At 55.4% G+C, this 276,747-nt stretch overlaps 11 protein-coding genes and 2 long non-coding RNA genes across 37 annotated transcripts in view; 5 read left to right on the top strand and 8 right to left on the bottom strand.

The window, feature by feature from the left end:
* Gp6 (glycoprotein VI platelet) overlaps positions 1-5,122 on the top strand; it is an 11,765-nt gene extending 6,643 nt beyond the window's left edge. For 2 of the 3 annotated variants that reach the window (XM_047528798.1, XM_047528797.1), the window contains 3 exons: positions 2,772-2,831; positions 4,044-4,094; positions 4,526-5,122. In XM_047528798.1, coding sequence (XP_047384754.1) covers positions 2,772-2,831; positions 4,044-4,094; positions 4,526-4,734 — 320 coding nt within the window. In that variant the 3' untranslated portion in view covers positions 4,735-5,122. Of the gene's footprint in view, positions 1-175; positions 314-2,771; positions 2,832-4,043; positions 4,095-4,525 lie in introns of those variants that run through there. The other variant, XM_047528799.1, reaches the window with a different exon arrangement.
* Positions 5,123-8,194: 3,072 nt separating this feature from the next.
* LOC124966222 (NACHT, LRR and PYD domains-containing protein 2-like) lies at positions 8,195-22,487 on the bottom strand. The gene is made up of 11 exons (XM_047527262.1): positions 22,439-22,487; positions 21,762-21,943; positions 21,421-21,547; positions 19,110-20,697; positions 17,175-17,345; positions 15,453-15,617; positions 13,924-14,094; positions 13,486-13,656; positions 12,053-12,223; positions 10,762-10,932; positions 8,195-8,542 (listed from the first exon to the last, which is right to left on the bottom strand). Exons 1-11 carry the CDS (start codon positions 22,485-22,487, stop codon positions 8,404-8,406), a joined length of 3,105 nt encoding a protein of 1,034 aa, XP_047383218.1. The 3' UTR covers positions 8,195-8,403.
* Positions 22,488-43,887: 21,400 nt separating this feature from the next.
* LOC124966220 (uncharacterized) lies at positions 43,888-78,758 on the bottom strand. Its single transcript, XM_047527261.1, has 22 exons — positions 77,554-78,758; positions 77,361-77,396; positions 74,352-74,724; positions 73,853-73,965; positions 71,510-71,560; positions 71,252-71,370; positions 70,679-70,780; positions 63,978-64,005; positions 62,925-63,137; positions 62,533-62,568; positions 58,511-58,795; positions 56,020-56,307; positions 54,035-54,245; positions 50,037-50,107; positions 49,455-49,591; positions 48,717-48,846; positions 48,613-48,648; positions 48,155-48,439; positions 46,590-46,868; positions 46,372-46,422; positions 45,665-45,712; positions 43,888-45,564 (listed from the first exon to the last, which is right to left on the bottom strand). The coding sequence occupies exons 1-22, from the start codon at positions 77,585-77,587 to the stop codon at positions 45,320-45,322; spliced, it is 3,171 nt and encodes a 1,056-aa protein (XP_047383217.1). The 5' UTR covers positions 77,588-78,758; the 3' UTR covers positions 43,888-45,319.
* Positions 78,759-82,008: 3,250 nt separating this feature from the next.
* Positions 82,009-275,729, bottom strand: LOC124966905 (leukocyte immunoglobulin-like receptor subfamily A member 6). 2 transcript variants are annotated; one of them, XM_047528754.1, is made up of 14 exons: positions 88,011-88,059; positions 87,819-87,854; positions 87,358-87,645; positions 86,919-87,221; positions 86,415-86,711; positions 85,838-86,140; positions 85,496-85,546; positions 85,204-85,254; positions 84,538-84,651; positions 84,163-84,238; positions 84,057-84,094; positions 83,771-83,823; positions 82,836-82,982; positions 82,009-82,757 (listed from the first exon to the last, which is right to left on the bottom strand). In XM_047528754.1, exons 1-14 carry the CDS (start codon positions 88,042-88,044, stop codon positions 82,506-82,508), a joined length of 2,043 nt encoding a protein of 680 aa, XP_047384710.1. In that variant the 5' UTR covers positions 88,045-88,059; the 3' UTR covers positions 82,009-82,505. The 2 variants fall into 2 exon arrangements, with proteins under 2 accessions (XP_047384710.1, XP_047384711.1); XM_047528755.1 differs by lacking the exons at positions 85,838-86,140; positions 86,415-86,711; positions 86,919-87,221; ... (1 more) ...; positions 87,819-87,854; positions 88,011-88,059 and adding exons at positions 274,598-274,900; positions 275,037-275,324; positions 275,497-275,532; positions 275,690-275,729 and having other exon boundaries at positions 82,009-82,982.
* On the bottom strand, positions 96,610-102,230 carry LOC124966949 (uncharacterized). Its single transcript, XR_007105440.1, has 3 exons — positions 102,107-102,230; positions 101,671-101,706; positions 96,610-98,547 (listed from the first exon to the last, which is right to left on the bottom strand). It is a non-coding gene; the product is annotated as an uncharacterized LOC124966949 (long non-coding RNA).
* Cdc42ep5 (CDC42 effector protein 5) lies at positions 122,447-127,457 on the top strand. Of its 2 annotated transcripts, none has more exons than XM_047528850.1 (3): positions 122,447-122,672; positions 123,403-123,533; positions 126,936-127,457. In XM_047528850.1, exon 3 carries the CDS (start codon positions 126,936-126,938, stop codon positions 127,389-127,391), a length of 456 nt encoding a protein of 151 aa, XP_047384806.1. In that variant the 5' UTR covers positions 122,447-122,672; positions 123,403-123,533; the 3' UTR covers positions 127,392-127,457. The 2 variants fall into 2 exon arrangements, with proteins under 2 accessions (XP_047384806.1, XP_047384807.1); XM_047528851.1 differs by having other exon boundaries at positions 123,377-123,533.
* Positions 127,471-130,498, top strand: Leng9 (leukocyte receptor cluster member 9). Its single transcript, XM_047528780.1, has one exon. The coding sequence runs from the start codon at positions 128,204-128,206 to the stop codon at positions 129,821-129,823; it is 1,620 nt and encodes a 539-aa protein (XP_047384736.1). The 5' UTR covers positions 127,471-128,203; the 3' UTR covers positions 129,824-130,498.
* Leng8 (leukocyte receptor cluster member 8) lies at positions 129,871-141,391 on the bottom strand. 11 transcript variants are annotated; one of them, XM_047528730.1, is made up of 16 exons: positions 141,260-141,390; positions 138,981-139,152; positions 138,738-138,836; positions 138,461-138,562; positions 137,617-137,727; positions 136,595-136,847; positions 136,143-136,284; positions 135,682-135,885; positions 134,957-135,235; positions 134,745-134,885; positions 134,371-134,656; positions 133,729-133,830; positions 133,559-133,627; positions 133,338-133,467; positions 133,050-133,257; positions 129,871-131,164 (listed from the first exon to the last, which is right to left on the bottom strand). In XM_047528730.1, exons 2-16 carry the CDS (start codon positions 139,134-139,136, stop codon positions 131,002-131,004), a joined length of 2,445 nt encoding a protein of 814 aa, XP_047384686.1. In that variant the 5' UTR covers positions 139,137-139,152; positions 141,260-141,390; the 3' UTR covers positions 129,871-131,001. The 11 variants fall into 11 exon arrangements, 10 of the variants coding, with proteins under 10 accessions (XP_047384686.1, XP_047384688.1, XP_047384681.1 ...); XM_047528732.1 differs by lacking the exon at positions 138,738-138,836 and adding an exon at positions 139,783-139,875 and having other exon boundaries at positions 141,260-141,384; XM_047528725.1 differs by adding an exon at positions 139,783-139,875 and having other exon boundaries at positions 131,021-133,257; positions 141,260-141,384.
* Positions 142,067-157,110, bottom strand: Ttyh1 (tweety family member 1). 6 transcript variants are annotated; one of them, XM_047528791.1, is made up of 14 exons: positions 156,874-157,109; positions 153,886-154,064; positions 151,994-152,105; positions 151,157-151,377; positions 149,065-149,175; positions 147,761-147,833; positions 147,410-147,485; positions 147,047-147,102; positions 146,757-146,849; positions 146,379-146,471; positions 144,173-144,315; positions 143,994-144,039; positions 143,753-143,833; positions 142,068-142,412 (listed from the first exon to the last, which is right to left on the bottom strand). In XM_047528791.1, the coding sequence occupies exons 1-13, from the start codon at positions 156,997-156,999 to the stop codon at positions 143,795-143,797; spliced, it is 1,368 nt and encodes a 455-aa protein (XP_047384747.1). In that variant the 5' UTR covers positions 157,000-157,109; the 3' UTR covers positions 142,068-142,412; positions 143,753-143,794. The 6 variants fall into 6 exon arrangements, with proteins under 6 accessions (XP_047384744.1, XP_047384747.1, XP_047384746.1 ...); XM_047528790.1 differs by lacking the exon at positions 142,068-142,412 and adding an exon at positions 142,419-143,628; XM_047528793.1 differs by lacking the exon at positions 142,068-142,412 and adding an exon at positions 142,419-143,628 and having other exon boundaries at positions 149,065-149,160; positions 156,874-157,107.
* Positions 182,326-194,281, top strand: LOC124966929 (forkhead box protein D1-like). Of its 5 annotated transcripts, XM_047528830.1 has the most exons (9): positions 183,461-183,507; positions 183,717-183,857; positions 184,565-184,721; positions 184,837-185,275; positions 192,622-192,744; positions 192,839-192,880; positions 192,964-193,001; positions 193,150-193,229; positions 193,680-194,281. In XM_047528830.1, the coding sequence occupies exons 4-9, from the start codon at positions 184,935-184,937 to the stop codon at positions 193,707-193,709; spliced, it is 654 nt and encodes a 217-aa protein (XP_047384786.1). In that variant the 5' UTR covers positions 183,461-183,507; positions 183,717-183,857; positions 184,565-184,721; positions 184,837-184,934; the 3' UTR covers positions 193,710-194,281. The 5 variants fall into 5 exon arrangements, 1 of the variants encoding a protein (XP_047384786.1); XR_007105433.1 differs by lacking the exons at positions 192,622-192,744; positions 192,839-192,880; positions 192,964-193,001; positions 193,150-193,229; positions 193,680-194,281 and adding an exon at positions 187,504-187,808 and having other exon boundaries at positions 182,326-183,507; positions 183,731-183,857; positions 184,837-187,102; XR_007105434.1 differs by lacking the exons at positions 192,622-192,744; positions 192,839-192,880; positions 192,964-193,001; positions 193,150-193,229; positions 193,680-194,281 and having other exon boundaries at positions 182,326-183,507; positions 183,731-183,857; positions 184,864-187,808.
* Positions 188,291-191,126, top strand: LOC124966946 (uncharacterized). 2 transcript variants are annotated; one of them, XR_007105437.1, is made up of 3 exons: positions 188,291-188,726; positions 189,702-189,946; positions 190,418-191,126. It is a non-coding gene; the product is annotated as an uncharacterized LOC124966946 (long non-coding RNA). The 2 variants fall into 2 exon arrangements; XR_007105436.1 differs by having other exon boundaries at positions 189,687-189,946.
* On the bottom strand, positions 199,894-226,448 carry LOC124966986 (leukocyte immunoglobulin-like receptor subfamily A member 6). The gene is given in 18 exon segments (XM_047528900.1): positions 199,894-200,072; positions 201,095-201,963; positions 202,049-202,074; positions 203,146-203,310; positions 203,882-203,919; positions 204,361-204,474; positions 205,027-205,077; positions 205,710-205,877; positions 205,880-206,011; positions 206,286-206,582; positions 206,791-206,857; positions 206,859-206,956; positions 206,959-207,093; positions 207,230-207,514; positions 207,688-207,723; positions 207,881-207,963; positions 226,293-226,342; positions 226,443-226,448. Coding segments are annotated over 17 exon segments (2,211 nt in total). The 3' UTR covers positions 199,894-200,072; positions 201,095-201,503.
* LOC124966944 (leukocyte immunoglobulin-like receptor subfamily A member 6) lies at positions 235,773-245,041 on the bottom strand. Its single transcript, XM_047528854.1, is given in 9 exon segments — positions 235,773-236,050; positions 236,053-236,163; positions 237,930-238,229; positions 238,490-238,771; positions 238,980-239,115; positions 243,994-244,157; positions 244,293-244,577; positions 244,751-244,786; positions 244,945-245,041. Coding segments are annotated over 9 exon segments (1,461 nt in total). The 5' UTR covers positions 245,024-245,041; the 3' UTR covers positions 235,773-235,982.
* Positions 275,730-276,747: the final 1,018 nt, after the last annotated feature.

Raw genomic sequence — 276,747 nt, 5'->3', positions numbered from 1 at the left:
GTGGGATTTGGGGTCACACATTTGCGCATGCACACAATGTAACAACCCAGTCTGGTCAACGCCCCTCCCAGCACTCGCCCTCCTCCCCATTCCTTCCCTGGGCCCTTTCCTCTGCTGATCTCCCTGTGATTTGTAGGAGATCCTCCTCACCTTTCTTTTCCTTTTGCCTCTGTAGCTTTTGCACATGAGAGAAGACATAGGATCCCTTCTGAGTTTGACCGATTTCACTTAACACCATGCTCTCTGGGTCCATCTGTTTTCCTGCAAACGCCATGATTTCATTCTTCTTTATGGCTGAATAAATCTCCATTGTATATGTATCACATTTTCTTTATCCTTTTGTCCACTGACGGACACCTAGGCTGGTTCCATAGTTTGGCCGTTGTGAATTGTGCTGCTATAACATGGGAGTGTATGCATCACTGTAGTTAGATGACTCTAACTCTTCAGGACAAATACTGAGGAGTGGGTCATATGGTGGTTCCATGTCTGGCCTTTTGAGGAGCTTCCATGCTGATTTCCATAGTGGTTGTACTAATTTTAGTCCCACCAACAGTGTGAAAGTGTTCCCTTCCCCCGCATCCTCTCCAGTATGTATTATTTGTGTTCTCCATGACTGCCGTTCTGCCTGGTGTGAGATGAAATCTCAGTGTAGTTTTGATTTGCATTTCCCTGATTACTAAGGATGTTGAACATTTTTTCACGTATTTGTTGGCCTTTGTATTTCTTCTTTCGAGAAGTGTCTGTTTAGTTCCTTTGCCCTTTTATTAGTTGGATTATTTGGTTTTTTTGGAGTTAAGTCTTTTGAGCTCTTTGTATAGTCTAGATATTAATCCTGTGTCAGAAGAGTAGCTGGCAAAGATTTCCTCCCATTCTGTGGGTTCTTGCTTCACATTCCTAATTGTTTCCTTTGCTGTGTGGCGGATTTTCTACTTGGAAATGATTAGAGTCATGGAAATTTTGCAAGAACAGCACAGAACAATCCTGCGTCCCTTTTCCCAGCTTCCCTTGATGGTTTTTTTTTACATAATTAAAATGCAACAGAGAGACCAGGGATCTGACGTTGGCATGAAGTGTGTCACATGGAGATTCACACAGTCACTGCTGCACTCACATACTGCTCGTCCCCACGTGGTCTCCCTTTGGCCACCCTGTCTGAGTCCACCAAAAGGCCTGACCGGAACAAGTAGAGGAGGAAACGTTTATTTGGCTCTGGGTTTCAGAGGTCTCAGTCCACAGATGGCTGGCTCCATGGTTGCACACAAGGTGAGGCAGATCATCATGGCAGAAGGGCTTGCTGGAGGAAAGCAGCTCTGAACATGGCACCAGGAAGCTGAGAGAGGTACAAAATATAAACCCCAGTCAGGTGAGGTGGTGCAAGCCTGTAATCCCAGCAACTCAGCAGGCTGAGGCAGAAGGATTGCAAGTTTGAGGCTAGCCTCAGCTAGTTAGCAAGGCTCTCAATAACTTAGTGACACGCTGTCTCAAAATGAAAAATCAAAAGGGCTAGGGGCGTGACTCAATGCTTAAGCACCCCTGGTTTCAATGTTTCAATCTCAGTACCCCCAAGCGTGTGTGTGTGTGTGTGTATGTGTGTATATATATATGTTTCTCCCAGAGGCCTACCCCAGTGACCCACCTCCCCAGTCACACCCCACCTGCCTACAGTAACCACCTTTAGTTAAGGCTCTCTCGTAAGCCAATCTTTTCACCTCTAAACTTTCTTGCATTGTCACAGACATGAGCTTTTGGGGGACACCTCAGCTCTAACCCATAACCCATCTCTTCATATCCAGCCAACCCCTCCCCCTCCCCCACCATCCCTAACACCTGGCATCTACTGATTTGTTCTGTCTCTATATTTTGCATTTCTAGAACAGATGATGAATGGAATCACCCAGTTTGTGACCTTTCAGGCGGGCTTTTCCCTTGAGCATAGTGCCCTTGAGGCCTGTCTGGGTTGCTCACGCTCCTTTGGACGTGGCGTCACACACTGTGTAAAAGGTTCACTACCGAATCTCACAGGAGGAGAAGCAGTAGGACAGAGAGTGCCCAGGTCTCGTTGCACAGAGTTGAGGGTAAACTAGGCTTGTGAGCTGGTCCTGCCATATAAAGGTCCCTGACGTGGCCCCAGCCTCAACAAGAGCGACCCAGTATGGATACAGGCCAGGGGTTCAGGAAGTATTTTGGTAGCCAGGTGAAAGCAAGAGGAGGTCCCTGGGTCAGCAAATGGCCTTGGTAGAGAGGGGCCTTCTGAACACAGGCTGCTATCAGCTCGTCCCAGGGGGGCTGGCGAAGACCACTGGTCAGTCATTATGTTGACATAACTCACCATGCCCACTAGGATGGTTATAAAGACAAAGCAAAACCATAAGAAAAAGACAAGAGTTGGTGAGGATTTGGAGAAATGGAACCTTCTCCATTACTGGTGGGGATGTAAATCAGCACCTACGCGTTGCAAAGCAGCCGGGCACTCCCTCAGAGTTGACATGGAATTGTCCTTCGACCCAGCGATTTCACTGGGCTTGTGCCAGACAGTGGAAACCTTAGGTCCACACAGATCGTGTGTGAATGCGCATCCTGAGTGTCCACCTGCTGTGTAAAAGGTTCACTACCGAATCTCACAGGAGGAGAAGCAGTAGGACAGAGAGTGCCCAGGTCACCTGAGAGAAAGGGGTTCTGGGCAGCCCACCGTCCCAGGAGGGGTCTGCAGAGTGGATCTCTCAGGGAAGAACTGACGTTATCCCGCTTCCTTATAATCCCTGTGTTAGAATTCCCAGAAGCCTCCAGGAGACTGATCATCTCACCCAGGAACAAAGTCTCTACAACTGGTGAGTACCAGACACTTAGAGCTCCGCAGAGAGGAGCCTGAGGTGGGCTCTCTGACATTGTCCAGTCCTCTGGGCTTTTAATTTGTGTCACTGAATCCTGCCCTAACCAAGAAAGCCCTTGGCTGAGCGTGGAGGCTGGGGGCTGGCTCTGACCAGCAGAGGAGCATTGTGGGTAGGGTTGCCTGTCCAAAGACGGCAAAGCTGAGTGCTTGAACAGGGAGACTCGCCCATCTCTACACACACAGGACACAGGTTCTACTCCAGTTCTCTGCAGACACTCGGCAGTGTCCTTCCCGTGGCTCCTCTGAGGACAGGTCGGGGGTCTCCACTGGTCCCACACAGCTCTGGCTGTCTTTAGGCTCCTGGCCCTGGATGGTCCTTCCCAACACATTGGCAGGACTCTTTCCCTCCTGGGTCCAGAACCTTGTGGTGCCCTCAGGATATAGCCTGACCTCCCCAGCGTGGTCTGCCTGGGCTGCATCGGTAGCTTCCTCTGTGTCCTGTGAGCTACCTGCTGCAGCAATGTTAATAGTATGTCAAAATTGTCATCTTACTTCTTGGGCTCCTCTAAAATCTGGAGCCCCAGACGACGACCTCCAATTAACCTTGAGGGCCCGTCTCCCACTGCAATGCTGAGCCCCTGGTAGATCTCAGGGAGTACTGTGCACTAAGCAGAGTGAGCACCTTGGGGTGCTTCCTACATTTCTGTGACGGTGCTTGGGACCAGAGGTGTTTTGGGTTTGGGAATGTTTGCCCGAGTATCGGGAGATTCTTGCAGATGGGACCCCAGTCTAAACGCAAAATTCATTTGTATCTTGTGCCCCTGCTCGCGTGGCCTGAAGGCAGTTTCACACAATATTTTCTGTGCACCCGTGTTTTGACCATGACCTGTCACAGGAGGTCAGGTGTGGAATTTTCGAGTTGTGCAACATTGCGGGTTTCAGAATGTCATGTTAGGGAAGCTCCATCTGAGTTACTCTATTTTTCGGTCAATCCATGATGTGCGCAATGCCACTGATTTCGCTGGACAGAGGTGGAGACACTGCCGGAGGTCGCAGGCCTCACAGTGCTGGGCTTGGGGTCACATCTGGGCAGCTGCCCCTGCAGTTCTCGTCCTCCCTGATGCCCTGGGATTCTGCCTCCTCAGTGGCATGGTCCCCTCCAGGAGTGAACAGGGTTCCATTTGCTCACACAGCTGTTTTTGATTCCTAGCAACGTCCAGGACCCTCACCGTCTCTCCAGAGGGGTCGAGCACTCCAGTTGGTAAGCCATCCTCTTCGCCCAAAGCGGACCCCATCCCCTGAGCGGGCGCCCTAGCTCTGCCATCCTGGGTGTGCGGAATATTAGGGAAGAAGGAACATCAGTCTGTGGTGTGAACTGGGCCATTAGATCAGCAGGGCGGGCTGAGATTTTCTAAGGGGCCAGAGAAAGAAAAACCGCACCCCTTCCCTGTAGCTCCCCTGTGCGATGGAGCGGGCGAGCGGGAGCCTGCCTGGGGACGCGTGGCGAGTGCACCGTGGAGAATTTGGCTTATGCAGCCTGACATTGGTTGTGGTGCCCTGGGCAGGAGACGGGCATCCCGGCTGGTGGGGAACAACAGGTCCCAGATCAGGCAGCACTGCAGAGGCCCAGCTGTGGCCTGGCGTGGCCCTGGGGACGGGCTCCTACCGCTGCTCTTCCCACCCTTCCTCCAGGTCTGGCCCCCCGGCACTACGGCAGGGGGGTCCTGGTCCGGCTCTGCCTGGGTGCTGCCCTTCTCCTTCTGCTGGTGGGGGTTCTGGTGGAGGATTGGCACAGCCGCAAGAAGTCCCTGCGGCACAGGGTCAAGCCCGTGCAGAGGCCCCTCCCGCCCCTCCCACAGGCCCCGAAGTCGCGTGGCTGTCAGGAGGGGTGTCAGGGCTAGGGCACGGAAGAGCTCCTGGGGCTGGGAGCCCCGGAGGAGCCGCGGAGCCAGCGTCTGTGGGGCTCCGTCCACGGGGCCGGAAGGAGTCCAGTGGAGGCTGCGTCTCCTGCAGACATTTTGCACATTGTGGCTACTACGGGCACGGCCGGCTTCCCCTCAGCCCTCCCAACATGGCTCCACATCCTTCCCCCAGGTCCCCAGCTCTCGGGGGTCACTGTCCCGCCCTGTGCTGGGCCCTCCCTGCCTCCCTTGGCCCTACGTCCTCGCCCCAACCCCGTCTGTAGCTGTGCCTGGTCAGTCTCCTGTTCTTTAGAACGGTCCTGGTTCTTCCAGGCACTGGGGCATGCTTCTCGTTTTCACTGGTACACAATAAAAATGCCAGGGGCCCCCTGACCCCAGGGTGGCATGGTCATCCTTGTCCCTGAGAGTCCACGTGGCTGAGGCCACGGATGGTGTCTGAATCCTACACATTTTTCTGAATGTTTTCCTGAATACACTGTTGCCTTGGGGCTGTTAAGTCAACTCAGGGTTACTTGGTCACAAGCACTGTGACATGGTGACTCTGGATCTGATTCTGGGACACCTGCTAAGTGAGTAGTGGGGTGGCACTTGCACATCCACAGGGATGATCCTGGCTTGGGCAGGGTGGCACGTGGCAGCATAGGTAGCCCCAGATTTTGTCACGCTGCTTAGAATGGGGAGCAATTTAAACCGTATCAGTGGTCTATTTCTAGAACTTTCCATTTAGTATTTTCAGAATGAGGTTGACTGCTGGTAACTGAACTTGTGGAAAGCAAAACCGTGCCTGGGGATACTATATAAATAACAGTGAAAAAGAGGGAAGAGCCTGGAGTTCTAGGGGGTCCTGACTGGTGGCTGCCAGGTGGGACGGCAGAGGGGAGGGGAGACAGGGGTCGGCCTTTACAGAGCTGAAAATTGGAACTAGAGGGGGACACTGCACCACACGGTGCTATACTAGATGCCACTAAATCAGTGCCTTAAAACGTACATGCAGGTGGCTGTCGACGGCAGCGCTGTGTATTTCAGAAAGCCAGACGGAGGGATTTAATGTTTTCACCACGCAGAACTGTGGAGGGGACAGTCATGTTACCCTGCATCACGCAGCGTGTGCAGGTGCTGAGGCGTCATGTGGTGCCCCGTAAACACGTACAACTTCTGTTTTTATGTCCACGAAAAATAAATTTGATAAAGGTTAATTTGACGCCATGTGAATGTCACCTTGTTCCAGTTGGCTGTTTGCCACTGTGACCAAGACACATGACGAGAACGGTTAGTTAATTTGGGGCTCACATAGATGGCCGACTCATTGCTCTGGGTCCAAGGTGAGGCAGAATGTCGTGGCAAGAGGGTGTGGAGGAGAAAGCAGCCCAGGACGTGGCACCAGGAAACCCAGAGAGCTCCATTCACCAGGGACGAAGCACAGACCGCAGGCCCCAGTGACCCAGCGCCACCTACCTGCCGACAGTCACCACCCAGTTAATTGGGATCCGCGGGTCATCCCGTCAATCCCCAGCCCTATCAGCCCTCCAGGGATGCGACCCACGTGCCTATGGGGGTCCCAGTGCCCACCAGGTTGAACCTTGGCCCCGAGGGGACCCCTGGCCTTGGACGGTGACTTCCCGCACGAGGATGAGCCAAGCTCACATTCTAGGTTTGCCACGGGCTCTGCCAGAGAAAGAGAGGTGGAGGCTTAAAGGGGGTCCCCCCTTCTCACTACCCACACCCACGCCTAGGCCAGGTGCTGCGGGAGAAGGGCCCTACCCAGAGGCGCCCAGGTGGGTGACGCTGCTCCTCTGACCACCCGACCAGTCCACAGCGGCCATCCCCCCGGGGGCCGGGCCTGGCACGCAGCCCTTCCCTGGGGCCATGGAGAACTGGTTTCTGGACACCTGGGCTGTGGCTGCTCACGTGTCCTCATGGGTCACTTACGTCCTGAGTGCCCCGCTTTCTCACCTGTGCGGTCAGCAAGGTGCACCATGGGAAAGTGGAAACTTAAAATGCCACCTTCCGTTCGTGGATGGGGACAGTCACACTCAGGAGTTTGGCCCACACCCCAGGTTGCTTCTGCAGCCTGCGGACTGGAGAGCATGTCTGGGACTTGGAGCCCCGGGAGCCTTGCACCTGGGAGCTTGAGAGCTTGGCTTCCCGGAGGGCTGTAACGGCCAGCCTGCAGAGCCCCCGCCTTCAGAAGCAGCCCCACCTCACGTCCCGTCCCGGCGCTTCCCCGGCAAGTAGCAGGGGCTGGGAGTCTCCCACCACGGTGCCACAGCTCCCTCAGCTGCGGGATCACGAGGGCCTCAAGTGAACCACCAGGCTTGCTGGGCCACCGTGTGCTGCCTGTCAGGCCCGCAGCGCGGCTTTGACTTCCCATGGCTTCGGCCAGGGAAGGGCAGCCCCAGCCACACCCCCATCGCACGTCCACTGGGGAACAGTTTTAGGATGAGGCACCACTTTACAGGAAGCCTGAAGGACCAGGAGCCAGCCAGACACAGACCTGGAGGCAGAGGGGCCAAGGTAGAGGGAGTGACAGCAGGGACACTGTGCGGGACTCAGTGCAGTGCTGCTTGGCCTGGGGAAGCTGGGGGGGGGGGTGTGGCTCGGAGGTAGAGCTCTTGCCAGCATGTGAGGGAGGCCCCGGGTTTGATCTCCAGCCCCAAACCAAGTCCAGACAGACAGCCCGGGAAAGCCATCACTCGCAGCAGTACAGCGAGCCTTGAGGACAGAGATGGACACAGACCAGGCACCCCACGTGTGGGCTCCAGGGTGCTGGTCTTACGGAGGTATGAGCCGCCTGGCAGCTGCCAGAGGCTGGGCGGGAGGAGAGGTGCCATCCCTGGTCCAAGGTCCCGGCCGGGCGTAAGTCAGGAGCAGCCAGTTCCACGGGTTCCTGGCAGAGCCGCCAAGGTAGCTGCTAACGCCATGTGTCTCACGGTACGGAGTCCTTCCTACCAACCTTCAGCTTTAAGTCTGCTGGATCTCAGCTAACCCCCTAAGTCGCCGTCTGCTGCTCCCCATGCTGAGGAGGACCTCAGGTCCTTTCAAGGTCACAGGATGTTCATCACAGCATTTATGTACTTACTGGCTATTTATCAAGGGTGGAACTTAGTTCCGCCTTCTTTGGGTTCTTATTTTTAGGTGGAGCTGGGGATGGAACACGCTAGGCACTCACTTTACCACTCAGCCCCATTCCCAGCCTCAAACTGTCTTTTTTATGGCCCTGGGTTTGATTCCCAGCATTGTACAGGAAAAAAATAGTGAACTATGGTGGGGTTGGAAGGAAACTCCCGGGGAGGGTTTCTCAGGAGACAGCAGAGCCGAGTGACTGGCAGGCCACAGCAGCCAGCGCGCACGACACTGCCTCCCCTCTCTGTCCAGGTCCTCCCCAGACAAAGCCTCTTCTCTCTGCTGGGCGAGAGCCCCTGACACGCTCACTGCCATGAATGCCTTCACCTTTATTCCTGTCCACACACCGTGACACCAACGCTTCACACGCACGGGGCCAGTGAGCTGGGCGTGCCCTGTGCACACCAGAGCAGGGCGAGGGCCTCGGGGATGTCCAGCCCGGCAGATGCCCGTCCCCCAGGAGGCTCCGGGAAGTACCCGACACCCCGCGACTCCGGGAGGGTGAGCGACTTGGGTGCAGCGAGGTCAGAAAAGGAAATCGTCAGCAGAAGGTCTGCTCTTCCCGGGATCTTGCCGGCTGCCGTCGATGGTCAGCTGCGGGTTGCTCTTCCTGACCTCCTGCAGCAGATTCTGGAGGTGCACGTCGGATTCGTTTATTTTCAACCTAGGGCGCAATGCGGGGACAAGCTTCCTCGTGATTCCCCCGTGCCCGAAGGCCTCAGGGCTTCGCAGACCCCGGCCACCCTCCAAGGGTCTGTGCTGCTAGGGGAGGTTGCCCGGGTAGTGGCCTGGGGCTGGGGCTGGGGCTGGGGCTGGGGCTGGGGCTGGGGCTGGGGCTGGGGCTGGGGCTGGGGCTGGGGCTGGGGCTGCACGCGCTACCCGGATGGTGCATGAGGTGGTGCCGGTGGCACCTGTGACGGCCAGTGCCACCTGCTCGGCACCCCTGCCAGTAACTTGTCCTGCCTGGTGGACCCGGGAGCACCTGTCTGTACAGCTGGACACCTTGGACTGGCCAGGGACCACCTTTCATTGTGCCAGCCACTTGGCCACAAGGTGCCTGCTAACTGCCACCCCATTGTTTGGTCTGCGATGGCCCGATTTCTAGGGTTCACCTCGAGGTGCCCACATTCAGCCACATGCAGGTAGAAATGGGATGGAGGGGAGGGGACGGGGGGTGGTGGATGGAGGGGACGGGGGGTGGTGGATGGAGGGGACGGGGGGTGGTGGATGGAGGGGACGGGGGGTGGTGGATGGAGGGGACGGGGGGTGGTGGATGGAGGGGACGGGGGGTGGTGGATGGAGGGGACGGGGGGGTGGATGGAGGGGACGGGGGGGTGGATGGAGGGGACGGGGGGGGTGGATGGAGGGGACGGGGGGGGTGGATGGAGGGGACGGGGGGGGTGGATGGAGGGGACGGGGGGGGTGGATGGAGGGGACGGGGGGGGTGGATGGAGGGGACGGGGGGGGTGGATGGAGGGGACGGGGGGGGTGGATGGAGGGGACGGGGGGGGTGGATGGAGGGGACGGGGGGGTGGATGGAGGGGACGGGGGGGTGGGTGGAGGGGACGGGGGGGGTGGATGGAGGGGACGGGGGGGGTGGATGGAGGGGACGGGGGGTGGATGGAGGGGACGGGGGGGTGGATGGAGGGGACGGGGGGGTGGATGGAGGGGACGGGGGTCACTGAAGGCACCAGCTGCCAGGTTGCTTGTCGGCAGTGTGGTCCTGCCTTGCTAGCACGGGACGGATTCGACTGGGCTCACGACACGCCTTGGGCCCTCAGCTAGCCAGGTCGGGCGTCTCATCTGCAACCTGAACCACCTTGGCGACCACAGGTCCAGCTAGCGCCCAGGTGGCTTAGGTCTGACCCTCCAAGGTCAAGTGTGATTGTGGGCGCGTATCCCAGTCTGCCTAGGGAACCAAGCCAGCCCCTACAGCCAGACCTGGGGCTCCCTAACCTGTGGGGGATAAGCAGGCCCGAGACCCGAGTGGCGTTCAGGCATCCTGGTGTCGAGCACGAGACACTGTCCGAGGTCAGCCCAGGGGCTCACTTAAGGACGGGGGTGCCCGAATCAAAGGGCCAGAATCCAAAGCCTCAAGGGGCAGGGCCTGGTGTTCACGCGGCTCTAGGACCTGGATCCAGGGAGATGCCCTCGCCCAGCGACACCCACCCTGAAACTCCGGGACCCAGGGAGGCACGTCCCACGGTCCAAGGCAGCAGCCCACACTGTCTTTCTGGGGTCCTCACCCTGGGACCCAAGCTTGCCAACGTCAGGGACCAAGGGGGTGACTCATGAGAGGGGCTTGGTGGGGAGGCTCAGCTTAGGGCCACGTGTCCTCCCCCACAACCGACAGGGGTCTTCGGGGAGATTTGACACCTGACCCGTTTCCTCCACATGACGGCCGTTTCCAGCCTCACGGTCTGTATTGCATCAGTTTCCAGAACTCCAAGGAAGGGGTCCTGGCAATAAGTCAACCACAGAACCAGAGAGCTTGTTCCAGCGGGCAAGATGGTGACCGCTGACGGCAACCCGGAGGTGGCCTTGCTCTGGACAGCTTCCATCTGGAGCCAACCCAATGCCCCCGACATGGAGATGGCTGCCGATTCCCTCAGGAGGCGATGGCTGGCCCCCCAGCCCTCCCTCACATAAACCGGGCTTCTTGGCTTCCCACAAGTGCTGGGCTCCGTTTCTGACTGGCGTCACTGACCCACCCAGTGGACGGAGTGACAGGAGGGTTCTCTGGTGCCCAGTCAGTCAGGCAGGTAGCTGAACATTGGCAACGGCACCTCCGAGGGGATCCTAAGACTTCTGCCTCACCCCAAGACCCAGCTGGGGGCGGGGAGGGGCGGGGAGGGGCGGGGAGGGGCGGGGAGGGGCTGGTACCTGAGCGTCCGTAGGGGGCACTGCTCAAGTTTCAGGGCCTCACACAGCAGCTTGATCCCTTCGAAGCCCAGGGAGTTCTGGCCCAGGTCCAGGGTGACCAGGCTGCGGTTGCTGCTGAGGGTGGATGAGAGGTCCTTGCAGTTGAAGGGAGTGAGGGAGCAGCCCCACAGCCTGTGGGGACACCGGAGCAAATGTGAGACCTGGATGGGTGCTCATCTGGGCCCTGGCCTTGGGGATCCATTCCTGAGCATCAAGAATCACAGCCCGGCTGCTAATGAGACAATAGTGCACCATGTGGCACACAGCGGGTGTGAGGATGGTAGCAACCAAGTTGCTGGGGCACTGGCTCAGGTTGAAGGTGACCTGAGTGGGTAGAGACCTGGAGGAACAGCTCCCAGGCAGGGATGCAGCTTGTGCAAGGGCCCTGAGGTTGCATGATTATCTCAGAAGACCAAAGGTCAAGGCAGCCAGCACGAGAGGGGCTGGGAGGGTGAGGGAGCCAAGGCCCTAGGTTCAGGGCAGCTCAGAGCCCCAGACCGCCATCAATCTCAGATCTTGCTTGGGTTGAGATGGGAGTCCCCCTGAGGGCCCCAAGAGCCACCAAGGGGGACTGGAGAGACATCTTAGAAGTCGTTCTCACTGCTTGGTTGGAAAGAGAAAGACACCAGACCCGTCTGAGGGCCACCCAGGTGTCACCATTTGGTGAGGTATGCGACCAGATTCCAGATGCAGGAAGAGGGCAGCGGGGTTTTAGAGAGGATTGGACTTGGAAGAGGAGGAAAGAGTGACTTGAGGCTTCTGTTCCGAGGGAATGAAATCATCTGTCCAGAGACCCTCGGGCCTTAAGTGACCAGAAGTTCCCGTTTAGACCCTCTCATCCCCTCGGCGCCCCCTGCTTCCTGCCAGTATGAGCTTGGCTGTTTCAGATGCCACGGTCAGCACAGCAGCGCTGACCACGGCTCAGGCAGGAGACCGGGGAAGCGTCCTAGAGCAGAGGAACAGCAGGTCGCTCAGTGCAGGAGGCGGCGACCAGCTTTTGTGGCCCTGGAGGGACCTGGGGGACCCGATGCTGAGCAGCACAGGACCCCGCTCACAGGCAGCCTGCACCCTCCAGGAGCCCCACGCCTCTGCTGGCAGGACCCTAGGGCTGACCCCGGGAGCCTGACTACCTTTGACAACTGGACTCTACTCCCTTCACCGTCCTGGTGATTCCTATGATGCTCCACTGACTTACGGGTCCCCAGGAGCCGCCTGCCCCCCTGGGCACCTCTCACAGTAAAGTAGAACTCACCACAGACACCGCAGGCCACAGGGCGGTGCCTTCAGAGCCCCGCACAGAGCCCGCAGGCCCACCACCCCGATGTGGTTCAGCCCCAGGTCCAGGTGCGTCAGGCTGGACTCCTGGCTGAGGACTGTGGAGAGGTGGACGCAGCCCTCGCTGGTTATGCCGCAGCGCCACAGCCTGGAGGCGGGGAAGGGGGAGGAGGGGAGCAGGGGAGGAGGGGGGGGAGGAGGGGAGCAGGGGAGGAGGGGAGGGGAGGGGAGGGGAGGGGAGGGGAGGGGAGGGGAGGGGAGGGGAGGGGAGGGGAGGGGAGGGGAGGGGAGGGGAGGGGAGGGGGGGACAGATCTATCAGTTCTCTGGGGTGGGGGACTCGGAGCCAGCAGGGACCAGGAGACACGGGAGGGAAGCCGCGGGGTCACCTGGATGGCGGCGACCTCTGCCACCACCAGACTAGCCTGCAGACAGGGCTGGCAGGCCTGAGGCCGCCTCTACCTTGGAACTTGAGGGTCTGGGGCTCAGTGGGTGTGGGATCCTCTCATTGGCCTCTGCACCTGCAGACTAAGGACTTCTTAAAGTGAAACGGGTGGGTGGTTTTCAGATGCTGCCTAAAGCATTTCCTAGATTGAAACTCCAGGAAAAGCTGACTGTGCATGGGGGTGGGTGGTAGGTGGTGGGTACTGGGTGCTGGGTGCTGAACAGGGCCTCACACGTGCTAATCGAGTGCTCTGCGCCGAGTCACGTCCCCAGCTCAAAGCCAGCTATCTCCATGGGTTGGAGCGACTTCCCAGTCAGCATGATCAACAGCTGGCTGCACTCAACAGACCCAGCGGGACCAGCTAACGCACCCCATTCCTCTGTTTGGTCCTGGGGATGGAGCCGGGGTGCCTTTCCACCGAGCTATCTCTCCAGTCATTTTGATAAAGTTTCTTATTTTGAGATAGGGTCTTGCCAAGTTGGTGAGGGTCCCACTAAGTTCCACGCCGACTGAGCTTGTGATCCTCCTGTCTTGACTTCCAGAGTTGCTGGGATTACAGGCATGGGCCACTGTACCCAGCAGCCCCCATTCTTCTCCCAAAATCTAACCTTTGGCTTTGAATAACTTTGGTCTGTGCCCAATTGCCGTGTAGCATATGTTGCTCAGTCCTAAAAACCAGATCTGGGGATCGGCTACATCTCCTAAATCCCCCTACAGTTTCAACACTTCTGCTGCGGCGGGGGTGCTGGGACTAAACCCAGGGCTTCGCACATGCCAAGCGCACACTCTGCCCCCAACCTGCGACCTGCGTCTCCAGCCAGCACCGCTCTTCTTTGTCACCGTCTCCCTGGTCTCACCAGTTACAACTGCAAGTGTCCTACTTGGGCGTTGAGAGGGGTGGCCAGGTGCCCCCAGCCCCTCCCAGTCCGCCCTCCGACAGCCGGCCTCACAGCAGCCCAGGACTCACACCAGCACCTGCAGGCGGCACTCGGGGTAGCGCAAGCCCTCGCACAGGGTCTTCACCCCGCCGTCCCCCAGGTCGTTCTTGGCCAGGCACAGGTGGGTCAGCCTCTGACCCACGATCAGAGTGGCAGAGAGGTCGCTGCAGCAGGCTTCCGTGAGGTGGCAGTTCTCCAGCCTGCGGGAACCACAGGAATGGCAGGCGGCAGGGCAGCCATGCCTGGTCTCCCGCCGCCTCCCGGCAGGGGTCCGGAAGTCCACTCAGTGCCCCGCCCCCTCGCCACCCTGCTGGTGATCACAGGGGACGGAGGGACGGCGTGAGACGCTGGACTGTCTGGACCAGATGGAAGCAGGCGTAGTGCCACTGGGCAGTTCCACGGGCCGCCCACACGTCCAGGGCCACCGTTCCTCCCCCCACAGGAGGCTCAGGAGGAGGGGGACTTACGACAGCCTCTGCACGGGGCACTTGGGGTGCCTCAGCCCCGAGCACAGCAGCTTGGCGCCCCCGTCCTGCAGCTCGCTGTCCGAGAGGTCCAGGCACGTCAGGGAGTGGTTGGCTTGGAGGGCCAGGAAGAGGCCCGCCCACTGCTGGGCGGGGGCAGAACAGGGCCCCAGCCTGTGGGGAGAGGGCGCCCGTCATTCCCGAGAATCCAGCCCGGTGGGATCCAGGGCTGCCCCGTTCCTCTGGACCAGCAGCCCCTGCACCCTCTGGGAGCCAGCAGGACGTGCAGACCTGCAGGGTCCCGACCCGCCGGTGCAGAGTCCAGCATCCCCCAGGAGACGTGGGCCACGTCCACAGAATAGGATCAGACGACCCGGGGTAGGACCCGGGAGTCTGCACGGACAGTTCCCAGGAGACCTGGTGGCTGCACCCCAGCCTCCGACTTCAAGTGCTGCAGGCAGATGTGGTGCAGCCCGGAGCCTTATTCTGTGCCCGCCTCTGGGCTCGAGGGCCTCGCAGCACACACGCATCTGGCCCTGGGCCTGGCTTTTCCATGTGGCAGGCGTGGGAAGGCCTTCGGCTACTCAGCCTCAGGTCTCCCTCCCGCATCTTCAAGTTGGGGATAAAATGGAGCCCTGGCAACGAGGGTCAAAGGTTGGTGCTCCAGCAGGAGCGCCCCATGGGGTGCCTGCCCTGTGACTGAAGTGACCAGGGTTCACCACAGGACTCTTCTGAGCCCAGGTTACGACGGAGGAACCCGACTGTGCAGGAGGGTCGGGTGCCACGCCGAGGCCCGGTCTCCAGAAGGACAGGTACGTTTGACCGCACAGGGCCTCCTGTTGGGCCTCCACTTTGGGTATCGACTTCTTCATGGAAATCAGTCAGCGACCCAGGTCTCTGGTCACTCTTTCCTGGCTGCCCTTCTCAGGAGGGTCCTTCACAGTGGCCAGTGGTGCTGGCCATCGAGTGTGTGCTGCAGGACCCTGGTTTCATCTGCCCCATGCCTGGATACGTGCTGGGCGCCCCAGTTTGCTGCGAGACTTCAAAGAGGCCAGGACTCCCCACCCCAAGTAGAGGCCGAGTCACAGTCAGAGGCCAGCGCCTCTGCAGACTGTTCCTGAGGCTACTCAAGGCAGGAGGAGGTGGCCGACGCCAGCAGAGTCCTGCGGAGAACTTCCCGAGGGCAGATCTCCAGAGCACTGCCAGAGAGGGCAGCCTGTGCCCCTGGGGTCCTTGCCTGGACAGGTGAGGCCCTTGGCCTCATGACACAGGAGGAATGTGAACCCCTAATGGTCTGACAGGATGCTTTCCAGATTCTGGGTGCCCCTTGGGACTGGGGGCTGCCCTGTGTGGTGGTTCAGGTTACTCAGGCAAGTGGAGACTGAACTCCAGCCCATGTGCTGCTCTGGCCCATGCACCCTGGGTGGTGCCACTTCCAATAAGCAACCTTTCCCCCCCAGTTCATGCAGATTTGTAGCCTTGGCTTGCAACAGCTCTGTGCCAGGAGGGGTTTTGGTGATGGAGAGAGATACCTGAGACATTGCAGCTTGCATTTTGGATGACTCAAAACCTCACACAACGAGGGAAGCACATCGTTCTGCTCGCCGACTTGAAGGATAAGCTGTGTTAGGGTCTTGTGGCCTCTCAAAGCGAGGCAGAAGTTCTGATAAGCACCAGCCGGGGAAATATCTTTAAGGCTGAGGAATAGAAAACAAGACAAGGCCTTGAGCTTCTGTGCCTCTTCTGCACAGGAACAGAGACAAAGGGTCACGGTATGTTGGCATTTTGGAACCTCTCTCTCATGTACGACTAAATACCACAAATGATGAAAAAACAAATATTCCCTAGTCCCAGTGACCTGGGAGGCTGAGGCAGGAGGATGGCAAGTTTGAGGCCAGGCCTGGCAACTTAGTGAGTCTGTCTCTGAAAAAGGCTGGGGTGTAGTTCAGTGGTAGGGCACTTGCCTAGCATGTGCAAGGCCCTGGGTTCAATCCCCAATACTGCCCCCCCCCCCCCCACACACACACACAAAAAAAAAAATCAATCCCATCTTTGGGGCATTGTTGACAAAAGTTGTGTAATATTTAAGGTGTACAACCATGTTTTGATATAGCAACGTTGTGTGAAATAACTGTCCCCATCAGGCTAAGTAACATACCCGTCGTCTCGCACTGACCGTTTTCTTTGTGTTTGGGTGAGAACACTTATGATCTACCCTCTCAGCAAATCGAGGGCAGGACACAGTATGAACTACATCACACTGTGGTCCGGAAGGCTTCCGGAACTTGGTCCTCTTGCAGAGCGGACTCTGGACCCCTTGGCCAGCATCTCCAGATGCTGAAGTTCTGTTTCCCTAGCATCTCAGGCTTTGGCAGAGGGAGGGTCAGGCACGACCGAGCCAACTCTGGAATTATCTTGCATCTAGCATCGGGATTGCATGCTCCGCTTTCTCTCCAGAAAGAAACTTGAAGGGAGACACTTGCTGCTCGAGGGGTCGAGGCTAAACCGAGAGCCGGAGTGGGCCACCTGGTGGGCACTCTCCCCCCGCCCCATGCCAGCCTGCTGGGCATGGACCTGCAGGACTTCAGGTGCCTCAGCGGTGACGGGGCCCAGGGTCGCTCTGGCGTACGTCACTCTGAAGGGCAGTATTTGAGCCACGTGGGTACCGTTCGACCTGCCCATCTGGCTCCTTCCTTAACACTTGGCTCTCCTACCTCTGTGCTGGGGTCGTGTTCGGATGCAGAGCCCACGAGACTCGCACTCGGCTCTCAGGCCTGCGTGCGCCATCTCCCCCCATTGGTGGTTCCCAATCTGGCATGATTCAGTACCCTGGGACACTGGGTGACATCTGGGGACAGTCTGGGTGTCACTTGGGGCAAGAGGGTGCTGCTGGCATCCAGCAGGTAGGGGTCAGGGACTCTGCTCAGCATCCTGCAGTGCCACCAGGCAGCCCCTCCCTCCAACAAAGAGGCCAGCCCGGGAGTCGGCAGAGGCGAGAGGTGTGTAGGAGCCTGGCCTGGGGTCACGGCCCCGGGGCCTGTGTCCTCTTCCTCCTGCCCTTTGGTGGAATATCCAGGCAACATTCCACACTGCATTGAAGTTGCTTTATGTGACCCTCCCACCACCCTCCTCAGCTCCTTGGTCTTGGCACCTGGTCGGAGCCTGGGACGGGAATTTGAATATTCCTCCAACATCAAACAGGTGAGAAGCTCAGGTGCGCTCCTTGGGAGTCTAACCCAGGACAAACGACTTACACCACTTTCTGGAGACAGCAGGTGGCAGAGGCCATCTGGTCACAGAGTGTCCTCACAGACAGGCCGCCAAGGAAGCTCTGGCTGATGTCCAGGAAGACCAAGCTCTTGCTGGAGCTGAACATGGAACAGAGGTCTGTCCAGAAAGGAAGCGGGTTTTGATCATGCCGGGACCTACAAGGAAGAGAAGGAAAGTTATCCACCGAATGTCACTGAAGGTCAACACCTGACCCACACAGTCGAGGTGTGCAGGATCGCTCTGGACGCTCGCCTCTAACGTGGACGGCTGATCGGTTCTCTAGCACCTGTCAGACAACCTGCCACCCAGAGGCGCCACTGGAGGAGAGCCTGCGTGTCTTCATCACTGTCACCGCGGGGCGGGGAAGCCTCGGTCCCCGTCAGTATGGGACATTCAACCCCGATAGTGCATCCTCCCGAGGGCGATTTGGCCAAAGCTAATTCACACTGGAATGTTGATCTAAAACTACCTTAAAAAACCTGAGAACACACATCCTGCCAGTAGTTGACTTCCAAGTGCTGGGTTTTCGAAGACAGCTCGTCCCCCTGTGCTGCTGCCGTCTGCACAGGACCTTTGTATCGACTTCAAGAGGCAAGAGCCCCGGAGGCCACGGCCTTGGGAAAGCCCACGGAGCTTTAAGGAAGGACGGGCACTCGGGACTTAGGCAGTGGTCTGGGTATCAAGGTTCCCGGGGAACAAGGAGCAGGTGTGTCCGAGGCCCGGGCACAACCCTGTGGCTCAGAGGAGCCTCTCTGCTCTGTGACCCCGGCGAGCAGCTGGTGTTCAGCTCCTCCCTGCCCAGTGCTGTGGACAGCCATGGGCTCAGGGCGCGAGCCACCTGGGCAGGTGCTGCTGCAGATGCTGTTCCTGACCTTCCCAGCCTGGTCTGCAACTGCCCACCCCACTCAGCGACGGAGCCCCAGCCCACTCGCCAGGCGCAGCGTCCACGTCTGCTTCCCACCACTTCCCACCTCTGTGTGGGGTGGAGCCGAGTGGACCCCAGACTGAGGCAGAGCACCTGGAGCCCGGCGCCACCTGGAGCCCAGGGAGCCGGACGTTGGTTTCAAGCCCGTCTCACCGTTTCAGAGACGGATTTTAGGTAACAGCAGAAGTGAGGAGCTAGCACGAGGCCCCACACCAGCAGGCGGCGCCCTCAGAGCGACCACAGGACCTTGGGAACCAAGGGACGCGAGCCTGGCGCTCCCTCAGGTGTGGAGTTCTGAAGCTGGCGTCCTCTGAATTTGGAGGACCACACAGGGAACAGCATGGGGACACCCAGCACAGTCCACGAGAGCCCTGGTGCCTGTGGTAAGGCAGCCGGCCACGGTGGACACAGGCTGGGGAGTGAGCCAGCACAAGACCAGGATGGTGTGCCCTCCGTGTGGAGGCAGAACAGTGGTCCTGGGGCCTGGGGAAGGTCGGCAGCTGCATCCGAGGAGCGCGCCTGGCAGCCGCGTCAGAAAATGCCACGCTGGGTCCCACCGATCCGCAAACACGGGGGTCCAGAGGAAAACCCGGCCGCAGGGGGAAGCGGCATCCGCCCGGCTGTCACGTGAACCCAGATAGAGGTGCCCCAGTGCTGGCCGGGCCCGGCGAGCAGGTGAGGAAGGCCTCGCTGGTCCTGCTGAGGTGGCACCTCTGAAAAGGACTGACCAACCCTCTGCAGCAAAGCCCTGCCGCCCTCCCAGTGGTGGGGCCAGCACACGGTGGTCCCTCACCTCCTGTGGGCTGCCCCAGCAGGCGGCCCCGTTTGCCACAGTGGCTCTCCTGAAGAGAGGGGAGGCCTCCCAACACGCAGCTCTGAAGCCCCCTCTGAACACGGCGTCAGGCCCACCACAGCTCAGACAGGAGGAGTCCAGCAAGAGCGGCAGGACCAGACCCATCTAGTTAACAGCTGAGAAGCAAGACAGGGCACTCACCCTCCGTCCTGCGCATCAGGCTCCAGCGCGGCCTCCTCCTCCGGGAGCACCCCCCTGGCCACCTGCAGCGAGAGCCTCTGCAGGTCCCCACAGTGCCGGAGGCAGAAGGAGCAGTGCACGAGGTCCCGGCTGCTCGTCAGGTGCAGGGACGCTTCCTGCAGGGTGGCCGTGGCCTCGCTCACCAGCTCCTCCTCCTGAGACTCGTAGAGGCAGTGGAAGACCTCCCGCAGGCCCACCGCCCACAGCACGGGCTGCTCCTGCTCTGATGTGTGCTTCAGCAGCTCCTGCTTGGCCTCCGAGGACGTCTGGCAGCCGAAAGCGGCCTCCAGCTCCCACACCCTGGCCGCACTCAGCAGGCCCCACAGGAAGCGGCCGGCCTGGGCCAGCAGGGGGTTCCTTGCTCGGGCCTCCCTGGAGAACAGCTCCTGCACGCCCCTGATGTCCCACCCCGAGCCCGGCCACTCGTCCTCCCCCGGGCACCTCAGGACGTAGAACATGGCTGCCAGGAACTGCTGCACACTGACGTGGACGAAGGAGAAGCAGCCCACGCAGTCCCTGTCCCTCTGGAGGACACACCTATCCAGGAAGGGTTGGAGGTCAGCCTCCTCCACCCCGAGTCGCCCCAGGTCTTCTCTGTCAAACAGGGACAGCTGTGTCCACAGGCCCTGGGCAGCCAGGAGACATAGGGCCTCCAGCGGTTCTCGCAGGTGGCACTGGGGATGGGCACCAGGTGCCGGCGTGAACTGGCCGCAGAGGAACCTCAGGAACAGCGACGTGGTGGTCTGGCAAGATAGGTTGGGGTCCTCCCCGCGCTGCATCTGGAGCTTCAGGCACGTGCAGAGCAGCTGGCACACAGCGGGCGCCGAGCCCAGGCTGAACAGCACCGGGTTGCGCCTCACGGCATCCAGGGCTCGCCGCGCCTGGTCCTGGTCCTCAAAGTGTCTCAGGAAGCAGGCCTCCCTGTCGCCCTCCGAGAAGCCCTCCACCTCCACCAGTCGCGGCTGCTCCACTAGGAGCAGGAGCTCCCGCAGGGCCCCGGACCGTGTGGTGACCAGCAGGGTGGCCTTGGCCACCATCTTCCTCTTCAGCAAGCTGCTCAGCAGGATGGGCGCCGGCTTCTGCTGCTTCCAGTCGCTGCAGGTGTCGTGGGTCAGCGCCCCCGCCGGCACCCTCAGCTCGTCGAAGCCGTCCACCACAAACAGGGCGCTCTCCGCCTGGGCCAGGACCTCCAGGACGTCCTCCTGCAGCTCGGGGCAGTCCTTGGAGATCAGCTCCGCGAAGGTGCACGGGGCCATGTGGTTGAGCTCCCTGCAGCTGAGGTAGAAGGCGCAGTGCAGGGGACCCAGCCTGAACTCCGTCCAGTCCATCAAGCACCGCTTGGCCAGCGTGGTCTTCCCAACGCCCGCAGCACCGTGCAGCACCACCGTGTGCGGCCTGGACTCGGGGCCCGTCTGGGGACTCAAGAATGGTATCAGCCTCTGGCTTCTTTGGGTGACGTCATAGAAATAGTCATTGTCATCTGGCCAAAATATGCTCTTCCAGGGTGAAGCGGGTTTGTCCATGACGATTCTTCCTCCCTCCTCGTCCCCTGTAGGGATGTTCAGGAGAACGTTGGGCTTCCCATCACCTTCTGAAGATTTTGTGAAGTGCCAGGAAAAGAAAAACCAGGAGGGCACGGTTTGCCTCGTACGCCCTCAAACCCCCAATTTCCCATGTCAGCCGGGATTCACCCACCCGCCCCTTCTTCCTCCAGGTCTCTCAGCGTGGTGCAGCCCATCCCTTGGCCCTGGGCACCCTCTGCAAAACAGAAGTAGCTGGACCTGTGGGGCTGTTGGTGTCTCCTGCACCAACAGGCAAAGCAGGCAAAGGCTCGGATACAGGGCTGGGTTATTGTGGTAGGAGACAATACTGACCACATTCAGGCTGGGGGACAGCTCAGTGGTGGACTCTGGGTTCAGTCCCCAGCACCATGAAGAATAAAAGGTGTACAGTTGGTACTTCCACAACGTCACAAAACCATCACCACCATCTGTTCCCAGAACTCTCTCACCATCCCCAACACCCAGGAAGCTCCCATCACCCCTCGCCAGCCTCTGGCTGCCGCGGACCTGCATCTCACCTCCGGGCTTGTCTATTTGGGGCATTTCCTATAGACAGGCTCCCGAAACGCGTGGCCTTCTCCGACTCCCTTCCCTGAGCTCAGTGCCGACTGTACTTCCAAGCTGTCCTGCCCTGCGTGGCGGGGAATAGCCGTGGCGTGGACGGGGGTTTCAGCCATACTCACCCACGGGGACATCCTGGTTGTGCCTACCTTCTGGGAACCGGGACTCGTGCTGCCAGTGCACTCGCACAAGTTCCCTTTCAATACCCGTCTCCAACTCTTTTGCACACATATACCTGGGAGAATTGCCGAGTTCTACTGTTGAAGAACCACCAACCTGAGAAAAGTCAGAAACCTAAAGCAGGCATCACGCACTGAACTGTGTGACCCAGGGGCTGATCTTGAAGCCCCAACCTGAAGGCTGAAGATGAGAAGCAAGGGATGTGAAATGAGGCCAAGAGGACTCGTGTCCTAGTAAGAAGGGCCCAGGACACAGAAGGCAGCCTGTGGCAAGCAAGGAGAGGCTTCAGGAGAGGCCAGCCGGCCAGCACCTGCATCTGGCACGTCCAGCCCCCAGGACAGTGAGAAAGCAGCTTTCGCTGAAGCCACTTGGTCTGCGGCGTTCTGCTCTGGCAGCTGGAGCAGAGGAGACCAGTACCCTTCAGAACCACCAGAAGCAGTGCCCGGCCCTCCTGGGCTTCCGGGAGGCCTCCTGGTTTGATGAGGAACAGGCCTGTGACACACAGATGCCATTGACAGTGAATGAAGGTGGTAGAGAGCACAGGAACCTGGTCACGCTGCCCCAGCTCTTGGCGACATGGTCCAAGCTCATCGCTCCCTTTTGAGTCTTTGTTTTCCTGCGTGTATGTTTCCAGAGTCTGGGGCCCTGTGAACTCAAAGTGAGGGCATTTGGGCTTTGTCACTGAGAAGTACGCCAGGAAGACATCTTGACTCTTTTTTTTTTTTTTTTTTTTTTTTTTTTTTTTTGGTGCTGGGGATCGAACCCAGGGCCTTGTGCTTGCAAGGCAAGCACTCTACCGACTGAGCTATCTCCCCAGCCCAGGAAGACATCTTGAATCCAGCTTTGGGGTCCAAGTCCCCTCCTGTCACTAGGCCATGATAACCAAGGCTAGGTAATCGATAAAGAACAAGATCTCCTCACAGTTCTGGATTTAAAAAAAAAACAAAAAAAAAAACCCAAGAGGGAGGTGCCGGGAGGACCCACTACCTGGTGAGGGCTGCTGTCCGCCTCCAAAATGGCGCTCTTGCTGCATCATGGTGGACGGGGAGGACAAGAGCCGCTCCCTGCAACCTTTTTATAAGCAGCCGATCCAGGCACGAGGGCCACAGCTTCCTGACTTAGGCCCACCTCAACAACCATGTTTGGGGGCACAGCTGCACTGGCATTGGAGCCCACTGGGGAGCCCCCAGCCTGACGGCATGACATCCCAAGATCACAGAGCAAGCGGACCCGTTTCAGGGTTCCAGGGTGCTGCACTCCAGAGAGCCATGAGGGAATTCTCTGGCAACTCGACACTCATGCCTGGCGCCCAGGGAGAAAAAGGCCTCAGGGCTTCTCCCCCCACATTTCAGAGGTGGCCTGACCTTGGACTGGGAAGATGCAGGAGGGCCGAGCACAGCTGGAGGAGAAGCACGTTAGGCGGCCAGGTTTTGACGGGAGAGTTGAACTTCCTGTGGGACTGAGGATCAGAGGGAGCAGCCTGCAAGATGGCGCTGGCTGGAGAGCCCCTGGGAGGCCTGGATGGCTCAAGGGACGGGACAAGCAGAGCAAAGCAGACCACCGGCTACTGGGAACTGCCGTCAGGAAGACAAGGCAAAGAACCTCTGCCTGAAGAATTAGGAATAGTTATACAGAGATGGGAAGAGGCTGCAAGGAAGAGAACCAGGGGGCGGGAAGCTGGCCAAATTATGTTAGATGCACATGCAAACGTCACAGCGTATCCCCCTGTTATGTGTAGTTACAATGCACCAGTTTTCATGGTTTAAATTTTTATGATTAATATTGAAGCGATACTATTCGGAACATGCTGGATTAAATATTGACTTTTAAAAATGTTCTATAGAAAAGAATGAAGACAACATGATCTTATCTCCACCTTATCTCCATTAACATGAGATGAAAAGACCGACTGGCACTAAGTATCTGCTCGGTGGAAGCCCCAGGCCCTATGGAATGTGCAATGTGACATTCAGACTTCTCGTTGGCTAGGAAAGCAGGTCTCCTGCTAAACAGAGCAACGAGAGATGACGGTGTTCCAAATATTGACCAGATGCACCGACCTGGAGCTGCGATTCTGTCTCACCCACACACGAGCATCACACAGGAGCTTTTAGCACTCAAATTCCCTGATTCACCAGAATCCATTCTGGTGGGACCAGAACAGCAGTATTTAGGATTCTGTGATAGCATGTGCAGACCAGCTGCCTGAGAATGGGATTGGAAAACCATGGCCCACAGTCCAAACATGGGCTGCCTCGTTTTTACAAATAAAGTTTTATTGGTACAAAGTGCACCCATTTATCATCACCAACAGCCACTTTCAAAATACAAAAGCAGGGCGGGGCTGCAGCTCCGTGGTAGAGCGCTTGCCTAGCACGCAGACGTCCCCAGGTTCCAACCCCAGCACCACGAAAGAGAATTGTGCAGCTGTTGGACCCCATAGATGTGTACGATTATTGTGTGTAAGTTAAGGATTAAGTTGTGCAGTTCTGACACAGACCACATGGTCTGTGAGGCCAGAAATAATTTGTTACTAGAACCTTTGCACAAGAAATTCCCCTCCTGCCCAGGAGAAGATGGGTGGACGTTTTTCTTTCAAAGCAATAGGTTGAATTTCTACGTGGGAACTTGAACATCAACAGAAGGCTGATTTGGTAGCAAATTAGGAACTCGGATATTTTTCAAAGGCATTCAACACACAACTTCAAACCGACTAGAGTTTGCTCAGTGGTAGGTGCTTGCCTAGCATGAGGCCCGGGGTCTGATTCCCAGCACTGAAAACAAAACCAAAGCCCCCACAACTCGTGAAAGAGAAAGTGGGACTGTTCACAGCTGGGGAGACATGCCTTCTGCTAAATGCCCGGTGGGTTCCTGGTTTGGACCTGGAAGCCAACAGGTTATTAGGGAGGCTGATGAACTCCGCTCTAGAGTATCGTTAACAGCTCCACAAAGTTCGCTTCTGAGTTTTGACAAAGGTGAGCCGTCGACTTTAGAGGGTGCTGGGTGAAGGGTGCATGGGATCTCTCGGGACTGTCTTTGCAGCTTTTCTATCAATCTAAAGTTATTCCAGAACTAAAGGGTTTTAGATGCGGAACATATCGGAGGAGGTAAACTGAAATTGCGAATGTCTGCAATGCGCCATGATCGTTAAATTAGCCAACAGCCAAGGACAGCGCAGGGTGGAAGGAGGCGAGAGAAACCGCATCCGGCGGGATCCCCTGTGAAGTGGCCCTGACACCCGGTAGACACGGCTGGAGCTCAGAGCAGGGGCTGCAGGTGGTGATGACACTCCCGGTGTCTCCAAGGTCCCTGGGGACTCCTGCTCTGCTTACAGAAGCCCAGGGTGCTTACCTGGGATGGGAGGCGATTCCGTGCTACTCATCTCCTCCAAGCCGGGCAGGTCACGTTCCTTAGCCGATTGTTCGGGAATCTGTGGATCAGAATCCCCGCCGGTTTCTTGCTGGTGGCCTCTTCCACTCACACCGCGAGCTCCTCTGTAGGTCGTCCTCTGGCTCAGGGAGGATCCTTAACAGATTTAAAACTCCTTAACTCACCCTCGTTCAGCCTCTGCAGAAGGGCCTGCAGGTGAACCTCTGGTTGCAAAGAGGCAGGAAGCAACTTGGTGGCTATGGCCTGGGACTGCAGCGCCCGTGGACACCACCTGGCTGCTCCGCCTTCCCTTCCCTCGAGCAGAGTCCCACAGGGTGGGGCGTGGGACCCAGACCTGTGACCTCCGTGACTGCACCACCCGAGTCCTGGGGAGAATCAAGATCTCACCAGCCCAGTTGTAGACACGGCCCCAGCTCAAAGCTACAGCAGGTGCGTCCACTGCAGAGGGGCTGAGGGACCTTCTCTGGGAGGCGCAAGTGCTGTCTGATCAGGTGGGGGTGAGATTCGCTCCACTGGATAAACCTACTAGAAGTTACTCTTCACTTAAAGTGGGTGAGTTTAATGGGATAGAAGTTACAGTCTAGAAATCTCAGACAAACCAGTATTAGGAGGAAAAAACCTCAGAGGCGTTGGGGGCTCCCTCTCCAAATCTGTACTTACCAGGGAGAGCCCGGCCCCAGGCCCCTGCCAGTCCTCCAAGGCTCACAGCAACGCTCCAGGCTCAGAAAGTTCCAGGGCAGAATCCCACCAGAAGAGAGAGGTCAGCCTAAGCAACGGCACCCAGCTCCCTGGGGCCAGGACCAGCTCCTGTACCGGGTGCAGAGGATGGGGCTATATGAGGCCCTCCCACCAGCCTGGCTCTGCGATTGGCCCTGGGGTGGGGTGGGGTGGGGCAGGCCTTGCTGCCAGGGCGGAATGGGCTGGGGATAGAGTGGGTGGTCCTCAGCCTCTGATGGGACTCACGGGAGGCACCTGGCCTGTCCTCAGCCGTTGTGACTTAATTGACCTGGGGATTGGGAATCAGGACCCCTACAAGACCACAGGTGACTCTAAGGGGCAAGCCCCTTTCTGGATCACCCGGGTCAGGTGGACAATCATGATACAATGGGAAACACACCCTTTGAGTCCTGTGCAGGGCCCCTGGCTCCGAACTGCAAAAGCCCTTTTAGGATTTTCTAATAGGTGCATCTTTTGTTAACTATTTGGTCTTTTGTCCTCTCCCTTCCTGAAATAGCTCCAGAGGATGGACAAAGGTGAGAGAAGCCGGCCATGTTGGCACACGCCAATAATCCCAGCTACGCAGGAGGCTGAGCCAGGAGAGTCGCAGGTTCAAGGCCAACCTGGGCAACTTAGCAAGACTCTATCACAAAGTTAAAAAGGCCTGGGGTGTGGTTCAGCAGCAGAGTGCTTGTCTAGCGTGCAGGAGGCCCTGGGTCTGATCCCTGGTCACACACACACACACACAGTGGATGGTGCCCGTTGCTCTTCGTTAACACGCTCCTGCAGGCACACCTGGGTTTGTGTTAATGGGTGGTATTTGGAAAATCCCAAGGTGTGCGTGCCACGGTGGGGGGCGGGGGCTTATTGCCAGGGAACCAGTGGTAGAAATTGGGAAATTTCAGTCCCACCCATCTGGCCTCCAGGAAGGGCTGGACCCAATTGGTCACTAATGACCACGAAGGTGGTTAACCAGGCCCACCTGAGGAAGCTCCAAAAACTGGTCTCCTTGCTGGTGAAAAACTCACCTGCATCCAGGGGTGCAGCACCCCAGCTCCCTGAGCACAGGAGCTCCAGGAGCCCCTCCCGGCACTGTCCCCCTGACTGTCCACCCTTACCCTTAAAACAGCCTTGTAAGAAGCGGGTCTGTGTGAGAACGTGTCCCCGAGTTCTGTGAGCCAATCCAGCAAGTTAACACCAGGAGGGGTCACGGAAGCCCCCGGTTCAGAGGCAGGTGGTCAGATCCAGGTCAGAACCTGGGACCGGCGACTGGCATCTGAACTGGGGTGGGAGGTGAAAAAGAATCTCGACCAAACTCGTCAGGCCCCCGAACCTCCCCCAGGCCTGTCTTGTACTTCCTGGAAAACCGGGTTTTAGCAGGTCAGTCTCGCCAGAACCCCACCCACGATATCTGCCCACCCTCCCTGTCCCATCCTCCACCCCCAGGTGACATGGGGTCACCCCTGCCTTCAGCAAGAACCCGCCAGCTCAATTTAGTGAGAACCCCCTGGTCCCTAATGCCGCCTCCTATTTTCCATCCACTGCCTGCCCCCGCCCCCTGGGTGACTCTGAATCCGCCTGCCCATGCTGTGGCCCTGAACCTGTCAAGTGGTCCTGAATAAAGTTCTTCTCTTCACATCTTGTTTGTCCCAGTGCTGGGGATCAAACCCAGGGCCTCGCACATGCTGGCAGGCGCTCTGCCACTGAGCCACGCCCCAGCCTACAGAGTCTTTTTAACACACAAACGCAGAGAAGGAGAAATTGTGCTCTTCTAACTTCTGTTCTTCCCAGGAACAGGGCTGAGTGTGAGGTAGCAAAGCCCACATTGCACGATTCCCTGGGGAGAACGACAGGATGAAACAGACTTCTGCTGGGATAAGTGAGCTGGGGTGGGGTACACAGAGCCTGCAAGGATGACCGACTGTCGAAGAGGACAGTGTGGCCGGCAGAGCCTTGCAGACCCGGTAAGAAGCACCATCCAAAGCAACCCACGGGCCGCGGGTAGGCTTGGTGGCAGAGCGCTGCGTTTCCGCCCAGCGGACAGCCAGGCAACAGAGCGCCCAGGCCTTTGGAAGTTACCCAGCTCGGGGCTGCATGAGCAGGTGGCGGGATGTCTGCCTCGGAGGGAGAAGAGGAGCCCTGTCTAGACCGGGGGTCTTAGACAGACTCTGGAAGCCAGGAGCAAGCTCACGGGGGCTCTGGGGAAACAGCAGCAGCTGGGCGGGAGCCCCGAGCACAGGGTTCGGGTGAGATGAAGCTGTCCCCACTGCGTGCAGACCCCTGAGAGGGTGTGGGGCCGTGCCTGCTTCCTGGCTGACGTGACCCTGGCACATAGTAGGTGTGACCTATCTTAGGGGGTAAATAACCAAAAGCACACCGTCCTGAGTTTTTCTTTTTCTTTTTTTTTTAATTTATTTTTATTGTAAACAAATGGGACACATGTTGTTTCTCTGTTTGTACATGAGTAGAGGCATACCATTTGTATATTCATACATTTACATAGGGTAATAGTTTTTTGTTCATTCTGTTATTTTTTTCCTTCCCCCCACCCCTCCCACCCCTCTTTTCCCTCTATACAGTCCCTCCTTCCTCCATTCTTGCCCCCTTCCCAACCCCACATGTGTCATCACCCGTTTATCAGTGAGATCATTCGTCCGTTGGTTTTTTGAGATTGGCTTATCTCACTTAGCATGATATTCTCCAATTTCATCCATTTGCCTGCAAATGCCATGATTTTATTATTCTTTACAGCTGAGTAATATTCCATTGTATATATATATATATATATATATATATATATACTACAGTTTCTTTATCCATTCATCAATTGAAGGACATCTAGGTTGGTTCCACAATCTGGCTACTGTGAATTGAGCAGCTGTGAACATTGATGTGGCTGTATCTCTGTAGTATGCTGATTTTAAGTCCCTTGGGTATAGGACGAGGAGTGGGATAGCTGGGTCAAATGGTGGTTCCATTCCAAGCTTTCTGAGGAATCTCCACACTGCTTTCCAGAGTGGCTGCACTAATTTGCAGCCCCACCAGCAATGTATGAGTGTTCCTTTTCCCCCACATCCTCGCCAACATCTATTGTTGCTTGTATTCTTGATAATCGTCATTGTAATTGGGGTGAGATGGAATCTTAGGGTAGTTTTGATTTGCATTTCTCTTATTACTAGAGATGTTGAACATTTTTCATATATCTGTTGATTGCTTGTAGATCTTCTTCTGTGAAGTGTCTATTCATTTCCTTAGCCCATTTGTGATTGGATTATTTGTGTTCTTGGTGTAGAGTTTTTTGAGTTCTTTATATATTCTGGAAATTAGTGCTTTATCTGAAGTATGAGTGGCAAAGATATTCTCCTACTCCGCAGGTTCTCTCTTCACATTGCTGATAGTTTCCTTTGCTCAGAGAAAGATTTTTAGTTTGAATCTATCCCAGTTGTTGATTCTTGCTTTTATTTCTTGTGCTATGGGAGTTCTGTTAAGGAAGTCTGATCCTAAGCCGACATGTTGAAGGTTTGGACCTACCTTTTCTTGTATAAGATGCAGGGTCTCTGGTCTGATTTCGAGGTCCTTGATCCATTTTGAGTTGAGTTTTGTAGAGGGTGAGAGATAGGGGTTTAATTTCATTCTGTTGCATATGGATTTCCAGTTTTCCCAGCACCATTTGTTGAAGAGGCTATCTTTTCTCCATTGCATATTTTTGGCAACTTTGTCTAGTAAGAGGAAATTGTTATTAATTTGGGTTTGTGTCTGTGTCCTCTATTCTGTACCATTGATCTACCTGTCTATTTTGGTGCCAAAACCATGCCGTTTTTTTGTTACTATTGCTTTGTAGTATAGTTGAAGTTCTGGTATTGCAATACCCCATGCTTCACTCTTCCTGCTAAGGATTGTTTTAGCTATTCTGGGTTTCCTATTCTTCCAGATGAATTTCATGATTGCTTGCTCTATTTCTGTAAGGTACATCATTGGGATTTTAATTGGAATTGCATTGAATCTGTATAGCACTTTTGGTAGTATGGCCATTTTGACAATATTAATTCTGCCTATCCAAAAACATGGGAGATCTTTCCATCTCTTCCTCAATTTCTTTCTTCAATGTTTTGTAGTTTTCATTGTAGAGATCTTTTACCTCTTTGGTTAGATTGATTCCCAAGTATTTTATTTTTTTTGAGGCTATTGCAAATGGAGTTGTTTTCCTCATTTCCCTTTCAGTTGTTTCATCACTTACATATAAAAATGTTTTAGATTTATGTGTGTTGATTTTATAGCCTGCTATTTTGCTGAATTCATTGATGAGGTCTAGAAGTTTTCTGGAGGAGGTTTTTGGATTCTCTAAATATAGAATCATGTCATCAGCAAACAGTGACGGCTTAAGTTCCTCTTTTCCTATTCATATCCCTTTAATTTCTTTAATCTGCCTAATTGCTCTGGCTAGAGTTTCGAGGACAAGGTTGAATAGAAGTGGTGAAAGAGGACATCCCTGTCTTGTTCCTGTTTTTAAAGGGAATGGTTTCAGTTTTTCTCCATTAAGAATGATGTTGGCCATGGGCTTAGCATAAATAGCCTTTACAATGTTCAGGTATGTTCCTACTATCCCTATTTTTTCTAGTGTTTTGAGCATGAAGGGTGTTGTATTTTGTTGAACACTTTTTCTGTGTCAATTGAAATAATCATATGATTCTTAAGGAGAAGTCTATTGACATGATGGACTATGTTTATTGATTTACGGATGTTAAACCATCCTTGCATTCCAATATTTTGTTAAGGATCTTTGCATCTATATTCATCAAGGATATTGATCTAAATTTTTCTTTCCTTGATGTTCTTTGCCTGGTTTGGGTATGAGGGTGATATTAGCTTCATAGAATGAGTTTGGTAGGGTACCCTCCTTTTCTATTTCCTGGAATATTTTGAGAAGTATTGGAATGAGTTCTTCTTTGAAGGTCTGGTAGAACTCGCCTGAGAATCCATCTGGTCCTGGGCTTTTCTTGGATGGTAGGTTTTTAATGGCTTCTTCTATTTCATTGCTTGATATTGATCTGTTTAAATTGTGTATGTCCTCCTGGTTCAGCTTGGGAAGAATATATGTCTCTAGAAATTTGTCAATGTCTTCGGTATAGTCTATTTTGTTGGAATACAGATTTTCAAAGTAGCTTCTCATTATGTTATGTATCTCAGTGGTGTCTATCATGATATTTCCTTTTTCATCATGAATTTTAGTAATTTGAGTTTTAGCTCTCCTTCTTTTTTTTAGTGTGGTTAAGGGTTTGTCTATTTTGTTTACTTTTTCAAAGAACGAACTTTTTGTTTTGTCAATTTTTTGAATTGTTTCTTTTGTTTCAATTTCATTGATTTCAGCTCTGATTTTAATTATTTCCTGTCTTCTACTACTTTTGATGTTACTCTGTTCTTCTTTTTCTAGAGCTTTGAGTTGTAATGTTAGCTCATTTAGTTGTTGACTTTTCATTCTTTTCTGGAATGTGCTCCATGTGATGAATTTTCCTCTTAGTAGCACTTTCACAGTGTCTCAGAGATTTTGCTATGTTGTATCATAGTTCTCATTGACCTCTAAGAATTTTTTTTATCTCCTCCCTGATGTTTTCTGTTATCTATGTTTCATTCAATAGCATATTATTTAGTCTCCAGGTGTTGGAGTAATTTCTGTTTTTTATTTTGTCATTGATTTCTACTCTCAGTCCATTATGATCTGATAGAACACAAGGCAGTATCTCTATTTTTTTGCATTTCCTAAGGGCTGCTTTGTGGCATAACATATGGTCTATTTTTGAGAAGGTTCCATGTGCTGCTGAGAAGAAAGTGAATTTGCTTGTTGATGGATGGAATATTCTATATATGTCTATTAAGTCTAGGTTATTCATTATGTTATTGAGTTCTGTGGTTTCTTTGTTTGGTTTTTTTTTTTTTTTTTTTTTTTTTTGGAAGATCTATCTAGTGGTGACAGCCGTGCGTTAAAGTCACCCAGAATTATTGTGTTGTGGTCTATGTGATTCCTGAAATTGAGAAGGATTTGTTTGATGTACAGGGATGCACCATTGTTTGGGGCATAAATATTTACTATCGATATGTCTTCCTGATTTATGGTTCCCTTAAGCAGTATGAAATGTCCTTCTTTATCCCTTCTGACTAACTTTGGCTTGAAGTCCACTTTATCTGATATAAGGATGGAAACCCCTGCTTTTTTTACTGAGTCCATGTGCGTGGTAGGTTTTTTCCCATCCTTTCACCTTTAGTCTGTGGATGTCTTTTTCTATGAGATGAGTCTCTTGCATATTGTTGGGTCTTTCTTTTTAATCCATTCTGCCAGTCTATGTCTTTTAATTGATGAGTTTAGGCCATTAACATTCAGGGTTATTATTGAGATATGTTTTGTATTCCCAGTCATTTGGCTTATTTTTGGTTTTTAATTTGGCTTGGTTTCTCCGTTGAGTGGGTTTTTCTCTAAGGTAGTTCCTCCCTTTGCTGATCTACATTGTTGTTTTTCATTTCCTCCTCATGGAATATTTTGTTGAGAACATTCTGTAGCGCAGGCTTTCTATTTGTAAATTCTTTTAACTTTTGTTTATCATGGAAGGATTTTATTTCATCTTCAACTCTGATGGTTACTTTTGCTGGGTATAGGATTCTTGGTTGGCAACCATGTTCTTTCAGAGCTTGAAATACATTGTTCCAGGCCCTTCTAGCTTTTAGATTCTGGGTTGAGAAGTCGGCTGCTATCCGTATTGGTCTCCCCCTATATGTAATCTGATGCTTTTCTCTCACAGCCTTCAAAATCCTATCTTTATTTTGAATGTGAGGTACTTTCATTCTAATGTGCCTTGGTGTGGATCTGTTGTGATTTTGTGCATTTGGTGTTCTGTAAGCCTCTTGTATTTGATTTTCCATTTCATTCTTCAGGTTTGGGAAATTTTCTGATATTATTTCATTAAATATGTGGTTCATTCCTTTGGTTTGTATCTCTGTGCCTTCCACAATCCCAATAATTCTTAAATTTGGTCTTTTTGTGATGTCCCGTAGTTCTTGGAGATTCTGTTCATGATTTCTTACCATCTTCTCTGTTTGGGCAACTTTATTTTCAAGATTAAATATATTTCTTCATTGTCTGAGGTTCTGTCTTCCAAGTGGTCTAGTCTTTTGGTGATGCTTTCCATTGAGTTTTTTATTTGGTTTATTGTTTCCTTCATTTCAAGGATTTCCGTTGGGTTTTTTTTTTTTTTTTTTTGAGAATTTCTATCTTTTGTTGAAATGATCTTTTTCTTCCTGCAGGTGCTCTTTCAGTTTATTGGTATTATCATTCATTGCCTGCATTTGCTCTCTTATCTCATCCTTTGCTTCACAAATCATCTTAATCATGTATAATCTGAAGTCCTTTTCTGACATTTCTTCTACCATACTGTCATTGGATTCTATTAACATAGAATCTAGATTGCCTTCATGTATTCTGATAAATCTTAAGTTTGGTCTTTTCATGTTGTCCCATAGTTCTTGGCAGTTCTGTTCATGGTTTCTTACCATTGTCTCTGTGTGGTCAACTTTATTTTCAAGAGTATGTATTTTGTCTTCATTGACTGAGGTTCTGTCTTTCAAGTGGTCAGTTGGTGATACTTTCCATTGAATTTTTAATTTGGTTTATTGTTTCCTTCATTTCGAGGATTTCTGCTTGATTCCTTTTTATAATCCCTGCCTCTTTATTGAAGTGATCTTTCACTTCCTATATTTTCTCTTTAATATCATCCTTTATTTTGAAGATCAACCTAACTATGTATTTTCTGAACTCCTTGTTTGATATTCCTTCTATTGTATGTCTGTGGATTCTGTTGTTGGGACATCTTGGTTTGTTTGAGGCGCTTTGTTCCCTTGCTTTTTCATGTTGTTCATGTGTCTTCTCATCTAGCAGTATGGAGCTGAGACAGTACAGATTCTACCCTGTAGTCTTTTAGTGTCCCTGAAGGCTTCTAGTACCTCACCTGCAGGTCCTGGATGTTGTCCCAAAATGGCAGTAGCCACGTGTAACCAACCCTGCAGGTTCTATGACAATGGACTTCCAGGCAACAGCGGGCAGCTGGTGATCCGCTGGCCATCTGTGGGCAGTCTACAGGCTAAGGGTGGATGATCGGCAGGTGGACATCAGATCATGGGTAATGCGTAGGTGAAAGGCCCGTGATGGGCAGGCAAGAGGCAGGCAAACAGGCAAATGGTGGATGATAGGCAGCAGTCAGTGAGCCATCTGAACTCAAAAGCAGGTAGGCTGGCAGATGGCATGTGATTGTGGTGGACAAGGGGGTAAACAGTAGGGGATGGGCGGGCGGTGACAACTGCCTCACAGAGAAACAGTATTTCCTCTGCTTGAACCTGAGTCCACAGCCACAAGGACTGCAGCCTCCCTCTAGTCTGCCATCTTGAATCTCCTAATTCTCACATAATTCTGCCTCCCAATCAAGTCCCTGTGCTGTGCGTGGTCTTCCAGCCTTGAAGGTCGTTCTCTCAGGTACTTCCTGCCTGCTCTAAGTAAAACCCACACCCCCCTGGGCGACTCTCCTGCTGGTTCTGTTTCAACACCATTGCCCCCGCTCCGCGGCACACCCCACGGGGCCGATCCCCGTCCCCATTTCTCACTGCTGACCCTGGAAGGCAGCCACGCCTGGCGGCACCGTTGGTTCTGGGAGGGTGAGCCGCTCTGCCCCTCCACAGGCTCTCGGGGTGCTCCCTCACCCCTCTGCACTGTCAGGGGCTGGCATCTGCCCTCGAGAGCAACTGGATGCTGGAGACGCTGGACCTGGGCCAGAATGCCTTGGGGCTGAGCGGTGTGGCTGTGCTCCTGGCGGCTCTGAAGGATGGCGGCGGGCCTTGGAGAGGTCGGAGCCTGGGGGCTTGGGCGAGCACGCCCACAGAAACCTCTTGAGGCACCTCGCAGCACCGCCTGGCCCAGGGGGCTCCATCCACTCCCTGCTGCTCCTGACTGCTCTTCCCATTGGACTGAGTATTGTCCAGCACTGTCGGGAGCACTCGGTACTGGGCATGCGGATGGCTCAGAGCACCCTGGCGCACAGGTGGGGCTCGCGCGTGTGCGGGGGTTAGCGTGGACGACCATCACAGCCCAGCCAGGACGCGTGGTTCCTGCTTTGCTACCTCCAGGGTTCCAGGGTCTCTGGTCTCCGCTGTGCAGAAGCTGGTTCTCCAGAACCAGCCCTGGCCCTCACATTTCAAGGTCTCCTTGAGGTGTGAACCTCCGTATCCCTGCAGTGACTCCATCTGTCTTTGGCTTCCTTTGGTCTTTTGCTTCGCACTTCCAGCGGTGCAGAGCTAAGTTGTGCACTCTCACAGCAGTCTTCCTCCCTGCCACGTGGAGCAAGGGCGGCCACGGGTCAGGCAGAGGAGGAGCGCCCGTTCCAAAGCTGATTTAACAGGCGGCAGGGCGGGGTCTCGCCTGACCCTGCTCTGGTCCTCTGTGCACCGTCCCACCTCCCTGCCACCTCGTTGTCAGGGAGACCTGGGGTAGGGACCTGGTAGGCGGTGTTCTGATTTCTTGCCACTAGTGAAGATGTGGAGCTTGTGACATGCCTGGTGGCCAGGCCACTGTCCTTTGCTCCAGGAATGCGACACTTACTTCCTTGGGAATGTCCCCATTCCGGGGAGTTTGGTTGCAGATACGGTGCCCACTCCACCTGGTCTGCAGCCGCAGGGGTGTCAGGAGGCTGGAGCACACAGTGGGTCCACAGTCCACCGGGAAATATGGTGGCTGACCTGGAGCCCTGTGGCCTCTCGCCTCGTGTTAGGGTCTGGATCTACTTCTGTCCTCTGTCGTTCCCTAAGTGACACTCCGCCTTCTCATCTCACATGCGTGGAGCTGGACGTGGCCAGGTGGATCCAGGTTTATCTCACCCTGGGGTCACTTTGGCCTTCTCAGTGGACATCCTTCCCTGCACTGGGAATCCAACCTGGGGCGCTTATCCATTGAGCTACACCCCCACCCCTTTTTATTTTTTATTTTGAGACAAGTTCTCCCTAAGTTGCTTAGGTCCTTGCTAAATTGCCCAGGCTGGCCTTGAACTTGTGATCCTCCTGCTTTAGCCTCCCCAGTTGCTGGGATTATAGGCATGAGCCACTGTGCCCAGTTCTGCTGAATGTCTGACTGACCAATACCTTCTTGGCTTTAGAAAAGAGTTCATTCACTCACTCAAATATTTAGTACTTTAATAGTACATGTATGTGAGGTGCAGTATGGTTGGATATATGTATGAGGTGTGTACTGATCACATCCGGGTCTTTACCGTTCCTACCTCCCTGGACGTTTAAACATAATCTTTTTTTTTAAATCACATAAGAGAGTTTATTAAGCAAACAAAGTGTCTCCCTGCAGGGTAAGAGAGAAAATGAGAGGAAAAGAAAGGGAACGAGAAAGGGCACGCACTAGAGAGAGTGGAAAAGCGAGGAGAATAGAGAAAGTGAGTAGGAGAGAGAGAAGCGTGAGAGAAAAGATTAAACATAATCTTGATTGACATGTAACAGCTGCACGCATTCATGGGGGACTGCGATGTGTTCTGAGGTGCTGCGGATTAGACCGGGAGGGCCTCTACCGCTGAGCCGCACGCCCAGCCCTTTGTTTATTTGAAGCGGGGGTCTTGCCAAGCTTCCCAGGCTGGCCCTGACTGGCAGTCCTCCAGCCTCTGGGTAGCTGGGATTGCGGGTGTGCGCCACCCACCGGGCCAGCAGGACACCGCACCAGCCGTACCCAGCGAGCGCCGCCCCAATCGGCACGGTTCGTATTTCCTGCTCCTTATTACTTGGCGTTTGGAGCCTCTGGGCTCCTCTTCTGCTGACTGAAAACGCACCGCAGGTGACGTGAACCAGGGCCACCTCCCTGAGCCGTGAACACCAGGGCCGCTCCTCCTGCGGTGCTGCTCTCCAGCCTCCTCGGTCCCCCGCCGTCCCGCCCTCCGGAAATCTCTCTTCCACGTTCAGATGGACGACCAGCCTCTGGTGTGGGAACCGAGGACTGGCCTGTCTGCAGCCAGCCTTCTCGGGAGGTCACCTGGCTTGGTGCGTGCCTGTCTCTCCAGCGGGCAGCGCAGGGCTGCTCCCCCCGGTGGACAGGGGTGGTGGTGGGAGGGGCCACCTGAGAACAGGTGTGCCTGCAGAGAGGCCTGGTCCACTGCGTGGCAACCGCAGAAACGACTGCAGCCAGGGGGCCGCTGGCCGTCCTTCAGGCGATGTCCGCCTGTACTCGGACGTTTCTCGGGGTCCCTGTTGTGTGGATCCAGAAACGTTGCCTGCGTGAGCCTGAGACCGATTCCTGGGCACCTGGGCGGTCCGCAAGGACCCTGGGGGACGACGAAACTAGGTGTTCTGGAACCGCTGACGTCCTCTGGTCCTCCAGGCTGAAGATGGGCGAGTGGAAGGCGAGGCTGCAGGTGCTGCTGAGGGAGGTGAAGGAGAGCAACCCCCGGCTGACCGTGGAGAGTGCCCCGGGCTCCACGGCTCCCTCCTGCTGCCGGTTCTTCTTCTCGACAGCCTGAGTCTTTCTCCCCACTGACAACGTGTGGGGGGATGGGGTCTCTTAGTGGAGGTCAAGGGGTCAGGCCTGGAATCGGGTCGATGTCCCTGCTTCACGGCGAGTTCTGCGAGTCTTGCACCCGCTCTCGATCGCGCACCTCACGGTAATAAAGTGCTGATCTCGGAGCTGCTTCTGTCGATGTGCACGTGGGCGAAAGCGGGGTGTCGCTGGGAAAAGGGTGCCCAGGGAGCACGCTCCAGGCTGTCTGTTCCTTCTGTCCGCCCAATTCAGTCGCCGCTGGTGAGTCTGCAGGATCCGTGTCTATATATATATTTTAAATTTTAAATTGTAGATGGTCATAATACCTTTATTTTTATGTGGTGCTGAGCATCAAACCCAGAAGTGCTCCACCACCGAGCCACATCCCAGCCCCAGGATCAGTATATTTGTTACTTTTTTTTTTTTTTTTTAATATCCTAACTTAGGATTTGGCGAATTTTTTTCTCAAAAGGCCGGAGAGGCACTTGCTAGGCATTGCAGGCCACATGGTCCTGCCACGCTGCTGAACCCTGCCCTGGTGCAGGGCAGTGGCCACCCTGGGTCAACGGAGGGGCAGGGCTCTGTGCCCGTAGGACTTTATTTACAGAGCCAGCTCCGGCAGGGTTCGGCGCTGGCCATGGTTTTCCGACCTGCTCTGGTCCGTCCTGTTACTTCAGAAGCACCGTTTGGCCACGTGGTCTCACTGGAAACCTCAGACTTGTCCCTGTCTGTCCCTCCCCGCCATGCCTCAGCAGTGGGAGGCGGGATGGCCCGTCCTGTGCTGTGAGCTGTTTCTGGTAATTCATAGAAGACACATCAAGGCAGCTTCAGAATTAAAAGCTCAACGTCCCGTTCAAGCGTTGGTTCCCAGGCGCTGACCGAGGGGTTCGCCCATATCCCCACTCAACTTCCACCAAATGTAAGTGACAGGTGACGGGACTGGACGGAAACCTGAGATGGGACAGTGCCAAAGTCCATCTCAGAAGCAGTCGCCTCTCGACAACCATTTAGTTGAAAGGCTGACAATTCTTGTATCTCGAGAACGGAGGTGGGATGACTTGACTCAGCCACTCTGGCCATGGAGGACCCGGTGTCCTTTACTCTGAGGTCCTTGGTGGGTCCAGCAAGGAGGGCCTTCTCAAGTGCTCCACGAAGCTGTGGCCACTCTCCATGGTTGTGCTCAGCTGATAGGAACCTGGCCTTTGGGTGCTGGTGTTCAGGGGGATGCAGTTAGGCGAAGATGTCAGATCGACAGTTCACATCAAAGGAAAATACTTCAGAAATTCAGTCGGGGGGAGTGGTCAAGTTATGAGACGTGGATCTGAGTCAAAATTCTGGGTTCCACGGGGGTACAGAGCTATCCCACGTACAACCCAACTTATATTAAAAACAAAGACGCAAGGTAGTGGAGCTAGCTCAGGATTGGGAATGTCTGGTTAGCCTTCTGCATGGTTTAAATATGTAACTAATACATAATTTTGCAGCGCTGGGGATCACACCCAGGTGCACCCTGTGCGGGCCGGGCAAGCCTCTACCACTGAGCCACATCCCTGCCCTTGAAATATGTCTTAGTTAGAGCTTTGCAGAATTTCCCCCATAGATACTTTATCTACATAAGTGAACAGCCTAGAGGACCAGCACAGCGCTTGGTCCCCTTGAGGGGGTGTCCTCGGTGTGTGAACTGCTGCCCGCGGGACCTCCGGCAGTGAGACCTTTTGGTCGCCACACCCAGCCCCGAATGGTCCTGCCCCACAGCCTGGTGCTGAGGAGGCACAGGAGATGGGGAGAGGTCCCACTGGACATCACGGGCTGAGGCCGTCAACAGCGCCTCCTGCAGGGTGAGAAAAACCTCCTGCTAGGTCTTCATTTCCCAGTGTGGACACGGAAGGAGGGGCTGTACCCTGAGGATGCTGTTTCAGGCAGGACCCCTCCCGGCTTCCCCTCCACCGCAGGGCTTCAACCCTGGAACACCTGACACCAAGGGCCAGGCCGTTCTTTGGGTGGGGTCACCTGTGCCCCACGGTGTGTGGGTGCATCCCTGGTTTCTGTCCACTGGGAGCCAGGAGGACCAGTGATATTGAAAAAAAAAATCCGAAATGGTCAAATGCATAGGGACAGATGGGTGTTTCTGGGACTGGGGGAGGGGTGCAGAGTGACTGGCTGTGGAATTTCCCTCTGGTGACTTGAGTTCTGGAAGTAGATGGCAGTGCTGGCTGCCTGTGATTGCGAGGGTTAAATCCCGCCCAATTCCTCCCCTAGGAAGGTCACAGAGGGGAAACTGAGGCTGTGTGTGTTTTGCCACCACACAGGGGTCCAGGCATTACCTGGTGTGCCCTCGGGGGCAAAATCCCCCCTCGTTGAGGGTCTCCATCTTGTTCACAAGGACCGTGCGACCTGGGGCTCCTGCCCATTGTGGTACCTCTGAAAATGGACTTTTGGAAGTAGGAGTGACTTTGCACGTTTACAGGTTGCAGCCAGGAGAGGAGGAGACACACAGAGCGAGCAGAGTGGGTGAGCTGGGGCTTAGACTGGGGGGCCACGGCCACGGACCCACCACAGAGGTGCTGTCCTCAGACTTTTGAGGGCGACACATAAGGATATCTCTTCACCTCGACCAGGGTGAGTGGGTGGAGGGCAAGATGAGTACATTCGGGAAGTTGGAAGCACCCTCTTACTGATGCAGGTGATAGCCTCCAGAGAGGGTGCTGGATATGGGCATTTACAGCCACCCCAAGAGCCCCGCGGGGCCAGGACTGTGCAAGGTACCCAGCCCGCTGGTTTCCCTGTGCAGGCAGGTCTATGAGAAAGCTCGATTGATAAGTCGGGCACAGTAGGATCGACCAGCAATAAAACAATGGAAACCACAGGTCACGTGCACGTTCCACCCCTGCTCTGGCAACGCCTCAAACTCTGGTTCACCACAGTGATGTCTGTGGACCGTGGTTACCTGCAGGGAACTTGTACCCTGGGAGGTGAAGCCCAGGACCAGGTGCTGTGGTTATCTGTGTGGATGGTGGCATCCATCCACTGGGGACGGGGTGGTTAGGGAATAGCTGGGTTTCCATGATTGGTTTTCCATCAGGAAGAAAATGAAGCAACCTCTACACCATCAACACAGGTGATGAGAAAGAGCAGACAGTTGAGCAAGAGGGACGTGGATGCTGCTGGGGCTGGTGGGACGTTTCAAGGCCCTGCAGGATCTCGGAAGCCGAGGGTGCTGGGCGGGGCCGAGGGGCTGCTCCATGGTTCAGCCTTGCGTGGCACCTGCAGGGTCTGGGCTCCACCCCAGCACCAGGAAAACACATTTACCAATGACTGTGCACAAAACGTGAGCGGCTGCTCCTACCACCTGCGAAAGGTACCCCGGGACTGAAGGCAGCTGAAGAGGTTATCTACGTCTCTCTCCTTGTCGCCCGAGAGTAGGAATGAGGATTGCCAAGAACCCTTTAAAATATTTACACAGAAGACGTTTGCCCAGGTTGGAGTTTCCCGGGCCCAGTAGACAGAACACTTGTTGGGAGGAATATCTCTCTATATGTGTTCTTTAACAGTTTTCATTGACTCATTGTGATCATACAAAGCAGTGGGATTCATTGTGATAGATTTGTTGACACACAACACAAGCTGGTCAGGTTCCTTCCCCCGTTCCTCCCTTTCCCTCTCATCCTAACTGATCTACTTTCATGAAAACTTCTCCCATCCTTTTTTCTGACTTCTACGGATGAAAGAAAACATTTCTGAGTCTGTTTTTCCCTAGCACGATGTTCTCCAGGTTCCTCCGATTACCAGCAATGACAGCATTTCACTCTTCTTCATGGCTGAGTAAAAACTCCATTGTGTGTAGGAACCACATTTTCTTCATCCACTCATCTGCTGAAGGATGCCTGGGCTGGTTCCATAACTTGGCTCTGTGACTTGTGCTGCTATAGAGTCTGCGTCACTACAGGATGTGGATTTGGGTTCTCTGGGGCAAGAACCCAGGAGTGGCACAGCTGGGTCACGTGGGGTCCCACTTCCTACACACAGAAGGAACCACCTGGCTTCTGGTTTGCATGAGCTGGTTTGTGTGGGACCTTCCAGCAGTGGTGTGTGGGTAGGGGACAGCAGGGTGTGTGGGCAGGGGAGAGCAGAGTGTCAGGAGCAGGGTTGGGATTGTCCCAGCTGCTGAATTCAGATTGAACCAGGAAGCAGATCAAGTGGGCTGAAGCTCTCAAGGAAAGAAATGGGGCTCAGAGAAGCAGATCTGGGCTTCTGTCTTAGAGAAGAGGAAGCCATGGCGTTGGGTGCCGTCAGCCCAGACCAGCATGCCTGGCGCCCGGACCACAGAGCCCGGAAGAACTGGCAATGCAGACAGTCTAACCAAGAGAGGAAGCTGAGGTTCCAGACCAGGAGACACTCAGGAGGGAGAAAGCCCGCCTCCTCCCACCCCCCGGTGCAGGACTGGAGCCCACCTGCCCCGGGGGTTGCCCACCGGGGCCATGCCTGCTGACCCCTAGTGCTCACTTCCCAGCCCACTGGAGACGGGGTCTTGACCCCACACTTGCTTCCTCTGATGCAGCTTCTGTGGCAAACGCTAGTGAGCTTCCTGGAAGATGCACCCGTTACCTCCATTCCTCCATCAGCTAATTTGCCCTCTGACCACTTCCTCCTGAAACAGACTCTCGGCCCCGCTCGCTGGCTGGGTTCTGACGGTTGCCACGCCCTCGGGTTGACTGGCCCTGTGGTAGGCCATCAGTCCGGCTCAGATGACACCAGGAGGTTCCCAAGAGGGAGGTGGAGGTTCCGGCATCTGACCCAGGAACACAGCCGTCGTGGGTGGTCTTCGGGTCCTCGTCCTCCCCTCCTGCCTCTGTGATGGATCTGTGGCACCACATGGGAAGATGCCCGGTCCCCATCTGCCCTGCAGCACTGTTCGTGACACCAGGACTCAGGAGCATTGTCAGTGGATGAGTGAGGAGAGAAGGGCAGCGTGTCTGAGCAGCGCGGGACACACCCTCGGCCATGTTTCCGACCATCACCGTAGCAGAGAGGAGGCTGGAGACGGGGGCGGAGGGGCGAGCCAGACACAGGCACACGGAGCCTGCGTGAGGGATCTGAGAAGCCCAATTCTCAGAAGCAGAGAGGGGAGGCAGCAGGGGATGGGCGATGGGGTCAAAGGGCACAGATTTCAACTGTCAGAGAAGCAAGTCCCAGGACCCCGACCACAGCCTCCCTGGAACCGTGCAGAGCCGACTCCAAGTGTCCTCCCCTCTCCCACCCTGATGGTCACCGCGTGACTGGCGGTGGTCACTGCACAGTGTGTGTGTCCAGTTGTCTCACCGCACACCTTGAAGAGGTGCAGCTGTTTTCCAGTCCTGGGGCTCCAATCCAGGGCCTTGCACATGCTGGCAAGTGCTCTCCACTGAGCCACAACCCCAGCCCTAAACCCACAATCTGCATTTGTCAATTATGCTCCCAGTAAAGCTGGGATAAAATTAAATGCAGTGTGTGAAGAGGGGCCGCTGGTTTGTGTCTCTGTCTCTGCAAGCGGGTCCTCCTCTTGCTGCACCTGTCAGGGTTCATCATAATATCGACACCACGGGCAGCAGTAGGGGAAGTAGATCCCCCTTCCTCTGCCCAGCGGTCCACCCTACACCTCCTCAGCCACCCTTCTAGGCAATAAAATATGGTTTCTGTGCCTAAACAGTGTCAAAGGTATCCACTTCTCTCTGTGGTCCCCAGGGTCACTGGAATAATGCAGGGGCCTCCTAACCAGCCTCAGTGAATTTGTTCCTCTTCCAAGCTTGCTATGTCTCCTAAGGGCTCAGCCCCATGCTGCCTGCAAACGTGTGATCCCATATGTCCCGAGGGCCCTTGGGGGGACCCTCTCTGCCCCAGGAGGAGGTCCAGAGCGGGCCGAGGTGTGGAACCCAGTGTGATCTGCCCTCCACGCAGGGTCAGCTCCTCTCTCCCACTGCTGCTTCCTGGTGGGGGTGCAGGAGTCCGCCTCACTCCCCAGGAACGTGAGCCTGCTGTTCTTTTACCTGCTCACGAAACTGCACCCGATCTCTCTCTTCCTTACTCTTCTCCCTAGTTTTGAAAGTTCCCCGGGGGTTGGGGGAGGGAAACTGGGATGGTGGACTCTGGAGCTCAGGAACCCCGTGGGCTTTAAAGGCAAATCTGACAGAAGCCGGTTGCAGGGTGAAGGCGGAGACTCAGGGTTGTGTCTCTTGTTCCCTGTTCTGTGATTTTCCAGATGCTGCAAAGCCACCAGGAAGCAGCTCCCCCAGCCTACGACTTAGGCGCCCAGACTGGTGTCCAGCCCAGCAGGAGTGGGGGCAGCTACACTTCCACACACGGCCAGGGTGGGGTGGGCCGATGGGTCAGGGCCAGGCAGGTGCAGGGTCAGGTCCCACCTGTTACAGACTGAGTTGTGGCCCCTCCCTGCCCAGATCTGTGCAAATCTGGACCCCAATGTTACTTGGGGATCGATCCATCAAAGAAGTAATCAAGATTAAATGGGGCCGCAGAGGAGGCCCTGATCCCATAGGCTTGGTGTCCATCTAAGAAGAGGGGATCAGGACACAGAGGGACAACCGTGTGAGGACACGGGGAGCAGGGGGCATCTGCCAAGGACAGGGGCCTCGGGAGGAGCCAGCCCGCCTGCACCTGGCCTCGGCCTTCGGTCCCTCGGCTGTGAGCCAAGGTGCTTCTGACAGGCCACCTCCCCTGCACGGGTGTGGCGGCCCTAACAGACCAACACCGTCTTATTTACAGGTTTGATATTTAATTCATCATGGACATACTGCCTTTGAATATTACGTAGCTTGGTAGCTGAGATTTTTGGTGTTCTGCCTCCTCACCCTTCATTTACTGCTGGCTTATGGAGTATGTTCAGGATTTCGAAACGTGTAACACAACTATGGCAACTGGCCTCACCCTGTGATGTTTTGGGAGAGATTTTAATGGACTGGTGAGGACATGGGTATCGCTGGTCAGGGCCCTCAGCCCTTGAGGACTGGCCAAGCCCCGCATGTAAGCCTTGGGACATAAGAACTTGTACCTTATGCATTACTTTCCTTAAGAGTCTCTCTTGCCATATTTTAGAATATAAAATAGTCCAAGTCTCACAAACCCACTCCAAACTAGTCCCTCTCATCTTGGGATGAAGATGCTGTTGGGAGACTAAAATTTGATATGAATTTAGAAATTCTTGGACCTTAGAACACCTGGCCAATGAGGAGCAGAGGAAAGAAAGTTCAGAACTGGGACCCTGGTAATGAGGAGAGCTGGTCCAACCTCCCATCGCCTATGACACAAAGAATAATGGTCCTGGCCATGCAGTGAGCAATGTGGACTCTGGAGCCTTGGCTGGGTTCTTACTAGTCAGGTTGTCTCTGAGCTTGGACCTGCTATCTGCTGATATTCAACAGGAAACTCAGATTTGGAAAATTCCCTTGATCCCATGAGGAGCCAGAAGGAGCGGAGCAGAGGCCCTTCAGTGTATCCGTGGTGCACTGGGAAGAAGCCCCCATAGGAGGGGAGGGGCCCAGGCTGCACTGCAGGGCTCCGCTTCTCCAGTCCCCAGCTGTCAGTCAGCCCTGCTCCTGCATCTGTTCACACAGCAAGTCCTCGGGAAGCTCCCTCGAGGTGGGGACAGCAGCACAGCCCTGGAGCTGGCCTGGACGTGCTCACTCTGCCCACATGGGGATGGTGTCCACACAGCATCATGCATGCTCAAACACTATCGTAAGGAAAAGCCGGGAACGTTGGGGGACACGTGGCATCGTCTGGAGGATTCGGGATGCGCTCCTGGAGGAGACAATGCCCACTCAGGGCTCTGGAGACGGGGCGGGCGTGGGCAGAAGCACTGTTTGCCCAGGGCCTGCATTCCATGGGCGACTGTGGCCTCAAGGACTCCGGAGAGCTTGGCAGGCCTCCTCAACACTGGTGGGCAATTATGTTGAATGCATCCTGCAGAGGAGGGAAGGAAGGGAACGCCGGAACACAGTGGGCAGGACCGCTTCAAGCCATGCTTCTGAAGGAGGAGAGAGGCTTTCAAAACAAGAGCAGCATGGCGCCACGCCTGGTTTGCAGTAAGGTGGACCCAAAGATGCATCCCACAGGATGGTCTGCTTTCCACCGCCTGCCTCCCGCGGAGCAGCCACTTCCTTGGTCCCGATTCCCGCGATGACCCTCTCCTCCAGGGTCCAAGGCAGAGCTCACAAGGCCTGAGGCCGAGGAGCCGCCTTCAGGGCCACCCGTGGGCACTGGCCGCTCGGTCCTTCTTCAGGGGAGCTCTGCGTTCTCAGCCTCCTGCATTCACAGTGAGCAGCCCTGCGGGCCCCCGGAGCCCTCCTCCTGCCCAGCCAGTCTTCAACCAGGAGCCACGCTAGAGCCACCAGCACCAGGGAGGCCAGGCCGATGCGAAGGAGATTCTGCGCCCTGGGGTCCCAGCGGGTGGGGTCTGCGGCGAGGAGAGCAGAGGGCTGCGGGGAGCGCGCAGGACCCCTTGCCTCCTCCCTCCTCCAGGCATCTCCGGGAGCCACACCCCGCTGCTCCGTTACCTTTCTGGAATCCCGACCCTGTGGTCACCAGCTGGGGGTCCCAGTAGTCTGTTGGTGACGTGGGAAGGGAAAGAGTGAGGCAGCCGGCCGATGTCGTCCAGCCCCGCCCCATCCCGCGCATGCGCCACCCGTTCTGTAGGTTTCCCAGGTCCCCGCCCAGGCTTGGGCCCCGGGCCTGTTTGCCTTGTTACATCGATGTTCCCTCCTGGCGCACAGGCAGGCGCCACCTCCACCCCTCCTGCCCCTGGTGAGTGAGCTGCCGCCCCCCCCACCTGGTTCCCTCCCAACCTGACCCCATCGCCGGTCCTGTGTCACGCTGGCCGCCTGCCCACCTGGATCTGCAGCCACCCCTCTCCCTGGAGCCTTCTCCCTCCACAGACTTGGGACATCTCCCTCTACTCTTTGGGGCATTTTCTCAGACACCTCCCTCTGTGGGGCCACCAGCCCCCATCGCTTCCAACCGCTCTGCTCTTCCACACCCTCATTCCCTCCGGGTTGTGATGAAGAATTCCTTTATTCATCCTGACTCCCCTGGCGGGCTGTCCCTGGGTCAGTGCCACTGAGGCAAGGTTGTTTATCAGGGTGACTGACACAGCAGTCCCGGGCTCGCACTGTGTGCTCAGCGGACATCCTGACATGTGCCGCCCTTTCAGAGTGACCGGGAAGCCTTCAACCTCCCCCTTTGCTCAGAAGTGCCCCTTACGCACCTGGGGAAGTATCCAGCTCTGTGGGTGCAAGGCTGCTGTTCCCCGTGTCTCCTGGAAAGGGAGAAAAAGAAAGGTTTGGGGTCTTCCCATCTCTGTGCCTCTGGTGTTCCGTGAACGACCATCGGGATCACTGGTAAATGAATGTCCTGTTGACATTGCCCCATCCCTACCTGCAGTTCCCTAGGCTCCAGCAGACTGGGAGGTTGGGGTGTCCTCACCTCTGACCAGGAGTGTCACGGGGTCACTGGGGCAGGACCATGCGTGGTCGTTGTAGGAGCCAAAGCATCTGTAGGTCCCCTGGTGAGCCGCGGTCACCGGGCCCACAGGGAACTCTGCCTGGGCTCTCCCGTGGCTGCGCTGTGTACGGCTGGGCCGTCCTTCTTTGAGCAGAAAGAAAGTGCTGGTTGCCGTGTCTAGGTGGCAAAAGAAGGTCACGCTGTCCCCCGGGGCCACCTCAGGTCCGGGCTGAACCGAGAGGGTGGGCGTGTCGTACATTCCTGGGAGGAAAGGTGGCTGGTGGGTGGAGAGCACAGTGGCCCTGCTCCTCCACCTCCCGTCTCCCTATCCTTAAGGCCACAGGCCACTCTCGGGAACCTGTGCCAGATCCGTGCTGGCCATGGCCTCGTCCTACCTGTCTCTCCTTCAGGACGGAGGCTGCCAGTGCCCGGCTTCCAGGACCCGAGCCTGAGTGCTCCGGGAAGGGCCCTGCGCCGTGCCTCTCGGGGTCTGGGGGCGGATCGGCAGGGCCAGCACCCCTAGAGCCTGTTGGCTGTGCCGGTGCCACAGTTCCACCCAGGAGCCACCATGTCCAAAGCCCAGGGATGGGACACTCTTTGGTGTTTTCAGAAACTACTATTTTTCCATTGCGGCCAGATGCTCCCAGCGTGACGCCCACCTGAGCCTTGGTGTACAGCTTGGAGCCACTGCGTCCTCACCGCTCGGCTCGAGCGCTCCTGTCCTTCTAGACGGGAGCTCTGCCCAGCTCAGCAGTGACTCCTCGGCCCCTCCAGACTCTGGCACCACATCCTGCTCCCTGGGGATTCGACTCTAGGCCCCACGACCGAATCCTGTGGGACCCGTCCTGCTGGCACTGCATCTCACGCAGGAGTGCCCTCCAGTTCACCCGCTGGAGCAGGGGACGGATCTCCTTCCTTCAACGCTCCCTTGTGGGATGGACCACACTTTGCTTGATGATTTATCCATCCACGGGCACGTGGGCCATTTCCACCTGTTGGCTCCGTGACTAGACTGAGGCTACTGTGCACCCTGCACAAGCTGTTCCTGAAGTCCGACGGGCCTGCTGACCTTGCTGAAGTCGGAGGACCGCCTCCCTCAGCTGAAGAGGGCTGCCCTCCCCAAGGCGGACAGGATGGGTCCTCACCCAACGAGGAGTCCATGAGGCGGTGGGCAAAGGCCGCAGACCCTGCTCACGTTTCGGGGACACCCCCCAGGCCCCCCCCAGGGCCGGAGCCCCCACGCGCTGACGGATGGACTCCATCCCCGTTCAGCGCCTCTCCCAGTGAGCCTCCTTCACGAGGGTGTCCCAGGCGTTTTGAGGACCCTTCTCAGTAAACCCCTGGGCACAGTGACCCACAGCAGAACCTGTTCCCTGGAGATCTCAACCTGAGACAAACCTGCTCAGGTGACAGACTGAGCACCCCCAACCTTCTGCCAAGTCGAGCAGCGTCTGAGTGGGACTTGGAAGAGCTTTGGGGTTAATGCACGATGATCCTCCCCAGGGTCCAGGCCAAGAACGTGACTCTACCGCTCGAGAATGGGTTACCTGTCACCACCAGGTCCAGGGGGTCGCTGGGCTCTGACCAGAGTTCCCCGCTCCGATAGAAGCAGCTGTACCGCCCTGCAGTGCTGGAGGTCATGGTGGGGATGAGGAACTTGACTTTGTCCGCAGGTCCGGGAGGTTTTGGTCTCTTCTGGGCAGCAAGCCCTCCCTCAAAGTGCAGGCGATACTCTGCAGCCTCCCGGATCCCCCAGCACCACAGGGTCACCGGGCTTCCCTTTGGAACCAGGAAACTGGGCCTGGCCCAGATGACAGGTCTTGAGAGGACCTCTGGAAGGGGATCAGAGACTGTGGGTGCAGGCCAGCCTCCTGCCCCATCCCCACTTCCTGCCCACCCGCTGGCCTCAAGCCCTCCCAGCAAGACAGAGCCCGCCTCTCCCAGGTGTTCTCGGGTGGACAGCTGAACCTGAGGGTGACTCTGAGGCTTTGAAGAATGGACTCACCACTCTGGGTGCTGGTCCTCAGGCTCAGGTGCAACCCTGGAATGAGGAAGTCTGAGCACACTGCCCTCAACTCCCGGCTCAGCCTCCCTTCCCCTGGGACTCACCGAGGCACAGCAGAGCGGCCAGTGTCAGTGGCATGGTGGATCCTGCAGCTAAGGCTGAGCAGCGGGTGTGGACTGAGCTGGCAGTCCAGGGACCAGTGCAGGATGTGGTGGGCGTGGCCGGCCCCCATTGCTGTGGGACTTTCACATTGAAGTGTCACCAGCAGCTCACAGCTCTTCCTCCACCTGTGACCACGGGCCTGAGGAGTCCTCCTGGGCCCCATGACACTTCTGACCGCACGTGTGGTCTGACCAGGGCCACCCAGGATCCTGGGCCCAGCCTGGAACTCTTCTGGGTCCACCTCTGACAGTGTGAGTCTTGCCCAGGGAAGGCATGGGGCAGCTTGCAGAGCAAAGTCCTGGGAGGTGCTTGAACCCAGGGCTTTGACTGGGTGCCCTGTGCACACAGCTAATCCAGCCCACCTCGACGGGAGGTCAACGCTGAAGAGCGTCAAGGATTCGTTACTGTCTTTGAACTAAATGCAATTTCTTTCTAATGAAATATGTTGTATTTCTTACATGAGTTCATCCCTTTGACCTGTTATAAGATAGAAATTAAATATTGAAATCTTAAATATTTTAGTATATTTCCAAATCAAAATGCCAAGGGTTTTTTTTAAGCCCTTTTTTTCCCCAAAGGGTCTAAACAGTTTTGGGAAGTGTGATGTTAGCCAGTGTGTCCCGCCTCACGTCCGCGCGGAGACCCCTCCACCTGTTCTCCCTTTGTTCTTGTCTTCTTACCTTCACTGCAGAGGAGTTCGCCACTGTGCGCGGCTGCACGCGGCCCTGGGATGCTGTTCCGGTCAGAGTGCCCAACGGTTCCAACCCCAGGTGGTGGGAAACCTCGTGCTCAGTGACAGGTTGCCAGCGGTGACCACCTGGGGAGTGGCGGGGACGGTCAGGGTTCCACACCCGGCCTGCAGCTCTCTGTGTGCAGAGGGAGCTACACCAGACCCAGGAGCCTGTTGCTCCCGGGGCCTCCCAGGGGGTCCTGTGCTGCCCACATGGGGGTGAGGGGGCTTCCACGTTGCCCACCTGAGCGTCCCGCGGCCCTGGGGACAGCAGTCGGTCTCAGTGTTCAGCACTCTCTGTCCCCACGGAGGCAACATGAGACTGGCTCTGTTTTCTTCGGCAGACGGATGTGCTGATTCAAGAAGTGTGACCGTGGCGCTGCGCCTGCGGGCCTGGGAAGACGGCAGGGCTGAGACGCGCGTCCCCCACCCCCGGGGTTAACGGTGAAGGTCATGACACAGCAGGGGAGGGGTCCCCACGAGGTCTGAGGAGCAGCGTGCACAGCCCTGGGGAGAGCCTTGTTTCCGTCACCCACTGGGGTTGGCGGCTGGATGGCGGAGGAAGCCAGGCAGGGCTGCCGCTCAGGACCAGGCGTGGTCCATCTGCGGAGGTGGAGGGCCCTGGGGGCGAGGAGCAGTCCAGGGACTGGGGTCCTGTGCCGCCTGGGCAGGGCTTCTTCCCCTCTGCACCAGGGACATCCCAGGGGATGGCCCCTGGGCTGCCCTGTTGGAGGGTGGCCAACAGCCCCAGCTCCTGATGCCCACTGCTCTCTGCACAGCAAGGGCACCATCCTCCCTTGGGCTCTGCAGCGCTGCCAGGGGCCTCCGCAGCTGGGGCTGGACTCATGAGGTCTGGGATCCTGCGCTGCTTGGGAGTAAGTTTTCTGTTTTCATGCTTTTATTTTTTATTGGTGCATTATACTTACAACAGAGGGACTCATTCACACACGCAAGTAACTACGTTTGCTCCTTTCAGCCCCATATGGCCCCCTGGCCCTCCCCCACCCTCCTCTACTCTACTGGTCTGCCTGCTGTTTCCATGAGGTCCTCCCTTCTTCCTCTCTAGCTCCCACGCAGGAGAGGAAGCCTTCGACCCTCGACCTTCCTTCTGAGCCTGGCGTATCTCACTGAGCGTAAGCCTTCTGGTGGAGCTTTGGGTCTTCTAGATACAGGATCATGTCATCAGCAGATGGTTTGGCTTCTTCCTTTCGTATTTGTGTCCCTTTAATCCGCTTCTCTTGCCTGGTCCTCTGGCTGGGGCGTCAGGGCCCGTGTTGCGCAGGAGTTGTGGGAGTGGCCATCCCTGTGTGTTCCTGACTTCAGGGAAATGCTTCAGTTTTTCCCCGTTGAGTCTGGATTTCTCAGAGGTGGATTTTGCACCCAGACTCGGTGACATGAGTGAGCTTTCTCATCAGTTTTCAAGGTGGCCACTGGAGCAACTCCAGGCTTCCTTTCTCAGGAGGGAAGCCCTTCCCACAACTGGCTTCCCTCAGTGCTTTTCCTCCACAGTCTGAGCGCTAGAGTGGTGTGGTCGTGTGAGCTGCATCTGTGTTCTCTGGAAGGTGCTGAAACCACATCCCCAAGCCCTCAGAGATGACAGGCTCTTGGGTGGCTGTCCAGTGACCGCCAGTTGCATTATCAATTTCATCAGAAAGTTTTTAACGTAGCTTTCAGTTCTGGGGTGATTTCCACTTTTGCCCCTTGAGAGCAGATATTTATTCATTTCTTTCTAACTGTGTGTCCCCTCTGGACACACAAGTGCCAGCGTGCTGTTGGAACACGGATCAGGCCTCTTCCAGGCTCAAACCTTCCTGATTGTAAGAACTGCACACACCAGTGCCTCACAGATGGCCAACACAGAAACTGTGATGAGTTTAACACCGTGGACTCACCCGGCTGCGGGTGTCTTCACACTGGTTTCCTCGCTGGTCCATTTGCAGCCCTGGCCTCCTCAGGGTCCTGCCTTGAGGCATTTAGGATGGATCCTGTCACCCCAATTCCCTGCTCAGTTTAGGTTCTAGAAGTCCTGGGACCCCAAGCCCTCTCGCATTCATACAGATCTGTCCTTCCCGGCACCTAACCCTGATGCCCGTCCAGCCCTGGACACAACCTTCTCCCCACCCGCCGTAGCTCTCTGCACCAGCACATCCACCACATTCTCGCCTTCCTGAAGGTTCACTCTGATCTCCTTTCTAGCTGAGCTCCGGTGTCACCTTGGGCACACTGCCATCTCCCGGGAGCTTCTCAGGTAGTCACTGCATCCCTCTCCCTTCCTCCTATCAGTGAGTTTGGGGGTGTGGGGGCGAGATTGCCAATTTCAGAGCACTGTGCTCCTGCTTTGTTCCGGCCACAGCACTGAAGCTGGTCAGTGACGTCAGAGCACACGTCTCCCTGCCCCAGGGCAGCTTCGAGAGCTGGGGCCAGCCTGCTCCTCCCGTGCTTGATCACAAACAAAAATAGAGCATTTCTAACAAATATATTTATGTTCATCTTTTAAATGGAGATGACACAAAAAGCGTATTTCAAACCTCATAAACATGGGAGGAGGAACGAACTCAGGGCCTTTTTTGCATTCCACCATGCTCCTCATCCGGCACTTCCTCCGGCTGGCCATGGGATGCCCAGGTTTGTCCCCACTGGCCCCTGCCCCTGTCGTCAAAGCCTGGCACCTCCTGTGTATCTGCCTGCCAGCTCTTCTGGCGATTCTTCCTCCTCCCCTGCTCAGGAGTTCCCTGGTGCAGACCTTGGTGCAGCAGGACCCTGGCAGAGGGAAGCTGGCCCCAGCAGCAGGCAGGGACCTAGAGCCAGAGCTGCCTCGGGGCTGCCTGTGCTCACCAGACTGGAAAGACACTTCCTGCCCATCAAGCCCCGCTCTGAGCAGCCTCCGGGCATGAATCCTCATGGTAATCCAGTGAGGTCGGCCACATTATTTTGCCACTTTGCAAAGAAGGAAACTGAGGCTGCCAAACTTAAGCACATGTGGAGGTTTATCCAGCTAATGAGAGGCATTTGGGGGGACCTCCTGGGGAGGTGCCTCCAGACGTGGAGCATCTTCATGGACGCCCAGCACCAAGGCCGGCAGTACCCGCCCCTCCCCTCTGAGCTCATCTCTGGGCCTTGCTGAGTCTTCTGTGTCTACCTAGTCCTGCTCCGGGTTCTGCCTCTGACCACACCTGACCCTAGAGCTGTCCAAATGCAGGCTGTAGGACATGGAGGGGATGGATTTCAAGTCATGAGTCAAGCACTTCAATCACAAGTGACACCGGAGATGGTTTTGGTGATGTAATTTATTTTCTGTTCATTTCTGCCATTTATTTTATTAGTGCATTATGATCACACATAGTAGGGGGCTTCGTTGTGACACATTTATACGTGCACACAGCATAATTTGGTCCATTTCATTCCCTAGGCCTCCCCTGCCCCCTGTCCCTTCTACTCTGCTGTTTTAGTTTAGAGGTGAGGTGTCCCCCAAAAAGAGACGATGCAAGAAGGTTTAGAGGAGGGTGATTGGCAGCCGCGGCTGATGTTAGGACTTTCCCACCTGCTGTGCGTCCCTGCTGTCAGAGCCCCAGGCACCCCGGTAGACCACAAAGTGCTTTTAACAACTGTGAAATATGCAGAAAAATACAGAAAATATACATAAGATTTTCCATCTGATCACTTTTAAAATTTGTTTGTTTTTAAACAGATACATTAAGAACATGAAAGTTGTAGGTATTTCTGGGGTAACGTGCATTGTGCAAGGTCCAGATCAGGTTAAAGGTAAATGTCTCCTCAAAGCGTTGCCCTTTCTTTGTGGCAGAAACCCCCGAAGCCCTTTCTCCCTGCTGCTGAAGTGCAGTGTCCACCGCAGTGACCGCAGGCCAGCGGTGCCGAGCATCTTCACTGTTATGAAGCAGACACCCAGGAGTTCTCCCTCCTGCAAATGAAGCTCTGTGCCCCAAAAGGGAGCTGCTTAATGTGAACTGAAGGCTGGGCGCCGTGGCGCACGCCTGTAATTCCAGAGGCTCAGGAGGCTGAGGCAGGAGGATGGTGAGTTCAAGGCCAGCCTCAGCAACTTAGCCAGGCCCTGAGCGACTTAGTGAGACCCTGTCTCTAAATAAAAAAGAAAAAGGGCTGGGGATGTGGTTCAGTGCTTAAGCACCCCTGGGTTCAATCCCTGGTACCATAATAATAATAATAATAATAATAATAACAACCGAGTTTCATTCCCTGCTAGAGGGTTATGATTTTTAGTCCTGCATTTATTTACTTGATTCGTAGATGACTGCAAACAGACCCCTTCAAGACAGAGTGGGCAGCTGACCCACGTTTTCAGCATGCATACTGATTACTTATACAGTGTGGACACATTTAAAAAATATGGGAAGAAGGAATAAGAGGAAATACAAAAGATACAAAAATCAGAAGCCAGACAAAGATGGAAATTAAATGTTCAGAAAAGGAGAGAGAAATGCGGCAGACCTCCTCACTAGGCACCGTCCGGCCCGCCCGCGCCTCTTGGTTCCCTGCGTGTGGCTCCGGGTTCACCTGTGGTCACTGGTGGTTGGCCGGAAGGTCCCTTTTCCCCTATGCTCCTGGGTGCTCCAGGTGGGGCCCGCCGGGTGCTGCTGGCCATCCTCGGGTGACGCCCTGCGGCTCTGCCAGTTCTCGCCCAGCACGGCCAGGAGGGCCAGGAGGACCAGCCCCGCCAGGCCCATCCGGATCCAGTTTCCCGTTGTGTAGTCCCGGCTGCTGGGGTCTGGAGAGTCATTGCAAGAGGTGAGGATGGCCTCATGTTCAGCCCACCCCACGCCCCAGCTGGGCACCGCAGGCTGCCCTCAGGCGTGGAGTCTGCGGCCACCCCGGCACAGCTTCCCTGTCCTCCCCTTGACCGGCGTCGCCTGGGGGTTTCGTTATTTCTGCAGCACCTCCTTGTGCTGCACCCCACTCCTGCCTCACCCCAGGGCCTGCTGCGCTGTGGGTTCCAGGGTGGGGTGGGGAGACTCAGGCCGGCTTGGGAACCTCTACCTCCTCCCGTGTGCGTGTGAGCGTCAGTCCCTGCTGCTCTCTGCCTCTCCCTCCTTTCTTCTCGCCTTCTGTGGAGGGCAGGAGCATGTGTTTCTCGGGAGGATGTCACGCTAATGTGCCCTTACAGCGCTCAGAAACCTGGGAGCCCCCTCCGCCTGCAACCCAGAGATCTGTTCCCAGTGGACGAGAGAGCCAGTTGCAAAATGCAAGCCATTTAGAGAAGATCATGCAGAAAATAATCCTTTTTACACGGGGTAAGGCGTGGTTTCTAAAGTGAGGACCAGTGACTATTTGCTCTAAAGGAAAAGATTCATAAATTCAACCAAACTGAAGTTTTAACGTTTAAGTCCATCAGAAGAAACCCTGGGAAGAGACAGAAAAACCAACTGTGGGTCCAACTGACGATGAAGCAGAGTTCTCTTTAAACCAGTGGTCAAGGTAGGAGACGGAAGACTGGACAGCGAGGGTCAGCGTCTCCCAGAGCAAGGCGGTTCCAGCAGCAAAACAAGCCCTGCGCGTGGCCAGTGAAGCCCACCCAGCACGTGCAGAGAGAAGGGCTTGGTGACCATGAGGGTCTTGATGGCAGACGGCGGAGGAAGGAAGGACGAACACAAAGGGAGGAGATTTGGCTGGAAGAGGTGGCATCGGGTGGCAGGTCAATGCCCTTTTGCCAACCGATTTGATTTACAAAAGTTGTTAAAAAAATTAAAAAATAAAAACAAAACAAAACAAACAAACAAAAAACCCAACACCTTGGTTCTATTTCCTACTCCGCTGAATGTGCCCTGAAGTCATTTCTCCCTTCTTCGTGGTTTCTTCTGATGGGCATAGACTCTTAGATTCGATCTCGCGGCCTGGGAACGCGATCTTGTTTTAGAAGCCGTCCCCTGCGTGCGCGTTGCCCTGGCCCTCTTCTGAGGTCTCTCGCTGGGGGATTTCGCATTTTGCAGTTGGCTCTCTGACCCCTTGGGGACAGAGCTTTGCCCTTGATTTTGTTTCGCTCCTCCTACTGGTGCCCACTGTGCTGTTAGCTCCCAGCGGAAAGATCTCAGCCTGCCGGACCCCGCTGCACGGCCGGCGTGAGACGTGGGTGTGGTCACCCTGCCCAGCTACGTGCAGGGACCTCGTCCTCTCCCTCCAGGCAGAGTGACAGGAAACGAGGCTCTTGATACAGTCTGCGAGTCCTTCCCTGAGCCTCGGATGCCTCATTCTGGAGTGAAGGTCACGTATGCACGTCCAGCTAACCCTAGCCTGTGAAAATGAGACGTGCGGAAGTCTAGGTGCCCGCCCGTGTCTGAGTGCTGGCCTTGCCTTCCACAATAGACCACGTTTTCAAATCTGGGGGACTCCAGAAGGACGCCAGGGACACGTTGGGGGGCAAGGGGAAGCACGCCTCTCCTCAGGCCCCTGTCGACTGAGTCTTTACTGCCTAGTCTGTCTTCTGGGTGCTCCTCTTCTCTGGGGAGCAGCCCTGGGGGAGGCGGGGCTGTCTGGGATGGACCTACCTGCGATGACGAGCTCCAGAGTATCACTGGGGGCCGACCACACATAGGGGCTGCTGCTGTGCCAACCATAGCACCTGTACTCCCCTGCAAAGCTGGGGTTCACAGGACCCAGGGTGAAGTTGCCTTGGCGCTCCGTGTGTTGGTGCTGCGAGGATGAAGCTACTCCCTCCTTAGCCAGTGAAAATCTGTCAAATGGGATGTGTGGTGAGCCACACCAGAGGGAGACGTAGCTTCCCAGCACCAACACCGGGCTCTGATCCGTGGAGAGGACGGGCTTTGCGTACAAGCCTGAAACATAAGAGGCGAGCTGTGAGTAAGAGGTTTTCCTTTTTTAAAAAAATTATGTATTATTTTTCTTTTTAATGGCACCAGAGATTAGACCCAGGGGAGCTTACCACTGAGCCACACCCCCAGCCCTTTTTATTTATTTATTTTTATTTTGATACAGGATCTTGCTAAGTTGCTGAGGGCCTGGTCAAGTTGCTAAGACTGGCCTTGAACTTGTGATCCTCCTGCTTCAGCCTCCCCAGTCACTGGGATTTCAGGCATGCACAACTGCACTCAGCTATATTCATTTTCTGAACTGATAAAAACATTGTATGGGGGGCTGGGATTGTAGCTCAGTGGTAGAGCACTCACCTTGCACATGTGAGGCACTGGGTTCAATCCTCAGCACCACATTAAAAAAATACAAATAAAGGTATTGTGTCCATCTACAACTAAATAAAATATTTTTAAAAAGTATGTATTTGTCAGGTGTGTGACACATGTTAATACACACACACACTGTGGGATGGCTAGCCTGAGCAACTCACACCTTACCATAGGTACCTAAGTACTTAGTTTTTTTGACAGTACAATGCATTTATGCATTTTGATAAATCATACATAAATGGAGTAATCTCTCATTTTTCTGATCGTACATATTGCAGGATGACATTGGTCATGAGTCATACATGTACATGAGGTAATAATGTCTGTTTCACTCTACTATCATTCCTACCCCATACCCCTTCCCCTCCCTTCACTCCCCTCTACCTAATATAAAGTAACTCTATTCTTCCCTACCTCCCCCCCTCCCTTATTGTGAATTTTTTGCAGGGAGAGCTCTTGTAAGCCCAGCAATTTTCAAACACATGATACATTGTTATTAACTGCAGCTGAGATCCTGGTGGTGCATTGTTCTCTGAAGCTTTTTCTTCCTATGCAGTGTGAGTTGGTGTCCTGGATGGGTGTCTGGTGACTGCACTGTACTATTTCCTGGGTGGTGCACTGTGCGAGGTTCACAGAGGAGCTGCGGTACTCTCTCTCAGCGCCTGGCTGGGCCTACTTAACACCCTTCCTCCAGGTTCATCCACCTGGATGGGGGGAAGGACAGGATTCCCTCCTCATTTGTCAACTGGGTCCCCGTGTGTGTGCCCCTTTCCTCCAGGACGCATCCCTGGATGGACGCCTGGACTGGTTCTCTGCCCAGCTGCCCAGGAGTGCTGATATCTAAGTCTCTCTTTACCGTCTGTCTCCACCCCGTGCATCTGTGCAGGAGAAGGGGAGATGCCGTGGGGCCAGGAGCCGGGCCCACACTCTGCTGCCGACAGGTCTGAGCAAACAAGCAGGCATGGGGCAGACGCCATCCCTGAGAGATAAGCCCGGGTCTCTGAACGAGAAAGTGGGGGCGTCCACATCTGGGGCCATGTCGGGGCCACAGGAGCCTCTGTGCTGTGGAGAGCAGCCATCTAAAGCACGGTCTGTCTGACTCATGGCTGTGTCTGCGCTCGGAGCTGCCGAGCGAGGGTGCAGGTCAGGATGCCCCTGTGGTTATGGTGAGGCTGGCCTGGGGGTCTCTGTGCAGAGGCGCACAGCTGAATGGGTTTTGGCCTTGAGGTCAGCACCAGCTCCCAGGAACAGAGGGTTCTGAGCCTAACAAGACCACCCAGTGTCCGGCCAGCCCTGCGTCCTTCAGATCTCCTGCTCTGCCGAAACCTTCCCACCCTTAACCTTCTGATGATGAAACCTGCACAGTGGCCCTCCTCCCCCTCCTCCGACCTCTCCTGGGTTAAGGAGCCCGGCTGCTGAGAGCAGAGATGGGAGAGCGTCACGCTGTGCGGTGGTGGTCCAGACCACCAGAGTCCCAGCACCCATCTAAAGCAGGGCCGAGCTGCAATGGGGGCTGAGTCCCCACCCCATGACCCATGGCCCAGCGTAGCCCCCAGATGAGCATCAGACCCCTCCGCGGGGAAGTCCTGGGAAGCGCTGGGTCAGTGCTGCTCGAAACGGGGGAAGACGCCGCCTAGAGGAGCTGCGGAGAGTGGCAGCCTGCGGCCAGAGCGGGCAGGGAGGGAGGCAGTCCACACAGCCAGCAGCCCTCCGCAAGAAAGGCACCGCAGGGACACAGCCGGGGATGCCCCGGAGCGGGGAGCGGGGTGCAAATCTCTAAAAACAGGCTATTAAAAGTAAGGAGAAACCCGGCGCGGCTGGAGCCCCGACGGCTCACCTGTCACCACCAGCTCCAGCGCTGGGCTCTGCTCTGACCAGCGGAGCTGCTTCCGGTACTGGCAGCCGTAGGGCCCCGCGGAGCTGGCGTCCAGGCCGGCGAGGAGAAACTCGGCCTCCTCCTGGATCCCGAGCCTCCGCTCCACCACCCGGTGTGTGCCGTTGCCCAGGAAGAGCAGCCGGTACAGGAAGGCCCCGGGCGTTCCTCGGCAGCGCAGCCTCACGCTGCCGTTCCAGGGCACCACGGGGCCGGGCTCCGCGGCTACCACGGGGATGGGAAAGTCCCCTGGAGAACAGGAGCCAGTCAGAGCCTGCTGGGAGACGCCTCCTCCCTTCTCTCTGGGGGACACGGCCAATCAAAGAGGGAGGACCCGAAAGCATTCCCTGTCTAAAATCTCTTTTTTGGCATGGTCCATACATGAAATATACATGAAATAAAATTTGCCTTTTTAAACACTGATTCAAGGGCATTAATGACATTCGCTGTGCTGTGCTCTCTTCACAGCATTTTTATGTACTAGGCAAGCATTGCACCACGGAGCTCCATCCCCAGCTCTTTTTAATCTTAATTTTATTTCCCAGACCTTTTTAATTTTATTTTTATTTTAAGACAGGGTCTTGCTAAATTGAGGCTGGCCTCAAATTTGTGATCCTCCTGCCTCATCCTCCCAAGTAACTGGGACTTATAAGTGTGCATGACTGTGCCAGACTAAACCCTGTAATCCTGAAGTCGTAACTTGCCACTCTGTTAACCTCCCAGCCTCTGTTAACCTCTAATCTACTTGCTGTCTCTAAAATTTGACTCCTCTAGGTACCTCATACATGCAGACTCATTCATTGTCTGTCTTTTTGCTCATTTCCTTAGCATAGTCTCTTCAAGGTTCAGCCATGTTGAAGCACAGGTGGGAACCTTGTTCCTTTTCACAGCTGAGTAATATTCCATTGTGTGTATAAACCATCATCTGTCGGTGGACGCTTGGCTCGTTTCCACCTCTGGGCTCTTGTGTGAGCTGCTGCTGTGAGTATGTGTACAAATGCCTGCTTGAGTCCTTGCCTTCCATTCCCACGGTTGTCCGCGTGGTGGTAGAAAGGAGGAATCACTGGTAATTTTTGGAACTAAATTCCTTCCTTTTCAGGTGCTTTTTTTTTATTGAGGCGAATTTCACATAATGTAGAATCAACCCTTTCAAACTTCAGTGGCATTTAGCACACTCCCCGTGCTGCGCGGCCTCCTCTGTATCCATTCCCGCCCTCTGAGGGCAGCCCCGCCCACTCAGCTGTCACTGATCTGCCAGGGATGGTGCTGGTGGCCTCTGCTTCCTGGTGTCCTCAGACGCCAATCCTGCGCTGCGCTCTACAGCAGGCACTGACTCTCAGGGTAACAGCAACAATTGCTGAGACTCAGACTCAAGCTGGAGTCGGAGCCGGAGCACCCACTCAGTCCTAAGCTCTGCTCTGCACTGGGGGCATCCGGTACAGAGGATGACGTTTCCATGGAAACCAGCCGCCAGGAGCAGGCTTTGGGGCAGAACGCCTGCCCCCGCCGGGAGAGGCTTTAGTGCTGAGGTTCCCATGAGCCTCCTGGCTTTGGCCCCTCTGTGCTGACCGCCCTGGACCGGGGAGTTTGGTCTTGGAGATGCCTGTTCTCAGCTCTCCCCTGCTGGCTGGCAGCGTGCCCACCTGCTGTTCCATGCAGGGGTGGGGGTTGCCCTTTCCACAGGGATGGCCGTCCAGTGGCCACAGAAGGCGCCCACCACACTCAGAAGCTCCAGAGGGTCTTTTATCACTTGCCACCAAAATATCCATCTTTAGTCATTCCAGAATAAGTGGAGGAGTTTCCACGTCGGCCCAGATGTGTCTGGGCATGCACCCCTGGCGGGGCATGGTTTTATCTCCCGGGACGGCCAGTGGTGTCTGGAGAGGTTTTGGCCGTCACAGCGCGGTGGTCGGCACCACTGGCACAGAGTGGTAGAGGCCCAGAGGTTGCCAAGGCCCACATCCCGAGTCAAGGCCACCCACCCAACACCCCTGGTGTGGAGGCTGAAGCCCTGGTGGGAGTAGGGCTTGGGTGCCTTGAAGGAACGCAGGGACCCACAGTCCAGGAGGCAAACACTGCACCCGTGCCTGAGCTTCCCTCACAGGGGTCGTGACAGAGTGGACAGGTGGAACAGTGGTCAGGGGCTGGGCGGGGTCAGAGGAGGCAGTGGGCGCCGGTTCCAGCCTCCCAGGCAGGGGCGGCCTGGCCCACAGCCCAGTGGTCCTAAGACCAGCTTGTGGGAGGGGCTCGAGGTCTCCCAGCCGGGAGGAGCCAGGCCGGCCACTCAGCAGGGCGGGCCACTCGCGGCCGGGCCATGAAGAGCGCCCGCGCTGTGAGTTGAGGGTGCTGGAGGCGCCGCACGCTCACGGCCTGGCGTGACCCGCAGGCATGGCGCGTTGCGCTGGAGCGCCACTCCGGCCCGCTCACGCACACCACTGAGATAGTGATGGCAAGACCCGCTCGGGTGTAACCGCGCACTCACACGGGGACCCGTGGGGAGGAGGCGGACGGAGAGGACACAGCCGCACCGCTGCGGCTGCGAACCAGCCCAGCCACCTCGAGGTCGGCAAAGAGGCTGCTCAGAGGACCGGGGTGGACCCTGCGCATGGCCCCGCTGGACCACGCCTAGAGTTTGTCCTGAAGGGTTGAAGTCCTCTTCCTGCAGGGACGTGGGCACGCCCTTACGGCAGCGCCATCTCGACAGCCACACTAGGAAGCAGCCTAGGTGCCCATCGGCAGGGGACTGGAGGAAGAAAAGGGGTTCTGTACGCACAGTGGAGATTACTCAGCCATAAAGAAGAGCGAAATTACGCATTTGCAGGAATGGATGGCACCCAAGAGCGTGGTGTTAAGTGGAATCAGACTCAGAATGTGTTCTTTCCCGTGTGGAAGCTGGAGAGGGAAAAGGGAAGGAAAGGTGGGTGGGGGCAGAGGTGTCAGGAAAAGAGAGGGGAGATCCGAGAGCAAAGGAGCAGAGGGGAGGGGAGGGGTGTGGCGGGGAAGGGACGTTGGCCCCCTTATGCCATCACCTCCTGTGCCAGCTCCCCACCGCCAGCGACCAGTGAAAATGTGAGGGGAAGAGAACTGGGGTGTGACAGTGGACGTGGGGGTCAGCTGCGGGCATGTGGGGATCGTCCAGGCACGTGGCAGCTCAGGAGGCACTGTGGAGGGAGCAGCCACAGAGGGGGAAAGCCCAGGGTTGATAAAGTGCAACAAATGAATGAGGAACCACACTGAGGTCGTGTGGGTGAAGCCCAGAGCCAGGAGGGACAGTGCAGGGTGCCAGGAAGGGAGGACACAGCCAGGTGGACAATGCTGAGGCACCCAGGGAGGTGGGTGTCCCAAGACTGACTCCTGAAGAGTTTTAATAGGGAGATAAACAGAGTTGTAATTTAAACACACAAATATCCCAGTTACAGCCCTTAGAAAGAGCTGGAAGAGAGAGGAGATGGATGGACGTGGGGTTCACATTTGTGAGGCCAAGGCAGCAACTGCAGTTGGAGAATATACAATGGTTCCTTAGTACCACTTTGCGCTTACCTTAGTACCACATAGTGCACATCTCAGTACTACTCAGTGCTTATCTTAGTACAGCTCAGTGCTGACCTTAGTCCACTGTTTAGCACTGTAGTAGGATATGGAGAAGGGGCAGTAGGATTGGCCTCCCTTTGAATGAGTAAATGGACTCTGGAGAATCGGGTTGTCAAACAAACAGAATCAACTCCAGGAAGGATGTTGAGCAAAGATGAGTCCTGACTTCCTCATCCGTGCAGTTGGGAACGTTCAGTAAGACCCAGGCCTCGTGGGACACACAGCTCAAGGGGCAGACGCCGGTGCTGGAGGGCTTGGGCAGGACCAGGCGAGAAGGGACGTGTGCAGGGGAAACGCAGGGGTGGCTGGGGCAGGGCTTGGGCAGAGGCCGGGGAGGGCGCGGGCTTTGGTCGCCTCCCTACTTCTCTGACCTGAGCCTCCAGAGGCTCGCTTACCTTCCTGCGCCCGGATCCTCTGACCCAGGCAGAGCACTGAAAGAAAGAGCCGGGAGCAGGGTCAGCCCCAACTCCTGCCTCCAGCCTCCTGCCCAGGCCTCCCCCAGGGTGCTCGGAGGGAACGTGTCCATCCAGGCACACAGTTTTTCCGCACGGCGGCCACCTCCCCAGGCCCACCCTTCAGTCTCAGCCCCTCCTGCCTCTGATGTGGCTCCTTCCCGTTAGGGCTGGTTTGGACCTGGCCGAGGTGGTCACAGCTTCTTGTGCAGACCACCTTCCGGGAGGGGATCAGGTCCAGCCACTGACCCCGCTGAGCCCTCGTGCTGGGGGAAACCCGGCCACTGTGGAGGCTGGCCTCCCTGCCTCTCACCCACGGCCATTGGGGGACTCACCCAGACAGAGGAGGGAGCACTCCCTGGGGGCCATGGTGCCGAAGGCCTCCTGCGGGTGCACAAGGCAGGCGGCCAGCACTGGTGGGAGCCAGGCCTCAGGAAGAGTGAGGCCAGGACCCACCAAAGACCTTCTGCTTCGCCTGCTCCCAGGAAAGAGGAAGCTTCTCAGCGAGCGTGGTTCTGGGCCGAGCTGGGCGGGGTCCAAGAGGAGACCTGGAGGACGAGGGAGTGTTTCCCCAAACCACTGTCCAGTGGTGTCCAGACCCTCCTCACATCAGATCCCAGTGCCCGTGGACGGGCCTGGGGCAGGTGAGGGGCACCAAGTAGGTACGTGTCCGTCCTCCTCTGGGATTGTTGGGCTGGATGCGGCACTCAGGCTGCATACACCTGGAATTGTCTCCATGCCAGAATGTAGAGGAATTTCTCTGGAGCTATTATCTTTAAAAAAAGAACTTCCAATTTTTATTTTGTTTCATTTATTTTGTGTTACCAGAGATTGAACCCAGAGGCGCTTACCCACTGAGCCACCTCCCCAGCCCTTTTAAAAATATTTTATTTTGAGACAGGGTCTTGTTAAGCTGCTTAGGGCCTCGCTAAGTTACAGAGCCTGGCTTTGAACTCTTAATCCTCCTGCCTCAGCCTCCCGAGCCCTAGGATGATAAGCAGGTGCCACGGCATCCAGCTTATTTTATTTTTTGCTCACAAACTTTTGGCCATTGGTGATTCTTCAAGTGGGACGTGGAACCCTGCAGAACAGGCTTCCTCCTGGCTGGTCTGCTTTCACCGTGAGGTGCCCTCCCTCCTACCAGTCAGCATCAAGTACTTCGGAGTCCTTCGTCTTGTTTGCCAGGAGGCAAGGAGGTCCCAGTTGGCTTGTATCTTTTTTCACTATTTCATTCGCATTTGACTCCTGTCACCCAGAAATCGGGGAATGCTGACTGCGTGAAACTCACCACACCCAGCACCCTTCCCTGCGGTTTACACTTCACTCATTCCATGTCCTCATGTGAGCGGGGGCTGTTGGAGGGGACAGGGGAGGTACTGTGCTCTTACCTGGGTGTTTGAAATGTGTGGAGCAGCCCTGGTGATGGATGAATGGATAAAGACAGGGTGGTGTCTGTACACACGGGAGTTCTACTCAGCCCTGAAGAAGGAAGAAATGATGGCATTTGCTGGTAAGTGGAGAGCATGATGCTGAGTGAAGTGAGCCAGACTCAGAAAGTCCTGGGTCATACGTGGGAGAGACTGGGGTGGGAGAGAAGGAAGAGGAATTAAAAAAGGGATCTCACAAAAGTAGAGGAGAGATCAGTGGAGAGAGGGAGGGGATCCAGGTGGAGGGAGGCGGGCCTGGGGCCCTGGGCGGAGTCTGATTAGGTCGTGTCCTGGGCGTGTGCAGACGGGCATCAGGAACCGGTTCCTGCGTGTGGTCACAGCACGCCCACTGAGGCCAGGCTGGGGACAGTGGAGGACCCGTGGGCTCCGGAGGTCAGCTGGCCAGCCGCGGTCCCGACTGCTCAAGCGCCGTGTGGCTTTCTGGAGGGAACACACTAGCCATCAGTCCGGCTGCAGGACGCTCCTGCCCCACGCTGCTCACCAGCAGAGGCTGCCGAGTTGGCCAACCTGACCCCGGAGGAGGCCGCTGCTTCCTCCTTTGGAACAGGGATGTGCACTGGCCTGGCGTCTCCTCGTCCTGCGCTGCTCTCCCTTCCGGGCTGCTCCGGCCCACGGTCCCAGCAGAGTGTGTCCTCCGAGTCCAGAGGACTGAGGCGGGGCCTCAGGTGCAGGCCGGCTTGGGGTGGATGGAAAGCTCCGCCCCTCGGGGGCACCCGGCTCTAGCACAGGCAGTGGCCCCGCCCAGGCCACACGGCAGGGGCCTGCGGGCCAGGAGCTCCCGGCCACCGCTGGCCATCCGTCCACGGTGTCCTGAAAGCAGCCCGCGCTGCAAGTGAGTGCAGGCGTCTTGCTGTGTTCCAATAAAACTTTATCAACAGAAATGGGTGGCAGGAGGGCGCTGGTCCCAGGGGAGGGACTGTGATGGTTACAATTGCAGCATTCTATTCATAATAGCGAATGATTATGTATAATGGTCAGGCTGTAGAGTGCATAATATCGTATGTAATAATATGACATTATCATATGATTGTCAGTGTCGTATTATAATAATTGTATGATATATGACTTTTAGCATTGTCACTGTTACATTAACACATGAACAGCGATGTCACCTCAGCTCGCATTCCGTGTGAATACATATGGCGATGGCATCCTGCCGTTATAAGGAAGGCATGGGATACGCTGACCACCACGGGGCTTTGGTTCTTACGGGCGCCCCTGGTGCCTGTAGTGACCCGCAGACCCCCAGGGGGCGGGCCTCATGGAGACCCCTCCCACGGGCGCCTCCACTTGAGGAGATCCTGGCCCCGCTTGTGTTCAGGTATGGATGCGCCGAGACGGCCAGCGGGGCTGAGCTTGCCGCTGCCCCTCAGCCATCAGGTGACCCGCCCTGTGTGCGAGTCCGCCTGCTGGGTCTGTCCCACGCTCCCTGTCGCGGAGCCACCCCTGCTGTCCGCGGCTGCCAGGAGGGGAGGACACCGCAGACGTCAGAGCTGGTCTGTGAGCTGAGGGAGGGAGGGCTGCCCGGGAGGCTCCTGCTGGGGACACTGTCCTCCGGGAGCTGCCCCACAGGAGGGTCTGTCTAGGGCAGACTCCGCAGCAGGCACCGGACCAGCCAGGAGGGAGGGCAGGGGTGGCGGTCAAAGAGCACAGGAGAGCGCCCAGAGAGCAGGGCCACAGGGCTGCCCTCAGAAGGGGAGGGCGTAAGGACGCACCCAGGGGCAGCAGCGGGCTCCAGGCTGTCCCATGGGAAGTGCTGGAGACTCACGGGGTGGCCGTGAGTCACTCGCATCTCCAGCAGAGGTGACACACCCGCTAAGGTACATGCAATACAAAAGCCACACGGCCACCTGGAACTCAAAATGGGGGGTGGGGTTGAACAGGGTAGAAGTAGAGGGGCGTCTTCTTCTGCAATTAATGTTGAGTTGCCATCAACTGAAAATAACCCATGAAAAGGCTTTGAAAAATATCCTTTGTCGCCTGGCACAGTGGCATACGCCTGTAATTCCAGCGACTTGGGAGGCAGAGGCAGGAGGATGTGAGTTCAAAGCCAGCCTCAGCAACTTAGTGAGGCCCTAAGCGTCTCTAAATAAAATGTAGAAAAGGGCTGGGGATGTGGCTCAGTGGTTAGTGCCCCTAGGTTAAACCCTGGTACCAATAAATACAGAAAAATAAAAATTAAATATTCTTCGTGGTGATCACAAAACAAAAACCCATAACAGATAAACGAGGATTCAAAGCAGCCCATTATAAAAAAAATTAATCACCAAAGGACAGTAAGGGGAAGCAAGTTTCTACAGAAGAGCTAGAAAGCATTCAAAATAGCACTAGCGAGTCCTCATTCCTCAGTGATCCCCTGAATGTGCAGGGTCCGTTCTCCAACCCGAAGACCCAGCGGGTGGGTGCCTCCTGCGAGACACCTGCAGCTGGGGAGAGGGGGCGGAGACGACAGTCCATGCTGTCCCAGCCCAGGGAGCTGGAGCACCAGGCCTGGTGGGACTCCACGGGGTCTGGGCCAGGACTCGGCAGCTCGGCTCAGGACAACAGCACCACTGGAATATATTTGCACCCAGCTCCACAGCAGCTGAAAATAGAGAGCAAATATCGGTAGAGGAGAAGGAGGAGAGAGACCGCAGTCCATCCAGCAGGAAGGACGTCCACACACAAGACCAGCAGGGAAGCGTGGGACCTGGCCCGCGGCCCGGACCTGGCAGGCACGGAGCAGAGCAGAGCACAGGGCAGGCGTTCCCGTCGGGTGCACCGAAGCCCGCAGGATGGGGCACACCGAGGCCACCAACAAGCCAAGAAACCAAAAATCCAGAATCACACCTTCTCTGACGACCGTGGTGTAAAACACGGAATGCTCGCAGGAGCTTAGAAAACGTCACACAAACACGGAGACGGAACACACACCCGACCCACCCACGGGTCAGAGAAGAACCTGAGAGGATGTGAAAATCTCCCGAGGCAGCTGAGGCACCGGCAGCCCACCTGAGAAACTCATGAGGTGACCAGCCGGCGTCGAAATGCTCTGGACCTCCTGGGGCCAAGGTCCGGGGTCCCCGCCTCTCCCGACGGGATGAGGATGCACACTCTGCAGGGCTGCCCTCAGGGACACACTGGCTCCTGTCTGGCCCTCAGAGCTTCCAGCTCTGCTGCCTCCCTGCACAGGCGAGTCCACCTGCCCAGACAGCGGCTCGGGGCCAGGGAGGGCAGCATGGCTGGGAAGGCCTCTGCCACAGGAGGGGAACAGGTGTCCAGGCCCCACGCTCCTGTCACAAGTGACTCACCCACGGGCTTCCCTCAGCCCAAGCCCTGTGCCCCTACCCTCCTGCTAAGGGCAGCCCTTCTGCGGGGTGGAAAGTCTGGGGACAGACTCACCCATGTGTGCCCAGATCCCCTGGACCAGGAGGACCCTGGAAGGAAAGAGTCAGGGCGGAAGGCGCATCTCCTTACAAACCTGTCCCTGTCCCTCCTGCCCCACCTGGGCCTATAACTGGGCAGTCACAGCCTGGCTGGTGAAGGTCGGCTTGGCCTCACGGCCCTGCGGGTGGAAGAGGGCTCTGTGCTGTGGACAGCAGGACACCCGCATGCTCTCTCCCTCCTCCAGCAGAGGCACCAGGATGCACCAGGATGAGGAGGGCGGGTCACATGCGCTGCCTCTGCTGGCCCAGCAGGAGTGCCAGGCTACCGTGAGGGTACAGCTGACCACAGCCACGGGGCAACACGCCCAGCTCCTCCCACCTGGCCTGCAGCGGGGGCGGGGCCTGGCTGGAAGGGAGAGGCTTCCTGGAGTCCCCTGGTGGAGAGCTGCCCCCCCCCACCTTCGCCGCGGCTGGATGTGGCCACCACTTGGGCCCAGTCCCCGTTACCCATGTGACTGCATTCTGGACTTGCATTAAATGCTTTCAGTGCATTTTGATGTTTTAATCTGAGGCTCAGTTCTCCCCCAGGTGCGGAATGCACCATGGCACGTACTATATGCTATCACTATGACCACCGTCTCGCGTCCAACAGAAAGTGCTGACCCAGAGCTGGTTATGATTATTTAATTTCCCAGGTGATTGTATAGTTATTTAAAATCACTGAATTCCACTTTATTGGCAAAAAAGCAAAACACGTAAATTCTACTTAACCAAAATTTATTTTATGACCCACGAATCCAAAGTCATTATCCTCATCCTCTTTCTCTCTCTTTCTCTGTCTCTCCTCTCTCCTTTCTCTCTCCTTTTCTTCGCTTTTAAAGATTGTATGTTAGGGTACAGAGACCCCTTAACATGAAGCTCTAAGAAGCCAACTTGCCAACAGCAGTTAGGAATGTCAGGGGGAAGAATCCCTGGACCTTTCAAGAAAGAGAAAGGAAACCAGGACGTCGTGACACCCAAGTACCCAGACCCGCACGTGTGCTGTGCGCTTTCAAAGGTGTTTTAATCAGTGCGCTAACGGAGGCCGTGCATTCACCCTTCTGAGCGCGCCCCAGGCGGGCGGCCGGCTGCCGCAGGGCGGTGCCCTCTGCACCGTGTTTGCAGGAAGGCCTGTGCGGCCTCCGTCTCCGCGCTCCGGGGAGGCCGCTTACGACACTCTTCGTCTGCTTCACTTTCCTGGGTGCAGAGCTGCCGTGGGCATTCCTGTAGCTGTCCCTGGCTCACGGTGCCAGGCTTCTTGTGCCGTTGCTGCTCCAGAGATGACATCAACCTACAGCGTCATGGGACACTGGGACACTCCCCGGTCCTGGCACCAGATGAGACCCCGACAGCCGTGGGCAAGAGATCTGCTCTCCTCTCTCCACCCTCCTCGGTGCTTGGCCTTACCTTGCACCTCCTCTTGGCGAGCCCAAACTGCTGCCTGCTCCTATCACACTGTCCTTAAATCAGGATGTCCCCGTGGGTGATTGACATGGGAAACCCTGCATGGTGATTGACAGGTGAAGCCCTGCATGGTGACTGACTTGGGAAGCCCTGCATGGTGATTGACAGGTGAAGCCTGTGTGGTGATGGGTGAAGCCCTGCATGGTGATTGACAGGGGAAGCCCTGCATGGTGATTGACAGGTGAAGCCCTGTGTGCTGATTGACATGGGAAGCCCTGCATGGTGATTGACAGGGGAAGCTCTGTGTGGTGATTGACAGGTGAAGCCCTGTGTGCTGATTGACATGGGAAGCCCTGCATGGTGATTGACAGGGGAAGCCCTGTGTGGTGATTGACAGGTGAAGCCCTGTGTGCTGATTGACATGGGAAGCCCTGCATGTTAAGGTGAGCAGCTGGGGAGTTTGACAGGAGTTTCTCTCAGGGAATTATCAGCTCAGCTGTGCCAGACACGCATGGCCCCAGGAGGTTCCGACTGCTCTCCCTCACAGGATCATTGTTGCTTGGTGGCAAGAGTGCTTCCCATAAGCTCTGCCCATCTAGCATTAATGTTAGTTGAGGTGGAGTCTTGCTAGTTCTCCGGGCTGGTTCCAGCTGGTGGGCTCAGGTGCCCACCCGGCCTCCCGAGTGGCTGGGACCACAGGGGTCAGCCCCACAGCGGGCTGAAGACTCCAGGTGTAAGGATGGCTCTGTGCGGCTCTCTGGGACGCTCTGCTGGCACAGCTGCAACTGCCCCTGGGATGGGCCTCTGCATGCCCCGCCTGGCCTCTGGACGCCTGGCATCCCTCCTGCTCCGCGGTCTGTGGACACAGCCTCGCTCTCGGCCTCCAGCTGCCCCACCCGACTTCCCCATGTCTGCCTCCTCCTCTTGCCAGCGCTCGGCAGCCATGGACTGCATCCTGCCTTTGTGAGGACACCAGCACCAGTCACAAGGGCAGAGTCCCCGCGTCCTCTCACTTCCCCAAAGGGCCCACCTCTCACCACCACTTTGGTGAGGCCTCCATTACCATATGCACTGGGAGGGGCCTTAATACCGAAACCCGGAATGTCGTGCCTGTGCCCACTTCTGCATCTGGGCCTAGTTCTGTAAGAAAGAAAGAGCTAGCAGAAGGGGACGCTGCCCAGTGTCGTCCCCCGCTGCCCATCACGCCTGTGCTCAGGAGAGCAGCCATGCCCGGCCAGGTACGTCATGTGCACATAGGTCCTCACACCACAGATGGCATGGCTGCTGGGACCCAGCATGGAGAAGCAGCCATGGGGATTCCCTCTGAGCTAGCCAGATACTCTGTGTGAGCCGGTCCCACAGCTTAGGAAGGAGGATGTGCTGTCACCTCCTGATGGGACCTGTCTGTGTCCTCAAGTACCCATCAGGTGGCTTAATATCACACAGTAGCATCACAGCAAGAACTCTGGAGCTCACTGCTTGAACTTTCAGCCGCAGTGTTGGCTAAATCATCCCTGGTGAGAGGGAGGCACTTGGGCTGGGGCCTGGATCTCCTGCATTCCTGCAAATCCAGCTCCATTCACAGGCCTGCACACAGGGTCACTGCATGCACAGGGTCACAGTATGCACAGGGTCACAGTATGCACGGGCACTACATGCAGGGGTCATTGCAAACAGCTGGTGAAGCAGGGAAATATGTCATGTCGCCCCGTTGGTCCTTCGCTCCTGCCAGTTGTGGCCTGTCCTTGCTCACTGCCGAGGCGTGTGACCCCTCCGTAACAAGGAAAGGCCCAGGTCAGGACGTGGTTCTTTCACAGGGCAGTTGGCCAGTACCGTCAGGTGCCCCTCCAGCACCAGGTACCCCTCCGGCACCAGATGCCCAGCAATGGTGTCTCTGGGGAACCAGGAGTGGCACCTGGTGAAGACGCAGGGCTTCTGAGGACAACAGGGGGTGCCACCTGTCAGTGTGGACATGTCTTGTGACATCTGGAATTTTCTGCCCGTCTATTCAGTTAATCCAAATCCATGTCAGAAAGAGAGAGAGAATCAATGGTCCATATCGAAGAGTGTGGTCACTAATATTTTAATAATGTATCACAGGAAAGCAGCCCAGAGAATGGGGGCCAAAAACAGTGGGCATCCTGAGCTGTGGGGTGCACCAGGTGTCCTGGGGTGAGAGAAGGGGGCAAGGTGGGTTCTGCCTCCACCGCCCGGAGGAGGATCCCCATGGCCTCCACCCAGACACGCCCCTTAGGAGCCACGCCTGCTCACCATGCTCAGCCAGCCAATCCTGAGGCACACCCCACACATCCTTCCACAGTCTCCTGGGATTGCCAGGTGTGTTTCCAAAGCTCTGCTTTGCAGAAGGGCACTCTGTTCTCTCCCTGTTCACCTCCTGCCTGCTACTTGGGTCCCTCTCTGGCTGTGCTGAGACAGACACAGCAGGATCCCGAGGACCACCAGGACCAAGCCAGCCATGCCCATCCGGATGAGGTTCTCCACTGTGTAATCCCTACGGCGTGAGGCTGAAAAGTGGGCAGAAGGTCATGGAGGTCAGGGCAGACCCAGATCACCCGGGACCCCTGCAGGTCCACAAAGGCACCGCCTTCTTCTGATGGGACTGACCCCCGAGCACAGCTCCATAACAGGAAGATCCTTACTCACCAGTGCTGGGGTCTGACTGGTTGTGCGATGGGCTGTTGGTTTCAGCTGCTTCTAAGACACAACAGAAAAGCAGGGAGTGGAAGGGGTTGCAGAGAGCTGGCCAGCGCTCCCCTGGGTCCTGTTCATTTGCCTCCACTGCTCATGGCTGCTAGGCGGTCCCTTCCCAGTGGAACAGACACACATGCATTTAAAATGTATGCATTCACAAATATTAGGTGGACACACAGAGGGGTGAATCTTTAAATTCAGACCTATAATTCATACATATGTTTGTGAAATGAGAAAAATACTAATATAATTTAGAAATTGATAAATGAAATTTCCATTTGCCTTGAGTTAATATAATTACATTAACAGGTAAGAAAATAAGCCCAAGAAATAAAACCAAAATCAGTAACTCGGATGGTAGCAAATTGAAAAGCTTCACATCAAAACAGACAATTAAGAGCAAGAAGAGAGAGGCTGCAGAATGGAACATCTTTGGCAGCTGCTCCTCCAACTGGGGATTAATATCCAGAATATATAAAGAACTAAAAGAGCTTAAACCAAAAATACAAATAAATGGGCAAAATTGCTAAACAGACACTTCTCAAAGGAACCAACACAAATGGGCAAAAATAGATGAATAAAATGTTCAACCTCTCTAGAAATCAGGAAGATTTGGATTAAAGCTACATGGAGATTTCATCGCACTCCAGTCAGAATGGCAAGTATGAAGAATTTAAATCATAATAAATGCTGGCGAGGATGGGGGTAAAGGGACACTCATGTGTAGTTGGTGGGACTGAAAATTAGTACAAGCATGTTGGAAAACGGGTGAGGATTCCTTGAAAGACCAGAATGGAACCACCATGTGACCAAGCCAAGAGATGGAACAGCCCAGGTGCCCGTCAACAGATGAATGGATAAAGAAAATGGGGCATAAATATGGAGTTTTACTCAGCTGTTGGGAAGAATGGAATTATGTCGTTTGCTGGTAAGTGGATGGAAGTGGAGAACATCAAGTTAAATGAAATAAACCCAACTCAGAAAATCAAGGATCAAATGTTTTCTCTTTATGTGGAAGGTAGAGCAAAATAAGGGGAAGAAGGAGGGGAGACTCATTAAAATAAAAGGGAGATCAGATGACTTGAGGAAGGGGATTGATGGAGGGGAGCAGGGGTGGGAAAAGGGAGGAATGGTGGAATGGAATTGACCACACTGTGCCATGTACAGCTAGGAAGAGACCAAGTGGATTTTACCTTGATGTATGTATAAATGAAGAGAAGGAAGACCAGTAGAGTAGAAGAAGGGAACAGCGGGAGAGAGGAGGGAGGGCAAGGGGAAGTACTGGGGACTGGAGGGGAGCAAGTTATATTCCATGCTTTTATGATAATGTCAGCATGAACCCCAGTGTTACGTATAACTATCACAGATTAATAAAAATGTAAAAGCAGGCAAAAAAGAAGATATCAATTGGAAAACAATTAGGAGAGCATCCATGGTAAGTTCATAGGAGCTAATGTTAATATACCCAAACCAATAGTTTTTTAAGCTTATCATTAACTATTTTAGAAGATGGAAAGGAACCAAAGAACTAACTCATAAATTATTAAAGCAGAAAAACTGATTTAGAGTAGCCAAGAGTGTATGAGTAAAACTCCAAAACTATTGGGCAGTGAACTAAGAAATCTGAATTTTAAGTGTCCTGAAGAGTAAGACAATATTAACAAATATTATTGGTGTTCCACCTGGAGTATCTGCGAAGAGATGAGCTGCAGCTGGGGCACAAGCGAGAAGAAAAGGAAGAAAACAGTGGAACAGAAACTACCGCGGCCAAGGGCAAATGGAGGCTGGGAGACAAGAGCAAAGGGTTTCAGCAGGACCGCAAAACATGACCAAGTGGGAAACGGCAGGCCTCCGCTTCCATGGTGACCCTGCGTCCAGTGGATTAAATTCTCCAGTTAAACACTCGGAGGGGCTGGCCGATGAAAGGAAGGTCCAACTGTGTGCTGCGTACTAGACACTCGCCTCACCTGAAGGACACAGAGGGTGAAGGCCAGGGGAGGGCAGAGGCGATGCCTGCAAACATGACCACGGGCCGCCGCGACTGTCACCTGTGTTAGGAATGCAGGCTCCAAGGTGACCAGTGTAGAAAGACAGAGAAGGGCCACTATGTCACCAAGGAGTCTCTTCAACCAGAAGATACAGGTGTGAATACACCATCCAACCCCAGAGCACCCTTTCTCTGTGAAGCAAGCATTCCCAGAGTCATCTGTCCTGAGAGTGAGTCCACGTCCTGTCCTTACAATGGACTGGTCATCCAGGCAGCAAGCCAGCCAACAGCCGAGGATTGAAACCGACCCTCAGCCAGATGGACCTCACAGCATTTGCAGGATGCTTTCCCCAACAGAGTGCGTGTTCCTGTCCACGGCACATGGACGGTCTCCAGGAAGAGCATGTTGGCCACGAGAAGGCTTCAGAGAAGGTAGGAGGCAGAGATTCCAGCAGCCACCTGCTGCACACACTGGGACATCAGACAGCAGTTATCAGCAGGAGATTGCCGTCTTACAAATACAGGGCCCTAATTGCCGTCTTACAAATACAGGGCCCTAAACCACAGACTCCTGAGTAACCCAGCAGGCCAATAAGGAAATGAAAAGGGAAATTCAAAAGTCTGTTCAGAGAAACAAAACACTGAAAGACAGCCTAGGAAGCCTGCAGCTCAGAGGGTGCGAGAGAAAGTCGGCAAGGAAGATCTCAAACGCTCCATCCGCCACCACACATCAAGGAACCAGAGAAACAGGAGCAAACCAAATCCAAAACTAGTAAGAGGAAGGAAATTAGAGCTCAGAGGAGAGGCAGATGAGTCAGACAATGAAAAGCAACATAAGAAGAAGAGTTCAGTTTTTGAACAAACAAAATTGGCAAACGCCTGAGTGTCCTCTCAACTGTCACCACCAGCTCCAGGGGGTCACTGCGCTCTGACCAGCCAGCAGGGCTGTGATAGTGGCATTGATATCGTCCTGCATGGTGCTGTGTCATGGTTGGGATGGGGAACTTGGTCTTGTTCCTGGGCTCCTGTGGGATCTGTCTGTCCCAGGGCACTGAGCTTCCATCTTTCTCCAGACGGTACTCCTGGGCCTCCAGGGTCCCCTCACACCAGAGGGTCACTGGCCTCCCCCAGGTGATCACAGAGCCTGGCTCAGCCCACAGGGTGGGCTTGGGGAGGGTCCCTGCATGGGAATCAGAGGCTGGGTCCCAGCACAGCCACTCAGATCCCAGCCCTCAGCCCAGCTCCCTCCAGGCTCCCCAGCCTCAGCCCACAGCTGCTGTCTCCATCCACTGCCCAGGGCGGCCCCTTGTTCAGGCGAGTGCTGCTTGATGCGCTCAGGACAGGGGTTGGCCATGGGCGTGCTGGAGACTGCAGAGCAGCTGGGAGTGTGTGGGCAGGGACCCAGGGTGGCCAGGGAGCAGGAGCACCGCCTCCCACGGCTCAGGTGTGCAGTGAGGATGGAGCCGCAGGTGAGCTCAGCAGGGCCCGGCCAGAGGCCCCAGCCTGAGGTCTGGTGGCCAAGGAATGGGTGTCAGGGGCGGGACCCCCAAGGTGTTGGTTCTGAGATCAGACATCAGAAGGGCAGGGTGGGGCTCTCCTATCCCAGCCCAATCCCACCACCTCGAGGGTCACCCAGGTACATTGCAGCCCTCCCACTCCTGTTCTGCTGGCTTGAGGAGTGATGTGCCACATGGGAGGACCCACCGAACTCTTGGCCACCCACATGGGCAAGACCCTGCCCACCGTCACCCCACTTTTCTCTCCTCATGTCCCAGAGCTGTCCTGGGCAGGCCCTGAGTGAATCCCTAGCTCACAGAGGATGGGGTCAGGGGTCCCTCACCTAAGACCACCAGGACCACGGGGGTACTGGGCCATGACAGCAGGTAGGGGGATGAGCTTTGAGACCCATAGCACCTGTAGGTCCCCGCCAGGGCTGAGGTCACAGCTCTCATGGAGAATTCTGCCTGGAACCCTGGAGCTCTGGACTCTGGTCTCAGACGCAGGGGGGGATCAGCTGCCCCCTCCTTGACCAGAAGGAAGGTGTCCCACTGGATCCATGATTGACACAGCAGGGTCACCTTCTCTCCTGAGGACACTGTGGGACCCGGCTGCACTGAGAGGGAGGGTGAGGTAGGGAGTGTCCTAGAGAGAGGAAGGAGGGGTGAGGGGACCCAGCTTGTTCTGAGCTGAGACCTCACCAGGGCCTCTCTGAGGACCCTGTGCTCTCTGTCTGGCTCAGGGTCTCTGATCTTCCTCTCCCTGTGCCTCCCTGTCTCTGTCTTCTCTGCCCCTCCCTGACCCTCCCTGTCTCTCTCCCTCCTGAGACCCCACACCTCACCCTGCCCATCACCTCCTGGGCCTCCCCCACAGGGCTGGGCAGAGTCTGGGTCACTGACTGGACATCTGGGCTCCTCACCTGTGACCAGGAAGTCCAGGGGGTCACTGGGGGCTGACCACTCAGAGGAGAGCCTGTGTCCACCGTAGCATCTGTATCGACCCCCATGGGAGCCACTCACAGGGCCCAGAAGGAAGGTGGCCTGAGACAGCCCAGCCTGGAGCTGCTGGCCAGGGAGCTGTGGGAGGTCCTGTCCCCCCTCCTTGAACAGAGCAAATCTGTCATAGCCACTGTCTGAGTGACACTGGAGGGTCAGGTTCTCTCCAGGGTCCAGGACTGGGCTGTGCTGGGTCAGGAGGGAGGGCTTCCTGGACAGCCCTGGAGGGAAGAGGAGCCTGGGCTGAGGGGAGGACCTGCCAACCCTGCCTCCCTCCTGCCTGCAGGTCACTCTCTCACACCCTGGGTCTCTGGCCATGTGGTCCCAGGTTCCCTCATCCTCTCTCTCACCTGGAGCTCTCTAACATAAAGGTCCCCACAACCTGCTGCATGTCCCCAACTGTGTCAGGGAAGGTGGAGCTTCCTCACCTGAGACCAGGAGCTCCAGGGGGTCACTGGGTTCTGACCACACCTGGGGGGTTCTCCTGTAACTGCCATAGCATGTGAATGTCCACCTGTGGCTGGGGGTCACGGGGCCCACAGGGAACTGGGCCTGGAACTGCCCACTGGGGTCTTGCTGTGAGTCCAGGGACCAGGTGAGCTTGTGTCCTCCTTCCTTAGTGAGAACAAACCTGCCATATTCCAGCCCTGAGCCACACTGGAGGGTCACGTTCCCTCCTGAGGTCACCACAGGGCTGGGCAGGGCGGAGAGCCAGGGTTTGCTGTAGGATCCTAGCAGAGAAGGAGGCAGGTGTTAATGGGCTCCCTCCTCCACACCATCCCCAGCTGGGCTGTGACAGGGACACCTGGGAGCAGACCCCCTTCCTGAGGGCAGAGTCAGGTGCTGGGATCCCAAGTGTCCTCTCACCTGTCACCACCAGCTCCAGGGGGTCACTGCGCTCTGACCAGCCAGCAGGGCTGTGATAGAGGCATTGATATCGCCCTGCATGGTGCTGTGTCATGGTTGGGATGGGGAACTTGGCCTTGTTCCTGGTCTTCTGTGGGCTCTGTCTGCCCCAGGGCACTGAGCTTCCATCTTTCTCCAGACGGTACTCCTGGGCCTCCAGGGTCCCCTCACACCAGAGTGTCACTGGCCTCCCCCAGGTGATCACAGATCCTGGCTCAGCCCACAGGGTGGGCTTGGGGAGGGTCCCTGCAAGGGAATCAGAGGCTGGGTCCCAGCACAGCCCCTCAGATCCCAGCCCTCAGCCCAGCTCCCTCCAGGCTCCCCAGCCTCAGCCCACAGCTGCTGTTCTCCATCCACTGCCCAGGTGGCTCCTGGTCCCCAGGGAGGAGCAGGACCTGGGTCAGCTGGGGACACTCACCTTGCTGCCCTCGGGTCCCGGGGCCCCGACTCAGCCCTGGAAGAGAGTTCCTGTGAGAGGGGAGCCCTGAGGCCTGAGCAGGCCCTCTCCTCCCCAGAGCCTCCTGGGCCCTGTGTCCCCTGATGGCCAGGGCTGGCTGTGGGCTGGTGTCCCTCCCAGAACAGGGTGTCCCCTCCCCTTCTTCACATCTCACCAAGGCAGAGCAGGGCTGTGAGGGTGGGGGTCATGGCGTCCTCTCCTCAGGTCCTGGCTCTGCAGATGGAGGAGGTCGCAGAGTCTGACAGGTCAGACACACACAGGGTGTGGCCACATGTAGGCTGGGTTCTGCCTGTCGTGGGGTGTCACACAGCAGCCAGGAGGAAGCAGAAGTGCCCTCCCCCTGAGATCCTGTCTCCTGTTTCCCCAGCACTGTGTGGGTGGGCCTGGGCTCCCTGCAGGAGCTCAGACAGCAATGGTGCCTGTCCTCACCCCTCCACTGTCTGCCTGATCTGTCCTCATCCCTGCAGGGCCAGGAGGCAGCAGCCAGTGCACCTGGTGCCCTCCTGAGCCAGCCCCTTCCAGGTGACGGTGACCTGGGGCTGGTCCTCCCTTCTCAGGGGCTCCTTCTGTCCATCTTGGTGCTGGGTTCTTGGGTCTTTTCTGGGGTCATTGGTCTCCCAGCCCTGGAGATGCTTTAGGGAAGATGCTGGTCCCCCCTCAGGTGGGCACAGAGCAGCAGACCCTGAGCACCTGGCTGTGCAGTCAGCTGGAGCTCTGCTGGGGGCACAGAGAGGGGCAGGGACCAGGGAAGCGCCTGGCGGCCCCTGGCCTACAGTAAGGGTTTCTCTCTGCTGCGAAGACCCTTCTTGCACCCCCCTTCCTTCTTACGAGGGCGTCTTCCTCTCCTCTCCTGCACCACCCTTGAGGGTCCAGGGTCCAGTCTCCTTCCTGGAACGCTCTTCCCATCTGTGTCCTGCCTTGTCCTTGAGGGACAGTGATGGGTCCACACTCTGATTCTGAGGTGAGCTGGCTTCATTGAATGTCCATCTACTGCCGCTGCCTGTGTGACCTTGAGCTCCCGTGTGGAGACCTCGGCTCTGAGTGCTAGGACCCTCCTGAAGGAAGAGGCCTGTGACCTCACTCCAGGTGTGTTCCCTCACCACCTGCAGGCACCGCTGTCCTGCTGACCCAGCCCGAGCTGCCAGGCTGGACACCACCCTGAAAACTCCCAGGTTGGAAGGAAGAAGAGATCCTGCTTTGGACCTCATCTGTCGATACCGCTGAAACTCGATCAAGAACTACTGTTGCAACTGGTCACCGAACTCAGAAGTGTCAGGGTGCAGAATCAGCAGTCCATGCGCATCCTTCTCTCTGTTGCCTTGCGGGGGTCCGACCCAGGGCTTTGCGTGCGCTTGGCCAACGCTCTGCCCGCGGGTACGGCCCAATCCAAAGCAATGAGTTCTCCACTTCCGCAGCAAACTGTCCAAAAGGAAATGCAGGAAACAGTTCCCTTTATACTTGTGTCAGAAAAGAAAATACTTGAGTAAATTTAACTAAGGTGGTAAAAAATGTGTTCGCTGAAACCTACAGAGTGCCTGACAGAAGCTGAAGGTGACAAACCAATGCAGAGGTTCCCCACACCCAGGGACCAGAGGGATTGAGGTGAAGGGTCTGCAGTTCCCAAAGCCATCGACAGCCAATGCTGTCCCCACGGAATCTTCAAAGACATGTTTGTTTGTTTGTTTTTTCACAGAAATAGAAAAAAATTGCAAAAATTCACGTGGAATCACAAGAATAGCCACAACCCTGGGGAGCAAATGGAGGAGCTGCAGGCGTGCTCCTGCCTGGTTCTGCTCTGCGACAGGGCTGGAGCAACCGGCGGAGTGGACCTGGCCCGGGAACAGACTCCACGCTGCCAGAACAGGCCCGAGAGCCCGGAGATGAGGCCAGGCATCTAGGACTGATCGACATTTTTTTCCAGTGCTGGGGATTGAGCCCAGGGGCGCTTCACCACTGAGCCACATCCCCAGCCCTTTTCAGGTTTTATTTAGAGTCGGGGTCTCACTGAGTTGCTGAGGCTGGCTTTGAACTTGCCATTCTCCTGCCTCAGCCTGACCAATGGATTTTTGACAAAACTGGCAAGAACACACAGTAGGGGAAAAACCCAATCTCGTCATTAAGTGGCGCTGGGAACCCTGGATACCCATGTGCAGAGGAACGGATGTGGACCCCACATTACCCCATATGAAAATCTTCTCAACACAGATCCCAGAGCTAAAGAGAAGGCCTGACTTGTCGCTTAGTGCATCCCTTTCTCTCCTCTCGCTTTTCCACTCCGAGACAGCAGGTTAAAGGGTTAACATTTTTAGCAACTGCACAATTACTTTAAATCCTTCACTGCTTCCGCTGCTATTCAGATTTATTCAGCATCATGAACTCAGTAGGAATTCAATTTAATAGCATATGAGAAAAGGTCAAAAAGTCTTAGCCATCATTATAACAAAAATAAATAAATTTCCTGACATTTCACCAATAATATGCTTTGTCATAGCTATGTAAAATTGTCATTTTATTTGAACTCTTCCAGACTATCCAGAAAAACTGGAAATTATTTGACTATAACTGATGAAAAACCACAACTAAAACACTTTATTCAAATATATTATAATGTTCCCATAGATTAAAATTTAAACTTTCTTATATTAGCAAGCCAACAGGCTTCCAGCTAAAATAAAATTCGTTTTCATTAGGAAAAAAAAAAAGAAAAAGATCTGAGCTGGATCAAACGGCTAATTGCGAGGCAGGTGGATCGCAAGTTTAAGGCCAGACTGAGCAACTCAGCAAACTCTGTCTCAACATAAAAATCCAGAGGGCTGGGCCTGGAGCTCAGAGGTAGAGCACCCCTGCGTTCAGTCCTAAGCACTGGGAGGCAAAGATCTGAAACCCCCAAACTCTCGGGTGAAAAAGTTTGGAAAGCTCTGCCAGACATTGTTCTGGGTGGTGATGCGTTAGAGGTGATCTCAGGGGCATGGACGACAGGAAGACGCACACACAGGAAGACATCGGACTAGATAAAACACAGCAAGGAAGCAGCCAGCACAGCAAAGAGACACCCAGTGTCCGAGAGAAAATATTTACCAACAAAAATTCGCAAAGGAATCAATCTCCAAAATATGTAAAGAGCTCAGACAACTCAATAGCATGAAAACAAATAACTGATTGAAAACTGGGTGAAGAACCTGAATAAACATTTCTCAAAAGAAGACACTCAGATGACTGATGGGTGCATGAAGAAAATGCTCAGAGGTTTGTTGGCATCTCCTGAGAAGAACACTTTCTTTATTCTGTTCCTGAATTTTCCTGATTGACGTTTTGAATATTGTTACCCTTGCCTCCACCGGCAAAACCAACCAACCAGCCCAAGTGGTCAGGGCAGGCTCTTTGTGATACAGAAACAAGTCCTGCTGGTGAATTTGTGTTCAGGGGTCACACCAAGGTCAGGGGGAGATCTTCAACGAGGTTCCAATCTTGGTCTTCATACTGGCGTTCCAGCATGGATGGGATGTATGGGGGTCTCCTTCCTCTCTCTTATCAGGAGGAGCCTAAGTTCTGGTGGGCGAATCTGCAGGTGCATTTCACAAATGCAGGAGTGACGGAATCTGCCTCCTCCTTTCTCTTTTCTGCAGCCTGGGGAGGGCACCAGGTGGGCCTAGGCTGAGCTGTGGTCCCCACCGCCTCCCGTTGGAGACAGGGCCTTGCTGGGTTGCTGAGCGGGGTCTGGCACTCAGCTCCCCCGTCCCGGCCCCACGGGCCCTGCTCAGGTCGCCCGTTCCTCCTTTGGACGCGGGTGCTCGCAAGGCACCTGCCCCTGTTCTGCGAGGGCCTGGTCCCCAGGAGCACCAGCCGTGGGTTGCAGCAGGACCGAGGGCTGCTCCCCAGGCCCTGGGCGCAGGGGCCTGGCCACCTAGGTGTCTTGGCTGCTGCTGTTCACAGTGTGAAAAACGGGCTGAGGACCCTCTCGGAACACGCATCACCAAGCAGCTCTGCACGCAGGGCGTGAGAGATGATTCCAACCATCTCCTCCATCTAGCGTCCACTCTGCAACTTGTGGGTTGGGAGTTCTGTCCCTTCATCTGCAGTTGCCAGTCCATGGGCATAAGATGGCACACCTTGTGCTGCTATTCTGCTTGAGGTTCTGTGTAGGGCCGCTTCCATCTCACCCCGTGCCAGTGTGCGCCTGCTCTCTCTCTCTGCCTGGCCACTGGCTGAGATTTATAAATGTCCTTAGAGTCCTCAAGATCAGGGAGATCAGTGGAGTAGAAACAGGGACCAAGGGCAGGAGCAGGGGAGCGGGGAAGGGAGGAGAGGGAGGGGAAAGGCAGGGAGGGGGAGGAGGCAGGGAGCAGGAGAGGGGAGGAAGGAGGGGATGGTGAGGGGAGGGAGCAGGAGAGGGAGGAGGGGACGGTGAGGGGAGGGAGGAGGGAGCAGGAGAGGGAAGAGAAAGGGAAGGGGAAGAAGGAGGGGAGGGGAGGGGAGGGGGAGGAGGGAGCAGGAGAGGGGAGAGAAAGGAAAGAGGGAGAAGGGAAGGAAAGGGGAGGAGGAGAGGGAGGAGGGGAGGGGAAGAGGCGGAGGTAAACAGAAGAGGAGGGAGGAGTGGAGGGAAGGGGAGAAGAGGGGGGAGGGGAGGGAGGGAGCAGGGGAGGGGAGGGAAAAGGAAAGGGAGGGAGGAGGAGGGAGGGGAGGGAGCAGGGGAGAGGAGGGCGGGAGGTGTTGGGGATTGAAATGGAGAAAACTGTCATAGGAATTCATGAATCTGTCAGCAGGATCCCCACTGCCAAGTGTAACTATAATGCACTAATAAAGAGGCTGGATGTTTTGAAGTTCCTCATTGTTCTGCTTTTCTGTGTCCTCAGTAGTAGCTGCTGTCACTGAGCCTTCACCTGGAATGGTTTGTTAACCTTTCTCCGCTCCCCCTAGGGTCGCTGAGGTCCCTGGTGTTGAGGCTGCTTCTGTCCTCCATGGGCCATGGTCCTGCATGCTCAGGTCCTGGTGAGGAGCAGGGCTCCTGATCCTCCGCTCCGCCTTCCCCTCCGGCTGGGCTCCTCACTCCATCCTTGACTCCTCACAAGTCTCTCGCTCCCTTTCCAGAATTAGGGGCATCAGTCATCAGTCATCTGCAGCTGTGGAACAAGGTCCCAGAAGCTCCTGCTGGCTCTTGAGGTGTCTATGGACGCTGGGGTCTCTAGTGCGAGTCCTCTGGGGCAGCCCCCGGGTGAGTGGGGCCAGGGCAGCATACACACTGGGCCCCGCTGGGGGCTGCTCTTCCTGGGAGGAAGTGGGGGCAGCCACCCCCCGTCTGAGGGTCACGCTGCACAGCTGGGCGTAGGTCACGTCCTGGGGACCTTCAGGTGCAGCAGCCTGGAGTGGGGAGATGGCGAGAGGGAGGGTGTGTGCTTGGCAAGAGGAAGCCGGGGGCCTGGACAGGACAGGACCCACCTGAGTGTCCATGTGTCTGTCCTCTGCATCCTCTGTGCCCAGGAACTGCCCCGACAGTGGGGGAAGAGGGCAGCTCCCGTCCCTCCTGAGTCCTGAGTGCTTCACCTGGGCATATGTTGCTCCCTGGGGGTCCCTGTCAGGTGGGCTCTGCAGCAGGGACAAGGCGAGACAGAGGGTCCCCTTGGGTCCACTTGGGATCTCCTCAGCCACATTCCACTTGGTGATCAGAGAGGCCCTTTAACAATCTCAATCAGATTATGTGTCACCCCTGACAGGGTCTCCAGGGACTTCCTGAGGCCTTGGAGGACTGGCAGCCTCCTCCTAACACTCCTGCCCTGCCCACGGGCCTCCAGCCACACTGCCCATCTTCCTGAAAGAGTTGCCTCAGGACCTTGGCACCTGCCGTGTCCTCTGCTGCAGCTGCTGGTCCAGGTTCGCGTGCCCTGTGCATCCAGGCTGGTGCTGAAGGCGGCTTATCCGAGCCCTCCCTGTGCCCGTCCCTTTCTCTGCTTTATTTCCCTAAGGGCTCTGCCCCCCTGAGGCTGCGTGACTTCACATTGTCCCCTGGTGAGCGCAGGGCCTGGGGCTATGCTCCTGCTGCATCCTCAGCTCCCACTTGGAGCTGGTCAGGAGGGGCTCCCTGAGATTGGCTGGACGGCCGAGTGCAGGGGACCCTCAGGGACGGGCGACTCATTCACTCCTGGTCCTTCTGAGGCCCCAGGACACAGCAACAGCCAGGGCCAGGAGGGCACCAGGTGGGCCCAGGAGGCCACAGGAAAACAGGGAGGGTGGGCCCAGCAGGGGAGGCCGGAGCTCCCAGAGGGAGGGGTCAGCCTGGGCACCCCTGAGGGCCCCGTGGAGGAGGACAGCCAAATGGCCAGTGGGCTGGGCTGGGCAGGAGAAGTTCCTTGTGCCTGGACGGGGCAGGGTCTCACCCGACTGTCCAGCTCCACCCCGACCTCGGGCTGCGGGTCCTTCACAGCAGCATCTGCGGGGGCAGAAGGGGGTCGTCTCCTGCACAGAGTTGCTGGGCTCTCAGTCCCACAGGCCCTGCCCTGTCCCAGATGGGGACACAGAGCCAGGGAGTGGTGGTGACGTCCCAGGTCCACAGCGTGGGGATCAGTCCACGCAGCCTGAGCCCCTGGCCTCCCGCCTGGCCCTCCCGCCCTGGGAGATGGGGAGCCCTGGGGCTCCACCCCACCCCAGCCCTCTTCCCCTCACAGAGGTGTTGTTCCTGGGCGGCAGCGGCTGGGCTGGACCTGGGGAGACAGGGGGTGTCAGGTGGCAGTGAGGACGGTGGGGGGTCTGGGTCTGGAGCAGGGGTCACCTCTTCTGCAGGCCGCTGTCCTGGGGCTCTGCCTCTGTGGGCCCTGCAGGTCCCTGGAGGCCAGCCTCTGTCTGGGCTGTGTGAGAGGAACAGTCTCAGCCCCAGGGGGAGCCACGCACCCCACAGGCCACCGCAGGGGACGGGGGGACTTGAAAAGGCCCCTCCAAGGTCTCCTGAGATGGGACGGGGTCAGCAGCCTGAAATCTGTCTGCATGTGGTGAGCAGGGGTCTTTTTTTCCTGCTTTTTCTGTGGAAGTGTTTCCTAGTGACCTGTCCCCAGGGGCAGGTTTCCCTGGGGCTGCTGCCCTCGCCCACCTTGCCTGACCCACGGGGAGCCGACGACCTGCTGAGGCCCAGGTCACCACTGCCACTCACCCGCCTTCCTGCGTCTGCTCTGATGCCGGAGGAGGAGGAGGAGGAGGAGCAGGAGGAGCAGCAGGAGGAAGGCCACTGGGACCCCGACCAGAACCTGCAGCAGCCTTCCCAGTCCTGGGCACAGTGACATTGTGAGTAGGGGCCATGCTGCCTTCCTGAGCACCCACTGTGTGCCAGGGCTTCCACCTGTCAATCACGCCTCATGGCACCGCCACCCACCACCCAGTTACAGATGAGGAAACTGAGGCTGAGAGAGGGGCCGCCTGCCCAGTCACCCAGCAGGAGCAGCAGAGCTGGGGCCTGAGCTGGGGGAGTCTGACTTCCAGTCTCCTTCCCTCCACCAGAGCTCAGCCTGAGCTGCAGGGAAGGAGCCTGGACACCCTGATGGCCCTGAGCCCTCCCTGCACAGGGTCACTGTCACTGCACAGAGGGGACAGTGCCTGCAGGTTCAGGTCCTGGGGCTTCCCTGGGTGCCTCCTCTCCAGCAGGGCACAGCCCAGGTCAGCACTGAGGGGAATTGAAGGTCAGGGCCAGGCCTCTCCTCTGCACGTGGGGACTCTGAGCCCAAGGGGAGGGGCTGTCCAGGTCAGCGAGTCCAGAGGAGGCTGCTCCACCCCAGCTCAGCCCTGTCCTGGGACCCACCTCCTGCCAGAGCCCCTCACTTACCACTCTGGGGTCCGGGGTCAGTGGGGTTGAGGGGCTGCTCCTCAGGGCCTCCTGGGGTGGGTGGGAGGTGAGGGCTGGGCAGCCTGCTCCCCTCTTCAGCTGACTTCTTGCCCCCAGGTTGGGCCCAGTGTCACCTCTGCCCTGAGCCCTGAGGCCCAAGGTCCCCACCCATATCTCTACCCGACCCCCAGCTCTATAACGACAACCCAGCTGAGAATGAGAGGCCTGGGAAGAAGGCTTGGAATCAGGGCCCTGCAGACACAGGAAACTCTGGGCTGAGCCTGAGACTCACCAGCTATTGTAGTGGCCCCTGAGGATGGGGGGCTGGGGCTCCCAGAGGATCCTGGGTAGGAGGCAACAGGAGGGTGAGGGGTGCAGCTGACCCTGGGACCTGTCTGGCTCATCCTCCTGCACCTGCCTGGCCTCCCCAGGACCCCCTGTGCCCACCCCCACATTCTTAACTCAGTGATGGGGTGGGGCACATGCTGGAGGACCCAGTGGCCCCTTCTCTCTGAGGGGTGGATCCTGCTGGCTGACCCTCCCAGGGCCCCTCACTCCCACCACCCAGAGCTGTCCTGGGCAGGGCCCTGAGTGAATCCCTAGCTCACAGAGGATGGGGTCAGGGGTCCCTCACCTGAGACCACCAGGACCACGGGGGTACTGGGCCATGACAGCAGGTAGGGGGATGAGCTTTGAGACCCATAGCACCTGTAGGTCCCCGCCAGGGCTGAGGTCACAGCTCTCATGGAGAATTCTGCCTGGAACCCTGGAGCTCTGTACTCTGGTCTCAGACGCAGGGGGGGATTAGCTGCCCCCTCCTTGACCAGAAGGAAGGTGTCCACCCAGCTCCTTGATAGACACAGCAGGGTCACGTTCTCTCCTGAGGACACTGTGGGACCCGGCTGCACTGAGAGGGAGGGTGAGGCAGGGAGCTGTCCTAGAGAGAGGAAGGAGGGGTGAGGGGACCCAGCTTGTTCTGAGCTGAGACCTCACCAGGGCCTCTCTGAGGACCTGTGCTCTCTGTCTGGCTCAGGGTCTCTGATCTTCCTCTCCCTGTGCCTCCCTGTCTCTGTCTTCTCTGCCCCTCCCTGACCCTCCCTGTCTCTCTCCCTCCTGAGACCCCACACCTCACCCTGCCCATCACCTCCTGGGCCTCCCACACAGGGCTGTGCAGAGTCTGGATCCCTGACTGCACACTCTGGGCTCCTCACCTGTGACCAGGATGTCCAGGGGGTCACTGGGGGCTGACCACTCAGAGGAGAGCCTGTGTCCACCGTAGCATCTGTACTGACCCCCATGGGAGCCACTCACAGGGCCCAGAAGGAAGGTGGCCTGAGACAGCCCAGCCTGGAGCTGCTGGCCAGGGAGCTGGGGGAGGTCCTGTCCGCCCTCCTTGGACAGAGCAAATCTGTCATAGCCACTGTCTGAGTGACACTGGAGGGCCAGGTTCTCTCCAGGGTCCAGGACTGGGCTGTGCTGGGTCAGGAGGGAGGGCTTCCTGGACAGCCCTGGAGGGAAGAGGAGCCTGGGCTGAGGGGAGGACCTGCCAACCCTGCCTCCCTCCTGCCTGCAGGTCACTCTCTCACACCCTGGGTCTCTGGCCATGTGGTCCCAGGTTCCCTCATCCTCTCTCTCACCTGGTGCTCTCTAACATAAAGGTCCCCACAACCTGCTGCATGTCCCCAACTGTGTCAGGGAAGGTGGAGCTTCCTCACCTGAGACCTGGAGCTCCAGGGGGTCACTGGGTTCTGACCACACCTGGGGGGTTGTCCTGTAACTGCCATAGCATGTGAATGTCCACCTGTGGCTGGGGGTCACGGGGCCCACAGGGAACTGGGCCTGGAACTGCCCACTGGAGTCTTGCTGTGAGTCCAGGGTCCAGGTGAGCTTGTGTCCTCCTTCCTTAGTGAGAACAAAGCTGCCATATCCCAGCCATGAGCCACACTGGAGGGTCACATTCCCTCCTGAGGTCACCACAGGGCTGGGCAGGGCTGAGAGCCTGGGTTTGCTGTAGGATCCTAGCAGAGAAGGAGGCAGGTGTTAATGGGCTCCCTCCTCCACACTGTCCCCAGCTGGGCTGTGACAGGGACACCTGGGAGCAGACCCCCTTCCTGAGGGCAGAGTCAGGTTCTGTGACCCCAAGTGTCCTCTCACCTGTCACCACCACCAGCTCCAGGGTGTCACTGCGCTCTGACCAGCCAGCAGGGCTGTGATAGTAGCATTGATATCGCCCTGCATGGTGCTGTGTCATGGTTGGGATGGAGAACTTGGCCTTGTTCCTGGGATCCTGTGGGATCTGTCTGTCCCAGGGCACTGAGCTTCCCTCTTTCTCCAGACGGTACTCCTGGGCCTCCAGGGTCCCCTCACACCAGAGGGTCACTCGCCTCCCCCAGGTGATCACAGAGCCTGGCTCAGCCCACAGGGTGGGCTTGGGGAGGATCCCTGCAAGGGAATCAGAGGCTGGGTCCCAGCATAGCCCCTCAGATCCCAGCCCTCAGCCCAGCTCCCTCCAGGCTCCCCAGCCTCAGCCCACAGCTGCTGTTCTCCATCCACTGCCCAGGGTGGCTCCTGGTCCCCAGGGAGGAGCAGGACCTGGACCAGTTGGGGACACTCACCTTGCTGCCCTCGGGTCCTGAGGCCCAGACTCAGCCCTGGAAGAGAGTTCCTGTGAGAGGGGAGCCCTGAGGCCTGAGCAGGCCCTCTCCTCCCCAGAGCCTCCTGGGCCCTGAGTCCCCTGATGGCCAGGGCTGGCTGTGGGCTGGAGTCCATCCAGAGCAGGGTGTCCCCTTCCCTTCTTCACTTCTCACCAAGGCAGAGCAGGGCCGTGAGGGTGGGAGTCATGACTTCTTCTCCCCAGGTCCTGGCTCTGCAGATGGAGGAGGTCACAGAGCCTGGCAGGACAGACAGACAGGGTGTGGCCAGTTCAAGGCTGGGCTCTGCCTGTCATGGGGTTTGACATCAGCAGCCACAGGAAGGGGAACTGCCCTCCCCAGGGCCTTGCTCCTGTTTCCCCAGCACTGTGTGGGGTGGGCCTGGGCTCCCTGCAGGCTGCTCAGGTGGGCTTCCCTGAGCCAGGGCTGCTGACTGCCTGGCCTGAGCTCCTTCTTCGCCCAAGAACCAATGCATATTTCTTGCTTGCACATCACTGAAAAAGATAGGTGGGCGCCCCAGCTTCAGAGCATAGGTCGGTGCCAGCACCAGATATCCTGTGTACTAGCTTTGTGTTTCTGCGGTAAGAGTGGCTTAAAAAACACCGATTCCAATGAAATAGACAGACTCAGAAAACCTCAGATCATTCTCACATGTGGAAGCCAGAGAAAAAATGGAAGAAGAGTTTCCGGGTAGCGTGAGGAATTGAGAAGGGAATGAGTAAGCAGAGGAAGTGTCGGGTGGGGAGGGGAGGGCAAGTCCTGCAATTGAAACCCACAGTCATGCCGTGTGCACGCGTGAACCGCATGCACAGTGACATCCCACCAGCTAAACATGGAGGCTCACGGTCTTACAGCCGGGGGCGTCTTGGGTCCCACTGGCCTGGCTTGTCGAGGTCTCAGGTTGTGCCCCTCTGCTTGCCTTCCCTTCCAGGCTCCCCAGGCACCGCTCCTTGGGCTCTCCATCCCCTTCGTCCCCAAAGCCGGTGACCACGCTTTCCAACCTCTGCTCCTGCTGTTCATCTGCCGTGCTGACCTCTGCCTGCGTTTTCCCTTTCGAGGACTTAGGATTATGTTGGGCCCCTTTGGAATCTGATGACTGGGCAACTGATGGCCAGGGCTTGGTCTCTGCTGTAGCCCAGTGGAAATCAGAGGGTGTTTCCAGAGAAGGACTAGCTCTCTGCAGAAATGGCGCCGGGCAGCTCTGGGCTGCGATTCCACGCCTCCCGCCGTCTGTGCCCTGCTGGGCCCCGCGGCGCATGCTCTCTGCAGCCTGCTCCAGTTGCGAAGTCTTCCCCTGTCCTGAGTCCCACCCGAAGCCGCAGCCTTTCCAGACACCTAAGCAACGGGCTGAGATGGCACGCCCGAGGTGGTGAGTGTCGTCAGCAGGTTCCCAAGAGGTGCAGGGGCTTTTTTCTCGGTAGAGAAGAGCGGCTGGAGCAGCGTGTCTTCACTTAGGATGGGAAGCTCAACACGCCTCAGGCAGCTGGATTCCTAGGAGCTGGATCAAGACAGCAAAAGCCTGAAGCTGCCTGGAGTAGCTGCCTTCCTGCGAGGTCCAAGCAGCACGTCGTCAGCATAAGGGCCCGGGATGTCCCGTGCAGCCGGGCGCCAGGGCCACAGCTGTAATCGCAGCCACCCCAGGCTGAAGCAACGGGATGTCGACTGCGGCCCGTCTGGGCAACCCGGTGAGGCCCTGAGCAACTCAGCAGGACTCCGTCTCAAAATAGAAGAATCAAACAACGGCTGGGGTTTGGCTCAGTGTAACAGCCCCCGAGTTCAAGAAAAAGAAAAAGAGGTGCCGGGAAGTAGAGGGAGCTGCTGGTCCTGAGGACTGGGTGACGGGCTGCGGGGCAACAGGCTGAAGCAGGACCGCGAGGCGGCGCTGCTGCTCCCGGGGGCCTTTGCTCGTGGACCCGTAGAAGCCGACGTTCGCCAAATCCACAGCTGTGCTGGGCGGGGCCTGTCATTTTCCCTCATGACCAAGTCTCTTCAGCAGCAGAAGCTGAAATGGGAATCGGCATTGACGGCCAGCCCCCTGCCAGGCACGAGTGTGGTCCCAGATGTCCCTCTGCCAGCAAGCAGTGGTCTTTGTCCAGCTGTGGTGGGGAGGGCATTCTCAGTGCCTCCTCCTGCCTGTCCTTCCACCCAGCCTCCCACCCCAGGACTCAGAAAACCAGCGCCAGCCACTGAGGAACCTGTTCGTCCTGTTCATCCCAGAACAAGCTCAGTACCTGCGTGTTGGCTCAGGGACCAGGGCAGACCACCACCCCCTCCCGACCTCCACAGCCTCCATGCTGACCCCATAGCCTCCAATCTCTACAGCCTCCATGCTGACCCCATAGCCTCCGATCTCCACAGCCTCCATGCTGACCCCATAGCCTCCAATCTCCACAGCCTCCATGCTGACTCCATAGCCTCCAATCTCCACAGCCTCCATGCTGACCCCATAGCCTCCAATCTCCACAGCCTCCATGCTGACCCCATAACCTCCAATCTCCACAGCCTCCATGCTGACCCCATAGCCTCCTGACCTCCACAGCCTCCATGCTGACCCCACAAACTGCTGACCTCCTCAGCCTCCATGCTGGCCAAACAGGCTTCAGGTCCACAGTGGTCCAGGGCCCCAGAAGTGACCCTCAGGATATTTAACAAACTGGTGTAGACAACGGTGAACGTTGTAGTAGGAAAAAATCCACAGGAGACACGACTCTGGTGTACCAGTGAGGAAGACTTTGCATCCAGGATGTTCAAAAAGGGACAAACCCCACATTTCAAATGGATTCTGTTACCAACACACCCAGCATCTCTTCAGGCCTGAAAAAGCAATGGCCACGACTGTCCTTGGCAGGGAAGGACGATGGTCCTTTCCTTGTGTCCCAGCATAAAAAAGAAAATAAGTGAGCCTTTAATGATGCGTGATACCTAACTGATTAACTGATCGCCAGCACTTAATTCAGGAGCGCTTCTCAGTGAGTAGAGCTCTGACCACACCCCAGTGAGGAGGCTCCTCGGGCAGCCGCTTCACTCACGGTGAGATAGTCCAGTGTGGGTTAACTCGTTGAGTGCTGCAGGGCCCAGCTCCACCTGACCACGCCATCTGACCCGCTGGCCTGCAGGGTGGGCCAGTGCTGTTTGCAAGCAGAACCACTGCAGAGCCTGCGGCACCTGTGACCAGACGCTGGCGCCTTCAGCACCAGGGTGGCCTGAGTCTTGGGCGTGAGCTTGAGATAAGCCGGGAGCAGTCTGGCTTGAATGGAGCCCCCTGTCCTGGCCACTGTGCCCCTGACCAGGTCACAGGGATCCGCTGGTCTGGCCGCTGCCCAGGACCTCACTGCTGCCTGTAAATCCCCAACAAATTGCTCTGTGCCCTCCTGCTTCCTGGTCTCACCGCATCTTATATCAGTCCTTATAACTGAGGCTGGGTTTTTCTGGAACAAATGCTTAATTTAAAATAATTCTTAATAAATGATAAGAGAGTAACACACCAGTGAGAAGACTAATAAGGTGCTATAAATTTTGACGGTGAAATCCAAGTCTTCTCCTAAGAGTACGAAATGCTCATAAGGACCCGACGCCTTGTCCTTCTGCATGGAGGAGGTGGAGCTGGTGGTGCGTCCTGGGCACTCTCTGTTTTCCCTGCCTCGCCAGCTGAGCGGAGGCCGTGGGTGGATGCCCCCACCCCAGCCTGTGTTTCAACACAGAGGGTTTCTCAGAAAGCCAAACAGCTCTTTCCCAACACATCGACCTTCATAATGACCCAAGTTAGACGCATGACTTCTTTTTCAGGAAACCACTTCTGCCTGTCACCAGGCCTAGCTCAGTCCTTCCGCTGTTTTCCAAATATGCCTTGGAGCCAAGAGAGCCCTTGCTGAAGGTCGGGCACCTGGCTCTGTCCAAGGTACCAGTCCTCCCTCCCCGCAATGGCCGCGTCCATCTCCACGCCTTCCAAGGTCCAGGAATCCCCTGTGGGTTGACTGTGAACCAGAGCAGTACTGGGGACCATGGGACCTTTGCCTGGGGCCATTGGTCAAAGCCGGGCTATGAGTGGAGGTGGCGGGGGCTGGTGGAGAAGGAGATGCTGAGGAAGAAGAGTCCCCAGAGAGGATGAGCCCAGCAACACGGGGATTGGTGCGGAGTGCATTCTTGGCTGGAATGCCACGCCCTGATCTCTATGTGCTTTATTGGTATTTCCTCAGTTTACCTCTTGTGTCTTGACTCTTCCTTGTATGTGTGCTGGGCACCTCCTGTAACTCTTCAGCATTTTCCCGGTTATTCTTACATTTTCATTTTTCCTCATGGACTTTAGTACACACTTGTTTAGTTCCAAAAGGAAAGCTTGTTGGCATATTCGGGGAGGGGGTCTGCCAGACATTTATGATAGGGTACAGGCTTGTCCCGTCCAACACCAAGGCACGGCGCCCTGCTCGTTCCGGGCTGGCTTTGGAGCCGTTCACGAGGGGGATTTGCTCATGTGCAGACTGTTAGCACAAAAAGACCAAGCCGGACGCAAACCTCACGAGTCAGCTCAGCTGTTTATTCAGGATGGGGTGCAGGGATGGAATGGTGCACACGGACCCTCTTTCCTGGTGGAAAACGAGCCACCGAACAAAGAAAGGGGTAGGTTTCTATAGGTTATTTTGAGGGGTGGTCTAGTGTGCATATCAGTTTTCTTGGGCAGCCAGGACTTGGAACTTCTTTGGTCTTAGGTCTATGGCAGTGTGTGAAGGGGATTTACTTTGGAGATGAACGCCTCCTAGAGACGGTTTCTTTGAGGGTGATAAAGCACCTCCCTGGCTGCAGCTGGCACCTGGAGAACATGGTCTTGGGAGGTGCAGGCTGTCAGTGCATGGCCTTGGGTTCCCTCCCAGTTCTCAGCCCTCACTGTCTTGGGGGTTTCTCCTTCTCCATGTCTTTTACAGACACCGTTCTCATTACAAGTGTCCTTAGAATTTTTCTTGGTTTCTACTGATACTCAAACCAAGGCTGAGGTTTTCTCCCTGGTTTTCTGCCTGACTGACTTGTGCAGCTGTGAGCTGTCGGGGAGCGGACGGTAGTTTCAGAGAACGACCCCTGTGACTGACTGCTTCACTGTGGGGCGACTTCTCCACCCTCCACCCAGCCTCAGGGTCCCCTCTGCCGCCCTCACCCTAATCTCTGGTGTTGGGGTCTTTCAAAGCCAGCTCGGCCTGCCTTCCAGCCCTGTCCCCGCTCTGTGTCCCACCTGGGCAGGGCAGCTGCAGCCACGGGAGCGCAGGGTCTCACATCGCAAGGATCCATGAACACAAAAATCCGCTGTAATCTGCGTCTTTTAATATTACACACCTTTTTTTTTTTTTTATTTTTTTATTTTGCAACTGGCCCGGTTTCCTGGCATGTGAAGAACAATGAAAAAAATCCCTGAAAATGCAGGAATGGCAGGGAGCCATCGAAATCAGAGGACAAAAATGCTCGTAAAGAAGAATCTTATTTTAAAATGGTAAATTAATTTAATTTTTTTAAAAGACAATAATTTTATAAGTTCATGGGGTAAGGTGTGATGTCTTGACATTTGTTTACAGAAAGAATAAATCAGGATAATCAACAAAATAAGAATCTTAAAGTACAAAATAGCAAGCAAAGCAGTAAGAATAAGCCTTTCTTCCCAGGTCAGGTTTCTGGAGAATTCTTGAAGAGTCGATGGAACCAGATGACAGACCTTGGTGGTCACCCTCCTATCCCTGGGTCTTCCAGAACATTCTCGCATGTCTCTGTCACATCCAGCTGTCTCCACCTCTGGCCATTCTTACCTGTGCTCACGGCCCTCCCTGACCACACCCAGGAGGGTCCACCTGTAACCAAATCCCGTTCCTTTTCCCACCCACCACCTTCAGAAGTGAGAGAACCGGCTGAGACAGACACCACGAGTCTCACGCAGGCGAGAATCTGAAACCAAACCCAAGGCAGCGGGGCGGACGGCTCAGGGGCCACTGGGTCTTGGGGGATGGACGTTGGTCAGAAGCCAGGCGTTCAGTGAGAAAGAAGAATGTGTCCTCGGGACCCATCACTGATCGTGATGATCCTTGTTAGTAACACGTGTCCTTCAAAGTTCCCAAGGGTAGCTTTAAGCCTTCTCATCGCAAAGAAGGGACAGGCAGGAGAGGCCACGCAGCCTTGGTTCCCTGGGTTTGAGCGTTCTGCGAGGTACCTACCTGTCCTACCTCACACCGTGCCCCACATATGCACAGAATTACTCGTCAATGAAAATAAAATAAAACGGTAAGAACGTTTCAAAACCACTCGCCATGAAGACGCAAAGAATGGACCAAAGGGCCAGGACAGCGTCCAGCCTGACAGCCACCTCTGCCGGAAGCCGCGACCGCCTGGCTCCGGCTCACCCCAGTTCCACGGGCGCGGCCTGCGGGGATCTGGTCTGCGTTCTGCTCTGGGCGTGACCACCCAATTCCTCGGCCGCTTTTCTCCAGAAGATGAGAGGAGCGTTTAATTTCAGAACGGAAACGTAGGTTAGGAGGGGAAAGGGGAAGCAGGACGGAAGCCGATGTGAGCTGAAGTTCCTCTTCTGGTCTGGGAGAAGCAGAGGCTTGCTGAGGAGCTGGAGTCCAGCTGCCAGATACGGCTTCGTCCCCGGCTGGCCGGGTTTGGGAGGTTTTGTTTTTGTTTCTCAGTCGGCTGGCTGGGCTGGCTGTTTCGTGGTGCTGGGGATGGAGCCCAGGGCTGGAGCCTGCTCTGGGAGCCCTCTGCCGCCGACGCTCCCCGGCGCAGTTCAGGTTTTTAAGCACACGCTTCTAGCACTTGGGAGCACGTCTCTCTGGGTCACCGGCGACTTCATAGGAGCTATGGCTGGCAGTTTTGTAGGTCTCCGAATCAGGTGGACAGGTGTCCCTGTGAGGACACCCACGTCTTCTCCACCTTGGTGTGGAAGGACCTTCTCAGCCCAGCACAGTGGAGAATCAGATCCTGGGGAATCTCCAAAGCCCTGGGGAACAGGAGTGCAGGTTGTAGCCAGCTTTTCCACCAGTGTGACCGAAAGACACGACGAGGACAATTTTGGAGGAGGAAAAGTTTATTTGGGGCTCATGGGTTCAGAGGTCTCAGTCCATAGATGGCTGACTCCATGGCTCTGAGCCCGAGGTGAGGCAGACCATCATGGCGGAAGGGCATGGAGGAGGAAAGCAGCTCAGGACATGGCACCGGGATGCAGAAGGGCTCTGCTCACCAGGGTCAAAATATAAACCCAAAGGCACAGCCCAGTGACCACCTCCTCCAGCCACACCCCCAGGCTAGTTATGGCCCAGTTAATCCCTGTCAGTGGATTAATGCTCTGATTAGCCAGGGCTCTCATAACCCAACTGAGTGAATGAACCCAACCCAAGTGAATGAAGTGTGCGGTGAGGCGTGTCTCCTTTCTGAGGGAGAACCTGGTGGCACCCTGAACACTCTCGGAGATGCTGGTGCAGCCTGTCCTCAGCAATGCCACCTGGTTCTAGGAGCGCCCTCCTTCTCTCCTCCCCTCTCCTGTTCCCTTGTGTGGCTCCCCAAATGCCGCCTCTGCTCACAGCCTCCTCTGGGCTCTTGCTTTCACAAAGACCCACAGTACGACAGGGCTGGTAACGCCTAGGGTTTTGCAATGACATCTCTTCTTTAGTGACTCAATGCCCCTCACCTTAACCAGCCCAGGACCTCTTGGGCTTCTGCATTTAGCCATCCACCCTCCATTCAGCAGATCCCATCCCTCTTTACTTAAGAAGTATTCAAGCACATCCACCTGGGAAAGACGACTCCCACCTCTAACCCCAAGTGGCCTCCCCAGGGCCAGTGCATGTTCCGACTGGATTTAGCAAAGGTCGGCCAGGTGAGGAGCTCTAGGATACCGGGATGCCCAAGGCGGGGATGACCGCATTCTCCTCAGCGATGTGGCTGCACCATGCCAGACCTGGCTCTCTCTGTTCCAGGCTTCCAACATCTGTGGGGTCTTTTGTCTTCTCCTTCATCTAAAAGCATCTTAACTACCTCCCAAGCCAGAGCTTGGGTGCCACTTCCTCCAGGAAGCCTTCTTGGAACACCCTGTCCAAGCAATGGTATTCTCTCTCCCTCTCTCTCTGCTCCTAGAGCATCCTGCACCGCCTCTGATCACAGCTGGTTCAGCTTGACTGTCGAAAGGCATGAACGGCAGAGCATGTGCAGGACCCCAGTGTCCCTTCTTGTCCTCTGCACACAGAACACCATGAATAAGGCCTAATATTTCATAAAACCACAGATTTCCTGTGAATCTTATCTCCCATCATTAAAAAATGTTCCTGAACTTGTTAATGGTGTTAATGGTGGTGGTGATGGTGTTGGTGACAATGGTGATGATGGTGATGGTGGTGATTGTGGTGGTGGTGATGATGGTGTTGATGGTTGTGGTGGTGGTGATGGTGGTGGTGGTGGTGATTGTGGTGGTGGTGGTGATGGTGGTGGTGGTGGTGATTGTGGTGATGGTGGTGATTGTGGTGGTGGTGATGATGGTGTTGATGGTGGTGGTGGTGAGGTGATGGTGTTGATGGTGGTGGTGGTGATGGTGTTGATGGTGGTGGTGGTGATGGTGGTGGTGGTGATGGTGGTGATGGTGTTGATGGTGATGGTGATGATGGTGTTGATGGTGATAGGGTTGATGGTGGTGGTGGTGATGGTGGTGATGGTGGTGATGGTGGTGATGGTGGTGGTGATGGTGGTGATGGTGGTGGTGGTGGTGGTGGTGATGATGGTGGTGGTGATGATGGTGGTGGTGGTGATGCTGCTCTCTTCTGGTTCTTCTTAAGATGCAAGGATTGCAACCACAGCCACGGCCTGTGCTGGAGAGCCATAGAACTTGCACCTCTTATGCAGTTGTGGTGTCATGTCTTCCTTAGTGAGTTGGAGTCGTGTGGAGGGGGTTCACTCTGACCTAGTCACACAGCAATGATCACATGCTGCACCTCAGGCCCCAGTGCCTCCTCCTTCCACCCCAGACCCTCTTTCTCTACTCTGCTGCTCTTCCTTCTATTTTCTCACTGTTTTTAAACTGCTGCTCTATAGCTCCTCACAAAGGTAGCATCTCTGTGGCACACTCGTGTGCGCAGGCAGGGAAGCTGTCAGGCTCACTTTGCCCTTCCTCCTCGCCCCCTCTAGTCCCCTTCTTTATTTCATGGACCTCCCTTCTCTTTTCATGTGATCCCTCCTTTTTTGCCTTATGTCATGCAACAGTATTTTCAGTGGCTCGTTTTCTTTCTTTATTCAAGTTTCTGCACGGTTGTTTGCCTCGCAGGAGACTCACGTGGTCTCTTTAACAATAAAATGTCACCTGCACTCGGCTTCCCTCTTTCATTCACTGTTATGTTTGAAAACTAGATCTGTATTTTTGCTTCCAGTGCTAGATTGGATGTTTTCGCTAGTGTATAATATTCCACTGTATAAAGGCAACATAGAGATGTTCATTCATCCAGCTGCTGATGGATTCTGGGGTTCACAGTATTTGACTCTGGAAACAGCATTCTGCTTTTGCGTGCCTGTATCACAGGCATGTGTGCAGGTTTTCCTAGCAGTCTCTACCTGTCAGGGTGCTGGCCTAACTGCCCAGCTCTTCCCCTTCATCAGGAAAGTTCCATGGATCCTCTAATAGGCTACAGCAAGTGGTGCAGCAACCAGCATCTGAGAGATTCCGCCTGCCCCGCCTCTCTCCAGCAAACGACGTTGAAGCACAACTGAACAAGGAGAATCGACACCAGCCTCCCAACCAGCACTCCTACCCTGGCTGCACCACCCTGCCAACCAGCACCATCACTACCAGTCATGCAGGGAGACGCAGGGGCCCGTGGGGGAGCCGCCACTCTCCAGGCAGAGCAGGGGCATGGGCTCCAGCTGCTGATGCCGGGGAGGAGCGGCGCTGGGAGCCCCTGGAAGACCAGGCGAGGTGTGGGAAAGGCGTCCAGGTTGGTGCCTTCCGGCTGGGACACCCAGCTGAGTCTGTGGGCTCCTTTGTCCAGCCACTTGCCTGAGTCACTGCCCTTGAGCGGGATCCGAGCCCCGTGAACAAGCCCCCTGATGCCTGAGTCAGACACGCCCAGCGCTCCAGCTGCTCAAGCCAGAGCCTGGAGCCAGATGTGCGCCAGCGCCCTGGTGATGGGTGTGCAGCATGGCGGCCACCCTGGGGGACAGGGGCAGACACCGAAGGAGGCTGGGGTGGGTCCACACTGCTCCCTGGTGCAGGCTGAGAACGCGTTCAGACCAGCAGTGTCCAGGTCCACGGTGCACAGTCATGGTGACCTCTGGTCTCCTGGGGCTCCACATGGGCTGGGTCCTCGAGGGCCTCTCCCTGGGTCCTGGGGTCTAAGCTCGCTGGCAGGTGCCCTCTTCTTTCTGTGACCTCAGCCAGCTGTGCCAAGCTCCTCCCAGAATCACCACCAGGATCACCAAGACCAGCCCAGCCAGGCCCAGGGAGACAAAGTTCAGCCCCTTGTAGCTCTGGAGGGTGGAGGCTGGAGCAGGACAGAGGTGACCGCTCAGGACAGGTCGCCGACAGGTGGGAAAAACCCAACTCAGGGCCCCTGAAATGGGAGCCACTTTCCCACTTCTCAGGCAGAACCTGTCCCCATGGGCACTACCCCTTGCAGAGTTCCAGGAGACCCACCTGTGGGGGAGCCAGTTGTGTGGGTGGGGCTGATGTCACGTGGGGCTCCTAGGAGACAGAGAGGGTGGTGAAGGCTGGGCAGCCTCTGTCCTCTAGGCTGACCTCGGCGTCCTGAGCCCCTCCTGACTGACCTGTCAGCATGGCCCTACCCACCTCCCCTGCTCCCTCTGCCCCTCCCAGGCCTCCAGGTAATCAGGAGGACCTTGGGGACAGGTGACCTGGAGCACACACAGCGGCCTATGATCAGACTCAGCTCCATGTCTGAGGACAGGCCACCCTGTCCTGGGGTGAACGGGGGAAGCACAGCCTCTGCCACACGAGGATGTGAGGAGCTCTCCACACCTGTGGTGTCCACACCCCCTGTGAGAACCAGCCACCGGAGGACAGAGGCTGGGACCCTGGCCTGGCCACTGGGCCTCACGTCCCCCAGCCTGGAGCTTTCCAACCTGGCTGCAGGTGAGGGGCTGGGACTTCTGGACCCGGGGCCGTCTCTGCTCTGCCCGTTCATCCAGCCCTCTGCTGGTCCCTGCTGCGTGCTCCCCATCCCTCCTCAGCTAAACCCCAGCATCTGAGGCCTCGGGAAAGGGGTCAGGGCCGTGGTGTTGGGTGGCCCCTGTGTGTGCACCCCTGAGGCAAGCTGCCTGAGCTCTGCTCGCCTTCACTGCTGACCTCCTCACCCCAACACCAAGCCTCCCGAGGACGTGGTGCCGAGCTGTGCTGAGCAAGGCCAGAGTCCATGGGGCTGGGGTCGCAGGTGCACCCCCAGTGCATCCCTGGAGCTGACTCCCGGGCTGGTGATGGACAACTCTGGGTCACAGGTCCTGAGGAGGGCTCAGGGCACAGGACCATTGAGACATCACCTCACAGATACTGACGGAGCCCTGACAGGACCAGGGTCCCCACAGCATGGGGACAGAAAGGGGAGGACTGAGGGTCCACACAGGGTCTCCACCTCCTGGAGGATTCCAGGAAAACACCAGAAGGGGAAGGTGAGACTGGATCCACCCAGACAGCTGGACCTACAGGACACAGTGGGGGACACTCAACCCTGTCATATGGACAGGGAAGCAGAGACCATGAGGGTCTGTGGTCAGGAGGGGTGGGTTTCAGCATGGCACTTCACAACCTTGTCACCGCCAGGAGCCACCTCCCTGCACTGGGCCACAACCCTGAGAGGGTGCAGGGTACATCACGTCCCTCCCTCCAGGAGCCTGCCGCATCTGTGGATATCATGGTGGTCTCTACAGGATGACCTGCTTTAAACCAGCACCTATGTACCTGCCTGGGAGCACAGGTGCACACACACACACACACACACACACACACACACACCTGATGTCTCTGGGCTCCTGTGAACAGGCAGAGGAACAGCTGAGAGCTCCTTCTGCCTGTGACTCAGCTGGTCCCCCCACAGTACCTCTCTAACACCTCCCTGGGCCCTTGCACTACCCTGACCATAGGTGGCCTTTGCAGACCCCAGGGTGGGTGGGGAGACCTGGGGCACCAGGATGGCCCCAGGCTGCTCCTGCTCTGCACCCACCAGCACTGACCAGCAGGTTCAGGTCATGGGCAGACATGGGTGGGGAGCCTCTCCCTGGACACAGGGTCGGGGTCTGGGGTCTGACCTCATCCTGGGGCTGCTGGGCCACCAGTAAGTACCCCAGGGCACTGGGGACCTGTCAGAGCCTCAGGTACGGCTTTAGTACCCCAGGCCTGGGCGAGAGCAGCACCCTGGACACTGTGCATCTGCCCCCAGGGTGTCTGAGTCACAGCAGAATCAACAGAAAAGGGACAGAAGGTTGACTCTAAATGAAGATCGTCCCTGCTCCTCCCTGGGGTGGGCTGAGCCCCCTGGACTGTAACTCCAGACTGAGCACACACAGGACAAGGACCATCTCATCCCAAAGCTTCCCCAGTGTTCCTTCCAGCCCTGGTCACAACCGTCCCTGGGCCAGGTGACCTGCCCACTGGAGGGGACCAGCAGCCAGGCCAGCTCCATGTCCACCCCATGCTGGAGCTGTGTCCATGTCACCCAAAGTGACCCTTGAGACCTGGGATTCAGGGACCTCAGGGCATGAGGGCTGAGGGGACAACGTGCAGAGGGAGGGTCTTGGGGTCAGGAGGAGGCAGGGAGGCTGTGGACAGGAGGGCAGCTGGGACAGGGTCCTCACTCATGGAGGGAAGAGGAACCTGGCCTCTGCCTCAGAAGGTGAAGAGTTCCTCTGACCCCAGAACCGGGAACGTCCCTTCTTCTCAGGCAGAACCTCACCCTCTCCAGCAGGGCCCGGCACACGAGGGTCACGGGCCTCCCCAGGGGATCACAGAGCCCGGTCAGCAGAGAGGGAGGGTCTGGGCAGGACCCCAGGAGGAAGCAGAGCAGCCTCAGCCTCCACTGGGAGGAAGGGCTCTCCCCCTCTCCTGCAGGACAGGAGGGACACGTCTCAGACACCACGGCCTCCCACTCATGTGCTCCCCACGGCCCCCCCTGCACCTCAGCACTCGAGCCCCATGGAACAGAGGCTGGCACTGCCACCCCAGCACAGGGCTGTGCAGCCCGTGCCCCTGTCTGTGCCCGGGAGGCTCCAGGAGGAGCTGGAAGAGCAGCAGGTAAGCCGAGGGGCTGCTCCTGTGTCTGCCTTTCCCTGCCCTGCAGCCCACACTGGGGTGTGATGGCTGCCTGTGCAGCCATCCTGCAGCAAGGGGTGGGGTGAACCAAGTCAGTGGCCGAGATTCTGCACCAGGAGGCGGCAGCCTGCGCCTCCTGCAGGTGCCTCTTGGTCTCTGCAGGGGCTGAGAAGCGAGGAGAGACTTCCTTGCAAGACTGGTGGGCAGATGTGAGGACATTTATGGGTACAGGTGCCTGGACTCTGGCTGGTTAGAGGTGGGTGGACAGAAGAGGCTCTCTGTCATCTGGTCAGACCCCGCAACCTCACTGAGAAAATAAAGTGGGGCTGGGACATGGAGGACCATGTGTGTGGGCTGAAGCCGGCAGGATGGCGGGTCCTGAACGGGAAGCGTCTGCTGCCTTGCAGGCACCGGGAGATGCCAGGAGAAGACTGACAGGTGACAATCATGTGGCCTAAGGTGGGGTTGGGGTCCCTCCCAGGATTGACACCACTCCCCTCCAGAGCGGCCTGTGGAGGGGGTTGGGACGCTGTAGGCATGACTCACCTGCCTGTGTGTGGATCCGCTGGCCCAGGCAGAGCCCTGGAAGAAAGACCCAGTGAGAAAATCACCCACGGGGCAGATTCCTCGAGGGCTGAGGGGTCAGCTCGCCGCAGGGAAGGACTTGGCTGCCTGTGATCCCAGCCCCCCACCACATGGCCTCTCTGTCCCTTGCCTTCCTTCCTCAATAGCAGGGTTAGGACAGGCCCCAGGTGACCTCCCAACAGTCACACTGGACACATCCTGTCCCCATTTCCACAACACAGGAGGGGCCTCGGGTCCCTCCAGGGTGGGCTCAGGCCCAGGGGACACCAACTGGACAGGTGCCTGCAGGGCTGACTCCTCCCCCAGGGCTCTGCGTCCTGCACTAGAGGGGGACCTGGACCCCATGCCCATCTCCCACCTGCTGCCTCTCAGAGGCCTTTGTCCTTCCCAGACTCACCAAGGCTCAGCAGGGGGTTGACTGAGGGGACATGGCCCAGTGTCCCCGGCCTGCTCTGTGCTTGTCCTGTGTGGGAGGACAGGCCCTGAAGCAGGAACTGTGCAGAGTGAGGCCCCAAAGCAAGTCACGGGGAGGAAGGGACTCGGCTCCAGGCCTGTTCTTCCTTCCCCCACGTGACCAGAGGCAGATGTGGCCTCCAGAAGGTGTTTCATAACTAGACTGAGCACACGTCCTCACTAAGCCCACAATTGCTGCTGTGTCACACGTCCACACTAAGCCCACAATTGCTGCTGTGTCACAGATGGACAGGTATAAAGACAACATGGACACAGGTGGCAGAGACTGGCACACATACGTAGGCCATGATACACTGAAGGAGAAATGATTGATAGAGAGAAAGATAACTGGGTGGAGAATGGATGGGTGGATGGACAGATGATGGAAAGATGGTCGGATGGACTGGGTGATGGATGGAGAATGGAGAATGGATGGGTGGATGGATGAAGAATGGATGGGTGGATGGACAGATGATGGAAAGATGGACAGATGGACTAGGTGATGGATGGAGAATGGAGAATGGATGGGTGGATGAATGGCCTGGATGTGTGGACGATGGAAAGACGCCAGAGGGATGGTGGACATGTGGACAGGGGAGTTACCCATACATGCCCACACAGGGTGAGACGGGGCTGGAAACTCGCCGTCAGGGATTCTAGTCCTGAGAGGCTCCTGGTTCCCGCTAAGACAGTCTCACACAAGCCGCTCGCTTCCCCTCATGCAAAGGGAGAGTCATAAATGCTGCTGGTAGCTTGGTAAGATCTCATCCGCCAGGGGTGTTTGGTACAGAGTGAGGACATTCGTCCCCAGTTTCCACCCTGTTCCCAGGGCAGGTGACCCCTGGGCCAGCTCTGGGGCCCTGGCTCCTGCCTCCTCCTGCAACCCCACACTTGGGCTGTGACCTGACACCTGAGGCCTGCTCTGGTGCCTGGGCAGGGCAGGCTCGGTCCTTATGGGCCCTAAAGGGGTGTGTGGGTCAGGGCGGGAGGTGTGCCTGGCCCTTCTGATGCCTGGAGAGCCCCTTCTGATCTGAGGGCTCCCAAGCCTGCAGAGGCCACTGCACCAGGTCAACTGTGCCAACCTCAGTGGGTGGGTTCTGGGCCGCCTGGTGGTTCTGGGTGGTGGCTGGATTCTTGTCTGGGACACTGATGGGCCTCCCAGGGCCCATATGCACAGAACAGGCTCCCTGGCTCGGGAAGGGTGGTCTGGAAGTCCCATCCCTGACCTCTGTGGCCGCCCCACCCTCTCCTGGCTCTGTCTTCTGGAAGCCCGCACCTCTCCCAGCACCTGGGCTCTGCAGGCTCTTGGCTCTCGGCTCTCGAGTGCTCCCCTCGAGCTGAAGGAGCTGCTGCATTTCAGTGGACCCCATGTTCTTCTCCCCTTCTCCATCAGGTCCTGTGCTGCCAGGTGGGAAAGCGTCCCCTGGACTCTGCTCCCCCGTGGCCTCCTCAGACAGCCCAGGACACCTGCTCACACTGGGGAGGCAGCTGAGGAGCCAGCTCTGTCCCAGGGATCCTAAGGACATACTGGTGTCCTTGGTGGGGATGAGCCCCCTGAAGAGGAGATGGACAAGGAGATCATGGCTTGCAAGGAAGGAAATGAGCTGAGGGAGTGGCTGGCCGCAGCCTTGGGCTCCAGGTGGGCTCCCAGGCAGAGCTGGGGTTGGGGAGGTGACCCCTAATGTTCTGAGGGTGGCAAGGTGGGATCTGATGGAGATGGAGGAGGGGTCCCCAGTGTCGGCTGTGGGTCCTCATGAGTCCAGGTGGGCTCAGCCTCTGCAGGTCTGAGACCCATGACTCTCCCTGACCCTGATCTCACGCCCGGGAGGGAGGCAGCCCAGGGGCCACGTTTCTTCAAGGTCAAGGGCCCTGAGCTCTTGGTGATGTTAATCCCTCCACGTGCCGTATGTGCTCCCCAGCAAGGCCCAGACCCCACATCACCCCTTCACGAAACGCTCCTGTTGGCCAAACCCTGCTCCTGCTTCCCCAAACTCTTTCCACCTTGGCCTGGCTTTGGGCCTCCGTCCTGTCCTCCTCCAACCAGGATCCTGCTGGGTCACCGTAGTCCTCCTGCTCACCCCAGGTATCTGAAGGGGTCCCCTCCCCCACCAGGCCACTACCTGTCAATCATTCCACATGCTGCCTCCTGGGAACGCTGGCAGGCAGTAAGGGTGCATTATTAGATGCCATGGCTTTGAGAGGGGGCGTGTTCTCAGCTGAATGAGCTACAAACCCATGATGGTCCAAGAGGTGTGAGGGTGGAAGGTGCCTTTGAGGGAGTAAGTGAGTGAAAAACTCTGTAGGAGGGAGCCTCTGGACTGGGGAAGGAGTAGATCAAGTGTGCATGGAAATCCGCAGAAATAAAGACGAGTCTCAGGCATTTTGTCCAGCACTTTCCATTCACTGGACTCTGCTCTATTTTGTTAAAGTATTATTAAAAACGCGAGGGATGTTTCACTCCTTAGGAAGTTAAAATGGGAGAAATAGTGCTGAGTGAGAGTACAGGGGCTGTCACAGATTGTGTGCAGGTGTGTGAATGTGTGCATGTGTGCATGTGTGTGTGCAGGTGTGTGCATGTGTGCATGTGTGTGCGCAGGTGTGCATGCAGGTGTATGAATGTGTGCAGGTGTGCATGCAGGTGTGTGAATGTGTGTGCAGGTGTGCATGGAGGTGTGAGAATGTGTGCAGGTGTGTGTGCAGCTGTGTGAATGTGTGCGCAGGTGTGTGAATGCCTGCATGTGTGTGCAGGTGTGCGTGCAGGTGTGTGAATGTGTGTGCAGGTGTGCGTGCAGGTGTGAATGTGTGCAGGTGTGTGAATGTGTGCATGTGTTTGCAGGTGTGTGTGCGGGTGTGTGAACGTGTGTGCAGGTGTGTGAATGCCTGCATGTGTGTGCAGGTGTGTGAGCAGGCGTATGAATGTGTGTGTGTGTGTGCAGGTGTGTGCAGGTGTGTGCAGTTGTGTGTGCAGGCGTTGTGAATGTGTGTGCAGGTGTGCGTGCAGATTGTGAATGTGTGCAGGTGTGTGTGCAGGTGTGTGAATGTGTGTGCAGGTGTGTATGCAGGTTGTGAATGTGCAGGTGTGCGTGCAGGTTGTGAATGTGTGCAGGTATGTGTACGGGTGTGTTTGCAGATCATGATGCAGCTTGGTTCCCCACAAGAAATGAAACGTCTCTGATCCGATCTGGTAAGCTGCCCTCCTCCATCACAGCGAACACGCCTGCCCCACAGGTTCAAAGGTAGCTCTTCCCAGTCACGATGGACACGCTCTCTAGGTCTGGTCCATCTCTTGTCTCCCTCTCCTCAGCTCCTTCTCTGGGTGGTGTCCTGGTGAGGGAGCAGGCAGTCCAGGTGATGTTGGAGTGGACAGCTGTGTCCTGCTGCTGGTCCTCTGGTCTGAGCTGACCAAGGTCTCACTTGCTCACCAGGTATAGGGGGCCACCTGTGCCTGTGGGCAACGGTTGGGGGGGGTCCCCCTCCCCTCCCTGCTCCCTTGGACCCAGGGACACTTGTAGTGGACTGAACGTCCACTTCACCCTGTCTGGGAACATATGCTCTCGCCCCATCTGATCAGGTGGGCTCTCTCCTTGACTGGCCTGCAGGGCTCCCTGGAGTTGGTCACCAGACACGCCTCCCGGAACTGGGAGGCGGGTCCCGAGTCAAGGTGGCCCCTCCCTCCGATGGCCAAGCCACGCCTCTGGGTTCACTAGCGCTGCCTGCTGCTGGGACCGCTGGGCGCGCACCTGCCCCGCCGGCGAGCTGGCACCTGTGTCACCAGGTGCGAGATCAGGAGGAAGGCCAGTCCCGCCCCTGCTGTGCTGTCCCTCCCTGGCCCTCCTCCTCCTACCGCCCCTCGGGAAAGGAAACGCGGGGTCCTGTTTAACTTCTGTCCCGCTTTCCCGAGGCTGCGGGGCCGCGCTGGGGGTCGCCACTGGGGGTCGCGGGGCCTGGTGCGCACCTGTGCTGGGGGTGGAGGGATCGCAGCTGTCGGATCCGGGGTCCACCCTCTGCGGAGAGCCGCCAGCCAGCCGTCGGTCCCCGCGCCAGCAGGACTCTTGGGGAAACATCCAGGGACAGACGCGGAGAGCAGCTGGACCCCGCGACACAGGAACTCGGTCCCTCTGGGGCAGAAAAAGACACAGGGCTGGGCAGGAGGCAGAGCCCGGGAAAGCCCGCCGCAGGGCGAGCCGAAAACGCAAGGCAGACAAAGGAAGCTCGTGGACACCAGCTCTGAGCTGGGCGAGGCCCCGGGCGCTGTGGACGAGGGACAGGCTGCCTGCCCTGATGTGGGCGTCAAACCACCGAGATGGCCAACGCCGGTGGAAGAGCAGGCTGTTTCCGTTCACTTTTTAAATAAATAGATAAATACACACATATATATTTAACACACACACACACACACGAACGACAAGGACGAGTATTTAAATATATGTAATACAATATAATATAACATTTTAAATGCTTGTCCTGTATCCGATATGCATTATATATACATACACATGCACATATGCAAACACGCAGGCAGGCAGGTTCCTTTTCTGTTATTTCATGCCTTTCCTTAATTGATAAATAATTTCAGACCTATCATAACGTGGTATTATGTTATATGTTCCATCTGCAGTTCTGCCCAGCTGGTGTCCTGGAAAGGTTTATTTCTTGTTTACACACACACACACACACACACACACGCACACACCCATACACACGGTTTTTCTGGGTTTTCTTGACTTTAATCAAGATGGGACTCTCCCGCCCCCTAGTGGTCCTCGGGGTAATTTTTCTATTTGAATTGAGGAGAGCACCTCACCCTCTCAGTGTATCCCAGGGGGGTTTCCTGGGGTTTGTGAGTGCGTGTGGGCAACGTGCCTGTGTGTGTGTGTGTGGGGGGGGGGATTCTGTTAGTATAACAGAATCCAAGTGTTGGGGATGGTGTGGAGAAAAGAGCCCTGGTCCACTAGTGGGGGAAAGGCTGGTAGGAAAGGCGTGGGGCGCCTAAAGAAATTAGCCTCCGTGTGACACAGCGATCCCACTTCCAGATACGTATTCGAAGCACTGAGGTCAGGCTCTGGAGATGTCCGCACTGTGTTCCTCCCACCGCGACACACAGCAGCCAGGATGTAGAAACACCTAACTGTCCACCGGCTGATGAAAGGACAGAACTTGGCACATGCCTACCTCGGAATGCTCTCCAGCCTTCCAAAGGAAGGAAGCCCTGTCATCTGCAATAACGTGGATGGACCCAGAGGACATCATGTGAAGCACAATGAGCTGGACACAGGAAGAAAACAAATACCGTAGGTCGAGTCCACTCACTCGGAGCAGAGTGGAACCGCGGAACCAGAGGATGGGGTGGGGACCGGCAGATGAGGCCAAAGGCTACCGAGTCTGTTTTCCCAGATGAATAAACTCTGGAGAGCTTCACAGGGCAGCTATGGGTACGAATCTGCCCAGTGGTCCTGAGGTTTGCGGGGTGTGGATCCCAGTGCCTTCCCACCACACGTACCCCGAATGGTAGCCATGTACATGGACAGATGTCAGTGATCTTGCCTGTGGTATTTTGTCACAACGTGCACACATTTCAAGTCACCCGCTGAGCATGTTAAAGCACACATTTTACAACGCCCAAAGCGAGGGAATGGCAAGGGTCTATTGTTTAGGCAGGAGGGATGGATTCCACTCTGAACCACAAATGGTAAAACTGAGGTTTATTAAAAGAACACCACCTCTTGCACTATTTTTATTATTTCCCAGCATTGAAGAACACCTTTTTCACTATTACAATGATTATAATTATCAACACATGGAGATTATTTAGAAATAAGACCACAATGCTGAAATGTACCATTTTTAGAAAATTCAATGTATGTCTAGTAAATAGAATCAAGAAGGCCAGAAAGAAAATCATACGACCATGAATGTATATCTCATCAACCCCCAAATTACCATTTCAGCCTTTGGAAATGATCCCATTACCTAACAACTAAATACCTATAATTTGCTAATTGCTAAGTAGAACAAAATGAATTCATTAATATTTACGAGTTTGCAAATAAATAAATTCTAAGTAAAATGATAACTTACACATTTTTATTTCTAGAGACAGTTTTGTATTTTAAATTGTGGTTTAAAAAAAGAAACCATGGGCGAGGGGCACTGGTACCCAGCTGGGATCCCAGCTATTCAGGAAGCTGAGGGAGGAGGAGGCACGTTTGAGGCCAGCCTCAGCAACGTGAGATCCTGTCTCAAAATACAAAGGGCTGGGGCTTCGGCTCAGGGGTAGAGCACTCCTGGGTTAAATCCCAAGTACCAAGAAGGAGGAGGAGAAGGAGGAGGGCAAACATTCATGGAAAAATTAAGACCTTCCCCATTCTTTTGTCAAAGGATTTTCTGGAGATATGATTGGAGACTGAAATGGCCCATTTTACTTCCTGGGGACACTGGCGGTCCCTGGTGGTATGAAGCAACAGAGACATGCAAACTGTCACACTGGATGCTCCAAATCAAACACTCCTATGAGACGAGGATTGGGGTGACTATGCACAGAATAACTTGGAGCATTTTTGTTAACTAGTGAGCACCATGAGATTGACTGGATAAAGTGAAGAAAGATAAAGATCAGATTTTCATCCTTGGGAATTCAGAGATTCAAATTCCCAGTTCAGATTCACATAAATGACCTGAGGCTCCCCTGACTGGCCTGCAAGAGATTCATCTTCCGTAGCCACAGGGCTGAGGTTGCTGAAAACCAAACCCAGAATCTCATCTTTCAAGTTGCTGGATTTCAAAGCAAATGGAATTCCCAGCTTCACAGGGTGTCTACTATTCAACTGTGGGCACTAAATGGGAAGGAATGGGACCCAGAAAGTTGGAATGGGGACATATGGGAAGACTGTGATGAAGCTGAGGACACTGACCCCCCAGTTCTGCTGAGCCTTCTTGGCCAGTAGAAGCAGCCTGTCCATCCCCCTCTGCGGAGGCTGCCCCTGCATGTCTGAGGAAACTGTAGTGGCCTCCCAGGGCAGTCGCCTGGTCAGACAGTGCTCTGCTCAGGACCCAGCCCTCTTTGCTTCTTGAGCCATGTTAAGTTGGATCTGGAATGCCCCCCAAAACCTCATGTGTGGAGATTTACTCCCCAGCTGGTGGCACTGTTGGGGGTGAAGGAGACTTTAGAGTGGGGCATAAGTAGAGGAGGCAGGTCACTGGGGGCATGGTCCTCTTTCGCTCTGCTTCCTGGTCCCCTTGAGGTGAGCAGCTTTGCTATATCACACCCTGCCTGCCATGATGTTCTGCCTCAACTCAGGCCCCAAACAAGGGAGTCGGCGTAACCATGGCCAGAAATCTCTGAAGTCATGGGTCAAAATAAATCCTTCCTTCTGTCAGTTGTTTATCTTGAGTATTTTATCACAGTGACAAAATACTATCACAACCCACAACTAGATTCCAAGTCCCAGGAAGCCCCCAAAGGTGAGGACCAAAGTGTAACCCATGAGGATGTGTGCTGTGTTCCAAAGTAGCTACTGGATCTTTCTAAAGTGGACTTTAGAGGAATTCAGGAGGCGTGTATGTGGTAATAGACATTGAGTGTGTGGGATAAAAACAGAAGGGACAGAAAGGTGAGTCGTTCACATTCACTGCCATGGGCCCCCACAGCAGAAGCTCTGCATTTCACGTTGCAGCTCAAAGAGGAGGAAGTGGTTCTGCCACTGTGTCTGGTTGACTGGTTGAAACGTGGAGCCAGAGGCGGCCCTCAGTAAATGAACTCAGGATGCAGCCCTGCCTCAGCCTCTGAGGAAACCGGGTGGGGAGATGCTACGTGGATTTGTTATTCAAGAACTACTCACCCACCAGAGGAGAACAGACACTGTTGCTCTCACCAATTCTGTGAGAAATAAATTCGTGAGGGGACCCTGCTGTCCCAGCGGAGGTCTGCGATGGCTCCTCCCTGCAGGTCAGAGCTCACAGCATGCCACCATGATGGGGAGGAGCAGGACCCCAACACCAGGGGCAAGGTGGTACTGTAACAGACAGCAGAGCCAAGGCAGAGGCCAGGACGCCCTGACCCGCGGAGTCCTGTGCTGCTGGCAGGGCACGGTGCTCCTAGGATTGACAGGTAGGAAGCCCACTAAATTCTTACTGGATCCGTATCAACACTAAAGTTCTCGGTGAAGTGAACAAAAATTGAACTCAAATCCCAAAGTCAGAGAATCACAACCCCTCAATCAATTCCCAGACTCCAGTCAGTTTACAGACCAGACCCCTTGAGGGGAAGCGGGGTCCCCTCTAGGAAGGACCCTGGCATCATGCAAATATGGAGACCATGCCATGCTCAGGGGCACTTGCCTGTTATACCAGCTACTTGGGAGACTGAGACAGGAGGATCTCAAGTTTGAAGCCAACCTCAGCAACTTAGCAAGGTCCTAGGCAATTTAGTGAGATCCTGTCTCAAAATAAAAAATAAAAGGACTGGGGATGTGTCTCAGTGGCTAAGCACCCCTGGGTTCAATCTCTAGTACAAAAAACAAACAAACAAGCAAAACAATGGAGATTGTTACTCTTTCTCCAAACCTCTGCAAAGTAGGATTTTCATACCAACTGGTGAGTGTTATCTGCTGCAGGAACACTGCCAACCTCTCTCCCCAGCCACCCCATCATTGTCCAGTAGGCTCATGAACAAAGTGGCCATGGAGGTTGTGCGTGGCTCAGTAACATGGGCTTCCACCCACCAAGGCTGAGCTGGCTCCAGCTACCCCTGAGTAACCAGTCTGCCCACAGAGGAGAGGCTGAGCCCCTGACCCAACACCGTTCCCTTGGGTAACCAGCCGGTGTCCTGGGGGCAGGTTGGTCCACTGGGCCACTTCCACCCTTTCCTGGAATAGGCACTTGTTCTGGACACAGACTTACCTTCCTTCTCTGCACACCACACTCCTGAACTGCCCGGGACCGCCCTCCACGGGCTTAGAGAACTCTGTTGACGTGGAATTCTCAGCATCCCTTCTGATCAAGAAACTCACTTCGGCGATGAGCTCATGCTCGTGAATTCAGTGGCCTTACCTTGCTCCCCGCAGCCCTGAAGCCGCTGGTGTGACAGGAGCATGGACGTCACTCCCAAAGGTCCACCCTCAAGTCATCTGGGGCAAGGCTCTCCAGAAGGCTGCCTGCACCCGAACCAGCAGCCCCACGTGGCGCTCCTTCTCCCACAGCCAGGATCCCCAGGTCCGGGAACCAAGGGGTGGCACTGGGGCTCTGCTCCTAGCCTCCACTACTGAAATCTGTTCTTGTTCCCATGACCTCATGATCTGTAGGTCAGAGGTTTAGCCCCAAAGGGAGGGACCTCTGCCCAGGAGGATGCCAACCTACCGGGGTTCAGATGCCCCCTCCACTCTGGGCCTCTCCTGCCTCTGAATCAAATGCTGAAGAGGAGAGTTGGGGTGCTGGCTGGGTGATGGGTCCCGACTCTTGGGGTGGGGGACTGGACCAGCACTCCACAGTGCTGGCTGGGGAGAGGAAAGCAGGAGACCTGGGGCGCATCCTTCGTGTGGCCATGCCTGTGGCTGAAGTCCAGGGAGCACTCCCCATCCCCACCTACGCAGGACTGCTGACGTCCCAGGCCCCCCAGCAGCAAGATTTGGTCACACCACCGCAAAAAGAGCCACACCAGAGAGATGCTTATGTGTGGTGCACCAAAGTGGTTATCAATAGCAGCTATGGGCGCGTGAGCACTTATGTCAACGGGGCTGCCATCTTGAGTATTTATTCCTTCTTTTGTTACCAACATATCAATCTGTGACTATGTATTATAATATCAGCTCTTCTGTGTTGTTTCTCTCTGTTTTCTTCCTTCTTTTGCCCCCATATCATGTGACACGCCATGTTTTGGTGTGTATCATAGTATCTAAGCATTGTTAATGTTACTTCACCGTGCTTAAGTGACAGAATATCAAGGGGAAGGGTGAACATCACCCATGGCCCTCTTCTGGAGACAGGGCTGGTCATCAGAGCCACGTGCCATGCTAGGTGGAGGTATGGCTTGTTATTGTCTTTAGTTGATTGAGTGTGGTCCAAGGAGATGTGTGGGTAGCAAGTTGACAAGCTTCGGCCTCGTGATGGTTGGTTTCATCTGTCAGCTCGTGGGTCACAGTGTTCAGATATGTGGTCAGATATCATTCTAGATATCTGAACAAGATTAACATTTAAATTGGCGGACTTCAAGGGAAGCAGATTGCCCTCCAAAATGTGGGCAAGCCTTGTTCATCAGTTGAAGTCCTGAGTAGAACTTAATAGGGGCTTCCTCCAAGCAAGAGGGAATTCTGCCAGCAGGCAGCCCCTGGACTTGAACCGTAGCACCCACTCATCCTGGGGCACCAGACTTCCAGATCCCCCCTCAAGTATTTAACTTACTACTGTTGTGTGAACCAGTCACAACTGTACGTGTATATTTATGTATGCATGTGATAGATAAATGATAGATAGATAGATAGATAGATAGATAGATAGATACATGGATAAAATTGGTTTTGTTTCTTGGGAGAACACTAATACAATTAGTGCAGGTTTTCTTTAGGAGTTCTGGAAATGTTCTAGAACTAGATTGAGGTGATGATTGCCCATGACTTTGAATGTATCAAACGTCACTGAACTGCACACTTTTAAATGGCTAAGGGTTAATTTTTCCTTAGGCTGATGTTACCACAATAAAGAAACAGTGATGTTGTTGTATTTCTAAAGCAAGTGGCAGAGGCCCAGCATAAGGTGAACATAATCTTATTGCGTTCACGGGGTACACCCATTCACGCTGAGAGAAGACACTCTCTCTAGACTAAATTGAGTGCAGGGTGTGCCCATACTTGCCCTGCCCTCTGCCTGCCAAGTAGAGAGCAGAAGAGTTAGCTTATTCAGACAGCAACCTTCCCTGGTCTATCTGGAACTTGTCTACATCTTGACTTCCCCACCTACCGCTAAATTCTGGCTTCTTTCCTCTGGATGTGCCCAGCACACCTGGCCCTGTGAAGACACCCTCTCTGTTCTCATCAGGACCCAGCCCCCAGAGAGAGGCTCTGGTAGCTGCTGTCCACAGCACTGATTGGGACAGTGCTGTCCAACTCTGGTTTCAGCACCATGGCCAGGGTCCGAGGCACCGTCATCTTCCACTCTCCAGGTTGGTTAGGTGTGCATAGGTTATCTTTTGTCCTCCTACATAGGGTCTTCCTGAAGGACTTTAATAGATAATAATCATTTAAAGGATGAGGATAAATTGGGAAAGGCAAGGAGATGCCAGTTTTGAATAGGAATTCAAACTTTCTTCCCCTTGTGGATTCTGAACAGGAAAATTCAGAAGCTCAGGATGTCCACCTTTGTCTCCATTCATTTTCTGCTGCTAATAACACAAGACCACAGGCTGGGTGAGTTTTATACGAAAAGAGGTTCATTTTGGCTCATTGTTCTTGTCCAAGGTTGAGGGGATGCTTCTGGTGATGGCCAGAGTCCTGAGGCAGCAGAGGACATCCCAAGGCGAGAGGCTGGCAGTACCCTAGAGACTCAGTCCAGCTGGCTGTCACAACAGAGCCCATGAACCCATTAGCCACATGAGTGGACTAATGCACTTGTATGGGCAGAGCCCTCCCTGCCTCCTGAAGGTCTCATCCAGTCCCACCTCTGAACATCTCATGATGGAGACTGAGTTTCAACATGAGCGTTGGAGGAGACAAACTGTACTCAAACTGCCAGCCCCTGCCCAGGACAGCCAGTGGAATGGGCCAGGTGTCACATAGTATTCAGGACACTAGCTATTAGGTTTTGACCAAAAGACCATGGGCTTGGGGGTCACACCAAACTGGCCTCAAAACCTGGATCTGCCTCTTGCTACCTACGTGTCCTTGGGAAAGTCACTTCATCTCATTTTGCTTTTCTATAAAATGGGAATAGTAATGGTGTCTGCTTCTTAAGGGTATTTGGAGAATCGAAGATTACCATGTTCTGCCTCTCAGAGGAAGCAAGTTTTCTGTGGAGCACAGTGGCACACACCTGCGATGCCAGCAACTCAGGAGACTGAATGCAGGAGGATTTCAAGTTTGAGGCCAACCTCAGCAACTCAGCAAAGCCCTCAGTAATTTTAAGGCCCTGTCTTAAAATAAAAAATAAAAAGGGCTAAGGATGTTGCTCAGTGGTTAAACACCCCTGGATTCAATCCTCAGTAGCAAAAATTTTAAAATAATAATAATAAAGAAGGAAGCGAGCTAGATAAGAGGGAGGCTCTGGAGTCCGGCAGCCTGGGATTTGATCATTTCCCTGGCTTTCTTAACTATGTGACTTAAGAAGGCCACACCACTGTTTAGTCATCTATAAAATGAAAATACTGCTTCATTCAGATCTGGATGGGGACCATGCTTAATATGGGTGATGTGTGGAATGAAATGCCAACCAGTAGCTAGCAATCACTCAAAAATGCAAGCCGCTGTCACATTAATGCCATTATCAGTAAGTGCCCAGACAGAACCTGATGCACTTCACTGAATAAGGCCAGCTGCTCTTCATGAGTCATTTCTAGGATGTGGGGATGGTTCTTCAACATCCGGCACTTTCCCTGGTTTACTTTCAGGTTCTGGATTCTCCACCTCAGGTTTAGAGACCCTCCTGGGCCTCGAGAGATGCCACCTTTGCTTATTCAGATATTTGTTCATGGAACAGCTCCTGGGACTCTCGTGTGCCACATCCTGGGTAGGAAACAGTGACTAGAAATGAGCAAGGTGCAGTCCCTGTCCCTGGCAAATTCTGACACAGGGATCCACAATTTAATGACGGAACTGGGCTACCATAGCCCAGGAGACGGGGAGCACAAAAGGTAACCACATTTTTTTCCTAAGGAGTGAGAAAAGGCTTCTCAGAAAAAGGAACTTCTCACATCTCACCTGATGGAGAAACAACTGATCCAGAGAAGGCGAGGGAAGAGGAGGGTGGGGGAGTGCGAGGGTGAGCAAGAACTCAGTGACCTGGGGTACTCCGAGCCTCCAGCCTCCGGTGGGCGAGACTCAACAAGAGGGAGGGACGGGCAATGCCCACGTGATCAGTTGGGTCGTAGGTAAAATTGAGGACCTGAGCACCGGGAGACAGGAGAGACATCCAGAGTGTCCAAGGAAAGAAAGCAATTCAGTGTGGATGGATTTTAAAAGGGAGGAGCAGGAGGGGAAGAGACTCAGACCATGAGCCTGACACACAGTCCATTACCTGTGGAATGCCTCATGGGGCCCGCCTGGCGGGCATCAGGGAGTCTGGAAGAGTTCTGAGCAGATACTTGGGTGGCCTGCAGACAAAAGCTGATCTGGAGGTCACCGGCAGGATCTCAGAGAGGTGCTGGAGCCATGATCCAGGTGAGGGAGGACTAGGCCTCACTCAGCACAGGGATGCTGAGCAAGAGAGGAGGAAATGGGTTAGAAAGAGACTCCAAAATGAGATGGAGCAGAACCAGATGACCGTTGCCAGGGGAATAGGGCACAGAGACAACAGGGGCTCTCAGAAGTCAAGTCTAGGTGACGGCAGGCATAAGTCCATTTCCAGCCTGGTTATCCCAGGGGCAGTCCGACTGGGTGAGCAGGAGGGGCTTGCAGGAAATTCTTCAAGGGAAGAGCTGAAGAGCAGTCGGACTGGACAGGAAATGCACTCAAGAGTGCAATCAGTGGAGAAGAGGGAAGGAAAGAGTCCAAGGCAGGGAACTCAGATCTGGGCTCACCAGCCCTGAGCACCTGCGGAAAAGTCAAGTTAATTTAGTTTTTTAAAAAATTTGTTTTGTGAGGCTAGGGATATGGCTCAGTGGCTGAGCACCCCTGGGTTCTTCAATCCCTGGTACAAAAAAAAAAAAAAAAAAAAAAAAAATTATTTTGTGGGCCGGGGCTGGGGCTCAGTGGTAAAGTGCTTGCCTAGCATGGGTGAGGCACTGGGTTTGATACTCAGCACCACAAAATAAATAAATAAGTAAATAAACAAATAGTTATTATGTCCATCTACAACTCCCAAAATATTCTAAAAAATTATTTTGCAGTGTAAGAATTTCATGATAGGCAAGCACTCTACCACCAAGTTTTGCACCCAACCCAGAAGGGTCACATTTAAACATCCAGGACTGAGGGCCAGCACTGCAAAGTGTGCCCTCTGAGATGCCACCCAGTGTCAGCGGAGAGAATATCAGTGTCTCGGCTTGCCGGGGCAGCATTGCCACGGAGAGGGGGCGGGGAGGGAGGGAAAGAGGTTCTACGTAACCTGGCTGCAGCTGCTCCTCATGGACCCTCCTCCCATGGGAGTCTCTGGTCCTCCAGAGATGCTGAGAGTCCCCCAATTTTTTCAGAAGATTATTTACCATTTCAAAGCCACAGCAGGAGACCACCACCCCCCCACTTAGGATGGCTACCATCAAAAGAACAGAAAATAACAAGTGCTGGCAAAGGAGTGGAAAAATTTGAACTCTTGTGTCCTGTTGGTGGGAATGCCAAATCTTTCATTCATTATGGAAAGCAGTGTGAGCTCCATAAAACGTTAAACATGGGATTACCCGGGGCTGGGCTGGGGCTCCGTGATACAGCGCATGCCCAGCACATGTGAGGCACTGGGTTTGGTTCTCAGCACCACATAAAAATCAAATAAAGATATCATGTCCATCCACAGCTAAATTTTTAAAAAATGGAATTACCACAGGATTGAGTGATCCCCTTCTGGATGTATTCCCAAGAGAACTGAAAGCAAATGATACTTGCACACCCGTGGTCACTGTCTCAGTGTCCACAATAGCCAAAAGGTGGCAAAGACCCAAATGTCCATCAATAGACTAATGAATGAAGCAACTGTGGTCTATACATCCAATGAAATAGTCCTCAGCCTTTAGAAAGAAGGAAATCCCTTTATCTGCCGAAATGTGTGAAACTTGAGGACCCTGAGCCAGTCACCAAGGACAGACAGACGTTCCACAGAAGCAGAAGTGGGGTCAGGGATGGGGAGAAGGAACAGGGATTAGTGTGTCTTGGGCACAGAGTTTCGCTTTACAAGATGAAAGCGTTCTAGGGATTGGTAGCACAATAACGTGAAAATACCGAACAATATTGAATGGTGATAATGGTTGTAATGGTAAATTTAATGTTATGTGGCTCTTGCCACAAAAATCTGGAAGTTTTATTTTCTGTCTAGTCGAGGAATGGAGGGGCGCCCTTGCTCACAACTACAAAACCTTCTCCAAACAGGAGACGCTGTCTCTGATGACAGCGTTTAATCCTAGATTCCCACCTGCTGAGGATGGGGGGGTGCCCCCTGCTCTGGGAGGGGATAGCTCTGAGGCAGGAGGTTCATTCACAGACCATGGGATGTGGGTGAGGTTTCCGGAGAGAGGCTACAGTGAGGAGAGGGGAGGTGGGCAGAGCCATCGGCAGAGGCGCAGGAGGGAGCACGCTGGCACCTAGCACGGTCCGACGCGCTGCCTGTGCTGGCTCCCCGTCTTGGGGACCACAACCCATTTAAACCTTGCTCGAATTCCTTCAGAATTGGGGGCTAGCACATCCCGGTTGCACGGACTAGGAAACGGAAGCTAAGATGAAAAGCGACTTGCCTGGGTCCCACAGCCCAGAGGAGGTGGAGTTGAGACGCAAAGCCAGGCCCCGCCACAGCCACGCACGGATCTCAGCACAACCCGGCGCTCGGTGGGAGGGGCCTTAGGGAAGGAGCCCTCCCGCAGCCGCGGGCGACCCGGGCTCAGCCTCCAGGCGGGGTCTGCAGCCGCCGCTTATGGGCCCTCCCCGGCTCCCCAGCTCTCCCAGCTGCTGCCAGGCGATCGCTTCCCCCACAGACACCGCCAAGCGCTCCAAGGACGCTCCCTGGTGAGGCTGGGCTGGGGGAAGCCAGCCGCAGCCGCTCCGAGCTTTGGGGCGGGCCTACGCCCGGACTTGTCGCGGGGGCAGGGAGGGAGCCGCCACTCGTGGCAGACGCCTGGAGGCCCACTCCCCGGGCCCCTCCCACGAAGGTGAACTTTGTCCCCCCCACCCCGTCCTCGCTCCCTCCTTCCCTCTCCTCTCTGGATCTGGGCGGGGCTCTCGCCAAGTCCTTTTGGCGGTGGGAAATCCTACCCTCCTGCTCACCTGACCCCGAGATGCTGTGGAAATCCCAGAGGCGTCAGGGCGCTGGCAGCCACTGCGGCCGTGGGCAAGGCCCTCATTGCTCCAGGAGATGGTGACAGCACGTGCCCAAGACATGCGGCCCGCAGCGCTCCTGGGCCCCTGGACCCCAGCTTCTTCCCCTTCCTCCCTACCACCTGCCAGGAACCTGCGGCTGGGGTTCCTGTCCTCTCTCCTGCCCACTTCCAGAGAGACCTCCCCTTGCCCTGACCAAACCCTCCTCAAGTTCTCCAGACCTGGGTGGGCCAATGGGTGGGCCACTGGTCACCAGTGACCACTCCAATTTGAATCAATTAAAATTAAATGAAATTGCCAGGTGTGTCTACAGCCTGAACAATTTAGTGAGAATGTGTGTCAAAAGTGCAGAATAAAAAGGGCTGGGGTGTAGCTCAGTGGCAGAGTTCTTCCCTAGTATACAGGAGACCCTGGGTTCAATTCCCAGTACTGGAAAAAGGTGAGGTTTTAAATTAAAAATTCAGTTCCTCAGCCCCACTCGCCACATTTGAAGTGCCTCGGCTACCCCCTTTTGGATAGCGCCAGTAACATGACAATCCCTTCCTTCCAGAAAGTTCTGTGGGACAGGATCCAGTTCTTCCTTGGTCCCAGGGGACTTCTCTGCATAGCCCACCCTCTCCTGTGTCTCTGCCCTGTTTGGGACAGCCTGCTAGAGTGCAAATACCACCCACACAAATCGGTTGCATTAGCTGTGAGTTTGGAAGAAACAACACAAAACAAACTCTGTCTCAGTTTCCCCATAAGAAAAATGAGGACAATAATATCAGCTCCCACCCCTCCCCACTTATATGGAAGGTTTCAATAAAACATAAAGAAGCACGCCTGCTCTTGTTATTTTGTTGCATATTTTGTTACACTGAAACAAACTTCTTTTAAAATCTGCACTAATAATGAATGATTCCCAAATGAATGGGAAAATGGGGTGTCCCAAAGGTATCCTGTAGGATCCCATTTGTGTATTCAAAGCGCACCAAAAGTTTCCTGAATGCAGTCTACATTGGCCTTTCTCTGCCAAAGATGTTTCACACCCCAGGGGTATTTGGCACTGCCTGTGGTCTGAATGTGTGTCCCCAGGGATCCCCATGCTGAAATTCTCTTACTGGGGACATTAGGTCATGAAGGCTCCCCCCATGAATGGGATTTGTACCTTTATAAGAGACCCCAGAGGGACCCTCGCCTCTTCCACTGCATGAAGACACAGTCAGAGGATGATGTTGTATCAGAAACAGCCCCTCTGCCAGACCCCAAATCTGCTGATGTCTCACCTTGCACTTCCCAACTTCAGAACTGTGACAAATCACAAATCGATGCCATTGTTCGTAAAGCACCTAGTCTATGGTCTTTTGTTTTAGCAGCCCAAATGCATGGAGGCAGGAGACATTTTGGATAGTTCACACTAGCAGGGTGGGAGGTGGGCAGGGAGAGAGCTACTGGGGTCTGGTAGGCAGAGCCCAGCAACACTCCTCAGCACCCTGTGGTGCACAGGATGGCCCTTCAACAAAGGAGCTGGTCAGCCCCAGCCCCAAACAGCAAGCCCACCCAAGGGTAGACACCCTGCTCTAGGCATTTGTAAGCCCCCTACCCAGGTGGGGAGGTGTGTAGACTAAGCTCAGGGAATGTGTGAGCTGGGGACTGGGTTGGAGCAGGCATGGAAGCCTTCTTAAGGTTTCTGTCTCTCCCCCTTGTGCCCCTCCCTCTCCAGGAGAGAATGTGCTCATGTACCCTTTGTGTCATGAAAAGTTATCTTTTTTTTTAAAAGAAGAAACAAAATAATGCCAAATGTATCCAGTTCAACCAAAGAAACAAGAACCTTCTTTTGAGTGACCTCCTCCCAGATCCCTTATCTCTTCCTTTCCCTTCTTGGGGGCTCCCTGCATGCTCTGCCCAGTTCTCAGCACTTCCTCATCTCTGCCGAACCCCAGGATTTGCCTTGTTACACTTGGCCTGCTGTTGAGATGGTAAATCCTCCCCAGGTTTCTGGGACACAGTTCTTCTCCTCCTTCCTCTCTGGCTGCTGCCAGGACCTTGTCCGGGGTCCCATTTCTTCTTCTTATCTCTCCAATGTTGCTCTTCTCAGATGCTGTCCCAGGCCTCGGCCCTTCCTGCATTTCCATGCGGGAAATGCAGCTACTTAACAGGCGGGGTCTGGTGCAAAGGACAAGATGGGGATCCGTGTTCAAAATGATCAGGAAGAATTTCAGGTGGGTGAGCGCTAAATCCAGCCCCAGGCCCTTCTGAAACTGGGCCCTGGGTGACCTCACAGGGCTCATTCCATGAGGCTGCCCCCCACACACCAGGATAACCTCTGAGGGTCACTTCAGAAGGCAGGATGCCTCCCCCAAAGATACCCTTGCACTAGTTCCATGTCACACCACAGGGCGGGCATACCATTCGCAGGTGGGATTCAGGTTATGGACCTGACATTAGGGAGATTATCCTGGGCTGATGGTTGATTCCATTGTCCACCTGGCAACCTCCAGTCTCCAGCTCTTCCATCAAACCCTAGCCGGGGTGTTGTGCGGAATATGTGCTTGTAGATGTGACCAACACCTGCAATTCATTGACTCTCAGTAAAGGGGCTGCTTGAGAGATGTTGGTGGGTCTCGAGCTGGAAAGGACTGAGGAGCAAAACAGCACTTTCCCTGCCTCACGCCGCCACCGTGCCTGCTTTATATCTCTGAACAACAGGTCTGTGGGAAGCAGTGCAACGTGCGTGAACCTGAGCGCGTGCTCAGTGAAAACCCAGACACCCAAGGCTACTAGGCCACACTTCCGTGTACCCGAAGGTCACACGGGTTCACCAGAACAGGCAAACCCACAGAATCGGAAACAGACCACTGGTCTTGAGAGGCTGAGTGGAGGGGAGCGGGAGTGGCTACTTATCGGGGTTTTCTTGGGGTGAGGGAATGTTTTGGAGCTAGACCGAGATGGAGGTTGTTCCACCAAGTGAAAGTACCAAATGCCATTGAGCCGTAACATTTTTAAAAGGTGGATTTTATGTTATATGATTTTACATTAATAAGAATTGCTAATTTAGGTGTTTTCTTTCTTTCTTTCTTTTTTTTTTTTAGCCTCCATTACTGAGGTCTTGGCCACCACCTCTCTCCCTAAGACTCTGCTCTGGACACTGAGCACAGGCCTGTTCCAGTCCGTCCTCAGGTCCCAGAGGAGCTAATGCCTGTACCTAACCCTGCCCTGATCGGGACAGCTCTCAGCCGGCCTCTCAGGGCGAACTGAATGCCCCCTTGCCTGCTTCTCTGTGTGCCACCTGGCCTGGGCCTTCCCGGCTCTTTCCTAAACTCCTGCTTCTCCTGGGCCCCATGTGCTCCTGCTTGTCCTATAGGATGCAGCTCAAGGACCAGTCTCGCGGCACGAGCCCTGTGAGGTCACCAGGGCCCCAGGCTCAGAAGGTCTGGTTCTGGAACTGATGCTCACCCACTTGAAATTCTTCCTGATCATTCTGAATACAGGTCCCCATCTTGTCTTTTGCACTAGACCTCAAAAATTAAGTAGCTGGTCCTGTATGGAAATGCAGGAAGGGCCAAGGCCTGGGGCAGAATATCTTCCTTCTCATCTCTAAAATCAACTCCTCTCCTTTCTCCAAACTTCAGCCCAGCCTACCTCTTCACTTCTGCAGTCTCCCACCTTGTTCTCTACCTAGGCCTCTGCTTCCCTCTCCAGTGGCCCAGCCTCCCACATGGGCCTCCCTGCTTCCCTTGGAGCCTGTTTCCTCCCAGGAACCCCTGCTCTTCCCCAGGTCAGGCCTTGGAGGGAGCTTCCTAACACTTCAATCTGACTCTTCACCATAAAGCTCACAGTGATGTAAAGATCTTTCTACAGAGGGTGGCTTCAGTCAGGGACAGTAGTCCAGGGGGTGACCCACAACAGGACCAGAACTGCCTCTCCAGACCCCTTCATTCTTCTGCTGAAGACTCTCTCCCTCTCCCAGTCCTCACACCCGCACTCCCCCACCAGCTGCAATCTGGAAGAAATTACTCTAAATTACTGCTAAACAGCCAGACTTCCCAGTGTCAGGAAATTCCAAGCTGGGCAGGGGGCGGGCCCAGACCGCCCGTCCCCCAGCCCTCTGCGTGTACTGAGAGCACACCCAGTCCTGGCCTCCTGCCCCACAGCCAGCAGGAGGGGCCTCAGCTTTTCCACCGCTGCTTCCTAGTCCTTTAAATCCTAGAGGCAAACTTTCTGGGGGATAAGGAACGCTGGGAGGGGCTTGTGGCTTAACCCTCTCTACCCAGGATCAAGGAACTGAGCGGACTAGGAGAGCGAGGCTGTGACTGGGCTCCCGCTTGGACTCCTACCATGGCCCCCGAGAGGGGCTGACAGTTCCCCGTGCAGGTAAAGAGGAACCCCAATGGGGGCTTGCCAGGTGGGCTAGGGCTGGACCCTTGGACCTGAGGGGGTAGGGCTGGGCCTGGACCCCTGGGTCTGAGGGAGGAGGACTGGGCTGGACCCCTGGGTCTGAGGGAGGAGGCTGGGCCTGGGTCCCTGGGTCTGAGGGAGGAGGCTGGGCTGGACCCCTGGGCCTGAGGGAAGAGGACTGGGCTGGGCCCCTGGGTCTGAGGGAGGAGGCCGGGCCTGGGCCCTGGGTCTGAGGGAGGAGGACTGGGCTGGACCCCTGGGTCTGAGGGAGGAGGCTGGTCTTGGAGCCCCCAGGTCTGAGGGAGGAGGCTGGGCCTGGACCCCTGGGTCTGAGGGAGGAGGCTGGGCTGGACCCCTGGGTCTGAGGGAGGAGGCTGGGACTGGACCCCTGGGTCTGAGGGAGGAGGCTGGACCTGGACCCCTGGGTCTGAGGGAGGAGGCTGGGCCTGGACCCCTGGGTCTGAGGGAGGAGGCTGGGCCTGGACCCCTGGGTCTGAGGGAGGAGGCTGGGCCTGGGCCCTGGGTCTGAGGGAGGAGGACTGGGCTGGACCCCTGGGTCTGAGGGAGGAGCACCCCCCATATGAGCAGTAAAACTAGGAACTGGGACTCCTGGGACCTGGGACCACAGGAGGGGCCTTGGGAGGTGGGACCCGACGCCCCGGGCCTGGATCCCTCTCCAGGTTCGGCATGACACTTCCTCTGCCAGGTGAAATCCCTCCCGGAGGAAGGAGGAAGAAGGCGCGGGCAGGAGACTAGGAGGCGGAGGCGGACTCTGAGCCAAGGAGGGTCCCAGGTCGCGCCCAGCGGTCGCCTGCCGCGCTCAGCAAGGACCACGAGGTAAAGGGCGATGGTGGGCAGGGGTCCTGGGTCCCGACTTGAGGGAAGAGGGCCAGACGGCCAGAGACCGCTGCCGCTGAAGTCCCGGCCGCAGCCACGTGGCCTCGGGAGGCTCGCAGAGAGCCCGTTGCGCCCGGGTCTCCGCTCCGCGTCCCCCACCGGCGGCGGCCGCACCCCTGTCCCCACTTCTCCCGCGGGTTTGAGAACCTGTCCGGCGGGATCCGGAGCGGGTTGTTATTTCCGTCCTGGCGGAGCCGGGGCCTCAGAGGGCAGAGGTGAGCTGGCTGCGCCCCCGACCCCTGCCGCTGGGGCGGGCCCTCTGGGGCAGGAAAGCGGGGGCGACCGCGGCCGGCCGGAGGAGTGGGCTGGGGCAGAGCTTGCAGCCTGCGCGGCCTGCTTTCTGCCTGTTTCGTGTAGGTCCCAAACAACAGTCCCTCTGTACAGGGTTTGGCCAGTGACAAACTCTTTCCAAGCATGACCTCATTGCATGAAGCCCTACAACCCTGCTAGAGGGCGATTAGGGCCAGTTATCGTGAGGACACCCAGACTGGGAGGAGGGATGCCTGTCCAGGGTCTCCAGGGCTGGCGAGGGGAATAGGAGGCCTTGGAAAACTCTTGTCTAACTCATTTTCCTCTAAAATGGAAAAGAGAAAAGAAAACCACTTGCAGCTAAGGGTGCAAGGGAATCCCTGGAGATTGTATCAGAAGACACCTGGCAATTGCACCTCCCCTCCTTGGATGGTATAATATCATCCTTAGACTTTGGAGTTCATCCGCCTGGGCGCCAAATCTGGTCCCCAGCATTTAGTCCTGTGTGACCCAGGGCAAGTTACCCAACCTCTGTACTGCAGCCATCACACACCTGTAAAATGGACCTTAGAATCGCAGTCTCCCCCTAGTTGGGTTGTTTTGAGGATGGAATAAATTAGTTCATCCTGTGAAACACTTAGACCAGTGCTTGACATAGAATAAGTGCCTTGGAAATAAATGGCAAGTGTGGCCAGTAAACTTCCTGAGGTTTCAGGCCTAATTCCCGGTTTTCAGAGGGTAAACCAACGGTCAGGCTGAGGAGCTAGGTCAGGAGCTAGTTCCCACCAAAACAAAATGACTACCCAAGCCAAGCTTGCATGTCAGAGACCATGACCTCAGAGTGCCACCAGGGCTGGAAGACAGCGGCGACGCTGGCCTGGTGTGAGGCCAGGCAGGCGGATGAGAGCCCTGGAGAGGGGCACAGGGAGCCGCAGGAGGGCTGAGTTCAGGAGGAGCAGGCAGTGGAAGGAGCCTGGCAGGACTCTGCAGTCCCCCGGAGCTGGCTTTGTGAGCTTGGGCAAGTCAGGGATCCTGTCCAAGCAAGCTGCTTCTCTGGGACCTGGGGAGAGTGATCCCAGGTGTGTGCTGGCTACGGCACTCAGACTTGGATTGGCAGCATCTCACCAATCTTTGTCAAAAGACTCTGAAGTCTTATACTAGTATCATTCCATTCTCCAGGTGAGGAAATGAGGTCGGAAAGGCTAGGCAGTTTACCCAGCACTTCACAGCCCTGGGCAGAGCCAGGTCCTTACCCTGGGCGGATGGCTTCCTGAATCCACCTTTCACCCTCAATTCATACAGAGCCAAGGGCTGAGATAAGGGGCACTGCTTGGCATTTAGAGAGGACTTTTATTTTAAACTGGAGATGGAGATTCTTTAATGAGATGAGTTAATCATTTAAAAATAGAATGTTAGAAGAGAATGTATCAAAGTAGTTGCCATGTTGTAGACAGTCTTATTTCACAAAGCTTTGGTTTCTCTTATAGGGGAGGAGGGAGTCGTGATTGCTGCTGGGTTACAATAAAAGTGTATTTAGTCATGTAGGTTAAGGTTGGAGAACTGTAATAAATGCTGCAGAGATGGCAAATCAAGACCAGTTTCCCAAGAGAAAAAATGCAAAGTGCGTGTGTGTGTGTGTGTGTGTGTGTGTGTGTAGGGCAGTACTCAGAATACATCCACCTAAACTATTTTAAATTTTTAACTTTTTTCTGCTTCACTTTCTGTCCACATTATCACAGACACACCCCAGAATCCTGGTTACTAAAAGAACAATGTTGGCTGCATTGTTTGGTCATTGTGTTTTACCAAATCTTACCTTTTGTTCCAAACTTATTGTTTGGGGAAACATTTCACCCCAATACTAGCATACTACCACTACCAATTGGCTAATAGTTTTTTTTTTTTTTTTCTTCCAGTTCTGGGGATTGAACTAGTGGGTGCTCCACCGCTGAACTATTATCTCCAGCCTTTAGTATTTCTATTTATTTATTTTGAGATGGAGGTCTGACTAAGTTGCAAGGCTGTCCTTGAACTTGGGATCCTTCCGCCTCAGTCGCTATAGCCGCTGCACCCGGTTAAGGCTGGTACAGTTATAAATCTAATTTTCTTTAATAGAGCTTTTTCTATATGCTCTGCAAGGAAGGTAGTGTTATTTTATCTACTTTACCAATAGGAAAACAGATTAATTTATCTCAATTCATATGGTTGGCAAAGGGCGGGGCTTCGACTGAAACAACAACTAAAGACTTTTCATCATAATAACAGTGACTGTTAAAACAGTCTACAAAGTCCCTCCCAGAAGTTCCATAAAAATCTGCCAAGTTCCAGGACATGGCAGAAGCTGGCTGCACTTCTGTTTGCTGTCCAATCCCAAGCAGTCATGCGGCAAGAGCACACCTAGTCTACAGTTTTCAAGCAGCTGGCTTCAAATATGAGTCATGCTGCCATTTTTAACCTAAGGGGGGGGGGTCGTATTATTATTAGTGTTTTACAAAGTATGATCGTATTGTTAGGTCATGGTCTCTCAAAACCAGATCACTTAAATTACAAAATGCTGTAATTTAAATATTAGCATCCCGAAACCCTCAAACCCCCCAAATTAGAACTTGTGTCTCTTCGTGTGTGTGTGTGTGTGTGTGTGTGTGTGTGTGTACACGGAGGGGCAGGCACTGTGCCTGCGTCCCTTAATGGACAAAGCAAGCCCTGTCTGCAAGGGGGGATCCTGGGAAGCTCCATCCTTGGCTAGCTGGAGTTTCTACCAGTCAGGTTGGGAAGCGCTCTGCAGGTCTTGTGGAAGATGTTTCTTTCTGCCTGGCCTATAGGAAGTTCAAATATGAATTCTCGGGACCATCAGCAGGGCACCGTGCGCATTTTGGAGTTAGGCAGACCTAAATCTGAATCTAAGATTTAAGTCCAGCTATCTGTGACCTTGAACCTCTCAGAGTCTCAGTTCCCCACCTGTAAAATCGGAATAACCACCCCACCACCGCCCTGTCCCTTGCTGAGGGCATCCTTCGAGGGGACCACAAGGCTGGTGGGCGGGGCTGGGAGCACAGCAGGGTTCCCCCGAGCTGATCGCCCGTGCCCCGACAGATGCCCGTGCTGAAGCAGCTGGGCCCCTCGCAGCCCAAGAAGAGGACAGAGCGCGGCGCGCTGTCCATCTCGGCACCGCTCGGCGACTTCCGGCACACACTGCATGTGGGGCGCGGAGGCGACGCCTTCGGGGACACCTCCTTTCTGAGCCGCCACGGCGGTGGGCCACCCCCCGAACCCTGCGTCCCGCCCGCCGGGGTCCCGCGTAGCGCGCCGCCCTCTACCCTGTCGCAGTCCACAGCGCCAGCCCTCCACCCGACTGCGCCCTCCGACCCTCTGTTGTCCTTCCACCTGGACCTGGGTCCCTCCATGCTGGACGCCGTGCTGGGAGTCATGGACGCGGAGCGCGCCGCAGCCTCCAAGCCCGACGTGGACGCGCGCCTCGGGGCGCAGCACCCCAGGGCCCGCTGCGGCCCCAACGCCGACCTCGAGCTGGACGACGTCATCGGTCTGTAGGCTTCGGGTTCCCCGCGCCCTCCCTTCCGGCACCCCACTTCTGCGCACATAAACGGCTAAGATTTGCGCCCGGGCTCCGTCTGTTCATTATAGCGGATAAGGGGAGAGAAGAGAGAAAAGACTGTGGAGTCCCAGTGCCTGGGAGAGTGGTAGGTGTCATCCGCAGTGCCGGACTAGGTCGATTGGCAGGCAGTGGTGAGGTGCGGTTCCTTCAGGGCCCTCCGGGGCGTAGCCAGGCAGTTCCTCCCCCAGGGTGCGAGTGCCCCGACCTGGCCTGGCCGCTCCTACTGCCTCATTCATTCATCAAATATCGATTGAGAAACATTGCCAGTGGGACTTGGTGCCGGGCCCCAGCCGCAGCCTCAGCGAGGTTGCAGAATACTGAGGCCTGGCAGCTACAGCGGCCTTGCTCCCAGCGTCCCAGTGGGCCCCGACAGGGTGGAGCCACCCTTTATTCTGGGAGTGGTCGCCGAGGGAAGCGACTGGAACCCATTTAGAGTCTCAAGGGGCGTGGCTCCGGTGCAGAGGACCAAGTTCTCGAAAGGTGAGTTGCCAGAGAGCGGTGGCAGCATCCTACGTTTGGGCACAAAGTTCAGCCTGAGCCCGTAGGCATCTGGGTGCTTTTAAGTTCTCCGAGGCGCAAGACCGTGCCCGCGAGTACTGTGAACTGCGGGTGGGGCCAGGTTCTCTCCCGCCGGCTCGGAAGGTCGGAGAACCTGCGTCGACCACTCCACTAAGGGCGAGGCCGGGAGCCTAGGGGAACTCCAGAAGGGCGAGGCCAGACCCTCTAAGGCCTCCCAGGGGGCGGGGACATGCGTGTCAACCACTTGAGTGCGGGGCGGGGCCTTGTAAATCAGAGGGACTGGGTGCCCGGGCGACCGTGGGTAAGGTACGAGGTGTGGTCCGGGCGCCCGCAGCTGGAGTCAAACTCTGGCGCAGCGTGTTCCCTCAGGAATCCCTGTGAGACCTCAGCACCCGAGGTGATGGCGGGGCAGCCAGAACTTCTGCCGGAGGGCCCCACCGAAGACCCCGCATCCCCGCCAGCTTGCCGCTACTTCCTGGAGGGCCGCTGTCGCTTCGGCGCCCGCTGCCGCCAGTCGCATCCCGGCGCGGAGGCGCCGCCTGGCCGAGGGGCGCAGCCGGAGGCCGGAACCAAGAAGCCGCCGCTGCGCACAGCCGCGGCGGTCATCCAGCGCATCCGCTGGGACCCGCGCCTCGACCCCGCCGACTTCTCGGTGGGCTACGTCGACCGCTTCCTGGGTGTGCGCGAGGAGCCCTTCAGCGCCTTCTGCTGGGACGAGCCGCTGGCGGCGCTCGGGCCGGGCGTGCTGGCCGTGCCGCAGCACCGCGTGCGCTACTTCCGCTTCCGCGGCCGCCTGGTGTGGGACCGCGCCTCGCGCACCGACCTCGTCTTCGGCTCGGGATCGGCAGCTGGCCGGGGGCCCACCATCCTGGACGTCCTTGACGGCGAGGACGCACTGGAGACCCCGGACGACGAGAGACCCTGCGAGGCCCCAGCAGGGCAGAACCAGGCTGACCCCAAGGGAGCGAGCGAAAACACGGACTGGACAGAGCTCCGGGAATCCGACCTGGAGGAACCCGGAAGAGACCGCGAGGCGGCCAAGGAGAGGGGGCCGGGTGCGGCCATCGACTCGGGAAAAAAAATCCCGAGGGGGCATCTCGCAGAAACAGAGAGGGCATTGAGGGCACCCGAGACCCACGGAGCCACAGTGCTGCCAGGCACGGAGGCACAGGCCGTGGCAGCCCCAGGATTGTCTGTTGGGGAGATGGAAACGGAGTGGGGTGCAGAGGGCAATGAAAGGGACGTGCCAGCTAGGGCTGTGGCTCCTCGCCAACCCCGCCCTACACATTTTGTGGCCCTCATGGTGAGCGACCTAGGGCTGCAGGCAGAAGTGGCCAAAGTCCAGGAGCACCTAGTCCAAGTTGCCCCATCCTGTGCTGCCTTCCTGGTGCCCACACATGCCCTGCATCTGACACTGGCCCTTCTGCGGCTGGCAGGCCCAGGGGAGGAGGCAGCGGCAGTGGGAGCTCTGAGAAGGGCCCTCTTGGCCCCAGGGCTTCAGGCACCCCCACGGCTGCGGTTTAAGGACTTAGTACTCCTAAGCCACCATGTACTTTGTGCTCCACCCTCCCCCACACTGGAAGGCATGGCCCACGTACTGAGCCAGAGGCTGGAGGCAGAGGGGCTGAGAGTGCTATGGCCCCCAGGGGGGCTGCACCCCCACCTCACTCTGGCCAAGGTACCCCATGGCTCCCAGGTCTGCCTCCCTGAGCCCAGGTTCAGCCTGGACCAAGAGCTGCAGAGCCAGCCCCTGGGGCGACTCTGGCTGTGCCGCATGGGGAAGGCGGGTGGCCCCTACCAGCCCCTAGCTGACATGCCCCTGGAGTTGCACACTGAATCCGAACAGTGAAGGGGGACCCAGGCCAGGCAGAAAGGACAGTGCGTGCGCTGTGTGCTCTCTCTCTCTCTCTCTCTTTAATTTTGGTTTCTCTCAAGCTTCCAAATGGTGCTCAGTGCTCCAAGGAAAAGAATGAAGGAAGGAAGGGGATAGGAGGGGAGGGGAGGGAAGGCAGAGGAGGGACATCTGGAAAAAAGCAGCCTGACAGTCCAGCTGTTTGCGAACTCATAGCACATCCTCCAGTTACATGGCAGAAGAGGAAGGGAGGACCGAAAAGAAAAGGGGAGGAAGAAGAAAAAATAACTTAAATAAACACACACACAAAGAAAAGAGAAGGAAACATGACGTGAGCTGGTGATCCATGAAGGCGGGAGGGAGGGAGGGTGACCGGTTTACCTGTGCTGAGCCAGGGAGGGCTGGGAGCAGGAGGGGGGGAGGGAAAGGGAAAAAAAAATCAGAAGAAACATTGGGGCGAGGAAGGAGGGGACACGGAGACAACTTAATACAACTTGAGACGAGGCGGCCCGGCCGGCTGGTCCCGCGATGGCCTCCGGAGTCCTCAGTGCGGTGTGGTGATGCTGGTCTGGTGGTGGTGGTGGTGGTGGTGGTGGTGATGACGATGACGGCGTTGGCATTTCTGGGGTGGGGGACCAAGGGTGGGGCATAGTCTCTAAGCAGCTCCCCTCACCCCAAAACACTGAGGCCCCAGAGGGCTGGGCAACAAGAGTCTGTGAAGAGGCAGACGAGGCAGCGGGCGTGGGCTGGTGTGCTGGTGACCCCACTGCAGGCGGGCGCGGGCTGGACGGCCTGTCTTCTTTCCACTGGCCTCCCGACATGGGATGGGCCAGCACGCTGGGTCGGGTACCGGAGGAGAAGCTCGAAAGAGAGAGAGAAAAAACACTGAGACAGCATTAGTGGAGGTGAAAAGGGGACAGGCAGCCTGCAGACCACGTCCCCGACCTCCGCAGCCCCCCCTCCTCCCCAACCCATCCCTCTGAGGCAAAAAATAAAAATGTAGAAAATCTCTGTACAGACTCCCCGGCGGGAAACGGGGGCAGGGATGGCGGCTCTTCCTGGAGCCCACTCCCCACAAATTAATTTACAACCCAAGTCCATGGCTCAAAAACAAAATCCGCAAAGGTGGCGCTGGGGGCCCCAGCCCCTGCCCCCGCCCCATCCTCGCTGGGTGCTCAGAAGGCCGGCAGCTGCGCCAGGCTGAGGCGACAGTCGATGCTGGAGTTGTCCGGGCCCGTGTAGGCCAGGCCCAGGGGCTCTAGGAAGGCCCGGCAGGCGGCCTCGCCCTCGAAGGCCAGCTCGGCCTGCAGGTAGGAGACTGGCAGCGCAGGGCGGAAGCTACGAGACAAGAGGAGAGAGCGATGAGGCCGCGGCGAGTGGGCAGGGAGGGCCCCACAGGCAGGGAGCAGGCGCCCCAGTAGGGCGCCCGCAGGGTCTTCCTCCGCACGATCCCTGCTGGCTCCCCCAGCTCCTCCCAGCCTCCCCACCTCGGGGCTTGGGGGGGCCTGGGCTGGGGTTGGTGGCCCCAGTCCCCAGTGTGCCCCCCCTTGCCCTCACTTACCTGTCCAGGAAGGAGAGGGGACAGGAGGGGAAGGGCCCAGCTGGCTCCTCCACTGGCTGAGGGGCAAGAGCCAGACAGGGGGCAGTGCATGGGCATGGGAGGGCAGGGCCAACAGTGCTACCTGGGGAGCCCCTGCTGCTGCGCTCTGCCCTGGGAGCTAGAGAGCTGCCTGGCCAGCACTCGCCACCACACCCCTAACAGTGACTCTGGTTCCAATGGTGACGTGACATACTGCTCACTGTGCACGTTACAGGGGCCAGGATTAGCTGTCAGGGGCTGCCCGTGAGCTCTACAGGCTGTCAGCCTGCACTGACAGGCACAGGAAGCAGCACCAAGTGAGAGGCACTACAGAAGGAAAATGGGGTCTGCCTGCACAGCCCTGCTTCCTGTGGGCCCTGGGACTGGAGAGCCTGCTCATCTGCCACCCAAGCTGGCCTCCCAGCCCTGCAGGACCATAGCTCTGGGATCTGTCTGCCAGGAATAGCTGTGCCAAATTCACAGGGGGAAGGTGCTGACAGCATGAGGTCAACCACGGGCCAGGGCCCCCAGGCCCATCCACAGGGCCATCCCGGGTTATGCTGTCATAGCCGGGGCCAGTATCTACTAATAAGGAAATGATCACTTGCCAGTCACACCCTGTGTGCAGCAGTACAGCTCAAGGGCTGCCCACCAAGGGGGCCCCTCAGGCCCCTGCTCCATCCCCAGCTGGTGACCATGTCCCTCCTCTGCCCACAGTCCCTGAAGTAGGCTTGACTGGAACTAGATCCCAGGAAGAGTTTCCTGAACTTCAAGCTGATGGTGCCTCCCTCACTCCGAGCCATGCTAGGGCTCCCTGTTACCTTCATGAGGAAGGCCAGGCTACCCAGTCTGGTGTTCAAGGTTCCTCAGACCCACAGAGACCTCCAGATGAGGACTTCTCAACCTGAGGCAAGACTGACACTGGGGCTGGATGACTGCTGGGGCATCTTGTGCACTGCAGAAGGCTGAGCACCCTCCCTGGCCTCTACCCACCAGATCCAGCTGCATCCCCCTCAGTGTGGCAATCAGAAGTGTCTCCTGATGGTGCCCAATGTTCCCTTGGGGGCATCTCAACCCCAAATGAGAACAAGGGTCTTATACATGAGTCAAACATGCCTTCTCCAGGCCACAGCAAGGCACACACCTGTCAGCAAGACCTGCCCAACCCCAGGCCTTTCAGCCCACCCCAGTGTGACTGGCCCTCACCACGCCTAACCCTAAACACTTCTGGCATTCCCAAAGGAGCCGAGTAGCAGCACAGCCTCTCTAGTGGAAGAGAGGCCCCAAACCCTTCCCTCCCAGCTCATCTCTAGCCCAGGAGCAAGTGAGGAGTGTGATGGGCGGGCAGAGGCCCTGGAGAGGGAGCCAAGAACCTGGAGAGAAGTGAAGATAACCAGGTCCAGGCTGACATGAACAGGGGGAGAGAAGAACAGGGTGGGAAAAGGAGCCAGGGACAGTGAGGGAAAAGATGAAGAGGAGACAGAAGAGGGGCCTGGGACTGAGGCATGAGGAGGAAAGCACCAGGAGAGTGCAAGGAAGGGTGGGGAGGGAGACTGGAAGATGGGAGTGGAAGGCCAGGAGCACGTGGAGGGGAGAGGCCTGGTAGGGCCAGAGTGGAGGGCAGGAGAGCACAGCGCCACATACGTTTTGATCATTGCCTTGAGGGCAGACCTGCGCTCCCGGTCTGCAAACTTGTCCACGAGGTAGCCAGACATGCAGGGTGCATGGCAGTAGAGCCGGAAGAAGCGGTGGTAGTTGCCCAGGGCCCACGCTGCCCGCAATGCCAACGCATGGGCCACACAAGGGTCTGCCTTCAGGTCCCGTGTGAGGTACGCCAGCTCTGTGGTGATGTCTGACCCCAAGAGAAACATGTCAGGTGGCAGGGCACCGCCAGTGCACAGTGCCTTCCGACCTGGGGGCTGGGCTTCCCACCTCCAGAGTTCTTGGTGAAGATGTAGTAGAGGATCCGGTAGGCAGTGAACTCGCCCACATTGCCTGGCAAGTTCTCAGCATACAGTGACTTGAGCTGTGTCTGGCACTGGTTAAACTCTTCATGGTCACCCTGAGGGCAGGGGCATGAAGGAGCACAGTGAGGCCCGGGCAGGTGCAGGCAGCTGCTGCGGAGAAAGTGGGGGCCTGTGCCACTTGCTCACCTTCTCCAAGGCAATGCGGGCGTGGGTCTCATACACCTCCACCGTGAACTCCGTGCGGATGCCTTGCACCTAGGCCAGGGGGACAGCAGGAGTTGCAGGGCACAAGGAGGGTGGGTGGGGTGGGTAAGGCAGGGCAGCCTGCAAAGGGCCCCTCCCAGTGTCCACCTCACCGTCAAGTCCTGCCGGATGGACTTCATCTGCTCACAGGCAAAGGCGTAATCCTGCTTCTCCTTCCAGTGGGACTTCACCATGCACAGCGACTTTTTCAAAACCTAGCAGGGAATTAAATCCAAACTCAAGGAGGGGTGACATGGGCAGGCCGAGGCCATGCCTCTTCCGCTCGTGCAGTGTCCTTGGAACTAGATTGTCAACATCAAACCCAGGCTAGTATTCCTCTGCACCGCAAAGCAGAAGCATCACACACAAGAACAAACAGGCCGCGCGGCTCCTGCACACAGGGCCGCCCGTGTTCTGCAGCAGAACCTAAGTGCCTTCTCCTGTGGCCCCCTGCTGGGATGACACGCACGGGACGGGCTTTATTCTCCCTGACGCAGAGGGAAGGGACCAAGGCTCAGGGAGGCCAAAGAATCCTCTGGCAAGACTGTGTCCTCAACAGCAGGGGTCCAAGCACAGGTCTGTCTGAGTTCACCTTGGGACAACAATCTGCCATCATGGAGTGTCTGCAGGGTGGGGTCTTCCCATGGCCTGGGCCACACCCCCCCCCCAATGTGTCCTCAGCCACCCCCCTGGGGTAGCTCCCCAGGCCTGGTGATAGCACCTCATGGAGCAGACCTGCCCTGCTTGGTACTTACTGCCACAGGGCGCACAGTGGAAGGGTCAGGGGCACAGGTGAGACGCAGGTAGTGCTTGGTGATGTCAGGGCAGGTGCCCACGATCTGCAGCTCCTGCCAGTCAGGGTCGGCCCCACTGTTGTCCAGGCTGCTCATCTGCAGCACCAGGGGCTCAAGGCGCAGGCGGCGGGAGTGCCCGTGCTGAAAGCGGGCTGCCCGCTTCTGCTTCTTCAGCTCGCGCTCTGGGTCCTCACACTCGAGCGCTGCCATCTTTTTGCGGCTACGCTTGGTAGGAGCTAGATCGTGCCTGGGAAGAGACAAGGTGGGTGAAGGAGACGGCACCCCCGGTCACCTGGCAGCCCGGGCCTGTGACACAGCCCCATCAAAAGCCTTACCTCTTCCCACGCTGGGCCCTGCCTCGGCCCCGGTCCATGTGGGCCCCCCGACCACCCCGGCCCTTGGGGGGCGGGTTCCTGCGGCCCACAGGGTGACACTCGTTCCCTGAGTAGGAGCTGTCAGAGTCCGAGTGGGAGTCACTGCACAAGGAAGCAGGGAGTCAGGCCTCAAGCAGTTCTTCCCAACCACCCTCCAACCCCAGGCTGCGCACCTTCTCCGGAAGTGGCGGGTGGGGGACCTAGAGGAGGAGCGGGAGCGGGAGTCCGTGCTGGAGGAAGAGCTGTTGTCCTTCATGAAGACGTTACGGTTGCCGAACTTGGCGAAGCTGCTGCCCCGGGCTCGGCCAGCACCCCCGGCCCCTGGTGTCCCTCGCTGGGACTGGGCACCCCCGCCCCTGGTCACTGATCCTGCCCCCCTGGGAGGGTGAAGGCTGCTAGGGGCCTCCCACCGCTTCTTCTTGGGGCTCTCAGGCACAGGCTCCCTGGTAAGCCTGAGGATACAGCAGGGCAGGGCATCACCACCCGGACAGCCAACCAGCAGCTCACAGACCCCCCACAACTTGGGGCACCACCTCACAGAGAAAAGGCACTTACCCAGGCTATGTGGCTGCCGTGGTGCAGGAAAGGGAGCAAGCCCAGAGTTCTCTGTGTCCAGGCTGTACTCTTAGCCCCTGAGCAGTGCCCATCACCCCAGCCCACAGCTCTCCCCACCCTGGGACCCTGACCTTGGCCATCACTGGCCCACTACCACACCAAGCCCTCCAACCCAGAACTTCATGTCCTGGGTGCAGCTTTCTGGCTCATTTCTCTCTGGAGTTGCTGCTTCCTGGGCTCAGGTTGCCAGCCCAGCACCCAGCAGCTCTGCCCTGGGCTCAGGTCGCCAGCCCAGCACCCAGCAGCTCTGCCCCTGCAGCACCACCCTCCCGCCCAAACTGACCCGGGCAGCGGCTCCCGGCTCCAGTCAATGGTGTAGGCTGAGCCGTCCTGCAACCGGGCCTGCAGCACCTCCTTGAGTAGCTTTTCTGTCCGGTCCTTGTCCTCCTCTGACTCACAAGCAGTAAAGCATCGCTCCACATACTCCTTCATGTCCTGGGGCCAATCATCAGGCTTCCCAGATAGGTTCCCACGGGTGGAAGGCCCGCTGTGGGGAAGGGAGACCAGGACCCTCAGCCAGGAGGACCCAAACCCACGCAGACCCTCATGGGACCACTGAGCTGGCAGGTGAGCCAGATATAACCTGAGTACTCCTTCCCCCCCTCATTCAGTGCGTGGGGCAGCCCTAGGAAAGAACCTTCCCCACTCTGGAGGAACAAAGAGCCTCAGCCGGGGGAGCCTGCCAGAGCACAGACTGCAGAGCACGGGGGCAGGGGCAGACATGGGGAAAGAAGTAACTGTCACCTGTGGTTCTGGGCCTTCTCCGGATTGGGTTGGGGCCCAAAGCTGCTGTGCTGGCCCTCTGCGCTGGTGCCAAAGTTTTGGTTGGTGACAGCAAATGGCCGCTTTTGAATGTTGAACTTGAGACCACCGGTCCCGGGGGCTGCTGTGAAGGCCGCAGAGGCCGCAGAGGTTAGGCCCTTCCTCCCCAGACACTCCTGGGGCTCCCGTAGAATGCAGAACAAAAGCCTCAACAGCAAAAGGACCCAGGCATTTGGGAACTGGAGCGGTCATGCTCCAGAAAAAGGCCCAGCACAGGCACACACACCTGGTTATGGGGCAGCCCACCCCAGCCTCAGGACCACCCTGACAGTCAGACAAGGGGTGCACCCTACACATTGCACACCCAGGAGCTCAGAGCTCTAGGAGGGTCCCTACCCCTCACCCCTGACCTTCCCACAGCTTTGCCAACTTACGCTTCATCCGGTTCCATAGCTGCTGGCCCTTCTTGGGCTTGGCAGGCTCATTGTAGGTATGTGGCCCATAGGCTTGGCCTGCAGGGGGCCCCGCCTGGCTGTGCTGTGTGGCTGGAGCTGTTCCAGGCTGAGGCCCACTGCTCAGAGAATGGGCCCCATGTGGGGGGTTTGAGGGCTGAGGGGGCTGGGCCGCTGGCAGCTGCTGTGGAGAGGCCTGATAAGCCATGCTCTCGTCCATGCCAGGGACTGGGGGCTGCAGAAGGAAGCAGGAACTGAGGGTGAGGGCACTATGGAGCCCTCGCTGAACTCAGCAATCAGTTCTGCACCCCGGCTCTTCAGTCTGCATCTTCAGTGATTCCTGGGGTGAATGCTTTGACTGACAACCCTCAGCACAGCTGAAAAGACTCAGGCTTGGAGAGACAGAGCAACTTTCCATGGCCCCAGCTGTTAGGTGCCTCCTGTGGAGTGTGACTCCACAATATTAACAGCACTGACAGAACACCCCCTCCATCAGTCTCTGACCTAGCACAACCAGGACACACCCGACTACAAGTACTCACAGGGACCTTTCCTACTTCAAATAGCTGACTGAGACATGAATCACAGTGCTGCTATTACGTGGGGGTGAGAGTGACAGGTTCAAACCAAGGTCTATCTGGCTCCCACGCACCAGACTCCACCATCCCTCCAAGGTGCACATTAAATGCAAAGCCAGAATGCAGAATTGTGTGTGTGTGCAGGCGTGTGTGTACATGTTGGAGGAAAAGAGAAGACAAGTGGCACACGACAAATTGCTCCACCCTCTCCAGTGTTGCAGCCCCTGGCCTAGACCAGGCCCACACCCACCCTACTTTCAAAATTATGCTTTGCTCTCTTCCTTAGATCAGAAGCTGACCGTCAGGAAGGAGAAAAAAAGGAGTGGTGAACAGCCTAAATAGGCAGAAGACTCCGTAATGTCGGCCCCTCAAAACCTACATTCCCGCCTCCAGCCTGACCTGGCAGCTGGCCAGGCATGGTGTTACCTGGTTCAGAGTCCCTTGGTGCTGGGGTGCCGATGGCTGCTGGGGTGTGGCTGAGCCATAGGAGCTGGCCATCCCATATTGGGATGGGGAGCCGTAGCTCTGGTACATGCTCTGCCAAAGGCACAGGAGGAAGGGTTAGTGGCAAGCTGTCCCCGCCCCTCTGCCTGCTTGGAACTGTGCACAATCTAAGCCTCTCTACTCATCTCTCACCCTTGTTCTGTCCAATGTACAAATACACCAAATCCTACCTCAAACATCAAAGAAAAGGAAAAAAAGGAAAAGTAAACCTCTGTCAATCCCATGTCCACTTATGCCAGCTCTCACAGGCTCATTCAACAAACACCACTGCCAACTCAGTTCTAACTTCTATGACAAAGAAATAAAAGGCAAAACCCCATGCTCTAACAAACCCTGTGCTAAAGACGTGCACAGCAGTAGATAAAACATGTAGCATGTTCTGTGTAGTACCATGAAAAAAAACAGTGCAAAGAGGAGGAAGGCGGGTAGGAACACTGCTCTAGGTCATGGTCTGGCAGGTTGGCTCTCTGAGGGCACTTCCCAAGCACAGAGCTCCTCAGGGAAAGCACAAAGGAGAGCTGTGGCAAAGCAAGGCAAGGTGGACGTGGTGTGTCCCAAGGTGTCAAGGTCCCACAGCAATAACAAGGGTATGAAGAGGGGAGGGATTAGAACCAGGCACACAGCAGCCTGAGGGCCTTGGGGGCCACCCAGGGCTCACCTCTTGGGTTGTGAGTCAGTGGAGGGCTTCTGGGAGCATCGCTGCTCTCTCTACTCCCTAAGCTGCCCCTGCCCACAGGCAGGTGCCCGCCCTCCAGAGGGAACTCACCATAGGATAGTAGTAGCTGTAGGGGTAGGCGTAGTTGTACTGCTGGTACCACTGGTAGTACTGCTGCTGCTGCAGAGCCGAGGCTTCTGCCTGAGACACGTACTGTGGAACAGAAGCACCGCACCTTAAGTACTGGCCGGAGCCTCACGGCAGGAGCCACCCGACAAATCGCTCCCACTCTCTCCCAGTGCTGCTGGCTCCCAGGAAGCCAGGCCTCTTTGCTGATGGGTATCTGCCAAAGGAGGAAGCTGAGCCAGTCTCCGTAAAGAGTGCTCACCTCTGCTGTCAGACTTGGGCACCTTAGAGACCAGGGGCATGGTCTCCATCTTCCGGGCAACATCAGGCCTGGCTGCCTCAAGGAAACCAGATCTTCCCCCTCATCAGATTTGGACAACAGGAAAACATCTTGTTTTGCCTCCCTACCAGGTACCTCATCCAAGTGCTGCAAGTGGACACTAGGCAGTGACCCTCCCACAGTAACCCCCACACAGGGTTCCCAGGTCCTATGTAGCCTTCTTACTTGTGCACTGGCCACAGGTCCATTGCTGCTGGCTTTGGAGCTGCCGGCAGCTCCCGCTTTGCTGATGCTGGCCAGGGCCTGGCGGGCCTTCTCCCACTCTGGGTTCTCATGCATGGGGGCCTCCATGCCATTCTCTCTGTTGGCGCCAGCCACCATGCTGTATTGAGAGGACCTGCAAAGAGAAGACGTCGATTCAGCCTGTCTTCCCACTGCACACCGGGCAGGATGGCAGGGGGCAAACACCAGGCCTTGAATCCCATACCAAAGCTCCTATGCTTCCTAATTACACTACAATGATAACCAGCTTTTGCTTCAGAGGTCACCTGCTTCAGGTGCCGAATCTGGGTCTTGCACACAGCTTTTTAAATAAAAGGGTGGCCAGTACCATAGAAATTAACATAGGCCTTGCACGTAGTAGGCCTCAGTGTTCTATGTATGAATCAATGGATTCTGTTTGACACCACCCATGGTCAGCAGGTTATAAGGCTTTTTGGAAAAAACTAGCAATTAACAGAAAGTCAACGGTTGCACACTAAGTGTTGGAGGCTGCCTCCTTATTACAGATACATGGAAGAATTAACAGTTCTCTGACATGAAGGCACACAGGGGAAGACTTGCCCTGCCACACTACAACCAAGAGTGTAATGTCCCTTTGCGTTTGGGGCTAGAAGTGTGCCACCCCAAACCCAGGGACTGCTATACCACTTTCCTCAGGTTGAATAAGATCCCACCCCAGAAGACACCCCTGGGCTTTACTTCCTCTGTCCCTCCCAGCTGGCCTCTGTCCCTCTACCCCACTAACCAATCCGTGCTACGTTGATCACCCACGTTGGCCGCCATCTGGACCTCGGGGTATAAGGGGTGGACCTCGGGAGCCAGACTGCTTTTTCACTGTCTATGAGAGAAAGAATGAATTGGGAGACTCAAGAAAGAGCAAGACACATGTCATAAAGTGGGCAAGAAAAGCAGGTGGACCCATAAGAAACCAGGCAGAAAAGGGAAATTTAAGAAAGAAGAACCCTAGGTATGGAATGAAGGACCTAGAGTATGAGCAAAAGTCTCTGGCCTCCCTGTAGCGCTCCAGGTGGAAAATGAAGGGTCTGAAAACAAAGTCTGAAGGAACTTCCCAGAGGAAAAAGGCCTGGAATCCACACAAGAAAAGAAGGGATGTGAGGGAAACCCAGGAGGAAAGTTCAGAGGATGGGTGGGGGACCTCAGCCAAGGGTAGGGGATCTAAAAAGAATTCCAGAGAATACAGGTTCTGAGAGAAGTAGGAGAAGGAGAATGTGCCAATGAGCAAAGTTTGAGAGATCCTAAGGCTGAGAGCCTGGAAGGAGGGAAGCCTTTCAGGGCACTGCAAGGAGGGAGCAGCTGTACCTGGGAGAACACTGGAGATTGGAGAAATTTCTAAAAGGAAAGATGACTCTGGAAGTTCCCCTGAGAAGCCTGCAGAGGCTGAAGGTGCCATAGGGGATCCCCCATGAAAAGAAACAGACTGTCAGGAAGCATTTAAAGACTGATCTCTAAAGGTGCCCTAAGGGCAGAAGAGATACCTGTACAGGAGGTTTCTAGAAGCAGGAGTAGGCCTGGGGGCCAAAGAGGTGACCCCCTTGGTTGGGATCTGGACATGCTTGGGGACACCGAAACAGGTTCAAAACACATTTAGGAAAGCATTAAGAACTGGGTGGGAAGTACTGGGAGGAAAGCAAAGAAGCAAGGACTGAGGAGTCCGAGCTCTGGCGCGGGTAACTGAGTACTAAGGTGAATCCCATCAGAAACCCAGGCTTACAAGAAGTGGAGGAATCGGGAACAGGAGCCTGGAGCTGGGTAAAGTCCTAGAGAGGCGAAGCCCTTAAAAGGGACCCAGAACCTGCGCGTAAGCAGTGGGGACTCTGGGGAAGGAGGTAGATCGGGGTGAGGGCTGGGGTCTGGAGACAGGCTGCTGTGCGGGCAGACGCGAGGCCGGCGATGATGCGGGCGGCACCTGGCGGTCCCGCAGGCCGCGAAGAAGAAGGACGCCGCAGTCGCCAGGGAAACGCCGCCTGCCGCCCAGCAGCCGTCAAAGGGCCTGGAGCCGCCGCGTTCGACGCGCACGCGCGCTGGGCCTCCGGGCGCGCCCCCCCACCCCCGCCACGGCGCGCAAGCGCAGTGCCCGCCGCCGCCACACCCTGCCGACGCTCGCGCGGCGTCCGTTGGCCCGACGGCTAAGAAGGCCGCTGGGGCGCGGGACCGAAGGGAAAGCCGTTCCCGCTTGGCCGCCCACCGCTCCCCACACCAACCAGGACCGTTTGCTCCCGGGACTCGTCAGCAGCGGCCCAAGGCGGTAGCACCAGGTCCGCGACAACGCTCGGCCACCGGCTGGCTCCTGTCTTCTTTGGCTTCGACGTCCTGACCGCGGCGTCCTGACGTCATGCGGAGGCCTCGCCCCGCCCCCTCCCATGAGTAGCCAATGGCCGCCACCAATTTGGCTTGAGCCCGCCCTCTCACCCACGCAAACATGCGGGGGGGTGACGTTTGCAGGCAAGCCGGAAGTCTGGGTGGGGACGGTGGCCCCGAGGGGACAATCGCGGCTGAGTCTCCTGGCCCGCCGCCTTGACGCGCTGCCTTATTTTGACTCCGCCCGTGGTCGCCATTGTTATCCCTGAGGTGTAGACCCGAGTGACGAGGGTTGTGAGGCCACTCGCAGCACAGTGACGTGGGAGCCCGGGAGCGGAGGACGGCCGCGAGGGCAGCCTCCACCCGGAAGGGGAGGGGGGGGCGGGGCGGGAGGGGGATCTGCGCTGGGCGGCGCGGACCCCGGGAGCCGCCGGTCCGCGTCCGCTCGCGCGCGAGTCACCCCAGGACCCTGCGGCCGGTGGGTGGGAAAACAGCACCGAAGCGGCAGCTTTCCTCCCCGTTTCGTTAGTGTTGGCACATAGATTCCGCCACCCCCGCTTTATTTTATTGAACTCTCTGTTTTGGCACAGTTAGATTTAAGGAGAAAGTTGGAAAGATCATACTGAGTCGTGCATACTGTGCCCGCGTCGCCCTCTTACGTTACCACAGGGTGTCAACACGAAGAAAGCGACGTTGGTGCGTTACTTACACAAAGTCTCAGACTTTATTGGATTTCGGTACCTTTTCCTCTCATGTCCCCTGTTCCCAGTCTAACCCAGAGCACCACGGTGCACGTCGCTTCCTTTTACCTGTCATATCCGAGGTGAGTTTCTTGGCTTTATGACACCCAAGAGGCCACTGAGGCCCGTGAGGGAGTGAGTAGCAAGGACAGGAAGGCCCCCTGCCTTGGAGCTCTCTGCTGGGGTTGTCCGACACCAGGTTCCAGCCTCTTCCAGCGAGAGCCTTGCTGTGCAGTGATTGGACTTTGTTTCCACGGGTTAGCTGATCAAAGTAGTGTTGTAGCCAACAGCTCCTTAGGTGCTTGTGCTGCTTTTTCTGGAAATTAATTCCCCAGAGCAGGATTGCTGGGTCAGGGGGTCTACTCAGTTTTGAATTTTTCACATTGACTAGGTAAACGTTTTCAAGGGATGTGATTCAAATCCCTGGACTGTGTGTTGGAGTGCTGTTCCTGCACCTCCTGGCCAGCACAGAACAGGACCCCTGTTTCTAATTTTGTAACTGGTTAGTGGAGCTGCTGGTTGCTTCACGTCTCCTCTGTTTGTGGGTGTTGGGACTTTTGTTTCATGAATGTTCATCTCAGTTGCTAATTTCTAAATTGAGCTTTTTGTTGTCTATAGAAGTTTTTGCAGATTATATTTATGTATTAAAAATAATGTATTTCTCTGTGTCACATACAGTTCCCCAGATTAAAAATTTGCCTTTTGACCACATTTGTTTTCATGCTATGATTTGCTAAGTAAGTTATCTTTTCCCTTCTGGGCTTCTGTTATCTTGATTAAAGTTCTTTCCCCCAACTCCACCTAGGTACACAACATAAACATAATCTCCTAATTTCTCTCAAAATACTTCTGTCCCTTTACTAGTACACATTTAGATATTTTGCCCGTCTGGGTGGGAGGTTTTGACTGGATGCAGAACCAGCTGATAGGGCACGGTTAACAGCTTTTGTAGGGACTTGAGGTTGGTCTTCTGTCCTAGGTACACAGATACACATAATCATCTTCTAGGTGTGTTCTCTCTTCCTGCCAGGATACGGGTATGACTTTTAGAGATAGAACCGCGGCTGAGCTTGGAGAGGAGCACTGACTAGCATCCACTGGGAAGGATCCTCCCAGCCCAACCTGGAGCAGAACCTGGGAGGGGGAGACATAAGGACCCTGCCGCTTGTAAAATAAAGTCTTCCTTTTTATTTCAAATCAACCCTTTCCAAGTTAGTGCCACAAGTTGAGACCAGAGCCCTAGAGCTCACTGGGGTATGGATGAACAGGAAGGCTCCTGTCCCTGCACCCATTCCAGTCCCTTTGTGGATGGGACTGGCAGGCAGAGATGAGGCCTGGGCTGTCTGCCTGCCTCCTCCCCTGCCAGCCCTGGCTCCTGCTCTGCCCCCTCAGCTGACCAGGTGAAGACAGGTGGGGGCATTGGGACCAGGGCAGGAGACAGTCCTGTGTGGGGTATCCGTGGCCGTCAGTGTTAGTGGTCAGAGCCCAGTCAGGCGGGTTAATGGGGTCTCCTCCTGCGGCCAGGGAAGGAGCTGCGGAGAGGCAGAGACAAGGCACTGAGGGCCACGGGCCACTCTGGTGCATACCCACCAGCATGTAGGCACCTCAGGGAGCACCAAGGCCAGGCTGCAGACCCCCTGCCACGGGGAAACTCACCGAAGAGGGGAGGCAGGCTCCAGGCTGGCGGGGAGGAGGGGTTCAGATAGATGACTGCCACTGCACAAAGCGCTTGGATTCCTGCCGGGCGGGGAGAAAGGAGGCGAGGAGGTGGGCACCTGGCTTGTACGGTGGGTCCCCCGAGTCTCCTCCCTCAACCCTGGAGCCCGGGTCCCAAGCCCTCCGCCCTCAGACCTTGCAGTCCAGACCCCAGCCTCCTCCCTCAGGCTAGAGCCTGTACCTGAGGGTTAAAAGGGTCGTCGTCATCAGTGTCCTCATAGTCGTCACTGGGGTATGAGGTGGGGAGTGGCAGAGAAGCAGGATGGGGACCCATCAGGAGGCCACACCCTCCCCAGCAGCGGCCCTGGGTGCTGCCTCCTGTCCCCGCCCCCAGGACCCTGCCCTCTCTCCCCTGCTGACCTGGGTGGGAAGAGGGCCCAGGCTCGGGGTAGGCTGCAGAGGGTGGTGGCCAGGGCCCCAGCGGACAGGAGGGAGAAGAGCAGCAGGAAGAGCAGGCCCTCCAGTGCGTCTTCACACAGGCCACGGAGGGCCACGCCGTAGTCCTGGGGCGAGGGAGAATGACTGCGTGAGCGTGCTGGGCACGTGTGCACGCTGCAGCCACGGTCAGTCTGCCTGGCTGTGCACCACTGCCCAGTCACCCAGGAGCTCTGTGACTTGGTTTCCTCCCCTGTCGAAGGGCTGCTCTGAGGATGGTCATTCATGCTCACAGGCCTCCCTCCAGCCTGGCCTCGGCAGCACGAGCCCTGCACCCCACCCACTTCCCCACAGTGCCCCTGCATGCAAGCCAGCCCAGTGTGTCCACCTGGCACCCCAAGAGCTGTTCTTCCCTCCCCCTTGGCAGGCAGGCCTCTGCATGGCTACCTCCCCACCATCTAGAGCCCTGGGCCTGCACCAGCTCTGCCTAGGGTTGCTGAACCTGGGCATTGTTGACATTTTGGGCCAGATAATTCTGTTGTGGGGCTGTCCTGAGCACTGTGGGATGTTGAGCAGGTACCCCAGCCTCCACCCACTAGATGCCAGCAACACCCCCTTCCTGCAGTTGTGACAGCCAGACACGTCTCCTCACATTGCCAAGGTCCCTGCGTCTGCAGTCATTGTCTTAGAATAACCCCTGGGACACCTGGAGTGACACTCTGAATCACACCTCGGTGACAGCAACTGCCAGCTACCATGCCCTGAAGACCCAGCAGCACAGTCACGCTCCTTCACAGTCCTTGCTCTGGGCCAGGCCTCCTGGTAGTGGGGACCCCCAGGAAACAGGACAGGGAAGGTCACTCCGGTAGCGGTGAGCTGCTGAGGCAGGCAGCCCGGGGCCGAGGCCACGCAGGAACAGCCATGCTGGCAGAGGGGCTGGGGGTGATCCAGGCAGACGATGGGCGGCTGAGCTGATGCAGACAGTGTGGGGAGACTGGAAGGGGCAGAGGTCAGGGAGCTGCGGCCAGGGCTGCCCACAAAGGCCCTCGTAGATCAGGGCAAGGAGCCCAGGTTTTAATCCACGTGCAGAGGGGATCACAGGAGGGCTTTAAGTGGAAGAAGGCTTGATCGGATTGCGTGTTGAAAGGATCGCCAGCTGTTGGCTGCTGTTGGACAGATGGGGTGGGCAAGAAGGGACAGGAAAGAGGCCCCTGAGGTCCCTGGGCAGGAGGAGAGGCGGCCAGGACCTGTCGGCAGTGGCGGCTGATGAGCAGTGGTTGGAGTTCAGACAGGGTTCAGAGGCAGGGAGCAGGAGTTGGGAGGGGGACGTGGAGGAAGCACAGCCAGCAAGAGTGTGGGCCTGAGCTCCACTTTGCACACCTGGGCTGGGTGTGCCTGGTACCAAGCTAGAGGCCAGGCGGGCCCCCAGGGCCGTGGGGAGCATGACCTGGACGTGTCAGCACAGGGACATCCTTTCCCCCTTACAACAGCCCTGCCCAGCGGGCCCACACTGCTTTGGCTGTGTGGGAAACAAGCTGAAACCCAGAGAGGACAAGCCACTTGCCTAGAATCACACAGCCTGGAAGGGGCAGACTTGGGCTCCAGAGCCACCCTCCTTCCTCCTCATCCCTTGTCCCTGGTTTATTGTGTGAGGAACCAGGGCCCAGGGTCACATGGCACATCTGTGGAGGGCAGCGGCTCTGACCATCTTCCCCCTTCCTTCACCAAGGAGCGAGCATGCTGCAAGCCCCGCCTCCCGGAGAGCCGTGCCCGGGCTCCGTGTTCCCCAGTCTTTCTCAGCTTGGCTGTTCAGTAATTTTGCACATTGACTCAGTGCCCCTGGGCCCCTTCTTCGTGCGATGGCATCAGGTGCCTAACATATATTGGTTTCTTGTAAGTACCTCCCAGAATTGCATGACGCAGGCAAGGGAAGGCCTTGGCTGTTCACTGAGCCTGGCGTCCCTGCTCTAGGGAAGGTCAGGAGTGGGAGAAGGTGGCCAAGGAGGATGTGTCCTCCAGGGCGGAGAGCCGGGTCTGCTGAGTGAGGACCGTGGTGGGTGAATGAGGACGTCCCAGCAGCAGAGGGGCAGACAGCTGCTCTCAAGGGCAGCGGGAAGTGTGCTGGGAGAGGAAGGAGGGCGGGGATGGGCGACGTCCCCCGGGGAGGAGCACCTGGGAGGGGCGGAGTCACCTTGTGCAGGCCGCGGCAGTGTAGCAGTGCCACCAGCTGGTGGAAGTTTCCCTCTGTCACATTCAGCGTCTCCTCCAAGGACAGCAGAGGCTTCTGCCATGGGAATGGAGGTAGTTATCGGGATGGTGCACCGTGCTCCACCCAGCCTCTCGGGCTCCGCCCATAGCAATGAACCCCGCCCCTAGACACCTGCCCAGCCTTTCAGGCCCCGCCCCTTCCCATAGGCTCCTCCCACAACTCATGCTTTCAGTCCCCTAGAGACCTACCCAGCTCAGCATTCCCCACTCCGCCGTGTGTCCAGCCTGTCCTTCCTGCGGATCCCTTGTGCACTCCACAGGTCCCCCCGCACCCCGCCCTCCTTCCCTTTGGTCTACAGACCTGTGCAGATGGGAACTGGGGAACTGCTTCTCGCTCCAGGCCCTGCAGCTGGGAATGGATGTTGGCCAGCGCTCGCTGGGACAGAGTCAACCTCTGCAGGAAGACAGGAGGAAGGGGGACCCTATGGGTGACAACCCTGGCCTTCTCCACTCTTGGGACCCAGGACACTGGACCCCAGCACCCTGCTCCTCCCCTTAAACCCAGGAGCCCAGTCCCGGCCCTGCCCTCCTCCTTTGGTAGTCCACATTCAGGGTCCCTGCATGCCCATTTCCCTTGTCCTCAGCCCTCACCTGTTGGAAGGGGTTGGTGATGGCCTGGTTGCACAGGAAGTAATAGTTCAGGATGTCTAAAGGGAGGGGAGAGGGGAGCAGGCTGTAAGCCTGGCCTCAGCCCTCTCCTTGGGGAAGCAGGAGGTTCACTCCCGGCCTCAGGAAGCCTCAGAAGACGAAGCTGATTAAACTGCTTCCCGTTTTTCTCTCATAGCCTATCCTCTCTGGGGCTCAGGTCCATTCTCCTGACCCCTCTCTCTCCTTCTCACACTAGCATCTTTATTCAGCCCTTTCCCAGCATCCCAGACAGGTACTGGCAGTCCTCACCCCATCCCAGAGGGCCTGGGCACTGGGGACACTAGGAAAGAGGACCATAGGAATCACCTGAGCTGAGCCCCGTCTCCTCCTGGGTCAGGTTCAGGACGTAGGTGTCTGGATTGGAGCAGAAGTCACTGAGGCCCTGAGCAAGAGAGCAGGAGGAGCTCAGACCCAAACCTACCATTTCCACTCTCCACAGCGCCTGGCCCAGGCCCCTCCCTCAGACCCAGGAGTCCAGATCCCAACCCTCCCTTCCTTGGAGCCCAAGTGTCCAGTGCACCTGCCTCTGCCCTCCCAGGACCTGAGAACCAGCCCCAAACCTCAGAACTGTGATTGTGTCTCCCACGCCCTTTCTCTCAGGACCTAATGCATTAAGTCAGGGTCCCACTCGCTGAACACAGGGCCCTCAGAACTCACCACAGCTGTGGCTGCCTCAAGACCCATGGAGCCCCAGCTCAGGACAAGCACCAGGAGACTCATGGCCGTCATCCTAGTGTGGGAGGGCACTGGTTTTAGGGCCCATAATCGTTCCACCTTGCCTTCCCCTCCACACCAAATCCCCTCGCTGCCCGCCCCTCCCCCCACCAGCCTCTGGATCCTGGGGGATCAGAGTTGGGGAGGAGGAGCAGCAGGTGGTGGGGACTGTGGTTGCTGCTGTCAGATGGAACATCTGGCACCTGCCAGTGTGGTGGAGATGGACAGGGGTCTGGGCTGGCAAGTCAGCACCCGTCTCCTGGCAGGCTCTCGCCACCTCACTTGGGACCCTGGAAGCCACTGCTCAACTCTGAGCTCAACTTTCTGAACTTTAAATTCTGCAAGGTCCAGTATCCTGCTGACTAGGCTTGCTCCCAGGTCACCCACAGCCCGGTCAGTCTCCCTTTAGCCCTCGGAGGAGTGGAGACTGTTCCTGGATTGAAATCTGAACCTGGCTGCTCCCTGGGCTGGGCTCAGGCTGGTCAGTGGAGGGTCAGCAAGCAAGAAGGGCACTATGGTGTATGGGGACCAAAGACCTGCCCTGCTCCACCATGTCTCCTCCACCTCCAAGTCTCAGTGGGGGCCTGAGTGGGCGGCAGAACTCTCCCCCAGGGTGGTATGTAGACAGCAGCTGCAGCCCAAGCCCCCCTCCCACCCCTGCTGGGGCAGGGAGGATGAAGGGTCCTTCTAATGATAGTGGATTGGCTTTGAATGCCAGCTCTAGCACTTCCTGGCTGTGTGGCCCTGAGCAAGCAGCCCAACCTCTCTGAGCTTCAGTCTCCCCTGTTAAACAAGGAGCACAGCCTGCCTCAGTGACTGGGCATGAGGGCTCCATAAAGTGCCAAGAAGAGCTAGCTGTTAAATAAGAGCAGGGTGCTGTGGTTCCACTTGGCATCCTTCCACCTCCGGTTCCTGAGCCTAATGGTACCTCCTTCCTGGGGCCACCGTGGCCATGGAGGACTCAGTGGCCCTCCACAGAGTCAGTGGCCATGCTCATCTGTACTGTCAGTGTAATCAGGTATCTCCATGGTGCATAGCACTGCACAGCCTGCCTGTCTCCGGGCCCCCTGGGCTGTCCCAGGTGTCACCTCTGTTGTGTGCCTAGCTGTGGAAGAACGCTGGTCCCTTGCATAAGAGAGCTGTGAGGCTGAGGTCCCACGGCCAGGGACATACTAGGCACAGCGATGCTGAGGAAGCCTGGTGAGGCCCCCCGTGCCCACCGTGGAAGGTGCTAGCAGTCAACTCACACGGCCACCAGCCACTTGCTCTGCTTCGCCAGGCCCAGGAGGGTGAAGAGGCAGACCAGGAGCTCCAAGAGCAGCAGGAGGACATAGGCCAGCCACCTGGGGGCAGGAGGGCTGAGGCAGCGGACCCCAGAGGAGGCCAGCTGCACCCCAGCTGCATCCCAGCCCCGACCCGCCTAGGAGGAGACCCCAACGCCCGCCAGCCACCGCCAGCGCATCTGTGAAAGGGGTGCTGGGGAAGACACCATGCTGGAACAATAGGGAGCACAGGCCCCAGAGTGTGAGTACCTGGGACCCAACACCCACTGACCATGCTCCAGCTCTGTGACTGTGGACACGAGCTGACTTCTCTGAGCCGGGATCCCCCACCCCGCAGAGCAGAGGTAACTCATCCAGCATCCGGGATCTCATCACAAGACCTGGGGGCGTGTGCACAGAGGCGGGGCTGCCTGGGCCTCAGCCCCGCCCACCTCTTAACCAGCTGCGGAACCGTCCCGGGACTTCCACCTCCTGGCCTCAGTTTCCCTGCTGCCGTGGGAGCACATTGAGGACTTGGAAAGGTTGCTGGGCAAATGGGCGAGCACACCTGAAGTCCTTGGGAGAGGGTCAGGCACACGGACCCACACAGATACTAGCTGGAGTGCCAAGGAGGGAGCTGCAGATGGTGTTCGGTGGTCAGCTAAACGTGAGTAATTCACCAGAATTGCCTGGGTGGTGCCTGGGAGGCCAGGGCACAGTGCCCGATCACGGGAAGCACTGATACCTAGGCGGTCCTCCTCAGCATCCCACAGAGCTGTGGACTGCTTTCTGTGCCCCCCACTCTCCCTCCAGGGCCCTGACCTGTTGGTCAAGGGACTCCCAAATGCTGGGTACCTTGGTGCTCTCACAAGGGTCCAACCTTGGATGTTCCCTGGGGACCATGACTGCATCCCACCCCAGCAACATTCTCACAACTACCCCGACCCCACAGCCCAGGCCCAGCTCACCCGCCTGAGCCTGACAGAGATGCATAACCTGGTCCGCAGCCCAGGCCCGTTGCCTGCAGTGCGCTGATGCCTCATCTCCACCGCCCGGCATTCCCTGCTCATGCTGTTCCCGCCCCACGTGTCTGCACCCAGGAACCCAGAGCCCAGGACCTCCTCCCCCTCCCCGGGCTGTCGACTGAGTGGAGGAAATAATTCCTAGTGAGCGAAGCAATAGGCCTGGTCCTGCTTGCTGTTGGGAAGGGCGGCTGCCCCTGGGGGCTGCACAGCGGGTGCCTGCCTCTCCAGCAGTGCCACCCGCTCAACGTGGCCTTCCTGGGCCCTGTGTTGCAAACCGCCAGCCTGTTTCCATCCCGCCTCTTTTCCCTTTCATTTTCTCCAAAGCTCTCACCAGCCAGCCCCTTACAGAGCTTGTCTGTGTGTTTGTTTCTTATTGGTCCAGGCGAGGACTGGGCAGGCCTTCCTGTCACCTCCCGACTGCTCTGTCCAGCTCCGAGGATGTCACCCTGTCAGGGCTCACTGTGTGCTGCTGGCCGTCCCCAGCACCCAACAGATACTAACTCAGTCCAGTGAGGGCAGCACTGCAGGAGGCTCCCTGTGTGGGGAAACTGAGGCACTGGACGGTGGCAAGGGAGCGGCCCTCAGGAGCTCTGGATCCCGATCGCAGGGGCGTGCGGCCTCCCTGATCACAGTGCTAAGTAAACGTGTGCTGGATGAACATACGTGCCACACGGATCATGGAGCCAGTGGGCTCCTGACCAGGTTGCGACTGAGTGCAAGAGTGACTTGCTGTGAGCGAATAAATGATGTTAGGGTTGAGGGGCTGGTGGGACAGTGGGTGCACAGTGGGTGCACGCCTGGGACCCGGTCACTTGACCCTCCACTATGCAGTGGGGCTCCTTGGACTTGTCAAATTGACTTTTGGGGCTGGATGTTCCGGGAGGGGGGACCTGTGCGTGGTAGGACCCTGAGCAGCTCCCTGGCCTCCACTCACTAGGTGCCAGGAGCACCCCTTCCCTCAGTTGTGACACCCCAAGTGTCCCCAGAAACTGCCTGGGTTCCCCAGGGGACCCAGCTTGAGAACCCCTGCTGCACAGGGGGACGCCTCTCACCTGTACTCCTCCACAAAGGACACGTCTTCCGCCACCTGCAGGGGGTTCAAGGGCACTCCCTGCCAGAAGGCCAGCCCCTGCAGCTGCTGGGCCACAGCCTCTGCCTGCCGCCTAGCTCCCCGGGTGGCCGCCACCAGCTCGGTGCGCTGTGCCAGCACCTCCTCCAGGGTGGTCAGCTCTGTCCTCACCGCCTCGCCCAGCCTCTCCACCGTCTCTAACACCTGGGGAGGGAGGGGCTCAGGTCTGGGGAGGAAGTCCTCCAGAGCTGGATCGAGGGGCGGGGCTCTGGGGGGAAGCAGTGGCAGGGGTCTGAGGTCCTGATGGAGTTCTGTGGCCTTAGGGGAGCTCTGGGTGGTCCATCACTGAGCCTGGAATAGATTCCAGCCTGGAACTGGAAGGAAGTTGGGGGTCTTTGGTCTGAGGCCTTCATCTGCCTTCCAGAGTCTGGGACCTCAGGTCTGGGTGCCCTGGCTTAGGACTGAACTCTAATATGGAGGTGGCTCTGCAGGGCTGGGGTCCCTGGGCTTGCCTTGGGGCCAAGAATCAGGTCTGGGGTCCTGGATCTGACCCCAGTGTTTGGACTCTGGTTTGGGCTGCAAGTTGGATCCAGGCCTGGAACAGGATGTGAGTCTGGGGTCCAGGGTGGAGCCAGCTCTGGATCTGGCACAAGGTTTGCACCAGGGCTAAGTGTATGGCCTAAGGCCACTGGGCCCGCACCCTAAGTCTCAGGTATGGGCTGGTTGGGATCTCTCTGACCCTGAGTGCAGGGCCCGTGCTCCTGAGTGGGGGCCAGTCTGGGTGTGGGTCAGGGTTCTGGCCAGTCTCTGGCCCCCTCACCAGGTGGTCAATGGTGCTGAGCGTGTGGTTGGCGTGCAGCAGTGCCGAGCTGAGCTGGGACACCCCATCACTGGTCTCGCTGTTGCCATAGAAACCAATGCCAATGCCAGCACTGAGAGGGGAGGAAGGAGAGGAAATCTCAACCAGTCTGGGACCCCACCGGGGGCCACTGTCTCCCCACAGCACCCCTCTGCCCCACCTCTTCATCCACCTATCCCGTTTCGGTGCCCACCCCATTGGTCCAGCCGGCGTGGGAAAAGACTGTCTCCAGCTCGGCCCCCACCCGTTGCCAAGGTAACGGGAAGGCCTCACTCCCCCAGCTGGAGGGACGTCATTGTGATGCTAATGGTGGGTGGAGTGGCGGAGGGGAGGGAGCCCCGATTTAACTCGCACCTCCCCAGAACCCAGCCCTGGTCACACCCAGCCCTGCCAGAGAGATCACCTCCTCCTGACCACCCACCCCACGCCCCTCTCCTGCATCCTCCTCAGGAGCCCAGTATGCTCAGCGCATGCCCAGGAGTCCTCAGAGCCCAGGTGTCGGCTGCCCCTGCCTCCTGGGGGGTCCTAGGGGTGCAGGGTCCCCCAGCCACCACCACCTCCTAGGCCTTCCCCCACCTCACCCTAGAACCCTAGCGTCTGGCCTCCGGGGAGGGAGTAAAGGAATGTGGGAGGAAGGGCTGGAGGATGGGCCAGGAGCTGGGGAGCCCCTGCCCGCCCCCAGCCAACACCGAGCTCCTTTGTGGAGACTGAGTCTGGAGACCGGTCCGCCCCCGACCCCGCCAGCGTCCCACTGTGGAGGGGGTGAGAGGCTGTGTCCTCCCAGTTCCCAGCCCCCTCCCTGGGATGGGCGCCTGCTGCCCCCGCCCCATTGTTCAGAGCCCTACAAAGCTCTTCTTGTTCCCGGCCGGGGGCTGAGGCCGTGTCTCTCCCCCACTGGGCCTTTGTCTGCCTCCCATGTCCACCCCCATCTGCAGAGCCCGCTGGAGCACACCCCCCCAACCAGACACCCTCTTCTCCCTGAAGTAAGCAAGTGTGACCCGGAGCTGGCTGGGGCCACCAGCTCCAAGCCATGCCCGTGGGCCGTAGGAGACACCCACACGGCCTCCTCTGCCCTAGCCCTGTGGCACAAGACAGCTGCCCCTCCTGGTGGGTTCTGCCCTGCAGGAACGGGCTGGTTCTTGGTAAAGGGCTGTCCTGGGGCTTGGGAGTGCATCTCCACTCTGCCCCTCCACGTGGCATTGAAATGTGCCCTTCTCTCCCTCCCAAGCTGGACACCGCAACCCAAATCCAGCAGCTGTCCTGGGAGGGAATTAAAGCGGGCTCGGGCCACATGGCCTGTCTCCCTGGTGGGAATGTAAGCTTCGGGCAGGCCGGCCAGGTGCCTGGGCTGGCATGTTCAGCGTCCAGCTCACAGGAGCTAGCCAACAGCTGTTGTTATGAATGCAGGAAGGACATCAATGGTTAGCACTCCCTGTGGACAGCAGTGTGCGGGCCTGTGCACACTCCCATCTCTCTTACCATCCCTAGAAGGGGGTGGTACTATAAAACCCATTTCACAGATGCGGAAACTGAGCCACGGGGCGGTCACATTACTCTCCTAGATCACACAGCTCCTTGATGGGAGGGCTGCCAAAACCGGGCAGTCTGACCATCCCCAACCCCTTAGCCTACTCTTCCTGCCAGGCTGGCTGCCCAGGGAAAGTCATTTCCATTTAAACTTCATTCCTCCATCCATCAACCAGGAAAGTTCTCCCTGCAGAGGGCGAGGTGGCAGGGCCTCACCTGTCCCCTACCCCTGTGCCCGGGCACCCCAGGAAGGCTGATGGAGACCTGCCACCAGCAGGGAAGCCCTGGAAGGCTGGGGAGCCCCACCCGCCCTGGGTCCCCGTTACCAGCCGACGAGGAGGGCAGCCACGCAGCTCCAGGTGACACAGCCTCCACCGGGTGGGGTGCTCTTGGCCCCGGGGGGCTCCGGGGGGCGGCAACAGCAGAAGCGGATGAGGTAGACAGCGATGAAGATGAGGCTCAGGCCCAAGCCCAGGCCCGCCAAGGCCACCACCAGCAACAGGGCCTGGGAAGGGGTACATCAAGTCTTGGAGGGCACCAGCGTGTCCTGGACTTGGAGCCCCTCCCATTCAGGCATTTAGGTTTGCAGGGAACATGGGGTCCCCAGCCCCCACCCCAAACCTGGCGGCTGGGGCCCTGAGACCCAGGACTGGGTTACTTCCAACTGGAGGTCCAGCTCTGCTCTGTCCTCCAGTGACTATGTGACCTTCAGAAGAGCCCTCCCCTCCCTGAGCAGCTTGTCCTCCTCACTGCCACCAGGCAGTTGGAATGGAGCATGCCCTGGGGACCTGATGAGGCTGCTCTGGAACTGTGGGCCAGCGTGGTGGGTGCCCAGTCCTGTGCTGTGGTAGTCTGGGGGAGACAGGCTCCCTCCCTCCTCCTCTCTCTGCGCTCTCCCCTGCTGCTGAGCTCATACACCCACCACAGCACGAGTCTGTCACCCAGGGACTGCGGGATGGGGTGCTCTGTGACAGTATGTGTGTGCACACAAGACTCAGAGGTGGAGACTGGGAGAGGAGGACAGAGCAGAGGAGAGATGGAGGCAGACACAGCCAGGACAGACAGGGAGATGTGCAGAGATAAGACAGAAAAAGACAGGGACCGAGGGGCCCAGTCCAAGACAGGACAGTCGGACACTCAGAGAATGGGAGGGAGAGACGCATGCAGAACCCTGGAGAACAGTGGAGAGCCTGAGATGGAGATGCAGGGAGAACCAGAGGCTGAAGGCAGGCAGATAATGTGGACACGTTTGGAACCACCTTGTAGAATAAGGGCTGTAGGCACAGTGGGTGGGGCTTCCAGCAACCTGTGTTATCCCGCCTGCCGGAGGCCCAGCGTGGGGGGCACCAGGATCAGAAGCACACCCTGCACTCTGAGGCTGTCCCCTAAACTGGAGGTGTGTGTGTCCCTGAGGGAGAGAAGCGTGTGTAGTGTGCTGTTGGCGGGGAGGTCGGCTGCTTGTCTTGAGTTTAACTGCCTTGAGTTGAGACCCTGGGGCATGCTGTGTGTGTGAGGTGCATGAGAGGTGCGTGCACACTGAGGCGCCTGGCCTGCAGCTCAGAAGACACCTGTGGGCATTCACGTGTTCTGAGCACAGTTCCTGGAGGTTCAGAGTTGCCTTGGGGTTCGTTTGTGTTTTTGAGTGTATGTGTGCATGCACACGCGAGTGAGTGGTACAGTCCATATTCCTGTGAACATGTGTACATGTGAGGACGTACATGAGGGTGTCAGTGTGTGAGCCAGTGTACATGTGAGTGTGTTAAGTGTGAATTAGTATGTGTGTGCATGTAGGTGTATGCATAAGTGAATGTGTGTGTATGGGTGTGTCTGTGAGCAAATGTGCAGCTGAGTTAGTGTTTGTGTGCACGTGTGTATGTGCGTGCGTATATGTGTGTTCACGTGTGTGTAGTGTGTACATGAGTGTGCAAGTGTACGTAAGCGTAAGTGTGAACGTGTATACGTGTGTTAGTGTACACAAATGAGTATGTCTACATCTGGGGGGGGTGTATGTGGTCGTGTGTCCCTGAGTCCCTTATGGTGTGCCCACCTGTACCCCAGGTAGTCCTCTCTACGGAGAGGAATGTCCTGCAGGGGTTCTGCCAACCATGTCCGGGCTGTGACCTGACCACCCACGACGGGGGTGGAGAGATCCCCTCTGAGCCCTCAGGGAGGTGCCTGAGGCCCTGGAACCCTAGTCAGTGTGGTCGGGGAGGTCCAGGTGCGGGTGGACGGCTGGAGGTTGTGATTGTGTAATGTGGCTGTGGGCGAGGGGATGGCGGTCCCGCTTCGTGGGGAGAGGGGGCGGCGTGGAGTCGCGAGGAGGAGCTGCTCAGGGCTGTGCCAGCCGTGACCCAAATAGCTACATACAGCTCACATCCTCTCCCTGCCGTTCTGGGAACCCCACTCCTCCTAAGCTCTCCCAGCCCCAGCCCCCTTTCCCAGAGGCAAGCCAGGGCCAACAGCGCGGTTGGGACAGGCAGGGCCTGCGACCCATGCTGGGGCATCAGGACTCCCAGCCCCCTACCTGGTCCCCAGCTCGGCCAAGCCTTTCTCCTCGCTAATCTCAAAGTCAAGCACTCAATTAAACTGGGTCAGGGGACAGTTCTTTCCCCGTTTGCAGCTGTGGTTGGGCTCCTTCCCGACGGACCCTGACCTCAGTGAGGTTCCCACACCAGCCCCACCCTCCAGGACCCAAGTCTGTCAGCCAGCGGCTCCCCTAACCCAGTCTGGTCCCTGCCCCCACCCCGTCTGGCCCCCGCCCCTCCGTCCTGGGCAGACTGGAAGCGTCCTCTCCAGACACCGCCTCATTTCCTTGCCCTGGCCCTGAAAACCCCCTCCCTCTTTAAGGTTCTCAGTCCCATCTCAGAACAGGCACCCCCGCGCCGCCCCGCGACCTTCCTCCGCTCCACCGTTATCAGGTCCGCTCTCTCGGGTCCCCCCTTATCTGGGACACAGTCACCCGCTGCGATCCTATGGGGGCGGGGTCCTCTTTTAGGACCCAAAAGTGAACCTTCCCTCCGTTGACCCTGGAGACTGGCTTCCCAGGCAGGTCTCCGGAACCGGGAATCCAGGCAGCTCCTTCGGGACTCGGGGTCCTGGCCCTGGGTGGCCGGTCCTCCCTCCCTCAAGGGACGAGGGGGCTGATCCCAGCGCCCGCGCCGGGAGCCTCCAGGTATGGGCGCCCTGCTCCTCCTCCCTCAGGTGCCCGAAGTCCGGACCGCCCCAGCCCCGGAGACGCAGGACCGATACCCAGCCTCCTCTTCTCCTCCCTGGGGACCCAGGAGCTCGGGCCGCTGGGCCGCGCCAGGTCCCACCTGCTGGTATTCCTGCTCCCGGGGCGCGAAGCCGCTGGGCACCGGGCGGAGCTGGAAGTCGGCGCGGGGCAGCTGGTGGAGGAGATGCACCCAGGCGGAGGGCCTGTAGCCTGGGGGCGCCCCCATGGCCCCGGGAGGGGCAGCGGGCGACGGCGGGAGCCGCGGAGCAGAGCGGGGCGCGGGCGGAGCGGGGTCTGCGGCCCGGGGGAGCCGAGCGGGAGGGCGGGGGGCGGAGATTGGGGGAGGGCGGCTCGGCGCTGCCCCTGGCGGCCGCAGGGGGCACTGCGGCGCGGGAGGCGGCCGCGCTCCGCCCTCCCCGGGCTCCCACCTGCCGCCGCCGAGCAGGTGCCGCGCTGCCGAAGTCGGGCCTCAGGAGAGCTGCGCTGTGCCAGACTCTTGGCCTCGTTCGTGTGGGGACGCTGGCACTGTGATATCACCCTGAAGGACAGCGATCCTTTTATCTTTATGAAGAACCGCGTCCCTGTAACGGCCACTAGTGTTTGCGCAGCACTGCACAGGTAACGGCCAGTTGCGTCACGAAGACCCCCCACTTCTGTGTATAGGGGTGCCTCTGTAAAGGACGCCTGTGTTTGGGCAGAACCTGCACAAGGGCACACCTACACGCAAACCTCGCTGTGCTTATGGACCAATCCAGAATGTATTACAAACCTACACACCTGCAACGACGGGCATCTGCTTAAGGACCCCTATTGTCTCTGTAGAGACCTTTCCAGTCCTTAGAAGGATGCCTCTCGTGAACTTAAGAATGTCTCCAAACCGACTGAGGATTCCTTCAGTGTCTGTAGGACTCCCATCCCTCAACACTGATTTGATATTTCAGAGGTATTTTCCAGCCACTATATGTTGAGTCTCCCAGGAATCCACTAGTGCCACTTGGATATTGGGGAAGTACAGATCCTGAAGGGGACTTGGCTACCCTGGCATCATTGACGAGGTGTCACTGTTGGAGCTAAAGCAAATTCCCAGGAATATTGCCCAGGGCCCCCCCCTTGGAGTGGAGCAGGTTCCTATAGATACCTATAGAGACAAGCAGGGTCCCTAGACAGGTCCTTATGCAGACAGCAGGAGTCCTTGTGAGATGTGCAGGTTTTAAATACATTCTGGAGGGTTCCCCACACGCAGGAAGTTTTGTGTGTAGAAGCTGTGTCCTTATGAAGGTTAGGAAAAGGGGAGGGGGCTTTCCCAAACACAGGTGTCCCTTACAGATGAGGACACACACATGCTGTGTGAGGGTTCTTCATGATGAAGGAGACATATTCAAGGTCCCTACACTTGTCCTCACCCCCGGGGCGATTGAGGTGGGTGGAAGGAAGAGAGGAGGTTAATGATCCATCTGTCCCATATTTTGCCGCAGGTTGGTAAGAAAGGGTTAGGGAGAAAATAATGATGATGTGAAGGTGGTGGTGATGAGAGAGTGATGACAGTGACTGCTGCGTTTGGATCTGGAGCGTCGCCAGGGGCTCACATGTTGAGGGACTGGTCCTCAGTGCAGCCATGCTCAGAGGTGGGGCTTTGGGGAAGCAGCTGAATCATGAGGCTCTCACTTCACCAGGGAGTTAATCCACTGATAGCTGAGTGGACTACTGGGAGGAGGTGGAAACTAGGTGGTGGGGCATGTTGAGGGGAAGTAGGTCCCTGGGGGTTCACCTTGGGAGGGTATTTCTTGTTCCTGGCCTGTTTCCTTGCTCTCTCTGCTCCCTGGCTGCCACGGCCTTCCACCATGATGTTCTACCTCACCGCAGGCCCAGAGCAATGGAGCGGACTGACCATGGACTAAACCTTTGAGACCATGAGCCCAAATAAGCTTTTCCTCCTTTAAGATGTTTGTGCCAGATGTTTTGATCACAGCAATGAAGAGTTGACTAACACACTGATGGTGATCATGACATGGTGACAATGTTCATGATGAGGATAATGATGGTGATGGTGATGGTGGTGATGGTAATGGTGGTGGTGATGTTGGTGATGGTGATGATGGTGGTGATGGTAGTGATGGTAATAGTGCCGATGATAGTGGTGATGGTGATAGTGATGGTGATGATGGTGATGGTGATAGTGATGGTGATGATGATGGTGGTGATGGTGATGGTGGTGATGATGGTGATGGTGGTGATGATGGTGATGGTGATAGTGATGGTGATGATGGTGATGGTGATAGTGATGGTGATGATGATGGTGGTGATGGTGATGTTGGTGATGGTGATGATGGTGGTGATGGTGATGATGGTGGTGATGGTGATGTTGGTGATGGTGATGGTGGTGATGATGGTGGTGATGGTGATGGTGGTGATGATGGTGGTGATGGTGATGGTGGTGGTGATGTTGGTGATGGTGATGATGGTGGTGATGGTGATGATGGTAATAGTGCCGATGATAGTGGTGATGGTGATAGTGATGGTGATGATGATGGTGGTGATGGTGATGATGGTAATGGTGATGGTGATGTTGATGGCCATCATGGTCATAATGATGATGATGAGGAGGATATACTGATGGTGGTGGTGAGGATGATGGAGACGGGAGGTGCAGATGCTTGCACATGCACTCATTGTCACTACCTTGGATTTGTTTCCTCAGCCAGCTCCAGCGCTGGCTGGAGTTGTGTTCTTGCCCATCCCAACTAGATGGTTTATACAGGGCTTAGGACTGAAAGAAGATTCTGAGCTGAGCAGCTGGTGGCACCTTAAGTGACCCCAGGCACTTAATTTCCAAAATTGGAGTCTCCATTTTCTCATCTATAAAATGAAAGGAATAAATCTGTTAATTTTTTGTGTGAACTTTTATACATGAGGAGGAGAAGGTAAGATTAGTGTGTTGTTATAAAAGATGCACCTGGGACAAGGTCCTGCATCATGTCTGCTGGCTTTAAACCAGCAGATCTGCTAAGGCAGCAGAATCCCAAGTGCCCTTAGGTGAGCATTAGGGCACAAGAGTACAAGAGTGGGAACAGTCTGAGGTGCTTATGGAGACTGCAGCTCAAGAGCACTCAATGGCTCCCTATTGCCTCTGGCTCCATCGCACCTCAGCTCCATGTCTGTGCAGCCCCATCTCCCCTGCACCAGCCTTCTCCAGATGGATCAAATCAATAGTGGTGGTCTTCCAAGTTGTAGGACCACAAGCAACAGTGAGAAACAATTTTTTTCATGATCTGGAATGTGTGTGTGCATGCATGTGTACACACGCCACATGCCACTCCTCTCCATTCCCCCCAGAAAAAGTTTGGGTTGATTGAATCTCTCTCTCTCTCTCTGCTTCACTCTGGCCCTCTGTCTTTCTCCAACTCTCCATTTCTCTCATGAGTCATCTGGCAAGACTCTAGAGAATTTCTCTAACAATTAATTAATATTGATTAGGCCCAAGGAAGGTATCCCTCCTAAAGCATGGGAGACCTGAAGTGCTGTCTGACCCAATTTTGTTCCCTGTCTGTTTCTCCTGGGGAGGACAAGTGGCTATTCCAGGGTGGTCCTTGGGTGTTTCTAGGTCCGTGACTGAATGCCAATCCCAAACCATCTCAAGTTCCAGAGGTATTAATTTGGGGCTGGAGGACCTGTGAGTCCCTGGTGGGGGTGGCTCAGACCACATGGCTGATGCTCTTCAGCCATATGGCGAGAGGGACCCAGCATCGCCAGATGTTCCAAATTTTCAAGACAGAAATCTGGATATTTTTAAAAGCAAAATCCCTCAGCTTTTAAATGTTAAAACTAATTCAAATACAAAAAATAAACTGTGTGGGCCAAATCAAGCCTGTCTGTGGGTTGGAGCTGGCTGGTCTGTAGCCCTGGTCTAGCCAGACGTTGAGTGGCACCACCATGCAGGGGACAAGCGGAGGAAGAGGAGCCCCTGGTATAGCCGAGAGGCAGCACGGGAGGAGTGGGAGGGGAGCCAGGGAGAAGCAGCAAGGCCTCCCCCTGCAGGAAGGCCTCCCGTCCTGGTCCTGGCATGACCTCCCATGGCTGAAATTCTGGGAGGTTTAGTGGTTCCAGAAAGATGGCCAAGTGCTGGGACTTGAAAACAGACAAAAAGCTCTGCTCGATGCAGTGCAGGATGGGGTAGAGAACTCATTGGTAAATGGGCAAATGTGTAGAGGTACCCCGCCAACTGGGCAGGCGTCGCAGCTGACCAACGGGCCATCTTGACTGGTCTGAGGGAACCCATAAGACCTGTCTGGGCGTGTCTGTGAGATGTTCCCGGAAGAGATCAGACTAAGGATCTCTGACCAGGATGGTGGGCGTCCCGCAGTCTGTTGAGGTCCTGACGGGACAAAAGGCCGAGGAAGGGCGAGTGCCCGCCCTGCACTCTGGTCTTTCCTGTGACATCGTCTTCTCCTTGGCACAGCAGAGCTCCGGTTCTCCAGCCTGGGAGGGCTAGGGCGCTGCGGGCCTGCCCAGGGCCGAGGGTCGGGATGCAGGGTGTTTGACCACATGTGCAGTCATGGGTCACGCTGAGGACAAGCCCCTTCAGCCCTGAGGGACGTGGGTGCTCCGCGTGCCGACTTCGGCTGGAGACCCCAGCAGTGCCACCCGGCCCAGGTCCTAAGGCTGGGGAACCAGGGCTCTGCCGTCCCATGGAGAAGATGGCTGTCCCCGGTGTGCCTGCATTTCTTCTGGTGCAGGTCAGAGGAGGACAGATTGGAATAAGGCAAGCACAGCAAAACAGACGTGGGACCCTGGCCGGACGACCAGGTGTTCACTTCAGCCTCAGACGATTTTCACACTTCAGATTTTTCATGGCAAAACGTTGAGGAGAAAAGGGCAGATCTCATTGGAGCAATAAAATAAACAACACGGTTTTGGATTATAACTCAAATATAAAATCAATATCTGTGCATGCATCATCATAATGATAAACGAGAAAAGCAAGGATCCTGGGAGGAAAGGCAGACCTCTGCCGAAGAACGGCACGTAGTCTAGGCAGACGCTTGCCCTCCCGCAGGGGCTGCTCCCCACACCTCAGGATGGGCCAGGCACAGCCATGCCTTCCAAGGTACAGCCTGCCAAGGGGGCAGAGGAACTGTGCAGGTGAGGAGCCTGGCGCTCAGCAGGCTGGGGCAGGAGAATCGCAAGTTCAAAGTCAGCCTCAGCAATGTAGAGAGACCTGCCTCAAAATATAAAAAGGGCTGGGGAGGTGGCTCTGTGGTCGAGCACCCCTGGGTTCAGTCCCCAGTACCAAAAAAAAAAAAAAAAAAAAAAAACCTGGCAACCTGGCAAGCCTGACAAACACTTCTGCAAACAGGTGACCAAGGTCCAGGTCCTGTCACGACATCATATTGACAAGGTGCAGGCACCTGTGATGTGACCTGGTGACAAGGCCGTCACTCGACCTCCGTGGTCTTCTTCACAAACCTGTAGCCCCATCTAGTCATGAGGAAGGCATCAGGTAGATCCTAATTGAGGGACAGGCCCTAAAATACCTGGCCTGCTCTCAGGAGCCTAAAGAGAGATGAAGGACATTTGTGACATTTTGTTCTGGAAGGGATCCTGGGACAGAAAAGGGATGTTAGGTCAAAGCCAAGGGAAGGCGACTAAAATGTGGACTTCAGTTAGTAACAATGCCAAGCTCTTGTCTCCTTGGCTGTGATGAATGTCCTGTAGTAAGGTAAGATGTGAACGCAGGTGGGCAGGAGTTCTATTATCTTGGCAATGTTTTCTTAAAGTTAAAATTATTGTAATATTAAAATGTTACTTTAAGGGACTAGGGAGTAGCTCAGTTGGTAGAGTGCTTGCCTTGCATGCACAAGGCCCTGGTTCAAACCCCAGCACGTGCGCGCGCACACACACACACACTCACAAATTACTTTTAAAAATCTGAATAAAAGAAGATAAGAGAGTTAAACAAGCAACAAAAAAGACCTGGGCCCCCTGGTGGGAGGGGACACGGCTCTGCTGGTCCCTGCCCTGCCTGGGCCTTGGCAGCCTGAGCCCCTTTCCATGCATGTGCACGTCGGGAGTGTTCCTCCAGACTTTCTTGCCATTTTTGGGTCTTGCGGCTGTTGCAATTTCAAGCAGTCCAGCCTAACTTGTCGTCAAATCGCCCCTCTGTTGTCCAGGTCAAAGCACTTCCCCTACTGTGGAGGAGGCCTGAGCAGAGACCCCAGGGAGGGCTCAGGGTGGAGGTGGCCATTCTCTTGTTGCCCAAAGCTGGGTCCTCATCCCAGATGCCAATCCAATAATGAGGACATGGTTTTGAGAGAAAGGAAAAAGAAGGCTTATCGCTTTGCTAGCAAAGGAGAAGCACAGGGGACTCCTGTCCCGGAGGCTGGGATTCTGCCCGTTAGTGGGAACAGGAGGCTTCTAAAGAGATGACTGGAAGGCGGCATTCTCTGTTGGAGTGTCATTCACTGGTTAACTTGGGAGACAGTCATTTCTGAGATCTTCTGGTGCCTCCCCAGAGTCTGGACGACTTTCCTGTGGTGGGTGTGTGCTCAGGGACAGACACCTCTGCCTGGGATGGGGAAGAAAGGTGATCCTGTTTCCTCGGAGATTAGGGAGTGGGGAGAATGGGAGGAGCAGGGAGAGAGGAAGAGAAAGAAACTGTCCCTTTTAAAACTCAGCTGCAGTGGCAGAGCAGCCAGGGGAGGGGACAGAGGTGTCCCCCACCCTGCTGCTTCCTCCTGGCCACTGCTCCCCCAGGTCACGCCAGGTGGGAATTCCAGGGAAGCCCCCTTTCACTTTTGCTTGGTCCTTCAAGAATTCCCACCTTTTTTAGTTAGTGTCAAACTATGGTTGTGTGTTGCCCTTCCGTCACACCCCCAGGAACAGGCCTGTGGGGGAACCAGCTGGTGTGTGCCTGGTGGCAGTGAGACACAGTGGGTCAGCAGTAGCTCACCGGGCAGCAGGGTGCACCAGTGGATTGGTCTCAGTTCCCCAGTTCTTGTCCCCAGGACCTCAGACCTGACTGTATCGGGTGGACAGAATCTCTAAAGAGGCCATCTAGGTAAGAAGAGGCCACTAGGATGAGCCCTAATCTATTAACTGGAGTCAGAAGAAGTGGTGGCACTCGTCTGTGATCCCAGTGGCTTGAGAGGCTGAGGCAGGAGCATCACAAGTTCAAAGCCAGCCTCAGCAACTTAGTGAGGCCCTGTCTCAAAATAAAACACATAAAGGGCTGGGGATGTGGCTCAGTGGTAGAGCATAGAGCACCCCTGGGTCCAATCCAGGGTTAAAAAGAAGAAGAAGAAGAAGAAGAAGAAGAAGAAGGAGGAGGAGGAGGAGGAGGAGGAGGAGGAGGAGGAGGAGGAGAGGACACAAAGAGGGATGATCTGTGAGGTCACAGGAGGGAGAAGGCCATGTTCGCAAGTCCAGGGGAGAGGGTCAGAAGAAACCGGCCCTGCTGAGGGAGGACGTGCCTCTGGCCTCCAGAACTGGGAGGAAGTGGATTTCCTGAGTTGACTGTGTCCGTGGACTCTGTCCCAGCAGAGGGTGTGGGAAAGAGCCTGTCCTTGGGTTCTGGACCACTTGGGTCACTTTGAGTTGGGGGAAGCTTGCTCTGGATGGGGTGACGTCAGGAAGCAGGAGTAAACCTTACCTGGGGGAGGGCAGAGAGTGTGGGGAGAAGCCTGCGCTAGGCAAAGGCGCAGCGTCACCACTGCCAGGAAGGCGGAGGCCTGGAGCATGGTGGGGCGCACAGTGTTGCTGTCCCAGGAGTGTCCCCGGGGGTTGTTGGTGTCCCGATGGAGACTGTCATGGTGTGGTGGCAAGCCTGTCTGAGCTCCTGCTCTCCTTACTGGGCAGTGAGTTCCCTGCCATGCACCGTGCACATTTCCTCCTGTCCCTCCGGGTCATGTGGCCTTCTGGCTACTCCTGGTGGCTGGAAGTCCTGCAGAGCGGATGGGCATCACTTCCAGGCTTGGCCAAGAGGCCCTCCATCCGCCATCTGCAGGAATGCCTGAATGGCCCCTGTGCAGCGTGCCTGCAGCAGACCCTGGAGCAAGGAGAGAGAAGATGGTCACCCTCTGACCAGCGGGAGTCACCACACCCCTAGAATGGGCAGGGTGCTTCTTGTTCCCAGGGAGATGGGCTCTCCCGTGGCCTACTTGACCCCCTGTGCTCCTGTGTTCCGGGATCTGCCTGGCCTCTGCCCCCTCAGCAGCCCTCTGGGCTATTCTCACCTCCAGGCAACTTCCTCAGCCCAAAGACAGACACTGCTGTGCACCCAGGGCTCCGCAGAGGGCAGCTCAGCCCACGCTGCCCTCAACCCCCCATGTCCCAACCTTGGGGACACAGTCCTTGTGTCTCACCATGCTGAGGCACCAAGATGTTTAAAGTACATCAGGAGACACAGTCATTCAAAAGATGGCTTGTTCCTCATAAGACAAAGGGACAGGCCACCCCATTCGGGGTCCTGGGGAGCCCAGTGGGCAGAACCATCCAGTGGGCAGGAGGGATTGTTTTTTGCAGGAAGGAATGTGTGGGTCAGGTTTAGGATCAGCTAGTTAGAATATTGTCAGTGGCTCTGGGCCACTGGACTGCCTGACACCTGCCCTGGGGTGGGAGGCAGGGGACAGTGACCCAGGGTGAGGGAGTCCAGCAGAGGAAGAGCTGGGGTGTGGATGCGCTGATCTGCGGACAGAAGCCAGGCACAGGACAGCAGCTCTAGAAATTAGCTAGTCCGGAGAGGCGTGGGCCCCAAGAGGCGTGGCTCCCTAGAGGCGTGGCTCCCGGGAGGCGTGGCTCCGGAGAGACCAGGCTCCCGAGAGGGTGGCTCCAAGCAAGAAAAGGGCAAGACACTAAAAAGACCAGGCCCTGGTCAAGGAGGGAGCCAGCTACCTCCCTTCTGCGAATGCAGAGGACTTTCTCTAGGGCAGGGGTGGCCGGCTGAGCAGTGGCCCTGGAGTACCCGGGTCTCAAGCTCCGAGCCTGTGGGTGCCACCTTCTGAGGCAGAGGACTTTGCAGATGTGGGGAGGGAAGGAGTTCAAGGCAGGGACACTGTCTGGGTTACCCCATGGGCCTTAGGTAGAATCTCAAGACCCCATGAGAAGGAGACCTGAGCGCCGAGGAGAATCTCACGAGGATGCTGCAGAGGCTGGGGTGGTGGCTTCCGAGATGGAGGAGGGGCCACATGGCAAGGAGCACGGGCAGCCACAGAGGCTGGAGAAGTCAGGAACTGGCTCCCCGACCTTGGGATTCCAGGAGGGCCAGCCCTGCCCACACCTGGGTCTGAGCTGCAGGAGTCTCATCATGGAGGTCTGGCTTCTAGAACTGTAAGAAAATAAGTAAGTGTGTGTGGCTTGAAGCTGCTGGGCCTGCAGTGTCATGGCGGCACTAGGGAACTGAGACAGCAGGGGTCCTGGACAGGATCCTGAAGGTTTTCCCTCCAAGGGGTCCTCCGTCAGGGGCTGGAGACACTTCGGGGGGCAGGAAGGGTGGGGTTCGGGCTGATACCAAGTGGTGGAAGCCAGGGCTGCTGCCCAGTGCCCTGCAGTCTCCTGTGGCCCTGGCACCGGCTGCAGCGTGCTCCCGCCCCAGGCCAGCAGGCTGAGGAAGCCTGCTCTAGGTGAGGCCCTGGCTCCCCATTCTTGGCCTCTGGTCTGCATGTTCTCCACTTGTTCCCTGATGTCCACCCTTCTGGATGCTGCTGTGCGGCATGGGCAGCAAAGGGCTCCCACAGGACCACCCACCAGCAGGACAGTGGAGGGAAGAGGGTCCGGAAAGTGTTCTGAGGACTGTCTTTCAGCTTGCAGATGGCCAGTCATCTTCTGGTCTTGTCCTCACAATGTGGGGAAAGAGGAAGGGGGAGGGGGAGAAGGGGAGAGGGAGAGACAGCTCCCAGGTGTCTCTTCCTCTTAGGACACTAATGCCATCACAGGGCCACCCTCCTGACCTCATCTAAACTGAATCGTCTCTGAGGGGCCCAGCTGTAAATGCTAGGGCTTCAAAATATAAGTTTCGGGGTGGGGCCCATGCAGCAGCCTGCCAGGGGGAAGGGGAGGGCACACTGTTCCCGAAACTGATCTCAGAGAATCCCACCCTCTTGCTACTCTCACCCCAGGCAGATGAGGGGTGAAGGTGCCCTTCAGCTGCTGTGTGATGAGTTCCATGGGGAGTGTCCAGTGTCTTCAGAGTGGCTGGATGGTCAGCGCCCACCAATTTTAGCTGGGGACCTCAGCCTCAACACAGGGGCAAGGAGAAGGCCCCTCCCACAGTGCTTTGCTCCTGCTGGCCCTGAGCCCCTGCCACCACACAGCTCTGCAGCCTCTGCCACCTCTGTATGAGGGCGGGGCTTTGATTTTCCTTTTTCAGTGGGAATTGAGCCCAGGGGTGCCCTACCACTGCGCTGCGTCCTCAGCCCTTTGAATGTTTTATTTTGAGGCAGGGTCTCACTAAATTGCTGAGGCTGGCTTCCAATCTGCAATCCTCCTGCCTCAGCTGAGTCGCTGGGATTAAGGGTGTGCACCACTATGCCTCACTAAAATACCTATAAGACTTATCACTTAAACAACCCCCACCCCCGCCATACTAAGCATTTAACCTAAGGGGGCTTTGCCACTGAGCCACATCCTTTTTATGTTTTATTTTGAAACAGGGTCTCACTGAGTTGCTTAGGGTCTTGCTAAATTGCTGAGGCTGCTTTCAACTTGTGATCCTCCTGCCTCAGTCTCCCCAGTCACTGGGTTTATAGGCGTGTGCCACCATGCTCAGCTACTTTAACCATTTTTGAGGGTACAGTTCTGTAATGGGTTCACTTGATGCTTTGACTATATCCCTTGTCACTTTGAACTTTACATGTTTTTTTTTTTCCCAACTTATTCCCTGATCTCTTCTTTTCCCTAAACTTCTCCTCCCTGATCTTCTTTTCCCTGATTTTCCCCTTCCTGATCTCTCTGTAGTCTCATTTCCTCTGAATCACTTCTGTAAAAGCCTTATAAAAGTTCCTGCTGATGGGCAGCATCACGGACTTTGGGGCAGGAGTGCCCTGTGTTTCTCCTTTGCTAGCAAAGCGATAAACCGTCTTTTTCCTTTTACTCAAAACCGTGTCCTCGTTGCTGGATTGGCATGGGGACGAGGACCAAGCTTTCAGTTACAGTTCTGCGGCATCAGGTGCCTTCAAGTTTCTGGGCAGCCCCCATGAACATCAATTTCCACAACTCTTCATTTTGCAAAACTAAAACTCTGCAGCCGTTAAACAACTCCCATCCCTCCCGCTGGCTCCCGCCATTCCACTTTCTGGCTCTGAATTTGCCCATTCTGGGAGCTTCGTGTGAGTGGAATCCTATATCATCTGTCCATCTGTTCTAACGGTGGTCCACTTTATGCTTTGAAAATGGCGTTTCTTACTCTGGGGACACGTTTTTTTCTCTTCCTCTCTTCCTGCTCCTCCCTAATCTCTCCCCCTCCCTAACTTCAGGGGAAAGAGGATCACCTTTCTTCCCCATCTTAGATAGAGTTATCTGTCCTGAGCACACACCCACCACAGGAAGGAAGTCATCCAGACTGTGGGGAGCGCACCAGAAGATCTCAGAAATGATGGTCTCCCAAATTAACCAGTGAATCACACTCCAACAGCGAACGAGTGGAATGGAGCCTTTCAGTCACCTCTTCAGAAGCCCTCTCTCCCTGCTGATGGGCAGAATCCCAGCCCTCGGGACAGGAGTCCCCTGTGTTTCTCCTTTGCTAGCAAAGGAGTAACCTTCTTTTTCCTTTTTCTCAAAACCATGTCCTCGTTACTGGATGGACACTGGGGACCAGGACCGAGCTTTCCATAACACTGTGACTGGCTCATCTCAGCACAGTTCCTGAAGGGTCACCTGCTCAGGAGCTCCTTCTCCTTAAAGGCTGAGAAGCGCTCCTTCATGTGGCTGGACCGCACTGTGTCCATCACTTGCTTATGGACACTGGGTGCTTCCTTCCAAGTGACCCTGAAGGCACTGCCGTGGACCCCAGTGCAGACCCCTCTTTGGGGCCCTGCTTTCCATTATTCTGGGCACGTGCCCAGAAGTGGAAGTGCTCAGACTGCTTGCTTTGTGTTTGCAGTTTTTACTTTCTCATTTTAACCTTCTGGCTTTTTAGATTCACCGAGTTGGTACAGAGAGCTCCTGGGTGCCCTTCACCCACCTTTTCCCGGGGTTCAAGCCAGGGGTTGTTGGGCGGAACCAATGAGGCGGCACCTGGACATGCCTGCTTGGTTTCCCCAGGTTTTCCTCTGATGCTGCTTCTCCATCCCAGGGTCCCACAGGCCCCCTAGTGGCCTCAGGGTTGGGTATTTCCCAACCTTTCAGGGTATTTCCTCTGTCTTCTCTCTTCTGACGCTTGTGCAGGATGTTGGCAGGCACTTGGTGGAGCTGCCTGGGTTGGGTTTGTGTGCTGCCTCCTGTGATCAGGTGGGACTGTGTCTGTGGGGAGGACTGCGGGGAGACACGAGCCCGTCTCACGACTCCGGCTGCTTTTCCTTTGATGTTTTTGCTTCACTTGCTCATGGTGGTGGTGTGGGGGGCAGCATTATCTGTGTGACTGCACACATGGCAAGCTCTGGTGGGATGCCTGAGGGGCGCTGAGGAAGTGTAAGAGGGACCCATTTTGTTTGGAATGATCAGGGGACGTGTTTTTGAAGAAGTGGTGGAGATGGCACGTAAAGGGTGAGAACGAGTCAAGGCCAGCGAGGCCCAGGCAGACATAACAGCATTGCAAAGGCCCTGGGGTTGGGACCAGCCTCGGGTTGGAGGGGTCCAGAGACAGCATGTGGGGCATGGTGGCTGGAGAGAGCCTGGGAGCAGGTGTCCTAAAGGATGAAGCTGGTGAGGCAGGCAGTGCCAGCTCTGCAGGATCCTAAAGCCCAGGGGAGGAGCCTGGAGTTTATTTTCAGGCAACAGAAGCTGTTGAGGAGCTTCAAACCCTGCAGTGAGGCTGTGAGTGGAGCATGGCAGGAAACATGTGCCCCCGTGCTGCAGAGGCGTCTGGCTCCAGCAGGTGAGATAAAAATGGAACTGCCACCTTCAGAGCAGGACGGGCACCTGTGGATGTGCCACCGACCAAGATGAAGCAGTGGAACCTCAAGCCCTTCCATCACCTCTGAGCAGCGCCTGGGAGCCTCACGGGCTGTCGGGAAAAGGAGCATCCAGGCATCTTAAGTCTCATTTATCTTTCTTTCTTTTTTTTTTTTTTTTTGCGGTACTGAGGATCGAACTAAGGCCTTGTGCTTGCAAGGCAAGAACTCTACCAGCTGAGCTATCTCCCAAGTCTTAAGTCTCATTTTCTGTCTGTCTTTCTTCTTTCTTGCTCTCGATTTCACACTGGCTGAAGAGTGCAATGAAGTCCTTTATTTATTTATTCATTTTTAAATCCATGCTTAGAAACCTGGACAGAAGGAAGCAGCAAGATCAGAGCTAGTTTGTGGAGGGAGGGGCAGGAACCCTGAGCCCACAACACGATCCTTCCCCTGCAGGGACATTTTTGCAAGCGCGGACCCCATGCTAGCCAGCCAGCCTGGGTTCCCATTTTAGATCTGTCCTCTGCTTGGAATATCCACCTCCAAAAATGTGGGTCACAGTCCCTACCTCCTAGGAGGTCTGAATTAAGAGGTGGTTCCTGGGAAGGGGCGTGGGTGGTTAGGGGTGGTCAGAGCTGGAGCTGTTACACCGACACTATTCATCATTTAAAAGTGAAAATTCAATGACAGTACCGCCCCAGCCCTGTGCCTGGCCACCTCTACCTCTCCCAAAGCATTCGGTCACCCCAGAAGAATCCGTGCCCTGGAGCAGCTGCCCCGGCCCGCCGGCCCCGCCTGGAAGTATTATTCTGCTTTCTGCACCTGCGGATAGGCTTCCTCTGGGCATTTCTTTTTGGGGATCGTGGCCCTTGGTGTCTGCCTCCTTCCGCGGAGCAGGATGCTCCCGAGGCTCCTCCGTCTGCAGCCGACTCCTCTCGCGCTGGGAGGTGATCCAGCGCAGGGGCGAACCACGATTCATCACTTGTCTTCTTAAGACCTTAAGACCGTGGCCACACTGCTGCTGCTTGCATCGCTCCACCTGCCCCTGTTTCTGAGGAGGGACGTCCCGACAGGGGAGTGGGTGTGCCCGGGCGCGGTGGGGTGCCAGCCTGGCCCCGCCCAGCGAAGCGACTGCGTGCTGGCACAGCCCACTGCTCGGGCTTCAGTTTCCTTAGCAGTAAACGAGCCTGTGATTCGCTTTGTAAAGTTGTTTTTAAATTTAAAAAATGTTCATGGAGGTAAACTATTTGTAACATAGAACTTGCCGTTGTCACCCGTTCCAAGTGTCCAGCGCGTGAACGTCGTGTCCATTCACTCTGTTGCGCAGCCCTTGCCCCGCCCATTTCCTGAAACTTAACCTCACGTCCATCAACCGCCCATTCCCACCCCTCTCCAGTCATCGCAACCGCTGTTTTAGTGTCCACGAATTGACTCCTCTGGGTTACATTTTATCTGGCACCCTTTACCCCGGCATCTCATGGACTTCTCCCCAGTGGGAGGAAAAGGAATGGTTACCATGTATCCAAGGCTGCTTTGTACCCAGCTCCCTTGGCATACATTTTATCCAGTAAGAATCAGTCTGGCACTGTTACAGCTCCGCTTTCCAGGCAAGAAATCAGAGGTCCAGCAGCTAGCAGGGTCCAGTGCATTGTAGGTGGTGACCTGGCTCCAGAGAACTTTTCCCTCCACCTTAGAAGGAGTGTTTCTTGGGCCCCTGCCAGGTGTCAGGCTCTATTGTAAACATCAGTGATGGATTAGCCCTCTTGACCTTCACCCCTGGCCTGTGAATTACACTGTCCTTGTTGCAGTTCTGTGACCAAGAGAGAAATACAGAGAAGGTGGGCCAGTTGGTCAAGATCACACAGCCAATGGTCAGCAGAACTGGGATCTGAGAGCAGGATCGGTGGCCCCACAGCCAAAATCTGTCCCTCCCAACTCCACATGGGGCTGGAGGACCCCTTCAAACAACCCCCAGCAGATGCACAGCTGAACAAAATGCAACCTGTCCCTCTGATGGAAAAAGTCACTCAGTTGCATAATGGAATGAAGGATTGACCCACTGAATGTGCTAAATACCATGGAATCGGACACTTTGAAGTGGTCAGTGTTTAGTTTTATGTTTTGCAGATTTTACCTCAACCACACAAAAACCAAAGAAGAGCAACAGCAACAAACAACAGCCCAGCCCCACTGGATGTGGACTTTGTATCCAGAAAGCCAAGGTTTAAGTCCCCCTAATGAGCCAGCAGGTCTGCTCCTCGGCCTGTGCCCAAGGGAGATGCAAACATATTCACACAAAGCCTTGTGGAAGGATGGGCACAGCAGATTAGCTCCTGAGAGCCCCAAACCACCAGCAGCCCAGGTGTCTGTCAGCAGTGGGTAGACAGACAGACTGCAGTCCTTCCGCACACGGGATCCCATGTAGGGGAAAGAGGAATGGACTTCTGTGCTCAAGCAGCAGGGACAACCTCAGATGTTCTGAGTGCATTGCAGGGTACCAGAAAGCAGGGTTCCCGCTCAGCTCTTGATTCTGGCTGCATGAAGTTCCAGAACAGTCCCAATTAATTCATAATGGAAAAAACCCCAAGAGCGTCTGCCCCGTGGAGAGAAGGACCAGGATTTGAGGAGCAAGGGCATGTGAGAGCTTGCTGCTGGGATGATGCCCAATTCTGTCTTGATGGGGTTTATTTAGGTCTACAATGGTCTCAACACAGCAAATGGCATATTTCAGAGTCGTGAATTTCATTATATGCCAACTTTTTTTTTTTTTTTTTCATACCAGGGATTGAACCCAGGGGCACTCAACCACTGAGTCACATCCCCAGCCCTTTTTTGCATTTTATTTAGAGACAGGGTCTCAGTAAGTTGCTTAGGGCCTTGCTAAGTTGCTGAGGCTGGCTTTGAACTGGTGATCCTGCTGTAGCTGGGATTGCAGGCGTGCACCACTGCACTTGGTTATATGTCAATCTTAACATCTTAACATGAAGAAGAAAAAGTCCTAAACGGAAGTTGCTGTTGCTGAAGTCCTAGGGGAAGCAGGCTGCTGTCTGCACCACAGAGACCCCAGGTGGACTGAGGGACAGGTGGGGGAGGGAGGGACATGGACAGCACACTCAGGGGGACATCAGGGTGGAACCCAGGCGGTGTTCATGGGAAGGTCCTATAGGGTTCTTTCAGCTCTTCCTCATGATTGAAAAGCTTGCATAAGGAAACGTCAGAGGAAAGCTGAGCCCTTAGCCACCTCCTCACCCAAAGCTTTGTCATCTCTTTCAGTTAAAAAAAAAAAAAAAAATCTGTGGGCACCTGGCAGGAATGAGTGGGAAGGTGGTTTTATTTAAGGCATCACCTTGGCAGCCAGCGCGGGGGCAGAGCACGGTTGCCATCTTGGGCTCTGTGCAGGGGAACCCTTTAGCTATTTGGAAAGAGGTTCCTATCATGGTGGAAATCTGGTTTGGCTTCCTTGTATGGAAGCCAAGGTGCTGGCGGTCCCCACCCTTTGCTGTAGAGTGGGCCAGGTCTTGGGTGCTCCTGGTCACGTGGTCCCTGGGGGGCTTCTCTGGGGGAGGTTAGGCAGAGACACAGGGAGTGGTGCTGTGGCCAGCAGCCTTACCGACCGGTGGCCCGGCTGGCCTGAACTTGGCTCCTTGCCCTCTGCCTCACCTCTGGTGACTCCTGCTCCTTCTCAGAGTTTGATTTTCCAGCCTCCTCTTAGTTTTCATGAGCTGCCAATGACTTTGAGATCAATCCCTTTCCTGCCATAACCAGCCAGTCATTTTTAAAACTGGTATCTGTCATTTTTAAAAGCAGATTTTTTTTCCTGTGGTACTGGCGGTTGACACCGGGGTTCAACACAGGGTCCCTCTACCACAGAGCTGTATCCCCAGCCCTTTTTATTTTTGATTTTGAAATGGGGATCTTGCCAAGTCTCCCAAGCTGGCCTTGAACTTGCCATCCTCCTGCCTCAGCCTCTGGGTGCGTGGGCCCACGGGTGCCTGCCACCGCCCCGGCCCAAACGGCCGCATGGAGATGTCCTTGCATGTCGTGCAGGTCATGCGTCGAAAGCAGACGCTCGGCACTCTTGGCATGTGTGCGGAGTTGACGGCAACAGGCTGAGCGTGGGCTCCTCAGCGGAGGAGGAGCCGGCAAGCCCCGCCCAGTCCCCCCGCCGTCCCCGCCCGGGCAGCCCCTTCTCTGCTTTCCGTCTCTGTATTTGCCCATGCCCCGCCATGCTTAGTGTCCTTGGATGACACCTGCCACCCTCTTCACCACCCCGCGGCTGGCCTCCTCCTTCCAGGCCATCCTGCGGGAGCCGCCTCCGTGGGGTCAGGTGGCACACGTCTCTAGGTGTGGCTTCCGGCCCATAATGCGAGGTCCTCCAGGCCCACCCCTGTTGGCACCAGTGAGAAAACTGCCTCCTCAGGGCTGAATAGTGTCCCCCTGTGCCCACCAGTCTCCCCTGCTCTGTGGTTGGAGGCCGGGCTGACTCCCTTTCCTGGCGGGTGACAGTGCTTCGCGGCCGCCGGGCGTGGCTTCTCCACTGGCCGGTTCCGTTCCTTGCGGGTGTGTGCCCTGCAGGGGGGCTGCTGAGGGTGAGGGGTTGTCCCCGGGTGTCAGCAGGTCGTGGGGTGCAACTGGGTTTCAGCAAACCTGCATCAGGCCCGACGGGTGCTGAGGCAGACGCTATGTGACCTTCTTGACCGTCTGGAGGGGCCTGGTGGCAGCTCCTCCTCCCCTCCATCCCCGCCCTTCCCTGCAGTCTTACATCGCCGTCTCTGCCGGGTGAGCGCCTTGCGGGGTCTCAGTGGGGGGAACCCTGGTCTGCAATGCCACCCTGCACCCCGCTGCCCTGCCACGGGGCCCAGCGAACCCGGTGTTCACGGGTAACATCCCACCGCCCCCCTCTGCCAGCCTGAGTAGGACTCTGGGGACAGAAGACTGCGCAGCATGACACCGAGCAGAACTCCAAGACGGAGCCCCGGGTGCCCTGGACCCTGAGGTCGTGGTGTCCCAGTGTGACCTCGAGTCCTAACACGTGTGCTGCCCCGCTGGGGACGCCCGCGGGAGGCCGGAGGGGACAGGGGCATGGACGTCGCTGCGCCTGGCTCTGGTTTTGCCGAGAACCACAAAACTGCTCTTTAAAAGTCTGTTGGAAAGTTTCCCCAACCCAGCAGTAGGGACGTTTCAGGCTGGTGACTCTGAGTAGGGGCTGTCCTGGGCACTGTGACCCTCCAGGGGCCATGTCTGGGTTGTGACAATCACAGACCTCTTGAGACACGGGCTGCTGTGTTTGCGGGAACCCTCTGTCGTCTCTGCTAACTCTGCAGCTGCACAGTAATTGCCTGGTGGATTCCAGGGACTCTGCTGCAGTTTCCCGCTGGTTCCGGGAGTCCTGCTCCGGTAGCCAGCTGCACCGCCCCTCCTGGGCTGAGTCCAGGGACTGCACAACTGCAGCCAGTTCCCAGAGGCCTGCCCTCATGGTCCGACCTGGCGTGGAAGCCCAACCACAATCGCCCGGCTGGCTCATTGGATCTATTGAGCGGAGTGCTGGTGAGCCCCGGGTTTCAGCCCCTCTTCTGGGAACCAGGGGGGTAGGTAGAACTCTGCCCCTACCTGTCCTTGAGGAACTTGCAGGTGAAGCGAGGAGAGGAAGGAAGTTAAGATATCGAGTCACCAGTGACGTGAGAACAGCCTGGCATGAGGGGAGGAGCACAGAGGAGGGCCAGCAGGGCCTCCGCGTGCGGCTGTGTGGTCACCGTCTCATAGACTGCGAGGAGCCTGGGAATCTCTAGGACAGCATTCAGAGGTCACTCAGGTGCAGGTCCAAAGCAGGAGCAGGGATGCCAGCCTCTGTGGAGAAGGGAGAAGGACTGGGGCTCATGGATGGGTCTCCTGTTAGGAGAAGCATCTCCACTTTCTTTTTCCTTCCTTTGGTACAGGAGATTGAACCCAGAGACACTACTCTATCACTGAGCAATACATCCCCAGCCCTTTTTATTTTTTTTATTTTAAGGCAGAATCTCCTAACTTGCTGAGGCTGGCCTCAAACTTGCAATCCTCCTGCCTCAGCCTCCTGAGCCTCTTGGATTACAGGGGTGCCACACCGTGCCTGGCCACAGCTCAGCTTTCTAAGGGAATTCCAGGAGATGGTATCACTGAAGCCATGTTTGCTTGAGGCCATTCCTGTCTCTTCCCATCTCATCCAGGGTAACCTCAGTGACATACAAGGCCCACATGTTCTGGGGTCCCCAGTCCTCCCCTCTCCCTGCCCCTTGCTCTGCGCCAGTCACTACTCTGTTCTGCAGAACTCACACCCTCTGGGTCCCCTGGACCACCATGCCACGCTCTCATCTTTCTAAAGCACTTGTTACTTTCTGGTGCACTGGGGTCCTCCGCCCTGGGGGACACACTCCAAGATTCCTAGTGGGTGCCTGAGGCCACAGGAGTACCGAGCCCTGTGTGAGCTCTGTTCTCTCATGCGCACAAACCAAGGCTAAGGTTCCACTGATAAACTGGGCACAGAGACCTAACAGTAACTAACAAGACAGGACAATCCTAGGAACGTGCTGTAATAAGAGCTCGTGAACGTGCTCTCTCTCCCTCAAGCCATCTTCTGGTGTTGCACTGGACACAGCAGGACAGCCTGGGATGTCATCACCCCCTGCAGAAGGGTGCGTCTTTGGAACCTGGGACTCGCTCATTTCTGGAATTGCCCACATGCACTTTCCTGCTGTGGTGGAGGGTGGATAAGCGAGGCTGGGGCAGCGAGGCCATGGGTGGAGGCTGCGGTCTGCCTCTCTGCAAGAGCACATGCTCACCAAGAGGAGGGACACCCCGATTTTGTATACCGGAAGATCTCAAGAACCTTGAAACTGTTTGGCACACAGTAGAGAGCCAACAAGTACTTTTTTATTAGTTCATTTTTCTTGTACATAATGTTGGGGTGCATTTGACATGATCATATAAGCAGGGAACGTCATCCACTCTAATTCAGTCCTCAGTGCTTCCTCCTTCCCTCCCCTCCTCCCTCCCCTGCTCCCATTCCTCTACTCTACTGACCTTTCTTCTATTTATTTATAGTGTTTTAGCAAGTTAGTGCCTTGTGGATATACAGGAAGGTGAGGTTCTCTGTGGCATAGCCATATGTGTGTACAGGCAAGTTCAGATCAACTCCATGGTCCTCCCTTTCCCCGTCCCTCCTCCTCCCCTCAATCCCGTTCCCGACTCCACTGATCTTGCTTCTAACTTATCAAGACTCAATAAGATTTTCTTCATCTTGGCATCCTTTGCTATAAAGAGCTCTAACGTCAACTTTGATCATATATATATATATATATATATATATATATATATATATAATCATCTTGATTTGATAGTTGTTATCCTAGTAGCCAACATTGTGCCTCAACCCATTTAATGGTATTTCTGCTAATGTTTTAAAGTATTAAATAAAATCGTTCTATTTTTGCTTTCCTAACAAGTACTTTTTGAATGAAAAAAATTGTCAGATGAAAAAAAAAATCAACTTAAAAAGGGTATTTCTGAACTGTGGCCACAAGAGGGCGCCCAAGATACACGTCAAGCTCTGGCGATCTCGCGGGAGACCCTGGACCTCACCTCTCTCCTCCTAGGGCCTCCCTGCCTCATCTGGAGTACCCAGAAGAAAGTGCCTGAGATGGGTCACCCTGAGAGGCGAAGGAGGCAGCGCCTGCGCTCACCTCTATGTAGACGTTAAAAAGCGTAGAATTCCTAGAAACAGTGGAATTCCTAGAATCAGGGTTGAGGAGGGAAAAGTAGGTCGAAGACACAAAGTTACAAGCAAGTGGCAGGAAGAAGCTGGAAGAGCTGGAGCCCCGCGTAGTTGGCGCCGCGTGTATTCAGGGCTTTGATGAGCCAGTCACCATGCTGACCTGTGGGGGCGGGGGATGGATAATGCGAGAGGGGGGACATGTTAATCAGATCCACTGCTGTAACCATTTATACCCCTCCCCACAACGAAAGTTCTTTTTAGAAACCTCTGTAGGGCTGGGGCTGGGGCTCAGAGGTAGACCGCCTGCCCAGCACCTGTGCAGCACTGGGTTCGATCCTCAGCACCACACAAAATAAAAAAAAGGTATTGTGTCCATCTACAACTAAAAAAAAAATTAAAAAAGATTAGATCATTATTAAATAACTACGCTGTACACCTGAAATATATACAGTAAGAAAGTTAATAAAGATGACTGCGTATGTCCAAACTCACCAACCGGTGTACATTAGACATGCAGTCCTTTGGCATCAACTGTACCTCAGTGAACTTAAAAAAAAAAAATAAGGACGGGGCAGGAGCTGTAGCTCAGTGGTAGAGCACTAGTCTCGCACTGGGTTCCATCCTCAGCACTACTTAAAAAAATAAAAGCTGTAAAAACTGCAACTTATTGTAAAAGTCATTAGGCTCGAAACAATACATCGGACGAGTCCTTAGGCTAGCATAGAAATCTGAGAAAGAAAAGTCAGATGCCCATAGGTCCGCTAAGTGGGAAAGGGAGTCTCCTTGGCGCCGGCTTGTGGAATCATTTTTTAGGACAACTAAGTGGCAATTCTGGAAGGGACCTGGCCCTGCAGAGAGCGGGGAGGGGGGCGGGGAGGATGTGCGCGCTGGAGGCAGCAGGTGAGGCCCGCTGGACAGGAAGGAGGCTGCGCAGACCAGGGGGAACCCGGGAGTGGGCTCTGTGCTAAATGACCGGGGACACTTCCGCTGTAAGCCTCTGGCCACGCTGGGGAGAAGGGCCTCCGCGAGGTCAAGACGCTGGAGACGGCAAGCAGCAGGGGCGGAGGAGGGGAACAGCCCCAGGTCTGCGGCTGAGGGCTGAGGGCTGGGTGGAGGGAAGAACCGCCCCGGGGCGGGGAACGGGCGGAGTCTGTGACCGCCCTTCTCTCAGCGGGAAGCTGGGTCGCTCTCTTCCCTCCACTTGCTAAAAATGCGGTTGGTTCTGAATGACACTCCACTCTGCCTCCTCTCTCTGTCTCTCTGCTTTTCATCTGTTTCCACAAGCTTCAGGCTCAGCCCCTAATTTCCATATTTCATGTTTCCTTCATACATACGAAGTGTGCATGAGACTCTGGAAACTTCCCTCCAATGACCTTTGCTGCATCCAGCGAGTTTCTGTATGAACCTCTCTCTGTTCATGTTTTCTCAGTACCCTGTGCTAAGGAGCAGCTCCCTCTCAGCTCATTTTTAAGTATTTCGTAACTGAGTATTTGTAACTTCTGCATTTTTCAGACTTTGTAACTCAAAAGCTATGCTGACATTTTCTTTTTTAGTTTTGAAATGTGTTTTCAATCTTCTCGTTTTTTGGTCTCTAATATAATTTTTATAGCCAGATGGTGATTATGGTTTGTATTATACTAACTACAATATTCTGAGACCTCCTTAGTGGATTTTGGTAGGTGGTGGGTTTTTGTAGAGGTCTCACGCGTTCTAGGAAAGACTGTGGCTTTCCTATATGGGTCTGTGTTTGTCAGAGTCCTAAGTCGGGCTCTTCCCGATTGCTTTTAACCTGTTAATTTTGAATAATCACAGCTCACTGAGTTAGGTACTGTTACTTTTATTTTTTTAGCAAAATTATTTTTGGTTCATCCAGGTTTTTTGAATTTTAATTAATTGATTTACTTTTTTGTACTGGGGATTGAACCCAGGAGCGCTTTACCACTGGGCCCCATCCCCAGACCTTTTTGTTTTAAGACAGGTTCTCACTAAGTTGCTTTGAGCCTCGCTAAATTGCAGGGGCTAGCCTTGAACCTGTAATCCTCCTGCCTCAGCCTCCAGAGCCCCTGGGATTACAGGTGTGTGCCATCGTGCCTGTTTTTAAAATCCTTAACACTTTTAACGGATGCATAAAAATTGAGCGTGTTTATGGGAAGCCAGATGGCTCCGCAGATGCTTGTGGCACTAGTTCACATCCGTGAGAGCGTGTCATTTCATCCAAAATCCTTCCTGCTCGCTGTCTGCATACGTGGGCCTTACGGTCATCTACAGTCCCTCTGCTGTACAGTAGCACCCCAGGGCTTCCTGCTCTTTCCACCCATAACTGCCCCCAGCCTCCCCAGCCTCCCTCTTGCCCTCCCCAGCCTCGGCCACCGCGTTCCACTCCTGATTGGATTCCGGGAGCGAGGGCCTGTGGTTCTTGTCCTCTGCACCTGGCTGGCTTCCCTTAACCACACCAGGCCTGTGCCTGCTGTCCGGGACTGTGCTCCTGCAGGGTGGAGGGCCATTCCCGGTACCCGTTTGCCTGGCCCTGTCCTTGGAGGGTGCACCCTGATGCCGTTTCCACTCCCAGCTGCCGTGCGAGCGCGGGCGTAGGGGACCCACTGATTCCAGTTCCTTTGGATGGACGCCCAGTATGGCGGTGCCGTGTGGGTTCTATTTTTACGTTTTTGAGGAGGATCCATGCTGTTTTTCCTAATGTCTGTCTCCGTGTACTTTCCCGCCGAAGGTGCCAGGTGCCTGTTCTCCACAGCCTATTGGCACATCTCCGTCCCTTCGCCAGAGCCACACTGACTGGAGCGAGAAGACAGCTCATCTCGGCCTCGATTTTCTTTTCCCTGGTGATAGTCATGCTGAGAATTTCTTCTTGTACCCCACGGTCAGTCATTTGCATGTACCCCACGGTCATTTGCCTGTACCCCGTGGTCATTTGCAGGTACCCCACGATCATTTGCATGTACCCCACGGTCCTTTGCATGTACCCTGCAGTCATTTGCATGTACCCCATGGTCCTTTGCATGTACCCCGCAGTCATTTGCATGTACCCCATGGTCCTTTGCATGTACCCTGCAGTCATTTGCATGTACCCCATGGTCCTTTGCAGTACCCCGTGGTCATTTGCATGTACCCCGCGGTCATTTGCATGTATCCCACGGTCATTTGCATGTCCTCTTTGGAAAAGTCCACATTTAGATCTGGTGCCCGTGTCTGATGGGGCCACTGGGGGCTTTGGGCTGTGGAGCGGAGTTCCGGGGTGTTCCCGTCTGATGTTCGTAAATGTTTCCTCGTGTCCTATGGTTGTCTCTTCTGCTTTTTCTGTTTCACAGAAGAAGTAGAGGTGCCCCCAGGTCAGTGACCTTGGCCTAAAGTCACAGAGCTTACCCGGGTACGGCTGGGCCTCCGCTCTAGGAGTCTGAGCTCCGACTCAGTGACCAGGCCCTGGTTCACACCTCCCGCGTGCCACCTGTGTCTGTGCGCAGTTGGTTCAGGGACACCAACTGAACCTGTGCTGTGTGCCGGGGCCAGTGCTGGCAGGTGCAGCAGGAAACACTTCAGAAATCACCTGTGGCCTCACAGGGAGCAGGCCGTCTCTGTGGGGGACACAGATGGCAAAGACGTCCCCGTCCAGTCAGTGGACTGTGTCCAAGGTCGTGCTACCCACTGCAGGAGGGAGCCCGTCACTCTGCCTGGGAGGGGACCCTGCGGGGCCGAGGGGGAGGGAGCTGTGCACATCCCTGGCAGGCGCACCCCAGGCAGAGGGAACCGTGAGGCACAGGTCCCAAGGGGGACATGGGCCAGCAGGCTCTGGACACACCACCCAGGGAGACAGGTGGTTGCACCAGAGTCGGCGGGGGGGGGGGGGGGATGCCATCAGCACTGAGTCAACGGGACCCCCTGGGAAGCCCTGGGTTTTGCTGAGCAGAGAGTGACACACAGTGGCCCATGTTTCTACTGTATTTTGGTGCCACTTTATGTATATATATATATTTGTACCAGGGATGCTTCACCACTGAGCCACATCCCCAATCCTTCTATTTTTTATTTACAGACAGGGTTTCACTAAGTTGCTTAGGGCCTCCATACGTTGCTGAGGCTGGCCTTGAACTTGTGATCCTCCGGCCTCAGCCTCTCCAGTTGCACCTGGCCTCAGTTTTCTTTCAGCCTGAAGAACTGGAAGAGTAGAATTCTGTCGAGCTGAAAGGGGGACAGGGCAGGAGGAGCACCATGGGTGGAGACCCAAGAAAGTCAGCTGTGAAGGGTGGGATCTGGGATCAGCTGCCAGCTGACATCCACCCTCTGGAGGTTGCTTCTGGCTCCCGGCCTCCTCATCCTGCCTGTCACACGCCTCAGACCTTCTCCCCACGACCCTGCAGGCCTCTGCTCTGGACTGTCCTCCAGGCCTGCTTTGGTCCTGGTGGTTCTTCTCTCCCCTCTTCCAGTCACACTTTTCCTCCCCACAGAGTCCAATTTGCCGAGTTGACAGCTTCCACACCTGTGTTTTCCTGTCCTGGGATTTCCAGTCTCTGCCTGGTCTCCTAGCTCTGCGCTGGCTTCTGCTCAGCTCCCTCCCCGCTGGCTCTGGAGCAGGCTGTCAGCGCAGGACCTCCCCACCAGGCAGGCCCGGCTCCCTTCCTTTTCCTCCTCCTGCATCCCCATCCTCCCTCTGCCTTGGGGGTGGTCCAGGGCCGCAAACAGCTGGGCTTTATTTTTGGTTCATCTTCTGTTTCCTTTCCTTTTTTTTCTTTTTTAAGTGAGACTGAAGTCTAAAATAACCGAGTGAGATGTTCCCCGGAGCCAAAGTTCCATCTGCGCTTCCTTGGAGCCGCCTCCCAGTTACGCATTCACTCAGGTCTCTCATCACCCCATCCAAGCCCCTCATCTGTCCCTGGAAGGCAGGGACTTCCCAGCCGGTCCATCAATACCTGCTCTTCCCCCTTTAATGAAGATAATGGTGGAGCAATACAGGTAAGCTCCAGTTTGCCTGCGTTGAAATACCGCTCCGCTTCAAGCTAAAGTATCTATCAAGTACCTTCAAGCTTCAGTACCTATTGGACTCATTAACCCCCGGGCCTTAGTGTTCCCATCTATAAAACAGGTCTAACAATAACACCTTTAAAAACACCTTCACAAAACTATGAGACCTGGGTGAAGGGTCACTGCACGGGGCTGCAAGACCCGAGGCCTTAACCTGCGGCAACCTTTTAGGGATGTAGGAACTCAGATCGCACACCAAAATCTGAAATCCCAGGAGAAGAGTTTTATTTGGGGGAATGGAGCACCTGTCACAAAGGAAGCTACTTCTGTCTTCACTGCGTGTAGCACTGTCTTTTAAATGCTCACAGTCAAGCTGGCCATACACCTTAAAGGTCAAACCTTGCAGAAGAAGTCACTAGCCAGATCATCGGTCAGTGACAGAAAGTAACAAGCAACTCTGTGAACCCAGGAGGTGACAGGCTCACAAGCCACAGAGGAGCTATTTTACCGACTGCAGAAGAACATTCTGTTCACAGAGCACAGGAAAAGGGGTACTGGGCCCCAGTCCCCGAGTGGCCCGAAAGGCATGCCTGTCTCATGTAGGCCTCCTTCCAGGAGAAGCGTCCACAAACGGAGTCCCTGGGGCTCCGAGCGGTGCTGGGCTGCAGTACAGGCTCAGGAGACGTGAGCTGCTGTTCTCCCTTCCTCCCTCTCCGCCTTCCTTGCATGCCAGGCCTGAGCTGCGGTACCACTGAGCTCCACCCCCAGCCTGCTGTTTCTTACTGCCTCTGCAATCCCGTCTCCATGAAGGGTTCAAGCAGATATATTTAGACAGAAATATGATCATGCCTGATTATGCTGCAGATCCTTCCCACATTCCTAAAGATAGCGACCCGAATCTCCAGGCAGCCTTCCCGACGGTCCTGCCCAACGGTCACTGTCCCACTGGAGTTGACTCCCCTCCTTGGAACAGGTAAGATTTTTTGCTGGCCGCAGAGCCACCTGCCCTGTCCTCAGCCCTGCACCTGCTTCCCTGGGGCTGCTCCTCACTCCTGGGCTCCTGCTCACCCGGTGGCCTTCCTGCTGCCCGCACAAGACCGAGTTCCCTTTCCACGCAGGGCCACGGGGTTCCCTTTCCTTTGGGGCTCTGACGGTTCCAGCAGCTGTGGTCACAGCACCCAGGTCTCTCCGCTTAGGTCCTCACCGCCGTCCTTGGGCCCCCTGGCTGACTCACGGCCCTGGAACGTGGCCAGCAGGGACGTGTGCCGCTCGTGGGTTTGAAAAGAAGAGGGTACAGGTTGTCATCCTCCTGCGGGCCGCAGGGTGCGTTGGAGCCAGGAGCTGGGGCCACACCCTGGAAGCATCCCGGCCGCCAGCCGGGGCCCCCATGTGACATGAGAGATGTGTGCCTGAGGGGCTGTTCGCAGTCCAGGTGGCCTGTTTTGAAGTGGCCGGTCACTGGATTGTGAACCCCAGTACCTGTGCGCCCCACCCAGGCCCTCCTAGACACCCTGAGGACATGCAGGTGGTTCCCTGCGGGGCAGTCGATGGTTGCTCAGGCTCCTGGGTGACCTGGTGAAGGTCCCCGTGCTGCCTCGGGCTTGAGTCTGGTGTCCTGTCACTCACGTCCCATTTCCCAGCCTCCCTCTCCAGAACCTGGCAGCCTTTGCCGCCCATGTAGACTTGGTGCTGGGTCAGAGGTGACATCCAGGCTGGACACAGGCCTGTCCGGGGATGTCTGAGGGTGACGGTTCTCCTCAAGTAAGAGAGGAGGAACCAGACCTCTCGAGGCCTTTCTATGGGACACCTGGCAGAAGCCCACAGACGACTGTGCTGAGGCCCCGGCCACGTCCTGTGCCTTGTGTTAGCATGGCCAGGGCTGTGGGGGCAGTGCCATGTGGCGTGTCTGCTCGGCAGGAGGAAGCCTGTGGGCCGGGAGGTCAGGAGGCCGGGAGGCCGGGAGGCCGGGAGGCCGGGACACCAGAAGGCAGGTCTCTCCCTGACCCGTGCGGTGTCCACCCAATCCTCAGGCCTCCCTGCCCCAGCGTGGAACCAGGAGCTGAGACACCTAATCAAGTTCGAATTTTGAGCGCTGATCTGAGCATTTTCGCTCTGGAGTCCCCTCCTCGGGCGGCCGGGGCCCCACCACCTGAGCCCAGGAGGGCAAGTTGTCCCTAAACTGTGAAGGTGGGTCCCTAATCCACTCCCACAGAAAAGCTGGCGGGCGTAGTTTGGGAGTGACTCTGGAGTCCCAATTCCAAGTGTTCGGAGCTCATGTCTCCAGATTTGAATTCCTACCCAGATAATTCTCAGCGTCTCCCTCCTCCAGAGGAGTTCTGCAAGCCTCGGGCCTCATCGCCCCTGCAGACGGCAAACGTCGTCTGGGGCCCAAGGACAGAGATGGCGCTGAACTCCAGAAAATGTCCAGTTTGCCCACTGCACCCAGAGCCACAGCCAGTTCAGGACATGCCTGGTCCAGCGAAGCCCGGAGCAGGGCTGGTGATTTGGAGCTGGACGGGTACCCAGCGGCTGCCCAACCTCAGGTCTGCCCCTCACATTCAGAGGCCAGGACGTGAATGGGCCCGAGGAAGCGAGCTCAGGGAAGCTGGGGAGAATCCACAGCTTGGCTCCGCCTCTCCTGCATCCTGGTGTCTGTGGCAGCCGCCTTGCCTTCCGGGGAGTTGCAGCTTGGGCTGCTCTCTGCAGGGAGCCTGGGGGCCTCCCTCTGCTGTCACCCGCAGGTGAGGGGCCCAGTTCCACCGAGCGCAGGAGTGGGTCTCCGCAGCTGCCCGGCTGGGGGTCTTGGGACGCGCTCATCTGCTGAGCATCCTCTGAGGCGCTGCTCTGCCGCTCTTCACGTGAGCAGAGATGTCTGGTGCTCACCTGAAAAACTAGTGTGTGCTTTCCCTTTCCTGGGCTCGTGGACTTCCTGGGAAGTGACGTCCACCAGGGACTGTTTTCCCAGTCTCCCTTGCACCCACGTGTGAGCCCCCTTATTACCAAGGACGGTGCGTGTCCCCTCGGGTCAGCAGGCGGGTGGATGTCCTCTCGCTCTCCTGCTCTTTCTGTTGGCTGGAAGCAGAGGTCATCTTCCTCCAGGAGGATGGCGGGACCTGTCCACGGGGGACACTGGTGTTCCCTGGAAGGGAAATTCAGATTCCACCCAGGACAGTATGCATTTGTGGGAGCCCCTGGGGCCTGAGGGTTAACTCACTGCCTTGGCCAGTGTTACCCTAATTCACCCTAAATCTGACGCCCTGGCCGAGGTCAAGTCATTTGTGACTGGCTGCTTGAGTTTGTCTCCCTGGGTGGTTCAGGAATGCCCTTGAGGGCAGTGTCTGTAGTATTTTGCTCGCTCCTGATTTTTTGTGTGTGTGCGCTTCACCACTGAGCCACATCCTGAGCCCTGTTTGTGCTTTATTAAGAGATGGGGTCTCGTTATGTTGCCGAGGCTGGCCTTGAACTCAGGATCTTCCCGTATCAGCCTCCTGAGCCGCTGAGACTACAGGTGTGCGCCGGCACGCCCCGCCACTCACTCCTGAATTTCAGACACCGAAGGTGTAACAGGCAACTGACAAATGTTGGCTGTGTGGCTTCCGAGGAAAGGGGACTCCCAAGTCCACATTTGTGGAAGTTCATGGGGAAGTGACTGGCCCCAGTCATCGCCACCATGCCGTTCTTTGGACTTGACGGATGTACTGTGGTTCTGTAAAATGGGAACATGCGGGGAGACGGATGGGGGCATACGGGAACTCTCCACTTCTTGGCAACTTTTCAGCAAATCTAAAATTATTCCCAGTAAGAAATTTGTTTAAAAAATAAGGTGGTGAAGCCGGGTGTGCTGGTTCGTGCCAGCTGCTCGGGGGTGCAGACGACTCTTGCACACACTCATTGCGTTTCCTTCCCTCACGTCCCCGGAAGCAGGATTGCTGGCTCACATGGCAGATCTGGCTTTAACTGTTTGAGGAACTTCTATAGTTTTCCGTGGTGACTGAACATTCTTCAGTCACCCCAGAGTGTGCAAGGGACCCAGTTCTTCTACGTCCCTGCCAGCACCTGTCCTTTTAATAAGATTATACCTGCACTAGGACACCTTCCAGGGGCAGAATGTCCTGACCAATCGGGACAAAGGCCAGCCTTGTCAAATGCAGCTCACCAGGGGTGCCTTTCCCACGCTGAACACGAGGACATGCCAGCTTTTGGGGACTTCCTCTTGCCCAGGACCGACGGTCGCTCTCTGTGAAGCTGGGTGGGACATCAAGTCAGTCTGTGGCAGGGCCTGTGTTCTGCCTTGTCCCCTAGTTTTACAGTGAGGCCACGTGTCAGGGGACGCTCAGCACATCCAAGCACAGGGTCAGAAAGGTCCCAGGAAGCCGAGGCCTCCCTCTGTCCCTGTGGGAAGAGAGGAAAGGAGGCAGCGACCTCCTCCTCTTTCTGTGATGTAGAAACCCCACGGGGGCCCAGTCAGCGCATCCTGTCCCCTGTGTCTGCTGCAGGGCCCCAGCTCCAGGCAGGGAGGCCGCAGGAGCCTGCCATGGCCCCCCGCACCTCCGCCCTCCTGGCCCTTGGTGAGTCCTGGCGGGGGGACTGGAAGTTGAGAGGTGACCGGGGGGGAACAAGTCCCCTCCCTGCAGAGGCCTGACCCCAGCCAGCCCAGGACACGCTGGGACCCTCCCCTGAGGCTGCCCCTCACCTCTGCCCAGGCTCAGAGTGTCCAGGGAGGACTGGCTCCTAGAAGCAGGGACCTGGGTGTGGGGACGTGTCCAGCTTTGGGAAGGACGAGGGAGCAGAGAACCTCTTGGAAGGGGAGGCCTGGGAGGTGTGGGAACCTCAGAGCAGGAGGAAGGTCAGACACGCTGAGGCGGAGGATGGTGTGGGAAGCACGGGAGGCTGAGGCCCAGGTCCACCAAGCCCCGCTGACCCAGCTGCGCAGGGAACCCGGACGCTTCTCACTGGGCTCCCCTTCCAGGGCTCTGCCTGGGCCAGGCGGTCCACACCAGGAGGGTGAGTGTCCAGGCCCCTGCCTTCTCCCCTCTGCTGGCCCTGTGGGCGGGGGCAGGAACGACACCCGTCCCAGTCTCAGCCAGGTGCCCCTCGTCCCAGGGAGCATGGCGCCACCTCCCCTGTGCCCTCTTTTCCTGACCTGCCCAAGGACACTTGTGCCGGGTCACAGCTGGACCTGGACAGGGACCCACCCGCCCGTCCTCCCTTCCTCGAGGCCACGTCTGTGCTTCTCCTGCTCCTGAACTGTCAGCACACACAGAGCGGCTCTGAGTGGACAGACAAGGGACTAGGACCGAGGGAGATGAGGGAGCAGAGGGACGGGGTTGGGCCGGGGGTGGACAAGCCAGTGGGCAGAGGGGGTGGGAGCAGGAGGCCAGCTGTGCAGCAGGGTAACAGCCAGCAAATGCCAACAGGCTGAGAAGCAGTGGCTGGTGCAGGGGACACCCCAAGGCAGCGGCTCAGCAGAGGCCCCTGGACCTGGCCCAGGGCAGGGTGGGCGGGTGGGCACAGACACACCAGGGTTAGGGTGCCCAAGGCCTCCTGGGGACCCCGAGCCAGGCCGGGATGCACCCAGCTCAGGTCCTCCTCACCAGGTGGGAGAGCAGCTGCAGGAGCAGGTAGGGTGAACACAGGAGGGACAGAGGAAGGGGACATGGGGAAGGGACACAGGGAGGGGACAGAGAGGGGACACAGAGAGGTGCACATAGGAAGGGGACATGGGGAGGGAACATGGGGAGGGGACTTGAAAAGGAGACAGAATGAGTGGAAATGTAACTGACCAAGAACTTTGGTGCACCTAAAATTAAATCTGTGGCCCAGCAGCTCCTCCCAGTGGAGGCTGAGGCTGCTCTGCTTCCTCCTGGGGTCCTGCCCAGACCCTCCCTCTCTGCTGACCGGGCTCTGTGATCCCCTGGGGTGGCCCGTGACCCTCGTGTGCCAGGCCCTGCTGGAGAGGGTGAGTTCCGCCTGGAGAAGAAGGGACGTTCCCGGTTCTGGGGTCAGAGGAACTCTTCACCTTCTGAGGCAGAGGCCAGGCTCCTCTTCCCTCCATGAGTGAGGACCCTGCTGGGCTTCATCACTGCTGATACCTAAAGCCCCCTTGGTCTGAGCTCAGTGAAGACTTGCAGCTGGTGCTGAGCAGTGAGGACGCCACCCAGGTCCCCAGCCGCGTCCCAGCTCAGCCATCAGGTGTGTCCCAGGTCCTGGACCCTGTCCCAGCTGCCCTCCTGTCCACAGCCTCCCTGCCTCCTCCTGACCCCAAGCCCCTCCCTCTGCATGTTGTCCCCTCAGTCCCCATGCCCTGAGGTCCCTGCAGCCCTGGTCTCAAGGGTCACTTTGGGTGACATGGACACAGCTCCAGCATGGGCTGGACATGGAGCTGGGCCTGCTGCTATGTGGGGAGGAGTCCCCAGAGATGGTTGGGGGCAGACCCCTTCCAGAACCAGTGTCTCCTCACTCAGACGGTGAGTTCACTGTCCTATCCACTGGACCAGTGCCTGTGGTGGCCCCAAGAATACATCCCTCTGGTGTGGTCCCCTCCCCTGGGCAGGTCGCCTGGCCCAGGGGTGCCCCTGAGCAGGGCAGGGTGGTGCACCTGGAAGCTGTGGGCCCCGATGGCCTGTGCCCTGTGGGTGCTCAGCCCCAGAATGTCCTGGTCAGGGCCCAGGGCAGCACTGCCCCACCTGCATGTTTCCCAGGCCAGAGGAGCTGCCCAGTGCTGACCGTGTGAGGTCCTGCAGGGCAAGCCGGTGGGAGAAGCTGAGGGAGAGACTGCCCGCAGGGTGGAGGGGAAGCGGTTTTCTCTCCTGTCCCCCGGTTCTGCTCTTCAGGAGTCTTAGGACACTGTCTGGGGCCCAGCGATGGCCGGATGTGTCCTCTGCTTAATGCTGAGGGAGGAGAGGGCCAGGCTGGCAGGACCGGCTCTAAACAATAAGCTCCTGCCTTCGCCCACCCGTTTGTCAAAGCCCCTGCAGCCTGCAGGTCCCCACAGAGCCCGTTCCTCTGCAGGTGACTGGCGGCTGGAGGGGCGCTAGGGCTCTGGGTGGGGTGGAGGCTCGGGGCCCAGCCCTCCCGCTGGCCTTGGAGTCGAGCTCTGGGAAGGCCATCGTGAGGGACCCCGTCCCAGGCTCCGGGGTGTCCCTGATGCAGGTGACTCTGCGCCAGGCTCCGCTGCAGCACTGAAGGCCACAACAACCCCGGGAGGCCGGAGCAGGCGGCCCCTGCAGCGCCTCCCCACTTCCAACGTGCAGAGACTCCGGTTCTCTGCCGAAGGCACAGGCCTGGAGGGGCCGGGGCAGAACCAGCCCAGGGGACCCCAGCTAGACGCTCCCCAGGGGCCGGGCCTCACTGCTGGCCACTCAGCGTGGAGCCCCAGGACCCACCGCCCAAACCCAGACCCTGAGAGGAGGGTAAGTTCTTAGTGGCCCCTGAGGAAGGTGCCCTGGGGAGAGGCGCGGCCTGAGGAAGGTGGCAGGGATCAAGTCCCGGCGTCTCCCTGGCTCTGCCGGTGCTGGGCCCAGTAGGTGAAGCTCTGCCCGCTCCCGGGGCCTTGGAGGGTCCAGCCCCCCTTGTGGGTGGTGGCAGGGACCTTGGTGCGGAGGAGCAGTCGCAGACCCTTCCCCATGCACCTCATTTCCAGGGTGAGGCCCTCTCACCTGAACCTGGCGACTGTCTGTGAGGCTGAGCCCTGAGCCCAGGCAGGTGGGCAGGGGCCCAGTGGTGCCAGCAGGCAGGTGGAGGCCGTGGTGGAGGAGCCAGGCAGAGGGCCCCGGGCCTGCGGCGCAGCGTGGTTCAGGGTCCCCTGCCGGCACTGCCTGCCCCTGCCCTCTGGGCCCCGGGCAGTTCCCCCAACCTTCTGCATCTTGGTTTAACGAGTGCAGGGTGAGCCATAAAAGGAGGCCCTGCCAGGAGCTGTTCAGAGGGTGCAGGTGGATCCTCAGGGCGCACAAGCCAGCCCAGCCCCCGGGGCACCTGGAGAGAGGCCGCCTCTGTCACCAGCTGGCACCCGTCCCCATCGCTGGTCCCAGGCACCCAGGGCGGCAAGCTGACCACCACCCAGAGCCAAGAGAAGCCGCCTGACTTGTGAGCGTCAGTGGGGAGACTTGATGTCAGCGAACACAGAAGTCCCGCTAGTGCAGGTGCACACGCAGACCCGAATCTGCAGGTCGTCATGTGGCTTCAGATCTGTCGCTTAGATCACGGTCATGTGACATACACGTGCATGGTAAAGACACCAGCACTGGAGTCGACTTAACAGCATACGAGTGCGCATTACAGGTAGAGGCATGCGGTTACACTGTGCTAACAATTTGTTACTGTAATTAACATAAACAAATAAACCCCATATGATTATGTACTACATATGTACAATTACAGAATTGAACATCACTTATATATTAAAATAAGTGACTATTACGGCTGATTACATTTTCTGCATGGATTAAATTATTAGTAGAGATCAGAAGTGCATAATTTCAACTATATACTTACATATTGAGTGTGAGCATGTTCAGAGGCCTGTCTCTTACCCATGGCACCGTGTCCTGAGCCCATGTCCTCCCTGGGACACCCTGCAGTCCCTTACCCACCTGATGGCCAGGTGCAGGGCACGGCTAGGCTGTGGACTGCAAACCCATGCAGAATGTGACTTTGCTGGGCGCTGCAGGCTGCCCCAGGCCACAGAAGGGCTTCGGCTCCCTGGTGACCTCCTGGGGACACATGTACAGTGCAGCGTGGCTGGTGGGAGTGCCTTCGTGTGGTTCAGACCTTACGTAGAATTCACGCTGTGGAAATGCTGGTCGCACACACTGCATACATATGATTTTAACCTGTAGTGCATCTTATGGTCAGAAAGCAGAGGCCGTGATGGTGGAGAACAGGGCGGGACCTTGGATCCTTCGTGGGGTCAAGATGTTGAGGGTAGGGCCTCTGAGGGAACAGTGATCTGACTTTCTTTCTTTTTTTTGTACTAGGGATTGAACTCAGGGCGCTTAACCACTGAGTCACATCCCAGTCCTTTTTGCTTTTTATTTTGAGACAGGGTCTGGCTGAGTTGCTTAGGGTCTCACCAAGTTGCGGAGGCTGGATTTGAACTCATGATCCTCCTGCCCCAGTCTCCTGAGCTGTTGGCATTGCAGGTGTGCCCCACGGCACCCGGCTTGGTCTACCTTTCTTCAAGGACATTAAAGACGCAGCCTTGGGAGCAGAGAGTGAAGGGTGCCACCCGGGAGAAGGGGAGGCAGGGGTCCCTCTCTGTGCTGGTTGAGCCCCCAGGACCTCATCTGGTCCCCACGTGGTGGGGCAGTGAGCTGAGGGGCGGGAGCTCTGTGCTTGGATTCCCCTGGTCAGGGGCTGCTCTGAGGAACAGATGACCGTAGAGATGGGGCCTGCCCTGGGTCGGGGACCAGGAGGGGCTGGCCCGGGTTCCACTCTTCCTCCTGGTGTCCATGTCTGCGAGGTGCAGACAGCATGGTGGGAGACGCCGTCCAGCAGGGCTTGGTGAGGAGGCAGCGTCTGTCTCTGCCTGGTGCAGGAGGGATGGCCTTGGCCACGCTGGCCGCTGAGTCCTTGGAGCGTGGCCAGTGCAGGGAGGACCGCCTCTCCTTCCCTTCCCTCTGGTTACATCTGAGCGTCCGCAGCCGCTGGTGCCGCTGCATGGGCAGCACAGATGTGGGGAAGCCCATCTGGACAGCGCTGGTCCAGAGGGAGGAGCCCAGGGTCCTGCGGGGGGCAGGTGGGTGGGGAGGAGCGGCCAGCCGGCTCTGTCCAGCTCTGGCCTCCGACCCTCTCCTCCATGCTCCTCCTCCTCAGGAGCTGCACAGCTGCCTTCCGAGGACAGGGACGACGCTGGTGACACGGGCCTGGGGTGTGCCTCTGAGGGGGTGGGATTCAGGCTCTGCCGGGGAGAGTGCGTCCCTGTGCACAGAGGGCGGCTGCCCTGGGCCCTGGGTCAGCTGGGAGGCTGGCTCCCAGGGCAGCACCACTGCGAGAGGTCCCCACAGACGCACGGCCTGACCCGCACGGCACTGGGCGCCCTGCAGCGGCGCTCAGTAAATGCACGCTCTGACCACCGTCCCCTTCCCAGACACACCTGCTCTGCAGCTGACCACAGAGCACCTCCACATTCTCATCGGGGTCTCCCTGGCCTTCCTCCCTTGCCTCCTCCTCCTCCTCTTCTGTCTCCATCGCCAGCATCGGAGGAGACAGGGTAGGACTCGGGGGCAGGGAGGGGCAGTCTGGGTGGGCTGTTGGGCGCTGGGAGCAAGGTCTCCCTCCTCAACTCAGACCCCAACTGTCCTCAGGTCCCCTGGTGGCAAGGGCCAGTTGCAGAGGCCACAGGAGAGGTGAGACCCCTGGGAGTGACCCCCGCCCCGCCCAGTCCTCAGCCGCCTGGCTGCCCCAGTACTGATTTGTTCTTTTCGCACAGGCTGGGCCTGGCTGTGGGCAGCCGAGAGAGGTCACCAGGTAAAGGGCTGACAGGCCTGGGGAGGGGAAGGGGGGACTCAATGGGTCAGGAGGCAGCGGGGGAGGAGAAGGGGTAGGGCCTTTCTGGGAGGTCCTAGGTGGGCGCAGAATGAGATCTGTCACACCTATCTTCTGATGTGCACCCCAGGGAACGGACCATGTGTCTTCTCTCCAGAACCGGCCACAGCTGGTGGACTTCCTGAGAAGGGCAGTGATACCGGCCACTCTGTAAGTCTTGGGTTGGTCATCTCCCACTGCATAACCAAGTCCCCAGGCTTGGCAGCCCAGCAACACTGTCTCCAGGTCCTGGGTCAGGAATTTGGGAGCAGCTGCACTGGCTGGTTCTGGCTCAGGTCTCATGAAGCTGCAGCAGAAGGGTCTACAGGCTGCAGTAATCTGCAGGCCTGACTGGAAGGAGGACTCACGTCCAAGGTGACACACCCATAGCAGCTGGCTCTCCCCAGAGGGAAGTCAGCAGGGGGTGAGCGGAGGCCACACTGTCTTCTGTGGCTTCAGTGGTGACCTGCCATCACTTCTGTACCTTCTAGTTGTCTTACCTACACTGTCTGCTTCCCTGTGTGGGGATTGCGTGATGTGCTCCAGGAGAAGGGCCCAGGGAGGTGGCTGCCCAGTCCTCCACCCCACAGCCCCACCCTCACCGTGGGCCCCCCTCCTCAGACCCCTGCTGCAGGAGACCCCAGGAGGTGACGTATGCTCAGCTGGACCACCGAGCCCTCACAGAAGGGGCAGCCAAGCTGTGTCTCCACTGACCACAGAGTCCAGCACATACGCGGCCCTCGCCAGACACTGACTCCAGGCCACCTGACTCCTGTGCCTGAGGACACACCGTGTCACTCTTGCAAAAGCCTGAAACAACCATTGGAGGACTTCCCACTGGAGTCACCCAGGTCTGGAAAGTCAGCCAGCCAGCTCCGCTGGAGCCAGCAGCTGGAGCCTGAAGGTCTCTGAGCAGCATCTAGGAGATTCGTTAACCAGGTGCCCCTGCCACAACTGACCAGCTGTTAGAGAGGCTGTTGCAGCTACTTCCAGAGGACCAGCCACAGTCTCCTGGCTGTTTCCAGAGACCCAGCCACGGTCACGTACTTCTGAGACGACATACTGATGATGCTCAGTGTCCCCTAAAGCCCCCCTGAATTCCACTGCTGACCCTGATACTGGGCTACACTCAGGCGGCTGAGAGCTGAGCCTGATCTTGGGTGGCCACTCACAGGGTGGGGTTTTCTCCTGTTTCAGATTAAAATAGAAAAGTATCGTGCCGACCACTAGGGGGCGGGAGCGCCTCCTTTGATTAATGTGTGTGCCTGTCTCCAAAGCAAACAAACAAACAAACAAAACACAAAAACAAAAACAAATAAAAACCCCAAAGGAACAGAAACATTTTTGTAGCGTGTGCATGTCTTAAAATTATAAGCCCTTCACGGGATATCAAACATATGTACACAACCGTCAATTAAAGAAAAGAAGGAAATAAGAGGGTCCTGCATACCTGTTACAGAACGAGCTCAAGCTTGGGGCGGGGGATGTGGCTCAGGGGCGGAGCGCTTGCCAGGCTACACGAGGCCCTGCGTTCAATCGCCAGCACCACATAAAACAGACGGACCAACAAAACCCAGCCGAGAACTGTGTGAGGAAATAATGTCAAGCTAAATAAGCCGTGATTCCTGGGAGCCCCTTAAAAAGAAAAGTGTGCGTGTGTGTGTGCGTGTGTGTGTGCGCGTGTGTGTGTGACAGAGTGAACGGAAACAGCCTGCTCTTCCACCGGCGTTGGCCATCTCGGTGGTTCGAAGTCCACATCAGGGCAGGCAGCCTGTCCCTTGACCCCAGCGCCCGGGGCCTCGCCCAGCTCAGAGCCAGTGTCCGCCCCACGAGCTTCCTTTGTCTGCCTTGCGTTTTCGGCTCGCCCTGCGGCGGGCTTTCCCGGGCTCTGCCTCCTGCCCAGCCCTGTGTCTTTTTCTGCCCCAGTGGGACCGAGGTCCTGTGTCGCGGGGTCCAGCTGCTCTCCGCGTCTGTCCCTGGATGTTTCCCCAAGAGTCCTGCTGGCGCGGGGACCGACAGCTGGCTGGCGGCTCTCGCAGAGGGTGGACCCGGATCAGACAGCTGCGATCCCTCCACCCCCAGCACAGGTGCGCACCAGGCCCCGCGACCCCCAGTGCCGACCCCCAGCGCGGCCCCGCAGCCTCGGGAAAGCGGGACAGAAGTTAAACAGGACCCCGCGTCTCCTTTCTGAGGGGCGGTGGGAGGAGGAGGGCCAGGGAGGGACAGCACAGCAGGGGCAGGTCTGGCCTTCCTCCTGATCTCACCTGGGGACACAGATGCCAGCTCACCGGCGCGCCCAGCAGTCCCAGCAGCAAGTGGTGCTAGAAACCCAGAGTCGCGGTGTGACTAGTGGAGGGAGGGGCCACCTTGACTCGGTACCCGTTTCCCAGTTCTGGGAGGCATGTCTGGTGACCAACTCCAGGGAGCCCTGCAGGCCAGTCAAGGAGGGAGCCCACCTGATCAGATGGGGCGGGAGCATATGTTCACAGACGTCCAGGACCTTGAGCGAAATGGACGCCCAGTCCTCTACAAGTGTCCCTGGGTCCAAGGGAGCAGGAAGGGGAGGGGAACCCCCCAACCATTGCCCACAGGCACAGGTGGCCTCCTACACCTGGTGAGCAAGTGAGACCTTGGTCAGCTCAGACCAGAGGACCAGCGGCAGGACACAGCTGCCCACTGCAACATCACCTGCACTGCCTGCTCCCTGTCCAGGACACCACCCAGAGAAGGAGCTGAGGAGAGGGAGACAGATGGACCAGACCTAGAGAGTGTGTCCATCGTGACTGGGAAGAGCTACCTTTGAACCTGTGGGGCAGGCGTGTTCGCTGTGATGGAGGAGGGCAGCTTACCAGATCGGATCAGAGACGTTTCATTTCTTGTGCGGAACCAAGCTGCATCATGATCTGCAAACACACCTGCACACACATCTGCACACATTCACAAACTGCACGCACAACTGCACACACCTGCACACATTCACAACCTGCACGCACACCTCCACACACATTCACACACCTGCACACACACCTGCACACACATTCACACACCTGCACACACACCTGCACACATTCACAATCTGCACGCATGCCTACACACATTCACAACCTGCATGCACACCTCCACACACATACACACATTCACACTCCTGTACACACACCTGTACACACATTCACACACCTGCACACACATCCGCACACATTCACAACCTGCATGCATGCCTAAACACATTCACAACCTGCATGCACACCTGCACACACGTTCACATGTCTGCACACACACCTGCACACACTTGCACACATTCACACACCTGCAGGCACACCTGCACACACATCCACACACCTGCACACACACCTGCACACATTCACAACCTGCATTCAAACCTGCACATACATTCACACACCTGCAGACACATGCACACATTCACACACCAGCACACACACCTGCACACACATTCACACACTTGCACACACATCTGCACACATTCACAACCTGCACACACACCTGCACACACATTCACACACCTGCACACACACCTGCACACATTCACAACCTGCATGCACACCTGCACACACATGCAGGCATTCACACACCTGCACACACATTCACACAGCTGCACACACAGCTGCACACATTCACACACCTCCATGCACACCTGCACACATACCTGCACACACATTCACACACCTGTATGCACACCTGCACACATTTATACACCCGCACACACACCTGCACACACACATGCACACATTGCACACATAACTGCACACACATGTACACATTCACACATTTGCACACACACATGCACACACACATGCACACATTCATACACCTGCACGCACACCTGTGCACACACATGCACACATTCACACACCTGCACACACACATGCACACATGCACACATTCACACACCTGCACACAATCTGTGACAGCCCCTGTACTCTCACTCAGCACTACTTCTCCCGTTTTAACTTCCTAAGGACTGAAATGTCCCTCACATTTTTAATGATGCTTTAACAAAATAGAGCAGAGTCCAGTGAATGGAAAGTGCTGGACACAATGCCGGAGACTCGTCTTTATTTCTGCGGATTTTCCATGCACACTTGATCTTCTTCCCCAGTCCAGAGGCTCCCTCCTACAGAGTTTTTCACTCACTTACTCACTTACCTCAAAGGCACCTTCCACCCTCACACCTCTTGGACCATCATGGGTTTGTAGCTCATTCAGCTGAGAACACGCCCCCTCTCAAAGCCGAGACATCTAATAATGCACCCTTACTGCCTGCCAGCGTTCCCAGGAGGCAGCATTTGGAATCATTGACAGGTAGTGGCCTGGTGGGGGAGGGGACCCCTTCAGATACCTGGGTTGAGCAGGAGGACTATGGTGACCCAGCAGGATCCTGGTTGGAGGAGGACAGGACAGAGGCCCAAAGCCAGGTCAAGGTGGAAAGAGTTTGGGGAAGCAGGAGCACGGTTTGGCCAACAGGAGCGTTTCGTGAAGGGGTGATGTGGGGTCTGGGCCTTGCTGGGGAGCACATATGGCACGTGGAGGGATCAACACCCCCTCCTGCCTTGCAGACGCTGAGCCCACCAGTGCACAGAGCACAATCTGAAGTGCCCGGGGCTCACTTGACCAGGAGCCAGGTTGGCTGAGACGGGAAGGACCAAGGTCACCCACAGCCCACGTCGCTGCCCTCCAGGCCCTACGTGGACGTGGGCAGCATCCTCCTCCACGTCCTCCTTGCACCTGGTCAGACGCAGGCCTCTAGGGTCAGCGAAGGCACTGTGGGCAGCCCTGGTGTGACATGTGGCCTGTGGCCAGCGGGAGACTGCTCCAGCAGAGAGAGGAGGCAGAGGCCATGCTGGGATGCTGTGGCTCCACGTGGTCCCTGGCATCGGTCTCGTCTCCAAACGTGGGCTGGAAGCCTCACCCACGTCAGGAGGCCCACGTCCTGCGTGACGGAGGGCTGTCTGGAGGAAGGGGCATCTCAGGACACCCTCCAGGGCGGGGGCGTTGGAGAGAGACCGAGGAAGAGGAGGAGACGGCCGAGCACAGCCAGAGGCCTGGACGTCCAGACGGACTCGGTGGGTCCAGGCTGAGTGAGGGCCGTGGGCGCCCCACTCCTACCCGGGCAGCACCGCTCACGGCAGAGTCTGTCGCCCACTCCTGTTGCTGGGCGGCAGGTGGCCTGAGGACTCCAGGGTGTCCTAGCTTCATGGTGGAAGGTGCGAAGCTGTCCCGACCGTGAACGCGGGCGTGAGGGTCCACACGTGTGCTCCTCTCCTCCCACCTCTTCAGTTCTCCAATAACACGCCACACCTCACACAGGACCAGAGCCACATGTCACCCAAGTTTTAAGCACCCAGTGTTTGTGTTGGGCGTCGGCGCTGAGGAGACACACTGGGCAGGAGGGTGAGCTCGAGCTCGGCTGGTGGTCCACCCCAGAGGCCTCCAGCACCAACCTCCACGGCTCCGAGCACAGGCAGTGCCCGCAGGCTGGGGAGGCCGGTGGAGGCAGCAGGGGCGAGGAAATCCATGCACCTGTCTGGGCTCCGCCTCCTTGTCCACCTTTAGCTTCTCCAGCCTCCTGAAGCCCCGACACCCAGCTCCAGGTTCAGCTCCAGATTCAGAGCCTCCCGACATCCACCTCTGCCTTCTCCTTCCTGCCGACGGCCTTTGGTAGCTTTGTGAGGTGGCCTCCCTGTGCTACAGAAGGAGGCTGCCTTCCCTTCCGGGGACACCTGCGAGTCTCGCCTCCTGCTCCAGCCACCCCTCCCTCCCTCCCTTCCATTTTCCTCCTTCCTCAGTCTGAAGACTGCTGGCAAAATCTTCTCCAGGCTGGAATCTGTCCCTGGCTGTGCTTGCTGTCCCTGTGCACGTCGCAGGTAGCGCCCTGGCCCTGGATGTGGAAGGTGAGGCACGGCACCCACAGGGCCCTGCAGAGCCCAGCCCGACACAGACCCGCTGAGCCAGAGTCTGCACGCGGCTGTCCTAGGCCAGGCCCTGAATGCAGGCCTTGCCTGCTCCACGGAAGCCACCTGGGCAGACTTGCTTTCACCCTGGGACGTCTGGGCTCTGCCCCAGGCATCTGCACAGCTTTACTTGGGATAAGAAGTAGGCATTGTCCTTCAAACCTCCTCAAGCGAGTGACCTGCTCAAAGCTCTACAAAATGATTCATCTACTCAATCTTCTCCTTGTGGTTCTGAATGAGCAGGAGAAGGTCCATCCTCATGTTTTCAGGTGCTGGGAAAGATTGATTCTTCTTTCCTTTTCCTTTCTCTGCCTTTTCATTCTAGTTTTGCAGTGCTGGGTTGGAGTGCAGGGCCTCGTGCATGCTAGGCAAGCGCTCTTCCACTGAGATACAGCCCAGAACTCACAGTTTGTTTTGTTTTTTTTTTAATTTGAACAGGGTCTCACTGAATTGGCCAGGCTGGCCTGGAACTTATGATCCTCCTGCCTCAGCCTCCAAGTAGCTGGGATTATCCCAAGACCCTCAAAATGACTGATTTTTAAAATGTATACAAGAATAAACATGTGGAATAATTGGAAGGAAACTCCATATTCTCTTACAGATGCTTAATCTATTGTGTGTGTATGTGGTAGGGTGGGGAGGGTACAAAGGCCCCCTCAATCAGAGTAGAGCACATCCCTAAAATCGGAGGCTTGTGGAATCCTAGAGGGACCAAAGAAGTCTCCCCGGCTCAGCTGTTTTCTAGCCATTTCTAGTGTGAGCACTATGCACACCCAGGTCCAATCACTATTTTTTTTTTTTTTTTTGATACTGGGAATTGAACGCAGGAGCGCTTAACCACTCAGCAATATCCGCAGCCCTTTTTAAGTATTTTATTTAGAGACAGGGTCTGACTTTGCTTATGGCCTCATCAGAATTCTGAGGCTGGCTTTGAACTTGTGATCCTCCTGCCTCAGCCTCCTGAGCCACTGGGATTACAGGCATGCACCAACACGCCCCGCTTCCAATCTACTCTCAGTGGGACAGGATCAGTTCCTGAGGAAACCTGTAGGAGGATAAGTGCTGGGTACGAAGCTGCTACTTCTCTCCATTGTACCTTTTCATATTTTGGTGTATTTTTTTCCAAATGGGTAATTGATTGTGAAACTAGGTACTGAACTTCCATCTTTGGATCGTCTGAGCTCAACTCCTGCTATGACCACATCTCTCTGGTTTGCTGGGAGAAGCTCAGGGCCTGGAACATTCCAGTGGTTCAGTGACCATCTATGGGAGGGCTGGCTGGGAAGGAAGGAAATCCCCATATGTGGCGGCCCTGAGAAGGGACATGTCATTGGTGGGTGGCACCTCGATGTGAGAGGCCGACTGGGGATTAGAACCTGGGTCTCCACTGTTGTTGAGAGAAATTCATGACGAGCAGGGAAAGGTATGGGGTGGCCTCAGGTGCAGGCTCCGTGGTCCCCGGGAAGCAGGTGCCCGTGGAGCCTGACAGAGCTGTCCCTTCCTGAGCCCCTGCTGGAGGGAGAGCCCTGGGGCTCGTCCAGCTGCCTGCAGCCTGCGTGTCTGCTGTCCCACGGGCCCTGTGGCTCCATCCCTGTGCACAGCCCAGCTCAGGGGAGGAGGCATTATGGCCATGGCCGCCTTTGCCCTTCATCCCCGGTGAGGTTGAGGAGGACACGGGGCATGAGCGCCGGGGTCTGATCCCTGGGAACTCCGTGGACCTGGGTCTCGGGGACGGCAGGGACGTGTTCAGGATTGTGGCCTCTCACAGGGCTGCGCCTGGACCCCAGCCTAGGAGTGTGGACAGGCGAGTGTGTCCCAGGTTCCCAGGTCCTTCTCTACCCTGGGAATGACATGGACTCCCCAGTGCTGCTGGAGCTGGTCACAGGAGCAGGTGGGAGAGACCAGGGTGGTCGCTGGGGGACGGGGCACTGAGGAGCTTGGGATGGCAGCCTCTGCTTCTCTTCCAGGGCCTCTCCTCAACCCTCACCTGGGCTGGGCCTGGCCCTTGGTCGCTCGGGGAGGCTGGTCGCCCTGCGCCTGGGGCCTAGGCGGGCAGGCACTACCCACCTGGAGAGGGCATCCTGGGCACTGGAGGAGTCTGCTCCCTGCTCCCCAGGGGACGCGAGGTCCTCCTTGAGTTCAGGGTGCCTGGTCACAGGGGTCACAGCCCCTGCACCCACAGGAAGGGGTGGAGCGGGCACGTCCCCACCCTGGGCGCCAGCGCCAGGGCCCCAGGGAGCCCCCGCCTCCTCCTGCTGCCGTAGGCGCAGCGGCAGCTCCTGGCAAGGTGCAGTCACACTGGGATGTGGCGGTTGCTTCTGACGAGGGAAGGAGGACACAGGCTCCCCTGGACCCTGGGCAAGACACCCAGGCCCGTCAGGCCTCTTCCCTGGCCCCTGAGCCCCAGTCACAGGAGGACACACAGGCGTCCCTCAGGGTGTCCCTACCGCTGGGCTCCCTTCTGGGGCTCCTGCCCTCAGGCGGAAGTCCCCAGCCTGGCCCCTCGTGAGTCAGCACGGTAACTGGAGCAAATGCCTGAGATGGTCAGTCTGTGGAGAAGCCCCTCGAGGCCCACAGTGCTACAGGTTCTGGTCTTGGGTGGACTGGCCCCAAGGCTTTGGGTCCGTGACAGGGCAGCCAACACGATGGACGGTGGGGGGTCGTGCTCACCTCCTGTCCAGGAGTGAAGGAGGAAGAGGAGGAGCGGGGTCCCAGGACCCCCGTCCAGGGCACGTGTCCAGTGAGTGGGAGACCTCCCACCAGGCCCAGCTCCCCACGCTCCCCGCCTCCCAGTAGTGCCCCCTGGGGACCAAGCCTTGAGGGGACAGTCCAGGAGCAGACCACAGCTCCCAGAGCTCCTGCTGTCCACAGGAGTGGACGGAGCTACGCAGGTGTCGCTCCAGGTAGGAGGACGCTGGGGAGGAGGCTCGGGGCTCCTGGAAAGAGAAAGACCAGCGCTGGTGAGCCCCAGGGCAGATGTGGGGACCTGCGGTCAGCTCGTGGAGACCAGGAAGCCATTACCTCAGTGCAGCCAGGTGGCGGTGGCCCTGGAGAGAAGCTGGCCCTCAGTGTGGCTCTGATGTCACCTGGACGGATTCACTGTCTAAGCAGGGGGACCATGAACACCCCCTCACTGTGGCCAGCAGCCCCGGGCTGGGCCCTCCTGGGGCCTGTGAGCAGCTCCCACCGGGGTGGGTACAGACGCTGCAGTGGACACCGCCAAGTGGTCGGCCCCACTGACCCCCTGGACATGCTGCTCTCGGGTGAGGAGCCCCTCCAGGGCCACCTGGGACTCAAGCTGGCATGTGGGGTCCTGGTGACGCAGGTGGGAAAGGCAGAGAGGCCTAGTGCGGGAGGCGGTGTGCGGGGGCTGGGATGAGGGAGGGGTCGGGAGCAGAGGCCCCAAGGGCGGCCTCAGACTGAGGTGTGAGAGGGGCGGGCGGGGAGCAGGCGCGGCCTCGCTGGACTCCCCTCCTCCCTGTCAGCCCAGCCAGACCCTGGGGGCCTCGGAGGACGGGACTGCAGGGTCGGCCCAGGGTCTGATTGACTGGCTCCTTCTAGCCAGTGAGGGGAGCCACCCTTCGCTGCACCCGGGTCACGGTGCCAAGATGGCCTTTGCTCTCTCAGCCTGGACTCGGCTCCCAGCACCTCCCTGAGCCCCAGGAGCCAGGCTCCGTCTGGGGCGGAGGGCGAGGACCCTGGGCTTCTGCTCTCTCCCCTTTGTGGCGTCTGGCTGATCTGACCTTCCCCCCTGCTCCTCCTTTCCTGCTCTGGGCTCCAGTGCCACTGTCCAGGTCCCCTGATCCCAGGGCAGACTGTCCCTTCCACAGAGCCAGCGAGGTCTATGCCTCCTCTCCTAGTGTGACGATCACGCTTCACCCCGACACACAGGCAGTTACACACGCATGTGCACGTGAAATCCTATGTGTGTGACGGGTGAGGGCGGCGTGCCGTCATGCACTCTGCACTCTAACGCACGCAACGTGTGCATAAAGTGTGCCTGAGCACACGTGAACATGCACACGCACAGGCGTATCTTCTGATGTTATATGTGTTTGTAAATCGCTCATAATCGTTGGGCCAGTGAATGGATGAATAAAGAAACGAGAGAAGGTCACCTGAAGGTTCCCAGCGCGGACCCAGGAGCGGGGTAACCTGACGGAGGCTGCGCAGGATTGCAGCCCGGGTTTGCCCTGCTCCGTGTCCAGAGCCCGAAGCGGATGATCAACTTGGCACCCTCCTCTGCGGTGCCTCAGGTGTAGCCAGGGCTCTGCTGGGGCAGCCTGCAAGGGGGCCCGGAAAGGAGATTGGAGGCTTCCAAAGGTGTCCCCGCTGCTGCAGCACAGGGCAGGGCCAAGCCCTTTGGGGAAGAGGACCCACAAGCCACGTCTGCAGGGAGAACGCTGGGTCAGAGGCGCCCTCAGTGGCCTCTAGGTCAGAGGCCACTCAGTGTCGGTGGCTGCGGGCTTACTCGCTCCTCGCCTGCTCTGCTTTCCTGACGCTTGAGGCTCCCGTCCCTGTCACCCAATCAGAGAACACGCCAGACTCCCAGGGTAGGGGGTGACCTCAGTGGTCAGTTTGGGGAGTGGGAGCAGGTGGCACGTGGCCGGCTCAAGGGACAGGGATGTAAGCTCCGTTCTGGCTGCTGTGGTAGGTGTTGGCGAGGGTGTGGGGGAAAGTCACACTCATACATTGCTGGTGGGGCTGCAAATCAGTGCAGCCGCTCTGGAAAGAGTGGAGATCCCTCAGACAACTTGGAATGGACCCACCTTTTGAGCCAGTTATCCCACTCCCGGGTTTAAACCCAAAGGACTGAACATTAGCTCCACCCCACCCCAGCCCTCTTCCCCTCACAGAGGTGTTGTTCCTGGGCGGCAGCGGCTGGGCTGGACCTGGGGAGACAGGGGGTGTCAGGTGGCAGTGAGGACGGTGGGGGGTTTGGGTCTGGAGCAGGCGTCACCTCTTCTGCAGGCCGCTGTCCTGGGGCTCTGCCTCTGTGGGCCCTGCAGGTCCCTGGAGGCCAGCCTCTGTCTGGGCTGTGTGAGAGGAACAATCTCAGCCCCAGGGGGAGCCACGCACCCCACAGGCCACCGCAGGGGACGGGGGGACTTGAAAAGGCCCCTCCAAGGTCTCCTGAGATGGGACGGGGTCAGCAGCCTGAAATCTGTCTGCATGTGGTGAGCAGGGTCTTCTGTCCTGCTTTTTCTGTGGAAGTGTTTCCTAGTGACCTGTCCCCAGGGGCAGGTTTCCCTGGGGCTGCTGCCCTCGCCCACCTTGCCTGACCCAGGGGGAGCCAACGGCCTGCTGAGGCCCAGTTCACCACTGCCACTCACCCGCCTTCCTGCGTCTGCTCTGATGCCGGAGGAGGAGGAGGAGGAGGAGCAGGAGGAGCAGCAGGAGGAAGGCCACTGAGACCCCGACCAGAACCTGCAGCAGCCTTCCCAGTCCTGGGCACAGTGACATTGTGAGTAGGGGCCATGCTGCCTTCCTGAGCACCCACTGTGTGCCAGGGCTTCCACCTGTCAATCACGCCTCATGGCACCGCCACCCACCACCCAGTTACAGATGAGGAAACTGAGGCTGAGAGAGGGGCCGCCTGCCCAGTCACCCAGCAGGAGCAGCAGAGCTGGGGCCTGAGCTGGGGGAGTCTGACTTCCAGTCTCCTTCCCTCCACCAGAGCTCAGCCTGAGCTGCAGGGAAGGAGCCTGGACACCCTGATGGCCCTGAGCCCTCCCTGCACAGGGTCACTGTCACTGCACAGAGGGGACAGTGCCTGCAGGTTCAGGTCCTGGGGCTTCCCTGGGTGCCTCCTGTCCAGCAGGGCACAGCCCAGGTCAGCACTGAGGGGAATTGAAGGTCAGGGCCAGGCCTCTCCTCTGCACGTGGGGACTCTGAGCCCAAGGGGAGGGGCTGTCCAGGTCAGCGTGTCCAGAGGAGGACCCTCCACCCCAGCTCAGCCCTGTCCTGGGACCCACCTCTTGCCAGAGCCCCTCACTTACCACTATGGGGTCCTGGGTCCGTGGGGGTGAGGGGCTCCTCCTCAGGGCCTCCTGGGGTGGGTGGGAGGTGAGGGCTGGGTTGCCTGCTCCCCACTTCAGCTGGCTGCCCGTCCCCAGGTTGGGCCCCAGTCACACCTGTGCCTTGACCTCACCCTCTTGCCTGAAGTTTTGAGCCACGGGGCCTGGGGTCCCCACCCCCATTTCTGGCAGATCCTCAGGTCCCTGGATACTAATCTGTCCTTGAGGGTTTGAGGAGGACCCGAGGTCCTCTGGAGACTCAGAACAGCCAGGACAGGGTGGGGTGGGGAGTCCTGGCGCCCAGTGAGCTTGAGTCCTCAGGGATCAGACTTGGGGGTGGGACCAAAAGCTAAGGGCTGGGATCCCAGAGGATCCTGGGTAGGAGGACAACAGGAGGGTGAGGGGTGCAGCTGGCACTGGGGACCTGCCTTGCTCATCCTCCTGCCCCTGCCTGGCCTCCCCAGGACCCCTCAGTCACCGCACCATGCAGAATCCAATGATGGGGTGGGGCACATGCTGGAGGACCCAGTGGCCCCTTCTTTCTGAGGGGTGGATCCTGCTGGCTGACCCTCCCAGGGACCCTCACTCCCACCACCCAGAGCTGTCCTGGGCAGGGCCCTGAGTGAACCCCTAGCTCACAGAGGATGGGGTCAGGGGTCACTCACCTGAGACCACCAGGACCACGGGGGCACTGGGCCATGACAGCAGGTAGGGGGATGAGCTTTGAGACCCATAGCACCTGAAGGTCCCCGCCAGGGCTGAGGTCACAGCTCTCATGGAGAATTCTGCCTGGAACCCTGGAGCTCTGGACTCTGGTCTCAGACGCAGGGGGGATCAGCTGCCCCCTCCTTGACCAGAAGGAAGGTGTCCCACTGGATCCATGATTGACACAGCAGGGTGACGTTCTCTCCTGAGGACACTGTGGGACCCGGCTGCACTGAGAGGGAGGGTGAGGCAGGGAGCTGTCCTAGAGAGAGGAAGGAGGGGTGAGGGGACCCAGCTTGTTCTGAGCTGAGACCTCACCAGGGCCTCTCTGAGGACCTGTGCTCTCTGTCTGGCTCAGGGTCTCTGATCTTCCTCTCCCTGTGCCTCCCTGTCTCTGTCTTCTCTGCCCCTCCCTGACCCTCCCTGCCTCTCTCCCTCCTGAGACCCCACACCTCACCCTGCCCATCACCTCCTGGGCATCCCACACAGGGCTGGGCAGAGTCTGGGTCACTGACTGCACACACTGGGCTCCTCACCTGTGACCAGGATGTCCAGGGGGTCACTGGGGGCTGACCACTCAGAGGAGAGCCTGTGTCCACCGTAGCATCTGTACCGACCCCCATGAGAGCCTCTCACAGGGCCCAGAAGGAAGGTGGCCTGAGACAGCCCAGCCTGGAGCTGCTGGCCAGGGTGCTGTGGGAGGTCCGGTCCCCCCTCCTTGGACAGAGCAAATCTGTCATAACCACTGTCTGAGTGACACTGGAGGGTCAGGTTCTCTCCAGGGTCCAGGACTGGGCTGTGCTGGGTCAGGAGGGAGGGCTTCCTGGACAGCCCTGGAGGGAAGAGGAGCCTGGGCTGAGGGGAGGACCTGCCAACCCTGCCTCCCTCCTGCCTGCAGGTCACTCTCTCACACCCTGGGTCTCTGGCCATGTGGTCCCAGGTTCCCTCATCCTCTCTCTCACCTGGGGCTCTCTAACATAAAGGTCCCCACAACCTGCTGGCATGTCCCCAACTGTGTCAGGGAAGGTGGAGCTTCCTCACCTGAGACCAGGAGCTCCAGGGGGTCACTGGGTTCTGACCACACCTGGGGGGGTTGTCCTGTAACCGCCATAGCATGTGAATGTCCACCTGTGGCTGGGGGTCACGGGGCCCACAGGGAACTGGGCCTGGAACTGCCCACTGGGGTCTTGCTGTGAGTCCAGGGTCCAGGTAGGCTGTGTCCTCCTTCCTTAGTGAGAACAAACCTGCCATATCCCTGCCGTGAGCCACACTGGAGGGTCACGTTCCCTCATGAGGTCACCACAGGGCTGGGCAGGGCTGAGAGCCAGGTTTTGCCCTCGGATCCTAGCAGAGAAGGAGGCAGGTGTTAATGGGCTCCCTCCTCCACACCATATCCAGCTGGGCTGTGACAGGGACACCTGGGAGCTGACCCCCTTCCTGAGGGCAGAGCCAGGTGCTGGGACCCCAAGTGTCCTCTCACCTGTCACCACCAGCTCCAGGGTGTCACTGTGCTCTGACCAGCCAGCAGGGCTGTGATAGTAGCATTGATATCGCCCTGCATGGTGCTGTGTCATGGTTGGGATGGGGAACTTGGCCTTGTTCCTGGTCTTCTGTGGGATCTGTCTGTCCCAGGGCACTGAGCTTCCATCTTTCTCCAGACGGTACTCCTGGACCTCCAGGGTCCCCTCACACCAGAGGGTCACTGGCCTCCCCCAGGTGATCACAGAGCCTGGCTCAGCCCACAGGGTGGGCTTGGGGAGGGTCCCTGCAAGGGAATCAGAGGCTGGGTCCCAGCACAGCCCCTCAGATCCCAGCCCTCAGCCCAGCTCCCTCCAGGCTCCCCAGCCTCAGCCCACAGCTGCTGTTCTCCATCCACTGCCCAGGGTGGCTCCTGGTCCCCAGGGAGGAGCAGGACCTGGGCCAGCTGGGGACACTCACCTTGCTGCCCTCGGGTCCCGGGGCCCAGACTCAGCCCTGGAAGAGAGTTCCTGTGAGAGGGGAGCCCTGAGGCCTGAGCAGGCCCTCTCCTCCCCAGAGCCTCCAGGGCCCTGTGTCCCCTGATGGTCAGGGCTGGCTGTGGGCCGGGGTCCCTCTGAGAACAGGGTGTCCCCTCCCCTTCTTCTCATCTCACCAAGGCAGAGCAGGGCTGTGACGGTGGGGGCCAAGGCGTCCCTGCCCAGGTCCTGGCTCTGCAGATGGAGGAGGTCATAGAGCCTGGCAGGACAGAAGGTCACCGGATGTGGCCAGTTTGAGGCTGGGTTCTGCCTGTTTTGTGGGTGTGACATTAGTAGCCCACAGGAAGGGGAACTGCCCTCCCCTGAGATCTGCGCAGCACTGTGTGGGGTGGGCCTGGGCTCCCTGCAGGAGCTCAGACAGCAATGGTGCCTGTCCTCACCCCTCCACTGTCTGTCTGATCTGTTCTCATCCCTGCAGGGCCAGGAGGCAGCAGCCAGTGCACCTGGTGCCCTCCTGAGCCAGCCCCTTCCAGCTGAGGGTGACCTGGGGCTGGTCCTCCCTTCTCAGGGGCTCCTTCTGTCCATCTTGGTGCTGGGTTTTTGGGTCTTATCTGGGGCCATTGGTCTCCCAGCCCTGGAGATGGTTTAGGGAAGATGCAGGTCCCCCCTCAGGTGGGCACAGAGCAGCAGACCCTGAGCACCTGGCTGTGCAGTCAGCTGGAGCTCTGCTGGGGGCACAGAGAGGGGCAGGGACCAGGGAGCTCCTCACCTCTCCTCCTGGTGCTGGTGTGGATTTCCTCTGCTAAATGGTCCCCTTTGGGGCTTCCCCTCTCCTTAGCAGCAGAACCCACCTCTCTACCTGGGATGGAATCTGAGGCCTCCTGCCTCCTGGGCACCCCTGTCTCCTGGCAGGGTGCCCCTCGGGGACCAGGCTCCAGCTCAGTGCCAGCTCATTTCCACTGTGGTGTCTTCCTGTGTAGGGACATCTGGCCTCCCAGACCCCGCGTCCAGTGTGGAGCCCGTTCTCTGCACCTCACGACCTGGAGTGTGGGGTCAGCAGGGTCTGGACAGGGACGGGCTCAGCCAGCTTCTCCTCCAGGGCAGGAGGCCAGCCTGGGTTCGGGCCGGGAGAGGTTGGTGGTGCTGGGCTGGTGCCCACTCCGTGAGGCCCATCTGCTCTGAGCTCTCAGAGGTTGTCCCTGCCATGTCTGAAATGCACAGCTCTTCCCGTAAGAGCAGAGGAGGAGAATGGAGGGTTCCCCACATGGAGGAGGAGCCACAGGGAAGGATCCTCTGGGGTCTGGGGTCATCAAGGGTCCTTGAGGAGAAGGCTCCTGCTCCGTGTAGGGTGGGAGTGGACCCAGGGCTCTGGGAGGGGTGGGCGCTGGGCTCTGCTCCAGCCATGTCTGCAGCCAGGCCTGGGCCAGCTCAGCTGTGTGTGTGGCCCAGGGCAGCCCGGCCACCTCCCTGGGCACCTCCCCTCTCCCCTCCTGTCCTCTCTCCTCCCTTTCCCCTCCTATACTCTCCTCTATCCTTTCCACCTCCCCAGCTCTTCCTTCCCCTCCCCTCCTCTCCTCCTTTCCTTCTCCCCTCACCTTTCCCCCTCCCCTGGACTCCTCTCCTCTCCCCTCCTCTCCTCCTTTCCTTCTCCCCCACCCCAGGCTGGGGAGGGGAACCTGGGGCTCCAACATGCTGAGCAAGTGACCTCCCACTGACCCCACCCAGCACTTCCCCAAAGTCCTGATGTGTCCTGGTTTCATTTTTGTTTGTCCTGAAAGGCTCTCTAATCCCCCTTTGATGTCCTCTTTGTCCCAAGGGGGTTCAAGGAAGCCTGCTCTCTCCCCAGCCTGGTGGGCTCTGGTCTCCCTCTCAGGAGCGGTTTCCAGATCCTTCCACTGAGGTCTGAGAAGGTGCCTGACAAGGCCGCAGTGTCGTAAATCTGTGGGGCCCGTCCTGCACCTGCCCAGGTGGGCCCTGCGGAGGCCCTGGCTGTGCTGGAGGTTGGCTGGCTCTTCCCTCAGCCCAGCTGCTCTCTGGTGTTCTCGCCTCAGGTCCTGTGTGCTCTCGGGTCCTGTCTGGATGTGTGTCCAGCACTAACGTGGGACCCGGGCACCTCCCGTCATCACCTGCCTCAGCTTCCCCTCCTATCTGCCTGGGGCTTTTGCATTTTGTACCAGGGATTGTTGCAGGCAGGGGCACTTAGCCACTGAGCCACATCCCAGCCCTTTTTATTTTTTATTTAGAGACAGTGTCTCCCTAAGCTGGGCCCAGGGGCAGGACCTGCAGTCTTGGCTCTGTGGGAGGGAGAGGAGGGAGGTCACTGGAGCCCAGGAGTTCAAGGACCTCCGGGCAGAGAGAGACTCTGACTCAACAATAAATGAACAAGTAAATGAACAAGTCAAGGAAACAAGCAAAAGCACCAGGTTAAAGTGCATCTTGCAGACAGTGCGCAGTTGCCACTTGGTTTTCCCACATTTTCTACTGGGGCATTGTGGGTGGACATGTGGTGGGATTTGTGTTACACACTCAAACACGCACAGAGTCCAGCAGTATGGCTGGACCTCTGTCCTCCCGTGGTCTCCTACTGTCCCTCCTCGTGCCCCCTGGTCACTTTCTCTACTCTGCTTCTTTTGATTTCCATCAGATCCCTCCATTCTTTCCCTTTTCCCTCTCCAGCTTCCTCAGGTGAGAGAACACGTACGACCCTTGACCTCTGGGTTTGGCTGATTCCACTTAACACCTTGCCCTCTGGTTCCATCCATTTCCTGCAGACGCCACCGTTTCATTCTCTTTATGGCTGAATACGACTCCACTGTGTGTGCCCACATGCTCTTGGTCCAGTCGTCACTGAAGGACACCGAGGCTGCTTCCCTAGTCTGGCCTTGTGAGTTGTGCTGCTGTCAACCGTGGGTGTGGGTGTGTCAGTGCAGGAAGATGACGTTGATTCTTCAGGGAAATACTGAGGAGTGTGTAGCTGGGTCCCATGGCGGTTCCATGCCTCGTCCTCTGAGGATCCTCCACACTGATTTCCATGGTGGTTGGACTAACCAAGGTCCCACAAGGGTGTACAAGGGTTCCTTTTTCTCCACATCTTGTCCAGCACTTACTATTTTATGTATTTTTGGTGAGTGTCATTTTGTCTAATGGGAGATGAAATCTCAGAGTAGTTTGATTTTTATTTTCCTATTTGCTAATGATAATGAATATTTTTCATATATTTGGTGATCATTGTACTTCTTCTTTTGAGAAGTGTTTGGTTTGTTTACCCATTGATTAATTGGATGGTAATTTTGATGCTAAATTTTATGAGGACTTTATATGTTCTGGATATTAATCGTCTGTCAGGAGAGTGGTAGCAAAGATTTTTTTCCCATTTCATGCTTCTCTCTTCACATTCTAAATTGCTTCCTTTGCTGTGAAGAAGGTTTTAATTTGATGCCATGCCATTTACTAAGCCTTGACCCTCTTTCCTGAGTCTTAGGAGTTCTATGGAGAAGCTCTTGCCTTGTGTGCTGCAGTGTTGACTCTGTCTTCTTCTATGAGTTGCATTTTTCTGGTCTTGTTCTGAGGTCTTTGATCCATTTTGACTGAACCTTTGAACAGGCTGAGTGATGAGGTTCTAGTTTCATCCTTTGCATGTGGAGAACCAGTTGTCCCAGCACCATTTGGTACAAAGGCCGTTTTTTCTCCACTGCAGGTTTTGGCACCTTGTCAAGCATTAGGTGACTGTAAGGATGTGGGGTTTTCTCTGTGTCTTCTTTCTGTCCTACTGGTCTATCTACCTGTTTTTATGCCAGTACCATGCAGCTTCATTACTATTGCTCTGTAGTTTAATTTGAAATCAGGAATTGTGATGTCTCCAACATTTTTTTCCTTGAATTTCATTGGATGTTCTGGGTTTTTTTATTATTCCAAAAAATTTTTTTTAACTCCTTTTTTAAGTTCTGTAAAGAACATTATTGGTATTTTGATGGGAATTGCATCAACTCTTTACATTGCTGTGGGTAGTATGACCATTTTAACAGTATCAATTCTGGTTATCCTTGAACATGGAATATCTTTCCATCCTCTTGCTTCTCCTTCAGTTTCTTTCCTTAAGGTTCTATAGTTTTCATTGTAGAGGTCTTTCACCCCCATGATTAGTTTTGTTGCTAGGTATTGTATGATTTTGAGATGTTTTTGAATAAGATTGTGTTTTTATCACAAATGGGCACTGAATTTTTTGAAAGGCTTTCTCTGCATCCTTTGAGACAACAAATTGATTTTGTTCTTATATTCATTATGTGGTAAATTACATTTGTTGATTTGCATATGTTAAAGCAACCTTGCATTCCTGGGATAAAACATTCTTTTTAATCTGTTCTTGAAATGTTTTCTAATCTTTTCTTAAGAAGTTTTGCTCTATGTTCATAAGAAATATTGATCTGTAGTTTACTTTCCCTGATGTGTCCTTCTGTGGTTGTGATATGAGTGTGATATTGGCCTTATAATAAATTCAGAAGTGCTCCATCCCTTTCTAATTCTTGCAATAATTGGAGAAACACTGAAATCAGTTCTTGTTTAAAGGTCTGGTAGAAGTCAGTTGAGAATCCATCTGGTCCTGTGATTTTCTCTGTTAGAGGGTTTTCTGTAGTGTTTCTACTTATTACTGTCTATGGGTGTATTTGGGTTTTATGTGATTGAACTTTGATAGATCAGATGTATGTTGAAATAGATCCATTTCTTCTAGGTTTTCCAGTTTATTGGAGTAGAAATCTTCAAAACAGTCCCTATGATCCTCTCAATTTCTGTGGTAATTTCTCTTGTTTTCATCTCTACATTTTAAAATTGAGGTCTTCACTCTTTTTCTTTTGCTTGGTTTGGCTGAAGTCTCATCAACCTTGTTTGTTTTGGAATGACGGTCTTCATTTCATTGATCCTTTGTATTTTTCTAAAAATATTTTTTAGTTGTCAATGGACCTTTATTTTATTTATATTTGACGCTGAGCATCAAACCCAGTGCCTCACACATGCTAGGCAAGGGTTCTACCACTGAGCTACATTCCCAGCTCTTCATTGTTTTTTACTTCTGAATTGTATTGACTTCAACTCTGATCATAATTATTTTCTTCTTTCTAGTGGTGTTGAAATGTATTTTTTCATGTGTTTTAAAGATCTTGATGGATCATTAGGTAGTTAATTTGGGGCCTTTCTGGTTTTCTGATGTAGGCACTCATAGTCATGAGCTTTGATCTTTTAGAACTGCCTTCATTGGGTCTTAGAGGTGTTGGAATGTTGTTTCAATATTCTTTCTTGAATCTAAGAATTTGAAAATTGCTCCCTTGCTTTCTTTGAGAACCCATTCATTGTTCAAACAAGTATTCTTCAATCTCCATGTTGATATAATTTCTGTAGGAATTTTTCACATCGATTTCAATTTCATTGCATTATGATCAGATAAAATGAAAGAATTATAGACATTTTTTATTTTTGCTAAGAGTTGTCTTATGGCCTAAAATATAGTCTCTTTTGGAGAAGTTTTCTTGAGTAAATGTTTTCAAATAATGTTGGATGAAATAATACATAGGTGTCCGTTAAGGCCATTGGATTTATAATATTTTTCATGTTCAAAGAGTCTTTTCTGACTTTATGTCTGGATGACCTATCTAATGGTAAGAGAGGTGTTCTTAAATCACTCATTATTATTGCACTAACATCTCTCTGAGTCTATAATTCCACTAGTCTCTCTTTTGTGTAATTGAGGTATGTGGAGGAGGAAAGGTTAAATGCAGGATGATCTATTACACAAAAAACTTATCAACTCAAGGAACTCCCAAGAGCCAATACTCCTTTCATATGAGAGGGTTGTGATGGGTCCAGCCCTACCAAATGTGGCCTCTTACAACAACCACTCTTCCAACTCTCCTTTATTTGTTACATACAGGTAAATGCGCAAGGACCGGGAGGAGGTTCTTCTGTGATGGACAGGTTGGGTGTAACTAGAGGAGCCATTCCCTTAGGGAGAAAATTCCAGAAGAAGACAGGAAACCACTCCCATGCAGTGCCACATACACTCTAGCAGTTCCTAGAAGTCAGGTCTCTGCATCCCATGGCTCTTCCTAATCTGATTTGGCTAAATAAGGATGGCTTCCCACATATGTCAATGTTCGCAACAGAAATACCTACTGTAATTATATAATTTTCTTAGATTGTTCCTTTATCAGTATGACTCTTTGGCTCCTCTGATTAATTCTGGTTTGAAGTCTGCTTTGTAACATATGACAGTAGCTACTCCTCCTTATTTTCAAGCTCCATTTGCATGGTCTATCAATTTCCATCTTTCCAGTTTTAACCTGTGGCTGTCTGTGTCTATAACATGCATATCATGAAAACAACAGAGAGCTGGATCTTCATTTAAATGAATTCTTCACATATATGTCTCCTAATGGAAACATTTAGACCATTTACATTTAATGTCCTTATAGAGATAGGTTTATTAATTGCCACCTTTTTGATTTACTTCTTGTCTAATTTAATCTTGTTCCTCATTTGTTTAACTACTCTTCAATCAGATGTTTCCCTTGTGAGTTCTGGGGATTTTATTCTATTTATTTTGTGTCAAATATGTCTTTGAGAATTTTCTAAAATGTCATTTTATTAGTTAATGTTTATTAGTAAATGTTTATTAGTTAATGTTTATTAGTAAATGTCATTTTTTAGTTTTTGCTTATCTTAGATGTCTTTCACTTCCCATTTGATTCTGAAGGATGACTTTGCTGGATAAAGAAATGTTTTTTGACATTTACTTCCTCTTGGTGCTCAAAACACATCTTTCAAAGTCCTACTGGACATTTACAATTTGCGCTAAGAAATAGGATGTAATTCTGACAGGGTTGAAACAAATGATACTAGACACTTTTTTTGAGGCTTTTAAAATTCCATCCTTCCCTGTCTGATTCAAATTTTATTTGTAACATGTCATAGTGAGGTTCTTTTTTGTTGACAGTTATTTCCTTTCAGGGCTTGGAACACATCATTGTAAGTCCTCCTCAATTTTTAGGATTTGTTCTATGAAATAGGAAGTAATTCTTAGAGGTTTGCCTCTAAATGTAAAGTGATATTTCACTTTTGAGATTTAAAAATTATGTCCTTTTTCTCTGTGTTAGGCATTTTAATCACAATATGGCATGTATAGTTCATTTATTTAAAAAATCTTGCCTATTTAGTGGTCTGAGTGCATAGTGATTCTGGATGTTAACTTCATTCTTCATGGATACCTCCTTCAGGGAAATAATAACAGAAAATTGTTCAAACCTTAAGAATGAATGGCTCTATACATCAGCTATATCTATATCTCCTAAGTCAAGAGAAGGCACCCAGACATTCCATATTTGTCCCAACTGGCTTGTTTTCTGGAGCAGGGGATGGATCCAGAGCCTTGTGAATAGAAGCTAGCACTCCACCTCAGAGCTGCATACTTAGGGTTTTGTCACATGCAGTTGAAAGGGGACATTCCCATGTTCTCCTGGATCATCAGCACTGATGGCTCCATTGTGTATGTCCCCCTAACAGCCTTCCCTAGTGCACCAAGTGTCATGATCTTATTTCCCTGAGGATTTCATGGGTATCCAGGTGCCCTGACCCTGGAGTAAGTGATGGGAGGCTCCATGTAGATCAAGCAGACATTGGAGTCCTGCACAGTGGTGCTGTGAGCTCCTTCCTCCCACACTCAGCTCAGGCTTCAGCCTCAGGGGGCAGGAGTTGCTGCTGTCTCCTGGTGGAGTGTGTTCCAGGGAAGGAAGGGACCAAAAGGGGACTTGCTGGTCTCACAGATGGCATTGCATCCAGACCTCTCTGAATTTGAGAGGTCAGATGCTCAGTCCCAGAAGTGCCAAAATAATGCAGGGACGGGTGTCCCTGTAATCCTCCACCCTTGCACATGGCCACTCCCTTGGGTGCCCACCTGCATGCCTCAGGGCCACTGAGCACAGCCAGCTGAACCCTGCTGGGTGAGTCCTGTAGCCCACCTGGCCTGGCAGCACCTGCTCCAGTGTACACAGCTGGTGCTCACTGCTCAGGGATGGCCCCTGGTGGGGGCAGGGATTTCTCTGGGTTTTATCAGTCTTGGTCTTGGGCAGACCCATTGCCTGGGCTGGAGGGTGGGGCTCGCATGTTTGTGTGCCTCCTCCCATGGCAGCCACATGTACCTCCCATGCTTGGTTGGTTTGGGCAGACTTCCTGTCCTTTCTCCAAAGGATGCCACCTGGAATGGAATTTGAGTTGGATCTTGGTCAACTCAGGATATGTGTCCTGTTCACCCTCGGGGAGAGTGCCTTGGTAATCCACCCTTTTCCAGCCAATGTGGCTCATCACCTGGGCCTGCAGGAAGTCTGTGGCTCTCTCCCAGGGTATTAAGACTTTCTCTCCAGGAGAAGGGTCTGCAGCAGAGTAGATGCCAGGCCACCTTAGTGGCAGCCAAGCAGGTAAACCCCATAAATGTGGGTTCTCACCTCCTCACCTCCCTTGGTGTAGAAACCCTTCAGAGCTCATGGATAGGAGCATGGGCGTGAATGAAGCTGCTCTGGGTCTGAGGCCCCAGGTGCTCCTGTCCCTTCAGATGTCAGGTAACCTTGACTCCAAGGCATCATCACAGGTTCAGCTGGCTTGTCCCAAGAGTGTTTGGCTGATGCTCATCCTGCTGTGCTGGTCCAGGAACATGTCACAGTGAGACCACTGCATCCACTGAGGCGCAGGGTCCCTCTGTGTTTCCTGCTAGCGGTGATGGTGGAGAGAATTAGAAGAGAGAGTCCTGGTCTGTAGTTGTCAACTGTGAGGTAAGATCTGTACTTTTTGGAAAGACACCTGGAATCACTTGGAGATCTCTCCTGGAGAGGAGAAATGGAAAGCAGCGCTGCCTCCAGAGCAACTGCAGGGTCAGTGGGATCTGAGAGGCCACATGGTGAGAGGTCTGGTCCCAGGTCACTCAGGCATGTGGCATCTCATAAGTCAAGGTGGCTTGTGGCAGGGGGTCCATGACTAACACATATATAACCAAACTTTACCCCAAAATGATCATGTGCTACATGTATGTGTAGAGCACCATTTATATGCAGTTGCTGGTCTATTAAATTCTTTGTCTTAAAAACCCATCAGAACTTGTGGGCAGTGAAGTGTGAGCTCTCCTGAGCTGGACAGAAGTGTTGCTGCCCATCCTGCAAATGACAATGTGGATCCTGGTTCCCTGCCGGTGCTGTCTCAAGGGTCTGTGATTGCCCTGTGTCCTAGAGACTTCTCATCTCCCATGATCCCCATGCATTGGTTTCCTGCCTACACCATTTCTGAGATTTCATTGCCTCTGCTGGAGGACCCCATGCAGCACAGAAGGAGTAGGGTGCTCACACTGACTGGGAATGCAGGGGGCTGCTCACACAGCGTCACACAGAGGGGCAGCCTGGTGGATGGGTCAGGGCAGGTCAGTGGTATCAGTATCAGTGTATCAATACCTCAACACAGGGGAGAAGATCAGAAGTGTTTTCAAAAGAAGGGCTGAGTGTCTGTGTCTCATGAGCTCACCACCCTGTTTTATCTTTCTGACACACACAAGAAAAGATATTCAAGACCACCACACTGAAAAAACCCAAGATGACTGGGCGAAATCAAGGAAGACTTAAATAAATGAAGATGTATACCATGTCCATGGATGGAAGCAGTCACCATTGCTAAGATGCGTGACAGGACCATCACAGTGTCCCCCAGATGTCTGAACTCATCATATGTCAGTTACGACATGCCAAAGAGCCCTTAAACCACAACTAGGAAGAGAAGCCTGAGGAGGAAGGCAGGCTGCATCTCCCAGGGATAAACCTGGGAGGGAGGAGAGTCTCCCTGCAACCCAAGTACGGGAAGTCCTGGTGACCCCTGACTTCCACCCAGTGACACCAGCCATCCCCTGCCCTCTAGAGCTGAATGACCACAAGCAAACCAACCAGAGCATCGTGTGTGTCTGCACTCACCCAGTGTGTGGGGATCTGCTGCAGCAGCTGGGAGCAGCTCCCAGAGGGTCAGTGAACACAGTCCCTGCTCTTCACGAGGACATGCATCCTGTGAGTCTTTTCTGGCCATGTGTGGACAACTGCTGTCCTGTACTGGGGGCAGGAGGGCATGATGGACGTGAAGCTCTTCCCCTGGGGCAGGTGGCTATGATGGATGCCATACTGGTCTGCCCTGTCCCTGGAACCCTGTGCTGATCCCGGGCTCTCCTGCAAGGTCCCCTGCCTCCCAGCAGCCCCTGCTGGCTGAGGGCCTGGCTGCCCTCTCCCTGCTGCAGCGTGTCAGGCAGGTCCTGGCTGCAGCCTGGCCCTGGGCAATGGGCAGCTGGAAGTGCTGCTTCTCCCTGTTCCCTGGTGTTTGTGGTGCACGTGGCCCGTGCTGTAAGGTTCCCTGCAATTCCCTGGATGTTCAATGACCATGTTTATAAATTAATGTTGTTTTTAGGTATTTTCCCAATTATTTTTGTTTGACATGATTCTTTTCTCTGTCTTTTTTCCTTTCTCTAAGAGTGATTTGCTCTGTTTTGATGATGCTAGCTTGAATCATTGATTTTTTTCCCAACTTTCTCCTTTTCGTCCTGTAATTTTGTGCTTATCAACTGTACAGAGTGGTCAGTTTCATGTAGCATGTCAGGACATGCATGTGACACCACTGGGTGATTTCACTGACCACACCTCCCCTCTTCCCTTGCCCATCTACTTCCTCCCCTGCCCTGAATTCCCGTATTCTTTTTTCTTTTCTTTCTTTCTTTTTTTTTTTCTGTGTGTGTGTATGTGGTAGCAAGGATTGAAACCAGGTTGCTTAACCACTGAGCCACATCTCTATCCCACTTTATTTTTTTATTTAGAGACAGGATCTTGCTAAGTTGCTAGGGCCTGGCCTCTGTAATTTATGGAGGCTGACTTTGAACTTGTGTTCCTCCTTCCTCAACCTCCCGCACCTCTGGGGTACCTGGAGGGTTCACCTCCCTTATTTTATTTTAACATCTCTTTTCTTGGTCTTTTCTCCCCGTTTTCCTTCTAGCTTCCTAATTTGAGTGAGAACAGGCACTTGATTTCTTGAGTCTGGCTTTTATCACTTAACGTCATGCTCTTACAAGCTGTCCACTGTCCAGCAAGTGGCATGATTTCATCTTTTTTTATGGCACATAAACTCCACTGTGTAGACGCACGTTATTATTTTGGTACATTCGTCTTGGATTAACACCGAGGGTGTGTTGCACACCTGGTGTGCCTGTGTCTCTGACATGCTGAACTTAGTGTTTGGTAAGTACTGAGGGGTGCGTCAGCTGGAGGGGCTGAAGATTCTGCATCTGACTTCAATGTGGCTGAGTTAATTACACTCCATGGACAGAGCATAAGCACCCAGGTATGTTCCTGGTTTGAGATTTCACTGGAAGCTCCCTTGGATCTATAGACGCATCCATTCCTGAGCTTCATCAGTTTGGAGCAGTTTTACCCCCAGTCCCCCATATTGGTCACTTGCCTTGTGATTCTCTCCTCTTGCCCCTTGGTGTAGGCATTTCAGGTCAGTCCTTGTACAGAGGAGCAAAGTTCCTTTGAGTGAAGCAAGCTCCTCAGGACAAATGACGCTCTGTTTGCATGGCTTTGAAATGCTCTGCGACTCCTCTGTCCTTGAGGCCTGGAGACACTACCTTATTATAATAACCTTTGGCGGTAGTGGACTCTGAGAGGCAAGCAAGTTATGTGATCTGCACATGTGCAAAGCTAACTGCACCCTGTAACCTAGGTAACTTGATATGAGCCAGGAATAGAAGAGCAGGGACCCTCTGGTTGTGTTGTTGGGAGAAGGGGATAGCTTACTGCCTGGAACAGGCTTTGATGTGTGTCACTTATTAGTTGGTACAGATCCCACTGGTAAACTATGGGGAATTCCCTGTCTGATGCTCAACTTTCTCATCAGGCTGAACTTTCTTATTTGCTTCATGAGGCTAAACATACCATACGTAATTCTGATCGTGCTGCTTTGTGGTCTGAAATAGATTCCTGCTGTCCATTGTATCCAGAGAGTGGTTTCTTAAGATCCAAAGATTGGGAAGGCATAGGTAAAAAATTGCATGAGGAGCTGAGGACTCCTGTAACTGTGGTACATACTTAGTATTTGTGTGGAGACGCTATCTTTCAAAAATAGCCTTGACAGAGCCCCAAACTTCCCTGGAGGTCTCTAAGTTTCTTCTCAGCCCTGTTTTTGTGTTCCACCTCCTCCCCTCCTCCCCCTCCTCCTTTTCCTCCTCCCCCTCCTCCTTTACCTCCTTCTCCTCCTCATCCTCCTCCTTTTCCTCCTCTAGTCCAGTCTCTTTTATCTGAATGTCTCAAAGCGGCAGAGGCAGGGGAAAAACTCAGACCTAGGCTGTCTGCTCATTAGATTAAACAATGCTAATCAGTCAGAATGTGAACAATTGCCTTTTGCTGTGTTTAAAGAATTAAGAAGGACAGTGTAGGAAAGTGGAATTAATCATAATTTCACTCTTAATATGATAGTGGGGCTGGGAATGGGTTTATGCCTTGGTTCCTACTGATTGGAAAGCGTTGGTGAAGATGGGTACTTCTCCTGCCCCCAAATACAGTGTTTTAACAAGAATACTCTGATTTAGCCTGTGTTTAAGCTAGGATAATGCTCAAGGAAATGTTAATACTGGTTATGATGACGTGTTTGGCATGGGACAACAACAAGCTCAGTTGCCCGCAGCCGCCATTGTCCAGATTAGAACCGTAGTTTGTAAAGCATGGAGGAGCATTCCAGACACTCGGGGTCCTTCCTAGTCCCTTGCTGTAATTCAACAAGCCTCGGGGGACCCTTTCATTGATTTTCTTAACCATTGACTAAAGCTACTGAAAGACAAGTAGACAATTTGGAGGCTGCCAATATTCTGACCAAACACCTGGCTTATGAAAATGCCAAACAAGACTGTAAGGAGTAATGAAATCTGTGTACTGTAAAGTGGGTACTGCGCTTTCTGATTTAATAAGGGCATGTCAAAATGTTGGAACTGAAACTCATAAAGCTGCTTTAGTTGCTGTTGCTCTAAAGCCCCCTGATGAACTTGGCTACCATTTTAAAAACCTGGTCATCTTCAAAAGGACTAAGATTTAAAGAAATGGCCCCCAAAACAACTCAATCAGAAATGTCCAATCTGTCATCAAGGATTTCACTGGGCTAATCGAAGCAGATCTAAAACAGACATGTCGGGAAACCCAATCACAGGTCACCTCCTGACCCAGGGTCAAAGGAGGAGGAACCCTTTTCCTCTGCAGAGTCCTTCACAGATGTTTCCAGGTCAAACAGAAACTCCTGACACAAACCCCCTCAGGCCACTAGAGGGCGCACAGGAATAGATTTGATTACTACTGAGGATGCTCAACTGCGTCTCCCTGGGAAGTGTGTAAGATTGTACCCACATTCAAAGACCTCCACCTAAGGGTACCTTTTGTTTAATTTTGTCCCACTCCCACAGTGCTAAAGAAGGAAAATTCATAATTCCTGGAGCGATTGATTCTGATTATGCTGGTGTAATATACATTCAAGTTTGGCCTTATATGTCCTTAAATCTCCCCAAAGGACCTCATAGCTCAATTGACTGTAATTCCTTATATTACTGCCCAACAACCCCTAAATGAAAGAGGGAATGCAGGAGTTGGTTCCACTATTATTGGAGCTTGTTTACCTATTACTGAAAATACACCAAAATTAAGCCTTTGTTTAAATGAACACTCAATCACAGGCTAATTGGACACCAGTGGCGATGTTACTGTTCTACCTATTGCAAAGTGACCTGGGGCCACCTGGGTTTGGGGCACAGGAGGCCCCAGTGCACAGGTGTCCACAAGCTCTCTGTGCTTGCGTTGCTCCTCCCCTTCCACACACAGCAAGTTATCACTCACATTCAGCTGTACATTATGGCATTTCCCTGTGCTGTGTGGGGCAGTGACATCTTGCACAAGTTACAAACGTCTATGGAGTCTCCCTTTTTTGTAGGGGCCTCTGTGAAATTGAGCACCTTGCCAGTAACATGGAAGGTCACCACTCCTGTCTGGTAGAACGGTGGCCATTGTCTGAGGAGAAGGTGGCAGCCCCAGAGGCCCCCATTCCAGAACAGGTACAATTGGGACGCGTTGAACCTTCTACCAGCCCATGGAATACACCCATTTTATCATAAAGAGGGAATCAGGGAAATGGGAGCATTACAAGATTTAAGAGAAATCAATGAGTGCATTCAACCTATGGGTCCACTTCCACGTGGATTGCCTAGCCCTGATTTCATCCCTCAAGATTTTTCCTTGTATGTAACAGACCTCAAAGACTGTTTTTGTACTATTCCTCTCTTTCCTGATGATCGGGAATAGTTTGCCTTCACAGTTGCTGTTTTCAATCATCTTGAGCCTGCTGATAGATGTCAATGGAAAATTCTTCCTTCAGTTACGCTCAATAGCCCCACATTATGTCAACATTTTGTGAATAAGGCTCTTCAGCCGTTCTGACAGTTATTCCCACATATTCTTTTTATCATTATATGCATGATATTTTGATTACTGGGCCAGTACTTACAAAAGGTACTTAAACTACATTATAACACACACTTTTACAATCTGGCCTCCATGTGGCCACAGAAAATATTCAACAACAACTCCCTATTGACTATTTAGGACAGAAGATACTCTAATGTTTTTCCATTCCTAATATTCAAAATTGACTCTTCCTTCCAATTTTCCTTAGTTCATTTACAGCAATTTTTAGGACATTTAAATTGGACTCTATCATATATTTCTTTAACTACTGATTCATTGTCCCCTTTTTTTCAGTTGTTGAAAAATCAACATTGGGCTGGGATACAGCTCACTTGGTGGAGCGTTTGCCTTGCAAACGCAGGACCCTGTGTTCAATGTACAGCACTGCAAAAAAAGAAAGAAAAAGCACCATAATCCCACCAGTTTTTCCCAGTTACCTTCTGCACTGACTGCAGGAGTTAATGAGGAATTATCTACAATCCTTATAGACAGACGCCCAACACTCAATGTTCCTTTATCTCTAATTACATTTTCAGAAAAGCCTTATGCCTTTGCTGCAGCTGTTGCCCTTCATAATCACAACTTGTATAAACAGAGTGGTTATATTCTCCTCCCTTTTCAGGAAGAAATGTTCTTCCTTATGCTGAAAAGTATGCTCAAGTGATCTCAGATGGTCACAATTGTATTTTACCTCTTATGGGAACGGACATTCATGTACTTTATCTTAGTTACGGGGAGACTTTACATTGACAGTATTTACAATTTCCTTCATATTATCAGGCTGTCTTCACTGATTTTTTGCTCCTATTGCTTCCCAGGCACCTCTGGGTGAACGCCTTTCTTGTTGTGTCTAGTCTCTCATGCTGCTTCTATAATCTCTTCCATTCCAGTTTCCAGCAAGATTACTGTTTATACTGATGGAGGAAACGACAGGGTGTGGTATCTATATTCATTGATGAGAAATGGACTGATTATTACACATTGTCTCAAGCTTCTCCTCAGCAGCAGAATTAGCTAGTATTATTTTGGCTCTTCGTATGTTTCCCACTGCCCGAAACATCATTGCAGATTCTCAGCATTTAGCCAAACTGAGTCCTCACATTTCCTCTGCAATTCTGTCACCTCACTTGGACTCTAATCTGCTATCCCTGTTGATCACCCTCCAATCTCTGTTTCAGGGTCCTACAGCTGTAGTATTTCCTGCTCACATAGGCAGCCACACGAAGATTCCCGGACCACTCACTGAAGGAAATGCTCATGCTGATGCTGCTGTAAAATAGTTTTATCCTCTTTCCAGATGCTGTGGAATCCCACAACTTTTTTCATCAAAATGCTCGCTCCTTAATGAAGACCTTTCTATTTCCTCTCAACAGGCCCGTTTCATCATTAATATTGCTCTCGCTGCACACCCTTTCCTTCCCCTACTTGGGAAACTGTGAACCCTCGAGGTTTACACTCTAATGCTCTCGGGCAGATGGATGTGACTCGCTTTCCTCCCTTCCACCCCTTTTCGTTTGGACATGGTACCATAGCTACATCCCCAGGTCTTATATGGGCCAGTGCACATCGTTCAGAGAAGGTCTCAGCCTGTATCTCTCATGTGCTCCTTTCCATTGCCACCATGGGAACACCTCATCTTTAAAAACTGGCCATGCCCCTGCCTATACTTCTAGTGTCTTTGCTCAGTTTTGAAATTAATGGAATATAATTCTAACCCATGGAATTCCTCACAATCCTACTGGACAGGCCTTAGTCAAATGTGCACATTGCACACTAAAAACATGTCTTTGAAAACAAAATCAAAACAGGATTCCTGGCCTTGCTGATGTTAGTAATGCTCTCAATATTGCCTTCTTCACAACAAGTGCTCTTAATGTACGTTATGAAGATAATACACATCTCTTGTCCTCTGCCTTGGACAGGCCCTTTACCCCTAAGGAACCACTACCAAAGATTCATGTAAAATACCAAGTTCCACCAGATCCAATATGGTGGGACCCCACAATTTGATTCCTTGGGGGAGGGCATATGCTGCTGTTATTACTCGTACAGGTTCTGTCTGGATTCCTGCCAGATGTGCGAGACCTGTCATTCATCATGAATTGGCAATGGAGATTTCACAATCCGATTCCCAAATTCCATTTGACCCTGGATGAAAAGGACCCTGATTCAAAGAAGGAAGCTCCAACAGGAGCATGAGGCCCAAGACCCACTGTGTTCTAATCATCTTGGGGGGATAAAAAGTGTTTAACAACATCTGCTGTACAATTGCTGGTCCAGATGGGTTTAGAATGTACCCAAAAAACTTGGTTACAGCTTTGTTTGCCAAACTTACCCAAAATTCTATAACTATGCTGGCTATTATTGTGTTATTTCTGTCATTGTATCCCTGATGATGGTGCCTCCATACTTCTTGGAAATTAAATCTTCTGAAATTTGTATCATCAAGTTATTCTTGATAACAGGGCTGCTATTGATTATTTGCTATTGTTACAACATCTATGGGATAGCAAAATTTTAACAACATGTGTTGTTTCAATTTAAGTGAGAATGGAAATCCCATTCAAAGGGAATTGGACCATCTAAGACATTGTAGAGAAGGTACAACAAGATAATAGAGGTTTGGATTTATTTGGTTGGTTAATCTCATGGCTACCAAATTCTACCTGGGTCTAACAGCTTTTCATTGGAGCAGGTTTATTGATTGTGGCCTTAGCGTGCTATGGTTGTTTTTGCCAATGGCTGCCTTGCTTTCTCCCTCCACCTTCCTTAAATGAAGAGAAGTCATGTCTACTCAAAAGCCCACACAAAACAAAACAGGGGAGTTGTAGGGATTTCAGGTCAGTTAATGTACAGAGGAACAAAAGTCCTTCAAGCAGTCCTTCAAGTTCAGCAAAGTCCTCAGGACAAAAGGCACTCTGTTTGAGTGGCTTAGAATTGCTCCATGTCCCCTCTGTCCTTGAGGCCTGGAGACATTACCTTATTATGATAACCTTTGGTACTAGTGGACTCTGAGAGGCAAGCAGGTTGTGTGATCTGCACGTGTGCAAAGCTAACTGCACCTGTAACCTAGGTAACTTGATATGACCCTGGAGTAGATAATACACTGGACTGGCTTTCCCACGGGAGCCTCTTCTTGCTGTGCGCCATCCTGTGAGCTTGTCCCTTTCTGAGCTCTGTCCTTAACCCTTATGGCTGGACCCCAGTTGACCTTTACCGGCTGGTGACTTAGAGACTAAACTGCTCAACGTGGCCCAGTCTGCTACCTGTTATGGTGACTCCCAGCAGGTCTCAGCTGCTCCTGGCCCTGCATGTCAGGCCCCTGGCTGGCTGTGACCCCTAGCTGAGTGTCCCTGGGCTGCCTTGTGCCTGCTGAGGTCCCCTTGTCCCCCTCCTGGCAGTGTGGGTCTGAGTGGTGTCCTGGGCTAGTGGAAGGACAGGGCGTGTAGACTCTGGGCTCATCAGGAGGCCCCCGTCCCTGGGAGGAAGGAGGTGTGGCTGTCCCCTGTCTGAGCTTGAGGACTTTCATCTGGGGTAGGTCACACCTGGGGACGTCAGATACAGTCCCCTGGAGTGAGGGCAGAGTGGTGACAGGGGTGAGGCTGGAGTCTGGGACCAGGGGCCTGGAGGGGACAGGACCCATGTGGCCATCCTGCAGCCAGTCCTCTCCCTCTGATGTGTCCACATGACCAGGAATGGCCCTGACTCAGGGATGAAGGAGACGCCCCTCCACACCTTGTTGGGAGGAGAGAACTGGCTACCTCTTGATCTGGGGCAGCCTAGGGGAGGTGACAGAGGGGACAGTGCCTGCAGGTTCAGGTCCTGGGGCTTCCCTGGGTGCCTCCTCTCCAGCAGGGCACAGCCAAGGTCAGCACTGAGGGGAATTGAAGGTCAGGACCAGGCCTCTCCTCTGCACGTGGGGACTCTGAGCCCAAGGGGAGGGGCTGTCCAGGTCAGCGTGTCCAGAGGAGGCTGCTCCACCCCAGCTCAGCCCTGTCCTGGGACCCACCTCGGGCCAGAGCCCCTCACTTACCACTCTGGGTCCGGGGTCAGTGGGGGTGAGGGGCTGCTCCTCAGGGCCTCCTGGGGTGGGTGGGAGGTGAGGACTGGGCTGCCTGCTCCCCATTCAGCTGGCTGCTCGTCCCCAGGTTGGGCCCCAGTGTCACCTATGCCTTGACCTCACCCTCATGCCTCGAAGCTCTGAGCCTGGGACTGGGGTCCCGACACCATGTGCCCTGATCCTCTTAGGGTTTGAGAAGGAACCAGAGATCCTCTGGGAGTCTCAGAACCGCAGGGTGGGGTGGAGAGTCCTGGCTCCCTGTGAGCTTGAGTTCTAGGACCAGCCTTGGGGTGGGACCCAGGCCTCCAGGCAGAAGCCCAGGCCCTGAGGGCAGAGCTGGTGTTTCAGGCAGCAGCCTGGGTCAGAGGGTCTCTGCACGAACCTCCTGAGGAGAAAAGGCTTTAAAAGGCGGTCTCCTCCTCAGGGCTGAGAGGACACCTCTGTCCTGCACACCTGAGCAGCCACTGCAGAGGTGGCTCCCCTTGAGTCCTCAGCAGACCTCACCAGGACGTGCCTCCAGCTGGCCTTCCACTTCCTCAGGCACCTCAGCTTCCTGTGCTCAGACCCCAAGTCCTGCTCATGTGACCAGCAGGGCGCCCCTTCCTGAGTGTCCAGCCTGGCAGCTGATGAGGGCAGCAGGACCAGCCAGCCACGCCCACCTGGACGAGGTCCCTGGGTGTCCCTGGATGGCATGGCCCAAGGGCAGGACAGAGGGTCCCTGAGGGCAGGACAGAGGGTCCCTGAGTGCTGGGCAGGTCACACTGGCCCTGGTCCCCTGGCTGGGTGGTGGCTCATTGTCCCCTGAAGGGAATTTCCCAGTGGCTCATCACTCTGGCTCTGGCTGCTGGTGATGCTCTAGAATCAGGAGCTGCTAAGAGGAGGACGGCAGAGGGAGGGGCAGCTGGGGAGCTGGGGACGCCTTGGCCCTGCTCGTGCTGCCGGCTGGCCCTGCTCACCAGAGCATCGTGTGGGCCTGGCTGACCCCGAGCCCCTCTGAGGCCGAGCAGCCCGAGGCCCTGCTCACGGTTCTCAGTGGTGCAGCTACAGCAATGCCTGGGTCACTAGGAAGGTGGTGCTGGGAGGAAGGTTCATGGCATTGATGGCCACACTGAAAACACAGGAAGATCCCAAATACAAATAGAAGTGCACTCAGATGGCCCTGGAAGACCAGGAGCAAACTAATTCCAAACTCAGTATGAGACAGGAAATTGTCAAGGCCTGCTCCTTTCTCTGCCCCCACTAAGCCTGCTATTGAGTGCACAGGGTCCTCTTGATTGTCCTCATTCTCTTGTATCTTTCCTCCTTTCATTCCTCTGGGTCACTTCAAGTGTCTGGTCCTCAGGGTCACTGATTCTTTCTTCTATGCTGTCAAGTCTTCTGTTGAAGCTCTTTCTAGAATTTTCACTTCAGTCACTGGATTAACTTCAAACTATCTCATTGATCCTCTTTATGGCTTTAATTCCTTTTTTGGACCTTCTATGTTTTTTGTGTATTTTGTTTTCCTTATTTTCATTTTAATTCTCTTGTGGCCACTGAGCCACTTTAGGATAATTATTTTGCTTTTCCCCAAGTAGTTTGCAGATCTCCATGTACTCAGGGTCAGTTCCTGGTACGTTCCTTAGTTCCATGGGTGGTGCCACGTGTCCCTTGGTCATTCATGACCCCTGTGGCCTTGCATTGGTGTCTTGAAGAAGTAGACACACATTCCAGCCTTTGTAGACAGGCTGTGGCAAGGGCCGCCATTGCCAGTGTATGATTAATGTGAATTGTCACCGTGACTGGAGTAAGAGATGCTGGTGATTGAGAGGCTTCTGGGTGTGTCGTTGAGGGCCTGTCTAGGGATGATTGGAATGTGGACAGTGAACTGAAGTGGAGACCCTGCCTCCGTGTGGGCAGCACCCCCACAGGATGGTGTCTTGGATAAAGTAAAAGCTGGAAGAACAAGGAAGCAGATGCAGATGCATTCCTGACTCTCTCGAATGGGTTCTGGATCGCTGCTCCTATTGTCTGAGGACATGGGACCCTCCCTTCTTCACTCTTCCAAAGCAAACTCTGACAGTGACTCTAGAGGGAGTTTCCAGAAGCCGTGGTCTTGGACTAGGTAGGGTGGCACTGTTGATCCCTCTTGTTCTGGGACTTCCTCCCCTTGGATGGGCGGCTGCTGGTTCTTCCAGGTCTCCAGCCTGCAGACAGCCATTGTGGACCATCCACCTTGTGGTCGTGTAAGCCAATCAAATAATCCCCTTTTAATGATCAGACATCCAGTTGATTCTGTTCCTCTAGAGAGCCCTGAAGGGTACAGCCAGCAAGCCATCCAGAGACTCCAGGTAGGTGTCATGGTGGGGCCTTCATATGGGTTTGTCTCTGGAGTCCTGGGGCAAACTTATCTGTGTCTGTGTCTGTAGGTGGGTGGACTTGGGTCTGATCCTGGACCCCCTAGTGTCAGTGGGGTGGACAGGATGACTGGATGTGGAGGGAAGGCCTGAGCCTGGGACTACGGGGCTGGCCCGAGGCCTGGGTGCACAGGAGCCACATGGAGCTAAGGAGGGCTGTGAGCCAACCTGCAGCGCTGTGGGAGGCTGAAGCATGAGCCCTGGGAGCAGGGAGAGCAGTGCCTGGTGTGTGCAGGGCCAGGGCCTTTCCCAGCCACATCCAGTCTCCCTGGAGGGGCAGCAGGACACTGGCAGAGCCGCATGGTGCATGGGGCCCTGCTTCAGTGGTGAGGACTGGCCACCCCTAGGGAAACGCAGCTGTAGTTTGCTGTATTGCACGGAATACATAGAGGACAAGCTGCTTCCAGAACTCATCTGAGTTCTAGAACAAAGCTTAATAATACTGACAGGAGTTCAAATGTATTGAGCACCAACAATGGGAGGAAACACTGTCTGGCGTCAGTCACAGGTTACCAGACAGACAGTGGAGCAGAAACACAGCTCACCTCCACAGAAGCCGACCTGGAGTTGATCTCATGCTCCTGGGCCCCCCACAGTGACCCGTGGATTGCTGAGGCCCTGAGGTTCCTCTGCGAGGTATGTGGTAGCTATGCCAGGTACCCAGACGTTAGAATTGGTAGAGAAAGACATTACAACAGTTGTTCTCGGGGTTCAGGGGGTTGCTCAGTGGTAGAGCACATGGCTAGCAGGTGTGCGGCCCTGGGGTGAGTCCTAGCACAAAACAAACCCAACTATTGATTACAACTGAGTTCTGTATTTTCAAAGTTTAACACATAAATAGAAGATGTTATAAAAAGTCTGTGTTTGCAGGGAGGGACTGAATGGAACTTCTAGAGATAAAACCTTCCATTAAGAAATAACCAGTCAAACTAAGAAGCTTTCTCTCAGCAAAGGAAACTATCAGTAATGTGAAGAGAGAGACTACAGAGTGGGAGAAAATCTTTGCCATTCCTACTTCAGATAGAGCACTAATTTCCAGAATATATAAAGAACTCAAAAAATTCTGCACCAAGAATACAAATAACCCAATCAACAAATGGGCTAAGGAAATGAGCAGACACTTCACAGAAGAAGATCTATAAGCAATCAACAAATATATGAAAATATGTTCAACATCTCTTGTAATAAGAGAATGCAAATCAAAACTACCCTGAGACTCCATTTCACCCCGATTAGAATGGCGATTATCAAGAATAGAAGCAACAATAGGTGTTGACGAGGATGTGGGGAAAAAGGTACACTCATACATTGCTGGTGGGTTTGCAAATTAGTGCAGCCACTCTGGAGAAAAATGTGGAGATTACTTAGAAACTTGGAATGGAACTACCATTTGACCCAGCTATCCCACTCCTTGGTCTATACCCAAAGGACTTAAAATCAGCATACTACAGTGATGCAACCACATCAATGTTCATAGTTACTCAATTCACAATAGCCAGATTGTGGAACCAACCTAGATGTCTTTCAATTGATGAATGGATAAAGAAACTGTGGTATATATGCACAATGGAATATTACTCAGTCACAAAGAATATTAAAATTATGGCATTTGCAGGCAAATGGATGAAATTGGAGAATATCTTGCTAAGTGAGATAAGCCAATCTCAAAAAACCAAAGGGAAAATGCTCTTGCTGATAAGTGGATGATCATACATAATGGGGGCTGGGAGGATGGAAGAATGGAGGAAGGAGGGACTGTATAGAGGTAAAAGAGGGGTGGAGGGGTGGGGGAAGGAAAAAATAACAGAATGAATCAAACACAATTACCCTATGTAAATGTGTATTACACAAATGGTATGCTTCTACTTCGTCTACAACCAGAGAAACAAGTTATACCCCATTTGTTTACAATAAATAAAAAAAAATGAAGTATCCAGGTGTGAGTTAAACACTGCAGTAGGAGAGAATAGTGAATTGAGCTTGAAGACACAGCCATAGACACACCAAAAATGAAAGAGAGACATAGTGTTACATTTTTTCATGAGAAAGAACTTATTGTTTTTATTTTCATGAGGATGGACATCCTGCCTGGGTGAGATGGACCCTAGTGTCCTTGCTTTTCCCTGCTGGCTAGAGAAGTTCATCAGGGCTGTTGTATTTTTGGCCCTTTCTACATCTTTTGAGAAGTTTCTGTTCAGCTCCTTTTCCAGAATAGGAAATCCTGTGGTGGATCAACTGTGGAAGCCACGTGTGAACAGTGCCGAGGCTTCAGCCCTCAAGGGAGCTCAGTCCAGGGAATCCCTAGAGCATGACACTGACCTCCAGGAGCTCAGCCAGGGGCCTGCAGCGCAGGACAGAGCAAAGCCCCCTCGCTGTCCCAGGGGAGGGAGGAAGCCTGTGCCACCTGCTGGGCTCTGCCATGGCCACAGCTCTGTGTCAGGAGAGGGGTGAACACAGCCCTTTGGGGCCAGTCCTTCCCTGCCCTGGGGCTTCACACCAGCAGCCAGGAAGGGGACTGCCTGCCCCCAGTTTGGACTTGTGTTCCTAGGATGGGATGTGTCAGGACCCAGGGTCTCTGCAGACCCTTCAGAAAGAGTTGGGTCTCCTCTGACCACATCCCCTGTCTGTCTGATCTGTCCTCATCCCTCCAGGGACACAGCAGCAAATTCCCCTGGAGGCCTCCCGAGCTGGCCCCCTCCAGGTGAGGGTGACCTGGGCTGGTCCTCCCCTCTCAGGCCTCCCTGGGGCTCCATCTGTCTTTCAGCCTGTGCCTGTCACAGGGTTGTGAGCCCCTTGCTAAGGCCAGTCACCTCCCAGCCCTGGAGATGCTGTGGGGAGATGTCTGCTCCCTGTTCAGGTGAAGGCAGAGCAGCAGACCCTGAGCACCTGGCTGTGCAGCTCACCTGGAGCTTCATGCTGGACATGAGCCCAGAGAGAGAGAGAGAGAGAGAGAGAGAGAGAGAGAGAGAGAGAGAGAGAGAGAGGAAGGGAAATTGAAGAAAATTAGAAAAGGTGGGCACGATGGCCCTTGCCTGTAATCCCCGAGACTCAAGAGGCTGAGACAGGGGGATTCAAGTTCAAGGCCAGCCTCAGCAACTTCATGAGGCCCTAAGTAACTTGGTGAGACCCTGGGTCTAAATAAAGACAAACACAGCTGGGAAGAGGCTCAGTGATGAAGCACCCCTGGGTTCAATCCCTGGTACCATAAACACATAAATAACAAGTGTCCTGTCAAGATTCTGCAGTGGGGTTTGTCTTGTACCAATCTTTGCCCCATTGACCTCCCTTTTCCACCCAGCACACCCTCTGCCTGTTCTGAGAAACACCCAGTCATTCCTGCCCCTCTGGGTGCACTTCCACTTGGGCCTGTGGTCATCTCCACCCAGTGCTGTGTGTTCTCCTCTGGGAACAACCTGTGGGTTTGAGCGCTGTGTCTGCAGGGCAGAAGCTGACCTTTAAAGTTCCTGAGGTTCTGCAATCCCTGCAACTCTGGAGACGGAGGCAGGAGGATGGCAAGTTTGAGGCTGGTCTCAGCAGTTTAGTTAGGACCTAAGCAATTAGCAAGGCTCTGCCTCAAAATAAAAAAATAGAAAGGACTGGGGATGTGTCTAAAGAACCCTGGCTGCACATTCTGGGACCAGAAGAAAAATTGTCTGGTTGTCCTCGTCCCTTGCCCTTGTGTCCATGGGCATTAATACCCTTCTCTGACCCTCAGTTTCCTCTTCTGGAGGAGGTCCTCACAAACCCTCACTGCAGAGGGAATTGGGGTCAGTGGTAGAGGGTGCATGGGAGGGTCGCCAAATGGATGATCTGGAAAGCTCCTTGGGAAGTACTCTGGGGAGGCTGGGACCTGGGAGGATCCAGGGTTTGGGCCCCAGGTCAAGGTGGACGATTACTGTGTCCACTGAAGACTCAATGCTGGGTGCTCTGTCCTTGTCACAGCTCTGCAGGAGAAGGAGCTGCACAGCCCACCTGCTGGGCTTTACCACAGCCTCACTGACCAGGAAAGACCGGGCCAGGTCCATCCACTGAAGCCCTTGGGTCTCCCCTATGTGGAGCGTCTCACAGTGAGACAGAGAGCTGACCCTGCACTGCTGGACCCTCACCTGCCCCACTCCTTAGGTATCCTGAAAACCCCGTATAGAGAAACCACCACCCCAGGGGAGGTGCTGAGAGACCTGGTCAGAGCACATGATTCAAGGTGCACAGCAGCCAGAGCAAGAGATTCCTGGAGCACACCAGCCAGAGCAGGGGAGTCCAGGTGCACAGCAGCCAGAGCAGGGGTTTCCAGGTGCACACCAGCCAGAGCAGGGGATTCCAGGGCACACCAGCCAGAGCAGGGGATTCCAGGTGCACACCAGCCAGAGCAGGGGATTCCAGGTGCACAGCAGCCAGAGCAGGGGATTCCAGGTGCACACCAGCCAGAGCAGGGGATTCCAGGAGGACACCAGCCAGAGAAGGGGATTCCAGGTGCACACCAGCCAGAGCAGGGGATTCCAGGAGCACACCAGCCAGAGCAGGGGATTCCAGGAGCACACCAGCCAGAGAAGGGGATTCCAGGTGCACACCAGCCAGAGAAGGGGATTCCAGGTGCACACCAGCTAGAGCAGGGGATTCCAGGTGCACACCAGCCAGAGCAGGGGATTCCAGGAGCACACCAGCCAGAGCAGGGGACTCCAGGTGCACACTGCAGACAGCTGGAGGAGCCCATGTCCACAAGCATGTCTTATGCAACATCAACACAGGAGGATCCTGCTTCCTGCACGATGAGGGCTGCCGATACAGAGAGAGGCTGGGCAAGACCAGAGCCTCAAAGGGTCCCTTGCTTCCTCAGAACTATGCGCATGTCCAGTGTTAGTGACAGCCTATGCTGCAGACCAGCACGCAACTCTCTGCCAGCATCTTAAGCCTCTGTGCACAAATAGCTGTAAAATGATGGCCAGGAGCACCTGCTGGGCTGAAAGGAGACCTCGACCCCCAGGGTTGCAGTCTCCTCAAGCTGGGTCCCTGCACCTCCCCTATCTACTAATAGGTGTTTTAGGGCTGACCTAGTCCAGCACAGGTCCACCCATCAGGAGGTGGATCCCAGGCAGCACAGGACAAGACACAGCTAGAAATTCAGGGCCACACTCTGAGCCCACAGGGCAGGGATAAGGAATGGTGAGACCACGAATCTAAGATAGTAACACTGAAGGTGCCCAGCACTCTGGCTGATAGAGTGACAGCTCACAAGAAGAGATGGGCATCCCAGGAAAGTGCCTCAAGCAAGCCCACCCAGAGACCAGAAAGGCTGGCATGGGCGGGAGAAGACCACTGCAGGATATTGCAGGGTGGCACCACGGAGGGCAGACTCTCAGCTCAAGGTTGTAGCAGTGGAAACGTCAAGAGTGCAGAGACCAGAAGCTCAATGGACTGAGGGACACAGGAGTCACCTGTGCACCCCGGAGCACCAGAGGAGGAAGGAGAAGGACACAGGGGACTCTGAGGTCTCAACAATGACGTGGGGTCCCCAGTTCCCATCAGACACCAAACCCCAGATCCAGGAAGCTCAGGGGCACCCCACAGGACTCAGGCAGGAGCACCACCCTGGGCACTGAGCTCAGGCTGCAGGAAGCCAGGTAGTGGTGGAAACCTCATCCACCTGCACAGAGAGGGACACAGGCTCTGCCAGGACCACTCAGAACCCAGGGGGCAGCTGGAGGCTGGGAGAGAGAAGGGAGGAGAGAGAGAGCAGCAGCCCCCAGCCCTGCCCTGCCAGGTCCCCTCCCAGGTGGAGACAGAGAGCGGCTGGCTCACGCCCACTCTAGGGGACCTGCTGGCAGCTGACCTGCCCTGAGGAAATGCTAAGCCAAGGTCCTGGGGCAGGACTCTGACCTCCAGCAGCCACGTGGACTACCAATGAAGGGCAGGCCTGGTGGGTGCTGAGGAGCCCCGCCAGCTCTGGAGGGGACGCTGTGCCATCCTGTGCACCACCCAGGAGAGGAAGCAGAGGGAAGCGTCCTAAGTCACTCCCAGAGGCCTGCAGCATCTGACACCACACCACACAAGGACTTCCCGGGGAAGGACAGCACCCTGGACATCCCCATGGAGACAGGGCACAACGCTCCACAGAAGAGGCCCTCAGTGCACAGCATCCCTGTCCAGCCCACCACCTCCTGACTGGGTCCCCAGAGGCCTGGTCACCTAGTGACGTCACTGCCTGGGGCTCCGTGTGAGGCCCTGGGTGGTGTTTGCAGGACAGTGTTGCCCAGTGATGCGTTTCTCAGCAGGAGGGCGAGGGCTCCGTGGGACACACCTGCTCAGCAAATCCAACCAGCAGGTGCAAAAGAGTCACACAGCGTGACCAAGGGGCGCGTGTCCCAGGTGTGCAGAGCAGTTCATCATCCAAAGTCCATTAATGTGATCCATCACAGCAACGGGTGACAAGGAGCGTTCCCTGCAAGTCACCTCACAGCTGGGGAAAAAGCCCTGCTCAGGATCCACAGCATTGGTCAGAGAAAAGCCCTCAGTGAGTCAGGAGAGGAGCAGAGCCTCACCCTGACTAGGAAGAGCCCAGAGAGCCAAGGCCCAGGTCCCAGCTGAGGTGAGAAGCCACCTGCTCCCACTCCATCAGGGCAGCCAGGAGCCCCTGAGGCTCAGCCTTGTGCTCCTGTCCCCAGGAACCAGGGACAGGAGTGAGGGGAGCTAGGTGTCCGGGTGGGAGGAAGGAGGGGAACAGCTTGTTCACAGTGTCACCATGAGCAACGCGAGGACCTAGGGATTCAATGAAGAAAGGAAACCCTGCAGGACCCAGGGAGCCATGCCAGCCAGGGGACTCTAGAAGTTCCAGCTGGATGGTTTCTAAGACCAGCAGTGAGCAGAGGAATCTGGACTTAGAGCCAGCACTTGGGTGATGGGGCAATACCTGGGCACGTGGAGGTGGCCAGGAGGGACGTGGACAGTAACAGCAAACACTCAGCAGGACTCCCGGGTTTTTCACGTGACCTTTTCAGAGCCATGCCACAGTACCAGCACCCGTTACTCAGTCCTCAGACACCAGCCTGTGGCTCCACCTCCGTGTTTCAGGGAAGCTGCACAGACAGCCCCCGAGGGGGACAGGCTCCTGGAGGGCTGCAGAGAGCGGTGGGCCAGCCCTGTGTGCTCACAGCACTGTGGGGAAGACTGTGCAGCCAGCACCCAGCCGTCCTGACCCAGCCACCTTTGCTGCCAGGACAGGCTCAGGGTGCAGCCCCAGCTGAGCCAGGTGGTCTGCAGACCTCTGGATGGTCCTTCATCTCCCACTCTGCACTCTGGGTGCTGCCTGTTCTCTGCTGTTCACCTCCTGGCTGCATCTTGGGTCCCTCTCTGGTCATACTGAGCCTGAAACAGCAGGATCCCGAGGACCACCAGGACCAAGGCAGCCATGGCCATCCGGATGAGGTTCCCCACTGTGTAATCCTGGGCAGGGGAGCCTGGGAATGTGGACACACAGGGCAGAGGTCAGGGCAGACCCAAATCACCACAGGATCCCCCACATCCACCCAGGAAAGCCGCCCCCCTAGCCAGCACTGGACCCTCAGAACCAGCCCCAGGGCTGAGAATCCTCCTGACTCCCTGTCCTGGGGTCTGAGCTGCTCTGTGATGGGCGGAAGGTCTCAGTGTCTCCTGAGAATCAAGGTAGAGGAGGGGCTGTGTGAAGTCGAGGACCCTGTCCTGCCTGGACCCCCACCCTGGGCTCTTCTCACACAGGACTCTACGGAGCCCCTGAGAGCCCTTCCCTGCTGCTCGCGTCCCCTCTGCTCCTCTCCCTGGTTTGTCACCCTCACTGTGCTCTGTGAGTTCAGCACTGTGTCTGAGTCACGTTGGAGCAAGTTCAGCTGAGCCCCAGAGCTCAGGGCTGGTGGGGAAAGTGGTCCCTGGTTCAGGGGTTCTCCTGTCCTGTTTGCTCTGCCCAGCCTGGGACTCTGGACCAGGTGACCACATGCTCTAGAGAGGAGAGTCCACTGGTTCCCCTCTTGTGGTTCTGAGGTCAGGGTTGCGGGCTGGTCCTTGCGGCCACAACCACTGTGTCAGAGAAGGAAGAGGAGCAGGAGGAAAGGTGCAGAAAGGCTCTGAGCCTGGACAGGAACCTCCTGGCCCCTCCCAGTCCCTGGACATTGTGAATGAAGAGAGGCCACTTCACGCACAGCATGCTGGGCCTTGGCAGAAGTCACCTGCAACCCTCTCCATCACACCACATGGCCTCAGTCCTCTAGGCACAGAGCTATGAGGAAACTGAGGCTCACCCAGGTCCCCAGCAGGAGCAGCAGAGCTGGGGCCTGAGCTGGGGGAGTCTGACTTCCAGTCTCCTTCCCTCCACCAGAGCTCAGCCTGAGCTGCAGGGAAGGAGCCTGGACACCCTGATGGCCCTGAGCCCTCCCTGCACAGGGTCATGTCACTGCATAGTGGGGACAGTGCCTGCAGGTTCAGGTCCTGGGGCTTCCCTGGGTGCCTACTCTCCAGCAGGGCACAGCCCAGGTCAGCACTGAGGGGAATTGAAGGTCAGGGCCAGGCCTCTCCTGTGCACTTGGGGACTCTGAGCCCAAGGGGAGGGGCTGTCCAGGTCAGCGTGTCCAGAGGAGGCTGCTCCACCCCAGCTCAGCCCTGTCCTGGGACCCACCTCCTGCCAGAGCCCCTCACTTACCACTCTGGGGTCCTGGGTCCGTGGGGGTGAGGGGCTGCTCCTCAGGGCCTCCTGGGGTGGGTGGGAGGTGAGGGCTGGGCTGCCTGCTCCCCACTTCGGTTGGCTGCTCGTCCCTAGACTGGGACCCAGTGTCACCTGTGCCTTGACCTCACCCACGTGCCTCCAAGCCCTGAGTCCCGGGCCCTGAGGTCCCCACCCACCCCTGTACCACAGACAGAGGTCTTGGCCCCTGGGATGGAGGCCTGTGCTGCTTCCTGTCCTGCCTTGTCCTGTGGTGAGGGATCATTGAACCTGGAGACTGGTGGGACATTGGAGAGGGGTCCCTCTGGCCTTTCTGTTGGTGGTCTCCCCTGAGCCTTGCCAGCCACCCTCTGCCACCAAGTCCCTGCAGGGCTTCAGGGCTGAGGCTTGGAGGGGAGGCCCAGGAGGGAGCTGTCCCGTCCTCTCCTCTTCTCACTGTCCCTTCCTCTGGGGTCTCCTCCGACCCTAGCACTGGGCTCCCCTGGGGACAGACCTGGAACTGACCGTGAGCACAAGAAAGAATGGGGGCCTCACCTGCCACCACGAGCTCCAGGGGCTCACTGGGCTGGGACAGCAGGTAGGGGTGGTCACTGTTTGAGCCGTAGCACCTGTAGGTGCCCCCGTGGACCAAGGTCACAGCACTCAGCGAGAAGCTGGCTTGAGAAGGCGCAGTCCTCTTCTGCCCGGGGCGGCGCTGGGGAGGAGCCCCTGACCCCTCCTTGGACAGGAGGAAGGTGTCAAGCCCGACCTCAGAAAGACACTGCAGGGTCACATTCTGCCCCCAGGCCACTGATGGCCCTGGGTGGGCCCTCAGGGAAGGTTTCTGGTACATTCCTGGAAGGAGGAAGGCCTGCTGTGTGGAGCAGCCCCTGCCGTGTGCCCTTGACCTTGACCTGCCCCTGGGACTCTGGGGCCCCTTTCTCTGCACCTCTCTGTTTGGGCTTCTCCAGTTTTTCAGTGTCTCCGTCCCTATCCCCCCACCCCTCAGCCTCTGCTGCAGGATCTTTCCGCTGGACCCCCACCACTACCAGCCAGAGCCCTGGCCCAGCACCCGAGCAGACCACCAGGACGTGGGGACGGGCAGGGCTCCTCACCTGCTACCAGGATGTCCAGGGGAGCGCTGGGGGCTGACCACGTGGAGGAGAGGCTGTGTCCCCCATAGCATCTGTATCTGCCCCCCTGGGAGTGACCCACGGGGCCCAGGGGGAAGACGGGACTGTGCTGCCCATCAAGGTGCGGGGGCACTGTGGGCTCTGAGTCCTTGACCAGAGCAAATCTGTCGAAGCTGGACCCCGAGTGACACTGGAGGGTCACGCTGTCCCCAGAGAGCAGCAGCGAGCCGGGCTGGGCTGTGAGGGAGGGTTGCCTGTCCACACCTGAGCACACAACAGTGGTGTCACAGGGATACTCCGTGTGCCCGCTGGGGCCTGCAGGAGGGCATTCCTGGTGCCCACCCCACGCTCCTGCCCTGTGGTTCTGCCCCAGGAGATCCGGGTCACTGGGCAGCCCATCAGGGTGCCCTGGCTCACGGCTTTGGTCCTTCTGGGGCCCAGGAAAGGGTGGAGCTTGCAGAGGACTCCTCACCTGTGACCTGGAGCTCCAGGGGGTTGCTGGGCTGTGACCACAGGAAGCCATTGTGGCTGGAGGAGCCGTAGCACCTGTAGGTGCCCCCGTGGGTGTGGGTCACGGGGTCCAGGGAGAACAGGCTGAGCCACCTCCCCTGAGAGAGGCTCGGTGCCATGGGCTGGGGTGTTGCGGTGTCCCAGTGTGCGGATCCGAGGGGGACGCTGGCCTTGTCTCTGGAGTCCCACGGGGCCCAGGTGTCATATGCAGGGTCCCCAGCTTTGAACAGACGGTAGGTGTCCGCCTGCAGGGACCCCTGACACCAGATGGTCACTGGGCTCCCCGTGGCAACCATGGGGCCAGGGTCAGCCCAGATGAGGGGCTTGGGAGGGTTCCTGAAAAGGAATGGGACCTGGGGTTCAGGGAGGTCTCCCCGCCTGCTGGTCAGCCCAAGGCCCTCAGACTGGCCACCACCGCAGGCCACAGACTCCCCTCTCCCAAGCCCCCAGGAGGCTCGCTGGCTGAACCGGGAGGCCTGAGACTCACCTGCCGCTGTCTTGGCCCACAGGCCCCGACACAGCCCTGGAAGAGAGCAGGCCCTTGAGATGGTCCCCAGGTGAACCCAGGGGTCTCGGGACCACCACGGCGCGGCGCCTGCCTCTGCCTCAGCCGCGACCTGCGCGCCATCCTCTCCCTGGTCTGGTCCTCTGAGCCTGAGCTCCAGGCTCTCAGGGGCAGCCCGGGAGGGGCCAGTCCCTGTCCCCAGAGCTCACCCAGGCAGAGGAGGGCGGTGAGAGCGGGGGTCTGGGCGCTGCCTGCCATGGTCCCGGTGGGCAGAGCCGAGCCTGGGGTCAGTGGCCGACGGCCTCTGGGCTCGTGTTGCAACTGGAGGTTCCTCTTCAGCGGCTGCACTGGAGGGGGCTGTCCTGCCCCCGGGGCTCTGGGCTGTGCCCGAGGACAGGGCTGAGGAAGCAGAGGCTCTGGACCTTTCAGAGCAGGTCTGAGCCCAGTGGCCCTGTGCTCTGCTGCCTGGCCTGTCCCCACCTCACCAGCCTGACCAGGGAGGCCTACAGGGCCTCAGGCAGGGGCCCTGCCCAGTCTCACTCCAGTTCTAGACCGTGGCCTGGGCCGCCTCCCTCTGCTGAGCTCTTGGGTGCAGGTTCTCTTCCTCTGCCGGGCACCCCAGGCCTGCGAGCGGTCACCACAGGCAGGCAGGCCCGGGAGCCAGAGCCGCCAGTGAGGCAGACGGTCTTCCTGGACACACGAGCCAGGGTGGACGGGGGTCCTGGGCGAGCTGTGTCGAGGACATGGACCCAACACGTGTGTGTCTCCACCATGTGGTGGTGGCTGGACAGCAGTAGATCCACAGGGAACACCACCGTCAGCAGGGCCAGAATGGACCCTCGCGGTCCCCTGGGTCGCGGCACTCGTCAACAGGTCTGTGATTCCATCTTAATTTCTAACATCTGAACCTCAGGTCACACACCCCTCACACCATGATGTGTAAATAGGTCACGGAAGGTCGAAGACAGGGTCAGAGTGCCACAGGGTCGCAGGACGCTGAGCCAGAGGTGAGAGCAGACCAGCAGGACGTGGGACCAGGCAGGGGTCCCTCTCCTGCTACCAGGATGTCCAGGGTGCTGGGGCCTGGTGGGCAGAGAAGGTTGTTTTTTGGTGCTGAGGATGGAACCCCGGGCTGCTTCACACGGAGCCACATCCCCAGCCCTTTCTAATTCTTTATTTGGTGACAGGGTCTCATGTGAGGTCCCAGGTGAGGCCCGGGTCCAGGGCACCTTGAAGCAATGGTCTTCAGGAGGAAGGGCCTGGGCAGAGCTCATGAGGGACAGCAGGAACAGGGCTCTCTTCTGGATGCCCCGCCACACAGGAACGAGGGACTCCCTGGGGGACCACGGCGGCGTCTGCGAGGCCGACCCTGGAGCGCTCTGGTCGGCCCTCTGCCGGGTGGTCCCTGGGGTCTGTGGGCTGACGGCCCAACGGGTCTGCCCTGTGGAGGAAGGAGGGGCTCCTCGTCTTCCTGGGTCCAGGCTGTGGACAGCAGCCCTCCATGTCAGGTGGGCTCAGGGCGTGGCCGTGAGCGGGGTGGATGCAGCCTGTGTCCCTGGGCAGTGTCGTGTACAGCGTTGGCTCTAGAGCAGGACTGTCCTGTGCAGCAGTCGAGAGCATCTCTGGCCTGAGTGTCACCGGCCGAGGTGCCGCAGAGCTGTGGACGGTGGGCTGGGGAGGGACGAGGTGGATGGAGGGTAGGACCAGGGGCGGGGGAGCCGGCTCTGCAGGTTGAGAGGACCAGGCTGGGCAGGGCCAGGAGGGCTGGCGTGGCGGCGTGGACAGGGCGTCTGGAGCCTTCTCCAGGCCTGGGCTGTGCCGATGGCCAGGGGTCGTGGGCAGGAGGGCTCCGGCTGCACTGCCTGGCGTTAGCCCTGCCGGGGAGGAAACGCCCAGGGCTGGGGTGCCTCCCCTCCATGCTGGGCTGGCGGGAGCCGCCAGCGGGTGTCACAGGACAACCCAGGAGAGGAGCCTGGGAGGTGCTGGGAGACTCAAGGCCCCACGGAGGGGCGCCTGGTTCCCTGGCCCGAGAGGGGCTCTGCTTCTCCATTTCCTCCCGTCTCCCCGCTTGTTTCAAGTCCCCTTCGCTCCGAGTCCCCTCTCCCTCTCAGCCCCCTCCTCCCCTGGGCGGAACCCCGTCTTGGACAGGAGCCCCCAGACCCTGGTTAAGGAGCCACGGAGCACCGATCCAGAGGCTGTCACCGAAGACGCCACGCGGGGTGACAGTCCTGTCAGCCTCGAGGGGACGTCCCCTGACCGGTCTCCTTGTCCTGCTTGTTCCCACTGCAGTGACCTCTGCTCTCTGTTGGTCTGAGGACCTGGGTGATTGGGGCGTGGTCTCCAGTGCCTTGTGGGGGTGAGGACCGTGGGGGGGAGGCTCTGGGGTGGTGAGGGTGACAGTGTCCAGAGCCCGGAGCTGACGGGAGCCACACTCCAAAGCCTGCTCCTGCTGCTACCCCAGAAGAGGGAGTGGGGTGCACGCTGGGCCTGTGGGCGCAGCCCAAGCCAAGGAGAAGGTGCTGGAGGAGCGGGACCCAGGGAGCAGGCAGAGGCCGACGCTGAGCGGCTGGGGCCTGATGGGCTCCCTCTCTGAGGAGCTGAGGACTGAGCCTGGGCCTGCTGGTGGCTGGAGACTGACCTCCACACAGGGACCTCAGCCGTGGGCTTTGGAGCCTCAGGCATCGCAGGGGTGGCGTCCGCGACTCCAGCAGGGCGGCCTGGGGAGAAAGCAGGCGCTGCAGGAATCTCAGGCTCGTGCAGTGGTGAGTGAAAACCTCAGGAGCCCGTTCCACAGCAGGAGGAGACGGTGGGTAGAAATCAGGGACCTGGAAGTGAGACCCAGGCAGGCCCAGGACGGAGCAGACTGGAAAAGAGCCCCGAGGACAGTGCTTGGAGAGAGAGCCCCGACTCACCAGGTCCCCAGTCCATTCTGAGTTTGAGGAGGAGGCAGACGCCAGGCACAGGCTGCACTCGTGTGGTCACAGAGGCCGGGGAGGCTGAGGCAGGAGGATCCCCAGTTCAAAGCCAGCCTCAGCAACGCAGCCAGACCCTCAGCGCCGTCAAAGCTCAATGAGACCCTGACTCAAAGTACAAAGTACAAAGTGCTGGGGCTGCGGCTCTGTGGTGGAGCCCTGGGTTCAACCCCAGTCCCGAACATGAGAGGCCAGGGTGGGGAGGCGAATGGCGGGAGCGGATGGAGGGACCCAAGCTCTGCTGGAAGTGAAGGAGACCAAGGGCAGCAGCAGCAGCAAAGGCTCTGGAAAGAGCTGGTCCTGGAGAGCAGGCGGGGACTCCAGGTGACTCATCCTCAAGACCAAGGGCCATGGAGAGAGCGGCACAGGCAGCAGACACTGCAGAGCAAGGAAGCTCAGGACCTGGCCCTCCCCACGAGGGGCCACTAGCTGGCAAACCCGTCAGAATTGGCTTTGGCAGGACTCTGATCTGGTGGGCGGTTAAAGCAACCGGGGGGTCCTGGTGAAGAGGACGCAGCTGCTGCTGGCAGCACAGCACGGTGGGCTCTGGCTGCCCCGCTGCCCCAGGCCGCAGCTCCAGGGGCTGTGGCAGATCTGGGGCCCTGGTGGCACCATGGTGCTCGCCTGGGAGAGCAGGGGCCTGCGTGTCCACCTGCCTGCCAGCCGCCCTCAGAGTCCCGGCCAGGGTGGCTCTCCTCCTGACCGGGAGTGCCCAGGGCTGCAGCGGCCTCCCAGGGAGGACTTGACCAAAGGCAGTTTTCACTATCATTTATGTAGCGGGACCTGTTTGAACCCGGGCCTCATGCGTACTGGGCCTGCTCTACCACTGAGCCCATCCCAGCCGCGTCTCTTAGGTTTGGAGACAGGGTTTGCCTAAGCTGCAGAGACCGGCCTTGAACGTGTGATCTCCTGCCCTCGCCTCCCAGGGAGCAGGGATTACAGGCATGTGCCACTGTGCCAGCTACCAAAAGTACTCAGGACAGAGCTCTGGGATGCCCTAACTGGAGAAAAGGGACTCTGTTTGGACAAGGAGCAGATCAGGAATCCTAGGGAGGAGGAGAGGGGAAAGGGGAAATGCAGGAAGCAAGGGCTCCCGCAGCTCCCGGGTATTCCAAGGAATAGAGCGGGACGTGTGTGCACGCGCAGGATGCGTGCTCGGAGAGACCCTCACTATCTTGATTAATTTTTTTCCTAGGTGTTTAAAATTTTTTTAAAGTTATTGTGATTGGAATTGTGTTTTTATCATGAATGGGTGATGAATTCTGTCAAAGGATTTCTCTGCATCTAATGCAATGACTAAGTGATTTTGTTCTTAATTCTATATGTGGTATTGATTTTCTTTATTGATTTGCTTATGTTAAAACATCCTTGCATTCTTGGGATAAAACAAACATGGTAATGATAAACATTCTTCTTAATATGTTCTGGAATATGATTTGCTACTATTTTATTAAGAAATTTCACAGGGCCCACTGAGAACTGAGCCTGGAACTGCCCACTGGGGTCAGCTGTGAGTCCAGGGTCCAGGTGAGCTTGTGTCCTCCTTCCTTAGTGAGAACAAACCTGCCATATTCCAGCCCTGAGCCACACTGGAGGGTCACGTTCCCTCCTGAGGTCACCACAGGGCTGGGCAGGGCTGAGAGCCAGGTTTTGATGTAGGATCCTAGCAGAGAAGGAGGCAGGTGTTAATGGGCTCCCTCCTCCACACTGTCCCCAGCTGGGCTGTGACAGGGACAAGTGGGAGCAGACCCCTTCCTGAGGGCAGAGCCAGGGGCTGGGACCCCAAGTGTCCTCTCACCTGTCACCACCAGCTCCAGGGGGTCACTGTGCTCTGACCAGCCAGCAGGGCTGTGATAGTAGCATTGATATCGCCCTGCATGGTGCTATGTCACGGTTGGGATGGGGAACTTGGTCTTGTTCCTGGTCTTCTGTGGGATCTGTCTGTCCCAGGGCACTGAGCTTCCATCTTTCTCCAGATGGTACTCCTCGGTCTCCAGGGTCCCCTCACACCAGAGGGTCACTGGCCTCCCCCAGGTGATCACAGATCCTGGCTCAGCCCACAGGGTGGGCTTGGGGAGGGTCCCTGCAAGGGAATCCGAGGCTGGGTCCCAGCACAGCCCCTCAGATCCCAGCCCTCAGCCCAGCTCCCTCCAGGCTCCCCAGCCTCAGCCCACAGCTGCTGTTCTCCATCCACTGCCCAGGGTGGCTCCTGGTCCCCAGGGAGGAACAGGACCTGGGCCAGGTGGGGACACTCACCTTGCTGCCCTCGGATCCCGGGGCCCAGACTCAGCCCTGGAAGAGAGTTCCTGTGAGAGGGGAGCCCTGAGGCCTGAGCAGGCCCTCTCCTCCCCACAGCCTCCTGGGCCCTGAGTCCCCTCTTGGCCAGGGCCTGGCTGTGGGCTGGGGTCCCTCCCAGAATAGGGTGTCCCCTCCCCTTCTTCACTTCTCACCAAGGCAGAGCAGAGCCGTGAGGGTGGGGGTCACGGCATCTCCTGCCCAGGTCCTGGCTCTGCAGATGGAGGAGGTCATAGAGCATGGACAGAAGGTCACAGGATGTGGCCACTTGGAGGCTTGGTTCCGCCTGTCATGGGGTGTCACAATAACAGCTCCACAGGAAGGGGAACTGTTGTCCCCCTGGTATCTTGTCTCCTGTTTCCCCAGCACTGTGTGGGTGGGCCTGGGCTCCCTGCAGGAGCTCAGACAGCAATGGTGCCTGTCCTCACCCCTCCACTGTCTGCCTGATCTGTCCTCATCCCTGCAGGGCCAGGAGGCAGCAGCCAGTGCACCTGGTGCCCTCCTGAGCCAGCCCCTTCCAGCTGAGGGTGACCTGGGGTAGGTCCTCCCTTCTCAGGGGCACCTTCTGTCCATCCTTGGTGGTCGGTTCTTGGGTCTTGGCTGGGGCCATTGGTCTCCCAGTCCTGGAGATGGTTTAGGGAAGATGCAGGTCCCCCCTCAGGTGGGCACAGAGCAGCAGACCCTGAGCACCTGGCTGTGCAGTCAGCTGGAGCTCTGCTGGGGGCACAGAGAGGGACAGGGACCAGGGAGCTCCTCACCTCTCCTCCTGGTGCTGGTGTGGATGTCCTCTGCTAAATGGTCCCCTTTGGGGCTTCCCCTCTCCTTAGCAGCAGAACCCCCCTCATCTCCCTGGGATGGAATCTGAGGCCTCCTGCCTCTTGGGAACCCCTGTCTCCTGGGCAGGGTGCCCCTCGGGGGCCAGGCTCCAGCTCAGTGCCAGCTCATTTCCACTGTGGTGTCGTCCTGCATAGGGACATCTGGCCTCCCAGACCCCGCGTCCAGTGTGGAGCCCGTTCTCTGCACCTCACGACCTGGAGTGTGGGGTCAGCAGGGTCTGGACACGGACGGGCTCAGCCAGCTTCTCCTCCAGGGCAGGAGGCCAGCCTGGGTTCGGGCCGGGAGAGGTTGGTGGTGCTGGGCTGGTGCCCACTCCGTGAGGCCCATCTGCTCTGAGCTCTCAGAGGTTGTCCCTGCCATGTCTGAAATGCACAGCTCTTCCCGTAAGAGCAGAGGAGGAGAATGGAGGGTTCCCCACATGGAGGAGGAGCCACAGCAAGGATCCACTGGGGTCTGGGGTCATCAACGGTCATCCCCTCTCCCCTCCTGTCCTCTCTCCTCCCCTACCCCTCCTATACTCTCCCCTGACCTTTCCCCTCCCCAACTCTCCCCTCCCTTCCTCCTCTCCTCCTTTCCTTCTCCCCCACCACAGGCTGGGGAGGGAACCCAGGGCTCCAACATGCTGAGTAAGTGACCTCCCACTGACCCAACTCCAGCACTTCCCCAAAGTTCTGACATGTCCTGGTTTTATTTTTGTTTGTCCTGAAAGGCTCTCTAATCCCCCTTTGATGTCCTCTTTGTTCCAAGGGGGTTCAAGGAAGCCCCTGGTGGGCTCTGGTCTCCCTCTCAGGACCAGTTTCCAGATCCCTCCACTGAGGTCTGAGAAGGTGCCTGATGAGGCCGCAATGTTGTAAATCTGTGAGGCCCGTCCTGCACCTGCCTAGGTGGGTCCTGCGGAGGCCCTGGCTGTGCTGGAGGTTGACTGGCTCTTCCCTCAGCCCAGCTGCTCTCTGGTGTTCTTGCCTCAGGTCCTGTGTGCTCACGGGTCCTGTCTGGATGTGTGTCCAGCACTAAGGTGGGACCTGGGCACCTCCCGTCACCGCCTTTCTCAGCTTCCCCTCCTATCTGCCTGGGGCTTTTGCATTTTGTACCAGGGATTGTTGCAGGCAGGGGCACTTAGCCACTGAGCCACATCCCCAGCCCTTCTTATTTTTATTTAGAGTCAGGGTCTCCCTAAGATGCCCAGGCTGGCCTTGAACTTCCCCCTCCTGCCTCAGCCTCCCAAGTGCTGGGATCACAGCCTGGGCACAGGACACACCCAGCTCTGTTTCCTTGTGTATCTGAGTGCTGGTGGGGTGGGGGTGTCTCCATGATGTCACAGGTGGGTGATGGGTTGACGTTTTTATACTGCTTAATGTCCTTCTCTGTGTCTCAAGACTTGTGTTGACTCACAGTCTATTCTGCTGATGTGAATGTGGTTTTCTCTGCTCTCTCTTGGTTTCTGAATATTCCTTCCCATTTTCACCAGTACCCTCTGCGTTTCCTGAGCTGGGCCCAGGGGCAGGACCTGCAGTCCTGGCTCTGTGGGAGGGAGAGGAGGGAGGTCACTGGAGCCCAGGAGTTCAAGGACCTCAGGGCAGAGAGAGACTCTGACTCAACAATAAATGAACAAGTAAATGAACAAGTCAAGGAAACAAACAAAAGCACCAGGTTAAAGTGCATCTTGCAGACAGTGCGCAGTTGCCACTTGGTTTTCCCACATTTTCTACTGGGGCATTGTGGGTGGACATGTGGTGGGATTTGTGTTACACACTCAAACACGCTCACAGTCCAGCAGTATGACTGGACCTCTGTCCTCCCGTGGTCTCCTACTGTCCCTCCTCGTGCCCCTGGTCTCTTCCTCTGTTCTGCTGATCTACTTCCGATTTCCATCAGATCCCTCCATTCTTTCCTTCTCTCTCTCCAGCTTCCACATTTGAGAACAATCCTATGACCCTTGACCTCTGAGTTTGGCTGATTCCACTTAACACCTTGCCCTCTGCTTCCATCCATTTCCTGCAGACGCCACCGTTTCATTCTCTTTATGGCTGAATACGACTCCACTGTGTGTGCCCACATGCTCTTGGTCCAGTCGTCACTGAAGGACACCGAGGCTGCTTCCCTAGTCTGGCTGTTGTGAGTTGTGCTGCTGTCAACCTGGGGTGTGGGTGTGTCAGTGCAGGAAGATGACGTTGATTCTTCAGGGAAATACTGAGGAGTGTGTAGCTGGGTCCCATGGCGGTTCCATGCCTCGTCCTCTGAGGATCCTCCACACTGATTTCCATGGTGGTTGGACTAACCAAGGTCCCACAAGGGTGTACAAGGGATCCTTTTTCTCCACATCTTGTCCAGCACTTACTATTTTATGTATTGTTGTGAGTGTCATTTTGTCTAATGGGAAATGAAATCTCAGAGTAGTTTGATTTTTATTTTCCTATTTGCTAATGATAATGAATATTTTTCATATATTTGGTGATCATTGTACCTGTGGTCAGGGTTGTTCTCCCAATAGCCATTTTTTGGGGCATTGTGTGACAGAGTCAACTGGCCAGCTTAATAAAGACTCTCAAATTTGGACTTCTCATTGGTAATTGGTCTGTTCTTAAGTTGCGCCCCATAACATTTGGAAGCCCCAGCGAGATCCTGGCTGCCTGGTGGGTAACTACCACTCACCACTGACCTGGAAACTCCTGCGGTGGGGAGAGGCCACAGCGGTGCTCCTAGGGGAAGGCCCCTGAGAGACGTTCCTCAGCCCCAGGCTGCATGGTCTGTGGAGCCCCGCCCCAGGACTGAACTAAATTCTCCGGGAGAGTCACCTGTTTCTGCACCCCTGGGGGACCAGTAAGTCTGTTTCTGGCGGATCCACATCTAGGGACTCTGAGGAAGGCTGGACGCAGCATTACTTCCCGAGTCTGGGGGTGGCAAGACGTTGCTCAGTCCCTCTGGTCTGGAATCTGGAGTGGCCACTTGTCCGTGTCTTTGGTGTTTTATCTGTTCTGTGTTTGTTTGTCCTTTTCTGTCTTTTTGTTGTCTCTAAGTGTAAGCATGGTCAGTCTCCCTCATGTCAGTCATGTGCTCCCCTCCAGTGCATGTTAACTCATTTCCAGGAATTCCAGAAGAGAGCCAGTGAGTACGGAACCTGCTGCAATGTCTTTTCTCTCTCTAAATTCTATAGAGAGAATGACCAACTTTTGAGGTCAGATGGCCCCCTCAGGGGACCACCAAATTGTCTTTGGGCAGCCTGAACATCCTGATCAAATGTTTTATAGTCAAATTTGGGTAAAAAAAATGGTTAAAAATGTTTTTAGCCATGTTCGCTGAAGCTTACATTAAAATGTAAACTGCTGCCAATAGGAACTTCCAACTATTGGAGTTGGTCCACCAAAATGCCAGGCTAAAATTTTGATGGCTGCTGTCCAAGAGACCAGGAAAACCAGTTTAGAACAAGACTCCAACCTGAGGGGCTCTCCCAAGGAGACCAATGGAAGCAGCTCCCTTGCTGTCTCTTTGGGAAACTCCTTCAGGGAGGGATAAGGCATAACCTTTGTCTATATTCTCTTAATTCCTTTTCATCTCTGATGAGAGGGATCACATCAGGATGGAAGCCAAAAAAACTTTTAAAATTCTTTTGTTTTTGAGTTCATAATTTCGATCTGGTGCACCTAAGTTAATTTTTAATCAGACCTATTTTATTCAAATATAAAGTTTCCTTAATGCTCTGTTTCATTCAGATGCCAGTTTACAAGGGTTAACTCTCAATCTAATGGGTTTAAAAAATAAGCTATAAGGTCTTTGTCCTTCTGTTTATTTTATGTATATGTACACGGGTGTATTGTCATGTCTACATATATTTGGTACCAAAATTGACATATGAGCTCATAAATTAAAATTTTAAAAAATGGATCCAAATGCTTTTGATTTACATGATTTAAAAGGTTTTTAAATTGTATAAACAAAAGTATGGCTTTCAAGATACTAACACAGTTTTGTTTCCAGGTGGTCAAAAAATAAATAAAATGTTAATTTTATAAAATGTCTAATATCCTTTGTTTCTAGGTTCTTCTTCAACAGGAAAGAAATGACTGATATGGCTCAATACAATTTTCTGGTATCTTGGTTTTTAAAAAATAACTAAATTAGATTTAACATATATGGGATTGATCATGGATGTGTTTGTTAGAGACATCTGATTGGTTTAAAAAGTTAAAATGCTAACTGTACTCTTACCTCCTTAAATTCCACAAGGTAACATACTTAAAACATGTTTGGTGTTTTCATAAATTGGTAAATAAAAAAAGGGTTTAAATTTACATTATGTTATCACCAAAAACAGGATTACTAAAAGTCTTAACAGGTATTATTCTATATAAAGGGTCCAAAAATTTCAACTGTATTTAAATAGAGTTCTATAAGTAACAAAGTATTTCATTGGATTAAAATGGAGTAATTTATCTAAATTCAGAAATTTATAAGGGTTGTTTCAGAATATAAATTTTAAAAAAGGGGATCAACAGTTTAAAACATTACAAGGTTTTAGATATAAAAATATATTTAATAAAAATGTTTCTAGATAAAAAGTCTTTATGTGATAAAATAAGGCTGTAATACATCTAAGTAAACAAGACGAGTGTCTAAGTGATTAAAAAATGTTAATTAAGAGTAAATTTTAAAAGGTTTACGTGTATATATAAGTAACACAACAGTTAAAACTATTCAAGGTTTTTCCTAAGGTCAAATATTAATGTACTGATATAAATCAAATTTCAGTCTATATGCTACAATGACCAATAATTCTGAAAACATTAATTTACTCTTAACATTTTATCTGTTAAGTTTTATTCTCTAGAACAGCTAGTCTTAAAAATTGGGGGTTTGTACAATTCTGGTTAAACAGCAACTGTTATTTTAGAGTATTGTACTACATTACAAAGTCTAAATTTTCTTTAAAAGTTAAACATGGTTAATATTAAAAACATCAATGCAATTATGATTCTGTTACTCTTTTTTACATATTAAATGTGTTCATATCTTCCAGATGTACAAGTCTTTAAAAGGTTTAAAAAAACATTTTATCAAGCTGGTGTTCTCCAACCTAAAGTTGTAATGGTAATTTTTTTTCTTCTTTTTTTTATTGTAAACAAATGGGATACATGTTGTTTCTCTGTTTGTACACGGCATAAAGGCATGCCATTTGTGTAATCATAAATTTACATAGGGTAATGTTGTTTGATTCATTCTGTTATTTTTCCCTTCCCCCATCCCTCCCTGTAATGGTAATTTTAAACTTATCAGAATAAGAAATTTTATTGGGGATTTATTTATATCATTTAGTGTTCTGTAACTGGACCTGAACCTTATGTTACCTTCTGCACTGGGATAAAAATGTAAATGTATTTCTAAAAGATAATGAGAGCCTGATATGTTTAAAAGTTAATATCATAAAACAGGAAAAACATTTTGCCACTTTACTAAACAAAAGGAAAGTTAAAAGCTCTCTCAACTTTTTTTGATTTATGTTTTAGGTGTAATATCATACTGTGTTTACTAACATATAGACTTAGGAAACAATATATGTAAACTTTATAAAATGATATTTAAAAAAAGTTAAAGATCAACTTTAGAACTAGACTGCTTTACATAAGATTTATGAAAAGCCCCGCCTTACCTGAGATAAAGCTCTGCTTCCTACCTTACTACATGTTACAATGACCCCAAAATAAGTCAGACTTCAGCTCATAAGTTATATTCTAAAGATTGATTTTTTGTTATAAAAATTACTGTAATCTCAAACATGGAATATGATATATAGCTCAGCCAAAATTTAAGATAGCTATTACACAACTAAATATGTTTTTACTGTTGTTAATTCCATTTTGAATTTTCCTTTTGAAATAACTCTGTAACTGTTGACTGATTAATGTTTTACAGAGGTACTGCTTCAAGAACAATCTAAATTAATTTGAGATAATCAACCAAATAACTATAAAGTCATAGACATTAAAGTTAAAACCCAGTACTCTTACTGTATGACTGGTGAAACTGACTTGCTGGATGTTTAAGATTAAAACTTAAAAATTGAGATTAAAATAAAGGAGCCAAAAAATCAGTATTTGGCTCTTACTCTCAGAGTCAGCTTGAACCCCTGGAACAAGAGAACTACTCTAAGGAGCTTTGCAACTCTGGGCCACACAACCTTCTCATCAGGGAGATGTTGAGACCACTAGAGGATGAAAAGCCAATCAGTGCACCTGCTGCAGAGGAGGGTCCTTGGGAAAGGGAGCCATCCCTAATGCATCCAAAGGAAGCCACCTCCTCAAGGAGACCCTACCAGGTGAATGGCACTAAAGGAGCTAAGAAGCTGCTCTCCAGTTCCCCAAGAGTGACCCCTGTGGGAACTCAGCTGACTCTTAACACCAGATAGGAACAAGGTCAATTTGACCAACTTGATCTTAAATACCTAGCAAAACAGTTAAAACACAGTCATTCCTGAACATTTTAAGTAAAAATAGAGGTAGCAAAAAATATTCTTAGACAAAAATGCCTGATAACTATCAGAAGAAACTGTTAGAGTTATAAGTTTTTAGTCAGTTTAAGGCCTACAGATCATCCTAACCTCCGGTACAGTAGACTTAATCCATGTTTGCTAGTATGATTCTCTAGCCCTGAGTAACACAAATAAAGGAATCTCTACTAAACAAAAAGATCATACCAAGAAAAAGATATTTTACAAAAATCAGATGACAGTAAGTAATTTAAGTAAATATTGTGTTTACATTCCTGATAACTCTGACAGTGTTAAGATTTACAATTAAGGCCTTATCCTTTCCAGCCTTGTTAGACTTTGTTAGGCCTTTTTATGTGAACAACCTCTCAGCTCTTCCACCTCCTGGTAAGAGATTATTAATTTCTATCAGCTTCATGATATTCATTGACATGTTCCAGAGGCTATTTATTTTGTACTCATTTTTTTGTCTCTTTCAGAGAACAAGACTTTTACCCCTAGAAAGATCCAGTTTCTAAAAAGGAACTTTTTACTGCTTGCCCCACCCCACATCACCCTCTCTCAGCTCGAAGCAGCAAGATCTGTCATCGCCCTTTTTCCTTACAGCCGTAAAAAGTCCCTAAAATCTGAGGGGTGATAATAAAATGTTTAAAAGACAGTCAATATAGGTAGGTAAATTAGGTTAAATCACAAAAATAAGGGCCAGTTTGGGTTCAGAAAGTTGGAGGCAAATGACCTCTGAGAGATTAAAATGTTAACGCTTTCAGAGCCCTTCCTCCACCCTTACCAAGAACCTGCTCCTGTTCTAACCAGTTAAGTCTCTCTAACAGGTTCAACTTATGAGAGAACCAGCCCCAAGAGACCACTGATTTCCAACTCCCATTTCAGTCAGAAAACTACATCTACATCAAATTGTTGCGGAAAGGACTACTGCCTGGCTGAAATGGAAGGGACCTTACTCACAACATGGACTCATCACATCTGAGTTAAGACAACAGAAAAATGGACAGCCCTCAGAGACCCCAACCACCATCTAAAGATAAGACTGAAAAAATGTTAAACATGTTTTTTCTCTTGCTTAGAAGATGTCAGGAATCAATGATTTGATTATGTACAAAAAAACCAGTGGGGAATGTGATGGGCTGACAGATCTGACTCCATGAGAATGTCATAGGCCAGACTCTAAGGGAGAAGACTAAACAGATTCCATGTTGCTCTGAGACTCCATGTTATGTAGGAAATAAGCTTCTCCCATGGGAACACCCCGCCTCTGTGCCCATCTCAGTTACTTGGTGTGACATGTTTAATAATATACAATGACAACTCCTATGTAGTAAAAATTGCTCTCTTGATTCCTATTGCTCCTAAACAATGTACCATGTGAACAGTAATTGTGTGGATGTTCGCAACCACTCTTTAGTTTGTACCTAGGTAAGGATCATTTTGACCCACTTCCCCCTCTGTCGATGATCTCATGATGTTAGTTTATAATTTCGAATCATAGCAACACTTATAATTGATGTGATTTTTGGTATAAGAACCCCTACAACCCTGTGATCAGGGCTGTTCTCCCAATAGCCATTTTTGGGGGGCATTGTGTGAGACAGTCAGATGGCTGGCTTAATAAAGACTCTCAAATTTGGACTTCTCAAATTTGATCGGTCTGTGATCGGTCTGTTCTTAAGTTGCGCACCATAACATTATTTTGTTCCATTCATCTGTGGATTGACACCCTGGGTGTCGTGCACACCTGGTGTGCAAGTGTCTCTGACATGCCAAACTTAGTGTTTGGTAAGTGCTGAGGGGCAGGTCAGCTGGAGGGGCTGGGGATCCTGCATCTGAGTTCCACTTGGCTGAGTTAATTACATTCCATGGACAGAGCATAAGCACCCAGGTATGTTCCTGGTTTGAGATTTCACTGGAAGCTCCCTTGGATCTATAGACATGTCAGTTCCTGGGCTTTGTCAGTTTGGGGCAGTTTTACCCCCACTCCCCCATATTGGTCACTTGCCTTGTGATTCTCTCCTCTTGCTCGTTGGTGTAGGGACTTCAGGTCAGTCCTTGTACAAAGGACCAAAGTTCCTTTGAGTGAAGCAAACTCCTCAGGACAAAAGGCACTGTTTTTGAATGGCTTTGAAATGCTCTGTGACTCCTCTGTCCTTGAGGCCTAGAGACACTGACTTTTTATATTAACCTTTGGTACTAGTGGACTCTGAGAGGCAAGCAAGTTATGTGACCTGCACGTGTGCAAAGCTAACTGCACCTGTAACCTAGGTAACTTGATATGACCCTGGAGTAGATAATACACTGGACTGGCTTTCCCAGGGGAGCCTCTTCTTGCTCCTCGCCATCTTGTGTGCTTGCCTCTTTCTGAGCTCTCCCCTTAACCCTTACGGCTGGACCCCAGTTATCCTTTATAGCTGGTGCTCTGAGCAGGGACTCTCTGGACGTGTTGTCGGGAGAAGGGGATAGCTTACTGCTGGAATAGGACTTGATGTGTGTCACTCATCAGTTGGTACAGATCCCGCTGGTAAGCTATGGGGACTTCCCTGTCTGATGCTCAAATTTCTCATCAGGATGAACTTTCTTATTTGCTTCATCAGGCTAAACATACTGTAAGTAATGCTGATCTTGCTGCTTTGTGGTCTGAAATAGATTCCTGCTGTCCATTGTATCCAGAGAGTGGTTTCTTAAGATCCAAAGATTGGGAAGACATAGGTAAAAAATTGCATGAGGAGCTGAGGACTCCTGTAACTGTGGTACATGCTTGGTATTTGTGTGGAGACGCTATCTTTCAAAAATACCCTTGACAGAGCCCCAAACTTCCCTGGAGGTCTCTAAGACTGAAGTTTCTTCTCAGCCCTGTCTTTTTGTTCCACCTCCTCCCCCTCCTCCTTTTCCTCCTCCCCCCTCCTCCTTTCCTCCTCCCCCCTCCTCCTTTTCCTCCTCCCCCTCCGCCTTTACCTCCTTCTCCTCCTCCCCCTCCTCCTTTTCCTCCTCCCCCCTCCTCCTTTTCCTCCTCCCCCCTCCTCCTTTTCCTCCTCCGCCTCCGCCTTTACCTCCTTCTCCTCCTCCCCCTCCTCCTTTTCCTCCTCCGCCTCCGCCTTTACCTCCTTCTCCTCCTCCCCCTCCTCCTTTTCCTCCTCCCCCCTCCTCCTTTTCCTCCTCCCCCCTCCTCCTTTTCCTCCTCCGCCTCCGCCTTTACCTCCTTCTCCTCCTCCCCCTCCTCCTTTTCCTCCTCCCCCCTCCTCATTTTCCTCCTCCCCCTCCGCCTTTACCTCCTTCTCCTCCTCCCCCTCCTCCTTTTCCTCCTTCCCCTCCTCCTTTTCCTCCTCTAGTCCAGTCTCATTTATCTGAGTGTCTCAAGCCGGCAGAGGCAGGGGAGAAACTCAGACCTCAGCTGTCTGCCCATTAGATTAAACAATGCTAATCAGTCAGAATGTGAACAATTGCCTTTTGCTGTGTTAAAGAATTAAGAAGGACAGTGATGGAAAGTGGAATTAAGTGTAATTTCACTCTTAATATGATAGAGGGGCTGGGAATGGGTTTATGCCTTGGTTCCCTCTGATCAGAAAGTATTGGTGAAGATGGGTACTTCTCCTGCCCCCAAATACAGTGTTTTAACAAGAATACTCTGATTTAGCCTGTGTTTAAGCTAGGATAATGCTCAAGGAAATGTTAATACTGGTTATGATGACGTGTTTGGCATGGGACAACAACAAGCTCAGTTGCCCGCAGCCGCCATTGTCCAGATTAGAACCGTATTTGTAAAGCATGGAGGAGCATCCCAGACACTCCGGGTCCTTCCTAGTCCCTTGTTGTAATTCAACAAGCCTCAGGGGAACCTTTCATTGATTTTCTTAACCATTGACTAAAGCTACTGAAAGACAAGTAGACAATTTGGAGGCTGCCAATATTCTGACCAAACACCTGGCTTATGAAAATGCCAACCAAGACTGTAAGGAGTAATGAAATCTGTGTACTGTAAAGTGGGTACTGTGCTTTCTGATTTAATAAGGGCATGCAAAAATGTTGGAACTGAAACTCATAAAGCTGCTTTACTTGCTGCTCTAACCCCCTGATGAACTTTGTTACCATTGTAAAAACCTGGTCATCTTCAAAAGGACTGTAAGATTAAAAAAAAAAAAAAAATGCCCACAAAACGGCTCAATCAGAAATGTCCAATCTGTCTTCAAAGATTTCACTGGGCTAATCGAAGCAGATCTAAAACAGACAAGTCGGGAAACCCAATCACGGGTCACCTCCTGACCCAGGGTCAAAGGAGGAGGAACCCTTTTCCTCTGCAGAGTCCTTCACAGATGTTTCCAGGTCAAACAGAAGCTCCTGACACAAACCCCCTCAGGCCACTAGAGGGCGCACAGGAATAGATTTGATTACTACTGAGGATGCTCAACTGCGTCTCCCTGGGAAGTGTGTAAGATTGTACCCACATGCAAAGACCTCTACCTAAGGGTAGCTTTTGTTTAATTTTGCCCCACTCCCACAGTGCTAAAGAAGGAAAATTCATAATTCCTGGAGCGATTGGTTCTGATTATGCTGGTGTAATATACATTCAAGTTTGGCCTTATATGTCCTTAAATCTCCCCAAAGGACCTCATAGCTCAATGGACTGTAATTCCTTATATTACTGCCCAGGAACCCCTAAATGAAAGAGGGAATGCAGGAGTTGGCTATTATTGGAGGTTGCTTACCTATTACTGAAAATAGACCAAAATTAAGCCTTTGTTTAAATGAACAGTCAATCACAGGCTAATTGGACACTGATGCTGATGTTAGTTACACCTCTCTCAAAGTGGCCTCGTGCCTGGTCTTTACAGAGGGCCACCCGGGTTTGGGGCACAGGAGGCCCCAGTGCACAGGTGTCCACAAGCTCTCTGTGCTTGTGTTGCTCCTCCCCTTCCACACACAGCAAGTTATCACTCACATTCAGCTGTACATTATGGCGTTTCCCTGTGATGTGTGGGGCAGTGACATCTTGCACAAATTACAAACGTCTATGGAGTCGTCCTATTTGTAGGGGCCTCTGTGAAATCCAGCACCTTACCATTAAAGTGGAAGGTCACCACTCCTGTCTGGTAGAATGGTGGCCATGGTCTGAGGAGAAGGTGGCAGCCCCAGAGGCCCCCATTCCAGAACAGGTACAATTGGGACGCGTTGAACCTTCTACCAGCCCATGGAATACACCCATTTTATCATAAAGAGGGAATCAGGGAAATGGGAGCATTACAAGATTTAAGAGAAATCAGTGAGTGCATTCAACCTATGGGTCCACTTCCACGTGGATTGCCTAGGCCTGACTTCATCCCTCAAGATTTTTCCTTATATGCAACAGACCTCAAAGACTGTTTTTGTACTATTCCTCTCTTTCCTCATGATCGGGAAAAGTTTGCCTTCACAGTTGCTGTTTTCAATCATCATGAGCCTGCTGATAGATGTCAGTGGAAAATTCTTCCTTCAGTTACGTTGAATAGCCACACATTATGTCAACATTTTGTGAATAAGGCTCTTCAGCCGTTCTGACAGTTATTCCCACATATTCTTGTTTATCATTATATGCATGATATTTTGATCACTGGGCCAGTACTTACAAAAGGTACTTTAACTACATTATAACACACACTTTTACAATCTGGCCTCCATGTGGCCACAGAAAACATTCAACAACTCCCTATTGACTATTTAGGACAGAAGATACTCCAATGTTTTTCCATTCCTAATATTCCAAAATTGACTCTTCCTTCCAATTTTTCCTTAGTTCATTTACAGCAATTTTTAGGACATTTAAATTGGGCTCTACCATATATTTCTTTAACGACTGATTCGTTGTCACCTTTTTTTCAGTTGTTGAAAAATCAACATTGGGCTGGGATACAGCTCACTTGGTGGAGTCCTCGCCTTGCAAACCCAGGGCCCTGGGTTCAATGTCCAGCACTGCAAATAAAGAAAGAAAAAGCACCATAATCCCATCATTTTTTCCCAGTTACTGACTGCAGGAGTTAATGAGCAATTATCTACAATCCTTATAGACAGACGCCCAACACTCAATGTTCCTTTATCTCTAATTACATTTTCAGAAAAGCCTTATGCCTTTGCTGCAGCTGTTGCCCTTCATAATCACAACTTGTATAAACAGAGTGGTTATATTCTCCTCCCTTTTCAGGAAGAAATGTTCTTCCTTATGCTGAAAAGTATGCTCAATTGATCTCAGATGGTCACAATTGTATTTTACCTCTTATGGGAACGGACATTCATGTACTTTATCTTACTTATGGGGAGACTTTACATTGACAGTATTTACAATTTCCTTCATATTATCAGGCTGTCTTCACTGATTTTTTGCTCCTATTGCTTCCCAGGCACCTCTGGGTGAACGCCTTTCTTGTTGTGTCTAGTCTCTCATGCTGCTTCTATAATCTCTTCCATTCCAGTTTCCAGCAAGATTACTGTTTATACTGATGGAGGAAACGACAGGGTGTGGTATCTATATTCATTGATGAGAAATGGACTGATTATTACACATTGTCTCAAGCTTCTCCTCAGCAGCAGAATTAGCTAGTATTATTTTGGCTCTTCGTATGTTTCCCACTGCCCGAAACATCATTGCAGATTCTCAGCATTTAGCCAAACTGAGTCCTCACATTTCCTCTGCAATTCTGTCACCTCACTTGGACTCTAATCTGCTATCCCTGTTGATCACCCTCCAATCTCTGTTTCAGGGTCCTACAGCTGTAGTATTTCCTGCTCACATAGGCAGCCACACGAAGATTCCCGGACCACTCACTGAAGGAAATGCTCATGCTGATGCTGCTGTAAAATAGTTTTATCCTCTTTCCAGATGCTGTGGAATCCCACAACTTTTTTCATCAAAATGCTCGCTCCTTAATGAAGACCTTTCTATTTCCTCTCAACAGGCCCGTTTCATCATTAATATTGCTCTCGTTGCACACCCTTTCCTTCCCCTACTTGGGAAACTGTGAACCCTCGAGGTTTACACTCTAATGCTCTCGGGCAGATGGATGTGACTCGCTTTCCTCCCTTCCACCCCTTTTCTTTTGGACATGGTACCATAGCTACATCCCCAGGGCTTATATGGGCCAGTGCACATCGTTCAGAGAAGGTCTCAGCCTGTATCTCTCATGTGCTCCTTTCCATTGCCACCATGGGTACACCTCATGTTTAAAAACTGGCAATGCCCCTGCCTATACTTCTAGTGTCTTTGCTCAGTTTTGAAATTAATGGAATATAATTCCAACCCATGGAATTCCTCACAATCCTACTGGACAGGCCTTAGTCAAATGTGCACATTGCACACTAAAAACATGTCTTTGAAAACAAAATCAAAACAGGATTCCTGGCCTTGCTGATGTTAGTAATGCTCTCAATATTGCCTTCTTCACAACAAGTGCTCTTAATGTACGTTATGAAGATAATACACATCTCTTGTCCTCTGCCTTGGACAGGCCCTTTACCCCTAAGGAACCACTACCAAAGATTCATGTAAAATACCAAGTTCCACCAGATCCAATATGGTGGGACCCCACAATTTGATTCCTTGGGGGAGGGGATATGGTGCTGTTCTTACTCGTACAGGTTCTGTCTGGATTCCTGCCAGATGTTCGAGACCTGTCATTCATCATGAATTGGCAATGGAGATTTCACAATCCGATTCCCAAATTCCATTTGACCCTGGATGAAAAGGACCCTGATTCAAAGAAGGAAGCTCCAACAGGAGCATGAGGCCCAAGACCCACTGTGTTCTAATCATCTTGGGGGGATAAAAAGTGTTTAACAACATCTGCTGTACAATTACTGGTCCAGATGGGTTTAGAATGTACCCAAAAAACTTGGTTACAGCTTTGTTTGCCAAACTTACCCAAAATTCTATAACTATGCTGGCTATTATTGTGTTATTTCTGTCATTGTATCCCTGATGATGGTGCCTCCATACTTCTTGGAAATTAAATCTTCTGAAATTTGTATCATCAAGTTATTCTTGATAACAGGGCTGCTATTGATTATTTGCTATTGTTACAACATCTATGGGATAGCAAAATTTTAACAACATGTGTTGTTTCAATTTAAGTGAGAATGGAAACCCCATTCAAAGGGAATTGGACCATCTAAGACATTGTAGAGAAGGTACAACAAGATGATAGAGGTTTGGATTTATTTGGTTGGTTAATCTCATGGCTACCAAATTCTACCTGGGTCTAACAGCTTTTCATTGGAGCAGGTTTATTGATTGTGGCCTTAGCGTGCTGTGGTTGTTTTTGCCAATGGCTGCCTTGCTTTCTCCCTCCACCTTCCTTAAATGAAGAGAAGTCATGTCTACTCAAAAGCCCACACAAAATAAAACAGGGGAGTTGTAGGGATTTCAGGTCAGTTAATGTACAGAGGAACAAAAGTCCTTCAAGAAGTCCTTCAAGTTCAGCAAAGTCCTCAGTACAAAAGGCACTCTGTTTGAGTGGCTTAGCATTGCTCCATGTCCCCTCTGTCCTTGAGGCCTGGAGACATTACCTTATTATGATAACCTTTGGTACTAGTGGACTCTGAGAGGCAAGCAAGTTGTGTGATCTGCACGTGTGCAAAGCTAACTGCACCTGTAACCTAGGTAACTTGATATGACCCTGGAGTAGATAATACACTGGACTGGCTTTCCCACAGGAGCCTCTTCTTGCTGTGCGCCATGCTGTGTGCTTACCCTTTCTGAGCTCTCCCCTTAACCCTTATGGCTGGACCCCAGTTGACCTTTACCTGTGGGTGACTTAGAGACTAAACTGCTCAACGTGGCCCAGTCTGCTACCTGTTATGGTGACTCCCAGCAGGTCTCAGCTGCTCCTGGCCCTGCATGTCAGGCCCCTGGCTGGCTGTGACCCCTAGCTGAGTGTCCCTGGGCTGCCTTGTGCCTGCTGAGGTCCCCTTGTCCCCCTCCTGGCAGTGTGGGTCTGAGTGGTGTCCTGGGCTAGTGGAAGGACAGGGCGTGTAGACTCTGGGCTCATCAGGAGGCCCCTGTCCCTGGGAGGAAGGAGGTGTGGCTGTCCCCTGTCTGAGCTTGAGGACTTTCATCTGGAGTAGGTCACACCTGGGGACGTCAGATGCAGTCCCCTGGAGTGAGGGCAGAGTGGTGACAGGGGTGAGGCTGGAGTCTGGGACCAGGGGCCTGGAGGGGACAGGACCCATGTGGCCATCCTGCAGCCAGTCCACTTCCTCTGATGTGTCCATATGACCAGGAATGGCCCTGGCTCAGGGATGAAGGGGACGCCCCTCCACACCTTGTTGGGAGAAGAGAACTGGCTACCTCTTGATCTGGGGCAGCCTAGGGGAGGTGACAGAGGGGACAGTGCCTGCAGGTTCAGGTCCTGGGGCTTCCCTGGGTGCCTCCTCTCCAGCAGGGCACAGCCAAGGTCAGCACTGAGGGGAATTGAAGGTCAGGACCAGGCCTCTCCTGTGAACTTGGGGACTCAGAGCCCAAGGGGAGGGGCTGTCCAGGTCAGCGTGTCCAGAGGAGGACCCTCCACCCCAGCTCAGCCCTGTCCTGGGACCCACCTCCGGCCAGAGCCCCTCACTTACCACTCTGGGTCCGGGGTCAGTGGGGGTGAGGGGCTGCTCCTCAGGGCCTCCTGGGGTGGGTGGGAGGTGAGGACTGGGCTGCCTGCTCCCCATTCAGCTGGCTGCTCGTCCCCAGGTTGGGCCCCAGTGTCACCTATGCCTTGACCTCACCCTCATGCCTCGAAGCTCTGAGCCTGGGACTGGGGTCCCGACACCATGTGCCCTGATCCTCTTAGGGTTTGAGAAGGAACCAGAGATCCTCTGGGAGTCTCAGAACCGCAGGGTGGGGTGGAGAGTCCTGGCTCCCTGTGAGCTTGAGTTCTAGGACCAGCCTTGGGGAGGGACCCAGGCCTCCAGGCAGAAGCCCAGGCCCTGAGGGCAGAGCTGGTGTTTCAGGCAGCAGCCTGGGTCAGAGGGTCTCTGCACGAACCTCCTGAGGAGAAAAGGCTTTAAAAGGCGGTCTCCTCCTCAGGGCTGAGAGGACACCTCTGTCCTGAACACCTGAGCAGCCACTGCAGAGGTGGCTGCCCTTGAGTCCTCAGCAGACCTCACCAGGACGTGCCTCCAGCTGGCCTTCCACTTCCTCAGGCACCTCAGCTTCCTGTGCTCAGACCCCAAGTCCTGCTCATGTGACCAGCAGGGCGCCCCTTCCTGAGTGTCCAGCCTGGCAGCTGATGAGGGCAGCAGGACCAGCCAGCCACGCCCACCTGGACGAGGTCCCTGGGTGTCCCTGGACGGCATGGCCCAAGGGCAGGACAGAGGGTCCCTGAGGGCAGAGCAGAGGGTCCCTGAGTGCTGGGCAGGTCACACTGGCCCTGGTCCCCTGGCTGGGTGGTGGCTCATTGTCCCCTGGAGGGAATTTCCCAGTGGCTCATCACTCTGGCTCTGGCTGCTGGTGATGCTCTAGAATCAGGAGCTGCTAAGAGGAGGACGGCAGAGGGAGGGGCAGCTGGGGAGCTGGGGACGCCTTGGCCCTGCTCGTGCTGCCGGCTGGCCCTGCTCACCAGAGCATCGTGTGGGCCTGGCTGACCCCAAGCCCCTCTGAGGCCGAGCAGCCCGAGGCCCTGCTCACGGTTCTCAGTGGTGCAGCTACAGCAATGCCTGGGTCACTAGGAAGGTGGTGCTGGGAGGAACGTTCATGGCATTGATGGCCACACTGAAAACACAGGAAGATCCCAAATACAAATAGAAGTGCACTCAGATGGCCTGGAAGACCAGGAGCAAACTAATTCCAAACTCAGTATGAGACAGGAAATTGTCAAGGCCTGCTCCTTTCTCTGCCCCCACTAAGCCTGCTATTGAGTGCACAGGGTCCTCTTGATTGTCCTCATTCTCTTGTATCTTTCTTCCTTTCATTCCTCTGGGTCACTTCAAGTGTCTGGTCCTCAGGGTCACTGATTCTTTCTTCTAGGCTGTCAAGTCTTCTGTTGAAGCTCTTTCTAGAATTTTCACTTCAGTCACTGGATTAACTTCAAACTATCTCATTGATCCTCTTTATGGCTTTAATTCCTTTTTTGGACCTTCTATGTTTTTTGTGTATTTTGTTTTCCTTATTTTCATTTTAATTCTCTTGTGGCCACTGAGCCACTTTAGGATAATTATTTTGCTTTTCCCCAAGTAGTTTGCAGATCTCCATGTCCTCAGGGTCAGTTCCTGGTACGTTCCTTAGTTCCATGGGTGGTGCCATGTGTCCCTGGTCATTCATTACCCCTGTGGCCTTGCACTGGTGTCTTGAAGAAGTAGACACACATTCCAGCCTTTGTAGACAGGCTTTGGCAAGGGCCGCCATTGCCAGTGTAATGATTAATGTGAATTGTCACCGTGACTGGAGTAAGAGATGCTGGTGATTGAGAGGCTTCTGGGTGTGTCGTTGAGGGCCTGTCTAGGGATGATTGGAATGTGGACAGTGAACTGAAGTGGAGACCCTGCCTCCGTGTGGGCAGCACCCCCACAGGATGGTGGCTTGGATAAAGTAAAAGCTGGAAGAACAAGGAAGCAGATGCAGATGCATTCCTGACTCTCTCGAATGGGTTCTGGATCGCTGCTCCTATTGTCTGAGGACATGGGACCCTCCCTTCTTCACTCTTCCAAAGCAAACTCTGACAGTGACTCTAGAGGGAGTCTCCAGAAGCTGTGGTCTTGGACTAGGTAGGGTGGCACTGTTGTTCTGGGACTCCCTCCCCTTGGATGGGCGGCTGCTGGTTCTTCCAGGTCTCCAGCCTGCAGACAGCCATTGTGGACCATCCACCTTGTGGTCGTGTAAGCCAATCAAATAATCCCCTTTTAATGATCAGACATCCAGTTGATTCTGTTCCTCTAGAGAGCCCTGAAGGGTACAGCCAGCAAGCCATCCAGAGACTCCAGGTAGGTGTCATGGTGGGGCCTTCATATGGGTTTGTCTCTGGAGTCCTGGGGCAAACTTATCTGAGCCTGTGTCTGTAGCTGGGTGGACTTGGGTCTGGTCCTGGACCCCCCTAGTGTCAGTGGGGTGGACACGATGACTGGATGTGGAGGGAAGGCCTGAGCCTGGGACTACGGGGCTGGCCCGAGACCTGGGTGCACAGGGGCCACATGGAGCTGAGGAGGGCCGTGAGTCAACCTGCAGCACTGTGGGAGGCTGAAGCATGAGCCCTGGGAGCAGGGAGAGCAGTGCCTGGTGTGTGCAGGGCCAGGGCCTTTCCTAGCCACACCCAGTCTCCCTGGAGGGGCAGCAGGACACTGGCAGAGCCGCATGGTGCATGGGGCCCTGCTTCAGTGGTGAGGACTGCGCACCTCTAGGGAAACGCAGCTGTAGTTTGCTGTATTGCACGGAATACATAGAGGACAAGCTGCTTCCAGAACTCATCTGAGTTCTAGAACAAAGCTTAATAATACTGACAGGAGTTCAAATGTATTGAGCACCAACAATGGGAGGAAACACTGTCTGGCGTCAGTCACAGGTTACCAGACAGGCAGTGGAGCAGAAACACAGCTCACCTCCACAGAAGCCGACCTGGAGTTGATCTCATGCTCCCGGGACCCCCACAAACCCGTGGATTGCTGAGGCCCTGAGGTTCCTCTGCGAGGTGTGTGGTAGCTATGCCAGGTACCCAGACGTTAGAATTGGTAGAGAAAGACATTACAACAGTTGTTCTCGGGGCTCAGGGGGTTGCTCAGTGGTAGAGCACATGGCTAGCAGGTGTGCGGCCCTGGGGTAAGTCCTAGCACAAAACAAACCCAACTATTGATTAAAACTGAGTTCTGTATTTTCAAAGTTTAGCACATAAATAGAAGATGTTATAAAAAGTCTGTGTTTGCAGGGAGGGACTGAATGGAACTTCAAGAGATAAAACCTTCCATTAAGAAATAACCAGTCAAACTGAGAAGCTTTCTCTCAGCAAAGGAAACTATCAGTAATGTGAAGAGAGAGCCTACAGAGTGGGAGAAAATCTTTGCCATTCCTACTTCAGATAGAGCACTAATTTCCAGAATATATAAAGAACTCAAAAAACTCTGCACCAAGAATAGAAATAACCCAATCAACAAATGGGCTAAGGAAATGAGCAGACACTTCACAGAAGAAGATCTATAAGCAATCAACAGATATATGAAAATATGTTCAACATCTCTTGTAATAAGAGAATGCAAATCAAAACTACCCTAAGACTTCATTTCACCCCAATTAGAATGGCGATTATCAAGAATAGAAGCAACAACAGGTGTTGACGAGGATGTGGGGAAAAAGGTACACTCATACATTGCTGGTGGGTTTGCAAATTAGTGCAGCCACTCTGGAGAAAAATGTGGAGATTACTTAGAAACTTGGAATGGAACCACCATTTGACCCAGCTATCCCACTCCTTGGTCTATACCCAAAGGACTTAAAATCAGCATACTACAGTGATGCAGCCACATCAATGTTCATAGTTACTCAATTCACAATAGCCAGATTGTGGAACCAACCTAGATGTCTTTCAATTGATGAATGGATAAAGAAACTGTGGTATATATGCACAATGGAATATTACTCAGTCACAAAGAATATTAAAATTATGGCATTTGCAGGCAAATGGATGAAATTGGAGAATATCTTGCTAAGTGAGATAAGCCAATCTCAAAAAACCAAAGGGAAAATGCTCTTGCTGATAAGTGGATGATGATACATAATGGGGGGTGGGAGGATGGAAGAATGGAGGAAGGAGGGAAAAGAATAGAGGGAAAAGAGGGGTGGAGGGGTGGGGGGAAGGAAAAAATAACAGAATGAATCAAACACAATTACCCTATGTAAATGTGTATTAAGCTAATGGTATGATTCTACTTCATCTACAACCAGAGAAACAAGTTATACCCCATTTGTTTACAATAAATAAAAAAAAAGAAGTAACCAGATGTGAGTTAAACACTGCAGTAGGAGAGAATAGTGAATTGAGCTTGAAGACACAGCCATAGACACACCAAAAATGAAAGAGAGACATAGTGTTACATTTTTTCGTGAGAAAGAACTTATTGTTTTTATTTTCATGAGGATGGACATCCTGCCTGGGTGAGGTGGACCCTAGTGCCTTGCTTTTCCCTGCTGGCTAGAGAAATTCATCAGGGCTGTTGTATTTCTGGCCCTTTCTACATCTTTTGAGAAGTTTCTGTTCAGCTCCGTTTCTAGAATAGGAAATCCTGTGGGGGATCAACTGTGGAAGCCACGTGTGAACAGTGCCGAGGCTTCAGCCCTCAAGGGAGCTCAGTCCAGGGAATCCCTAGAGCATGACACTGACCTCCAGGAGCTCAGCCAGGGGCCTGCAGCACAGGACAGAGCAAAGCCCCCTCGCTGTCCCAGGGGAGGGAGGAAGCCTGTGCCACCTGCTGGGCTCTGCCATGGCCACAGCTCTGTGTCAGGAGAGGGGTGAACACAGCCCTTTGGGGCCAGTCCTTCCCTGCCCTGGGGCTTCACACCAGCAGCCAGGAAGGGGACTGCCTGCCCCCAGCTTGGACTTGTGTTCCTAGGATGGGATGTGTCAGGACCCAGGATCTCTGCAGACCCTTCAGACAGAGTTGGGTCTCCTCTGACCACATCCCCTGTCTGCCTGATGTGTCCTCATCCCTCCAGGGACACAGCAGCAAATACCCCTGGAGGCCTCCCGAGCTGACCCCCTCCAGGTGAGGGTGACCTGGGCTGGTTGTCCCCTCTCAGGCCTCCCTGGGGCTCCATCTGTCTTTCAGCCTGTGCCTGTCACAGGGTTGTGAGCCCCTTGCTAAGGCCAGTCACCTCCCAGCCCTGGAGATGCTGTGTGGAGATGTCTGCTCCCTGTTCAGGTGAAGGCAGAGCAGCAGACCCTGAGCACCTGGCTGTGCAGCTCACCTGGAGCTTCATGCTGGACATGAGCCCAGAGAGAGAGAGAGAGAGAGAGAGAGAGAGAGAGAGAGAGAGAGAGAGAGAGGAAGGGAAATTGAAGAAAATTAGAAAAGGTGGGCACGATGGCCCTTGCCTGTAATCCCTGAGACTCAAGAGGCTGAGACAGGGGGATTCAAGTTCAAGGCCAGCCTCAGCAACTTCATGAGGCCCTAAGTAACTTGGTGAGACCCTGGGTCTAAATAAAGACAAACACAGCTGGGAAGAGGCTCAGTGATGAAGCACCCCTGGGTTCAATCCCTGGTACCATAAACACATAAATAACAAGTGTCCTGTCAAGATTCTGCAGTGGGGTTTGTCTTGTACCAATCTTTGCCTCATTGACCTCCCTTTTCCACCCAGCACACCCTCTCCCCTGTTCTGAGAAACACCCAGTCGTTCCTGCCCCTCTGGGTGCACTTCCGCTTGGGCCTGTGGTCATCTCCACCCAGTGCTGTGTGTTCGCCTCTGGGAACAACCTGTGGGTTTGAGCGCTGTGTCTGCAGGGCAGAAGCTGATCTTTAAAGTTCCTGAGGTTCTGCAATCCCATCAACTCTGCAGACGGAGGCAGGAGGATGGCAAGTTTGAGGCTGGTCTCAGGAGTTTAGTTAGGACCTAAGCAATTAGCAAGGCTCTGCCTCAAAATAAAAAAATAGAAAGGACTGGGGATGTGTCTAAAGAACCCTGGCTGCAGATTCTGGGACCAGAAGAAAAATTGTCTGGTTGTCCTCATCCCTTGCCCTTGTGTCCATGGGCATTAATACCCTTCTCTGACCCTCAGTTTCCTCTTCTGGAGGAGGTCCTCACAAACCCTCACTGCAGAGGGAATTGGGGTCAGTGGTAGAGGGTGCATGGGAGGGTCGCCAAATGGATGATCTGGAAAGCTCCTTGGGAAGTACTCTGGGGAGGCTGGGACCTGGGAGGATCCAGGCTTTGGGCCCCAGGTCAAGGTGGACGATTGCTGTGTCCACTGAAGACTCAATGCTGGGTCTCTGTCCTTGTCACAGCTCTGCAGGAGAAGGAGCTGCACAGCCCACCTGGTGGGCTTTACCACAGCCTCACTGACCAGGAAAGACCGGGCCACCTCCATCCACTGAAGCCCTTGGGTCTCCCCTATGTGGAGCGTCTCACAGTGAGACAGAGAGCTGACCCTGCACTGCTGGACCCTCACCTGCCCCACTCCTTAGGTGTCCTGAAAACCCCGTATAGAGAAACCACCACCCCAGGGGAGGTGCTGAGAGACCTGGTCAGAGCACATGATTCAAGGTGCACAGCAGCCAGAGCAAGAGATTCCTGGAGCACACCAGCCAGAGCAGGGGATTCCAGGTGCCCAGCAACCAGAGCAGGGGATTCCAGGTGCACAGCAGCCAGAGCAGGGGATTCCAGGTGCACAGCAGCCAGAGCAGGGGATTCCAGGGCACACCAGCCAGAGCAGGGGATTCCAGGTGCACACCAGCCAGAGCAGGGGATTCCAGGTGCACACCAGTCAGAGCAGGGGATTCCAGGTGCACACCAGCCAGAGCAGGGGATTCCAGGAGCACACCAGCCAGAGCAGGGGATTCCAGGAGGACACCAGCCAGAGAAGGGGATTCCAGGTGCACACCAGCCAGAGCAGGGGATTCCAGGAGCACACCAGCCAGAGCAGGGGATTCCAGGAGCACACCAGCCAGAGAAGGGGATTCCAGGTGCACACCAGCCAGAGCAGGGGATTCCAGGTGCACACCAGCTAGAGCAGGGGATTCCAGGTGCACACCAGCCAGAGCAGGGGATTCCAGGAGCACACCAGCCAGAGCAGGGGACTCCAGGTGCACACTGCAGACAGCTGGAGGAGCCCATGTCCACAAGCATGTCTTATGCAACATCAACACAGGAGGATCCTGCTTCCTGCATGATGAGGGCTGCCGATACAGAGAGAGGCTGGGCAAGACCAGAGCCTCAAAGGGTCCCTTGCTTCCTCAGAACTATGCGCATGTCCAGTGTTAGTGACAGCCTATGCTGCAGACCAGCACGCAACTCTCTGCCAGCATCTTAAGCCTCTGTGCACAAATAGCTGTAAAATGATGGCCAGGAGCACCTGCTGGGCTGAAAGGAGACCTCGACCCCCAGGGTTGCAGTCTCCTCAAGCTGGGTCCCTGCACCTCCCCTATCTACTAATAGGTGTTTTAGGGCTGGCCTAGTCCAGCACAGGTCCACCCATCAGGAGGTGGATCCCAGGCAGCACAGGACAAGACACAGCTAGAAATTCAGGGCCACACTCCGAGCCCACAGGGCAGGGATAAGGAATGGTGAGACCACGAATCTAAGATAGTAACACTGAAGGTGCCCAGCACTCTGGCTGATAGAGTGACAGCTCACAAGAAGAGATGGGCATCCCAGGAAAGTGCCTCAAGCAAGCCCACCCAGAGACCAGAAAGGCTGGCATGGGCGGGAGAAGACCACTGCAGGATATTGCAGGGTGGCACCACGGAGGGCAGACTCTCAGCTCAAGGTTGTAGCAGTGGAAACGTCAAGAGTGCAGAGACCAGAAGCTCAATGGACTGAGGGACACAGGAGTCACCTGTGCACCCCGGAGCACCAGAGGAGAAAGGAGAAGGACACAGGGGACTCTGAGGTCTCAACAATGACGTGGGGTCCCCAGTTCCCATCAGACACCAAATCCCAGATCCAGGAAGCTCAGGGGCACCACACAGGACTCAGGCAGGAGCACCACCCTGGGCACTGAGCTCAGGCTGCAGGAAGCCAGGTAGTGGTGGAAACCTCACCACCTGCACAGGGAGGGACACAGGCTCTGCCAGGACCACTCAGAACCCAGGGGGCAGCTGGAGGCCGGGAGAGAGAAGGGAGGAGAGAGAGAGCAGCAGCCCCCAGCCCTGCCCTGCCAGGTCCCCTCCCAGGTGGAGGCGAAGAGTGGCTGGCTCACGTCCACTCTAGGGGACCTGCCAGCAGCTGACCTGCCCTGAGGAAATGCTAAGCCAAGGTCCTGGGGCAGCACACTGACCTCCAGCAGCCACGTGGACTACCAATGAAGGGCAGGCCTGGTGGGTGCTGAGGAGCCCCGCCAGCTCTGGAGGGGACGCTGTGCCATCCTGTGCACCACCCAGGAGAGGAAGCAGAGGGAAGCGTCCTAAGTCACTCCCAGAGGCCTGCAGCATCTGACACCACACCACACAAGGACTTCCCGGGGAAGGACAGCACCCTGGACATCCCCATGGAGACAGGGCACAACGCTCCACAGAAGAGGCCCTCACTGCACAGCATCCCAGTCCAGCACACCACCTCCTGACTGGGTCCCCAGAGGCCTGGTCACCTAGTGACGTCACTGCCTGGGGCTCCGTGTGAGGCCCTGGGTGGTGTTTGCAGGACAGTGTTGCCCAGTGATGCGTTTCTCAGCAGGAGGGCGAGGGCTCAGTGGGACACACCTGCTCAGCAAATCCAACCAGCAGGTGCAAAAGAGTCACACAGCGTGACCAAGGGGCGCGTGTCCCAGGTGTGCAGAGCAGTTCATCATCCAAAGTCCATTAATGTGATCCATCACAGCAACGGGTGACAAGGAGCGTTCCCTGCAAGTCACCTCACAGCTGGAGGAAAAGCCCTGCTCAGGATCCACAGCATTTGTCAGAGAAAAGCCCTCAGTGAGTCAGGAGAGGAGCAGAGCCTCACCCTGACTAGGAAGAGCCCAGAGAGCCAAGGCCCAGGTCCCAGCTGAGGTGAGAAGCCACCTGCTCCCACTCCATCAGGGCAGCCAGGAGCCCCTGAGGCTCAGCCTTGTGCTCCTGTCCCCAGGACCCAGGGACACGAGTGAGGGAAGCTAGGTGTCCGGGTGGGAGGAAGGAGGGGATCAGCTTGTTCACAGTGTCACCATGAGCAACGCGAGGACCTAGGGATTCAATGAAGAAAGGAAACCCTGCAGGACCCAGGGAGCCATGCCAGCCAGGGGACTCTAGAAGTTCCAGCTGGATGGTTTCTAAGACCAGCAGTGAGCAGAGGAATCTGGACTTAGAGCCAGCACTTGGGTGACCTGGTGATACCTGGGCACGTGGAGGTGGCCAGGAGGGACGTGGACAGTAACAGCAAACACTCAGCAGGACTCCCGGGTTTTTCACGTGACTTTTTCAGAGCCATGCCACAGTACCAGCACCCGTTACTCAGTCCTCAGACACCAGCCTGTGGCTCCACCTCCGTGTTTCAGGGAAGCTGCACAGACAGCCCCCGAGGGGGACAGGCTCCTGGAGGGCTGCAGAGAGCGGTGGGCCAGCCCTGTGTGCTCACAGCACTGTGGGGAAGACTGTGCAGCCAGCACCCAGCCGTCCTGACCCAGCCACCTTTGCTGCCTGGACAGGGTCAGGGTGCAGCCCCAGCTGAGCCAGGTGGTCTGCAGACCTCTGGATGGTCCTTCATCTCCCACTCTGCACTCTGGGTGCTGCCTGTTCTCTGCTGTTCACCTCCTGGCTGCATCTTGGGTCCCTCTCTGGTCATACTGAGCCTGAAACAGCAGGATCCCGAGGACCACCAGGACCAAGGCAGCCATGGCCATCCGGATGAGGTTCCCCACTGTCTAATCCTGGGGAGGGGAGCCTGGGAATGTGGACACAGAGGGCAGACGTCAGGGCAGACCCAAATCACCCCAGGATCCCCCACATCCACCCAGGAAAGCCGCCCCCCTAGCCAGCACTGGACCCTCAGAACCAGCCCCAGGGCTGAGAATCCTCCTGACTCCCTGTCCTGGGGTCTGAGCTGCTCTGTGATGGGCGGAAGGTCTCAGTGTCTCCTGAGAATCAAGGTAGAGGAGGGGCTGTGTGAAGTCGAGGACCCTGTCCTGCCTGGACCCCCACCCTGGGCTCTTCTCACACAGGACTCTACGGAGCCCCTGAGAGCCCTTCCCTGCTGCTCGCGTCCCCTCTGCTCCTCTCCCTGGTTCGTCACCCTCACTGTGCTCTGTGAGTTCAGCACTGTGTCTGAGTCACGTTGGAGCAAGTTCAGCTGAGCCCCAGAGCTCAGGGCTGGTGGGGAAAGTGGCCCCTGGTTCAGGGGTTCTGCTGTCCTGTGTGCTCTGCCCAGCCTGGGACTCTGGACTAGGTGACCACGTCCCCTGGAGAGGAGTTTCCATTGAATACCCAGCTGCGGGCCTGTGGTCAGGGGTGAGGGCTGGTCCTCTGGGCCCACAACCCCTGTGTCAGAGGAGGAGGAGGAAGAGCAGGAGGAAAAGCTGGAGAAAGGCTCTGAGCCTGGACAGGAACCTCCTGGCCCCTCCCAGTCTCTGGACATTGTGAATGAAGAGAGGCCACTTCACGCACAGCATGCTGGGCCTTGGCAGAAGTCACCTGCAACCCTCTCCATCACACCACATGGCCTCAGCCCTCTAGGCACAGAGCTGTGAGGAAACTGAGGCTCACCCAGGTCCCCAGCAAGAAGCAGCAGAGCTGGGGCCTGAGCTGGGGGAGTCTGACTTCCAGTCTCCTTCCCTTTACCAGAGCTCAGCCTAAGCTGCAGGGAAGGAGCCTGGACACCCTGAAGGCCCTGAGCCCTCCCTGCACAGCGTCATGTCACTGCACAGAGGGGACAGTGCCTGCAGGTTCAGGTCCTGGGGCTTCCCTGGGTGCCTCCTCTCCATCAGGGCACAGCCCAGGTCAGCACTGAGGGGAATTGAAGGTCAGGGCCAGGCCTCTCCTCTGCATGTGGGGACTCTGAGCCCAAGGGGAGGGGCTGTCCAGGTCAGCGTTTCCAGAGGAGGCTGCTCCACCCCAGCTCAGCCCTGTCCTGGGACCCACCTCCTGCCAGAGCCCCTTACTTACCTCTCTGGGGTCCTGGGTCCGTGGGGGTGAGGGGCTGCTCCTCAGGGCCTCCTGGGGTGGGTGGGAGGTGAGGGCTGGGCAGCCTGCTCCCCACTGCAATTGGCTGCCCGTCCCCAGACTGGTTCCCAGTGTCACCTCTGCCTTGACCTCACCCTCTTTCCTCCAAGCTTGGAGCCAGGTGACCTGGCATTCCCACCCCCATTTCTGGCAGATCCTCAGGTCCCTGGATACTAATCTGTCCTTGAGGGTTTGAGGAGGACCCGAGGTCCTCTGGAGACTCAGACCAGCCAGGACAGGGTGGGGTGGGGAGTCCTGGCTACGGGTGTTCCTGAGTCCTCAGGGATCAGACTTGGGGGTGGGACCAAAAGCTAAGGGCTGGGATCCCAGAGGATCCTGGGTAGGAGGACAACAGGAGGGTGAGGGGTGCAGCTGACCCTGGGACCTGCCCTGCTCATCCTCCTGCACCTGCCTGGCCTCCCCAGGACCCCCTGTGCCCACCCCCACATTCTTAACTCAGTGATGGGGTGGGGCACATGCTGGAGGACCCAGTGGCCCCTTCTCTCTGAGGGGTGGATCCTGCTGGCTGACCCTCCCAGGGCCCCTCACTCCCACCACCCAGAGCTGTCCTGGGCAGGGCCCTGAGTGAATCCCTAGCTCACAGAGGATGGGGTCAGGGGTCCCTCACCTGAGACCACCAGGACCACGGGGGCACTGGGCCATGACAGCAGGTAGGGGGATGAGCTTTGAGAGCCATAGCACCTGTAGGTCCCCGCCAGGGCTGAGGTCACAGCTCTCATGGAGAATTCTGCCTGGAACCCTGGAGCTCTGGACTCTGGTCTCAGACGCAGGGGGGATCAGCTGCCCCCTCCTTGACCAGAAGGAAGGTGTCCCACTGGATCCATGATTGACACAGCAGGGCCACGTTCTCTCCTGAGGACACTGTGGGACCCGGCTGCACTGAGAGGGAGGGTGAGGCAGGGAGCTGTCCTAGAGAGAGGAAGGAGGGGTGAGGGGGCCCAGCTTGTTCTGAGCTGAGACCTCACCAGGGCCTCTCTGAGGACCTGTGCTCTCTGTCTGGCTCAGGGTCTCTGATCTTCCTCTTCCTGTGCCTCCCTGTCTCTGTCTTCTCTGCCCCTCCCTGACCCTCCCTGCCTCTCTCCCTCCTGAGACCCCACACCTCACCCTGCCCATCACCTCCTGGGCCTCCCCCACAGGGCTGGGCAGAGTCTGGGTCACTGACTGCACACTCTGGGCTCCTCACCTGTGACCAGGATGTCCAGGGTGTCACTGGGGGCTGACCACTCAGAGGAGAGCCTGTGTCCACCGTAGCATCTGTACTGACCCCCATGGGAGCCTCTCACAGGGCCCAGAAGGAAGGTGGCCTGAGACAGCCCAGCCTGGAGCTGCTGGCCAGGGAGCTGTGGGAGGTCCTGTCCGCCCTCCTTGGACAGAGCAAATCTGTCATAGCCACTGTCTGAGTGACACTGGAGGGTCAGGTTCTCTCCAGGGTCCAGGACTGGGCTGTGCTGGGTCAGGAGGGAGGGCTTCCTGGACAGCCCTGGAGGGAAGAGGAGCCTGGGTTGAGGGGAGGACCTGCCAACCCTGCCTCCCCTCCTGCCTGCAGGTCACTCTCTCACACCCTGGGTCTCTGGCCATGTGGTCCCAGGTTCCCTCATCCTCTCTCTCACCTGGGGCTCTCTAACATAAAGGTCCCCACAACCTGCTGCATGTCCCCAACTGTGTCAGGGAAGGTGGAGCTTCCTCACCTGAGACCAGGAGCTCCAGGGGGTCACTGGGTGCTGACCACACCTGGGGGGTTCTCCTGTAACTGCCATAGCATGTGAAGGTCCACCTGTGGCTGGGGGTCACGGGGCCCACAGGGAACTGGGCCTGGAACTGCCCACTGGAGTCTTGCTGTGAGTCCAGGGTCCAGGTGAGCTTGTGTCCTCCTTCCTTAGTGAGAACAAACCTGCCATATCCCAGCCATGAGCCACACTGGAGGGTCACGTTCCCTCCTGAGGTCACCACAGGGCTGGGCAGGGCTGAGAGCCTGGGTTTGCTGTAGGATCCTAGCAGAGAAGGAGGCAGGTGTTAATGGGCTCCCTCCTCCACACTGTCCCCAGCTGGGCTGTGACAGGGACACCTGGGAGCAGACCCCCTTCCTGAGGGCAGAGCCGGGTGCTGGGACCCCAAGTGTCCTCTCACCTGTCAACACCACCAGCTCCAGGGTGTCACTGTGCTCTGACCAGCCAGCAGGGCTGTGATAGTAGCATTGATATCGCCCTGCATGGTGCTGTGTCATGGTTGGGATGGGGAACTTGGCCTTGTTCCTGGTCTTCTGTGGGATCTTTGTGTCCCAGGGCACTGAGCTTCCATCTTTCTCCACACGGTACTCCTGGGCCTCCAGGGTCCCCTCACACCAGAGGGTCACTGGCCTCCCCCAGGTGATCACAGATCCTGGCTCAGCCCACAGGGTGGGCTTGGGGAGGGTCCCTGCAAGGGAATCCGAGGCTGGGTCCCAGCACAGCCCCTCAGATCCCAGCCCTCAGCCCAGCTCCCTCCAGGCTCCCCAGCCTCAGCCCACAGCTGCTGTTCTCCATCCACTGCCCAGGTGGCTCCTGGTCCCCAGGGAGGAGCAGGACCTGGGCCAGCTGGGGACACTCACCTTGCTGCCCTCGGGTCCCGGGGCCCAGACTCAGCCCTGGAAGAGAGTTCCTGTGAGAGGGGAGCCCTGAGGCCTGAGCAGGCCCTCTCCTCCCCACAGCCTCCTGGGCCCTGTGTCCACTGATGGTCAGGGCTGGCTGTGGGCTGGGGTCCCTCTCAGAACAGGGTGTCCCCTCCCCTTCTTCACATCTCACCAAGGCAGAGCAGGGCCGTGAGGGTGGGGGTCATGGCGTCTCCTCCCCAGGTCCTGGCTGTGCAGATGGAGGATGTCCCTGGGCTTGGCAGGACAGAGGGACACAGGGTGTGGCCACATGGAGGCTGGGTTCTGCCTGTCATGGGGTGTCACACAGCAGCCCACAGGAAGGGGAACTGCCCTCCCCTGAGAACTGTCTCCTGTTTCCCCAGCACTGTGTGGGTAGGCCTGGGCTCCCTGCAGGAGCTCAGACAGCAATGGTGCCTGTCCTCACCCCTCCACTGTCTGCCTGATCTCTCCTCATCCCTGCAGGGCCAGGAGGCAGCAGCCAGTGCTCCTGGTGCCCTCCTGAGCCAGCCCCTTCCAGGTGACGGTGACCTGGGGCTGGTCCTTTCTTCTCAGGGGCTCCTTCAGTCCATCGTTGGCACTGGGTTCTGGGGTCTTATCTGGGGTCATTGTCTCCCAGCCCTGGAGATGGTTTAGGGAAGATGCAGGTCCCCCCTCAGGTGGGCACAGAGCAGCAGACCCTGAGCACCTGGCTGTGCAGTCAGCTGGAGCTCTGCTGGGGGCAGAGAGAGGGGCAGGGGACAGGGAGGCTCCTGGCCCTGTCCTGGTCTTCAGTGTGGGTCTCTCAGCTGAGCAGTGCCCTGTGTGATCGTCCCTTTCTTGTTCTGTAGCAGCACATCCAACTTCCCCCTCCCCCCAGTACAGCAGTGTGACTAGGCCTCTGTCACCCCCTCGTGTCCCCTCTCTCTCCGTGTTGTGGCCACAGTGAAGGCACAGTGGGTTCTCAGGCCTGCAGCCTGTGTCCCCTGATTCTGCCCCACACCACTTTACAACCTAGACTGTTAGGGACTGTGAACAACCATTGACATAACTCATGACCTTCCGGATCGTTAGCCCAGGAACTTCCTCCTCAGTCATTGGTGGATGGTCTTCAGCCGCCAACTTCCACTGCTGAGGAGCAGGGCCCGCCATTGTCTCTCTCTCTCGCCCTTCAGGGTGGACACTCGGATCTTCTGCTTAATAAACTCTCCTATGTGAGCTCCTGTGTCCACA

This window comes from Sciurus carolinensis, chromosome 16, assembly GCF_902686445.1.
Source record: "Sciurus carolinensis chromosome 16, mSciCar1.2, whole genome shotgun sequence".
NCBI classification, from domain to species: domain Eukaryota; kingdom Metazoa; phylum Chordata; class Mammalia; order Rodentia; family Sciuridae; genus Sciurus; species Sciurus carolinensis.
This window is presented reverse-complemented; position numbering and strand designations above follow the sequence as displayed.

Bases quoted from the DNA above. Each gene is read 5' to 3' on its own strand.
- Cdc42ep5 (XM_047528850.1), top strand. From the start codon at position 126,936: ATGCCCGTGCTGAAGCAGCTGGGCCCCTCGCAGCCCAAGAAGAGGACA.
- LOC124966220 (XM_047527261.1), bottom strand. From the start codon at position 77,587: ATGACCCCCACCCTCACAGCCCTGCTCTGCCTTG. The intron at 71,371-71,509 runs GTGAGTAAGGAT...CCCACTTTTCAG, and splicing joins CCAGTCAGACCCCAGCACTG to CCTCACGCCGTAGGGATTAC. The intron at 56,308-58,510 runs GTGAGCCGTCGG...CTTATGTTTCAG, and splicing joins GCTGGAGCTGGTGGTGACAG to GCTTGTACGCAAAGCCCGTC.
- Leng8 (XM_047528725.1), bottom strand. From the start codon at position 139,820: ATGGCGGCCAACGTGGGTGATCAACGTAGCACGGATTG. The intron at 138,837-138,980 runs GTAAGAAGGCTA...AAATCTGATGAG, and splicing joins GACCTGTGGCCAGTGCACAA to GGGGAAGATCTGGTTTCCTT. The intron at 133,258-133,337 runs GTGGGAAGCCCA...TCTTGGGGTCAG, and splicing joins CTTCACCAAGAACTCTGGAG to ACATCACCACAGAGCTGGCG.
- Ttyh1 (XM_047528787.1), bottom strand. From the start codon at position 156,999: ATGGGGGCGCCCCCAGGCTACAGGCCCTCCGCCTGGGTGCATCTCCTC. The intron at 147,103-147,409 runs GTGATTCCTATG...CCCTCCCTTTAG, and splicing joins GGAGACGGGGCTCAGCTCAG to ACATCCTGAACTATTACTTC. The intron at 146,850-147,046 runs GTGAGGGCTGAG...GTCTTCCTGCAG, and splicing joins TCACCAACCCCTTCCAACAG to AGGTTGACTCTGTCCCAGCG.
- LOC124966905 (XM_047528754.1), bottom strand. From the start codon at position 88,044: ATGACTCCCACCCTCACGGCCCTGCTCTGCCTTG. The intron at 86,712-86,918 runs GTGAGGAAGCTC...TCTTCCCTCCAG, and splicing joins CCTGGAGCTCCAGGTCTCAG to GGCTGTCCAGGAAGCCCTCC. The intron at 84,095-84,162 runs GTGACCCCTGCT...CTGTCTCCCCAG, and splicing joins GACAGCGGCCTGCAGAAGAG to GTCCAGCCCAGCCGCTGCCG.
- Leng9 (XM_047528780.1), top strand. From the start codon at position 128,204: ATGCGTGTCAACCACTTGAGTGCGGGGCGGGGCCTTGTAAATCAGAGG.
- LOC124966222 (XM_047527262.1), bottom strand. From the start codon at position 22,487: ATGATGCAGCAAGAGCGCCATTTTGGAGGCGGACAGCAGCCCTCACCA. The intron at 14,095-15,452 runs GTATCTCTCTCC...CTCTCCCCACAG, and splicing joins TGCAAGCTGCAATGTCTCAG to GCTGGGGCCCTGTTCTGCCC. The intron at 13,657-13,923 runs GTAAGTCCCCCT...TGGTTCCCGCAG, and splicing joins TGCCCCGTGCAGAGGCTGTC to GCTGGAGAACTGCCACCTCA.
- LOC124966929 (XM_047528830.1), top strand. From the start codon at position 184,935: ATGGCGCTGAACTCCAGAAAATGTCCAGTTTGCCCACTGCACCCAGAG. The intron at 192,881-192,963 runs GTGAGACCCCTG...CTTTTCGCACAG, and splicing joins TTGCAGAGGCCACAGGAGAG to GCTGGGCCTGGCTGTGGGCA. The intron at 193,002-193,149 runs GTAAAGGGCTGA...TGTGCACCCCAG, and splicing joins CAGCCGAGAGAGGTCACCAG to GGAACGGACCATGTGTCTTC.